Source organism: Mercenaria mercenaria, chromosome 13, assembly GCF_021730395.1.
Source record: "Mercenaria mercenaria strain notata chromosome 13, MADL_Memer_1, whole genome shotgun sequence".
NCBI classification, from domain to species: Eukaryota; Metazoa; Mollusca; class Bivalvia; order Venerida; family Veneridae; genus Mercenaria; species Mercenaria mercenaria.
This window is the reverse complement of record NC_069373.1, coordinates 76,043,476-76,331,833: the sequence shown is the minus strand read 5'-3', so window position 1 is coordinate 76,331,833 and position 288,358 is coordinate 76,043,476. Positions and strand designations below refer to the sequence as shown.

Below are 288,358 nucleotides of genomic sequence, written 5' to 3'. Positions count from 1 at the left end.
ATAGAAATTGTGTTATATTGAAATCCACAAAGGCGTTTAAAGACCCACGACAACCTAGTAACCTACTTTTTCCTTCAACATGAGCTTCGTGAAAATCATTTTAATAACACTAATCCAACACATCAATAATACAAGATGAGAGGTGGACAATTTAATCCCTTTCTTCATTTGCAAACTTATTCAGTCAATTTTTTTTTTCATTATAATTTTATAAACATAGATTAATAGCTATCTTACACTTTACAAACAAAGTGAGGTCTGTACTCAAAACATCCATCACATTGCATAATGCTATTTTCTTTCAATCAAATGTTTTCACTTTAAACACATTGCCCACTGTCAATTTGAAACTGGATACTACTATTTTTTATCATGAAAATCATGTATAACTACCATCATGAAAATTCAAAAGAATCGGTGCGTCTTTCGGCTGATACGTCAGCTAACAGAATATAATATTCTAAGCATGTGCAGTTCAATATTTTATTGATATATACATACACAATCAACATATAATCATAAATTATAAAACATTTCCAAATGGACTGCACCACGTGTTATCTACTACTGATTTAGGAACATGGACAAATATCCCAAATGAATAATTACATTCAAAGAACCAAATCACCCCCTCATCGTCACATAACCCCGCCCCCTAAACACACAAACACGCACAAATATACATTAGAAACAAGCGAAACTCTACATCAGTGTATGTATGGATAAGAAAACACATGGAGAAAATTAATCAAATAGAAATACAATGACAAAACACACAAATAAAGGAACACTGTGGGACACCTCCTCAGAACATCCTTAGGGAGTTTATTGACAAACTCTTTCTCTCAATTTTCACCATGTTCCAAAGTCAGAGGAGATTGTAAATTAGTTATTTCTATAACCATACTATGGTAACAGAAGTTATGGTATGTAAAACACACACAAAATGTTCTTATAAATTTATATACACTGCAAGGCTACATTTTGCAGAAGACGGGGTATCAAGGAAAATAATATTTAGGGCCAGAGGACAAATATTAAAACAGCTCAGTCACTGCTTTAGGAAATGCCTATCATGATGTGTGTTAAGAGTGAGATTAGGTGCTTAAATAAGCCAGTGGTGTTTTTGCCATTGACAGTTCCAAATGACACCGTGCTGTGTTCCTTTATTTGTTCATTTTGTTTTCGTTGTATGTGTGCTTAGCTTTGTCTACGTGTTTTTATGTGTCTTGTGTATGTCCTTGCATGTACTGCAATTGGTTCCTTTTCGTGAGACTGTGGTTCCTTGATTTTTTGGCCTTAATAATCCCTACATGCACAATTTTAATAACGTTCGGCTTGCCTGTGTCGGATGTACAATGTTTCCGTACAAAACAGTGGGTTTTCATGATACAGTTTGTTGGCCAATTCCGACGCATTTAACGCTTCCAAAGTATTCAGAATGAAACTCTTGTAAATAACGTGACATTACATTGAAAAAGTCCTTTTTCATTCGCTGACAAGCTGCAGATTTCAGCTCCAATTAGAGTTTAAAAGATATTACAATGTGTTGAGTGCATGTAAATTGAACGTGTCAGATTGACGCGTTTTGACAGTTACGTTGATACATACCAGGTATTTTTGTTATAATCAAAGTTCATTTACTTCTTTCCAGTTGCACTTACATGTCAGAAGTTATATTTTACATATTAGACTTGGAAAAAAGTGTAGAATGTATTTACCTGTGTAGTATATTATGTGTTCCGAACCATGTGTTTCCCCAGAGCGAGTAAATGCGTTTTAGGTTCTTAATGATTACATTTATATAACTATATTTTTGTGTTTTACATTACATGCCTTCTGTTGCCTTTGCGTATGTTAGGGTTTCACCTGGCGGGAATAACTTTTATTTACACTGTCCTGCGACTTTGGAACATGGTGGGGGTATGAGTGAGGTTAGATGCACAAAAACCAAGTTTAAGCGCCACAAGACCATTCCATGTCGGTGCCCCACTGTGTTCCTTTATGTGTTCGTTTTGTCCTTGTGTATTTTCTTTGTGTGCGTGTGTGTGTTGGTCGTGTGCGCGTCCGCGTGCTGGGTTTACGTTTGGGTAGGCTGCGGTTTTAGAACGTGGCTTTCCCTGTTGGATATTCATTGTTTTTTTACAATTATTAGAGAAAAATTGCAACATTAATTTGCCTTTTTAAATGTTTTTTTCTTTCTCTGTTTCTTAGCTGTCTGTTGTCCGTCTGTCTTTAATATCATTTTTTTAATTTGATACAAGGAGCTTTGTTCCTAAATAAAAATGTGGACTGCATATAACAGAGATTACAAATTCTGATTTTGTTTGTTTTAGCTATTCACATGATGAAGGTGGTGGGCTTTTGTAAGCTCAACAGGACCCATCAAAACTAAACCTTCTTGCAGTCATAGATTTGATTGTTTGTAACAATAATGTCAGTAATAAGTCAACCAGTATAAACAATGTCTCCTCATGTTTTAACTATGGATTTTCTAATGTAAGTCTAGAAGTATCAGCACTACCGCCTCATGTGTTCCATCTACTGACTGTGATGACAATGTATCTCACTTGTATTCGCCTCTGGCAGAACTGATATGTTTCAAAAACAAGAAAATCAACGTCAGATTCTATACCGTCTATATTATCAGGAAGTATCAGGAGTGCAGCATTAAATAAGCTGGAATCATTAGGATTTTTGCAAAATAAAAAAGCTAACTATGCCTAAGTACGCTCCTATCAAGGAAAGGGCTAAGAAGACTTTAAAGGAAAAAGAACTTCAACACAATCATACTAACAAAACAAACCGATGGCAATAAATCATCTACCTCTAAGAGGACGGGACATGTCTTCAAAGAAATATCTGATAATTGTGTTGTTGTAAACCTCTTTCTGAAGGTGAACTATGAAGGGTTCAGTGTGATCTGTGTGACTGTTGGCTACATATGGCGTGTATTCCTCATGATCATGAATATGAAAACAATGAAAACAAAGTCTAGAAAATGTCGACTTTTATTGTCACGTATGTGTAACTTAGGTTTCCACTGAATTAAATACAAAATTGCAGATAGTCAAGGTTGTCAAGAATAGTAAAACCAAATCATGTAACAACATTATTTTCTTTATTATACAATCAAACACTTAAAGACATGGTATCTTTCTCAGGCACGGTAGATAAAGCTTTTTTCACTAGTCTACGTGTTTCTGGTTTTCAGTTTGATATCATATATCACGTGGAATAACAATTCCTCCTCCAATTTCATGCCAAGGCAGGCCATGACTGGAAGCTTTGGCATGCCTCTCCTTTGGTTATGGCACTGACCGAACCGCCTGACTCTATAATCTCTCGAAACGCACAAGTCATTCGAAACCTCTTGGAACATGGCCAATAGGAAGTCCAGCAATATCACCTAGCTTCAACTGTAACGTCTCTATGCATGTCTGAAGAGAATAGGTGGAATCCATACTAGTGTAGCATTCTCATCATTCATATTTGTGTATTCAAGATCTACCTTCAACAAATTGTTACGTGATGATTTAATCTGGAGTTGATGATTTCGCTTTACCACAGAATCCTATAGTTTCATCTCGATCATAATTTTTCCAGGTGATATTATCTTGTTCAAAAAGATGTTCTAGTGCACCTAAGAAAAAGTTTCGAACCCTATGAAAACTCGTATTTCTATAAAAGTTCTAGAGCGTGTTACTACCTTTAATGCTTGGTAAAATTCCCATACGATTTTTACACGTGTGTAAAACATACGGGTGCATCAAATCTGGATAACATATACGGACAGTAAACAAGGTTGATTTTTCCATTTTTATACCTAATAAATGAGTACTATAAAATTTAATATACAGACATAGATAAAAATGTGAGTCGGAACCGGTCAACAAACTAAACAGTTTGACATAATCAGAGGCTGCCTCGATAGCCTAGTTACCTGCCTCGATAGCGTAGTGGTAGAGCGTTCACTTTGAGTGCGGGAGGTCGTGGGTTCCATCCCCGGCCACGTCATACCAAAGACGTGAAAAATGTTACCAGTAGCTCCCGTGCTTGGCGGTCAGCATTAAAAGGGAAACTGATTTCTCTTCTCTCATACCCTAGTGGCGATGGTTTCCATCAGGAATGAGGTGTCCAGATTGGTTATTATAATTTATAGAACTTGCTTCACAATCGACCTTAAATATATTAGTGTAAACTAAGATCAACAGGTTAAGGTGAGATGAGAGATTTTGGGCTTTCATGGCCCTCTTGTTTAATACCTAGTTGTAACTCATAAAACACACCCATTAAACCAATGTTTAAAGAAATGTTTAGAACAATTTGATGAAATAGAAGGCAAGAGCAAAGTAAAAATATATTTCTTATGATAAACTAAAGTGCATTAACCCCCATATATATTGTTTATATAGAATACAGGATCATTAAGGTAGTTGTGTTTTTTTCTGTCACTCTCTTTCCTGATTTATTGAGATATTATCGTCATTCTGATTTCGCACCTCGGGGGCAATTTAATAAGCGAATACATAGAAGATTATTATGTACATGTGAACCTCATGAGGCAGATACAATGATAAACTCACTATCATATGACAGTAAGAAATTAGACGATGGTAATTCAAACCGTTTTTGAATGATCAAATAATAGTATTTATTGTTCTAGTGCTAAACTTTTGTATCTGTAAATTAACGGTAGTTGGTATGAATACAGGAATAATGGACGTTTTTATGTATTAATGTCTGCAGAAGCCCGAGGGATTGTTGGTGACTGAAACCAAAGGTAGACATATTCAAAGGGTTTCTGTCACTATTCTTGTATAAGTTATATGTACTTTACGATTCAGGTACAGTTTTTGACTACCATTCTGTTGCTCTTGGAAACGGTCATCATGTTATAAAAGTCCATTACCGTGGCACACAAATCCAACACACTTCGAAAAGATCATGTTCAGTGTTCTTAAATGGTAATTTTGATTTCTAGATTTTGCAAACATGACATTTTAACATACTAATATTTTGGATAACACTTTACAGTTTGGTTAATCAAGAACACAATTTCAAGAATAATAGTGTAGAGAAAATAATTGTTGAAAATTAAATCAACCGTTTAAAATATGTCCAGAATAGAAACAGTATCTAAAGTAGATAAACAATAGGTTTGGTATAGCGAGCTGAATGGTAAAATTATGCAGCATTGTTTATTTCACGGAAATCAGCAAAGTTCAACGGAAACATACGAAAATCCGCACATGCGCCATGGTGAGTAGTATAAATAGCGGATCACAGCCGGTAGACAGTCATAATCGCTGCTGCTGCCATAGAGGTAAGACATAAAGTCAAAAGTAAAGATAGGAGAAAATAAATATTAATACATGTAATTTAATTAGGTGAAGGTTTTATGCTTGGTTGTCCTCTAAGTTGCAGTTCGCTCAGATCTGAGGGTAATTAGGCTTACTAGAAAGTTTTGATACTTTGTGCCAAGTAGCTGAAGCATCCGACTAACTAAGTTGCAGTTCGCTTAGACCTGTTAGTCCATTTGTTTCAGCTCAAGTGCACGGGCCAAAACAGTACGAGTTTCACACCTAATTAAGCTATAGGGTTTGAGACATAGGTTTGATAAAACGAAACTTGGACATTGATACTTTTAAATTATAATTTTATTGCAAAATAATTCAGTTTGATTATTTCATTTCTAAGAATCATTTATCTTATCATTTGTACTTAATCAGGAAAGCAAAATAGCTTGAGGAAAATTCATATATATTGTTGCGAACAGATCAGTGCTTCGTACTTGTGTTTTTATAATTATTTTGTTAAATATCCGCTCGAGACCATACGCCACGTTACAATAGTTTTGCATATGACTTATTTTCAGTAAGAACAGTTACTTTGAGTACGAACGTGTTGACTTGCTTCCTGTATGAATTCTGTGAGAAATAAAATAAAAACATACCGATTGAAACTTCCCAAAATCGTTGATATTATTAGTAGAAATACAAGTTACGTGCGATTCAATACATTCATGGTTGTCAAACAAAATTGAACCGTAATCATTTTCTTAAGACAGGGGGGGGGGGGGGGGGGGGGGTGGTGCGTAAACACATGGGATATAGGAGAGATAGCAGTGTTTGTACATAATACAGCAAAACTTACTATGGATTGGATTTCATGTTACAGACAAAAAAGGATTTTATGGAAGAAAGAAGACGCATATACCATATGTTCATCTGCTTAGGAATATATATTCGGCCCTGGCATAGCATTTAAAAACACAAATTGTGTATTAACAGCACGTGTACGCCTTGTTAACATATGATTTTCCCCTTTAAAACATGCCCAGATCTAGTGAAAAAAATATTTTCTGTATACATTGGCCTCATTCCATATTGAATATATTGCTTCTATTCACCTTTTAAAGTTTTATGGGAATGGGAGAGTTAAAATCGTTTAAACCAGTTGACCAAGCATCAAAGGCAGCCACAATCACACGAGTTGAACAATGCCTAAAAGAAATCATCTCATGGATGAATTCAAACATGTTAAAATTGAATGCAGACAAAACTGAAGTAATTCCTTTTTTGAGTCAAAAACACTTCAAACATGTTGATAATCTAGAACTGAAAGTTGCCGAATCGAGCATAAGACCATCAAAAACTGTTCGAAGCCTTGGTGCTACGCTTGATTCGAACATGCACATGGACCATCATGTTAATTCTGTGACTCGAACATGCTACGGCCAAATACGACACGTTGGTCATATTCGACCATATTTGACAACTGAAGCCACAAAAACCCTGATAAACTCGCTTGTGACCTCACGATTAGATTACTGCAATGCTCTTTTGTACGGCGTGCCAAAATCAACAACGAGCAAACTGCAAAATGTCCAAAACACAGCTGCACAAAATTTTCTACAACACATAGATACCAACTGTGACTGTTTCTACCCATTATAAATATGCCATTGTTATTTTTGTAATACAGAACTACGGCAAGTCATTCGTCGCTGACAAAGATCTCTTAACTGTACAATTCATCATGTAATTAACTAAATTGACAATCCAGCTTTTATTTCATCATGTCACATTTTAAGGGTTATGACGTTCTATGTGTGTGTTTTTCGCAAGACTTGAGTTTCACTTAAAATGTGTGGTATTTCTATCTAATACAGAACATGATTGCACCATTTACCGGGAGGTTGAACCACTATATGCAGCCCGTCTGGGTGTACCAGATGTTTAAAGCACTGGTATTGGCAATAGGGGTAAAACGACCTCAAGGGTGGGGTGCGGTCATGGCTGTTTGTTACAATAAGTCTGTAAATATTATCATTGTTCATTTATGATATTGTTGTAATAACTATTATTTTTTATTATTATGTACAACGCCATTGAATATCTCATTTATAAAAAAAGGCGTTTAATCAAATTGTTCAGTTTCAGTTTTGTGATTGCATATGTCATGTTTTGTTATTTTCCTACATATCTGCGATGTGTCACATGTTTAATTGCAAAGCGCCTTTGAACGTAAATTCCATATGAAAAGGGCGCTCAACAAATCTGGTATAATAATAATAATAATAATAATAAGAAAGCTTTCTTAAATTCAAAATGTGTTGCAATATTCTAAATTTTGAAAAGAAATTTACTTCTTCATCATTATATACATTCTGGTAGGATAATAAACTATATTTACAAAACCACCCTGAGAAAAAGTTTGTGAACAAATAATTTTCAACTGATCGTGAATTTCAAAATTATTGAGAAAAATCAAGCGCTTGTAAAGAAAATACGGATTTTAAAGGGAGATAAATATCACGTTATTTCTTTTAGAGCATTTCATGTTACGTCATATTAAAAAAATGGAGGGAGATATCTTATTCTGGAGAATGGTTTTAATTGTCATGAAAATCGTGTTTCTTGTTTAAGACTGTCAATGAAGGAAACCGAAACTAGAACCCTTCGTCGGTTTCTTGTGCTGACGTACTGGTTATCTTGCATTGATAATTTTGGGTTGACGCTTTTTTTCCTTAAGGAGGTAGGTTACCTTGTTACAAGGGTAAATTCAAATTAGTTGAACCGCAGCATTTTTTTTTGTATTTCGTGTAATATGAAGTTTTAACTGCTACAATCTCAATTTCGTTCGTCTCTGTCCCTTCAAGTTCAATTTTTATCCAGGTTTGAAGAACATGACCCTCAAAACGTATTTCATATTGAAAGAAGAAGGAAAATACGGAAATTTAATACTTTTCAGAGTATTTTAGTTTCATTGATATCCGTAGAAGTCTGCATAATTGATAATTTTACTAGTATGCACGTTAGCTTTCTAATATAAGCTTAAAATGTATATGTCGCGGGGCTCGTGTTTCCATGGTAACGCATTTTCTCTCATTTTTAAACAACTATGTATACAAATAGGGGTTTTCGACGGCTTCAGTGCCATTCTGTTAATGACCATCATGGAATATTTGGGTAATTTTATTAGCAAAATACCACGCACTTTACATGGTACCCTATTTTTCTTAAAGTTTAAAGTAACCATGGCAACAGAGATGTTTAAAATAGCTTTTGTCATGCTTTTTGTCGTAATTTCTAATAAAAAATATTAATTAAGATTATCTTTCTAGTTAATGTGGCTTTAAAACATATTATTTCTAAAGTAAGTTACATTTTCGTGTTATTTGTATTTATTCAAACACATTTCACAGGTAAGAATACTTACAGCAGTACCGCTCGTATTGTATTTTTCATGGAAAAATCGTTCAACTTGCTGCTACTATTCTCATGGATATTGTTGAAATGAAAATAAAAAGCCGAATCTGTGTTTCTTAAATAGATCAGTGTCAACGCTTTTGAATTTTACATTTAGATACATAGGTCACGGGCTTCGTTTCCATGGTAACATCAATTCAATTTAAGAAACCACTATTTTCTACTGAAATTTGAACAATTTTAGATCTTAGTTTTAGTATATAAAACAAATTATCAACGGACCCTGAAAAAAAGGTATTACAAATCAAACTTCTAGATTTTTTATTTGAAAATGGCCGTAAAAAGTAACCTTTTACCCAACTATATTCCAAATAACATGGGTTACCATCATCCATTTTCTTACATTCCGCATAACATTTCAATATAACTACATAAAAGAAGCAAAATATTGATTATTATTCTGAGCAAAAGACTCATAAAAAATATTTTAGCAGATAATGGTTATTTAAAAATAGTTAAAATAAAGGAAATGCACAGAATTACGTACTTTCAAGATAAAAGCTATTAATTTTGCGCGGTAACTGACACGTAACGTCATGACGTCAATGACGTCATTTAAAGGCAACATTGTTTTGAAGCGTTTCTGCGGCAATTTATTCATTATTTCTACATTATTAAACCATAAAGCATCAGCTCGAAGACAGGTTCATGATTTGTTTTCAGAAAAATGAATATACAAACACATTTAGTTTGTCGTAAACGTCGTCGTAAATCGTCACGTTAGCTTCCGGTTGGACATGCGCACATACAAATATAAAGGTAACCTACCTCCTTAATTAAAGTATGGACTCACTGGAAATTAAGAACGTGTCTGTCTTTTACAATTTTCTGCTTTAGAGTATTAAATACCAGATATCACTATTTCCTATGTCTCGCAGGACAGTGAAAATTATCTCAGGAATTCCACCTTGTCATAGTATTTTGCCGTCAATGATCAGTTTTGTTATATATCAGACATACTTGATAACTTCCATTTACTGACTCGGTAGTGCTGAAAATTAAGAATTAATAAACTAGACAGGAGAACACTTTTTTGCTGTCTGAGGTTTTTGTTAACAGTGTTTTGCTTTGTTCTTTATTTTGTCTTTTGCAATGAAAAAGCTTTATTACTCTTCTTATTTCAATGAAAATGGAGGGTTTTAAGGAAATGCTACCTTATATTGATTTATAATTGTTCTTGTAACACAAGGAAGTCTGTTTTACTGCAAACAATACAATGTAATATCTGCTAAACATCAATTAAATCACTCAGTTTGTTTCATTAATCTAAAGGATTAATGTTGCATTTGTTGTGAATCTTATAACAAGAAATATCTTTTAAAAAGATGGTCGGCGTAGTGTAGCTGAAAAAAATAAGTTATGTTTCAAATGTTTTGTTTTACATACCATGAAAAACTTTAATGTGAAGGTATGTTATTATGAAAGTGATCAATAAAGAAATAAAAAATTTAATAGTGTTTGAAGGTAATGGAGAAAGTTCTATTCACCAATGTGAATGATTTGAGCTCTGCTCAACGCGGGGCTAGCGGTCGTACACAGTAGCATGTAGTTCTTACCGTCCATGAACAGCCTCAATCAAACTGAGCCTGCAACATTTTCATTTGTGGCGTGTTGGGACCCGTGGAGTTTCCATTTGTGAGCTTCAAAAGAGATCCATAAAGAACTGAATGAGTTATCATCTCGTATCATTTCGTTCTTGTCTTCCCCATTTTACATGGTAGGCAAATATTTTGTCTTAAAGAGGTAGTATACCTTGTCACCAGAGTAGATTCATATTAATTGAACCGTAGTTATGGTATTTCGTGTAATTCAACGTTTTAGCTTCAAGTACAATATTTAACCAGGTTTGAAGTACATGACCCTCCAAAGTTATTTTTAAAATGTATATGCCGCAGGGCTCGTGTTTCCATGGTAACGCATTTTCTCTCATTTGTAAACACTTATGCACGATAACGGGTCTTTCGACGGCTTCAGAACCATTCCTTTTATGACCAGAATAGAATTTTAGGGTAACTTTATTAGTAGAATAGCAAACGCTATACATGGTATCTTATTTATCTTTAGTCGCCAATTATTGATCATTATTCAAAACGGAAGACTCACAAAAATATTTCGGCAAATAATGGCTGTTTTAAAAATAACTCAAATACAACAAAATGCTCAGAATTACGTACTTTCAAGATAAAAGCTATTAATTTTGCGCGGTAACTGACACGTATCCTCATGATGTTGATGACGTCATTTTAACACAACAATATTTTGTAGCCTTTCTGCGGTAATTAATTCATAATTTTAGAATTATTTTTACATAAAGCATGAGCATAAAGCATGAGATCGGACACAGGTTAATGATTTTGTTTCAGAAAAATGAATATACAAACACGTTTAGTTTGTTGTAAACGTTGTCGTAAATCCTCACGTTAGTTTTTCAGTTGGGCAATCGCACATACACATATTAAGGTATACTACCTCCTTAACGGCTGAAATCTAGTAAACGGCTTCCCTTAGTTCAATTTCGTCACATAACTATATGAAATTAAAACACAACACAACTTATATTTCAAATTCAATTTGTAATTTGTAAGTATAGCACTTGGGTTACCGTATGAATACACATGGCTGATTAATCATGTTAAGTAAAACATCAATATTTATCATCATGAAATTAATGATCATGGTTCACATCATGAGCATGATACATTTATAATCATGATTTAGCATTCTACCAGCTGTATCAAACATAATAGTACTGCAAATCAGCTGAAATTACTTGCATATTTCGAGGGGTAACTGGTCTATGTGTTGCAACAATAACATTTATATATCAAAATGTTCGTCAGGGTCTGTACTTTCTAGAACTGCTATTCATTTGGTTCCATCTGGATGCAAAGTCAGAGAAATCCAAGATGGCCGCCAAGATGGCTGCCAAAGCACAAACAGTTAGGGGATGTTACTATTCATTACTTTCCCTTTCCATGCTTTGATTCAAAAAGGCATATATCATCTTTTATGGTAGAAATAATACCACTAATGCGATATAAGTGTAGTTTGATTCTATTTATCATTGTTTTTTACGTTTTCTTATTTAAAATATGCAAAATTAAGCTCAAAATTAGGGGTTAGGGTTAGCATTTTCATATGAAGGATAACAAAGGACACAAAAAAATGTTGATTTCAAGCCGAAATTGTAGTTCCGAGTATGTTTATTTAGATCTTTCATCAAATAAAAGAACAACCAGTGTGTTAGAATTAAGCTGTAGGGTTTCAAGAGTGGGTGGGGTAATTCTAATGCATTTCAGATGCACCTTGTATAGAGTTAGGTTCTACAGTTATTACGTTATATTATAAATGAAAAAGCAATAATATCTAATTGATACATTTACTCAGTATACAGTAACAAAGTATTTAACTTAATGCCAAGTCAAAATTTCAATATATTAACCAAAATATGGTCCGAACTGGCTGCCAAAATGGCATCCAGAATGGCAGCCAAAATGGTGATCGAAGTAGGGATCAAAATGTTGTATATTTTACTCTAAATTGATAGCTGTGTGCTTTCACATCAGTATTTACTAAATACAAAAAACTTCTGTAGACTTTTTACTAAAATCATCATTCAAAGCAGATAAAATGATGAATTACTTAGTAAGCTAATAAATGTATCAGCCGCTAGTATACATTGTATGTTTACACTAACTAGTCATTATATGCTTTTACATTTTACAAATAAAAAAAAACACTGTATTCCATGAAATGTCACATTATTATGACATAGTAATATATTCTCAATTTCCTAAAAGACAGCTACTATATTATTTCTTCATTAGTAAGAGTGTACACTTGTATACATTTTAATGAATAAATTGTCTTTAGAGTTTATCTGCTGACGCAGTGGACCACACATATCCTTCAGTATATATGAAAATATAAATTTATATATATGCACAAGAAATTTACAAGGTGTTAGTATATATTCCAAGTATCAGTACTATATGAATAGAAAATCGGGATCGATCCTTCTACGATAACATGCGATATACCAAATGAGATATATACTATCGAATTAAAAAAGTGTGTACTTCCGGCACGTGTACAGAGCGTCTGACTTCGGATTGTTTGGAAGAATACGCCTTTTCCTTGTGCTTATAAGCGTCCACATAATTTGTCCGAACTGCAACTACAAATATGGATATATTGTATATATACACGTAGTGTGCACTTGTAAATAAAAGTACACAGTGAGCACAGTTCATATAGCTCTAAATAAATATACATCTCCGGAGGGTGCGCATATCCAACAGGTGGAAATTAACTGTAACTCAATATAACATGGGCGGTGTTTTTTTATTCAAAAATGTACATTTAAATTGATGGGGAATCGATCCATTACGTAGCAATGAAAATCTGGACCGATCCCTCCACGGTAACGTGCGATATACCGAATGATCTTTTACTATCGAATTAAAATATTATGTCCTTCCGTGCTGTCATTAGACAGTTCTTTTCAAATGTTATAGGATGAGTTGAAGTCGGACTCATTCCGGATTGAGGTAGTACCTTATTTCATATTTTTAGAACTGTTACATCATATTATATGCATATACATTCATGCATTATGTATGATAACAAAGTCAAAATCTTTATGTACATATAGCTAAGTTCTTGTTAATATTAACATTGTCGGAAGTCATTTATTCAATAAATCTTGGCGTACTTAGTATTGACCGGATATATTTCTTTATATATTTTTTCCTGAAATCATTAAATGCGAGCATTCTTAAACAAAATTAAACTCATCCTTTAGGTATTGCAATAGTGGCATTTTCATTCAGTTTAAGGAATTGGATAGGTTTATGCCACCTGCCAGCTTTAAATATTTAGTCTATGTAATAAACCCTTAGCCTACTAAATGCATTTCTAATCTTTCTGCAAAGATACGATATAAAGTGCCAATGACAGCCTTGGGTGCGATCAATAACCAGTTTTAGCTCGACTTTTCGAAGAAGTAGAGCTACATGTATTGTACTCGCCCCGGCGCCGGCGTCGGCGTCGGCGTTGGTTTAAGTTTTTGATAAAGTCCAATATCTCTGTTACTATCAAAGCTATTAACTAGAAACTTTAAATAGTTATTCATTATCAACGTCTACACCAGGAGAAACAATCCCCTATAACTCTTATTTGAATTTTGACAGAGTTATGCCCCTTTTTAACTTAGATTCTTTTGGTTAAAGTTTTTGACAAAGTCAAATATCTCTGTTACTATCAAAGCTTTGGACTTGAAACTTAAAATAGTTATTTACTATCAAAGATAAAAGGTAAGAGCAGATTTTTCGGAAGCACAGAGCACACCAAACACAGCCACAGAACCATGCATCGTAAAGTAAACAAAAAGATACTGTAACGGAAAAATATTGTAGACAGGTTGCTTCAAAAACCAAACAAGTACATTTTAATTATAACTATGCAAAATACAGAAAAGGCGGAGGGGTAAGAGATAGATACAATGTCGAGGGAAAGTGGAGCAAGGATAAATATTCAAAAGGGAAAGCCACATTCCTTAAACGCAGTAACCCAACAATGTAATCCACAGCAGTGCACATCCAAGTACAAAAGACAAACACACACAACTTACAAACACATAAGTACGAAAAACAACAACGTTGGCAATGCCCAAGACACACATTTACGCACGCACTTACACACAAACAAGCATGCTAAAATAATGGTGGGTACAATAACTTACTCCTAGCAAAATGGGAGGGGGTGCAAATGCAAGGTGGGTGCAAATGCAAAGTCTACGCTAAGAGAAACAATACCCACAACTTTTATTTGACTTTTGACAGAGTTATGCCCTCTTGTTAACCGTTTAGTTTTGCTAACGAAGTCCAAGTTAATGGTGTATAATTTACTACAAATGTACACAATGTATAAATGTGAAATGAGTCGTATTCAAAAAAGAAGCATGTCAATATTAAATAAGTATTTTGAAGTTAGGGTCATGCTGAACAAAATGTTTACGAATATATACTTCTTGACATATTATCATTAAATTAATAATAAATGCCACTGTATTCCAGCATACATTGTTTTGTTGATCCAATTCTATAATGTATCAAATATCATATCTGTTTTCTGGCATAAACAAGGCGGTAACTTTCTATTCGTTATCCGAGCTCATTGTCATTACCTATATTCAGTGCGAACATAGCGATCGCATATACTAAAAGCGACTGTCCAGGTTACGCGTAACTATTGTAAGTAATTCAAACGTTCTACGCACTTCGCATGTCAACAAAAATGTTACAAAAACTGTATGACCGAAGTACACAAAAATTGCGAATCATATATCTCACATTGCACTATACACAAAATGTAGCTTTTGACAGCAAATTGCTACATTATTTTTGAACAGCCCTCGTAGAGATTTGACTGTTCTCCAGCACTAAAATGTTTATAACTTAACAGGAACCTACTGTAAGAACTTAGTTTTAGAAAGGTACACAGTTTTTTCTAATGATATTCGCTTTTTGTGAAATATTATGATCATTTTATGCTGAATTTACAGCCAATGTCACTAATGAGGCTGAAATGATAATTGTTAATAAAAAGAAAAAGAAATGTTCCAGAAATTTTGAATTGTTAACACAGTTTAACATATAAAGAGTCATCTTTGAAATTTACACCAACCCCAAACTTGTGAAACAAAAGTTATGGCACACTGAAGAGAGTGTTCACTGCTGTAATACATGTAATTAGTATTTGAACTATAAAAGCAAGTAACGTAAGTATCGATACATACGTTACTGAGAAAACGCTGAAATACAAAGGATTGCCATTTTGTTTGTATATTAATGCTATAGATAACAGATTTTGTGCTGAATATATTGGCGAAATATGCAGAAAAATAAGGATATACATTAGAAACATTTTGCCAACAATCAAGGACGAAATGAAGAATATGTTGATATATTTAAACTAAAAGTGGTGGCCAGATATTCATGAGGAAATTTTGTTATACTTCTATATTCATACAGTGCATTTCATGTAGTGTTTCTATACAATTGGTATGTTTCTACACAATTGGTATAACCCGTTAAAGAATAACAGTGGTATACAAAAAAGCAAATCAGTAACAATTTGCAGGCATTAGAAAACATCAGTACATACGTTACCGGTTATAACGTATGTATCCTTGCACTTCGTGAAACATATGAACATGTATTCAAGATTGCTTGTACATATATTTAAAAGGAAAGAACATCAGGCAAGATAATGCTTGCAACAAATAGAGCCATTGGGAAAATAATATCCAATATATCTATTATCAGTAAGAAGGTTCCCATCAAATCTAATCAAATTCGAGATTATTAAGTTAGATTTTTTTAATATAATGACCTCCAAAAACAACTGAAGACCATGAAAATCTAAACAAGAAGGAGGATATTAAACTAGTTCTAATGTTTATGGCATCGTTTATATCAGTCACGTAAGCATCTCTCTGATAATCTGAACTACATACAGATTGCCTCTTGTTTGTAAAATAAATATCCTGTTTATGAAAGTGTTTTACATTTTCTTCCAGAACAAGCAGTTTCCTAGACAATTATTGCTTTTTTGTTACTTTTAGATTTAATTTGAAACATATGTATCAACCCATTTCTAACCCTAGAGTAAAGATCAAAAGCAGTTCAGTATATATAACACGTAACTCTGTAATGTTACTTTTTTCTTTCGCAGTAACACAGATAGTCAAAAAATATATCGACATTTTTTTTCATCGCTATGTCTTATAATTATTGATAGTTACGAATGTATCAATAAACTGGGGTCAAGCATTTAACATATGCTAAGATATGTAAAAAGTGCATTAAAGTGCTAATCATTAAATGTCTACTAACTCCTGTTGACAACTGCTTAAACATATGCTACATTATTACAATATACACTGGACAATTAGAAAACCAGAGACCATTAAACACACAGTCAATCAAGTGGTGTCAGTAACGTATGTATTGATTTGCACAATGTAGATGACTTGATAATATTTTACAGTAGTGTACAAGTTGCAAGAATTGAATGTCTATATTCTTGTTAAATGGAATGGATATTTCGATGATATTCAACGAGGCTATGCTATGAAACACCTATATTGCCATATTAGTGACATTCGGTGTTTATCAAACTTACATTAAGTATTCGTCTATTGTTAGTCACAATATGGGATAATCCTTGTTTAACCATGGCCTACAAATTATGTGATTTATCGCAACATGTACCTTACTGTTATAAAAGTTGTAAATCCATGTGTAATATTGTAAGTGTTACCAAACTGTATAGGTAAAATAGCAACATGAGCATCAGTTGAAAGGAGTTTAAATTTCCCCACTTACGGTTTATATACACTATTGCATCATAAAAACCCACTAATTGTCAAAATTATGGCCTTTTCATAAGTGTCTATACACTGTTCATTAATTTCAAATGAAAATAATATATGTTTGTGTGTTCTGTTTTAAAACAAAAATGAAATTGTTTACCCAAACCCTTATTTTTAAGCTTAATTTAGCATATCTTAGGTGACAAAAGTAATAAAAAACGACAAAATAGTAACAACGTACACTTATATCCCATGAGTAACATTATTTCTAACTTTTAAGATGATGTAAATAATTTGAAACTCAATAGTGGGAAGGGAAATTAGTGAATATGAATATTCAATAAATATTTGTGTTTGGCGGCCATCTTGGCGGCCATCTTGGATTTCTCAACTTTTGCGTCCAGATCAAACCAAATGAATAGCAGTTCCTGAAACTAGAGACCCTGACAAACATTTTGATATATAAAACTTTCTGTTGCAACACGTAGACCAGTTCGGTGCTCTAAACCTCTATAGATTTGCAGCACTATAAATACTACTGTATATTATTTACTCTCCATTTTTAATGTAAAAATTATCTATGTAAACCGGTCGGTTGACCAAAGCTGAATGACTTTACACAATACAATCACCGCAAATATCGTGCAAACCGTTTCACGCTTCACGACGTCACCTACCGGTGACTACATTACACTTAAGGGAAAATAATTTCCTTCTAATTCGTTCCTTAAACGAAGAAAATTATATTTCTATACTTTTACTCTATAAAGTTTACAAAATACGTGGACTCTTTATGACTTATGTACTAAGGTTTTCAGTTTTTCACATCTAGTGAGACTACCCTTGTTTAGAAAATCTTTTTTTCCATAATAAATGAAAATAATGGCAAAAACGGCATGCTATTCATGATGCATAAAACCATCATGTGACTGAAACAGCTGATGTAGAGAAAAGTATTTTTTTCGTAAATCAACCAAACACGGGATACTTACTTTCGTTTTGGGCATACTTTTCAGATCTATTCAAAGTATGCTTCGTTTAGGATTAAAATAATCTAGAATGGTTCCATTCTAGAATTGAACAACTCTTTCATGAAGATGGCTGCAGTTTCATATGTTGTCACCAGAAACCTGTCTCTACATGGTAGACAAATCGATTACACAAATCGAATACTCTGTATGTACTTGTTATACAAACGAAAACGGCGCTCTTTCTGTAACTTTATAAAATCAATATTTTTTACATTTTACTTGGTAACAATCTATGTTTCAAAAGGATCTTCCTATAGATTGTATTTTAAGATACACTTACTATATCTAGAATTAAATGAATTAGCAAGACTTTGCATAAATCTTTCGTAAAGATAAAAGTTACGATGACACATAATCAGGAAATCTGATTTGCCAACCTAGTCGCATGGCATAGGTCATCGTTGGCCGTGAAAACGAGTTTTATGCTGTTGCACCGAAAAGAACGTACGTAATGCGTGCCTTTTTTAGATTGATTAGTGAACAAGAAATATCTTTAAAAATGATGGTCGGCGAATTGTAATAAGGAAAGAAGTTTATGAATTTTTCATCTAACATTCATCTTCCATCTAACATTTTTCAAATTGCAAAACTAAACACCGCATTTTAACAATTTAAATGGTTCTCTTTTAATTTTTCGCAAAGGTTTCGTAGGGTTGCAATTTTGTTTCGTTTATCCTTAGACGAATAATTACAGCAGTAGATTGATTAAGATTCATGAAGCGGTTCATGAGAACATGTCATTAAACGTGTTTATATTTTTAGCTAAATTGGTCCCTATCCCATTTGTAACAAAATAGCAGGAGGCCTTACGATATTGTTACACATCGAGTTTGATAAAAATCCATTACATTTTAGTTGTTAATGCGAAGAAAGGCATATCTACTTTTAGCTATAGTGGTCCCTAATAGAGCCCAAGTTCCTATATAAATAAATTTGGAAGAGAACCTTATAATGATGCTCCAGACCTAGTATGACAAAGATCCACCAAGCTGTTCATGAGACGCTGTATAAAGGCATTTCTAGTTTTAGCTCTAGCAGCCCCTAAAAGGGGTTAAATGTCCCAGCTGAACAAAGTTGGCTGCGGGCCTAATAAAGATGCTACAAATCAAGTTTGATTAGAATACATGAGAAAAAATGAATTAAAGGATTTTTTTATTTATTATTTTCATTTATTTCTAAAATAGGCCAACTGATCCCGCTTTATCAAATGCATATTCGCTATTCATGAATCTTTGGACAATGACGTCACACCAATAAAAATGTGAAGGTCAAGCAAAACAATTGTAATTATTTCAATATTTCCGTTTCATACGCAAAGTTTGATCGTAGTCATATCACATAGATAAACTGTATGCAGCGTACCTTCATTTCAGTGTCATGAGATTCAGTCATTAAATAGCATATAATATAATAAAGCAGATTTCAACTGAGTTCAATATTTGCATACCATACTAAAGAAAAATATTCATAAATAATAAATCAGTTAAATAATTTATTACAAATATATCAAAGCAAACAAGTACTCATTTTAATATGCAATCTGAATAAGTCAAAAAAGCAAGAAACATTTTTATATACAGACGACAATTGTAACAAAGAAAATCTTTTAAAAAGCACTTCTCTACATAAAAGACTCTTATCACACCCTTATTCATGTGATACGCTGACCGTATTCAGCTCTTTCTTTAGTTTGATACATGTTGGTATTTGAACAGGTTTTTATCATATTCATTAAACTTACTTATCATTTTGAGATATATCAATATTCTTGCTAAATATACTGAGCCAAAGTTAGCTTTAAAACTGTGAACAGCGTCGTTTAGGATAAACGCTTTGTCTACATTTCACTCAGCGTAGCACAATCAACAGAGTGAAAGAAACTGACACTCTCGTCCAATCAGGCAGAGTGTTGCATAAATCTTCCATTTTGATAAATTATCTATAATGCGTTATCAAGTAGTTTGATTTGCAAACTGAAGTCACGTGGCATAGGTAACGAAAACGAATTTAGACGGCGTCGCCGAAAAAAAGAGGTTCAGATTCTCCAAGAAGAATTTGTGTTTGTTGGGTTTAACGTCGCACCGATACAATTCAGGTCACATGGCGACTTGCCAAGTTTGATGGTGGAGGAAGACCCCAGATATCTCTCCGTGCATTATTTCATCACGGGCGGGCACCTGGGTAGAACCACCGGCTTTCTGTAATGAAGAATTCAATGCCCCGAGTGGGGCTCCAACCCACATCGTTGAGGGGCAAGCGGTTTGAAGTCAGCGACCTTTACCACTTTGCCACGAAGACTCCTGGTTCTCCATAGAAATTTCAAGATTAGCATACACAATGCAACTATGAACTAAACAGGAAGAGTCACATTCAAAGAAGAGCCGTACATGGAAATAGCGTATGTATAAATCGAGCGTTGAACGCAATACTGTCGTAAGTCCTTCTTTATTTAATAGGAGTTACTACAGTATTGCGTTCAACCCTCGAAACGCGCCTGTGCACATGCAAATGTTAACACAAACAAAGTCAATATACAGACACATACATACATGCAGAAGGAACATAGCTGGGCACCGCCTTAGAACTGTCAGTGAAGAAAGCACTACTGGGGCGTTAACACTAGTTTTCTGGCACAGAAAGCCCACTGGTTTATTCCTTCTTATATTGTACATTACAAAGCAGTGTAAATGATATTACTCCACACTGAAAAGCTATTCAGTTCCGAAAGTGTTATATTAACCTTAATTTACAAATACGTACATATCATAAAATTGTGGGCTATGACAAACTTATACAGGGTTATGAATCGGTATTGCAGCTTATCGTTTATATGGACTAGATATTATACGTATAAACGAGCAATATTTTAACAACAATTTACTTGTCCAGTACATGTTTTACATTTCTGTTTTGTACTGTTTCGTACTGCTGGAACTATTTCCAAAAAGAATGCTATTTGTAGGGGAAAAGTTCAAAATTGCTGAATATTATGTTGTTTCTAGTTATCTGGAAATTCAACACAAGGACATTATTAGAAATGCATCAAAAACGAAGATATGTAACAATTCTTTAACACAAAAGTATTAAAATGTTGAACTTTCTAGTAGTGTGGCTCCTTCATGAAGTATTTTTCTGGAACTCGAGGCATATTTCAGTAAAATCGGTTTGTCTTTTATACTTTGTTTAATATTCTTGAGAAACAACTCTTCCTTCCTAAAAGTTGCTGATGTTCAATTGTTTTTCAAAATATTGAGCAAATCGTTAATTGTAATAACCTAATACAGGTTAAATTATTTTGTCCCCTTTCGTACAGACCATGCTATTTAAATAGGATGTTTAGTTGTGATTTGTGTTGCTAGTGTTGTGCAGAACACATTAAAACTTTTGAAAAAACAACGTTTTACGACATTAAATTTATAATTATTCACTAATATTCTCACAAGATATTAGTTTAAAAAAGTTTTTTCCATATTCTCTAATAACCATATTGACATTGAAAAAATAATTGCCCCGTGAAATTTGATTGATGTTTGGTGAGCTATAAAATTAAATTTCTTTGATTTTCCAAAATTTATTTTCAATTGCTTATAAAGGAATCTTCAAACTGCATCGTCCATCAAATTGTTGACAATACAAAGTCAATTAAATATTTACATTCACCCTATTTTTTCCATTGAAAGTTATGACGTTTATTCTGTGCGAACAGCAAACGGAAAGGCGCCAAAGAACTTTACGACAACGCTTCTTAGTGCTAACGGGCCGCTGTTTTGACGACGTCCGCGTATAGTCAGGGAGAACGTTCCTTAGATGACGTCATAGTTGTCCCGTCTGGTGAACAGAATTGCCGGAAAGCTGATTTTAATGTTAAATGCAACCAAATGTGTGCAAAATATTATATAACCTTGTTTACAAATGGAAGGAAATATAATGTAGATATAAGAAATGAATTAATTTGTTCGGTATTCATGCGAAATGAACGAGAGAACAGGATATGTTAGAACTATTTTCGCGGAAGATGTAACTTAAGCTCTGACACAGTCAGTGGTCATTTCTTTAGATCTAAAGCTTATATCATTTTATCATAATATAGGGCACGTGTAACAATTTAATGATTTTTATAGTAAACACGATGTTCTTGAATACTACTCGACATTATGAGAGACAATTGCATTAGTGTAGATCTTATTTCTCAGAAGGCAATACAATCGGAATAAATCACATTATTCAACCTATAATTCAAAACTGTTTAATTAAACTGAAATGCAGTGGATACTGTATTAAGTGCTGTATTTCTGTTCTAAGTAACGTACACTGTCACGTACGTATTAAAATCAAACAAAGGTACAAAATGTTGTTTTCTGAATTAGGAAATTTCCATCCGTCTTACAGACAGGAGTTGTGAAAAAAAAATGTCCGCGATGCAAATTGTGTTGTATGTTTCAAGTTTGTATAGTCGTAAATCAAGCTAGAGGTACGCCAGCAGAGATTTCGGAATATATAATATGTTTAGTAGTCATTCAATCCCGTACCAAGATTAATGATATTGGGACTAACTTGACTTTTGGAATAGGTTTTCTTATAGTTTCTTAGACTGCTGTCTCTTTTGTTCAAATATTGCAAGCTGTGGCTAGACACGAAGACTGCAGAAGAAGCAAAAAGTATATAAAGTATACAAATTATACATAATACTTGAATTTATCTTGTATCTATATTTACATATGCGTGACAAATGCCTAAAATGATGAATATCGTGCGTAGTAGAGGTTCTAGTAAAACAAATATTCGTCTTACATCGTTTGTTGGAAATCTGTTTTTTTACACCTTTTTATCCAGACGCGAACGATTAAACATTAAATCAAAAGTATGCTTTCAATGTTGTTTTGTGAATGACTTTGCAGATAATCATAAGGTGTGCCTCAGTGTGTTATTTATTTGTGGGAAATGCTGTAATTTGCGGAAAAGGCACTTATATCTACTCCAGGTATTCGACATTACACATCCTCGATTCATAAGTAGTGATAAGAATTTGCATCGATCTAAATAAATAAAGATAGATTCAGGTAGATATTCCACATACATGTATTCTGTAGAACTTTAAAAATACGTATAAATAAAACAAATCAATATTCTAATCTGAGAATGGACAAAACTATCATTCAAGATTATTACGTTTAATTATATTTACTGCACTATTATCCGAAGTAGTAGATATTTTGCTTCGTTTCCAGCAAAATGTACTGGACCAATTTAAGAGTCCTTTGATCAGCTCGACCAAAAGCTATACAAGTAGTTCTCATTGGTTCAGCCAAGTGGGCTACTATCTGTAGCTGTTCTAGGCTACCTTGCCTTTTTTGATCTCAACAACACATTAATCACCTTTCAAACTTTTATTACACAAACAGAAAGAAATTAACTAGAATGCTATACCATACAGTAGCTTGTACAAGTCATCACAATATGTTAAAACTAACGGAAGACGAAAGAATGGAAGAATGTCTTTCTGCTGTATTTTTGTCCATAGCACACTTTGATAAAGAAAGGCGATATAGTAATTTAATAAAATTATAAAATTAATTCATAATGATTTATAAATTTTGATAATGCGTCCACGGGATCTTTAGATTTAACTGTAAAATATAGTTCATTGATGTTGATAAAATGTTACAAAAGCGTCAAATGAAAATGTGATATCATGTTATTACTGATTGTAATGAAAAAATATATAGACCACTGTCATTATTAATTTCTATCTATTATAGTTGTTTGTATCGAGTAAATGTCTAGTACACGAAATTACTTGACTTTCATTTCGTGTGGACGTTTTCAAATACTTTGGTTTTTAAAACAGAATATTTTTCTTACATGTGTCATAACATCTCAATATTCTTTTCAAGTAAACATGCTGTACTAACTGGTTATGTGTGCTTTTTGTATCATAGAAATATTCAAGTGTACTGAAAATGATGTCTGATGATCAAATCGAGTTTTGAAATAATAAAAAAAAAAGGAATAGGTAAAGAGAACATTTTTAAAAGTGTCACCATAAGGATTTAAATTGGCTGTTTCAGTAAATTTTGATAGAAAATGACAATCCCATTGTTATATTGCTGAAACTGGATAACACTAAATATAACACTGTTTTAACTGATTTTCCTTTTCCTTAATGGTAACTTTTACAGTTCTATAATCGTAAAGGGCATGTTATAAGTACTCAAAAACTCTATGAAATTTTTTTCTCATTACTCGTTTCGTTTGGAGTAAATGTGATAAATGCCTTACGGCACACGAAGGATTTCATAACAATAATTGAATACAGTAGAATCTCATTTAAGATTGTGGTATTACACACGTGTCCTCAAATACGAAAGTTCCATGACTCACAGAATAAAACTGTTAAACTTCCCATGGAATTCATATACGAAATAGATCTTTGTACAATTCCAACATCTTTATTCAGACCATTTTATAGCTTATTGCAGATCTGCATTTTCTTAGTGTCAAACTGTCACTCTGAAAATTGACACGCAGATTACCTTGTTAATGGGTACATAACGTATTCTGTCTGTAATACAGTTAGTGTATATCAAAAATAAGCGAAGGTCGAAAGTAATTGTTCCATATGGCGGCATATACCAAACAAAAATATAAGTAATTACTATGTAAAATCCCATGTTTTTCGTTTTGATCCGGACTGACAAAATCCAGGAGAGCCAAATACAACATCCCAGACCAAGCCACTGTTATAATGACCATTTTATTACATATTTTCTACTTTTTGTTTGTTGTCAGATAAATTTTGTTTTCTATTACAGTTTCAAATAAATAATATTAATTTTACAGAATGATAACATAAAATGACAAAACGTTTTGTTTCAAGGTCTATCGTTATTGGCATGCGATATTTATAGAACTGGGCAAGGTCATGCATATCAATTAATTCATTAATGAAAGTAGAAACATGCAAAACAAAAGGTTCAATACGGAATCATTTTCTGCCTGTTCATATTTACTCGTGAAATACAGGCCGTATTTTTGACAGAATTTATATAGGTACAGTGCAAGCTCTGTAGAGCAACACCCTTTGGGAGATACAAATACTGTTACGTAGAGATACAAATATTGACTGTTACGTAGAGATACAAATATTGACTGTTACGTAGAGGTTGTTGTTCTGGAGAGGTAAATTTGATAGTATATTTCAGGTTATGGAAATTTTGATGCTGTTGCTATAAAGAGGCTTTTACTTAAGAAAGGGCCGCTCTGGAGAGGTTGTACTGTATATGACAAAACTTTTTTATCATTCTCCAGACCAGTACAGTAATTAACACATTAATTCTTAAGACATCTCGGAAGGCTCGTGTGGTCTGGCTTGGTATTGTTTAAAATGATCAATGATATTGCAGATTCAGTTGTTACTTTTCATTCTTTGTCATTAATACTGTTTAAAATCCGTATTCTTATCCTATCGTTAGCGCAACTGGGAATAGTCTGGATATTTTGTCCTTGGTACATATATTTTGCAAAGAATCCTGTAAAATATGGATTGGCTTCCTATATTGCTGTTGTAGCTCATTTTTGCATTAAAACAGCGGTAAAGTAGCATAATGTATGTGGCAGTGGTATGTGTATAGTCCGGTAATTGACCATATTTATGTAGTTAAGTCGTGTCTAGAAAATAATGATGGTCTATAAGGTGTAATTGTGGTGTCTTGAAATAGAAAACGGATGCCAAGGAAATGACATACTATATTCCAAATCAGACCTCCAGATCAACAACAAATTATGGTTAACAAGGTATGAATATATTCAGTATTGAATCATTGACCAATAAATAGAATTCCATTGTCTGATGTGTCAATTATGCAACATTAATCATATAGAAATTCGTTTATTAATTCTTAAAGTTATAGACATATACAAGGAACGCACCGATACGATAATTCCCGTAGAGCACTGCTGTTTTTTCTCATTTATTTCAGATAACAACATTTGGTTCATTCCAGAACCAATCGAATGTGTTGATTATTAAAACGCAATACCATATAAAACATATTTGTCTTTATTAACTACATATTTTACGTTTCAAGTACGTATTAAACGCAATAATATATGAAGGGCACAATCGTTTTTGAAGTAAATAGTCAGTGGTCAATGGTGAATATAAGAAGTTAAGGGGAGCGGTGGTCTAGTGGTTAAGGTGTCGGCCGCTCAATCTAGGGGTCATGGGTTCGATCCCCACTGGGGTCACGACCATGACTTCTCATATGACACAAGTACTGGTTTTTCCAGGAAGCGGACTCGAGAGTGGTTCCAATAAGCTTGAAGATTTCATCACAATCGAGCTAAAACAAATTAGTATAAACTAATATAAGAAGTTCTGTAACAAAAGTAAGGTCTGGAGCCTTTGAAATCGTTTCAAATTAACCACAGATTGAACAAAATGGACCAACATATTGCTCTTATGACAGAGCTGAACATAAATTGTGTGTGAAAACGTTTCCGAACGGCAAAAAATCTCCAAACTAAATACTGGCATTTTCTGGCGTAACAATTGTCGATTAAGTACACAAGAAGAATTATTCATAAACAGCTGAAATAATTTAATATGCCAGAAAATCAAACAACACTAATTTGGCGAGTTCAGGGAAAATAAAAAACATATATTTGCTTTCGTGATAAATAGCAACGACTGACCGCCATAATTGTGCTCTTAATTGGTAGTTCTAGAATATTACAGAAATGGAAACATTATGCAGTGAGCTAAGACCTAAAAATTAATAAATCTCCAGGGACCGTCCCCACTGGGGTCACGACCATGACTTCTCATATGACACAAGTACTGGTTTTTCCAGGAAGCGGACTCGAGAGTGGTTCCAATAAGCTTGAAGCTTGCATCACAATCGAGCAGGACACCGTCATGATTACATCGGAATATATTTACGCAATCCGAAAGTTATCTGATTGCGCGACACTTGAACATGATTGACAATTAATAAGTAGCAAACAGAAGTGTGGATAATTTGACGTAAAATACAATTTTGTTACGGGAACAGATTGACTGACGGTGTTTCTTGAATTGTTTTAGTAGATATGACTGGGAATTAATGGGAATTGGAGAAACATAGAAATGCATAAATGCATTCTGTAGTTTCATATTCATTTATTCAACAATCTATGCAAATTATAAAAAGCATTTTTTCCTTTCCTTCTTTTCGGGCATTAGTTTTACTTACACTGTTCCTTGATTGTTGAACTTTGTTGGTAAGTAGCAAACAGAAGTGTGGATAATTTGACGTAAAATACAATTTTGTTACGGGAACAGATTGACTGACGGTGTTTCTTGAATTGTTTTAGTAGATATGACTGGGAATTAATGGGAATTGGAGAAACATAGAAATGCATAAATGCATTCTGTAGTTTCATTTTCATTTATTCAACAATCTATACAAATTATAAAAAAGCATTTTTTCCTTTCCTTCTTTTCGGGCATTAGTTTTACTTACACTGTTCCTTGATTGTTGAACTTTGTTGGTAAGTAGCAAACAGAAGTGTGGATAATTTGATGTAAAATACAATTTTGTTACGGGAACAGATTGACTGACGGTGTTTCTTGAATTGTTTTAGTAAATATGACTGGGAATTAATGGGAATTGGAGAAACATAGAAATGCATAAATGCATTCTGTAGTTTCATTTTCATTTATTCAACAATCTATACAAATTATAAAAAAGCATTTTTTCCTTTCCTTCTTTTCGGGCATTAGTTTTACTTACACTGTTCCTTGATTGTTGAAGTTTGTTGGTAAGTAGCAAACAGAAGTGTTGATAATTTGATGTAAAATACAAATTTGTTACGGGAACAGATTGACTGACGGTGTTTCTTGAATTGTTTTAGTAAATATGACTGGGAATTAATGGGAATTGGAGAAACATAGAAATGCATAAATGCATTCTGTAGTTTCGTTTTCATTTATTCAACAATCTATACAAATTATAAAAAAGCATTTTTTCCTTTCCTTCTTTTCGGGCATTAGTTTTACTTACACTGTTCCTTGATTGTTGAACTTTGTTGGTAAATAGCAAACAGAAGTGTGGATAATTTGACGTAAAATACAATTTTGTTACGGGAACAGATTGACTGACGGTGTTTCTTGAATTGTTTTAGTAAATATGACTGGGAATTAATGGGAATTGGAGAAACATAGAAATGCATAAATGCATTCTGTAGTTCCATTTTCATTTATTCAACAATCTATACAAATTATAAAAAAGCATTTTTTCCTTTCCTTCTTTTCGGGCATTAGTTTTACTTACACTGTTCCTTGATTGTTGAACTTTGTTGGTTTAGACGTTGCTTAAGATCTTCAGCTTAACCCTTACCCTGCTAAATATCTAAAATGGACTGGTCCATCATTCAATTTGGGCCATACCACTTATTATTCAAAGGGGTGTTCACTGAAAAATTACTGACTGAATAGCGAACAGTGCAGACCATGATCAGACTGCACGGATGTGCAGGCTGATCTTGGTCTGCACTGGTCGCAAAGGCAAAATCACTTGCCGCCAGCTGGCTAAGGGTTAAATCGGTTTAATCTCGCCAGTTGAGCTTTGTCGCCTGTGAGTCTAATGTGGTGTTCCTCTGTTTTCCTTCAGTTGTTTGTTTTCGTCTTGTTATCTAATTGGTTTACTTTGTCTTTGAATGTCAATTATTTACACGTCAATACTTATACTGTTGTAGGTAATCGAATTTGGTGATGCTGTTTCCTTTGATCGTGAAAACAGATTGCCGTTCCAAAGCAATTACCCTACATAGCTGTTTAAAACAGAGTAAAATTCTGAAATACATAAGTTGTTGGTTTGATAAAGCCAAACTGCAGTATTGTAAAACAAGCTTCCTGTAAGAAAAGAGGTTTCGGTTCGTGACCTGTGTTAGGTGGCAGCAGAATCTGGCGGATTATTACAACCAAAATTGAACAGAACAAGAGCATTATTATAGAGAAAATCACTTCATTTCAGACAATAAAAAATAAGCTCAATTAAAATGCATAATTGAAATTGCCACAACTTATACTTGTATTTCAACGGAGATATACCATATAAAATGACAACTTTTGCAACGTCATACATTCACGTTGATTTTCATTGGTCTTCACTTGAGATTATAACTTTACATCAATATTCATATTCCTTAATCGTTGATGTCAACTGGATATTCACATTTAATTTTCAAATTATTATCAGCTTATCAGCCCTTCTGAATGTAATGTTTTGATTCAAGTATTAGAATAAAGAAGTGCTTTAAATTTCTGAAAGTTACATTTTAACCACGACATACCATCGGAAGAGGGAATTATAAAAGAAATCGAAATGACCTACTGAATGGATGTTCACCAAAGTGTACGATGAAAAGTATATCTGCATGGACCTTTCTGGAGTGTGTCCAACGTATTTTTCTATGTCATAGTAATTCCACTCTTGTGCAAAACTGTAGAGCTGATTACCTTAGGAGGAAATATAATAATACAGTATTTTCTCTAAAGATGTCTTCTTGTGTCAGAAATATCCAAATTTATTTGCAGTTAAGCAAAACGCCTTCGTTTATAATTACCAACTAGTTCATATTACCCTTGCAATTCAGGAGGGAGGTTTATGCCAAAGGGGTATTAATCACCTTCCAATTACCGCAATCGATGACGTTTCCGCTCGAAGATTATAGTACGTTGCTTTGGGATTTCTACTTTGTCATATCTTTTTTCCCTTTTCACATATCGGCAAATGTTAGCAAAATGAAACAATTTTCAATATAAAATATAGTGTTCTTGTAAAATTATATTTGCTGGCCCAGTAGTGCTGAAAATTACTGATGGATATATTTATTCTCTCTATTGTTCTTTCAGCCACGTGAAAGATAAAAGCCACTTAAAAGTCTTATGGAATGAATGACATCAAAGAAAAAGGACAGTTACCTATTGTTCCTATAACCACCTAGGTATGCAAATGTGGGCTCGGACAGACAGACGCACTCAAACACGGCGTATAAAAATGGAAAGATATATCGTTTTCAGACAAACTTTTCAATTTTGAGTTTCTTGTTTAAGACTGTCAATGAAGGAAAACGAAACTAGAACTCCTTGGAGGTTCTGTGTTCTGAAATAATAGCCTAATGGGTATCTTGTGTTGAAAATATTTCCTAGTTTCCTTATTAAATGCATGGACACACAGGAAATTAAGAAATTATCTGTCTTGTACAATTTTCTGCTAAAGAGTATTTAATACCAGATATCACTATTTCCGCTGCCGGTGATATCTCTGCTCGCAAGACAGTGAAAATTATCTCAGGAATTCCACCTTGGCGTAACTTTTTGCCGTCAGTAATCACTTTTGTTTTATGCCAGACAGTTGTTATAACTTCCAATTACTGACTCGGTAGTGCTAAAAATTAAGGATTAATAAACTAGACAGATCACTGAGGTTTTTGTTTATCAGTGTTTTGCTTTGTTCCTTATTTTGTCTTTTTGCATTTATATGGCTATTGTTTTTTGTACTTATAGCATGTGTAAATGTTGAGTTCTGCTCAACCCGGGGCTAGAGGGCGTGGACGGTAGCATGCATTTTAACTACCGTCCGTGAACAGGCTCAATCAAACCGAGCCTGCAACATTTTCATTTTTGTTGTGTTGATGGACCTGTGGAGTTTCCACGTTCTCTATTTTATTACTTTTCTTATTTAAATGAAATATGGGATTTAAGGAATGCTATCTTACATGGATTTATAGCTGTTCTTGTAACACAATGAAGTCCGTTTTATTGAGAAAAAACAAGTGTAATATATTACCAAACATCAATTAAATCACCTAGTAAAAACTCCTTTGAAAACAATATACGAGTTTGTTTCTTCATAAGGAGTATTGTTGCATATATTTTGAATCTGATAAAGGAAATATATATTTTAGATGGTAGTTACAGTGTAGTTATGTTTCACATGTTTTACAATCCATGGAAAACTTGACTTTAAAGGTCTGTTATTATGAAAGTATCTACAAACAAGAGGGTCATGATGACCCTGGATCGCTCACCTGAGTAATATGAGCTACATGTTTCAAATGTAATCCATTTAACTTTTTCTCGGCGATATATGACCTTTCTGTGTCGGTTCGCCGTAAAACCAAACTCATTCATTCATTCATTCATTCAAATGTCAAACTGATGATTTTTAGATTTTTTTTGGAAGATTTTCCGATGTACAATCAAGTAACCCCTGGGGCGGGGCCAATTTTACCCCGGGGATCATGATTTGAACAAATTTGTAGAAGTCTACTATGTAATGTTACATATCAAATATCTAAGATCTAGGCCTTCTGGTTTATTTTTAGCAAATTCATGAAGATTTCTCTATGTACAACCAAGTAACCCCTGGGGCTGGGTCAATTTGACTCTGGGGGTCAAGATTTGAACAAATTTTGTAGAGGTCCCCTAGACAATGCTACATGTTAAATATCTAAGCTCTAGACCTTCTGGCTTATTTTTAGAAAATTTTGAAGATTTTTCTATGTACAATCAAGTAACCCCATGGGGCGGGGTCAATTTGACCCCGGGGTTCACGATTTGAACAAATTTTGTAGAAGTCTACTAGGCAATGCTACATGTCAAATATCTAAGATCTAGGCCTTCTGCATTATATTTAGAAAAATTTTGAAGATTTTCCTATGGAAAATCAAGTGACCCCTGGGGCGGGGTCAACTTTGACCCCGGGGGTCATGATTTGAACAAATTTTGTAGAGGTCCACTAGGCAATGCTACATGTCAAATATCTAAGATCTAGGCCTTCTGGATTAGTTTTAGAAAATTTTTGAAGATTTTCCTATGTGTTGTAAATTTAGCAGCTAGTCTTATTAAAGTTGATTTATTAATTGATTCTACTGATGTGAAACTTTGGCCTCTGCTACTAGAGATGTCATTCACCAGTTATCCTCATAAATTGCTTGGGACTGGAGTGTGTTTCATTTTGTATCATTTTATCAAGGTTTGTTGTCATCATGTACCATCGTAAACATGTCTGGTTTGTTAGAGTTAGAGGTGGCTCCGTATTTGGGATGGTACCATCAGTCAACGGTTATCCTCATAAATTTTAGGGGTAATCTTTGTCTTTCATCACTATGATACACTCCAAATATGGGAGGGTACCTGCTTTTGTATATAAGCCTAGGTCAGAACTTGGGAGGGGGAATTCTTTACTTTTGGCTCGGACTTTGAAAATGACAGATCATAGAAACAAGAAATGAAATATTTTACAGTTTTAATTATAAGTGACTTTAGACCAGATGAATGAGAGAATTATAATTTTGACAACATTATTTCCATCATTTAGACTATTTATCCATCACATAATAAACTGATGTAGTAAACTGGATTTTAAGTGTATTTTATCTATGGAGTATAAACACCCTCACCCGAACCTACGTTTTTCAACATATGGAAAATCAAGTGACCCCTGGGGCGGGTCAACTTTGACCCCGGGGGTCATGATTTGAACAAATTTTGTAGAGGTCTATTAGGCAATGCTACATGTCAAATATCTAAGCTCTAGGCCTTCTGATTTGTTTTTTTTTTTAATTTGAAGATTTTCCTAAAGAAATCTATGTAAAATCAAGTGACCCCTGGGGCGGGGTCAATTTTGACCCCGTGGTCATGATTTGAACAACTTTAGTGGAGGTCTACTAGGCAATGCTACATGTCAAATATTTAAGTTCTAGGGCTTCTGTTTTTTGAGAAGAAGATTTTTGAAGATTTTCCTATGTAAAATCAAGTGACACCTGGGGCGGGGTCAATTTTGACCCCAGGGTCATGATTTAAGAAAATTTGGTAGAGGTCTACTAGTCTATGCTTCGCACCAAATATCTAAGCTCTAGGGCTTCTGGTTTTTTTAGAAGAAGATTTTTAAAATTTTCCTTTCGGTTGCCATGGCAACCAGAGTTCTGCATGGAATTCAATTCTTTGAACAATTTTTGTAGAGCTTTACCCAAGGAACATTCCTGTGAAGTTTGGATGAAATTGACCTAGCGGTTTATGAGGAGATGTCGTTTAAAGTAAAAGTTTACGGACGGACGACGGACGGTGAGTGATCAGAATAGCTCACCCTGAGCCTTTGGCTCTGGTGAGCTAAAAAAGAAAACGTTATGTTCAAAACTGGAAAAAGTGGTAAGTGTTTGAAGGTCTTGGGGCTAAAGGGCGTGCACGGTTGCATGTATTTCCACTACTGTTCATGAAAAGCCCCAATCAAAACTGAGCCCCCTTACAGATTTTATTCAACATTTTCATTTTTGTCGTGTTGGGGACTTGTGGAATATCCAATATTTTCACTTATGACTAAAAGTAGTGTTTGTGAGTTTCATTGAGATCCATCAAGAACTTTATGAGTTATAGGCAAAGTTAATATTGGTGAAGACAGACAGAGCAAAAACAATATGCCCAAATCATTTTATACAAGAGGAATAAAAGTACTAATAAAAAGCTCTACCAGTAAGGGTATCATTTCATTCTTATATTCTCAATTTACACGTTTGGCATTTTTTCCTTATAACCTGAAATGTAATAAATGGCCTCTATACTGTTTTCTACATAAAACTCGCAAAGTACGTAGACTCTTTACTGAGGTTCCATGTTTTAACATCTAGCGAGAACTCCCTTGTTTAAATAATATATATCCATATGAAAATTGTGGCGAACACGGCATTTTATTCATAGTGCATGAAAGCTATGGTCACGTGAATGTGTTATTTAAAAAGATGCTTAATTGTGATTTGTGTTGCTAGAACGTAATCGCACAGTGTGAGATGTTGCCTAGAGGACACATCAACACTTTCGAAAACAACGTTTTACGACATTAAATTTTGAATCAATTTACTGGAATTCTCTCAAGGTATTAGTTTAAAATAGGTTTTCTATATTCTCTAATAATCATATATTTACATTGAAAAAAATAATTGCTCCGTGTAATATGATAGGTGTTAAGGTAGTTCTGCACGTTTGATAAACCGGAAGTGATGGCGTAACGTCATTTATCCGGAAAACGTAGAATAATGCCTAGATTCGGCGTACGGACACGAAAATCAGTTTATGAGTTCAGGGCAACCCGTGAGTAAATGTATTAAAATAGCACTGTTACTATCTTTCTTAAGTTAAAATATGATATTAAAACAGCTTATACGTTAAATAATTCAAAATAATGTCTTAAAATTAGCTTGAAATAGGCGGTTCACATTAATCATAGCCAGATATCTCAAAAATAAGCACACGGACCTATACATTTTGTTTCACCATATTACAGGTCATATGTATATTTACGACTGTGAGAAGTTTCATTAAAATCTACATTGTAGAAACATTTCTATTCGCGAAAATGTTATGAAAATTGCGTTTTTCCCATAGGCTCCCATTATGAAAAATTGCATGAGGTCGAAATATTTCAAATCAGTCTAGCTAAAAATCAAGCACACGACCCTATCTTTTTTATTTGCTGAATTTTCTTAGTACATTCGGCACTTTTGAAAAATCAGAGTTTAATCAAATTCTACATTGTAGAAAAAATTTGGATCCTAACGTGCAGAACTACCTTAAACTGATGAGCGTCAAATTGAGCGAACACCAAAAATGTTATGATTTTGTCAATATAACTCGCAAACTGTTTTGTACGGTGGAACAGAGGTGACATGCACTACTCTTTTTTTCAATTGCACTTCTCTTTTTTATGTCGTTCCCACGAGATATTAAATCGAGGGAACGACTTAGTATGTCGTGGTAACGAGTTACTAAGTCGTGGGAACGACATAAAAAAGAGAAGTGCAATTTAAAAAACAATATTGCATTGAAAAAAAGGAGTAGCTCAATAAAAAATAAGTTGTGTAATAAAAAAAGAAATAGTGCAATAAAAAAGAGTAGTGGATGCTAGCTATGTCGAGGGAACGACTTACGAACTCGTGGGAACGAGTTAGCTATGTCGTGGGAACGACTTACCATCTCGTTCCCACGACATAGCTAACTCGTTACCACGACATAGCTATCTCGTTCCCACGAGTTAGTGAGCCAATCAAATTGTTTGTTATATTTATTATACCTGTGATCATCATGGACGACCGAGGAACAAACTTGGACACTGTCTGTGGTCCCAGATATGTCACCTTTAGAGTCAGTCAACCTGAACTCGACCTAGTAATTAATTGGTGTTAAAATTATGGTGGCTGATTCCTACAATTTTGTTCTGGCGTGTTTGTGTTTGAAGAGCGCCAAGACGTCAACATGGAAGAAATCAGTCTCCTTATAGAATAGAAATAACGACTTGTCACTTTGCTATTCTAGAAATAATATTTATCATTTAATCTAGTTGAGTTGTTAACTAGAATCAAATTGTTCAGATATAATGTGCAGTGTTTGTATTCCATTAGATTTGTAAACACTGTTATGACAGTGGTTGATTTAAAATGCATGATTTCGTTTACATCTATTCTTAAAGATAAGGTTTTCAACGAAATAAATTAGTAAACACAATAAATTGGAATTGTTGCCGTTTATCTTTTTCAAATGTTTAAGGTAACAAAAACTACAAGACGTTGTGTTAAAATTATTTTCGCGTAAGATGTAACTGAATTTATTGCAGTCAGCGGCCATTTTCTTTAGATCTAAAGCTTATATTTTTGTCATAATATAGTGTACGTGAAACAATCCTATTTTGTGATATTAATCATAAACATGATGTTCTTTAACAATAGTCGACATTGTGAGAGGCAATTGCATTAATGTAGATCTTATTCCTTAAAAGGCAATTCAGTCTTCATATATCACATTATTCAACAAATAATTCAAAACTGTTTATTCTATATTGAAATACATTTGATATTACTATCTCCCTATATATTTGTAAACAAGCAATATATATATATGTTGGAATTGTTGTATTTAAATTCATATTCTAAGTAATATACAAAGTCATGTACGTATTAAAAACGAACAAAGATACAAACATTTGTTGTCCGAGCCAGGAAATTTCCATCTATCGTACAGTTAGGCGTTGTGAAAAAAGGTGTAAGATACAAACTGTGTAGTACGTTTCAATTTAACTTCATTTTGTTTGCATAGTCGTAAATCAGACCAGAGGCATGCCAGCAACGATTTCGGAATATGTAATTTGTTTAGAATTCATACAATCCCGTGCCAAGATTAATGATATTGGGACAAACTTGACTTTTGGAATAAGTGTTCTTGTATTTTCTTAGACTGCTGTCTCTTTTGTGCAAATATTGCAAGTTGTGCCTAGACATGAAGACTTCAGAAGAAGTAAAAAGTATACCGGTATAAAGTATACAAATCATACATGATACTTGAGTTTATCCTATATCTATATTTACATATGCGTGAATGAAAATGCCTAAAATGATGAATATTTTGCGTAAAAAGGTTTTAGTAAAACAAGTATTCGCCAAAAATTGTTTGCCGAGAATCTGTTTTTATTTTTAATTTTATTCCAACGCGAACGAGCAAACATCAAATCAAAAGTTCAGTTACATTTATACTTTCAATGTTGTTAAGCTGGCGGGCTGTTCGCTAGCCTATTATTATGAATACAGATCGAAAGCCAAAAAGATAAGCAAATCCTGAGGCTGACAACAAAAAGAAATCATTTCATGCATAATTAAAAAAAGTTCCTTCATGTTTTTTTGGATTGTTTACTCGTTCTAAACTCTTGGCCTCTGTCAAGATGAGGAGTATTTTATATCTGTCTTCTGGCCTGTTTCGTCGGGCCCTTAAGGGTATCTCTTGTTGTTCTGTCTTCTGCAAAGGCATTCAGTGCATACGTTTTTGGTTCTTAAGGTTTGCTTTTATGTATTTATACACGAGCATTTTTGTGTTTTACATGACATGCCCTTTTGTTTCCATTACGTGTGTTAGAGATTCACCTGGAGGGGATTACTTTTATTTACACTGTCCCGTGTCTTTGAAACATGGTGGGGGTAAGAGTGAGGTTGGGTGCGCACCATAAACCGGTTTAAGCTCCCCAGTGGTGATTTTGCCACTGACCGTTCTGAGCGGTGCCCCACTGTGTTCCTTTGTTCGTTTTGTCCTCGTGTGTTGGCTTTGTGTGCGAGTGTGTGTATGTTCCTGTGTGTTTTTGTGGTGTGCACGTCTGCATGCTGTGGGTTTCGTTTTTGGGAGGCTGCGTTTTTGGTACGTGGCATTTCCTGTTTTATATTTGTCTTTGTTTTCTTTAACATGGATTAGTTTAAAGATTGTTAAACTTACCTATTTCAATAAATCTACCTTTTAGTTATACGATTTCACATTAACCTCAATATATAAAGACAGATAAAGGTAATAACCCACATACCTGTATACGGTAGAACTTAAAAAAAAGCTATTAATAAAAAAATCAATACATATAAACTGAGAATGGACAAAACTATCATATAAGGTTATTATCTTTAGTAATATTTACTGCAATATTATGCTAATTGCCGAAGTAGTGTGAGGATAAATGCGACCATATTTTCCTTCTTTCCGGCCAGGACCAATATCACAGACCTTTGACAGGTTATTTAATTCGACTGAAAGCCTTCCTGATTCAGCAAAGTGGGCAACTATCGTGACAGAATGTTTGATTTCTTTTTAAGTTTTATTATTAACCTTGCTGACACAATTTGATGAATAATCTAGAGTGCTAAACCCTACAGTAACTTGTTATTAAAAGATATTAAACCTAACGAAAGACGAAAGTATATGTTGTCGTTGGTCACGGGCAATGAGTTTTCAAGAAAGCGACACTAAACTTTACGCCCTGTAAAACCGAACGAGAAATTACATTAAGTGTTCGTACATTACGTTAAGTTAGTTGCGGACGAGTGTCCTATTGCAGCATGAAATTTGTAGAAACATTGTTTATCACTTGGAAAACAAATCTAATATTTATGTAAGTCTGGTCGAGATTTTAGCTCACCTCAGCACGAAGTGCTCAAGTCAAATCAAAGGAAAAGCTTGTTAACATTCTAGAGGCCACATTTATGATAATATCTTAATGAAACTTGGTCAGAATGTTAATCTTGATATTTAGGTCAAGTTCAAATCTGGGTCATGTGGGGTCAAAAACTAGGTCACCAGGTCAAATCAAAGGAAAAGCTTGGTCAGAATGTTAACCTTGATTATCTTTAGGTCAAGTTCGAATCTGAGTCATGTGGAATGTGACCTACTGACCTACTTTCTTCTTTTTTAACATACAGCCTTGAAATTTGGATGACATGTACACTTTTGCACACCGATCTAAAAACTGACTTTCAGTGACCATGAATGTGACCTACTGACCTACTTTCTTGTTTTTTAAGATACAGTCTGGAAATTTGGATGACATGTACAGTTTTGCAGACTGATCTTAAAACTGAATTTCAGTGACCACGAATATGACCCACTGACCTACTTTCTTGTTTTTTAAGATACAGTCTGGAAATTTGGATGACATGTACAGTTTTGCATACCGATCTTAAAACTGACTTTCAGTGGCCATAAATGTGACCTACTGACCTACTTTCTTAATATATAAGCATCGGTTTGACATTTGAAACATGTAGCTCATATTACTCAGGTGAGCGATCCAGGGTTATCATGACCCTTCTGTTTAGGTAATCTTGCACATAAAAATCGGCAAAGTTTACATTCGGGAAACATACGAAATGAAGATTGCCTTTCTGTTGTATTTTTGGTTAAAGGCAATAAAATTATAAAATTAATTCACAATTAATAATATAAATTTGATAATGCATCCACTGGATCCTCTTACAGATTTAATTGCATGTGATTTTATATAAAATATAGTTCATTGATGTTACAAATTTTTATGCGTCAAATAATAATGTGGTATGATTTTATTGCTGATTGTATTGAGAAAATATATAGACCACTGTCATTATCATTTGCAATATTTTAGTTGTTTATTAGAGAAAATGTCTCCCAGCACGTAATTGCTATACTTTCATTTCATGCGATCACTTTCAGACAATTTCATTTTGGTCTTCAAAACAAGTTTATTTTTCTTACATGTGTCATACGGTCTCAATATTCTTTTTAAGTAAACATGTTATACTTACTTTTTGTATCACAAAAATATTTAAAAGTACTGAAAGTGATGTTTGAGATCAAATTGTGTAAAACAGAACACCACGTAAAATTAAACTGTGTCAACATAAGGACATTAATTGCTTATTTCAGTATAATTTTGATAGAAAATGACAATTCCTATATTGCTGAAAGTGGACATAACACTGCTTTAATAGATTTCCCTGTTCCAAAATTGTGACTTTTTCATATTCTATACAGGACATGGATTAATCGTTAAAGGCATGTTAAAAGTACTTTAAAAGTCTAAAAAATATCTACTTTATTTTCTCTTCACGGGTTTTGTTTTCGGGTAAGTGTGATAAATGCCTTACGGTACACGAAGGCTTTGAAACACGCAAATTAACTGAACAATCATCGAATACAGTAGAATCTCATTTAGGATTGTGGTATTGTACACGTGCCCTCAAATACGAAAGTTCCATGACTCACAGAATAAAACTACTTAACCTTCCATAGGATTAATAGCGAAACAGATCTTCACGAATTTCGAACAGTTAACTAATTTTTATTCAGACCTTTTTATAGGTTATATCAGTTTTGCATTTTCTTGGTGTAAAAGTATATTGTTGATGGGTACATAACGCACTATGTAGTACAGTAGTTAATGCATTAATTCGTAAGATGGCTGGAATAGCTCAGATGACTCGAGTTTCTCGTCTTTGTATTGTTAAGTATTATCATTGTCTCCGGCGATCCAGTTGTTTCTTTTATTTTATGTTTGTCTTTAATACTGTTTAAAATCCGTATTCTTATCATAATGTAAGAAATTTGTTTTGTTTTTTTTTTTGGCCGAGGAATCCTTTTAAGTATGGATTGGCGGTCAAGTAGCATAATGTCTGTGGCAAGGGTATATGTATTGTCCGGTTATCATGAACATCTAGATTCTTATAGGTAATTGACAATATTTATGCGGTTAATAGACGTCATTATGATCGTGTCTAGAAAATAATGATGGTCTACAAGGTATAATCGTGGTGTCTTGAAGTAGACAAATAAACCGGATTCCCTAGGAAATGTCACATACAATAAAGTCGACCTTCCAAATCAGACATCCAGATCAAGAATGAATGATGACTAGCATGCAGCATTGAACCACTGACTGTTTAACAGAATTCCACCGTCGAATGCTTCAGTTATGCAACATTAATTATATAGAAATTCGTTTATTAGTTCTAAAATGTATAGACATATACGAAGGAACCGCACCGATAAGTTAATTCTCATAGAGCACCGTTCTATTTACTATTATCTTATTTTATTTTATGTCAATTCGCAACAGAAATAACATTTGGTGGATTCCAGATTCCATACAAACTTATTATATCTATTTACTCCGATACCTTATTAAACAGTTTTTTCTTTACTAACTATATAGTTTATGTTTCAGGTATGTATTAAAAGCCATAATACTAGTATAAGAAGGTATCAACTAGTTCTCGTTTGTGAATTAGATAGTCAGTGTGGCCTAAGGTAAATATAAGTAATTCTGTAACAGAAGCAAGAAATGGACGGCACTTTTGAAGTCGTTCTAAATAAATCACAGAATTGTAAAGTCAACAAAATGGACAAACATATTGCGATTCTGACAGAACTTGACATAATTTTTGTGTGAAAACATTTCCGAAGGGCTAAATCTTCAATCTGTATACTGGCAATTTCTGGCGAAAAAAATGTCGATTTAGTACACAAGAAGGAGAATTATTCATAAACAATTAAAATGATTTAATAATCCAGAACATTAAACAACTCTCAGTTGGCGAGTTCAGGGAAAATAAAAAAAAAGTATATTTGCATTCATGATAAATAGCAACGACTGGCCGCCATAATTTTGCTCTTAATTGGTAGTTCTAGAATACTACAGAAATGGAAACATTATGCAGTGAGCTAAGACCTAAAAATTAATAAATCTCCAGGAACCGTCAGGATTACATCGGAATATATTTACGCAATAAGAATGTTATTTGATTGCGCGACACTTGAACATGATTGACAATTAATAAGTAGCAAACAGAAGGGTGGATAAATTGACATAAAATACAATTTTGTTACGGGAACAGATCGACTGACAATGTGACTGCCTGGGCAGTTGTATAAAGTGTTAAATCAAGAACTGTTGTAAAAGCGTACCGATAGTAGAATAGAAGTAGATTCTATATACATTCAAAGTAGGTGTTTATTTCAGTAAACACTAAAATTACATTATCAAAAATGCTGTAACAGTTGTTGATGATCGATAAGGCAGTGTGACTGAAATATTTTATGGGGTCGAAACCACGACCTCTTTAAGTATAAAATGGAAGTACTTTTTCTGGAGTGGAGTTTCAACAACACCTAGTATCTTTTATAGTGTGACCAGTATGTCAGCAAGTAAACATCTACAATTAATCTGGCTATTTCTATGATCTGGATGATACATGAAAATAACATGTTACGCCAAAACTACATTCTAAACCTTGCATCTAGTATTCATTTTCATTTTATGTGTTCGTATATTTTTAGTTTCCATTAGAGAAAAAAGTTTGGAGTGTCGTTATAATTATGATAGGTTATTTGACAGTATATTTTTACAACAAAAAATCTAACTTTTTTGCCGTTTTGTATAATTCGCATTTTAAGTTGTCATCTGAAAAGCTTATTTCAACTTTCAGATATTTATTAATTATTTTTTCCTGTAAATTATCTAGAGTTGTGTTTGAAAAAGTATAAATTGCTTTTATTCATCAAGACATATCTATTAGAAATAGCCTCAAAATGTTGCTACTTTTATTTATGATAAGATATGATGTTCCAATCTAACGCAGCTGGTCTTTTTACAAATCCTGCAATATTATCGATAACAAAAAACTAAAATTCCTTACAAGAATGAAATATACAGGTTGTGCCTCTGTGTCAGATCCCTAGAGATACGAATCGTTCCAAGGTCACATCTACACCGCCAATTCCTAATTTGAGATATTTATTTCTTGAATTGTCTTAGTAGATATGACCGGGAATAAATGGAAATTGGAGAAACATAGAAATGCATAAATGCATTCTGTAGTTTTCATTTTCATTCTATAGAAATATGAAAAAAAATCCTTTTTTTTACTAGTTATCGGTTGTTTCTATGTGTTTGGGGGTCCACTTTAAGTTTTATTTACACTTTCCCTTGACTGTTGAACTTGGTTGGTTTCCTCTGTACGTCAGGTTGTCACCGAAACCATTACTTGTATAAGCTACAATTACGGCAGAAGAATGCTGAAATTACAGACAATAATACGAATTCTAACACGACCCGATTCATTTTCCTATTAAACAAAGAAGGCTGAAAACTGTGTGTTATTATTCAACAATTCATTTTTCTGACGTCACAAATATTACGCCGTAGCTTTAAATGGCATGGCGGCGCACTGGAAAAGAAACCAACGGAAAACAGGCAAATATTCAATGAATGCCGTCAAGGATGTACTTTAGAATCCTTGGTAACGTGTTAGAAACGAATTAATATATCTAATTTAGTGATTTGCTCTTGAATGTGATATAATTCCTTCGCACTCCAAACAGTGATTTTATTCAGCGACAAATCACTGCATAAGATATATTATTTCTTAAATAGCACCGAAACTGCAGAATGTTATCACAGGTCCACTACCTTTACTATACTTTATCAAGCCGCACCATTAATCAACTATTTCATTATTCGTAATATTGCACAAACGTATAATGGGTAAATGATACTGTCGTCTGGAAAGAAGATATAGATATTGCAGACGACATCCCAAGGGAGCCTTTCCCTAACATGCTCATAATTGTCTCATTGTATTTTCATTTTTGAATTTGTCCTCACGACGTCTAATAATTATAGTTTTCAAAACAAATGGAAATAGATTTCTGTTCGATCGAAATTTCTTGAAATGAGCAAATCTACATAACTGTTTAATTAAAACACATTAAAAAAGTAGGTTCCGGGTTGTGACCTTTTAGGGTGGCAGCAGAGAATGGAATATTATTTAAACAAAAAATGAACAAAAACATTACATAAGATATTTTCAGAAGATAAGAAATAAGCTCAATTAAACTACATTATATGAGAATCTTGTTTTGCAGGGGTATTTTTTTAAAGTAGACAGCTTTATATAAACCGAAATGTATGTTTTTCTTGCTGTTGACTGAGGTTATGCTATTTCATAAGTGTGTGCGGTCCCGTATTACAAACATACAAAGGAAAACATGAGTTGAATAATTTCTCTATATAATGTAAGTGAATTTTTACATGTTTCTGTTGAGGAAGACAGGAGTTTTCTTATTGGTTTAAAGACATATACTGTTAAATAATTATTCAAGAACTCCTTTCAAATATATATTTACTGTTACGACGTTACGACATCAGAAATTGTCACTGCGCATACAAATGTCACAACGGATAAAACTATACAAAAAAGACTCTATTGAAACGCTTTCACGTTGCTTGAGGACACGTGAAACATAGCATTCTTAAATCGTTGTTGTCAAATTTCCAAACATAAATATGAATTTAGTATCAGCCCTTCCGGAAGTAAAGTCTTAGATTCAAGTACATTATTACAATGCAAAGAAATGCTCTCAAATTTCTGAAAGATATTCCTAACCACGACCTATCACCAGAAGGGGGAATTATGAACAACATCATAATGACTATTTTTCATGGGGTACTTAATGCATGTTCACCAAAGTGAAAGATGAAAAGTATATGCATGGACCTTTCACTGGTGTGTCAAACGTGTTTTTATATCATAGCAAATCCACTCCTGTACAAAATCGTTGAGCTGTTCGCCTTAGGAGTAAATATGAAAATCCAGTATTTTCTCTAAATGTGTCTTCTTGTGTCAGAAATATCAAACTTTATTTGCAGTTAGGCAAAGCGCCTTTGATTATTATTACCAACTAGTTCATAATATCCTTTGAATTCAGGAGGGAAGTTTATGCTAAAGGATAATTAATCACCTAAAATCTCCATTACCGCAACTGATGACGTCTCCGCTAAAAGATTATTGTAAGCTGCCTTGGGATTTATACTTTATCATATCTGTTGGCCATATATGATCACTTTTTGATTTACTCTTTTTTTCTTTTTTCTTTTCACATATTGGCGGTTGTAAGTGATATGAAACAATTTTCAATATGAAAACCTAATGTTCTTGTAAAATTCTATTTGTTGACCCAATGGTGCTGAAAATTACTGATAACTGAACTTGGCTGGAAAAATGATGATTTTCTGCCTACACGCTGAGTTTATCAGTTTTATTATATGCTTTATGCCTTTTCTTATTAATATAATAATGTTTCCCTCTTTATCCTTTAGTCAGTTTGGATGGTTATATAGTATGAAATGGAACTGTGGTCTAGAAAGCCTAAAAAGCCTAGAAATATCGTTAACAGTTGTTTAATTTAAATACATCTATTTTCATTTCATTTCATTTGATATGATTTGAACAGACAGGTATCAGTGAAAATAAAATTTTAGAATTCTTTTCAAAACTGATGAACTAAAATACCATTTTTATATTTATTTGCACAACAGATATCATCATCCGTTTTGATGATGAACCCACTTCTTATTTCATTTTTAAATCTGCCATATTCGGCGTTGATATTGACTTCTTAAACGTGCGTGTGAGCTTATTTGTAGTTGCAACCGGTAACCCATACGAGCGACTCCTCCAGGAGACTGTTAGTATTTTTTTATACTATTTTGAGTACGAACACTTATCTAGTGTACGGATTAGTACGACAAGCTTTCAAGATTTACATGAATTCTGTTAGAAATTAAGTAAAAACATACCGACTGATAATTCCCAAAATCATTGCCATGATTTCTAAAAACAAACAATCTCACAAGTTACACACAATTGACGGTTATAGACAAAAATGGAACCGGCGCTGAGTTCAAAAGGGAGTACACAGAGACTATAGAAAATGCATTGTTGACTCTGTAGGAGTGGAGGGGAGTGTGTTTGGGGTTGGTAACTGATGCAGTAAAACATACCATTGATCAGCTTGCATCTTTTATGCTACAAAAAAGAGATAATTATGGAATAAAAACAAAGCGTAGCTGTCACGATCTGAACAGTAATACATATACAGTACGTCCCTGGCAAAGTATTTCAAAAATAAAAACCATGTTTATGATGCTTTAATGAGTAATGAGGTCGGAGAAATTTAGCTTATCCTCTGTATCGAGTTCAACGACGGCAATATTGACGGTCTATTCAAAATTTGCCGAGCAAAACTTATTTCACGTAAGGATCGTTATATTGTTTCCAGCGATAATCTTGTAATAGGAACCTAGGACGAATCTCAATCATACAACTTTAGCCCTAAAGTCATTATTTGGAAATGGAAGCTACGACCGTGGCAAAAATTCTGACCGGAAATTTCACGGCCAATTCTGGATAATTAAAAAAAGGAAATGTCTTGAAAATATTTCTTTAGGCAGGTTTTTAACTTCACTTGGACGCCTATCAAAATCAAAATCACTATTCTGTTACTTGTCACAAGTAGCTTGTCCGACTCATAACATAAATGTGACCATTGAGAATCCCGAAAAGAGCGGAACATGACAACAGGCTCAACAGTTTCTAACTTAAATGTTTCCCATCTTGATTTTCAGTCCCCTAGTTGATATTGCTTTTACCCTAGTTGCTAGTTGCTATTGTATTACTTTTGCTTTTTGTCATTTGCTTATACTTTTTTCTGCCACCCTAGTTCAACACGCTAAGCGCTTTCTAGGCTTATGCTTACTCAGCACTCTCGCGGATGCTATACTATTTCATGTGCCCTTTAACCAAAGTTTCAACTGTTCAACTGTCTTTTGCATGTATTTTAATGTGCCTATGCTAGGATCTTTATACGTTTAATCATGACACTTTATGTTTCTTATCCTTTGTACAGGTATCAGGTGTCTTTAAGTAGGTTTTAAAAGCTAAGAGCTTATGTTATATTGTTAATGTACCACCGAATTTATAAATAAAATTAACATCACTTGAGATCATAACTAATACAATCCTTTCATGAGATATACAACAAATACCGGAAGTTCCATAAAACATGCTTTAGTAGAAAATTACTATAATCAGTGTGTGTGTGTGTGTGTGTGTGTGTGTGTGCGTGTGTGTCTGTGTGTGCGTGTGCGTCTGCGTGTGCGAGTGTGTTTGGGTTTAACGTCTTTTTTCAACAATTTTTCAGTCACATAAACGACGGTGTCTACTTGTAGCAGTGAGCACAATGCCCAACTTTATAGTGCTGCCTCACTGGAATATCACGCCGTAGACACGTGGCATGATACCCCACCCAGTCACATTATACTGACACCGGACTGACCAGTCCTAGCACTACCTCTTAATGCTGAGCGCCAAGCGAGGAAGCTACTAGTACCATTTTTTACGTCTTTGGTATGACGCGGCCGGGGATTGAACCCACGACCTCCCGCACTTAAAGCGGACGCTCTACCACTAGGCTACTGAGGCGGTAATTACTATAATCAGAGTAATACAGGAAGGTAATCAAATACAATCAATTATTTAGTATTTTCTACTATTGTTTATCAGTTATTCGCACCAATGAGAAATATACATCAAACAAATTTTGAAAATTGGTTGAAAAAGAAATGAACACATTTTATGTGATAACAAAAATGATGTAACCTTTTTAAAAGCACAGGCATTTAGGCCATACGGCACCGATTTCATATGGGAAACGCAAACTTTACCTATAAACATTCTTGTAACACTGACATATCCTCCATATGACTTTTGGAATTTGAAACAATGACACAGGCAACATACGTCTGGTTTGATCAAAAAGAAAGTATAGCGGGAAAAAAAGATAAAATGCGATTTGGTCACAATCGTTTCAAGCTACAAAAATAATTCGAAAACAGGAAACACATAACAAAGTAACGGTTAGATAATTGATGTCATAAAAGCAACAGAACATTTCAAACGAAAGAAGGGAAATTTATTAGAATTAATTACTACCTCACCTAATTATTTCTATTGCTATGTTTCAAAATGATATCTACATTCCTTCAGAGATATATTTTATGTTTACTGTCATAAGCCTTCAAGAAAAATAGATTATCTAAGGGAAGCAACGGGAGAACAATGTGACAACTACTTAACTCGAGCATTGTCTCTCCTCTCCTTTTAGTTGGAAAATATATATAGAGACGACAGGGCGCCTAACTATAGAGTCGGACCGGCATACACTACCATTGTCACATTTCGCAGAAACAGGCATAGACAATATTTTTCCGTGTGTGCTGCGGAAAATGTATCTGAGGCTGTTGCAGACTAATCAGGTTGTCCTTTCAATGCCGCCGATGCTCTAGGGGCCAGGAACAATAAAGATAAATTGTGATGATAAGATTTTATGGAAAAGCCCTATTAAAACGCAAAGTAAGTGAATTGACAATTAATCGATGATTCCATGCAGTAGATTAATCAAATTATCATTACCAGAACTCGAACTCATACTTTTCATAATTTGATTACAGACGTGATTAAAGTTTGTGATGGATGAAGCCCTTTACTAGCACTTTAATCAAAAGCAAAGTACACTTTAATCACAAGCAAAGTATTGCATAACTGAATGAAAGTTACTCGAGCCGCGAATCGTTTCTGATATTCACTCTAATCACACATGCTTGTTGTGTATTTTTGCAGATATAAAACTTTCACAAGGACAAACAAAATGGTCGCGTAATGAGTCTGGACGTCTACAATAACGACAGTTTTAAGGATGAGCCACAAATCACAGTTTCCACAAGGAAACACCCAGTAAAATGTATGAATATAAGTCGTATTATAGTACCAATCTAGTCATTAGATAATTACATGTCGATCTTATCTTATCCTGTCTCCTCTCCTCTCCTCTCCCTCTCCCTCTCCCCCTCTCTCTCCCTATCCCCATCCTGTCCTGTCCTGTCCTGTCCTATCCTATCCTATCCTATCATCTATAAGTTATTTAGTAAAGGCCTCCGCGGCCGAGTGGTTAAGATTGCTGACTTCGATTCACTTGCCACTACCGTTCATGTACACGACCGCTCGCTCTGGATGTAGAATTCATAATGTAAGTAAGCTATCAAGTTGGCTTGCAGAAGGTCGCTGGCCCTACCCAGGTGCTCGTTTGTACAGGAAATAATGTCAGAGGGGAACCAGGGATTTCCCTTCACTATGAAAAGCGGGAAAGTCGCCTTATGACCTATAATTGTGTCGGTGTAACGTAAAACCAGATAGAAATGTTACTAAGCTGGCACATAATAGCCTATACATTAATACGTTATCATTAAATACGTGAGAACGTAAAGATTAATACGTGCGTTCGCAACACTGCAATATGGTTAATGCGTAGCGTACAAATGTTTTGTTATTACATGCATACGTTTTACTCATTAAACTTATAAATTGTAAATATATTAGTAAGTACGTGTACATGTATTAGCAATTACGTGCTCACTTTATAACTAATATGTTTGCTTGTTTGTTTTGGGTTTAACACCGTTTTAATATTTCAGTTAAGTAACGTAACGGCGGGAAGGAAGTTAACTTAACCGGTGTTCCTGGATTCTGTACCAGTACAAACCTGTTCTCCGCCAGAAACTGCCAAGTTCCCCACATGAATCAGGTGTGGAGGACGAATGATGTCAGATTCAATGTCTTTTATCAAATCGTCACGAAGAACGTAATCCCCGCCCGGATATCGAATTCGCGAAGCCGAGATCCGTATATCTGCGCTCTCCCTATCGAGCTAAGCGGGCGGGTTATACGTACACAGTTGTAAAATCCCTCTGTGGCACCATACATGTTGCTCCTATCTTAGCTAAAATAAACAGAAAGATTTGTAAAAATCCACCAGCAAGTAAAACTAAAATAAAAAAATATTAAAAAGTGTTAAATTTACATCAAAATCGTTCATGTTGAAAAATTCAGACCTTGTTAAGATGTTTTGAATATAATAATAAAAAACAGCACTAAGTTCTTTATATCAATACATACTACATCTGGTATCAGCGTTTATCTAAAGAAAACATCATGGGGAAAATGTGAAATAATTACACACTTTGAATCTTACTCTAAGAGTTCGTTATATTATCGGTTAGAGTGTGTAACATGACACTGATTGATTAAATAAATTTTGACCAATTTTGAGAAAACGGTCGCATAAAATTATTTTGAGATTGAAACAGGCATTACATTGGAATTTCTTTTGCTAATGTATAATATGAACATTATTCGAGGATAATAGCAATTTTTCTGTTTGCTCAATCATAGACGAATAAAAAATCACGAGTAATTCTCTACATCATCGCGTTCTCTCAATACAATAACAAATGTAATAAAAAGCCAGAACTGACGTACTATTCCGACGTTGTTGTATTTAGAGAATGCCATGATGTAGAAATTTACTTTGTCATTTTGGTAAAGGCATTAAAGCCGAAACGTTAATAAAACTTTGAACATTCAATACCACTTAGGGTAAAAACAGTGTCATAGACGAATAATTTTAAAATCTGTATGTATTAATTTATCTATGCGTTTACTTTTAGAATATCCGTACAATTTAATGCAATGACACAAATAAATGCAATCAATGTAATTATTAGAAAATGGAGGTATCACATAAAACATTAAGCTTCCAATCAATTAAAAACAATTTATTAATAGATATATGTAAATCTTAATGTTTTGGCATTTATTGTCCATGGCTTTTACAACTTAAAAGAATTGTCAAATAGTTTGTCATTCCGGACAATCGGAAATAATGACATGTAAGAATTCCGAAAAAATCGGAAATAATATAGAAAACGTTTGTAGTTTGTATACCTTCCGGAAAATCGGAAATATTATGCAATATGAATATTCATTCCGGAATTATCGGAAATAATGTATCAATGTTTGCTCCGAAAATTCGGAAACATGTTGAAAACAAACAAAAATTACACTCCGGATATCGGAAGTATAATATGTTATTCACATATACTATGAATTAAAAAACAGACAACGTGCTAGCAAATGCTCACAATAATATTATTTAGAGTTAATATCCGTGCTTCAATTTATCACTGTAGCAACATTATATAAAAACTTCCAGTCCGTAACAACCCGGAATGTCTTTCGAAGTGTCCAATGTGAACCAGGATCAGCAAAGGTTGTCCAAATAGCCATGACATTTAGAGTGTAACAAGTTTTTTCCTCATGTACATATCGTCAGTATGAAGCTGAAATTAGATATAAACAGAAGCAGAAGGAAGTATATATACAATGAGAGGGTGGGTGGGTTTACAAATAATTTTTTTCTTTCCTATGAATTTTGATGAATGATGTACCACAATTAAGAATCGAAAATGTACCTGAATTCGAAATGTTCCAGAAGTGACGGGTGCGGGGGGAAGGATAGATAATCGTTAATTGGTAAATTAAGGACGAAGGACTTGGCTCCCTTTCGAATAATATGCACCATAGAAATACTAAAGATTTCTATAATGCTACTTATTATATTATCTCACCCAGGTCGCACTTAGCGATACCGTAATCAATTGTCGTTGAGATGTTGTCACATTTTATCGTTGAGATATGACTTTGGTTGGAACGTACGTCTACCGAAGTTAAAATAGCCGAAAAAAATCTAATGGTCATAACTCTTAAGTGATAAGCAACTTACAGTATGATAAATCACTGTAAACAGGATCTTATTTTTCAGAGTCATAAGGGATGTGCAATTGATATAGAACGTTAGCCTTATATTTGTTTCCTCTTATCCTCACGAGAATGTCAAAGACCATAAAACAAATGGAATAGAAATATTTTGTTTCATGAAATTAAGTAAATCATGTAATAATCGGAAAGTTATGGTTCCCGATCTCCGCTGGGGCAAATAAACTGGAAACGTACAACTATGTTTAGAACCAGTAAATCGTAGAATGAGAATTTGTTTTGTTTCTTGGGAAAACTGGACATTATTCTATGACCAGACCAGTTCTATGAATGGTCTGATTCCTTAGTTAACAAAAAAATAAAGAATTTTACTGTGCTCTAAATCAATCAGGAACTACCGCATGTACATTTATACTGTATTAGAGTGGTCAATATTTCTCTTGCAAAGAATGCAGAAGAACATTTATGTATCAATGTATAAAAATCACTTTTGTCAAAGAAGCACTAGAGAACATACAAATGTGCAATTCCCAAGAGGGATTATATCTCCTAATAATGCCCTTTTATACGATAGGCTCTTTTTGGATATTTGAAATTATTATGAAACCATAAGGTTGTCTAAGAAGTTTGAAGGAGTAAGTCGATCGGAGCAATTTAGTTTCTTTATTACTGCTTTTATTTCTCTGTCTCGAGTTCACCGATGGCTATATTGACGGTGTGTTCAATATTTGTCAAGCAAAACTTATTTCATTGACCGTGATATTGTTTCCCTCAGTAATCTAGAGCGAATCAAAATCAAATGGCTTCTCAAGAATGAAAACTATACTATTACAGCCTATTTCACAACCTATTCAAGATATGGTTACAAACAAAAATAGACGAATAATCTTCTTATTCTAGACACGAAACATATTCATAAAATCCAATGTATGTTGTTATTGCTTTGGAAACCAGACATTTGTAATAATAGCAGACTTGGTAAATATTTATCACGTTCTAAACGATCCTAGAGAAGCACATAACACAAACAATAAAAATAATTGGTAAACATTGAGTACGTTCTATAAGTTTTACTGAAGTCACAGGTCTGATGTCACATAGTATTGTTTGGTCCGTCCTCTCCGTAACATGGGTTTCCTTTGCTTTTCTTTATATATACGATAATACAATTGATTATATTCATCATTCAAACGAACTCCGACAGTGGAAATAGGAACATTTTTAAAAAATTTAAAATATTTCGATCAGTTTGGAATTTATCGTCAAGAAACAATCTTGATGGTGTATTGTATTTTAGATACGTTTGACGCAAAAGCAAAGTAAAACTTCAATATTGACATCATATGTGAATGCATTGTTACAAATCTTTCAGAATATCTATAGTTAGCATGAGACTAGTAAGTCCATAAAAATATATAGCAAACATTTCGAAAGTGTTTTGCTCGAGTTCTACAAAGGCAATAAATTATTACTTCATTTGCCTTACCATTGACAATAATATCTTAAAAACTACCACAACTGAAAGCTTTAAAATGATGTGTAGTATATTTCCTGATCTTACAAAATAAAACCGGAATTAGTTACAGATAAGGTGAATCTAATAGTAAGTCCATTCAATTTCAAGTTCTTATCCAGGGGAAGCAACATTAAAAACAGTTAAAAAAAATTCATTCATGTATTATGTCCCTTCGCAACAAGACACAACTATGGTGGCTCTGCACGTTTGATAAACCGGAAGTAATGTCGTAACGTCATTTAGAATAATGTCAGCAAACTCCAACACAGTGTTACTTCCCCTTATCGGTACCGTAGATTCCTGCGCGGAGATTGTAAAGCCAGGAGTAGGAATACGAAAATGAAAATCGTTTTATGAATTGATGACAACCCATGAGTAAAATTACTCAAACGGCAACGTAAGTACCTTTTTAAAGATAAAATACGATATTTAAACTACTGATATGTTAAATAAAATTTTAAAAAATGTCTTAAAATCAGCGGATAAAAAAACAAGCCTACGGACCTATACATTTTATTGCACCGTAGTATAGTACATATGTTTATCTTCGGACGTGAGAAGTTTCATTAAAATCGACATTAATGAAAACAAATATTCTCTAGAATGTTATCAAATTGTGATTTTCTCATAAAAACTTGTGCGGGGTCCAAATTTTACAAATCAGCCCAGCAAAAAATCAAACACACGACCCTACCTTTTTTATTTGCCGAATTTTCTACGAAACATAGAATGCAACAAAACGAAGCATGTTATGTCACGTTGGCGTGCGCGCCATTGACAAAGATTTCGTTTTTGCGAGGGCGAAGACGAACTTTATTCGCACTAACAAGCAAAAACATCAAGCACACGCACCATTAACAAAGATTTCAATTTTGGCTCGCGCCATCGCGACACAACAATGCATTTTATTTCGTCTTGTCGTGTGTCCCTCACCTCTTCCAGCCCATATCAACCTCGACCTGATAACATTGATATCAAAAAAGACAGTAGCCTGTTATTCTATATTTATTTATTTTTATAAAACTATAATGAAAAGAGATTAATAAGTTAGCATATGAAGCTGTGAAAAATATTAAATTCTGAAAACTGTAATCTTTCGTGGACCTATTTAGAATACACACTTACTCACTGCGATAAACTGACTAACACTGCACATGTTGAATAACACTGTTTTGCTTTTTTTTTGCAAAGTTATACCCCTTTTTCGACTTAGCAATTTTGGTTAAGTTTTTAATGTAGGTTTGTATCTCAGTAACTACTAACGGGAATCGATCAAAACTTCAAACATTTGTCCACTGTGATGACCTGACATGCATTGTACCGGCTCCATAACTCTGATTTTTTTTTACAAAATAATGTCCCTTTTCCGACTTTGATACTCATTCAGTTGAAAAAAGCAGTTGAACAGTCGAGCGTTGCTGTTCTTCGACAACTCTTGCTAGTCTTATTAGGTGTAGAAAATACGGTTGCCTTGGCGATACAGAAACTGATTGTAAAACAGTTGCAGACATGAAGCTTATCAGTCAGACAATCTGTTTTTCAATACCAGCATAATATACTAAATAATATTTCAATGGTTTTCAGTTGTGCATGGTTAGTTCAGTCGATATGATGATTCCACATAGCTGATGAAATGTTTTGTATGTGAATCGTAGCTTCTTTTAAAAAAAGTTTGGATATTTTAAATAAACATTGCATGAATAACTTTTATTCCAGGCGGAAGGCCTAGTATTTCCATTGATTGTATGTTATTATAATTGAGCCGTGCCATGGGAAAACCAACATAGTGGCTTTGCGACCAGCATGGATCATGACCAGCCTGCGCAACCGCGCAGTCTGATCAGGATCCATGCTGTTCGCTAACAGTTTCTCTAATAGCAATAGGCTTTGAAAGCGAACAGCATGGATCCTGACCAGACTGCGCGGATGCGCAGGCTGGTCTGGATCCATGCTGGTCGCAAAGCCACTATGTTGGTTTTCTCATGGCACGGCTCAAATGAAGGACTCAGTCTGGTGTTTTTAATGAATTCATCACGTAAAGCTCTTTACGACTCATATTACCCTACTTTTATTAATATTTGAAATGAACTGGTGTATGCGTCGTGTAAGGATGAAATTACAGTCGAATCAAATTTGCGAAAGCAAGTAAAAACTTTAGTGTTACAGAAACTGCAGGCTTTTTCAACGACACATAAAACTGGTTCAATATAAACCGAAAAATCCCACAGCTGTATGAACAATATTGTCTTAACTACTGACCAGTAAGCCATTCAATAAGTGATTTAGTACATGACTTTAGAACTATTTTTTCATAGTTATTTCGTCAAGTTTTGACTTTAACCCAGTATAAGTAAGTGCTGATATTTAGACCATCCGTCCAATAGCGCAACTATAAACCGGTTAGTTTTATAAAAAGTCATATAATAAAAACTGTAACTAAACAGTTTACATGAGCAAATAGTTGATATTTTTGAAGCAGGTACACTAGTATATATAGAAAAGCGCGAAAAACAAAGAGTTCATATGCCACAAGGAAATGAACACATTCGGCTCTATGGAGGAGCTCTAGAAGACTCGGTTGTCGTACCATGGGTTCGGTCCCCATGCAGCCTGACCACCGTTGTAAGCATAATCGTCCACTGGCATCTCATTGTACCTCTCTACTCTTGATGGGTAATATTTCGGTTGTTCTCTGAAAAAAAATTATTCGTATAAAATCTTAAGTAAATCCAAAAGACCAGTGACAAAAACTAGAAGACCATACAATTACTTCATAAATTGTGGACCCGTAATGACAATCGGACATTTCCTTGAGATTTCGTATTCACGTCTATTCGACATTCTTCGGATGTAAACGAAGCGCATCTCCAACAACCGGAGAATGCCGGAATCACATACGGAAGAAACGTAAAGAATACCTTAAAAATATTCCCCATATACAGCTACCACTAATCTTAAAGCTCTGTCAGCTGCAATAGGAATTCAACACTACCTGTAGTAATACAACTGTCTTTCTGGTGGGTAGTACGGGTGTGGCCCGTAATAACGCTGGTCACGTGTGACAACTGTCGGTATTTTCGAAGACTCGTCCGTCCGTGTGTCCGACATCTTCTCTCTCCGCCCGCCACAGATACCTGTTTAACGATAAAATATTTCATTCATAAAAATTGCTCCTTAAGAAGCATTGAAATAAACGTATATAAGACATTTACTAAGAAAAACATTCTCAAAAACATTTAAATTCGATAACTGTGATGCAAGACACATAACAAAACGCGAAATGGCAGAAATCAGCCACCATACATAACTCCATAAAGCTTTGTTCGTTGTCAAATAAAAACAGCTGAATGTTTCTAGTCGACAGTGGACCCGAAATGACACTCGGCAATTTCCGTGGGATTACGTATTCTCGTTAGAGAAATCGGCATTCTTCGGACGTAAACATAGCTTAACGCGCACACATTCCGTGAAAAAAACGGAGAATGCCGGAACCGCTTACGGAGAATACGTACGGAGAATACGTAACCAGAAATCGACTTCTTTCAGGTGAGGAGAGCTCACAAAAAGTTGCATGTTCATTGTGGATATACATGAAGCAAGTCAAAACTGGTTTCTTCAGATTTGCACTTTTAAGTCTAAACATGTATAAACTACCTGTGATACACAGCAACATAAGTGCGGTGATTATCGCGAGGAAGGCACCGAGCGCAACAAGGACCACGGAGTAGGGAGTGTGTAGGGTCGAGTCGTGGAACAGATCATCATTTACGGTATCCTCTATCTCCAGGTGCATGTGGGCAACCATTCCAATAGGAATCCACGTCAACAGTCCTACATAAAAATGAAACACATCATGTAAAGTCTAGCCTTAAAACTAACCCTTAAACTAACCCTCATGGAAGAAAACAATGTGTTCGTGAAAACATCAGTTTTTGTGTGTGTTTGTTGCTAATGGAGAGCAGATCTATGCAATTACATTTCTGACGGAGAAGAATACCTGTAACGTATACAATAACCGAAATACAAAGAACTATTTTTTGAATCTCACTACTGTATTTATTCAATTTTGTCTGATTCAACGCCATACCGACACAATCATAGGTTATATGGTGACTTTCCAGCTTTTTACGACGAGGCAAAACTCCAGGTGCCAATTCAGCAACAATTTTAGTAATGGGCGGGCACCTGTGCAGAACCACCAACCTTCTGGAAGCCAGTTGGGTGGCTTCCTCGCATGAAATAATTCTACACTCCATGCGTGGTTTTGAACCCACAGAGATGTTGGGCAAGTAATTCGAAATCAAAGAACTTAACCACTCGGTCATAGAAAAACATGTATGTCATTTACGATAAAAATGAGATATATTGTAGATATATTGTATATATATTGTAATAAACGGATAATACTTTTGGCCCTTAATTAATTGCATCAGTAAAGATTTTTGACAAGGCTATACCTCCAACGATCCATAAAATGAACCCTGTTGTTGCTATGGCCCTGTAAACAAAGGTTTTCAGTATACAACACACGAGGCACAGCACGAGTACGAAGCCCACGGTACACAGGAAAATCACGAACACCATGATGACACGCCAAGCAACCCATTCCTCCGTGTTCGCCGTTAATACATCGATCCAGGTATAATGTGATGTGTATTCTAAGAAAAGAAACTGCTTTTCATGACATTCATTTTATTTCGCCGCCAATCAATATAAAAAAATAAACCCGTATACTAAAATATTACAAAACATTCTATCACGATCAGATTTGTTTTCCTGCTAGATATAGTGTGCAGCCTACTTTTCTGACCAATCAGAGCGAGGTTTTTTTTTTTAAAAAAAGTGGTTTCTTATTCCTTAAGACCAATGTGACTGTAGCAATAATTTTCGAAGAACAGCTCTACACACTGAATAGCGTCGACTGAATGCGCATGCGTACCAATAACCGCCCCTTCATCGTATTTCAAAGGAAGCCGACACATTTTTGTTAGTCAAAGGTAGGCGGAGAATCCGACACGACTGACTCTGCAATTCTGATTGGTCAAACGTTGCACACTATGTCAGATATTCATGAAGAGAATTATTCGAGAAAAAGAAACCTTGGCCGGTCGCTCCGCTACGCTCCGTTTCCCTCCCTATCGGTTTCTTTTTCACAAAGAATTCACTTCATAAACTCTACCTATAACAAAGAAAGCAGAAAAGTTTGTGTCATTATCGCAACAATGCAACAATTTCTTAAACATTTTAAACTAGAATAAAAATCAACTACACAAACTATATTTGAATGTTTTATATGAATGTTTTTTAATCATTTCAAACATTAAAGAAGTATTTCTACATTTGTTTTTCTATTATTATTATTATTATTATCATTATTATTATTATTATCACCATTATCATCATCATCGTCATCATTAGGGTTTCATAATAAGAATATTGATGAAAACTGAAAAGAAATCCAACAAAACATCAGGCAGAGACTTACGAACATACGCCATATCTTGAACACATTCTTGCGATTTTTCGCCAGCTCGGCATGTCTTACAGTCCTTCAGCTCTTGAGGACACAGAATGTCGTAAAATAATGACCTGTCAGATACAAAACAACATGTCATCACATAATGCTCTGTTTTCAACATATTCCTAACATATCTTAAAAATATTAATACCATGTTTGACGTCGTGGGAGTGAAATAAAGCCACTAAATTAATGTTTCAGCAGAAAAAAATGTGATAAAAAGAATATCATATTTGTGCATTTTCACATTGTAGATCTAGTTCCTAGAGGGTTATTGGGTCAAAGGTCAAGGTCACTGGGACCTGAACATTGAAAATTGTTTCCGCTCAATATCTGGACAAGTGTTTCACCTAGGACCTTAAAACTTCATAGGTATGTTGATCTTGATGTGTACATGACTCCTATATATTTCGGGGTCACTGGGTCAAAGGTCAAGGTCACAGGGACCTGAACATGGGAAATTGTTTCCGCTCAATATCTGGACAAGTATTTCATCTAGGACATTGAAACTTTATATACGTATGTTGGTCTTGATGTGTATATGACCCCTATTGATTTCGGAGTCAAAGGTCAAGGACACAGGGATATAAACATTGAAAATGGTGTTTTTCTTACTTTTATTTTTAACACCAATTTGTTTCTTTAATTTCATTTTCTACCTGTCCATTTCTTTTTTCCCCTTTTTTCCTTCAATAGTGCTTATTAATTGGGCGTTATTTATTGTATACCTTTATTAGAACTTTAACTTATTATCACCCAATCCAGAAAACCCGGTCAAAACGCCATCAGGCGTAAGCTGCTTGTCTTAATTAAATGCATTTTACAAGCATTCAGCTGGTTATTTATGATGTTTTCCTACGTACGTGCAATTGTTGTGTTATGCAATGCATTTGCGCTACACTCTCGTGATATTTCCAAAAAATATATACTTTTTCTATTTTTTTTCTCGCACTGGTACCAACACATTATTGCGGAATGGTCAAATTTACTATCCCCACTGTCGCCATAATCACATACTAATTTTTAAACGCCGTTCATTAACAGTAAATATTTTTTCATTAAATACCATATCCTGAAAAACCTAATTTACGTTGATATTTTTAATTATACTCAATAGCATTTAAAGAGTAGCACCGTATTTCTCCTTAACTCGCGCGGAATTGGTACATATTTCTCCATCTCCATAAAAGCTTATAACATGTAGCTAATTTTATCAACATAAACACTGAAAACTTAACAAGAAAACAAAATCAATAAATAAAAATCTAGAAAAAAAGAATGTGATTTCCTCACCTGTTCAGTGATGACACAGTGTATTCATTCTTGAACTCTGACTCCTGGAAAGTAACAACTAGCCAGCCCGGGGTCGCGAATCCAATCCATAAGAATATAAATGCTACAGTCGCCACGAGCATAAGTACTAGATGATAGCAAAATAAGGCATCCATTGTTAAATGCTTTGAAGAAGAACTTTTTCCGAACTTACATTGTTTACGAAGGATAAACGAAAAAATTGACTTGGCTTGGGTGTGCAAAATTTAGCAATAAGCAACTTTTTTTATTTACAAGGATGAATTATTTCAGTCTGTACAGGGGTGACCAAGTATAATTCTAATGTTTACAGGCAACTACCGTACCTCATACATCAGCCCCTGTTGCGAATCTAATTTACGCTTAAAACGTTTAATGTTACGGTCTAATGCACTGTTTTCGGGTGAATGCATATATTTGGATACACCCAAACTACTTTTATATATATTAACAAATTTGCTTCAGTGAATTGGAACGTTTTGTTAATGTTTGAATGTATAAAATGCACGCAAATGCTCGTTAATGATGTATCAGCATTAAAGTAAAACGTAATACTGTAATAATATTGAGAATGATACCATACATATAGAAATAGAATGACAATGCATAATTTACATATATTTAAGAACAGCTCAGTGCAGCGCAACATTATTTACCTTTATAACAAGCAGATATGTTTTTAAAAAGATGCAGGTTGTGACTTGACTGTTGTTACATATTATTCACATTCAACTTTAGGACGCAAACATATTCTCATTGATTAACAACATTTCGGAGAATCCGTACGCGCAAATGTTAAAAGCATCTCATGGTAAATTATCATTGACAGAACGTACTTAATAAAAGTGATCTTAGCGCACCTACAGCTCAAGATTATTGAGCAGTGTAAACTACGTGGCAATCGAGATGATTATACATTTTATTTATTTCTGAAATTACTCTGTTTTAAATATTTGCTTTTTTTTGCGTGTTAAATCATGCTTAAGTTTTACTAAAAGTCTTATTGAAAGATTTTTTTACAGATTTTATAAACTACCTCAACAGCAGTCTTTTAAGTGCCGTGCGGCGACTGTCTCCAGTGTTTTTGTATTATTTTGTTCTCAGTATAGATCAAGACTGAATACATCCACTTTTTACTATAATAGAATTTCGTTTAAGCTGGTGCTATGGGGCGTGAGGGGTGTTGCACTTTTTCTTTACCTTTCATGAACAGATTCGATCAAACTGAAGCTGCTATTATGTTGCTTGGTTGCGTTCTTTGCTTCCAAAGAATCTTTTTTCACAGGTTTTAATGTGAAATACCTAGTGTAGTAGTCTGATTGAAGAAATATGAAAATAGATGGCTAAAAGTCATAAAAAAAATCTCTCACATGTTCTAAAGATAGCAATCAGACAGAAAATTTCATTTTTTTAGATATTTATTCCTTGTTAAAATCGGAGTGATATAGTTGTGTCATTGTCGGTGTCCGTTTGTCAGTCGTTCTGCAGCCATAGCTGTATATACAAATGTCATATTGAATTAATATTTAGTAAAATTTGTACAGACTCATAGCTGCTTTTCTGCAAATTTGTTCTAACAACTTGTTAGAAGAGCCGAGTGTTAAATGAATTGGTATTCCCTTCGAAAACGACGTCACGGAAATTCATGGGCTGTATTTATGATTAATACAATTTCTATCATTATAATAATTATCTCCAAAACATGAACATATAAGAGAATGTTTGTCACTTTTAGCCATCTTTTTCATGCTATGCAATCAAAAAAAACTTTCAGTAAAACTTAAGCGTAACTAAACACCAAAAAAAGCAAAAACATTTGTATTGAAAATAAAGAGTAATTTCAAAATAAAACAAGATTTGTTTAAGCGTCTCGTCTGCCACGTAGTCTACACTATTCAATTTTTTTTAATGTTGGCCATGAAAACTGTTGTCGAATTGCAAATTCCTCTTTCAGTAAAATATATACAACTAATGAAGGTCGAGAGACAAGATACAACAGAGAAAAGAGGTCCAAATATCTCTAAATACAGTTTAAGAAAAATGGTAGTGAGTGAGTGAGTTGGATTTTACGGCGAATCGACATAAAGTGGTCATATATCGCCGAGAAGGAAAAATAGTAAGTTTTCTGATAACTTAAAGGCATTCAACGTCCCGAAATTTAATAAGCATTGGCTCCCGCTCTTGATCTTTGCGCCACCTCTGCAGCGCTGGCTCCTCCTCTTGGCTTCGAATCACATAGGTTATACAGTAATAAGAAATTCTGTTCAACAAGATCGTTACGATGACTTTGAAGTCTTTGATTTGTGTAAATTATGGCGAAATGTATAGGCACATGTCCACTTTTGGTTTGAACTGGTCCTAATTCACACTTTTCAAAAGTCCTCACATCAAGAAATGCCATCGCTCTACAAATCAACCTGCATACACAAAACGTATGATCATTTCTAAGTGGAACTACATTGTCCGTTTGCTGAAATAAGGTCTTAAATTTGTTAGAGAAAGTAAAAAACCAATTCAGCCTCCCTCTTTGTTTAATTTTAGTATAGTTCAAGTCATTAGCGCCACCTCGGAAGTATAATTCGCTCTTTTTTTTTCAAATCACCTCCAAGTAGGTCTAAGGAGCCAGTGTTTACAGGCCGTGTATAGAAAATGGGAAATTTGTGAATCTTTCCAATGACATCTCTTCATTAAACGTATTATTAACTATGCATTACTAATTAGACTAAACATGCTGAAATAGATAGTTCCATAATGAACCATAGGAAGTGTTTTGGCGCGAAACCGTTGTTTGCAGACGACACTAGCTGTTGCTAGGAAAACGCCCTGTAATTTTATTGGCAATCCGTAGCGAGTTCAGTGTGCCTTTAATACATAGCAATATTTTCATTTATGCGTAAATATTCCAACATATGTTTTGTAAGGAAGTTATCCGGTTATGATAACGCTTGTAGTTTCCGTGTTTGTTGTGTTACTCGGATACTTTGGAGGTCAAAGTTACGGACATGATGGGTATATATTTATTTTATTTTTTGATACATTGTAAGATCATTTTCATTTTTTATACATTATTTCAAAATTTTCAACTGCCTTGGTTACAGGTTATTTCTGTTTTCTTCAAATTGAAACTGATTTGTCTTATAAAGTAACAAAGTTTATTACCATAAATCCATTACATCATTCCAGTACTTTCGTCTTGTTGAACACGCCGCGCGGTAGAATGAAAGGACGCCAGAAAAGCAAAAAGATGTTATTTCTATTTCGAAATTTGTCGTATTTTACTTACTTTGTTCAACTGCTGTCAAACAACAGCACAGACGGTAAAAGTCGAAAATGTTGTTAGTTTTGCTTTGTCGCCCATTAGGGACCTTTCAGTGGTAGCACGTGAATTTACAGTCTGATCTGGCAAATCAAGATCGTATTAAGAAAAATTAGGTATTTTGCATTCCCTAACTGGCTTCTTTGAGTTTCTTTATGTCTATTTATTGATAATATACAAATACGATCATTCTTCTGTTGCACGTGAACAAAACATGAAATCATACGTCCCTTTGCGTTGCAGACGACAACATTTTGAACGCTACAGAACAGAAAATTCTCATCGAGTGAAGTTTATTGTTCTTAATCTTGGTGTGTTTTTGTTCATCTGTCCTAAAATTTGTATGAGTTAAGCGACCTCCAAGACGATGAACAGAACGAATTTCAAAAGACATAAAGGCCAGTAACATGATCTGAAACAACTAAAATAGAGTACAGAAGAGGCTAGGCTAGTGTAATTAAAAGTGCATTTTTGTTTTGTTTTGTTTTGTTTTGTATAATAAAGTGCAGTATTACAGGCTATTTAATGCAAGGAATGGAATAATTGTCTCTATATTAATTGACTATAATTGTAACTATGGAAACAGAAGACCTTCAGGATGTATTTTTCTAGTCATAAACATGGTATTGCTATATAGAGAATATTGTGTTTCTTAAGTTCAGTCAGCAAGTCAGAGAAAGGTTTATCCACCCCGAGGCTCACCGAGGGGGATAAACTTAAGTGACCTAATATCCTATTAATCCTGTCAATAAAATCTGTCTATAACATATTTTTTGTTTCCATACAAAAATCCATTCAGATTTTTACTCATTTGTAAATTCCTACGCCCTTGCTTGATTCAGTTAAACATGATTCCATTACAATAAAACATTATTCCTTACCTCATAGTTTGCCTTCTGTGTTTTATAAATCAAAGGTGCTAACAGGGCGCTTGTGTGCAAAACAAGCAACGTGGTTTTGACTCAAATAAAATACAGCAGAAAACACGCTCCGCTCGAGATGAATTCAAATGCCCGCAGTCTCTTTCTTAAATATACTCCATTTCCGTGCAAGATAATGTGAAGTCAATGCAATTCCTTCCACCACGAATGGTTAAGATCTAACAGTTACAAAAACATTTCTCACAACACCAGAAGGTCGATTCACTCACACTCTAAAAGCCGTCATTGTACCATTCCGTATTGAGGTATGCTAGGATAGAGTAGAATGATTTTTAATTTTTACTGCGACTGTTTTCATAAAATGATAAAATGTTTCAGCGATCGTCACATCATTTAGCCCAGTTCAAACTACCTATTGAACAAATACTTTAAAAAGTAGTCCGTCAGATGTATTTACCGTATAAACCTCTATTGACCGTACAAACGTAATGTTTATACGGCAAGTAGAATCTGCCTGACAAATGCATAGTGGTAGGTTCAAATGAAATTTTTAATGTCAGTTTAACACATGGAAATATGTCACGCTTCCATTGTTTTACTGAACGCATTCTCTACGTGTTTGAAATATGCAGTCGTTTCGACTTAACACAAGCCTTAATATTCCAGAGATTTAGTATTGACAGTCTATTTAAGGTCGATTTTGAAATAAACTTTATTTCTGAAGGGAGTATGAGAGAAGAGAAACCAGTTTCCTTTTTAATGGTGAACGCCAAGCAAGCGAGCTACTAAACTAATAAGGCTATCTTAACTTTTAGTTCACTGTTTCTAGAACGGGGGCATGTCCTTTCTACACAAAGCACAATGTTAAGGCAACTTTACACAGCTTAACTGAGGAAAACTTCATTAAATTGCATTGCATGGCTTTTTTTGCAAAAAGAGCGTTTCCTAATGATAAAACAATTGGTGTTTCTGGTCTAATATTGGTCATTTTTGTAACAAACATATCCGATATGTGTAATTTTGCCAACCTAATATTAACAAGTAGGCTTCTTTTAAAAATAGAAACCTAGGATAGGTCCAGTTGCTCCTTTTTATGTTATATCAGAGACATAGATCACAATTGTTATCTGTGTCTCTGGTTATAAGATAGGTTGTGCTATAGACGAAAAACAGTTTCCCTGTTGCAGGTCACTGTGACCTATTAGGGGTTATAGCACTGTGACCATGACCTAATGACCTCAAAATCAGTGTCATCTTCACGATATGATCAACCTCCGCCAATCCGACTGTAGGCCCAAGCATTTCCTATAGTTGCTGAATTTCATTTAAAAATGTTCAAAAGCTACCACTGCAATAATTGTACACTGAACTTGGCCCGGGTGAAAGCTACCAAATTAGCATCTTACCATTTTTTTGCAAGAACCTCACCTGACAGGCTTATTTGTCAACTGCCCCGTTCGTTTGCGCCCAAGAGAATAGCTTCCGAGAAGCTGTAGAAAAGTTTAGAAGAAAATCCCAATCGAGCGGACGTCTGCCGGAAGTGAAAAAATATATCATTCTTTTTTTTTAATGTATTTTTTTTTTCAGAGATTTTTTATTAAGATAAGATAACCTTTATTTAGCGTCGGTTATAACAAACATGTAAACATTAGCTAATACAAGCTATTTTCCGACATAACATGATTAATCTATATTATCCTATTGTTAATGGGCTATTTGAAAAAGAAATTCTAAACATTTTATTTGTTCTGGTTTATTACTCAGTTTGTAAAGTTTATATGTCGAATTGCCGCCTTGTTTTGATCACGTGATTAACATCTCCGACTATCGAAGCTCGGAAGAACTCTTCTCATTTCGGCAAATCTTCCGAACGGGGCAAACGAACCGCGGCTAAATAAACAATAAATTCATTTTAATTGAACGAAATACATTTTAATGTGATTCAATTCATATACATATCTTTGAATACTGCGAACAAGGAATAGTAAATATATATCTATATATTTATTTTGTTATTAACTGAACCGTTTCCAACATTTGTAACAATAGTATTACACTATATTTCTTTATTTAAAACGAACAAATATTTTCGTCTTAGAGGATTTCAAAACTTACTTGTGCGCAAGCGTATTTGGCCATTTTAGACTGGCTCACCGTAATTTGCGCTAGAAAGTGAAATCTAACGCCGTAAAATTAGTAGATTAGTCTAAATCCTCCTAGTTTGAAAGCCAACACTATGGAGAGGTCTTCAATGATGCAGGGTCTTTCAAAAAAGTCATTTTGAGTGACCCTGAATGATGTGAACGTTTGCAATATTTGCTCTCTCAGGGACAGGAACTCTCGTATTACTGAAGGTCATGTGAGCATTCATGTATGTGTTAAATAAAAGAAAGGCATCGGTATGTTAGTGAAATTGCTTCTTGCTAGCTGTGTCACTGAAAATGTGCATTTTATTGATTTTAGTGAAAATGCGTTTCTGTTGTTGTTGTTGTTGCCTGGCACCACTTTTCACACATTTTGCTGAGAAGAATACGGTAGCTCATACGTTCAGTAAAAAAAAAACACTTCAGAGCTAGTAAGCGCCAGGACAAGTGCTGTCAATTCAGTGCAACACGTTTTTGTTGTTGATAAAATATACAGAAAACATATATATTACCGATAATACAAAAATAGCAACATGTTCTGAATTTCGTTCTAAACAAACCATTGTTATATGAAACACTACCGAGACTTAATGAGTTATATATCATGTTACCTTGAATTGTCAAACAATAGAAATTTCTACTTTAAAGACGTGTATGTCTTAATTTCATATTTACTTGGATAAAAAAAGAGAAGCACCTGAGTAACTCACATAAGATGAAGAATTCTTTCTCTCGAGGAAGTTATTTATGTTAATAATTAATTATCTTAGTTTTAATTATTAACCCGTATCGTGCTGGACACGATTGATTCTGCCTTTCCGACCAGTGCATGGTCTGCACTGTTCGCCATTCAGTCAGTATATTTTTGGTGAGCATCCCTTTAACAGATAATGGTACTGTCCAAATTGAAAGATGGACAAGTTCATTATAGAAATTTAGCAGGGTAAAGGTTAAAATAAGTGTTTGCCCATGCATGAAATAATGCCCGGAGTACCATCGGTATACTTTCTCCCAAATGGAAGCACTAAATCCGGCATCTGACTTTGATGGTATAGGTTTGATATAGCTCCCCTCTCCCATACCCCATCCCCTTCACACACAAATAGAACACGGAAATTTTCAGCATTCGTATAAATCAATAAATGAATGTATTTCTTTATTTTTGATCGCGTCACGAGATGTGTCTGTCATAGCAACATATTGTATTGTTCTCTGCAATCCCCATGTGCCCATTACATTATTATATTATAATGATATATCAATAAAATAAAAAAAAATTCTATTTCTGGATTGTATAATTATTATATCGAGAAATACGCACGAGTTCTGCAGCAAAAATATTGCACAATATTATCCAACGAATGAACAAGTGCATATTTCCTGTTGCAAGTTTGAAAATCTTTTATTAGGCTACACACGCATCTACAGTTATCACTATTTTATAGATTATATAAATATTTTCCTTCGCATGAGTAAAACTGAAATTATCGCCTTAATTTTAAAAGCGACGGCACAAAGAAAAATGACGTAACAAGTGACATAATATACGTCCGTATAAAAAAATATTGACGTTTCAGGTCCTAGTTTAAAGAAGGCAGATTGGAATACATAATTTAATTCATGTCTTCTTCGCCGCGCATTTCGCAATAATGCGGATCAAAAGAGAAAAAATACAGTACGTACTATTATTATGTATATTTACATTGTATTCGTTTCTATATATACGTGAGAAACTTTTTATGTCCACACAATACATAAACTACAGTTTGTGGGCTCATCGCTAAACTTATTGCGTCTTGTTCTTTATTTATAGCAGGGACATAAAAAATAGATTAATACATTATTCCTGTTTATAGCCAGTTACAATAGGTTCGCGCTAAGCCCCCGAGATTTTAGCTGCAAACCATTTGATTTGGTAAATGGCAATAAATTATTTTCGCTGTAGCAAATTACTACTTGTGGAACATTGTTAATGTCTGATATACATCAGTATAAAAACATATTCCCTGTGGTGTGCAAGAATAGCTGTTTCATGTTTGCACACTAAAATCTAACTCTCATTTCATGTAGAATGTATTCTAGCTGACATGTAAAGTATGTGGACTCGTAATGAAAATCGGCACTCTCCGGTCTTTACAGAAAGCCATGTGCGCGTTGAGGTACATTTACGGCCGAAGAATTCAGAATTGCCTCACGAGAATACGTAATTACATGGTAATTGCTGAGTCTCATTACGGGTCCACTACCTTAAGAATGTATCCGCTCTACACAAAAAAAAAGAAAAACAATGATACTTTGATCAAATAACTGATGTATATGGTACTTAGCTTTAATAAAATGCATCTGTCGTAAGGCAAAGATATGTAAAATCATCCACCGAAAAAAATATATATATAAAGTTTTTTGTTTATAGTTTTATAATCAAAGGTATAAAGAGACTTTTTGGATGAAGAGTTTGTACATGTATGAAAGGTAATTAAATCTGCAGCTACTCTCACGCCCCCTTGCAACGACTTGTTTAGCGGGAAAATGTATATAGTTAGAATAAATGGATTCTACGATCCAAAAAGTCAAGTAAAAACGACATATCACTGCGTCCATAAACCAAATTTATGTAACTGAAATGTATTTTAACTTTATTTCAGCGGATGGGATGGGAACAGACACGGTCGTAGCCGGATGTGCCCGTCAGAGGACCCAGAAACACACAGATGCTACGAATTGAAAACACATAACAGCACGTGCATTGTAACACGTATAACCGGATGTGACCCGAAATACACGTATTATTGCAAGTAAGGTTATCCATGATCAAATATTACGAATACTTTATCATATCATCACATCTCCTACGCAGTGGGTATAAATCTTAAAATCGAAGAATCTTTTCATTTTCACGTTCAAATAATTATTTCTTTTCACTTTCTAAAACCACAGTGTGGGTCTACGCTTTCCGATATTTTTTTATCTTGGACGGATTCGGAATATGATTTTATATCTGTCAGGATACTGGTTATATGACCCAGGGAAGTGCCTACGCCTTAAGTATCTTGAACAATGTTTTGGGTCCAATCGCTAAGGTGACTATGTCTTAGACTAGCTGACAAACGATGTAGAATGTCCTTTGTTAAAACGTAGAGCTGGTGAGACCAAATATCTTATATATAAAACTTTCCTCTGGCTACCTTGCCTAAATGATTCGTGTACCAATGATTCGTAAATGATTTTAATTATGAGCTAGACAATTTCAGGGATCAGGCAAATCACTAAATGTTTCAAACTAACAATTTTCAATTAGCTCAAACTCCTATAGGCTGGAGACTCTATACTTGACTGGTCTTTTTGTTGAAGTTCCCGTCAGACAATGTCTTTGAATCAACAACATACGAGTCCTATCGCATAGATGCTCGGCCTCTGTTCTCTTAATTGAAGTTACAACTCTATATGAATGCCCTGACTCCTGGAATGCTCAGCGCCTATATACTATCATATGTAGCATTCAGCTACCATATAGATATATCCCCGATGCCTTGGCTGTACTTCGCCAATAACGCTGAACCGTCTATAAGCTGGAACTCTCCTACTCTCAGTAGATTACCAAACTCTGTGTGTCTGTCTCAGCTTTCCGATGCTCAGTCTATATTTGCTATAGTCTGTAGCATTCAACTACCATAAAGGTAAAACTCCTATGCGCTGGCCCTATAGCTCGAAATCTTGTTGAAATTCTGCAACTCTTCTTTAGTCTATGAACTCCAAACATCTTCTTTTTAATAATTTATCCGCCCTGACAGGGTAACTGCAGTAGTCTCCTTATCAAAGTACAGGGATAAATTATTAGTTGAATCCTCGTTGTGTCTTCTTCAACCGCTGGATACCGAATGAGCTCTCTGTCATCCATCTACCTAAATATACCCCAGCAGACGTGCTATTTTTAGAACTTGTTTCTGATTGGTCCAAATTCATACATGTGTCTTACAACGAGTACCTGCTCTATCAAATATCTGGTTCCCTTTAATTTTTGTATATGACATAATGTGCGAACCTGGGACCCAGCCATCCACATAATGAACCCAAATCAGCCACAAATGACCCAAAGTCTATTAATTACAGCAATTCAACAAAAATTATAGCAATGACAACATGAAAAGGGAGTCAAGCACTATCTGTGCTTATGTGTTACGTTATCAATATATTAAATATACAAATTATTCTGACAATAGCCCCCTTCTCAAGAAAATACTTTCAGTTTTTCAAACACTTAAGGAATAATTTGTGTACAAAACAAAATCTCCTTTTTCTTTGTACTATTTCTCGATTTTTTTACAAATCATGTATCACTGCTATCGTTAACATACATTCAGTAATATTCTGATTATCAAAGATCAATCATCTTTACAAGACTCAAAATAAAGTATATGATTTCAAGAATATCATACAACCTTCATCTCCGTACGTTTTAATTTTACTATCATCAAGAATGATATTCATTTGTTTCTCTTGTCGTAAGAGTACTTGTCATCTTCTCTGTTGGCACAATAATTGAATAATTGTTATCACCAAAACCTCATTTTACATGAGAGCTCCTGTTAGACCTACGTATCATCTCTCATTTCATGTTGTCTCCATTACTTCATATGCTCAGATTTATATACAAGATACAAGATACAAGAAGCTTTATTTTAAGTCGGGTTTTATGACATGGTCTTTACAACCCCTATCATCTCGTCTGTTAATATCTGTATCTATGCCCTTTCTGTTATGCCAATCGGATCCTCTGTTTATATACTTAATAGATGACCTCTCATGATATCAGTTCAATCCTCTATCATCACAATTGTATGGCTCTGGTATGTCATCAGAATGTCCTCAGTTTCTTTCTGTTCTATCATGATACCTATATTCTTGCAAACCATGTCTACAGTTAATATTCTTTGATGCCAGGTCAGTCTTTACTTTCTGGCATACTTCACATGCCCGGCAAAACATTGTTACTTCATTTGTTATACCAGGCCAGTGAAAACTTGTTCATATTTCATCAACTGTCTGTTCAGCTGATAAGTGTCCCCTGAATTTTGACTTATGAGCGAATGTCATAACACTTCTCCTGAACTGTGTTGTGACTACTATTTGTTTAACAACTCTGCCCTTTTTCTCCTCGAAGATTCTATATAATGCCCTCTTTCTTACTTCATAATGAAACCTGAAACTTCTTTTTGTTTTCAATTTCACCTTATCTGTGGCGTAAGTCCAAAGTTTCTTCAACGTCTCATCATCCTTCTGACCATTCTTTATTTGCTCAATATTTAATGTCTGATCTTTAGCTTTGCAAACCTCTGGTGGTTTCGTAGTTTCTATATTTACTGCATGCTGGGTTTCTGACATCCCAGTTGCAGCAACATCTTCCTCGGATAAAGACTGTCTTTCATCTTGGTTTTTCCAGTTTATGACTGGTCTATCTGAAACACCTTTGATATTACCGATTATCAAATCGCATATCATATTAAACACAACCATTGCCTGCCTCTATTTCACCTGTAAAATATGGTGTATCAACTTGTATCTTTGCTGCAGGAACTGTCCTTGAACGTCCATCAATCGCAATCATAAGATACGTCTATCTAACATTTGACTACCTGACACAAGGTCTTTTCTGACAGCCGCTAACTCACAGCATGTGTCTCTCAACTCCTGGACTTCTTTATCACCTATATATCCTTTCTTCAATACCAAGTTCTTTTCACCTGTTGCTGACTGAATGGTACAGGTGCTTGCTATGACCGAAATGGATTTTCCATTTGCTAACAAAAGCCGTCCATCTTCTATGTTTTCTTTTACATGTTTGTCATCTAATGGTACAGCTATGCATGAAGCTTAAACTTTTCTGAGTTCCGACTGTCTGTCTTTCTGCGCTTGGCCTTCCTTTCTCCAATCTGCATGTGTAGTGTTTTGCGTTCCATGCCTATTTCTCTGTCTTTCCTCATAGGATCCCCTACTAGCTAAAGCTGCACCGCTTACTTTCCTCTTGGATAGGTCTCTGCATTCTCGTGCTATATGACCTTATTACAAATGAAACATATGGGTTTCTTAAAAGCTGGCTTTTCTCTTTGTGTAGGCTGAGACACTAGTTGAACCTCAGTCGAAGGCTGTGGCTCTTTGCTGCATGACAAATTACTTCTATTCAACCGGTTAGATGTGATAGAGCCACCATGAGCTTCAATATATTGTTCTGCCAACTGTGTAATCTCAGCTCTCGACTTTGCAACTCTTTCCTTTAAGAATAAAGCAAGGTCCTTGGAACAAGTTTGGATGAACTGTTCTCTGATCATAAGGTCTTTCAGCATTTCAAACGTATTGTCAACTTCTGCCATCTCTGTCCATCGACTGAAATACCTGTCCAGCCTTGCCATGAACTGAAAAACAGTTTCACCACGCTCTGGCTTACATTCCCTGAACTTCAATCTAAAACCTTCCTCTGTCAACTGATAACGTTTCAGTACTGCTTTCTTCAAAGCAGTGTAATCATTGGATTGGTCTGGAGGCATGCTTGTATATACGTCCAGGCCTTTTCCTTTGAGTAATGAACTGAGGCTTACAGCCCATGTCTCTTCTTTCCATCCTTGGCTTTTTTGCAAACCGCTCAAATCGCTCGAGGTATGCATCCATATCATCCTTACTTTCCTCGAACTTTGGTAGCCTTTGCCGCAATGTTTTACTGCTCAAGTGCTCAGCACCTTTATCAGTTCCTAATGCTCCGGCATCAGCCTTTATTTTAAGCTTTTCCAACTCCTGTTCCTTCAAAACTCGTTCTTCCTCTTTTAAAGCTCGTTCCTTTTCTAAACGTTCCAACTCAAATAACCTTTTCTCTTTTGCCTGTTGTTCCTCATAATGCCGTAACTTCTCGGCCTGTTCAAGCTAAAAAAGCCTCTTCTTCTCAGCTTCCTGAGCCTCAAACCTACGCTGTTCATCATCATAACGCCGTCTTTCCTCATCTCGTCTCAGCATACGCTCCTCACGTTCAGTGTACTCCTTTTCTTTTCTATCCACATAATCGCTCAGCTCTGAACCCGAAAAGCCCATTCGTTCACCCATCGCTACCCATTTATTGTAGTCCATCTTGAAACCTTAAGTTGGAACTATCTCTAAAGCTCAACTGTATGTAGCTCAGACTACCTGCTGTCACAGCGCCTTCTGGTACACCAACAGAACGTCAAAACCACTAGTCTCTCTGTACCTCCTTGGATATAGATCCCGGACGAGCCCCCAAATTGTCAGGATACTGGTTATATGATCCAGGGAAGTGCCTACGCCTTTAGTATCTTGAACAATGTTTTGGGTCCAATCGCTAAGGTGACTATGTCTTAGACTAGCTGACAAACAATGTAGAATGTCCTTTGTTAAAACGTAAAGCTGGTGAGACCAAATATCTTATATATTAAACTTTCCTCTGGCTACCTTGCCTAAATGATTCGTGTACCAATGATTCGTAAATGATTTTAATTATGTGCTAGACAATTTCAGGGATCAGGCAAATCACTAAATGTTTCAAACTAACAATTTTCAATTAGCTCAAACTCCTATAGGCTGGATACTCTATACTTGACTGGTCTTATTGTTGAAGTTCCCGTCAGACAATGTCTTTGAATCAACAACATACGAGTCCTATCGCATAGATGCTCGGCGTCTGTTCTCTTAATTGAAGTTACAACTCTACATGAATGCCCTGACTCCTGGAATGCTCAGCGCCTATATGCTATCATATGTAGCATTCAGCTACCATATAGATATATCCCCGATGCCTTGGCTGTACTTCGCCAATAACGCTGAACCGTCTATAAGCTGGAACTCTCCTACTCTCAGTAGATTACCAAACTCTGGGTCTCTGTCTCAGCTTTCCGATGCTCAGCCTATAGTTGCTATAGTCTATAGGATTCAACTATCTTAAAGGTAAAACTCCTATGCGCTGGCCCTATATCTCGAAACCTTGTTGAAATTCTGCAACTCTTCTTTAGTCTATGAACTCCAAACATCTTCTTTTTAATAATTTGTCCGCCCTGACAGGGTAACTGCAATAGTCTCCTTATCAAAGTACTGGGATAAGTTATTAGTTGAATTCTCGATGTGTCTTCTTCGACCGCTGGATACCGTATGAGCTCTCTGTCATCCATCTACCTATATATACCCCAGCAGACGTGCTATTTTTAGAACTTGTTTCTGATTGGTCCAAATTTATACATGTGTCTTACAACGAGTACCTGCTCTATCAAATATCTGGTTCCCTTTAATTTTTGTATATGACATAATGTGCGAAGCTGGGACCCAGCCATCCACATAATGAACCCATATCAGCCACAAATGACCCAAAGTCTATTAATTACAGCATTCAACAAAAATTATAGCAATGACAACATGAAAAGGGAGTCAAGCACTATCTGTGCTTATGTGTTACGTTATCAATATATTAAATATACAAACTATTCTGACAATAGCCCCCTTCTCAAGAAAATACTTTCAGTTTTTCAAACACTTAAGGAATAATTTGTGTACAAAACAAAATCTCCTTTTTCTAACTATTCTGACTATATCCATATTTGCCTCATGGTGGTGTAAAAAAACAAAACATTTTGTTAATGTCGATCTGATAAACAATGTTGGGAGTTATTCCTTTTTACAGAACAATATCATGAACTTTTGTGTTAAACATTTCTCTTCGAAAACAAAACCACAAAGGGTATCCCTCTGAGTGATGTCTTATTTGATTTTTACTCGTAGATTAATGGTGGAGTATGAGGAAAAGCCATGCACGGTTTACACGTGCAGTCATCGAGGCTGCTGTGAAGGGTACATCGAGAATAGATACGGTAGTTGTGTTTCAGGTAATGTTTATTTACCTGTTCGCTATGATTGTTTCAAATTACATGATGTGTTTACGTATAGCCGCAGAGCTGAAATCCCTGCGCTCCTGTACTAACAATTCAGACATTGATATCAACTGCAAAACGATATGACTATTTTGGCTGCATTCCCTTACATGTTTCACATTTCGAAATAGAACGTCGTCAGAAATCACCATACATATTTCATCTTAACAGAAATATTAGAGAACATAATTATATTCAAACATGTACATTTTCATTAAAATTCGACAACATTGACGTCACGTCGTAACATTATTTGACGTCATAGAGACACCAAGAAAGAGTACTACCACATTTGATCTATTGTACATAAAAGACATTCAATATCGAAATGATGTAAGAAAACTGTGTTACATTTCATTCACACACTCGAATATAAGTCGTACAGTACAGAATAACTCACGAGACGTTTACGCTGACGCCACGCCGATCTAATCGACTTGGCGTCTCACGTGCCCCATGAAATAATTCTTAAGGTGTAACCTCTTCGTCACTCTTAATTGCAATAAAACCTGCTGTGTATCATTTCTTAATTCTCTAAAATAAAAACATCATGTTTATTTTCATTTAAACTCGACAATATTGACGTCAAGTCAGTATTATTTGGCGCCATTCCGACGCAAGACATTTTGAAATCAAAATTATAATTATAACAAAAAGGTTTTTCTTTAGTTCATTTGCTAATTCTGAATTGATTATTAGGAGGACAAAATTATTCATAAAACTTCCACTCATTCCCAAAATATTCCGCAGAACGTGTAACCCGTCGCCGTGCTTTAATATTATCAAAAGAAGGCCACGTTCACGTAAATTCGACAAATAGTGTTTCCCTCTTTCATCCACGGTTCGACCATCTGGTCTAATTCTAGAAACTTATGCTTATATGTTTGGACCGCTGGAACCCCTGGATAACTTGTGCATTTGGCTCACTCTACTTGCAACCTCAACCGCAACGAAATAGGATACAGCAGAACCATGTATTAAATTTAAACACTCTAAATTGGTTATGTGTAGAAGAACCATGTAAACACTCGGACTCGGTTTTACGTCACGGAAAAAATGTGTTTAGGCATATAAGCTTTTCGTTTTAAAATATTTCTTATAAACACGTATGATCATCATTATGTACGAAATAAATACGGGTTTCAGTGGCAACTTTTCAGTCCTGCTTGAAGTTCGACTACCGCTCGTGAAACTCGTATTTGGATTAGTTTTATTCGGATATGCAGAGATTATGTCGTCGGTAAGGAACATCGGATATTCGTTAAAGTGGTGACATCTTTTAAAATAAACAAACTGAGCAGGATAAAACGCTTTTATAAGTATGTTTAATTCATTACAGAAGAAATAGTCGAGGCACTCAATTGTGAGAATGGCGGCACAAAGACATCTGACGGTTTCTGCAGATGCCCAGAAAATTTCAGAGGAAAACGATGTGAAAAACGTATGTTTTCTATAGACGTACAAGATTTATATAATCAGTTAAGAATTGTCTAGTTTACTGGTCCTTCCACTTCCGCTCTTAACGAGTTCTTTCAAAACTGTTCAAAACTGAATTTTCTGAATGTCTATATAGTATAGACAGAAATATCAATTTCCATATAATTATTTTTCAGCTGTATGCGGGGGTACGTGTTTGAACGGAGGTCGCTGTGAAGTTGAAAAAGGGGAACCAAAATGCATTTGTCCTTCGTCTCTATATAATGGAACATTTTGCGAGACTGGTAGGTCTGTAAGAAATACATCTATTTCTATTTCAGGGACACGATGGCAATATACACATGTTGCACTAAATGTATGAAATATGAATAATAGAATGGCATGGACTGACTAAATTTTCTTACAGCATTTGGTAACAGCTTGTCAAGTATTCGAGAAAATGTTCAGTTCTAATAGTAGCTTTCTTAAAAGGACCTGCGTATATTCCTGCTTTTCAATAGTAGTTTACAGGCTTTGTGTTTTCACTGATATTTTACAAACCTAGCCTTTTCAATGGTAGCTTACAGGTTTTGTGTTTTCACTGATATTTTACAGACCTAGCCTTTTCAGTAGTAGTTTACAGACTTGGTGTTTTCACTGATATTTTACAGTGTCTTGTGAAGATTCTTGCCTGAATGGAGGACAGTGTCACCAAGACGGAGTTCTCTCACGCTGTAAATGTACTCACGGTTACCAAGGAGATAGATGTCAATATCGTAAGATAATAGACTATAGGTCTTACTTACATGCATATGTTCAATAAGATAGTTTTCATTAAAGTATTGTGATAATAAAAATGTTGAAAACGCAATTTAATAGAATATCTAGGATTTTTTTTACTATATACCCTGAACATGATTAAATATCTCCTCGGTCTGATCATTAAAACTTGTTTAATATTTCAATTAACATGGAACATGATATCTCAAAGTGTAATTCCGACAGAATGTTCAATAGCATTTGAGCCGTGCCACGGGAAAACCAACATAGTGGGTGTGCGACCAGCATGGATCCAGACCAGCCTGCGCATCCGCGCAGTCTGGTCAGGATCCATGCTGTTCGCTAACAGTTTCTCCAACCCCAATAGGCTTTAAAAGCGAACAGCATGGAGCCTGACCAGACTGCGCGGATGCGCAGGCTGGTCTGGATCCATGCTGGTCGCAAACCCACTATGTTGGTTTTCCCATGGCATGGCTCATTTCATCTCTGAGACCTGACTTGAAATTCATATCGCCAGGGTTTCCAGTTTCATGGTATTGTCTTCTAATATAAAGGACGAAGATAACAACTTATTTGTGAAATATTATATTCAAGTAATTTAAACGAGAGTGTTTTGATAGAAATATCATTTACAAAGAGAAAACATACAACTGAGTAGGATTCCCCATGCATAAACAGAACTCGATAAATAAAAAATGAAAGTCATCCATTTATTGAAAAAGATATCTTTATTTTGGAGTAACTGCAGTAATAAGCAGACCAAACTCGACGTCTACAACCTAACAGCAATATATATATCTTTCATTGCAGGCAGGTTTTTGTAAATGTTTTCCAGCACTGGGATAATATTTTTTCACATGATATTATTCTCTTATAGTTTGCATAGTTCGAAGTCTCTCATCTTAGTTCAGCAGCTCAGATTAAATATTTTTCCGGTACGTGACGTTACGGTTTCTGTAATGTTCCATTTCGTGATGTTAACTGCGTCGTACAATGCAGTTCTGTCCTCTTAATATCAAACTCATTCGAGCATGTTTAGAAGAAGTACAGGAAGATATATTATGCCCTTATGTTGTGGCAAATTATTTTAATTGCTAACTGCGATTTTGTCGTGTCCATGGTAACGTCAACATCCCGCTTAACTATTATTGTTGAAATAATACAAAATGCAACGTCATTAATGCGACATTCATACTGCTCGTTTGTTATTGTAAAAAGAGGTATATTGCTGCTGAAATAGATGAATGCGTCATTTGCATAATGCTTCGTATCAGACAAAGGGAGCGTGATTGAACAAATCATTGAAGGTTACATTCATTCACACAAAGAAAGCTTAATATATAGCATTTAGCATTTAACATCAATCACTGAAAACTTGGCATTTATCGTTTGGCATTAAATTTTCTGAGATTTAGCATTTTTGCGATTCGCATTACCCGCCATACCCACTGTCCTTCCATACATCCTTACTATATTCTATAAGATTTTATGGAAGGCCAATGTACCATGCTAATTGGCAAATGCTAAATGACTAAAATTAAATGCTAAATGTCATTTGCTCAATGCTAAATGCAAAATACTCCGTCCTTGATGCTACAAACCAAATAGTACATGCTAAATGCTTAATACTGCTAAATAGGTAATGCTTATTGCCAAATGATAAATGCTAACAATCAGATTCTCTAGTTTATGAGTTAATGTTACGTAGCAATTACATGTTCTTACGGGCATAGGAACATAGGATCAAACGTATTTAATGACTATCTTAAAGATGTCTTAAAGATGTTTTCATGCGACATTATAGCATTTTGCGTTAACTACTTTGGCGTTAAGCATTTAGCAATTAGTATAGTGCATCGGCCCCCGATATGATTTATATAAATAGCAATCAACGAAAAGTGCCCTTTCGTGCAAAGTAGGAGTCGTGCGTCTTGTGGAACTATCTGGAATGATTGCGAATTTGACCTTGACTGTGGGAACGACACGGACACATCTGTTTGCTGTTACAATGGTTGCAATGGGGAATGCCGGGTACCAGAATTAGAAAAGTGCACTTACAAAGGAAAAATCTACAACTCAGGAGAAACGTTTAGCCCTGACACATGCAAGGTAAAGTGTATTAATTTTTAATCAGACTGTTTTTCAATGGCTAATTTTTTCTTAGTTTTAATTTAGAATAACCTGGGATAAAGACACCTTCAAACAGCAGTCACCTCTCTGTATGCCTTGAACTACATTTGTCTGTTTGACCTGTGTAGATTAAGGTCTGCGCAGCACCAGTCTCTCTATAAGACGTCACTGTTTGCACTATTTATAGAAAGTTGTTATTTTGCGATATGTATAATCGATTTCTGGTTTGTTTCTTGAAGGCGCAAATTGTCATTCCGTATCCAGCTATGAAACTACTGGTACGTATTTGTAGTCATCAAATTTTCAGTTCACAGAGTACATGTATTTATTTTTGCTCGAATATATTGTTTAAAATGTCCCTATTTTATTTCTAGAAATGTGTGTGTCAAATGTATGGGGAGGTCACTTGTTCGGAAGTTGAATGTCCAGAGAAACGATGTCCCTATGGGCAGAGACCGATACAAGTTGAAGAACATTGTTGTAAAGTCTGCCCTGGTAAGTGCACAAATGGAATGCCCCTGGAAACGGAAGTAAGACATAAAAAGACTCTCAAAGAAAGTCCCACATTGGGCTGATCCAAAAGTGATGTCACTGGGGTTATAATAATGTGTATAATGAAAGGAAAACTATAAAAATGCATACCCAAGTACCTTGATCTATTTGCAATATTTTCTGAACATATAAAAATATTTAGCCCATGTGTGACATCATGAGGGTGAAATAAAGCCATTACATAATTTTTGTTTACACTTAGTCTAGTGTAATAAAGCTTTGGCGTTGACATTGTTTTTAAGTATAGGAGAAGAAATTATGATGCTTCATCAGTAAAACCTTACCGAAAAAAGAATTTTACAGTTTTTATCAAACAAAGTACAATGTCGTTTATCAACATAACATTGACTTTATTTGAATAACAAGTAGTTAACATAAAACGGTATAGAGTATTCGGACTTTAGGGAATATGAATAGTAAGACAATTTATTCGGATTTGAATGTACTCATTTTAAAATAATTATATGTGTATTTCAGATCAAGATCTCAAAAGTAAGGAAGGTAAGACAGATTTTACCAGATTGTGACATATACGAACGTATTGGAGATGTTGAACGACTCTGGGTCTGTATGCATCAACGTTCAAAGTTAAAATTCTCTACGGAATTTGATAAGAGTTTGATCAAATGTAGTACGCTATATCAAAACATTCTGCAGAATTTCAATACTTTACGTTTATTTTAACGGAAGTTACAAGAATTTAGGTTTTAGAGATTTAAACTTGAGAGCTTAAACGTTGAAGAATTTAGGCCCAGGCTTCAAGCAACTACTGTCGGTACAACTGCTCCTGGTACCTGTAATAATGTAATTTTACAAGAGCGGTTTTTCGCCATTTACTTCTTTTAAGAATTAAAGGGGCATGGTCATAGATTAATTGAGTCCGGCCTCTTGGCTCAATTGGGAAATCACAGATCTGTGGCTCGCGGGGTCTCGAGCTCGATCCCCGGGCGAGGCGTATTTTCTTCGTGATAATTGATAAAAGACACTGTGTCTGAATCCATTCTTCCTCCAACTCTGATTAATTTTGGGAAGTTAGCAGTTATTTGCATAGAAGAGTTTAGTATAGGTACAGAATCCAGGAACACTGGTTAGGTTAACTGCCCGCCGTTACATAACTGAAATACTGTTGAAAAACGGCGTTAAACTCAAAAACAAACAAACAAGCGAAATACATGCAATTGAAAATTCTGCTAAAATGCGTTGATGCCATTGCAAGAAAAATAATCAAAATACTTAGAAATGCCAAGGAAGAGTATTACAAATACATAGCACTTCACCGTATGACATTTTCAGCCTGTCGATTGTTTTGTTTATCAAGCGAGTTAAATATCAGTTTTAAAGCACAAAATTTTAAGACAAAAATTACCCATATTGCGTACCTAGTGAGACATGTCCCATATTTTCTTCCAAAGACTGACCCAAGCGGACAATAGCAGTAAGAAAAGTGTTTAATAATTTTACTTTTTGCAAACTTGAACTGCATGGACGACTCTAGCGGTTTTGGCTGACACTACAGACCTCGGGTTCGGTTTTAAGACCCGACCGCCTCTGTGGAGCTAGGAAATTTGATTCAAGCAGTCAGCTGTAAGCGCTAGTCGGAATCCTTTGGTCTATAATCATTATAAATAGCAAGTTGAATATCAATGTCTGTAGAATACATATTTTCATTTTGTCGAGAAATATACTAAACTGTCCCTTGCACCTTAAGTATCTTGATATGAAATAGAAGGTCGGTGCGCCACATTTATTGCCAGATGTCAAACAGTTATTGTAAAATGTCAAATGGAGAAGCCTAATGCTAACTGCAAATGATGAATGCTAAATTAAGCACAATAAATATCAAAAGTTATTGCTGAATGGTTATCTAAATAAAGAGCTAAAATACCATACAGGGCTCCGGAAACAGACAAATGCAACTTTTAAAATGCCATTGGTCAAACGTTCATCATTGTGTCCTTTATCAAATAAAATCTAAACATTTGAGAGAAGTCTCTTTTTTTGTCTTTAGCTTGTATGACCGGTAAAACATATTGTTGTTCATATCATACGTGTAGAACATTATATGTCTACACATTCATTTGATATATAAATGTGAAAAATGCAAAACGAAATACGTTTATAAATGCATAGCATTAACCAATAAAGTCAAGTATTTTGACATTAAGTATTTGGCATTTATCATTTTATAATCAGCATTAAAGACTTTGCAATCAGCAGTCTGCAGATAGCATTAAGTATTAGCGTATAGCTTTTTGCATTAAATACACGGTATACTATAAAGAATATTGCATTTAATATTTGGCAATTAGCATGGCACCACGGCCTCCCATATAAAACTGTTATTTTGCCCTTATTATTAAACCTAATGTTTTCAGCTCCTCGATTCACAAACTGCCCTGAACAGTTTATAGTACTGAATGTTAGTGAAAACGGTGATGACGCACATTTGCCCCCGCTAAATCTTCAAGCAGAGGATGCATATGGATCAAAACTTGCTGTAAGTTGCTGCAAACATATCTAAAAATGTAGTTATAATACTGCACATGTTTTATATAAAGACCTAATGTGTCAAGTGGCTACCCCTGTGGATTGTTCAACATTGTCTGCTATCAAATAATTATGCGCTTTTAAGTCTCAATAGAAAATATTTATATAAATATAAAATAGTTATATTAATTCGCCAAAATTCATCTAGCCTACATCGAGTTAAAACATATCCATTTCGGTTCAAGCGTGTAAAGATATGAATATTTATTTTTTAATCTGTAAATTATTTAAATGAATAGAACTATATTCTTGTCAGCCGAGAATAATGTTCGCAATAATATCAATCGACCAGCTTCTTAGTTAAGAAGACAACCAATTGAATTCCTTTGTAACAAATGAATGTTGTTTTCAGGATCAAACACTATCAAATAACAGTAAAAGCAGTTAGTAAGTAGTTGTGGTAATTCTCAGCTGATCGGCATGATACTTGTTTTTTAATATAATTATGATAGTTTTAATGGTTGTTCCTTTTTGTGTAAGGGTAAAATTAATTGCACCGCGTTATGTATTTTGACCAGTCCTTATAAATAAGCAGACAAATTGTGTATTGGCGGACTACATAGACAGAGGACAGAACAGAGAGAGAGAAACGGAGACACAACAACCATGTGGTGAAACGGAAATCGGCCAGGGCAAAGGGCCCAGCGCTGCAGCCTTAGAGGAGGAGGCAGTGTAACCTACAGGACAGTAGGTCTGAGATCTATGAAATGTTTGATGAATCTTCGGTAGCACTGTCTGTTGGATGTTATGATTGGTTGGGGTAAATGAAATAGATAGAACTACCATATTGTACTGAGTTGTTTGTTATGTTTTTAGAGCAACAGTTAACTCTCTTTGAACTGTTTGATACATTCAGTGAGTTTCATGGATGCGACTTTATTTTACATAATCGAAATATAAGTTAAGTATCCAGGAATGGTAGTTGGAACTCTTTCAATTTTAAAGATATCTTTGATAATTAATTTAATTGCTTGTAATGCATTTTTCCTGTCTACAGGTCTGGCTCTTTAAAAAATGGTCACTTCCGAAATTTTACGATTGTTTTAAGGGAAAATGTTGTATTAATGCTAACTAACATATCCTAAAAGTTTTACAACCAATTAACATAATGTCAAAGACATGTCGGTGTGCAAAATGGAAATTCCATTATCAAAAAATCGATTTTTTGCGATTAATTCAAAAGTAGTCAGGGTGTTTTGAAAGTTAAAAAAATTCCTATAACCGCCTTTGGAGTTCCCTAGAAAACTATACTATGGTTGGAGGTGTATTACTTTTAAAGAAAAAAAATCCAAAAATCTTGTTACGGAGACTTGAAGGTGGGTGAAACTGCAACTAATTCACCTTATTAGTATATCATATATGTCTAGACGGTAATATTTGGCGTTTGTTGTAGTCTGGCTACCGACTAGATAATCTTTTTTTTTAGAAAAAATAATTCTTTTACATATATTGACTTCATCAGTCTTGGCACTGATTACGTTTTGAGAATAAAAGGGACATAATGATACAAAATTTGTATAGCCTCAGGAGTTACCTCCTGTGAACAAAACATAGGGTCTGAACACAGACTACGTTTGTTGTTATAAAGTTGCACTGTCTATGAAGAATAGTGAATAGGACTTAGCCGAGGTAACTCTGGCCTTCTTTTCTTTGTTTCGTACATTTCGTACATTTCACGTCTCTTTCCGTTCCGTTTATTGCAGGTGTCCTACATCCAGACAGAATTCCATCACAGCCGTAAAGCCGAGATCCGCAAAAATATCCACATCGTGACCGCTTACTCCGATTGTGATTCACACGGCAGAAGGGCAGAATGTAACTTTAAAGTTATTGTAAGGGGTAAGTTATTGTAGCTTATGGATTTGTATGATCTTTTCATAGAAACGGACAACCATCAGAGTTACTGTTGTTCGTGAGAGACAATTAAGAGTGACAATATATACCTCATACGTCTGATTGTATTATGGGTTAAGTCATAATCATAGAGGTACGGCACATGTGTAGACTGTGATTAAACGTGTGTGGATTGAGTTGAATGACTTATCATAGTGACCTGTAGCCAAAGTCATCAAAGATTGACTGGCATTTTGCTTCACACATAGGCTAATGCTTAGCATTCACTCTGGTCATATGGCTATTCATGTCGACATAGCAAGTACCTTAGATGTCAAAATGTATAAAAGAAGTGTGTTTAAGTTAGATCTAATTCAAACACGATAAAGAGGTTATACATTAGCGGAATAATTCAGTGAATACATATCAGGTGCAGCGGAAACAAACCTAATTTAGCCACAGTCCAAATATATTTCAGTTTCTTCTCTTGTTTTTTCGGTTGTTAATGGAAAAAAGTCATGACAGTTGTTTATTTTTCTTTGTAAAGTAAGCTCAAATAGTGAAGAGTATTAAATAGAAACCTGTTTGTTCCCAAGTAAATGTTCCTACTCGAATAAGCATATAAGATAAATGCAATTCTGACACAGTCTTCGTCTGGCAGGAGTTTTTAGCTCACCTGTCAAGGTGAGCTTTTGTGATCGCTTTTCGTCCGTCGTCCGCCGTCCGTCGTCCGTAAACTTTTACTTTAAACGACATCTCCTCATAAACCGCTATGCCAATTTCATCCAAACTTCACAGGAATGATCCTTGGTTGGCCCCCTTTCAAAATTATTCAAAGAATTGAATTCCATGCAGAACTCTGGTTGCCATGGCAACCGAAAGGAAAAACTTTAAACATCTTCTTGTCCAAAACCACAGGTCCTAGGGCTTTGATATCTAGTGTGTAGCATCATCTAGTGGTCCTCTACCAAAATTGTTCAAATCATCTCCCTAGGGTCAAATATGCCCCCGCCCTGGGGGTCACATGGTTTATATAGACTTATATAGGGAGAAATTTGAAAAACTTCTTGTACAAAACCACATGGCCTAGGGCTTTGATATTTGGTATGTAGCATCATGAAGTGGTCCTCTACCAAGATTATTCAAATTATCCCCCTAGGATCAAATATGGCCGCGCCCCGGGGGTCCCAAGTTTAACATAGACTTATATAGGAAAAAAAGTTTTAAAAAATCTTGTCTGAAACCACAACACTTAGACCTTTGATATTTGGTTTGTAGCATTGTCTTATGGTCCTCAACCAAAATTGTTCCCCTTGGGTGAAAAGAGGCCCTGCCCTGAGGGTCCCAAGTTTTATATAGACTTATATAGGAAAAAGCTTTAAAAATCTTCTTGTCTGAAACCATACGACCTAGGCTTTTGATATTTGGTATGATGCATTGTCTAGTAGTCCTTTACCAAAATTGTTCGAATTATGCCCCTGGGGTTAAAAGGAGCCCCGCCCTGGGGTCACTTAGTTATTATGTGAGTTATATAGGAAAAATACTTAAAAAATCATCTGATCCTATTTCCAAGACTGTTTAATTATAATTACCTGATGACCCCAAGTAATATGATGTCACTTGACTGTGACCTTGACCTACTGACCTACTTTCTTGTTTTTTAAGATACAGTCTTGAAATTTTGATGACATACACAGTTTTGCACACAAATCGTAAAACTGAATTTCATTGACCATGAATGTGACCTACTGACTTTCTTAATATTTCATCATCAGTTTGACATTTGAAACATGTAGCTCATATTACTCAGGTGAGCGATCCAGGGTCATCATGACCCTCTTGTACTATAAGATTAAATTGTTTTTCTAGTGTCCATGCAGTAAACCATGCCAAATAACACACACACACTGAGTAAAACTCATTCGAGGCTTAAATTTATGTTAATAGGGTGCATTATTCGACAGGGTTTACACATGCATTTAATGCACATCCTTATAATTCCAAGTAACTGCGTTTACGCAACGAATTTTTATTTTTTAAAGATCTTGATTTGTATATGTACCGGAAATGGTAAATGCTCATTAAGTTTGACAAATAAATTTATTTCAGATCCATTTCCGCCGGAGTTTAAATCATGTCCGGCAGATGTATACGCTGACGAAAACGACGTGATCTCGTGGGATGAGCCGGTCATTTCCGACAACGTCGACGTGTATAATATCAGAGTGGGCGGTGACTATATCCGGAACCGGTATATGGCGGTAGGGACTTACCCTATCAGCTACACTGTGTGGGATTATGACATGAACCAAGCAATTTGTGCCTTCTTAGTACATATTGTTCAGGAAAGTAAGAATATGTGTAAACATTTTAAGAATACAAAATTATAAAAATATCTGTAATGCGTATGTAATAAAAGATGTTTTGATTTGCACTTGTTTATTTTGCGGAATACTACTGCTGTGACAATGCCGCGCAATATTTCTTGATACAAATCTTATAGCTTGGAATATACTGTCGCAAAAAATCATTTCGTATGTCTAAAAGATGTATAAACAAGAATATGTCCGAGCATATTTTCTGTTTTATAGGGTTTTATGAAGACCACGAAGATAGGTATCCCAGGTATGGAGGTGTTCCAGCTGGTACAATAGGTGAGTATTCTATTCAATTCCTAATCTACACAGAATCTCTTTTCCCGCATAAAAATACTCGCAGGTATACTCTGGATTAACAAAACACATGATTATGATGATTGTCTATCAAGGAGTATTAATTGCTTGAAACAGTTAATAGGCAGCGTCACGTGACCATTTTCTTGCTGTTTCTTTTGCCTTTATTTGAGACACATGTACACAACTGATTTGCTTAGAGCTGCGGAGACACGGGGAGTGAGTTTATGTGATACTAATGTTAACAGACAATCCATTAGCCATAACTGTAAAATAGAGCTAACATTCTCTTTCAGTTGGAATCGTAACAGGGTTGATAATTGCATGTGGTTTGTGTGTCTGCTTCACAGTCCGTGTGCGTCAGTTGCGCCGGGAACAAGATGAAGAACAATACCAGAGTGAACAAAATCCGACAACTTTCTCAGTGTACGATCCTAGTTGCGAACAGAATCCAAATGTGTATGAAAACATCGACATGAAGCTACCAGACTTACCAGAATATTCGCCAGCATCTGATCCGCCTTCGTACGACCAGATTGAACACAGCAAGGCATATGATGACGCAGAAAAAGTAGTTCGGCCAACTTACGAGGAGATATCTACTCCCACATCAGCGCTGGAAACAAACCAGTATGAAAACATGCCTAAACATGGAGAAGAAAACAATGCCTATCTGAACGAAAGCAGCTAAAATGAAAAATATGAAAATTCTGACATTTTAAACAAAACTTTTGCAATTTAAGTACAACAATGTTTCATTATTACAAAAGTTAAGCCGCTTGAATCCCGAGTGTAAAATCTTCTATTTTAGCATTAACTGCAACAACTTGATATTTAGATGCATATAATGGCAAACTAAAAGGGAGTCACGTAGATGATTGAAAGTCACAAACAGATTTTTTGCAACTTTGTTTTTATTTCGCTGTTGTGTGTAGACGTTTTGTTTCCTGTTATCATAGTCCACTACATGAGCGATCCAGTTTCTCAATGGAAATATCCCTTACATTATATAAGTGATCCGTTGTCACGCGAAAGTTTCAACATTTGTAAAAAAATCAACCAGGATAAGGTGGTATATAGTGAGACAATATGAAGGAATATATATGATTATGAAGAAAATATGGAACATTTGGTCAGGTCACTGGGTCAAAGGTCAATATCATTGTGACAGTTAATATTAACGAAACTTTTATTTTGAAGTTTCTTAGTCAAAGGTCATCGTCACTAGCATACTAAGTGGTCAGATTAACTTATTGTGTGATAGGGATGGTCGTCCGTCCATCTGTTGGTAAATTTAGTTTTTACTAAATAACTTGAGACTGATTTGACCTAGGATCCTCGTCTTTTATAGGCACACTGCTCAATGGCAGAAGATGACCCCTTTTGATTATTTGGCCATTGGATCAAAAGTCAGTCCCTCAAGCTCTAGAGGGAGTCAGTGGCGCAGTGGTTAGCAGGTTGGACTACAACGCCAGCGATCCTGGTAAGATTCCCGATCGCGGCTCTCATCACGCTGACTGGTGTACTTAAACTAGTATGGTTTTCAACAATATCGGCCTATGACATCTGCCGAGGGCTTGGCTGGAAATAAATTGTTTCTCCCATTCCAGATGGGAACTTTCAACGACTACCCATGTTAAACAAGAAACTGTACCTTGTATTAAGATCACAGAGACTGGTAGTAAAAATCGTTTCCGCTTGCTAGATCTATTGACCATGCAGAGCGGACGCAGTGGACCAGTAACTGTCTGACTACGAAACCGGGAATCTTGAATTAGATCCCCCGCTCTTCAAACTGTTAAAACAAGGTCACATTCACAATGAAACCTTTTTGATTTAAAGGTTTCTAAGTTAAAGGTCATAGTAAATGTCATGCGAAATATTGAGACAGATACTCATTCACTTTATATCTGTTGAACCCAGCAATGGTGTCAGCTTAAGACCTGTCTCCGGGCGTATATTACTCCGCACAATGGTGCTCTTGTTTATGTATTGTATTTATGTTTACTTACGTTTCTTTTCTTTTCATTATTATGTCTCCCACCATATTTTGATTTACTCCTGTGTGTGTGTGTCTGTGTTTGTGTCTGTCACAAAGCTTGTCCGCACTCTAAGTCGAACATTTCTCATCCGATCTTCACCAAACTAGAACAAAATGTGTTTGCCAATAAGTCCTCGGCCAAGTTCGATAACTAGCCAAATCGGCCTAGGCTCTTCAGAATTATGGCATTTGACCATAATTACTGAACCATTCATCCTAATCACCTAGACTCATAAAAATGCTGAACCATTCATTCTAAAACTTGCCCCAAAAACCATTTATCCTAATTACCTACTGAACCATTCGTCCTAAAACTTGCTCCAAAAATTACTGAATCATTCATCCTAGTCCACCTAGACTCACTAAACACTGAACCATTCATCCTAAAACTTACTCCTGAAGTGTATTTTTTTTACTATTCAGATGATTAGGCAGTTGTGGGAGACATGCGCTTTTCTCAAAAGCAGCTCTAGTTTTTTCTAGTAATTTAATTATCATAATTTAATATAGATTTACTTCTTTTTCACCTTCATCAATATCATGTTTATTAGAATGACAAAGAGAAGTAGTGTACATGTTAATTAAGATTTATTGTATGTGCGGCGGTGAGGAAACGATGGTTCGCGTTTTGATCTTTCACATAAAATAAGCATACCTCTTTTTTTTTTTTTTTAATTATTTAGTGCGTTTTAATGATTGATTAGTTTAAATGTGAATCCGCGAGTAATTTGAACACCGTGTGCAACCTCGATTTTAAGGTAACAGCACGTGTTGCTGGACATCACACTTGGAACTAAAAGTATACTTTCGAAACTGAGCATACCGCTGGTGAATATTCGGATCGTCTTAACCTTTACCCTGCTAAATTTCTAAAATGGACTGGTATCATTCAGTTTGGGCAATACCATTTATTTTTCGAAGTGGTTTTCACTGAAAATTTACTGACTGAATAGTGAACAGTGCAGACCATGATCAGCCTCGCGGAAGTGCAGGCTAATCTTGGTCTGCACTGGTCGCAAAGGAAGAATCACTTGCCGACAGCAGACTTAAGGTTTAGGACTACAAAATTATTATTTGAAAGCCGGAATTTCAGATTATTGCTAAGACACCAGTTGCAAATGTACACTAATATCTGCATACCAGTGAGAAACAGGACGAAAGCGGCTGTATTTGTTATATTTCCATAGCATGAAACAAACATTGAAACCTGAAGCAAGCAAAAAACATTTTCAAAGTATAATGACTTAAATAAAAACTTAAAAGTAAGATCTATGCTAGCAAGTACACGAACAACCGATTTAACTTTTCTGTATGAATAACTCGGTGGATACTGTTCCTTCGTATATTGTACAGGTTACATGATGGTTTGTACGAATAGGTATTGAGCATTATCTACATTACTTAAAATGTACTTTATATTTGCAAATTCTGACAAATGAGAGAACTTTGTATACTTTGAAAACATAGACATAATAGAGATTAATCTAAAGGTGTGTCTTTCTACATGTTCTCGGCAGTTTCCGGGGTTTATATTTATAAAAACGATATTTGTTATGGCCGAAGAATGCCTGAAAAGCATCGGGAATACGAAATAGCATCGAAATAGACAATTTTTACGTCGGGTTCACTTTCGTAACGTGACAATAAAAAGCAATTTCAGTGCCTTGCTATTTATATGCATGTTTTAATTGAAAAACAAAATTTCATTTAACAATGAAAGTAGATAGGTTGAGATAACGTTGTTTTTTACTTTGTTTTTTGTTTCTTTCAAAAAAGAGTTATTAAAAATGTTGTGATTTTAAATTAGTGTTGTTGTTTTGAAAATGGTACAGTTGTTCTATTTCTTTGTTGCCTGATGTGGGAACTTGCGAATGGAGTGAAAAAAAATGTGTTACTCCCCAGAAAAATCATTTCCATCATACATTAGTGTTTGTATACTGACATCAAACGGTTTCCCTTTACACAAAAATACAGTTTGATTTCCTTCACTAGAGTTTGGTCGAGATGGACAGTCTTACACGAAAGTCAATAAAGCTATAAAAGGCCACCATGTTTCGTGCCTGAATAACACCGGCAACAAACGGATGATTCATTAGTTTCAAAATGTTCGACTTTCGTGGTTGTGACATTTCCCAAAATCAAATTCATGCAAAGAAATAAAATTCCCTTTTAATTATTTAAGTGTTAAAAAATTCGCATCAATACGATATAGCGGTTTTTTTTGCAGCAACCGCAACACTTTACCGGAAGACACGAATGTAATTTTTATCACATGTTAGCTTTTCGTACTGAAATAACAAAATTACTTCTTTCTTCAAGTCATATCAACTAACGTCTCTTGTACTTTAAACGACATCAATGTGAAAGCTTTACTACACTAGTTTATTATATACCTTACAATAAATGGTGACAAAAAAGCCTGTTAAAACGTTCATTACGGCCGCTGTTGATGGATCCATAAGGGCGCAGTGTGCCCCACGTGACCTCGAGTAACCGGAACATCAACGCGTTCTTACGTTGACGTTATGTGACAACGTCAGTATGGCAGGTGAAAGTGTGCTGAATCAGTTTCAGATCAGTCGTCAAATAATGATGGCATTGTTAATGAAAAAAGCAATACAAATGATGCTTATAAGTGTTTTGACATTATGTAAAATAAGACTACGAAGATAAATATGAAGCAAAGGTAAATACTAGTAAACGGCTGGTTACGCCTTCTAGCCATAGTTACACACCTAATTTTATGATGACTTTTGGGCTAAAGCCCTCGGGTAATTATGACACTAGGTGTGCCATTATGGCAAGAAGGCACAACCAAGTCGTGTATTAACGTCTTATTACATGTTTACCTATAATATAATAAAAGATCTGGTAGATTCGAGTATTCCAGTTTTTATTTTACTTTTTTACATGCAACTGCATAAAAATCAAAAGCTTAGACGGTACTACTTTGTTGATTATTTAATAGCTTGAACTGAAAAATAATGATACACGTTAGTTCGTTTTCCTTGTACCTGACTGATAGTGATACACGTTAGTTTGTTTATCCTGTGCCTGGCTGATAATGATACAAGTTATGTTTGTTTATCCTGTAACTGTCTGATAATGATACACGTAAGTTTGTTTATCCTGTAACTGGCTGATAACGGTACACGTTAGTTTGTTTACCTTGTACCTGGCTGATAATGATACACGTAAGTTTGTTTATCCTGTAACTGGCGGATAATGATACACGTAAGTTTGTTTACCTTGTACCTGACTGATAATGATACACGTTAGTTTACCTTGTACCTGGCTGATAATGATACACGTAAGTTTGTTTATCCTGTAACTGGCGGATAATGATACACGTTAGTTTGTTTACCTTGTACCTGACTGATAATGATACACGTTAGTTTACCTTGTACCTGGCTGATAATGATACACGTAAGTTTGTTTATCCTGTAACTGGCTGATAATGATACATGTTAGTTTGTTTACCTTGTACCTGACTGTTAATGATACAGTTTAGTTTACCTCGTAACTGTCTGATAATGATACATGCTGGTTTGTTCACCTGATAACTGGGTGATAATGATACGTTAGTTTTTTTCTTGTAACTGGCTGATAATGATATACGTTAGTTTGTTTACCTTGTACCTGGCTGATAATGATACATGTTAGTTTGTTTAGCTTGTACCTGGCTGTTAATGATACACGTTCTTTTGTTTTCCTTAACTGACTGATAATGATACACGTTAGTTTGTTTACCTTGTACCTGGCTGATAATGATACACGTAAGTTTGTTTATCCTGTAACTGGCGGATAATGATACACGTTAGTTTGTTTACCTTGTACCTGGCTGATAAAGATACACGTAAGTTTGTTTTTCTTGTACCTGGCTGATAATGATACACGTTAGTTTGTTCACCTGGTAACTGGCTGATAATGACACACATTTGTTGCTAATGATTCACGTTAACCTTGTAACTGGTTATTAATGACACAGTTTAGTTTGTTTACCTTGTAACACATGCTAGCTTGTTTACCTGGTAACTGTCTGATAATGATACACGTTAGTTTGTTTTCCTGGTTATTGGCCGATAATGTTTGGTTTGTTTTGGGTTTAACGCCGTTTTTCAACAGTATTTCAGTCATATAACGGCGGGCAGTTAACCTAACCAGTGTTCCTGGATTCTGTACCAGTACAAACCTGTTCTCCGCAAGTAACTGCCAACTTCCCCACATGAATCAGAGGTGGAGGACTAATGATATCAGACACAATGCCGTTCATCAAATAGTCACGAAGAACATACGCCCCGCCCGAGAATCGAACTCGCGACCCCGAGATCCGTAGACCAACGCTCTTACCTATTGAGCTAAGGGGGCGGGCTGGCCGATAATGATATATGCCAGTTTGTTTACATTGTAACTGGCTGATAATGGCATGCATCAGTTTATTTACCTTGTAACTGGCACATTTACCTGGCTAATGATACATATTAGTTTGTTTTCCTTGTACCTGGCTGATAATGATACTGTCAGGATACGAGTTATATGACCCAGGGAAGTGCCTAAGCCTTTAGTATCTTGAACAATGGTTTGGGTCCAATCGCTAAGGTGACTATGTCTTAGACTAGCTGACAAACGATGTAGAATGTCCTTCGTTAAAACGTAGAGCTGGTGAGACCAAATATCTCGTATATAGAATTTTCCTCTGGCTACCTTGCCTAAATGATTCGTGTACCAATGATTCGTAAATGATTTCTGTTAGGAGCTTAATAATTTCAGGGATCAGGCAAATCACTAAATGTTTCAAACCAACAATCTTCAATTAATAATAAAAAGCTCAAACTCCTATAGGCTGGAGACTCTATACTTGACTGGTCTTCTTGTTGAAGTTCCCGTCAGACAATGTATCAACAACATACGAGTCCTATCGCATAATGCTCGGCCTCTGTCCTCTTAATTGAAGTTTATAACTCTGTATGAATGCCCTGACTCCTGGAATGCTCAGCGCCTATACGCTATCATATGTAGCATTCAACTACCATATAGGTATATCCCTGATGCATTGGCTGAACTTCGCGAATAACGCCGAACCGTCTATAAGCTGGAACTCTCCTCTCAGTTGATTTCCAAACTCTGTGTGTCTGTCTCAGCTTTCCGATGCTCACCCTATATTTGCTATAGTCTATAGCATTCAACTACCATAAAGGTAAAACGCCTATGCGCTGGCCCTATAGCTCGAAACTGGGTTGGCATGGTATTTACCGGAGCGGTAATTACCGGTGGTAATTCCCGGTAATTACCGTACCGGGAAATACTCCTAAAAATTGCAAAAGTGGGAAATACTGGGAAATACTCAAATTTTCAGCAAAAACAGTTTATTTTGACAAAAAAACCCACAAAATATCTGTTGAATAACTAGCATTTGCATGCACACATACACTATGGCAAAAATCATATTATATTCTGGTTTTCCAGTTGAAGGACTGCTCATTTCGAAGAAAGATCGTTTCTTAGATGGTGTACTTGATGATGGTTCACACTCAGATAACATAACATGGTCAATATCAATATCCGGCTTTGGAAGCACTTTGACACATTTAGTTCTATGAGTCCTTAATCTGTCACTCTTTGCACTGACAATACATCCACAGTCTTTACACTTTGCTTTTTGTTTTGAACCATCATCAGATTCTATGATATCATAAAAATTCCACACAGGATCTTTGTTTGGGCTTCATATTAATGCTAACTGTCACAGGATGAAAAGCGGAATGAAGTACTTTTGAAAAATAAAAAGCAATTACATGTATTTTGAGAAAGTGAATAAATGCTCAGAGATGGACTGATGAATTTCTTTCACTGTTTTGTGAAATCACAATGGTGGGAATTATTTTACAGCAAAGTATTGTTACTTCATTTGCAACAAACATGTGCAATAGGATAGTTAAATATAGTGCTTGGGGCTATACTGTATATTCTGTATCATTATAGAATCTGTCAATAATCCACCAATTAGCAGTAACACCTCCCCTGTATTTTGGAGTGTATAATTGGACTATTTGAAAGGAGTGTAATCTTGTCTGAAGTTAGTATGACAAAATTTTTGGGTCAAATTTACAACGAATGTAAGGCCTGAAGAGTATTCCCCAGTATTTCCCGGGAATTACCAGTATTTCCCGCCGTCCCGGGAAATACGAGTATTTCCCGTCTTTTTGCCAACCCTGGCTCGAAACCTTGTTGAAATTCTGCAACTCTTCTTTAGTCTATGAACTTCAAACGTCTTCTTTTTTAATAATTTATCCGCTCTGACAGGGTAGTTGCAATAACCTCCTTCTCAATGTACTGGGATAAATTATTAGTTGAATCCTCGATGTGTCTTCTTCTATCGCTGGATACCGAATGCCCTCTCTGTCATCCATCTACCTATTTATACCTCAGCAGACGTGCTATTTTTAGAACTTGTTTCTGATTGGTCCAGATTTAAACATAGCGTTATTCAACGAGTACTTGCTCTATCATATATCTGGTTCCTTTTAACTTTTGTATATGACATAATGTGTGATGCTGGGATCCATCTATCCACATAATGAACCCAAATCAGCCACAAATGACCCAAATTCTGTTATGTACAGCAATTCAACAATAATTATAGCAATGTCAACATAAAAAGGGAGTCAATCACTATCTGTGCTTATGTGTTACATTATCAATATATCAAATACACAAATTATTCTGACAGATACACATTAGTTTTTTATCCTGTAACTGGCTGATAATGATACACATTAGCTTGTTTACCTTGTAACTGGCTAATAATTACATGTATCAGTTTATTTACCTTGTAACAGGCACATTTTTACTGGCTAAAAAAGATATAAGCCATTTGGTTTACCTTGTACTTGGCTGATTTTGACAACTATCGGTTTGTTTACCTTGTTACAGGCACATTTTTATTGGCTGAAAATCATACACTTCAGTTTGTTTACCTTGTAACAGGTACATTTTTATTGACTGATAATGATACACTTCAGTTTGTTTACCTTGTAACAGGCACATTTTTATTGGCTGAAAATGATACACGTCAGTCAGTTTGTTAACCTTGTAGCTGGCATATAATGACATCTATTGGTTTGTTTACCTTGTAACAGGTGCATTTTTATTTGCTGAAATGATACGCTTCGGTTTGTTTACCTTGTAACAGGCACATTATTAACACTTCAGTTTGTTTACCTTGTAACAGGCACATTTTTATTGGCTGAAAATGATACACGTCAGTCAGTTTCTTAACCTTGTAGCTGGCTGATAAAGACATCTATTGGTTTGTTTACATTGTAACAGGTATATTTTTATTGGCTGAAAATGATACACTTCAGTCAGTTTCTTAACCTTGTAGCTGGCTGATAAAGACATCTATTGGTTTGTTTACATTGTAACAGGTACATTTTTATTGGCTGAAAATGATACATGTAAGACTCTTTAAATTGTATCCATGCAGCATATATCTCCCTTTTGAAGGGTAAACATGTGATATGTATATCTTTTTAAGTAGTACACATGTAGCATGAATCTCTATTTAAATGGTACACAACTAGCATGTATATTTCTTTAAATTGTAAATGGTAAATGGTACACATGTAGCATGAATCTCTACTTAAATGGACACATGTAGCACCTGTAACAAGTACATGTATATCTCTTTAAATGGTATCCATGTAGCAAGTACCTCTCTTTTTAAATGGTACACATGTATGTATCTCTATTTAAATGGTACACATGTAACACGTATATCTCTTTAGATGGTATACTTGTTGCATGTAATTATCTTTTTTAAGGACACATGTCTTTAAATGGTTCACATGTAACAAGGATCTCTCTTTTTAAATGGTACACATGTAAGAGGTATATCTTTTTAAATGGTACACATGTAAGAGGTATATCTCTTTAAATGGTGTACATGTAACACATAAATATCTTTAAATTGTAAACATGTATGACATATATCTCTGTCTGTTTACTTTAATTGTAACTGACAGATAATGACTGTCAGAATAATTTGCATTTTTGATGTTTTGTTTGACTCGTTGCACACTTTCATTGCTATAATTATATTTGAATTGTTTGAACGAGTAATATTTGGGTACTTTATGGTTGATTTGGGTTAATTACTGTCATACTGTCATAAAAAGGTCCTTTTATCTGGTACTGTATTATACAAAAGATACAAGGAATCAACCATTTGTTAGAGCAAGTACTCATTATAAAATGCAATGTCTAAACTTAGACCATTCAAAAATAATTTCTATAAATAGCACCAATCAGAATGCACTTCTGTAGAAAAGGGTAAATAGGTAGATAGATGACAGTGAGTTCATTCTGTATCCAGCATAAGTTGTACCTTGTTAGTTTATAACACCAAGTGATTTGCCTGATCCCTGAAATTATCTCGCTCATAATTCAAAACAATTATGAGTCAATGGTATATGAATCATTTAGTTGAGTAGCCAGATGAAAATTTTACATATGAGATCTACAGGTCTCACCAGTCTAACAAAGGACTTTCAACACAGTTTGTCAGCTAGTCTAAGACATAGTCACCCTAGCGATTGCACGCATTTCATTGCTCAAGATATAAAAGGCATAGGAACTTCCTTGGGTCATATAACTTGTGTCTGGACAATGACATGCATTAGTTTGTTTACCTTGTACCTATATGATAATGACATGTACTGTAATGTAACATGTATATATCTGTTTAAATGGTACACATGTAACATTTATATCTGTTTAAATGGTACACATGTAACATTTATATCTCTTTAATGTAATATGTATCTACATTTAAATGGTACACATGTAGCAGGTATTTCTCTTTTAAATGGTACACATGTAACATGTATATCTGTTTAAATGGTACACATATAAGATGTATATCTTTTTAAATGGTACACATGTAACATGTATATCTGTTTAAAAGGTACACACATAACATGTACATCTGTTAAAATGGTACACATGTAACACTTATAAATGTTTGAACGGCACACGTAACATGTATATCTCTTTAAATGGTACACACGTAACATGTACATCTGTTTAAATATTACACATGTAACATGTATATTTGTTTAAGTGGTACACATGTAACTTGTACATCTGTTTAAATGGTACACATGTAACATGTATATCTGTTTAAAAGGTACACACGTAACATGTACATCTGTTAAAATGGTACACATATAACACTTATAAATGTTTATACGGCACACGTAACATGTATATCTCTTTAAATGGTACACATGAAACGTGTACATCTGCTTAAATGGTACACATGAAACATGTACGTCTGTTTAAATGGTACACATGAAACATGTACATATTTATTAAAATGGTACACATGAAACATTTATATCTGTTTAAATGGTACACATGAAACATGTATATCTGTTTAAATGGTACACATGTAACATGTATATCTGTTTAAATGGTACACATGAAACACGTACATATTTATTTAAATGGTACACATGAAACATTTATATCTGTTTAAATGGTACACAAGAAACATATATATCTGTTTAAATGGTACACATGTAACATGTATATCTGTTTAAATGGTACACAAGAAACATGTATATCTGTATAAATGGTACACAAGAAACATGTATATCTGTTTAAATGGTACACATGAAACCTGTACATCTGTTTAAATGGTACACATGAAACATGTACATCTGTTTAAATGGTACACATGTAACATGTATATCTGTTTAAATGGTACACAAGAAACATGTATATCTATATAAATGGTACACAAGAAATATGTATAACTGTTTAAATGGTACACATGAAACCTGTACATCTGTTTAAATGGTACACATGTAACATGTATATCTGTTTAAATGGTACACAAGAAACATGTATATCAGTTTAAATTGTACACAAGAAACATGCATATCTGTTTAAATGTACACATGTAACATGTATATCTGTTTAAACGGTACACATGAAACATGTACATCTGTTTAAATGGTACACATGAAACATGTATATCTGTTTAAATGGTACACATGAAACATGTATATCTGTTTAAATGGTACACATATAACATGTATATCAGTTTAAATGGTACACAAGAAACATGTATATCTGTTTAAATGGTACACATGTACCATGTATGTCTGTTTAAATTAACAAATAATATATCTCATCCAGTGATTTGTCGTTGAATAAATCATTGTTTGGAGTTTAGATGCGAAGGAATTATATCACGAGGGTGCAGCCTGAGTGATATAATAATACGCATCTGAACGACAAGCAATGATGTATTCAAGAGCAAGTCACTAAATGAGATATATTATTTCGATTCTAACATGTTACCAAGGATTTTTAAGTTCATCCTTGACGAAATTAATCAAATATTTGCCCGTTGTCAATCGGTTTCTTTTCCAGCACGCCGCTATGCCGTTTGATGCCATGACGTAATAATTGTGATGTCAGAACAGTGATTTGTTGTATAATAATTGACTGTTTTCTGCCTTCTTTGTTTAATAGGAAAATGAATCGGTTTGTGTTAGAATGGTACACAAGAAACATGTATATCTGTTTAAATGGTAAACACGTATATCAGTTTAAATGGTACACATGAAACATGTACATCTCTTTAAATGGTACATATGTAACATGTATATCTGTTTAAATGGTACACATGTAACATGTATATCTCTTTAAATGGTACACAAGAAACATGTACATCTGTTTAAATGGTACATGTAACATGTATATATGTTTAAATGGTACACATGAAACATGTATGTCTGTTTAAATGGTACACATGTAACATGTATATCTGTTTAAATGGTACGCATGAAACATGTACATCTGTTTAAATAGTACCCATGTATATATGTTTAAATGGCACACATGAAACATGTATATCTGTTTAAATGGTACACATGAAACATTTTCATCTCTTTAAATGGTACATATGCAGGGATCATGCTGTCAGTCGCCATTATCGCCATTTGCGATTATTTTATATAAATGGCGAATATTTTTTCATTTTGGTGACAGGAACTGGCGATTATTTTATTCAAAAGCTACATAAATAATTATGCCAAGTGAGACAGTAAGCCGCGATCAGCTAGTGTAGAAAATCAATAGAGCGGACTGTTTATTACCTCGTTTATTCCAAACACGTGTCAACTATGCCGATAACATTGCCTAAGGCGGTAGGATGCAGACGACAATTAAACCGATTATAACTGGAAGTTAATTCCTGATGAAAACCTAAACTGACATCTATAGTTACCGCTAATTTAATTATCTTTACAAACATATTATAAACTGACCTAACTGTCGACGATTTCAAAATATTTTTAATCAGAATTTAGGTTAGATCTATATGTGGTTTTAATCTGAAATGAAATTGTTCGGAGTGAAAAAAATCATATTTTTTTCGAATATTTAGAATTTGAAAAGAACGCGAATTTGTTGAAATATTACAGGTCAGATATTTTTAATAGTTTATTTTTTTACCAAGGCAATTCTGGCATATTAAATAAATATTTGTTTTGCACATTAAACCCAGAAATTATCGGGAAACCCAGTATTGTTTCTATCTTTAGAAACATGGCCGATACGGGCAAGCTAAAAAAATCAACAATTAAATTTGCTTGCATACTGTCATTAGCGTAAGTAAAAACATTCTAAAACATTTAAAAATTAGTATATTTATTGAATAAAGCATTAAAAACTTGTTGATAAAAAGCTGTAATTCAATAGTGTGCACAGATGCCAAATATCACGTATTTTCGCGACCCGATTGTTTTGTATTTTTCGAGCAATTTAAGTGCAGTTATGGTAAACACTTTTGATATGTATAAAGAAAATGTATAAACATGAATGGTACTCAAAGACTTGGTAAACTTTTTACTGTGTGCAACTGTGCTCATATTGTGGGTGCACGAATGGGGCTAATTGAGCCATTGTCCAGTCCATAATGTCAGACAATATCAACCATTTCAGATGCCTTACACAAACTAACTATTAGCCTTAGGAGGTAATTTCCCTGAATCCCCGATTCCCACACCACCTGTTGGGACCTATTACTTTTTAAAGCAATTAAGAAAATATATATGTTAAAATTTATTATTTTTATAAAAATTGCACGCAAAGATCCGTATCAGTTTTGGCTATTATTTTTTCATAAGTTAAGAAGTTGGCTATTATTTTTTGGAGGCCAGTGTGAGCCCTGCATATGTAACATGTATATCTGTTTAAATGGTACACATGTAACATGTATATCTGTTTAAATGTTACTTTAAATGGTACACAAGAAACATGTACATCTGTTTAAATGGTACATGTAACATGTATATATGTTTAAATGGTACACATGAAACATGTATGTTTGTTTAAATGGTACACATGTAACATGTATATCTGTTTAAATGGTACGCATGAAACATGTACATCTGTTTAAATAGTACACACGTATATATGTTTAAATGGCACACATGAAACATGTATATCTGTTTAAATGGTACACATGAAACATTTTCATCTGTTTAAATGGTAATCATGAAACATGTATATCTGTTTCAATAGTACACAAGAAACATGTATATATTTTTTAAATGGTACACATGAAACATGTACATCTATTTAAATGGTACACGTGAAACATGTATATCTGTTTAAATGGTACACATGTACATCTGTTTAAACAGTACACACGGAGCATGTATATCTGTTTAAATGGGACACATGTAACATGTACATCTTTTTAAATCGTACACATGTAGCAAGTATCTCCTTTTTAAAATGATATGCATGTAATGTGTCTATCAATTTAAATGGTACAAATGTTGCATGTATCTTGTTTAAATGGTACACATGTAGCATGTATCTCTATTTGTTAAATGGTACATGTGTAACATCCATCTCTCTTTGAAAGACAGGAAAAATTTGATTACTGTCTTAGAGAGACTATTAATAAAGGCCTGTCAATATCTCATTGAATATAACAATCGATTGGAAACAATTTCAATACATTTAATAAAAGTAAGTACCTCAGTAACAAAAAATACTTTAACAAGTACAAAACAAACCACATTACAGTATAATTATAATAATAATACCTTTCTATATCATTCAAATCAGAATTTCTACTGCCTGATAAGAAAACTCATGTACTTATAAGTCTTTCAAATTACAAACATTGTATAAGCACCAACCAAATTTGTATGATAAAAATAAGAAATAAATTTCGTAACTGTGAACCTTTAATAAGAAAGTATATTTTATTGACCAAAATTATTAAATGCTAATTTGAACAGATTTTCAACAAAATTTATCTGACAAATATCTATAAAGCTGTACATCTGTAACTGATTAAAAAACAATTTGGTTTGAACTGCTTCATATATAACTAACCTACTTCAATAATTTCTTTCAGCCTAAAAGAAAACCTTTAAATCTGACTGCTAGCATGTTGTAAAAAGAACTGTTTGTAAAAACACATATGACCCCATGATGGCCTACAAACCTTAACTATGTATCTAATTTTGTAAATCTATAAGCTTACAAGTGCTCCATATATTGATCAGGAAGCATTTCCAGTTTAAAGGTCTTTGACCTTTTGACCCCCAAAACAATTGGGGTCATCTGTTGTCCACATGAAATATATGTATGAAGTTAAAAAAGCATTCTTTAGTTATCAAATGGTTTTTAGTCTCAAGGTCAATGTGACCATGACCTTTGACCTATTGATCTTAAATATAAAAGGGGTCATTTATTGACCACAGGCAATCATCCTACAAAGAATTACAACTGTGGACAAAGTGCTCCTTAGTTAATGAGCGGGAACCAGTCTAGATATCACTGTGACCTTGACTTTTGACCATATAACAACAAGGGTCGTCAGTAGACTACCACAGGCAATTATCGTACAAAGTTTGACAACTATATGCTAAAGCGGTCTTTAATTATTGAGGAAAAATCGTTTTAAGTCTCAAGGTCAGTGACCCTAACCTTTGGTCTACTGACCCTTTAAGTAGTAGGGTCATTTTCTAACTACAGGCACATCCTTAAAAGTCTGACTAGTGTAGGATCAATGATTGACAAACTCACTGTCAAAGATCTAAGTAATACCCTCTATTCTTTGAGGGTTGGGGAAGGGGGTTGGGGGCATAACAAATATAATTATTCAAAATCCAAGATTTGTATCATATAAAATTAAAGGCACTTAACACGGAAATATAAAATCCTATTCCCAGATTTCAGCATAAATACTAGATGGAAAATAACAGCCTGCATAAAATAAAAAGAAACAAAATTTGGTTGATAAATTAACACAGAAGTCAAAACTCTTGCAGTAAATGGTATCTTAATAGTACACCTCACAAACAAACATAAATTTGTTAAAAAGGCAATGTTTTCACAGAAAACAAACAACAAAGCTACACAAATACCTTACAGCTAGATGTTGAACCAAATTAATAACACAAATATATCACAGATAAGCACTTGCTTGAATGATACAAACAATAACAAGAGCACCGCCTTGCGGGTGCTGACGCTCATCTGATTTTTTTTGTGTAATAGAAATATTGTCCTACCCATGATTTTCTAAGTCTAAAAAGGGCCATCATTCTTGCAAAAAGCAGGATAGAGTTATGTTTCTTGATGTACAGTGTCCACTTATGATGGTGAAAAACTGTTGCAAGTTTTAAAGCAATAGCTTTGATAGTTTATGAGAAAACTTGACTTAAACATAATACTCAACCAAGAAAATGATTTTCTAAGTCCAAAAGGGGCAATAATTATTGCAAAAAGCAGGATGGAGTTATGTTGCTTGCTGTACAGGGTCAGCTTATGATGGTGAACAAGTGTTGCAAGTTTCAAAGCAATAGCTTTGATAGTTTAAGAGAAAAAGTTGACCTAAACATAGAACTTAACCAAGAAATCTGATATTTTCTAAGTCCAAAAGGGGCCATAAATCTTGCAAAAAGCAGGACGGAGTTATGTTTCTTGCTATACAGGGTCAACTTATGATGGTGAACAAGTGTTGCAAGTTTTAAAGCAATAGCTTTGATAGTTTAGGATAAAAGCTGACCTAAACATAAAACTTAACCAAGAAAACTGATTTTCTAAGTCCAAAAGGGGCAATAAATCTTGCAAAAAGCAAGATGGAGTTATGTTTCTTGATGTACAGGGTCTGCTTATGATGGTAAACAAGTATTCCAAGTTTCAAAGCAATAGCTTTGATAGTTTAGGAGAAAAGTTGACCTAAACATAAAACTTAACCAAGAAATCTGATATTTTCTAAGTACAAAAGGGGCCATAAATCTTGCAAAAAGCAAGATGGAGTTATGTTTCTTGCTATACAGGGTCAGCTTATGATGGTGAACAAGTATTCCAAGTTTCAAAGCAATAGCTTTGATAGTTTAGGAGAAAAGCTGACCTAAACATAAAACTTAACCAGGCAACGCCGACGCCGACGCCGACGCCGACAACCGCTCAAGTGATGACAATAACTCATCATTTTTTTTCAAAAAATCAGATGAGCTAAAAATGACCAAAACAATCATTAAAATACACTTTTATAATAAGGCACCTTGTTAAATTTCATAATAAACTGTTTGAGCACAGTCATAAAAACTTAGAAATCTTGTGCTTTCCTACTGTCTGATCTACCTTTTCTGTGACAAAGTTTTGCCTATAAACCAAAAGAAGTAAGACTGATCACCATACAAATGCTTCTGATTTACTTTACCATCAAAAAATAAAGTAAAACCAGAGGGTATTGGTGAACGTTCATTGCTCTGCATAGTTTCATAGCTCAGAAACAATAACTTTTGTATGATAGAGAAAGCTCAAGAGATTTTTATATTTTTTTTAAGTTTCCACTGTAGACATAAAGGGAAATATGACCTCTGGTGGCCATATTTTTGACTAATTCATATACTTTGATCACTCATGGTACAGGGTCAGCCAAGAAACATTTGCGTAAGAAATTATTAATCCTTAGGACAGAATAAGGATGGACAAATGATAACTGAATACATGTAAATGCCATAGGAAGACCTGAGGTACCCTGAAAAGTGGCTGGCCATATTACCTCTTCATTATTAGATACCCATTACATAACATGATATTCTTTAGAGTTACCTAAACAGAAATATTCTCTGGTGTTATACACTGGTATGGTTTCCATACAGCAATATTATTAGGTTACTTCACATTGACCTGTAGAATTCACCAATATATTTGGACGGGAACATGTTAGAAGAAACATACTGGATCAGCTGGTAGGCGAGTCCAGTATGTTTTCTGGATCAGTCCAAATATATGAAACATTGTACAAGACAACGTTAAATAATCTTTGTATTCTATGCATATTTTTCCTAGTAAAATCTGTGACACCATACAGTGCACATTTCCATATTTTAAACGTTTACAGAAAAATCCTATCAAGCATTTACTGATGCTTATATACATCTGTATACTTTTATCAGTCAATGGTTTTTATGGAGATCTGAATCAAAACTGTTGTATCATTCAGTACAGAATATAGTTTATCCCATTTGTATTTAATGGATGGTCAAGCAGTATAAATGCCAATTGCTGACTGGAAGGGAACATATGGTTATAGAATAACAAGAGTAACAGAGTTAGTCTCCAGCAAGTATTGTACACTGGTTTGGTATCCATATAACAATATTATAAAGTAACAGGATAAGTCTTTTGTAGGTAGTGTACATTTCTATGATATCCATATAACATTACAGAGTAACAGAATAAGTCTACTGCAGTTATTCTGCACTGGTATGTTATCCACATTAAATGATATTGTAGAGTAACAGGATATGTATTGTACAGGTATTGTATACTGGAATGATATCCATATAACAATATTAACGAGAAACAGGATAGGTCTCCCATCAGTAATATATCCATACATCAGTAATATATCCATATTACTATATTGTAAAGTAACAGGATGTGTATTGTGCATGTATTGTACACAAGAATGATATCCATATAACAATACTATAGAGTAACAGGATAAGTGTCCTATAGGTATTGTACACTGGCATAATATCCATATAAGAATATTATAGAGTAACAGGATATATATCTCCCAGTTATTGTGCACTGGTGTGGTATCCATATAACAATATTATACAGAGTAACAAAAGAAAGTGATCAGTGATCATCCTCCTGTTCTATGTACAAGCATCAAACTGTCCAACAACCTTTTAAAGTCAGCAAGTTTTTATGATGTGTCTCTGAGTAGGAGAGTCCTTCTTCAACAAACATAAATTGAGCCACGCCATGAGAAAACCAAAATAGTGGCTTTGCGACCAGCATGGATCCAGACCAGCCTGCACATCCGCTTTTCCACAATTTTCTGTCTGTATTAATGATTTATGCTAGAAGTTTTCATCAAAATAACAATATCACACAAATCTGTGATATACAAAGGGACTGTACTCTAGATTGTATGATTTCTTCATTCGTGGAGTCAATTCAGACACTGGGGGGACAATTTTGGCACTTAGTTTTGGAAATCTTTCTACAAGTAATTGTTCTTCTAAAGGTGATGGCAAAGGCTTTGTAATCTTCTCCTTTGGCTTGTTCACAAGAACATAGCGACTGAAAATAACAACAACAAGAAATTAAGTCCTATGTATGCATATGTGTGGTAATAACAAAACTGCGATTATTTCTGGACTACACTTTACAAATATTGCTGCATTTAAGTAGAATTTTATAGTATAAGGATGGATATATATTAAGTGTTTGAGAAAAGCCCCACCCTTCCACCCCCATCCACTAAGATTATGTGTTATACAGTGAAAATACATGAACCTGCAAACTGGTCTTATGTGGGTGTTCTTAAATGATCATTTTTGTTGCCCCCACAACAACTAAATTATTTAGACTTGTTTAGTTAGTCTAGATTGAAACTGAATATTAAATAATTGAATTTGAATACTGAGGGAGACTTACTTGCAGATGAATTTTCAAATATTTACTTAAGTTTATATGCTCTTGAACAATTTCTAAAATGGACAGGTCGATCATTCAATTTGGGGAGTATCACTTTTTATTCAAAGGGGTGTTCACTGAAACTTTACTAGACTGAATAGTGAAAAGTGCAGACCAAGATCAGCCTGCTCGGATGCTCAGGCTGATCTTGGTTTGAACTGGTTACAAAAGTAAAATCACTTGCCACCAGCAGGCTAAAGGTTAACTGAACATCTACTGGTACTGCACCTTTCTTGAACAGAATTGTTCACTGAAACTTGCCTGTACCAGAACATTTAAAGGAGGCTTAGATGTACTTTAATATTCAATAAAACTATCTTGAATTTGAATAGAGACTGAAAATTACCTGCACCTTAATATCATCAATTAATGGGAATTAAATGCACATGAATATTATGAGAATTACATGCAGCTAAATACATAATCAGACTTATTTGCATTCAAATTTAAAAATCTAATGAGACTTAACTTGCATTTAAAATGAGACTTTATTTGTATTTAAAACTTCCTTAAACTTTAATATCTTATGAGACTTACTTGCACTTGCTGGGTATAGATCTACTAGATTTTGGTCTCCAGGCATCTGGATTTCTTGGATCTATCCAGTGTGGACTGAAGTCAGCCACTGATGATATTGACCTGGAACTTTCAGGGCGTGGTGATGTTTGCCCAGTGTTGCTAAGACGAAATCTGAAAAAGAGCAAGACATACATAATATTGCTCAACTATGATTAAGAACAAGAATTTCTCATGCATGTATCAAAAATTGTAATTTTTTAACAGGAAATACACTAATATAGGCATTAGGAAAATTAGGTATTTTGTTGAAACAGTTTGTTAGTTAAGAAAGGTATACAACATTCATTACATGCTTTTCAGTGAATTATTGAAATATCAGAGTGAAAATATCTGTGTTTTCGCTATGAAAATATCAAATATATTTTTCACTTGTAAGAAACTCTAAATGGGTAAATTCAATCAAAACATGAAATAAAAAGAAAATTTGTTTGTTTTACATGTAAAATCAAAATATCTTTCACTCATGAACACCATATCTTGCATTTATTCTGTAACATCATTGTTGAAGTGATACGGATGATGACTTGGTATGGTATTAGTGAATGTATAATGGAATTAGTTTGTAGGACAATATAAACTATCAAAATATAGGAGATAAAGCCAGGAGATTCATTGAAATACGTAATTTGCAGGACCTAAACTAATAATTGAGTTATTTCCCCTTAATCAGTAAGGTTCATGTAAAGGACAGAAAATAAATGAAAACAACAGGCTGAATAACTGTTCTGTTTTAAAACTGTTTTATTCAATACCATGGCTGGTAAATATTCGACCCTACAACAATTAGGTACTCTGCACCTTCAGTTTAACAATTATCATCTAATACCAAATTTTCCAGAAAGCTTATTACCGAAATCAAAATCCATTTTTTGATAAATACTGGAAAGAATTTAGGAGATTTCACTTTTTGGGTTAAGGTAGACTTAAAACAGTGTACGTAGTGCCTGACAGTATGTAAGACACAGCTGTTGGACTACAGATTGTTAATGTAGTAAAAACAGAAAAGAAACACAAAAACATTGCCAATTACTTTAGAAAATACCCACCAAAGAGGTCTTTCCTGACATATAAAATACTAACCTAAACGATTTTTCCTAACTTATAAGTACTCACTCACATAAATGTTTTTCCCGATATATAAATACTGTCCTAAAAGGTTTTTCCCCTGACTTAGAAATTACTCACCTGAATGATTTTTCATGACTCAGTTCAAGTTTTGTCATCTGTTGTTTCTCCAGTGCTGGGTTTGCCGTTTTAGGTCTAGGCTTGTCTCTTGTCGGTGGGGGCACAGAGCCCACACCATAACTGAGGGATATTGGTACTGACATGGATGTGTTTGCACGGCGTACTGACTGGATACTGGAATCTCTGTCTGTGAACCCACCAACTGAATAAAACAGAACAAAAGTCATGATTTTTGGCAGGTTATATAAATCAACAAAAAAAATGTAATTCAGATAACATCCTTTATATTAAGCATTTAATGTATCTGTACATGAAAGTGAGTAATGAGTGGAACTACGAAAACTGAAATAACAAATATTGTATACAAACTAATATAGCTTAGGCGCAAGCTGTCAGACATAATAGTTTACACCTTTGTGGCACTAAAATGTGTTTAGCTTGGAAAGTCTTTTACCCTGGCTCTGAAATGTGTTTTCATGTTTGTCATATGAACATATTTTAGGCCAGAAGCAATGTAATTTTGCTTAATGCTGAATAACTGTTGTTGTTGTTGTTTTAAGCTTGAAAAGTCAGTTAAACCTACACAGAAATGTGTTTATAGTTTGGGAAATCATTTACACTGGCACTGGAATGTGCTGAGATAAGAAAGTCATTTACAGTGGCACTGAAATGTGTTAAGCTTGGAATGTCATCTGGAAAGAAAAGTTGTGGTGAAAAACATAAGGTGATTATAAATTCTATAAAATATTTCAGTTTTAAATGACTACACCTCCAATTATGACATAAATAGACACCAAACCCCCCTTTCCCAAGCCACAAGAGCTTGAACTGGAATAGTTAAAAAGAAAATAATGAGTATAAAGAGTACTGACTTGCAGAATCACAGCGTGATGTGAAGAGTTTGGCTGAGTTTTTATCTTTCTGTATCACTTCCATAGCTTGTCTTCTCTGTGCGGCTGACTGAGCTCGAATCTCCTTCTGCATTCTTAGTAATGTATGTCTACAACAGAAAATCACACATCAACTTTTACACACTGCCAGCCTCCAAAACTTCTGAGCAGCTTAACTGATACTTACATGCTCTCATATGGGGAAATTGCATTTTATATATGACACTCAATTACATACTCCCACGTGGGAAAGGTGTATTTTACCTGACACATGCTCTCATATGGGAAAGGTGCATTTTTTAATTGACACTTAGATACCCTCCTATGGTTAATGTGCATTTTAACTGACACTAACATACTCTCATATGGGAAAAGTTCATTTTAACACTTACAAACTCCCATAACTTTAGTAGACACTGCCTACACATAACGTGCTTTGTGACCTGACAATAGAAAGTGAGCTGCTCTAATAACTGCAATTATTACTTTTAGAGATTTGTAACTTTAAGTGTGCTACAATGGATGAAATTAAAAAACTAGAATGTGTCTGTAGGACACAGGGTGTGCCCGCTACTGGTACATTTATCACAAATAAGGGGCAATAATTCAAATGTTTGCAGTCTTAAGGGGGTAATATAGCCTCAACAAACATTTTACGAAAAGGATTCATTATTCTAGGCCATATACTTTTAGAGCTATGAGCATCACAAACAAAAAATCCACTTTTTTGGTTATTTCAAGGGCGTAAGTCTGTAATAAGCACTAAAATTCTCAAGAAGAATGCCAAGTGTGCAAGATCACATCATGATAAAGACTCAATCAAGGTTTTATGAATTTACATCAAATACTTTTTGAGCTAAGCACATTACTAGGTGAAAATGTGCATTTTTGACTATTTCAGGGGCCATAACTTTAACAAGAGGGCCAAGATGGCCCTAGGTCGCTCACCTGAGAAACACACCATAACAGTGTAAATATGTTTGACCTAGTGATTTCATGGAAAAAAATATTCTGACAAATTATCATTAAAATTGGAGCAAAAATCTTGAGTATAAATAAATATTATCTTTGATTTGACCTGTGACCTAATTTTTGACCCCAGAGTACGAGACCTATATTCGAACTTGACCTAGATTTCATTAAGACTATCATTCTGACCAAATTTCATGAAGATCAATTGAAAAATACAGCCTCTATCCATACACAAGGTTTTTCTATGATTTGACCTAGTGACCTACTTTTTGACCCAAGATGACATTTTCAAACTCTGCCTAGATTTCATTAAGGTTATCATTTTGGACTTAATTTCAGGAAGATCAATTGAAAAATACAGCCTCTATCGCATATACAAGCTTTTCCTTTGAATTGACCTAGTGACCTACTTTTTGACCCCAGAGGGACCTAGATTTCATAAAGCCAATCATTCTGACCAAAATTCATGAAGATTAATTGAAAAATACAGCCTCTATCGCATACACAAGGTTTTTCTTTGATTTGACCTAGTGACCTAGTTTTTGACCCCAGATGACCCGTTTTCGCACTCGACTTAGATGTCATCAAGGTTATCATTCTGACCAAAATTCATGAAGATTAATTAAAAAATACAGCCTCTATCGCATACACAACGTTTTTCTTTGATTTGACCTAGTGACCTAGTTTTTGACCCAAGATGACCCATTTTCAAACTCGGCCTAAATTTCATCAAGGTTATCATTCTGACCAAAATTCATGAAGATTAATTGAAAATTACAGCCTCTATCGCATACACAAGGTTTTTCTTTGATTTGACCTAGTGACCTACTTTTTGACCCCAGATGACCCATTTTCGAACTCGGCCTAGATTTCATCAAGGTAATCATTCTGACCAATTTTCATGAAGATCAGTTGAAAAATACAGTCTCTATTGCATACACAGGCTAAATGTTGACAGACAGACAGATGACAGACAGACGCCGGACATCGAGCGATCAGAAAAACTCACCTGAGCACTGCTCAGGTGAGCTAAAAATAGGGGGTGGAGCCAGCCAAAAAATAAGAGGTGCGCAAGTTTATATCATGATAAAGACTCATGCAAGTTTTCATCCATTTATATCATATACTTTTTTAGCTAGATGTGTCCCACGGTGAAATTGTGCATTTTTAACTATTTCAGGGGCAATAACTCTGGAAATAGGTGGTTTAAGGCAGAAAAAAATAGGAGGTGCACAAGTTCATATCATGATAAAGATTCATGCAAGGTTTCATCCATTTATATGAAACACTTTTTGAGTTAGACGCGTCAGAAGGTGAAAATGTGCATTTTTAACTATTTCAGGGGCCATAACTCTGGAAATAGGGGGTGGACCCAGATGAAAAATAGGAGGTGCGCAAGTTCATATCATGATAAAGACTCATGCAAGGTTTAATCAATTCTTATTTAATACTTTTTGAGCTAGGCATGTCACAAGGTGAAAATGTGCATATTTGACTATTTCAGGGGCCATAACTGTGGAAATAGGGGGCTGAGCCAGATGAAAAATAGGAGGTGCACAAAAATACTGATGGATGCTCCCCAAAATATGGTTATTGCATGTTAAAAGAACTAATTTAAAGTGGAATTCACTGACTGGACACATATAGTTTACTAATGTCGAATAATCAAAAGGCAGTGTCTCATTGAAAAATCATCCGACCCGAACATAAATATAATATGCGCATCTCCTCTTGATAGTGAAGCTTCCATGCATTCCAGCCAGTGGTTGCTGAGGAATACTACGGACAAGAAATGGTGCTATAGTATACTACTGTTGAATAATCAAAGGTTAATAACTCAGTGAAAAAAAAACCAAAAAAAAACTGGAACACAAAGAAAAATATGCGCATCTCTTCTTGATAGTGAAGCTTCCTAAAAAGTTTTGCTAAATTCCAATCAGTGGTTGCTGAGAAATAATCCACACAAGAATTGCAGCATAAATGAATGGACAGATGAAGCGGCAACTATATGCTTCCCCTTCAGGGAGCATGATAAACTAAATGAAAGAGAAATCTGTTCAAATATAAGATATGCATTTCATGTATGAAATACAAGGGTGTGTTTAAAGTAGACAAGCACTGAGGCCTATCAAACCATACCAATGTATTTCCTACAGGGCAACTGATTTTTCCATTTAGAAGAAATAGTTTCTTACCTTTCTATAACTCTTTCTTGCCAGTTATCTTCAAACTTTGTACCATCATTCCTGTACAATGTATCAGCAGACACAACTGCTGGGGTACTATAAAATAATATGGTAAATAATATAACTATGTGGGGAGATGAGAGCTGGTACCTCTCCATGCATTATCTTCTGTGGTGTAACCACAGATACTCAATTTGGTTTGAGAGAACTATTTTGAATACGCAACAAGAGCTGTCAGAGGACAGCAGCACTCAACTACTAAAAAGCACAGTGCAATTTATGAATACCAAATTCGAAAAAGGGCATAACTTTGTGAAAAACCTAAACTGAGTTATGAAACCAGTTCATATCATATCATCACAGTAAATAAGTGTGTGAAGTTTCAATCCATTCATAACAATTAAAGGGCAGTAACTCTGCAGTTACTGAAGAGATCCTGATGAAATTTAAGTGTGCATCACACCCTACAGTGATCTATGTTTGTATTCTAACATGATCCGATTCATTTTCCTATTAAACAAAGAAGGCTGAAAACAGTGAATTATTATTCAACAATTCACTGTTCTGATGTCACAATTATTACGTCAAAGCATCAAACAGCATAGCGGCGCGGTGGAATAGAAACCGATTGAAAACGGGCAAATATTTATTGAATGCTCTCAAGGATATACTTTAAAATCCTTGGTAACATGTTAGAATCAAAATAATATAACTCATTTAGTCATTTGGTCTTGAATAAAATCATTGTCATTCAGATGCGTATTATTATATCACTCGGGCTGCGCCCTCGTGATATAATTCCTTTGCATCTGAACTCCAAACAATGATTTATTCAGCGACAAATCACTAAATGAGGTATCTTATTTCTTAATTGAGTTGAACTGTATAACAAGAAACGCGGCAATGCCACGAAACCAGGTTTTCAACACTTTTCATAAGAATAAAAAAGCATACTGAATCACAGTGCACCACTTTAAAGCACAACCCTAACCCTAAACCCTAACTCTTAACCCTAACCCTAAACCTAACTTTAGTAACAATGACCTTGACCTTGATCCCAGAAACCCCAAAATCAATCCCAAGCTACAACTTTATATAAGTTTTCTATACACCAAGTTTCATCATGATAGCTCATTCCTAAGTTAAGCTATTGACCGGTAACCCTTTTTCTATTTTAAGTAACAGTGACCTTGACCTTGACCCCAGAAACCCCAAAATCAATCTCAGCCTTTGTCTTGATATAAGCTACATACATACCAAGTTTTATTCAAATATCTTTACCGAAACAAAAGTTATTGACCGGAAACACCAGTTTGACGCCGCCGCCCGCCCGCCCGACCAACGACATACCCCAATCTAATAACTCAGGTTTTCGTTGAAAACCTGGTTAACAAACTGTTCATAATAGGATACATTAATTTTAGCAATCTATTCCTCTGTCATAATGAGTCCACTATTATTGTCTTAGTTTTACTTTACCGAGATTGTATTACAAACTTGAAAACAAACTTACCCAGGAAGGTTCTGGTATTTTTGCAAAGCTTGTTCAAAAGCTGTCTGCAGGTCCTATAAGATAATTTATAATTACATTAAAATTCACAAAACTTTCATAATTATACACTTTTCATATTGACAATTTCCTTGACAAAGGCTCTTCTGAATGTATAAGATTAAGCAAAAAAATTCTCTTAAAGCTGTAAATTTAAATCTATTATAATGCTTTCTGTTCTAGTAGAATAGTCAATATCATTGTAAATATTTGAATAAGTGTCCATTGTAGAAAAGCTAAAACTATTGGTTTTTACAAAGCAAACAATCTGATTTTGAGAGTGAGGTATAATATTACCCATAAATTATACAATACTTTCCTATTATGCTAATATATGGCTATATAACTCTCATATTTATTCTAATAAGTACCCCATCAACCTTAATATTTCTTGCATGCCAGACAGATTTTCCAGTGCTGCAAAAACTCATCTTACACCCCGGGGTGTAAGATGACTCATGTGCTGTACGTTATGAATTACTGTGTAAATTCAAAAGCTACTATATTAATGAAATAAGGCGTAAATGAAAAGCATTAATTTTTTCTTACTTCTTCTATTACTCTTTAGGAAAACGGCATGCAAGAAAAAGAGGCTATCACTGGTAAAAGGTGCAGATGGAAATATCTGGCTCACAGCTTACTGTCTGCATTACTCTGCAGAGCCTCGTTACCTCCTGAACTGTTACCCTACAGCCAGATAATTCAATCAACACATTCAACCAGTGAAAGATTCTTATATAAATAGATGTGTAGCATATATAGATATTAACAATATTATTGTTCTAATAATTTAGGAGAACGTCATTTATAATCAGACAGACATATACATTTTTATTATCTATAATTGATATTGATGAACAATTGTATTCTTTTATTATCTATAATTAATATCAATGTATTGTTCTAATAATGATCTGTAAGCAAACATAACAAATTTTTTTTTTCTTATTAAGGAATAAACATGTCAATATTGAACTGCTCAAATGGCATATTTTCCTTAATGATTAGTAAAACCATATATTATAGCATGTTTAATGTTTTGCATTTCTATGGTTGTTTGACAACCATAAGAACTAAATCAACATATCTGTTTTTTACCTTTAATTTAAAGCCATTTTAAGCTGCAGTATATTTCAGTAGATCAAGCTGTCTGCTTAAAGGAAAATTCTCTTAACCCTTACCCTGCTAAATTTCTATAATGAACTTGTCCATCTTTCAATTTGGACAGTTCCATTAACTGTTAAAGGGGGTGAATAACAAAAAGATACTGTGAATAACAAAAAGATACTGACTGAATGACGAACATGGCAGATCATGATCTACACTTGTCACAAAGACAGAAAATATTCTTTTTATCACATATTATGTTTTCCTGCTGAACATCAAAATTTCTTCTTTCTTTTACTTATTACAGAAAAAATCTCCTTTATTTAAAATGACATTGACGTCAAAGTGTTATTACGTTAGTGAAATACCCAAAATTAAGTTATGGCTTTATTTCATTCCTGTGACATCAGAAATATGTTAAACAGTCTTTATATTAACCATCTTTCAAAAGAATGACAGAACTGTGCTTTTCTGCCAAAAGTAAAATCTATTTAGATCTGCTCAGGTTTATTATAATATATTAGGTCAGCTTTTGAAAGTGTTTCATTTCACCAAAAATATCCAAAGTGAAAAAACTAGCACATTATGCTTGAACCTTAAGCTCCAACATAACAGTGAACTGTATCTGTTAAAATCATTTAATAAGATTAACTTCATACCATGTCAGGATTTATTTTGATCTTTAAAGATTATAATCTTTGCCATATTAATACAATGCCTCTTTTTTATTTCCAAATTAAAATAATTTATGGTACTTAAGATGTTTAAGCAGATAAATGCAAAGGACCTACTTTTAATAAGGATTTTATTATCTGTTTTAGAAAATGTACCTTTTTTGTTCATAATTAGTTGATATTGATTAAAATCATCTCCTTCGCTTTTGAAAAAGAACAGTTTTACTATCTTAATGTTTTTCCCTTCTTTAAAGTTTCCCAATAAAAGCAGAATGGTCTCTTACATGAAGATTTGTGTATCCCCCAAAGGAAAGGAATAATGAAACATCAACAATAAGGGATGTTGCAACTTTAAAACCTTGTAATGTTGTGAAGCTCTTTTTTGTTTTGTTTTTGTTGGGTTTAACGTTGCACCAACACAACTGTAAGTCATATGGCGACTTTCCAGCTTTGATGGTGGAGGAAGACCCCAGGTGCCCTTCCGTGCATTATTTCATTGCCAGTGGGCACCTGGGTAGAACCACTGACCTTCCGCAAGCAAGCCGGATGCCTTCCTCACATGAAGAATTCAACGCCCCGAGTGAGGCTCAAACCCATACTGGTGAGGGGCAAGTGATTTGAAGTCAGCGACCTTAACCACTCGGCCACGGAGGCCCCCTAGAAGTTAAATAGTTTGAATCAAACAATTGCAAATTATGCACAAATACTCACCCAGTTTTTGTTTTCAGATCAGATGTATATACCTTAACTTTAGTAACACTTATTTAATCACACTAAATTCCCTTAATGTCAATACATATAAGAAACAGTCTTAACTCCACAATTTTTAAAATGTTTTGAACTTACAAAAAATTAATGAATACTTAAGAAATGCAATTCATGATTTATTACCAGTCCTATATATTTAAAACATTAACAATGCACTACAATCACAAAGCCATCTGCCAAAAACGCAAGCATGAAAACTTCAGTTATTGTTATGCTTTGTTTAGGTACAAGGTTGCATGCCAAGCAAGTTATTTACATAAAAATGATTAATAGCAAATATTAAAAGCAAATACTAATTATTGAACCAAATTTCCCCTCTTATGATGCCTAATGACTTAAAAATAAGGGGTATATCTTTGCGAAAAGAGTTATGGGATCTGAACACTGTATGTCAGATCATCACAGTGAACATGTGTGTGAAATTGAGAGCCATCAAAAAAGAAAAGGGGAAAATTTCAATAAAGTATAATAGAACTCCGAGACTTCTAATGACTGAAATACAGTAAGTGTCAGATTTATCAAATCAGATAACACATAAAGGTGACAATTAATAGCATTGTTATTGCTTTCAGCAAAAGTCTTATTAGCTGATTTTATACAGGAATGAATAACTCTATGAAATGGTGAACTTTCCATTAAAATGCTATGAACGTTTCAAATGACCAACCACTGCAAATGTTTGTATTTGATTTCTCTGTCTTCAATTAATCTTCAAGAATAGAACATTTGCTGCCTTTTAGGTTTGATCTGTATCAGGATTTATTGACCATAGAATAGTGATATTGTGAATTATCAAATGAGGGCATAGGCTGAGGCTAATATCATTATTCCGTGGTCAATAAATCCTGATATAGATCAAACCTAAAAAGCAGCAAAAGTTGAAAGCTTGAAGGTTAATTGAAGACAGAGAAATCAAAAGCAAACATTTGCAGTGGTTGTATGTTGAATTATCAATTGGGGGCATAGGCTGAGGCTAAATTCACTTCTTCCAGGTCAATAAATTGTCGTATCAACCTCACTAAAAGACAATACATCTATATAAATGTTGAAATTTTACAATTTTGTTAATCTGTTGCCGAAGTTCTATATATAATTATAATATACACTAAATTATAAGATATGCTGAAGAATTACATAATTGACCAGAGCTTGTTGAACAAGAAATGCCCCCCTTGATGCATTCAGTAATTGCACATGAAACAGAAATCATTTGGCCACTGTACACTAAAAGTTCTACTGTTCTGGGTTAATCTGACCTTGACCTTTGACCTATTGACCTCAAAATCAATAGGGGTCATCTGCTGGTCATGACCAACCTCCCTATTAAGTTTTGTGATCCTAGTCCCATTTAGCATTCTAAAGTTATCGTCCGGAAAGGGTTTAACTGTTCTGGGTCATTGTGACCTTGACTTTGGCCTACTGACCTCAAAATCAATAGGGGTCATCTGCTGGTCATGACCAATCTCCCTATCATGTTTCATGATCCTAGGCCCAAGCATTCTCAAGTTATTGTCTGGAAATGGTTTAACTGTTCTGAGTCACTGTAACCTTGCCCTTTGATCTTCTGACCTCAAAATCAATAGGGGTCATCTGCTGGTCATGATTAACCTCCCTATCAACTTTCATGATCCTTGGCCCAAGCATATTTGAGTTACTGTCCGGAAACCATTTAACTGTTCCTGGCCACTGTGACCTTGACCTCTGACCTATTGACCTCAAAATCAACAGGGGTCATCTGTTGGTGATGACCAACCCTCCTATCAATTTTCCTGATCCTAGGCCCAAGCGTTCTTGAGTTACCATCCGGAAACCATTTAACTGTTCCTGGTCACTGTGACCTTGACCTTTGACCTACTAATCTCAAAATCAATAGGGGTCATCTGCTAGTTATTACCAACCTCCCTATCAACTTTCATGATCCAAGGCCCAAGCATTCTTGAGTTATCATCTGGAAACCGTTTAACTCTTCCTGGCCACTGTGACCTTGACCTTTGACCTATTGATCTCAAAATCAACAGGGGTCATTTACTGGTGATGATCAACCTCCCTATCAATTTTCCTGATCCTAAGCCCAAGCATTCTTGAGTTATCATTTGGAAACCATTTAACTGTTCCTGGTCACTGTGACCTTGACCTTTGACCTACTGATCTCAATATCAATAGGGGTCATCTGCTAGTCATTACCAACCTCCCTATCAACTTTCACAATCCGAGGCCCAAGCATTCTTGAGTTATCATCCGGAAACCATTTAACTGTTCCGGGTCACTCTGACCTTCTCTTTGACCTACTGACCTCAAAATCAATAGTATGTAACGACTTTATTTATAGTGGATGACATATTTGGCAGAGCCAATTTACAATATGGTCCACTAGAGGTCATCTGTTGGTCATAACCAACTTCCCTATCAACTTTCATGATCCTAGGCCCAAGCGTTCTTGAGTTATCGTCCAGAAACAGTTTAACTGTTCCACCTGGTCACTGTGACCTTAACCTTTGACATACTGATCTCAAAATCAATAGGGGTCATCTGCTGGTGATGACCAACCTCCGTATCAACTTTAATGATTCTAGGCCCAAGCGTTCTTGAGTTATCATCCAGAAACGGATTGGTCTACATACCAACAGACCGAACAACTGGCCGACATCTGCAAAACAATATACCCCTCCTTATTTGAAGAGGGGCATAAAAATTAAATAGGCTGGAGATGAAGATTTATTAACCAGTAATCGTGATAACAACGTGACATTAATATAATTATGTTGGTAAATATTTCTTTGGAACTTATAGATTCTGTAACATTTTGATCTAAAAGTGACATATATTATTGTTATATTATGTTCTCTTTTGAAAGTTTGTACATCCAAAGTTTGACTGACGTATAATTTTGATTCTAATAAATACATGTATTATTCATGTTCTTCCTTGTTCAAGTGTAATTTTAATTGATAATCCCACCATTATATTTCAATATAATTCCTAGTTAAAATTTTATCCCACCATAATACTTGAATAATTCACTGAAAAGGAAGAAATAACAAAGATCCTTAAAGTTAAATTTATTAAACAAACCTCCAAAAACTCCATTCCTCTCAAAACAACAGCATTAAAATTGTAAGAAGGAAATTTATGAAGCACCAATTTTTTTCTTAAATGAAAGTTCAATCTAAAGTTTTAATTTCTCTGTAAATGTTGAATAACTTAATTACTGCTGAGAGACGGTACATTTGTGAGAGGATATCATGTGAATAATTCCCCTATAATAGATAAACAGACAATTATGTTAATTTATTATATTATTTTGTTCTTTTGTTATCTAATAGCTATAATTTTGATATTGTACCTTCAAGTCCTTTCGAAAACTTTGCATGAAATATTTGTATATTTAACTTCATTATGTTTACATTTATAGAAAAGAATTGCACTTAATTTCACATGTTTTACACAATTATAGAGCTACACAGTAATAAGATGTTTTTGTACATTATTTCAGTTCCGTATCACAAAATAATGCTATTGTCATACCTTTTAGTTTTTCAATCACTTTTAGTTTACTATATCTCATTTTTTTTACTTTACAGATATTAATTGTTTAGACATTTTATCCATATGTATGGCACATCATGTTAGTCTATTAGTTCTGCAATATCTTTATCAATACACACTTTATACAGTTCTGCCAGCATCACTGTTGGCCTCAAAATTCTCTAAATAATGGTTCAATGTATATTATCTAACTAATAGAACTAAATCAATGAGATTTTCTATCAACCAAATGAAAAACAATAGCTGTCACAGGAGACAGCACACTCGACTATTTCGATGCTGGATAGTGAAACTGGGCACATCTGAGGAAACTGGAGCTGTCACTGGAGTGACTCCAATGGTGGATGAAGATATTGCACAATAGCCTGAGTCAAAAATATTAAATATAAGAGAGGTAAAGATAAAGTGTATCAAAATACTATATAAGTATATTCTAAGCAAAAAGGGGGCATAATTCATTAAATATTGGTGCAAAAGTTATGCACCTTGTGTCTTATGATGTGGGTGACAATGTGGAACAACTACTTCAAGTTTGAATTAAATATGCATTTCATAATAACTGAGATAAAGTGACAATCCATCAAAATTAACCTTAAATTCTAAGTAAGAGGGGGCTTAATTCATGAAAATATTGTGCCAGAGTTATGCACCTTGTGTCATATAATGTGGGTGATGATGTTGAACAATTATTTTAAGTTTGAAATCAGATCCATTCAGTAATAACAGAGATAGAGTGAAAGTGCATCAAAACTTTAACCTGAAATTCTAAGTAAAATGGGGGAATAATTCATGAAAAAATTGTGCCAGAGTTATGCACCTTGTGTCATATGATGTGGGTGATAATGTTGAACAACTATTTTGAGTCTGAATCAAATCCATTTAGTAATAACAGAGATAGAGTGACCTGAAAATCTAAGTAAAAAGGGGGGATAAATTATGAAATATTGGTACCACAGTTATGGCCCTTAGGTCAGATGATGTGGGTGATGATGAGAAATAATATTTTAAGTTTGAATCAAATCCATCAAGTAATTACAGAGATAAGTAGAAAAAAGAGAAAGTGTAAAAAAACTTTAACCAAGGTGGGGTCGCGGAAAGACGCAGACGCCGGGTCAAGTAGGATAGCTCTCCTTATACTTCGTATAGTCGAGCTAAAAATGTTTTCCTTTTTATACATACGGTAAAACACATCACCAAATTTCATCAAAGACATTCATTTTCAAACCATCAATCATTACTTTCATTATTTAGGCCAGTATAGAATAATCCTAGATAATCTCATGTCCACCTGAGCAGTTTCATCTCTTTTAAATTTGTAAAATTAGTTCCAGAACCAAACAAATCTCACTATAGTTATGTTGCTTTTTTTAAAAAGATTTTTCAACTGGTACAGGATAAAACATAAAATGTTGAACGATAAACTAGGATTTATTCTGCACTGGCCTTGATACATCAAATAAACAGCACAAACTCAAATAAACAGATATAAAGGACATATTTCATAATACAAGCAAGCGATTTCTGTGACACTGTTCAACATCATGTTACAGATTCAAGTTCCTTCCCTAGGAATCACATTTCTTTTACAATTAAGGCGGTAGACCCATGTTGAAAACTGACAGTTTCTGTCCAACTGCTTATCATTGTATGCTGTTACTGCTTCCTTCGGTCACAATAGAAAGTTGCTTTTCCATAACAACCAGAGAATGCCAAAATCGCAGAGAATACTTGTATATAAAATTATTTTGTACCCTAGAGGCGATGTAACATTGCTTAGATGCTTAGCAAAATTTATTGTTGTTGCTGTTATTATTCAATATACACGTACAAATTATCATTATGGGTGTACTACCTTAACTACTTTACAATAATAAAAATAATAATAAACAAGAGCTGTCTCCGTAGGATGACACATGCCCCCGATGGCACTTTGAATGAATAGTTATGGTCGATGTTAGAGTTTAGGACCTTTGACCTACGGAGCTGGGTCTTGCGGGTGACACATCATCTTACTGTGTCACACATTCATGCATAGTTATTTTAAAATCCATGCATGAATGACAAAGATATGGACCGGACATGCCCATCAATGCACTATCATGAAAAATGATCTTTAACGTCTAAGTGTGACCTTGACCTTTGAGCTACAGACCTGGGTCTTGCGTGTGACACGTCGTCTTACTGTGGTACACATTCATGCCAAGTTATTTGAAAATCCATCCATCGATGACAAAGATATGGACCGGACACGCCCATCAACGCACTATCCTTTAACATCTAAGTGTGACCTTGACCTTTGAGCTACGGACCTGGGTCTTGCGCACTGCACGTCGTCTTACTGTGGTACACATTTATGCCAAGTTATTTGAAAATCCATCCATCGATGACAAAGATATGGACCGGACACGCCCATCAATGCACTATCCTTTAATGTCTATCTGTGACCTTGACCTTTGAGCTACGGTCCTGGGTCTTGCGCACTGCACGTTGTCTTACTGTGGTACACATTCATGCCAAGTTATTTGAAAATCCATCCATCGATGACAAAGATATGGACCGGACACGCCCATCAATGCACTATCCTTTAATGTCTAAGTGTGACCTTGACCTTTGAGCTACGGACCTGGGTCTTGCGCACTGGACGTCGTCTTACTGTGGTACACATTCAAGCCAAGTTATTTGAAAGTCCATCCATCGATGACAAAGATACGGACCGGACACGAAAATTGCGGACAGACTGGCAGACCGGCAGACGGTTCAAAAACTATATGCCTCCCTTCGGGGGCATAAAAATATTTAAGATTCTATTTCAGGGATCTGGTCAAATGAATGAAGTAACAAGCAACATAGTTGACTGACAAGCTGTTGTAACATGATGTTGACAGTACAGACAGACACTGAACTTACTTCCAACTGGTCTGGGAGTTCTACTATAAACTCCAACTATGAGAAACAACATTTAATAGAAGGTTTATATATAGTATATCTAATACACGAGTCTTTTTCTCTACGTGTTATTAAAAAAGATAAAACATCACATTATTTACTTTTTTATAATGTCTTTTTGACAGAAAATTGGGCCTTTTGCTCACTGGTGAAATCTCAATAAATACAATATTATGTGTATTATTGTTATTATTATTAATTCCGTAATCATAATAATTGCTGTTAAACTGTTACTGTAGCTTTTGTAAATATCTAACTCAGTTTAAATCGGTAACAAAACACTATATTTAGGATAATGAATTTCAATAGACTTACATTTAACTTACACATACTAGTATGTGGGAATGTTTTTAGAACAAGAGCTGTCGAGGACAGCAATGCTCAACTATTCAGCAGCCTTCTCAACTGAATGAATACAAAAGTCGAAAAAAGGGCATAATTTTGTAAAAATTCAAAACAGGGTTATGGAACTTGTACAATACATATCAGCCCATGACAAGATAAAACTTAAACGCCGATTCCTTCACTTTTTTTAAATAAGAGTTGTCCTATACTGATCACGTGTTTTTTATTATTATTATTATTATTATTATTGGAATGTGAATCTCAAGTTTATGTTATGTACATACTGAGAATTTAATAATAAACTTGATATGAAACTAAGAAACAATGGACATTTGTGTGAAGTTTCAATCCATTCACATTAGTTGGTATGGAGATACCAGCTTACATACAAACACTTAACCCAAAACTGCTAAGTCGAAAAAGGGACATAATTTTGTTAAAATGAAAAGAAGAGTGATTGAACCTGTGCACTGCAAGTCAGATCATGACAGTGAACAAGTGTGTGAAGTTTCAATCGATTCACATTACTGGGTAATGAGATACCAGCTTACAAACAAAATCTTAACAAAAAATTTCTAAGATGAACAAGAGCTGTCACTAATGGTGACAAATGCCCCAGCAGCACCTTGACCTTTGACCTGGTGACCTTGACCTTTGACCTGGTGACCCCAAAGTCAGTAGGGGTCGTGTACTCAATAAGTTCTATCAGCATGTGAAGTTTGAAGGTCCTGGGTGCAGTGGTTCGCGAGTAAAGTGCCTTCATGCAAAAAGTTAACGTTTTGACGAACGAACTAACGAACGGACGGACAGTTGAAAACTAATATGCCTCCCTTCCTTGGCATAAAAAGAGGCATAATTTTGTAAAAAAGCAAAACAGAGTTACTGAACCTATGTAAAATAAGACAGTTTATCACAGTGAATATGTATGTGAAGTTTCAATTTATTCCCACAAGTGGTTACTGAGATACTAGCTTACGTACAAAAACTTAACCAAATCTGGATGCCGATGCTGGCGATAAGGCACTGGTGAGACCAATACTCTCTGAATAGTCGAGCTAAAAATATGTTGGGATGATATAAGGAAACACATGTACATGCATTAAATCTTGGTCTGTGTGATGTAGCTGAAGGTATTTCAACTTTGAAAAGAAATAACAGACAAAGAAAATTTGTTAAAAAGTCTCCAAATGAGACATGTTTCTGAAACTATTGCTACATTAATCAGTATCCATGTTCAGTGACAAATTTTAGTTTGGTTGATTAGTGTGAGCTGTATTTATTCAATTTATGCCAATATTATACATGCAGTCTGTTTTATTACCTCACTAACCCACCATGGAACTGTATAAAAATAATACTCCTGAAATTAATCATTTGAGCCGTGCCATGAGAAAACCAACATAGTGGCTTTGCAACCAGCATGGATCCAGACCAGCCTGCGCATCCGCGCAGTCTGGTCAGGATCCATGCTGTTCGCTTTTAAAGCCTACTGGAATTGGAGAAACTGTTAGCGAACAGCATGGATCCTGACCAGACTGCGCGGATGCGCAGGCTGGTCTGGATCCATGCTGGTCGCAAACCCATTATGTTGGTTTTCTCATGGCACGGCTCATTTACAAAGTAACTTAACTTCGAAGACAGGTTCAATTATTTAGCCAGTTTTGTCAGTACCTTGAATAAGTCATTTACACCTTACTGTCAATATTATAGTATATATCTGGTAAAATGTAACTGTTTCAGTTTTATGCTGAACTCTTACAACATCTCACTTCTGAAGACATTTATATGTATAGTTTGAACATTTTCTACACTGCCCTATCTATAATTCACCACTCTTTATCCTGAATAATGAAATTCACTCCAAACATAAATTTACATTACAAATTATAATAGAGGTAGAAATTTCAGACCAGTAAAAGTATGCATAACTAGAAAATGCTTTTGTAAAAAAGCGCATGTCTCCCCCAATGCAAAGTCCTATAGGCAAGAAGTCAATAGGGGTCAGGAGCGAAAGTCAAAGAGACACTGATGGTTGGCTGCAATAGGGATCATCTACTTGGCATGTCCAGTCATCCCGCTAAATTTCAACACTCTTGGCCTAGTGGTTCTCAAGTCACTGTTCAGGCTCCTGTGACCTTGACCTTTGATCAAGTAACCTCAAAATAAATAGGGGTCATCTACTCTGCATGTCCAATCATCCTATTAAGTTTCAACATTGTCGGTCAAGTGGTTCTCAAGTTATTTCAAAAAAATGATTTTACATGAACAGGCCACTGTGACCTTGACCTTTAATAGACTGACCCCAAAATCAATAGGGGTCATCTACTCTGCATGTTCAATCATCCTATGAAGTTTCAACATTCTGGGTCAAGTGGTTCTCAAGTTATTGATCAGAACTGGTTATCAATGTTCAGGCCTCTGTGACCTTGACCTTTAAAGAAGTGACCCCAAAAACAATAGGGGTCATTTACTCTGCATGAACAATCATCCTATGAAGTTTCAACATTCTGGGTCGAGAGGTTCTCAAGTTATTGATTGGAAATGGTTTTCCATGTTCATGCCCCTGTGGCCTTGACCTTTAACAGAGTGACCCTAAAATCGTTAGGGGTAATCTACCCTGCATGATCAATCATCCTATGAAGTTTCATCATTCTGGGTCAAGTGGTTCTCAAGTTACTGACCGGAATGGTTTTCAATGTTCAGGCCCCTGTGACCTTGACCTTTCACAGAGTGACCCCAAAATCGTTAGGGGTCATCTACTCTGCATGACCAATCATCCTATTAAGTTTCAACATTCTGGGTAAAGTGGTTCTCAAGTTACTGACCGGAAATGGTTTTCAATGTTCAGGCCCCTGTGACCTTGACCTTTAATGCAGTGACCCCAAAATCGATAGGGGTCATCTACTTTGCATGTACAATCATCCTATGAAGTTTCAACATTCTGGGTCAGGTGGTTCTCTAGTTATTGATCGGAAATGGTTTTCCATGTTCAGGCCCCTGTGACCTTGACCTTTGATGGAGTAACCCCAAAATCGATAGGGGTCATCTACTCTTCATGACCAATCACACTATGAAGTTTCAACATTCTGGGTCAAGTGGTTCTCAAGTTATTGATCGGAAATGGTTTTCAATGTTCAGGCCCCTGTGACCTTGACCTTTGACAGAGTGACCCCAAAATCAATAGGGGTCATTTACTCTTCATGGCCAATCATCCTATGAAGTTTCAACATTCTGGGTCAAGTGGTTCTCTAGTTATTGATCGGAAATGGTTTTCAATATTCAGGCCCCTGTGACCTTGACCTTTGACGGAGTGACCCCAAAAACAATAGACGTCGTCTACTCCAGCAGCCCTACAATCCTATTAAGTTTGAGGGTTCTAGGTTAAATGGTTCTCCAGTTATTGCTCGGAAATGAAGTGTGACGTATGGACGGAAGGACGGACGGACAGACGGACGGACGGACGGACTGGGCAAAAACAATATGTCTCCTGGGGGAGACATAACCTTTGACGGAGTGACCCAAAAAACAATAGGGGTCGTCTACTCCAGCAGCCCTACAATCCTATGAAGTTTGAGGGTTCTAGGTCAAATGGTTCTCCAGTTATTGCTCGGAAATGAAGTGTGACGTACGGACGGACGGACAGACAGGGCAAAAACAGTATGTCTCCTGGGGGAGACATAATTATGAAACAGCAAGCACATTGATATATTTAAATAAATTCCATATAATTATAAATACTCTACAGTATTTAGGAATACTTTCTTGGAGTATTTTAGGACACTACCTAATACAGTACTTTGGTTTAAACAATATCTATTTTCAGCAGATATACAGCAAACATACATTTACACAAATCAAGGATTGAGTAGATAGCTAAGCTTACTTAGAAACAGTACTTTAGGAACAGTATTTTAGGACACTACCTTAAAGTATTTTACGAACAGTATTTTAGGACACTACCTTAAAGTATTTTAAGTACAGTATTTTAGGACATTACCTTAAAGTATTTTAAGAACAGTATTTTAGGACACTTCCTTAAAGTTTTTAAAAACAGTATTTTAGGACACTACCTTACAATATTTAAGGAACTGTATTATAGGACACTACCTTAAAGTATTTTACGAACCGTATTTTAGGACACTACCTTAAAGTATTTCAAGAACAGTATTTTAGGACACTACCTTTTAGTATTTTAATTTAAGAATACTACTTAATCCAATACTGACCGTCATGGCTTCTGTTTGCGTCAGTAGATCCATGTTACATCTGAAATCATTATGACTTGCTGGCAGGCCAGCAAACATGCAATAATGATCATATGCCAAGTTTGCATCCATTTTCATCAAATAGGTATAAATTCTGAATTGTGAGAGTGTGAAAGCCTCAGGTTTCTATTAAAATTCAGTCAAACATAATGCCTCGGCAGCCATATAAAGAGTGCTTTGTCTTTCAATATTTTCACCAACAATCAATTCTGTGAAAAGTTTGTGATCAGGTGCAACTAAATTTTCAGTCAACTTAAAATGTTTATAAACACAGGTGCTAAAGTGATCATTTGTTTCCACTTAAAAATATGATCCATTGGTAGTTTTATCACAAGTTGAACTGGCTACCATTTTATTATTGTCAAGGTATGCTTCACTCGGAGACACTCATATGACACCATTTTAACTACAAAAATCCACCTTTAATAACTCCATTTTTTAATCTTACTATTAATTTGTGTAAATTCCAGGAAAACTCTATGAACAAAGCTTCGATTTTACATATAAAATTAAATTTGGTTCCAAAGTAAATATGCATAGAATTTTTTCCCAAAATGTCCAGCCCTCTTAATGACTTATCCAAAAATAAAATATTTTTAAGAGTATAAAATCAAACAAAAATAGTCTTTTCATTTCAACTAATGACAAAAGTACACAAAACAAAATATACATACAAATCATTTAATCTGGCCTTGTAACTTCGGATTAAAGTCTTTGAAAGGATTTCAGGCCTTGGACAAAAATTACATTAAATTTTCACAAATCACTTATCAAATTTTAGGGATAAATCTGACTTTACAATTGTGGCTTAAAACCTTTTACAATAACTGGCCTGTAATATCTATCTTTCTTTGAAAATCACTTTTTGATTAGGGTCTCTTTGAACTTAAGATATTCAGGTGTGTAAGTGAAATAAGATTAAATTACCAAAAACTGAAGGACATTTTACAAAGAAATATCAAAAGCTGAATTATTCAATATCTGATATGGTAACAAATTATGAAATATTTATTGAGTCATGTATAAACACCTGGCAACGACTAACCTTTTTACTGCTGGCAGACATCAGACTTTAAAAAGGTAGTGTCTGAGATAGTGTCTGTATCAAAGTATATTTGAAATTTTGTTTAGCATATTAACTTCTAATGGTTTTAATTAATATCTAAATATAGTATCATTTAACGTCAATTTCATAAGCATCTAGCATGATTCTCAGCGTTCTTGCAAAAATCAGACAACCAAGTTAATTCTAAAATTATGATCTTTGTTGCATCTATGGCGCACTATTTGCAGGAGCTTGAGAGCGGGATTCCAAGAACCATGTTTGTTTTTATTTAGCTTAGAAGAAATTATATACAAAGTAACTCGTGTGCAGCGGAAATTATGAGAATGCTATAGAACTACAGGATGTGATCAAACTTATAGCACAACATAATTTATAAGTGAACTACATGGTGGAGTCAAACCATATAGCACAACACCATACATGTATATAAGAGAACCAAATGGGTAGGATAAAAATTTATAGCACAACATAATTTATAAGTGAACTACAGGATGGGGATCACACAACAGCTCACAACAAGCAGAACTACCTACCTCAGCCTTGAACCGTACATGTGCTGTATGTGGTCTCTCTGCATTTAGGCGCTCACCTGCAAATGATCGTTCAAACAATAACACACATTTTCAAAAGGCACATTATGTTGTTGATTGTAATGTGCAGCAATAAGTGCTTGCAAATTTACACCGCAATAACAGCAATGGTTAGTTTATGCATAATAAGTACCCTTTAGTTTATACAACAGTTACACCCCAATAACTGCCCCGATTACGTCCAGTATAATCATGGTTTGCACTGTTCCCCATTCAGTCAGTATCTTTTTGATAAGCACTCCTTTTAACAGATAATGATACTGTCCAAATTGAAAGATAGACAAGTCCATTATAGAAATTTAGCATGGTAAGGGTTAAAATAATCAAAGATAACCAACTAAATGAAAATAATCAGACTAAGTGCATGGGAAGTACTTGCATAACTACATGAAGTTTCAACAAAATGCAGCTGGCGATTTAAGAGACGAAGCTATGAAGATTTCATAATTAAAATTATTACACGACTTTGGTCTATAGTCTGTGCTATATGACTGGTCTTTATTAAAAAAAGGCAAAATGTGAAGAAATAAATTCTGAAAATTTATGTCTGATGTCAGTAAATAAAATACTTATTGAATTGCTTGCCAGTCAATAGACAAGACTATCTGGAATCAGTCCTTCCCCCTTGGGCAGAGTACTCACTCAGACAGAAAACCATTCAATAAGAGTGTACCAGAGGAGAGAAGAAACTCCAAGAAAAATTATACCACTAGAACACAGTCATGATATAAACAACTGCACTCAAACTATTGTTGGTTATCAAAATTGTCAATGGTTTGAATGATTGATGATAACACTAGAATGTTTTACTGAATCTACTATTTTTGACTAACTCCCACTATGATTCTTAACTGTAAAACTTCATGTGCAGTACTAAAAGAAGTGCTTTTCTAACACTGTAATTTAGATTGGCTCCGGTCCCAATGTTTGTTCTTAGGCCTAAAAAAAAAATTCTTTGTTTCCGGTAACATGCTAAAAAAATTAGGGTAGGTAGGTTGGAGATTTTTTTTTGGGGGGTGGGTTTTTTTTTTTTTTTTAAGTGAGACTTTTCAGAAATTATTTTTGTGTCAAAAAATGAATACAAATAAGGGAGTTATACCTTTAGAGCACCAGTAAGTTGATTTCTAACATCACTGACCATTTTTAAAGCATAAAAAGTGCAGTTTTGCAACTTTTTTGTTAAAAAGTTGAAAAAAATATTCTCCAAGGCCATAAAAACATTTAGGGTCGAGCCAAAAATTTAGGGTTGGTCGGGATACCAAAACAAACCATTTTTTTTAACGCCTTATTTACATATACATATGTAACTTTTATTCATTATGAGGGAAGTAACTCCAGCAGGTTGTTTCTACACTAAGCAATTTTTTATTGCCCCTGGCTCAGAACATAGGTTCAGCCATCAGATAAAATGTGCTATTTTAGAGGCTTAAAATTTTCTTATAAAATGTTTGCAGTATTTATATAAAAAATAACCATGCAGCCAGGAAGCCGGGCTAACGACAATTATGCATATTAACATCTATTTGGACAGCTGTTACATCATTTTTTAACATAAATTTAAAGTCTTATGGAACTTAAAATGATTTTTGAATTAAGATACATTTAGAAGAAGCATAAAGGAAAGTTCCCATTCATTTCATCTTGATAAGTGGTAATTCACGAATTTATATCCCCACGAATCATTCGTTCTGGGCAAAGCTATAAATTTTCTGCCCACACAATAAAATGATTTCACAATATTTGAATTTCGATAATTTACCCTCTAACTGGCCTCTTCTCAGTCCTGTAAATGAAGATGCTGGACGTCTGATAGCATTGGCTTTATCTTCCTCTGACAACAGAGAGCTGTCAGGGGCAGGTAACTCCTGGTCTAATTTTAAGTCATCTTCTTGTCCTTTATCACCTGAAAGTTTTACCCGGGGTGTTTGTGGCGTTTGTCTGCCAAGAGTTGATACAGAGTCATCTATACCAGAGTCTGGGGTTCCACGTCCTGAAATACACAACAATCACAGGGTTTAGGATTTACATAAATTCAAAATCCATGGCAATTAGTCTGCCATACTTATCAGAAATTTTCTTTTTTACATGGAATAATTCTCTTGGAATGCTAAATTTGATCTTATACAGAACAAATAACAATGATACCACAGAAATAAGAAATTACATCTTTAAATGGTTGCTGGTAAATGTAAAATTTCAATTCAATGTGTAAAGAAATGAAAAGTGAAAATGTGTATTCTTTTTTAAATGATTCCTGTGAAATTGCTTCATTTCTCTGACATATAAATGTTGTAGTTTCATAAAATTTGAAAACTTCATAGGGACATCATAGAATTTGTGAAATTTCAATTTTATTAAAGATATCCTAAACATTTACATGTTTGATAGGACTGACACAACTTTAAAATCCATGACAATTAGTATGCCATCAATAAAGGCTGTTTCACATATTCACTGAACCTGAAACAAGACAACCAAAGCTGTTTCTTTTTTTTTTGTTCTTTTAAAATCTGTTCACATTATGCTTAATTTTGGTCCAAGTTTCTTGGTGAAAATGTGTTGTAGCACAGCATATCATATAGAAACACAATTATGAAATAATCTAAATATGAGTGCATAGTAATGATGCTTTGGTTTTAATCAAAAAAAGGAACCAACATTTCTGTTGGAGAAATAACTGGGTATACATTATCTATAAACAGAAACAATGATTTGGAGAATTTGTTTAGTAACTGCAAGAGCACCTGGGATGATTTTCTCATCCATTTACACATCAGCAGAGAACTAGATGCCCACGGGCAACATGTTGAGCAAGCCAGCTGTCAAAAGGACTGGGAGTTGCATGCGGCACTCTGTCTAATTGAGGCAAACATTAGTGCCAAATGCTTCATGCATGGCACAGTTACAGCCCGGATAAGCTCTAAAATGACATTTGACCCCGAAGTGTGACTTTGACCTGAAGGAAGGGGACCCGGGTTTGCACACAACACTGTCTCATAGAGGTAAACATTTTCACAACACTGTCTCATAAAAGTAAACATTTTCGCCAAAGTAAAAAAAGATTGCTCCATACTTACCAAAGTTATGGCCTGGTTAAGCTCTAAAATGACCTTTGACCCCTAACTGTGAGCTTGACCTTTGAGATAGGAACCTGGGGTTTGCACAAGACATTCCGTCTCATAGAGTTAAACATTCATGCCAAATATAAATAAGATTCCTCAATACATGTCAAAGTAATAGGCTGGACAAGATCTGACATGACGCACATACACCGAACAGCCATTTGGACGACTCTGTCTTCACTTCCACAAGCGAGCTCGACAAAAATCAACATACTTTTTGAAATGTGACCTTTTTTAACATTTTTAGATAAATTTGGGAAGTCAACTAGGACTTCTATTTATGCCAGTTTTTGTGTTGGTTTTGTTTCTATTTTGATTTCCGTCTTGTCATATATATCATGTGAAAACTCTCATTAGCTGTAATAAATTCTAATTCATTCTGTTGAGATTTGTTTCAGTTTCGGTGTATTATGTGAAATGGCATTTATAACTGTTTCCCAGTATAAATTATACTTTAATTCAGCAATTCATACTCTGTTGCAAGCTGGTTAGGTACTGTTAATAAAAATAAATGTTTGTGCTGACATATCACAAGCAGGCAAACAATAATCTTAACAACATTTCTAAACAAAGTTGAGCTTTTTGCACCCCTACATTTTTTTTTTGGAGAGGCACTTAGAAGCCTCTGTCCATATGTTAGTTCATCTGGTACCCCTACCCCAACAAAGGTAAAATGAAAGTTTACTTAGTCTTGCATTGTCTTGAACAAATAACATATGACTGTACAATGACAGTTTAAGGTGGCAGCAGTGCCCTATGGATGCACATCAAGTTTTAGCATTGAAACAAAAAATAACCATTTCCAAATATTGTGGTGCAGGTTGAAATTTTTGTTCAAGAAAAAAAAAAAATTTTCTTTCTATTCTGTTATCAGTTTGAATGTAAAAAGTGAGAATTCTTGCCTTCATTTCTGAATGGTATGTTATTGATTGTCCATATTAAAGACACAGATCTGTGCTTTTAAGATGGTGAAATTGTGTTAATTTTTCAACAGTGTAGCAATTCTATCATATTCTGTACTTAAAATACCTAGAAAGAAATCTGAATGTGAAGAAAACTAATTTTTTAGCTAAAATAACACCAGTATACAATTTTCTTAAAGACATATCTACGGAATCCTGTTGGTTCCATTTATAATGTCGCCGTCGCGTTTGTGGGGTCGACACACGACAACGCGAAGTGACATAGCGACATTACAAAGTGACAACTGACAATCGCAAACGACGGCAACAATCCCAAACGACAATGTCGCGATATCCACTTTGAAATGTCGCCTTTCAAAAGCATGATATATCGCGATGTCACTTAGCGTTGTCGAGCGTCATATCGCATTGTTGCTATGTCACTTCGTAATGTCGCGATGTCACTTCGCGTTGTCGTGTGTCGACCCTGGAAACGCGACGGCGACATTATCAAATGACATGCGATGATGCGATAATCACAAACGACTTTCGACAATGCGAAGCGACATTTTCCAAATGTCGTATCGTATGTCGTGGGTTTGAGTGAGGGTCGACGCGCGACAATTTCAAACGATACACGACACGCGAAGTGACACTCGACAATACGAAGCGACATTTTCATAATGTCGTATCGCATTGTTGTGCGTCAACCGGTGTTCACTTGAATAAATACCGGCTAATCTTGGTCGCATTTTTTCGAAAAATTCATCAATTTCATTTTATTATTAAAAGCGTTAAAAGTAAGGTATCAAAGTGATATTTCTTTTAATAAGTAGTATTGCCTAATCGAATATTAAAAACAATGTTCTTCCCCAATGGGCCTGCCGTCGGGAAAATTTCTGAACTTTGTCATTTTTGGCTTAAAATATTAGCAGTAAAATAAGGAAAAAGTGCTTATAAAATATTTATTTTGGGTAAATAACTGCAAATAACAAGAGCTGTCTCCATAGGATGACATATGCCCCCGATGGCACTTTGAATGAGTAGTTATGGCCGATGTTAGAGTTTAGGACCTTTGACCTACGGAGCTGGGTCTTGCGCGCGACACGTCGTCTTACTGTGGTACACATTCATGCCAAGTTATTTGAAAACATCCATGGTTGACAAAGATATGAACCGGACACGCCCATCAATGCACTATCCTTTAAAGTCTAAGTGTGACCTTGACCTTTGAGCTATGGACCTGGGTCTTGCGCCCAACACGTCGTCTTACTGTGGTACACATTCACTCCAAGTTATTTGAAAATCTATCCATCGATGACAAAGATATGGACCGGACACGCCCATCAATGCACTATCCTTTAATGTCTAAGTGTGACCTTGACCTTTGAGCTACGGACCTGGGTCTTGCGCGCGACACGTCGTCTTACTGCGGTACACATTCATGCCAAGTTATTTGAAAATCCATCCATCGATGACAAAGATATGGACCGGACACGCCCATCAATGCACTATCCTTTAATGTCCAAGTGTGACCTTGACCTTTGAGCTACGGACCTGGGTCTTGCGCGCGACACGTCATCTTACTGTGGTACACATTCATGCCAAGTTATTTGAAAATCCATCCATCAATGACAAAGATATGGACCGGACACGAAAATTGCGGACAGACCGACAGACGGACAGACAGTTCAAAAAGTATATGCCTCCCTTCGGGGGCATAAAAACTTGTTTTGATAAAAAATGACAAAATCTGAATGTTTGTGACAAAAAAGACAACATCTGTTCGTCCGTCTGTACGTAATTAATGATAAAAGCTGTATTTCCGTACTTTTCCGTACGGAAAATGTCCGTGTTTTTCATTAACTTCAAATAATTGTAGAATGATCCAAACAAAAGATTTTTTAATGAAATAACTTTTATAAATTAAATTCAAACATTGTCTAAACGGATATGTAACTTGTATAATTTTTTACCGCCGACGGTTTCGTCGGAGGACCGTCTCAAAATGTATCAGTTTTCGTGAAAATATGCATACTATGTACATATATTAAATAGAGGGGTGGTCCTTGTCTGAGAAGTCATATCTTCATAACCTGATGTCCGATTTTAATAATTGATACCTTGTTGCAAAGGACAAGTCAGTACCTAGAGAAAAGAGGCCACGTCAGTTTCGAACCCGGTCGGCTAGGGGTCAAGGTCATAGGTCAAATTCCGGTAATATTCTCAAAATACGAACTTGTCAGAGCAGTCAAGACGGTCCTGAAAACCCTAATGACACCATTAAAGCAATTCTCACGGCTCCCCGGGTCGGGTCAGCTTAGTCTTGGCCAGCACCCTACCGCATATAACAAGTTTGATCATTTTCTAATACCTGTCCTATTTTTTAAATTATTATTATTGTAATTTATACTGAATTGCAGTTGATAATGACACTTTGTTAGATTTTGACCCTTGTTCGAGTCTCTACACCCCAGGTACATACCTATAGTATATATATATATGTGTATGTTCGTAAATGACTTGGCTTTACATTTAAGCTACTTACAAGTCCATATGTCCATATGATGCCATCAGAGCTCAGGACAGGTATCAGAAAATGATTTAACTTGTTATATGCAGTAGGGTGCTGACCAAGACTAAGCTGACCCGACCCAGGGAGCCGTGAGAATTACTCCAATGGTGTCACTGGACTCAGTGAAGGTAGTGCTTGGGTTTTCAGGACCGTCTTGACTGCTCTGACAAGTTCATATTTTGAGAATATTACTGGAATTTGACCTATGACCTTGACCCCTAGCTGACTGGGTTCGAACCTGACGTGGCCTATTTTCTCTAGGTACTGACTTGTCCTTTGCAACAAGGTATCATTTATTAAAATGGGACATCAGGTTATGAAGATATGGCTTCTCAGACAAGGACCACCCCTCTATTTAATATATGAAGAAGTATGCATATTTTCACGAAAACTGATACATTTTGAGACAGTCCTCCAACGAAACCGTCGGCGGTAAAATTATACTTATAATATTATATAAAAGTTATTACATTAAAATATCTTGTGTTTGGAACATTCTACAATTATTTGAAGTTAATGAAAAACATGGACATTTTCCATATGGAAAAGTACGGAAATATTTTACCTTTTCACTGGTAGACGGGCGACATGCAATACGACATTATGAAAATGTCACTTCGTATTGTCGAGTGTCACTTCGCATGTCGTGTACTGTTTGGAATTGGCTCGCATCAACCCTCACCCAAACCTGCGACACGCTACATACGATATGACATTAGGAAAATGTCGCTTCGTGTTGTCGAGCCTCATTTGAGATTATCGCATGTCGTTTGATAATGTCGCCATCGCGTTTGCAGGGTAGACACATGACAATGCGAAGTGACATCGCGACATTACAAGGTGACATAGCGACAATGTGACATGACGCTCCACAACGCGAAGTGACATCGCGATATATCGTGCTTTTGAAAGGCGACATTTCAAAGTGGGTATCGCGACATTGTCATTTGGGATTTCGTCATTTGCAATTGTCGGGTGTCACTTCGTAATGTCGCTATGTCACTTCGCGTTGTCGTGTGTCGACCCCACAAACGCAACGGCGACATTATAAATGGCCCCAACAGGATTCCGTACATATCTGACAGTTTTCTATAATTATGTATATAGGCAAAAATTTTCCTAGTACGGACAGAATTTCTTTAAACTTTGTGTATTGACTGAGAATCAAATTTAAAATGGAAATATGTATGTCATAGATACCCGGGCTTGATCTTGAATTATCTGCCCTTGAAAATAGATTTTTTTCAGTATTTTCCAACTTTCTAGGGCAGCTTATTCATGCCCAAGGCTGGGTACCTATGATTTGTTTTATTTCATACTTCTGTTTTTGATCTGATTCTTTGTCAATAAACACAGTTTAAAGAAGAAACTCTGTCCATAAGAAAATGTTGCCCCATGTCAATATAGACACTGTGGCAAATGTCCTTAACTATGAACATGACAAAATGCTACCGCAAAATCCTGGTCTTTCCCACAGACCGTGTTTCTTTAAACTTTGTATACTGACTGCAAATGAAGTCTGAAACAGAAATATAAATTAAAGTGCACCGTTTCCTTGCCTTGATATTAAATTATCTGCCCTTGAAAATTGATTTTTTTTTTAGTATTTTCTGATTTTCAAGGGCAGATTATTCAAGATCAAGCCTGGGTACCTATAATTTTTAATACATATTTCTGTTTTAAACTTGACTCTCAGTCAGTACACAAAGTTTAAAGAAATTCTGTCCGTAGGAAAATGTTTCCCTATATACATATAGAAAACTGTCCGATATGTTTTTAACTGGATCAATACAGATCATAATATAATGTCAATGTCCCTGGATTAATATTTCATAATTTACAACTTTTGTTCCATGAAGTAATCCATAATAAATGCAATTTGATCCCAATGAATTAGAAGAGCATTTCACAAGAGCTTAATTGTCTGTGCATGTTAACATAATGCAGTAAATGTTGTTAATATTGTAAGAGATACTTGCAAAAGCTATATTTTTGCAAAATTATAATGAAGCATAAGTTAAAAGTTGAATGCTACCTTGAAATTGGAGAATCTTTTTTTTATGAATTTCATACATGTATATTGACAAAACAATCAAAACAGTCAATTAGTAAGTGTTATAAAACTCCAAACTTTTATGTCAACATATGAAACAATCATACAATAATAACTAATCATTTAATGAAAATAAATATTAACAAAAGCCGTCCAACAGACAGCGCATTCAAATATTTGACATATTCTAAGATGGACACGGGCTAAGATAAACAAGAGCTTTAGCTTTCATTAAATTCTGACAAAACTTACACAAAACTATTACAATATTACAAATTAAAATTTCATAAGGGAAAACATATCAACCTGTAGCAATTTAACTTTAACCAAATTTTCTAAGTCACAAAGGCCCACAATCTAAAACTAATTTCCAACAAGAGTTAACTTACTTTATTATTTTAGTAGGAAAAGTAAGTGCACAAAAAGGGTAGGGGATAATGTGGGATTGATGTGGTACTAAAAGCAATACCCAAAAACTCAATAACTACAAATAAAAAAAACAACATTTTGGAGATGGGGGTTGGGGAGTGGGTAACGTGGGGGTTGGGGAGGTGATGTGGTACTATAAGGCAATATCAAGAAACTGCAAGTAAATCTTATAACGGAGAAGAATTCTTAAAATTTTCCATAAAGCCGTAAAGAGTAAACCAGCCCCCCCACTCCCCGCTAACCATTGTTTTTTTAACAAAATAGAATGGTTTGAAGGAATTTGGTTGAGGATCACACAAAGAACATTGCGGTGAAATTACTTCAAAACTGGAATCCAAAAATCTAAAAGGGGAGTCATTCCTGTGAAGGTTGGTTGAAAGCATGGTGGCATAGTTCTTTATAGAAACTTTGGATGGATGACCGATGGAAGATGAAAGATGGGCATCCAAAGGTCCTAAAAACTCATCATGAGCACTTCATGCTCAGGTGAGGTAAAAAGCTTCACAGGTACTGTAGATTGGATAAAATTTGGGATGTTTATATTTTCTTTAAAACTCCTGAAAAATTCAGTTTGTGAACTCAACATTTTTCTGAATATTAATCCGCATCATGTCCTAAACACAAACACTCACGTTTCATGAATTCTTAACATGGCGAATATGGCTGCTGAGCATGAAATTGCTCAATCAAGCCTATGCAATTATTATCCAATCTACAGTATATAAATCTTGGACATCAGTATAGAAAGTTAATTAAACTGCTGAAAAAGAAACAAAGCATGGTTAAAATCTGCCTGCAGCTGTTTCAACTGTCAGTAGGGTTAGGAAGCAATGGATTAATTCACGTTGAAAACTTTAAGCCACAAAAATAAAGCTGGTAAGAGGTTAAAGAAGCCTCGGTTACTGGGTATTCCCTATACACGAATCACAAAATATTACGTGAGGACTTTGCGCTGGAGATGCTTTCTCTATCGGCTCCTGCCTGCGGTATATACACATTCAGCTTGGATCTTCGAACCAACACCCTAGGTACCGAGTTGGATTTCTCTGTCTTATCATTTTCAAACACTTTGTCAGAATCCAGTTTGAGACCAAGACGTTTAGTTCTCTGCATCTGTGTCTCCGGAGTGTTTGTATCCAGATTTATAACTTCCATATCATCATCTTTTGATTCTAGGTTACCATGGAAACCATTTTTTTCATTTTTCACAATTTTAAAATATTCATATGGAGAATTTAAAACTGTAAATATTTATTGTTTCATTTATCACATAATGAATATTGTAAAATATTTCTATTCACTTTTAATAAAAATCCAATAAAATATCCCTATTCATCTTTCATGAGGCATTATATAAAAGAAATTCATATTATACAAGACGTGAAAGTCTTTAATAAATTTTTAAATAAAAGTTTCACAAAGCTTGATCTTTTGGTTTTTAAAGAGTATCACTCTGTGTAATCATGTCTGAATTATTATAGAAATATTGAATGGCATTACATGATTAATATCACTTTTTATTAATTCTGCTCTAAGGTTTTAACTTTCAAATCTTTCAATATATTAGAAATGGTACGCAAGTATAGATCCATTCTATTGTATGAAATAATCCCCAAGTTAAACGTTCATATTAAATAACCGGATGCTTGTATTGAAATGTTTTTTATTAACGTTATGTCAATATTTTAAGAAACTGGAAGATTGTACTGTTCACAGAATGAAAATCATTTGAAGTTGTTCGATTGTAAACTGAAATTCTATGAATTTAATAGAAACTATAGGGTGGTTCAACAAGAACTATGTAAACAAAATATCTAATTCAATGCATAAATCAATTATTATGGTAACTATGTAATTATCTAAAATTTTCAGTTAATATCTCAATGTGTTTGTTTGTACTTTTTCAAAATATTCTGTATTAGTTTACATTCTTATTTAACAGTTTATAAAATATCCGAAACAGTTAAAAAGTTTTGTTTACTTAAATTTTGACAAATATTTGCGAAAATAAATTTTTCAGTGGTAAAAGTTCAAAAATGCCATTGTCGGCAAAATTGGAAGTCAAGTACATACATATCATATTTACAAACATAAATAACAGTGAAACAAATTGAGCATTAACTTGTAAAACAAATATCAGTGTAAATACTATAAGCAAAGAATGCAACCAAGAACAAGGAGCTGCATTTTCATTTAGCAAAAATCATGACCCCGGGTGTATGACTAAAAATGCTGTTTTTTGAGGTTTTAAGTTTAAATGTAAAAATCATAATTATAAAGGTCAAGGTTATTTATATATTGGTAAATTTGTAGGTTTTGCCACATGGTTTGTTGAGTGTGAGTATGAACTCAATGGGCTGTAACAGACCAAAAATTTTGTTTATTAAGGTTTTAAATTTGAAGGTGAAGGTCATATGAGATCAAGGTCATTGATATATATAGGTCAGCTTTTAAGTCTTGCCACAAGGATTGTTGTGAGAATGAACTAAATCTGGTCATTATTGTTGGCTGTACGCAATCTGGTTCATAGGGACAGACAAAAGGACAGACGGACAGTTCAATCGCTATATGCCGGGGGCATAAAGTAATAGCAGTCAGTTTGACTAAGTCTGTTTATGAGATGCGTGGCACCCCACATGCCACCTAGAACCAGTTTAAGTGGAGCTCTAATTATACATTAATGACTGAAAATGATCTCCATGATTCTCAAAGGACCAGAATATATAACTCTTCACAAATGTTGGATGAAAAAAAGAATATATGAACAGGAAGGTGGTAATGTAAAATCTAAAAAAAAAAAACTCTTTACTTTCCAGGTTCCTAGTTTGCCTGGTAAATAAAAGAAACTAAAACGAACAAAATATTACTTAAGAAAAGAAAACTCACCAGATTTGTGTTGTTCACCATCAGAAGTACCCTGCAGAAAAAAAAATATATATGAAGTATTTTCTTGTGACTGCAGCATTCCAAGTTATCATAAAAATTAAAAGAATAATAAATTATACATTTGTGCAAATTACAACTACAGATACTTCTAAGCCAGTATATTTTGCAGATGTATATTTTTTGTATTTAATGTAGGTATACACTTAAAATTCAGAGATTTTAAATTTTGATTCTAACTTTTGCTTTATGGGAAAGGGAAAGAAAATTCGGCAAAACTATCTTTAAACTTTATCTGACAAGATAAATCTGAAGAAAACAATACGAAAAGTAACAGAAAATTTTAGTTTTCCATATTAAGATGATGATTTTAAAGGAGTTTATACTATTTGCAAAATAATCTTGACCAATAAGTAAGTACTGGTTGGGAACCAGTTTCCGGACATATTTTCATATTTCAGCTCCATTATTTCGTCAAAACATATTTGACCTAAATGAAGGCCACACTGCACAAACTACAGCACCTTCTGCATCCGATGTTGCAATCAGCATCGCGTTGTGACGTAAAATATGGGTTCCATGGGGCCTCAAATGAGGTCACAAAAAGAAGTTTTTTTCCCTGTAAGGTAAACCAGTAGCCGGACAAATATTTTGAAGATGTTTTGCTGTTATTTTGATATGGAAATAAGTAATTAAACTATTTTTACACATTTCTTTATCATCAATCTCTTCAAAAATGCATGTGAAACATAACCCGACGTTCAATAGCAGCTACGAAAGCAAACAGAGGTCAACTATAAAAAACTCGAATTTCGTCTAACAAGAATTCTTGATAATTCAAATAGATATAGAATAAAACTAGTGCAAAAATCGCCAGCTCTGCATTTTATGTAACTATTACCGTGAAATTAAAAGTAGCACATGTTATCAGCAGACAATTAATATGTAGTTTAATTATTTCTTCTCCATTTGATACCTCAGCAAGTGTAATTTACTGCGCATGCGCAATGCTATCTTCATGCCCAGTTAAGACAGAAAGTTGTTTTGTAAACACAGGTGAGGTATCATCATAAAACCTAACATCATACAGCCTTGTAATATAGTGGTTTGTTGTAGACATGAAGAACAAATATCTAAATGATCTAGATGAAACAATTACGTGAATAACAATGAAATAAAGCTGATATTACATGTGTCCGGAAACTGGTCCTGTCCGGAAACTCGTTCCCAACCAGTATACAAAGATTATATTTTAAAAACTAATTATTAAGCAATCGTGCATTTCTGCAGAATATAAGAAATACCTTGCTGCAAAACAATTCTGGTGGCTTGTTTTTGTCTAACATTGAGGAATGTGCTGTATATAGGAGACTAAATGGTGAAATATGTTAACTGGCTAAAAGACTAATTTGAATAAACAAAACATTTTTCATAATATTTTAAAAGATAAAACATATTTAGTAATAATGAATAATCAATGATGATTTCAAAATGACACATCAAACTCACAATTTGCAAAGCTTCTATGCTAGCTACTCAAAACATATCTGGCAATAAATCCTTTATGTCTGGATATTACTGTCAGGCTGATATTTATTATGGAGAACAGAATCTGATACTTTAATTGCAAATAATTAAATCATTTGATATTGTCCCTAACAGTAACCATTAATAATAAGAATGGACATAACCACTGCACCATAGGAATATACATAAATGATATAGTCATAATTGACCTTTTGGGTTTGTTTGTTAAAGCAACTAATTACATAATGATGTCAAATATTATCATACTGGTGTAAAAAATGAATGTAATATCATACAGGTGTAAGGTACTACAATACAGATGGAATGTACTATTGTACTGGTGTCAGGTACTAACTTACTGTCATACAGGTGTAAGGTACTACCATGCAGATGTCATGTACTTTTGTGCTGGTGGCAGGTACTACCAAACAGGTGTCATGTACTATTGTACTGGTGGCAGGTACTAACAAACAGGTGTCATGTACAACTGTACTGGTGTGAGATACTAAAATACTATCATACAGGTGTAAGGTACTACCATACTGTCATACAGGTGTAAGGTACTACCATACTGTCATACAGGTGTAAGGTACTATCATACTGATGTCATGTACTTTTGTATTGATGTCAGGTACTAACATACTATTATACAGGTGTGAGGTACTATCATACTGATGCCATGTACTACTGTACCGGAGTTAGGTACTACCATGCAGATGTTATGTACTACTGTACTGGTGTCAAATACTAGAACACTATCATGCAGGTGTAAAGTACTACCATACAGATGTCATGTACTATTGACTGGTGCCAGGTACTATCATACAAATGCCATGTAATATTGTACTTGTGTAAGGTACTAACATACTATCATACAGGTGTAAGGAACTACCATACAGATGTCATGTACTATTGTTTTAATGTCAGGTACTAACATACTTTCATGCAGGTGTAAGGTACTACCATACAGATGTCATGTAATATTGTACTGATCTCAGGTACTATCATACAGATGCCATGTTGTATTGTACTCATGTCAGGTACTAACATACTATCATACAGGTGTCAGTTACTATTGTACTGGTGTCAGTAACTATCACACATGTGTCTGGAACTACCATATTGATGTCAATGTACTGACAACAGGTACGATCATACTAGTTTCTGTTCTTGTTGTAACTGTGTCAGTTACTTTCATATTGGTGTCAGGCACTATTATGAGCTATTGTATTGATACTCAGTCATTAGTGCATTTTTTATGTCAGTTACTGCTATACTAGTGTCAGTTACTACCATAGAGATGTCAGGTACTATCATGGTGTCAGGTACAATAATACTGGTGTCAGGTACTATCATTTTACCAATGTTACGTACTATCATTTTGGTGTCAGGTACTACTATACTAGGGTAAAGTACTGCAAAACTGGCATCAGATTCTATCAAACTGGTGTCATGTACTATCAAATTGATGTCAGTTACTATCATACTGGTGTCAAATACTATTCCATTGTTGTCAGGTACCATCACACTGACATCAGGTACTACGGCACTGGTATCAGCTACTATCATACTCGTGTCAGGTGTTACCAATCATGAAATTTGAAGCTTCTAACGTATGTACCATTTTTTTATTCAAATGTTTTGTTTTTTTTGTTATAAAAAAAGATTGATATCATTATTACCTCAAAATCAACAACAGAGGAAGATTGCATGGATAAGGGAAAGGTTTTACTGTTTTAATACACACAAGATGGGTGGGGTGGGTTTGAGTGACGTAACACACGATTTATAGTGGAAACAACAATTTTCAGCGCATCATTTGAAAAAAATATCATACCCTGGAAACTGAAATCTGACAAAAGGTCAAACAGAGAGAAAATATATAACTTAGAAGAAATTCTATGTACAGATCAAACTGAAATGACCTTATTATATACCTCTATCACAATGCTAGTAGCCTTATCATGTTTTTTGACAGTTGAATTCTCATCTTTTCCAACACTGGTATCTTCTTTCTCTAATTCTGCTGTTGGACTTGACCCCACACCTGGGGTATGACCTTCTAAGGAATTCTTCCTATCATCCCCCAATCCCTTCCTGTCTCTATTCCTATATGACCTTGGATCATTCTTGTCCAGAACTCTGGCTCTGCTTTTATCTTTCTGAGGTGGTAGGGTAAGCGGCTGACCATGGACAGCTGCCTCTGAGGCCCACTGCTCTTCCTGCAGCTGGTCCGCATCTGGCTGGTTTTCATCATAATGAACTTGTGCCAGACTCGGGTCAGTGTGCTCTGGTGGTCTATGCTAAATAAGTGGGTGGGGTAATAATATATATTAAACAACTAGACTGTTAGTATTAGTTTTAGATATTGTGCAATGAATGGTGATATTTTAGACTGCAAAATCGTTCAATTTTCAAAAAAAAAGTAATAACAAATTACGTCCTTCATATGAACCATAGACTAGCAACAACAACAACAGCAAACAAGAGCTGTCAGTGGACAGCGCGCTCGACTATTCTCAGTGCTTGATAGCATAATATAAGCTATGAGTAAAACTATAACATTACAATAAGTTGAAAAGGGGCCATAATTCAGTCGAAATGCTTGATAGAGTTGTCTCCTCCTTTTTACAGACTGGGGTCATGGTGGTAAACAAGTATGCAAAATATCAAAGCAATATCTCAATGGACTTTGAAAATATTTAGGGTGGTACGCAAACTTTAACATTTATTCTAAGTCGAAAAGGGGCCATAATTCAGTCAAAATGTCTGATAGAGTTGCCTCCTCCTTTTTACAGACTGGGGTCATGATGGTAAACAAGTATGCAAAATATCAAAGCAATATCTCAATGGACTTTGAAAATATTTGGGGTGATACACAAACTTTAACATTTGTGACGCTCACGCTAATGCTAACTCTCACGCTAACGCCGACGCCGGGGCGAGTAGGATAGCCCCCCTATTCTTCGAATAGTTGAGCTTAAAACAAACCAATACTGGCGGCAAGTGATAGTATGTGTAACAAAATGGGGTAGGGATGTCAAAATAGGTATATTAGATACAGTCTATATTAATTGTGCAGGTAAATAAATAAATAACTACCATTTGTATCATTTCATGTTTTGTATTATAAGATGCTAAATGAAAATAAAGAACTACATAATGTCATCAATTATTTCAGAAAAGAGAAGTTATTTGAATATTCACTGTACCAACTTTATTGTAGCATTAGGTGTAAACTGCTATCCTGTGGTCAAGTTTCTTGGAGTAGTTCTGTGTTAAACTAAAACCCTGACTGCTACAAAGTTATTTTTAAACCCTTGACTGGTACTAGAATATGCTAACAAAAGTTATACTAAATCCTTAACTTGGTACCAGTTTGTGCTAAAACCCTTAACTGCAACCAGGTTCCATTAAAATTATAATTTAATTAAAAACTAGCAAATATTTTTCATCACTCACATTCACACACATACAAATATTGAACTTACGATATCTGGTCTGTGTAGAAGATTCAGTTCTAGTTTTCTCTGGTCTGTCAGACTATGTTTCCGTGTCAACATGCTGGGTGGATTTGGTGGAAGGTTCATCAGCTTTTCTCTGTCTATTGTCCGAGGTGGCAGAATTTTCCGGTCATCCTTCATCTGTTTCTTATTGATATCCTTCTTCCGTTTGTCATCCTTCAAATATAAATAACATGGAAAAAAGTTATATTACATGACAGAAAAGTAGAGCTAATGGATCAAAGTAAATGGCCAAAAAATTGATAACTATGTTCTTCTTCTAAGTTCTAGGAGTGTCATAAGGTTAAATACTTTAAATAACAAAGGACTTTAGTATGAATTAGGAAATAATTTCTAGCATCCCTATATCCAAATCTGCTACACCAGTATTTCTGTAAAATCTTTTCAAATACTCTATGATTCTAGTTAAGGTAGTACAGCCATAATGGAAATCCACATTTGCTACATTATGTGATTTCTACATTCTTCAGTTGTAATGAAAAAATAAAATTCTTTTATGACTGATGGATGCCTAAATATCCGTATATGAAGCTGCAATCATGTGGACATTGCCGATTGTTTTTACAGGACCATTTCCTTTAGCAAACCAAAATTGTTAAATACTTAACTGGATACACTATAATAAAGTCAACATGTCTTACATGTCCGTGGTCGTGGTCATGATCGTGGTCATCATGGGTATGATCAGCTGATGCCCTGCGTGTCAATGATGGTGCCCGGCCTGATGTGATACGCCTCTTTTTCATCAACCCTCGTACGTCTACCTTCACACCTTTTAACCTTTTGGTTTGAGCTCCTTCCTCAGCTTGCTGGTATTCTGCCAGTGGTTTCTCTATCTTACCAGCAGGGGTACCAGCTTTAAAAATGATATATAAAGTAAGCTACAATCCAAGGTACCAGCCATCAAAAAAGTTGTACTTGGGTACCACCTGATCAAAAACTGATAAACTGAACATTACTACACTACAAAATACTTTATGTATCAATCAGGTTTAATAATTTTTTAACATCATAAATTATATTGCAACAACAATAGAGCATTACTACTAATACTTTTTTTAAACCATGAAAAAATGTACAGAAAAATGTAGCAAAAAAGCAATTTAAGCTGTATGAAGTATAACACTATTTTTGTTCTATTTCAGTTTTTACATGTAGCAATATAATACATTTACATAGTTGCTAGATGAATTATTTATTACTTGAATTAATCTTATTAAAGGATTACACTGTAATAAGTTAGAACAGTTAAAGAAATATATGTTAGCACTTTATTTAGAAACAAAATACCAATAGTTAGAGTAGGAACCTTGCTGATCATTAAGACAACTCTATAATTATGTTTAAAAGAACTGAAGTAAAACTGAAAAACAATATAAAGAAAATGATCACCTTCACAAAGTGAGTTATTATACAGTTATTGACTTATGTTGAGGTCAATTTGTGTTTTTACGGACCTGTAAAATGATATTGACCTTTTATGGACCTGTAAAATGATATTGACCAGTCAAATGATATTGACCTTTTATGGACCTGTAAAATGATATTGACCAGTCAATATCATTTTACAGGTCCGTAAAAACACATATTGACCGAAAAATAAGTCTATAATTGTTATATTATATGCCCTTCTCAAATGCACTCATTTGACTGGCCCATATTTCATACATATAAGAAAACGTGATATAACAAGAGTCATTATCACTTTTGCGGGTCAATATCGCTTTTTGCAGCCCTTTCGACCAATCAAATGAGCGCATTTGAGAAGGGTATATAATATAAGCTTTTAAAAATCTATAGTCAATCTGAAATGCACCTGATATTTCCGATACCTGATATTTCCCATACTCAATATTTCCTGTATCTGATATTTCCCATACCTGATATTTCCCTTACCTAATATTTCCCGTACCTGATATTTCCCATACCTTGTATTTCATGTATCTGATATTTCCCATAACTGATATTTCATGTATCTGATATTTCATGTACCTGATATTTCCCATACCAGATATTTCATGTATCTGATATTTCATGTACCTGATATTTCCCATACCTGATACTTCCCATATAATAAAGACACAGAGCAACAAAATAAGTGTAACTAGAATGTGTCTGTAGGACACAGGGTGTGCCCCCCCACCCACTGGTATATTTGTCACAAATAAGGGGAAATAATTCAAATGTCTGCAGTCTTAATGGGGTACAGCCTCAAAAAAAAATATATGAAAAGGATTCATTATTCTATACCACATACTTCTTGAGCTCTGAGCATCACAAACAAAAAATCCACTATTTTAGCTATTTCAAGGGTCATAACTCTGTAATAAATACTAAGATTCTCAAGAAGAATGCCAAGTGTGCAAGGTCACATTATGATAAAGACTCAAGCAAGGTTTCATGAATTTACATTAAATACTTTTTGAGTTAGGCACATAATTAGGTGAAAATGTGCATTTTTTTACAATTTCAGGGACTATAACTTTAAACATAGGGGGAGGAGCCAGCAAATAAATAAGAGGTATGCAAGTTAATATCATGATAAAGACTCATGTAAGTTTTCATCCGTTTATATCATGTACTTTTTGAGCTTGGTGCGTCACAAGGTGAAAATGTGCATTTTTGACTATTTCAGGGGCCATAACTCTAAAAATAGGGGGTGGACCCAGATGAAAAATAGGAGGTGCACAAGTTCATATCATGATTAAGACTCATGCAAGGTTTCATGAATCTATATCAAATACTTTTTGAGCTAGGCGAGTCACAAGGTGAAAATGTGCATTTTTGACTATTTCAGGGGCCATAACTCTAAAAATAGGAGGCGAAGCTAGACAAAAAATAGGAGGTGTGCAAGTTCATATCATGATAAAGACTCAGGCAAGGTTTAATCAATTCATATCAAATACTTTTTGAGTTAGGTGCATCACAAGGTGAAAATGTGCATTTTTCACTATTTCAGGGGCCATAACTCTGGAAACAGGGGCGGACCCAGATGAAAAATAGGAGGTGCGCAAGTTCATATCATGATTAAGACTCATGCAAGGTTTCATGAATCTATATCAAATACTTTTTGAGTTAGGCGTGTCACAAGGTGAAAATGTGCATTTTTGACTATTTCAGGGGCCATAACTTTAAAAATGGGGGCGGAGCCAGACGAAAAATATGAGGTGCGCAAGTTCATATCATGATAAAGACTCATGCAAGGTTTCATCAATTTATATCAAATACTTTTTGAGCTAGGCGCGTCACACACTTCGGACGGACGTACAGACGGACAAGAGCAAATCTATATGCCCTCACAACACATGGGGGGGGGGGGGGGGCACAAAAAGAATAAACTAAAAAAAAATATTTTCTATCTATCAAGTTTTAATCTGAAAATTGAGAGTTTAGTGCCATTTTTCAACAGTATTCAGTGATGTAATGGCATGCAGTTAACCCAACCAGTGTTCCTGGATTTTGTACCAGTGCTTAACTGTGCCAATTTCTCCACAAAAAATCAGACATGGAGGAGAAATAATTTAAAACACATTGTTTTCTATCAAACTGTACTAGAGAGCATACCCCTCATGTGGGATCAAACTCACAACGCAATGATCCAATCAGTACACTCTCTACTGAACTAAATTGTTAGAAGTAAATGAAGAGTAAGCTACGTAGTGACAGTCAGATATATTTAAACTAGAGATGCTTTTGAGTAAAGCGCATGTCTCCCACAACTGCCCATATGAAAAATGTCTAGTTTCTCTAGATGGTTTAGACAAGTGGATCCAATTAGATGGTCTGAATGAGTGGATCCAATCAGGAATTCAAGGGCCATAAATCAAAAGTGCCTGGGCCGATTTGACTAGTAATCGAACTTGGCTAAGGTCTTATGGCCAAACACATTTTGTTCAAGTTTGGTGAAGACCGGATGAGAAATGTTCGACTTAGAGTGCGGACAAGAGTAAAATGGCTGATTTTTCGATAATTCAAGGGCCGTAACTCCAAAATGCCTGAACCGATTTGGCTAGTTATCGAACTTGGCCGAGGTCTCATGGTCAAACACATTTTCTTTAAGTTTGATGAAGATTGGATGAGAAATGTTTGAATTAGAGTGCTGACAAGAGTAAAAAGGCCGATTTTTGGTAATTCAAGGGCCATAACTCCAAGATGCCTGAACCGATTTGGCTAGTTATCGAACTTGGCCGAGGTCTTATGGTCAAACACATTTTGTTGCAGTTTGGTGAAAATCGGATGAGAAATATTCGACTTAAGAGTGCGGACAAGCTTTGTGACAGACACACACACACAGACTGGAGTAAATCAATATGTCTCCCACACCACTGTGTGGTGGGAGACAGAATTACCTCTAGTTCTATACAATGACTTTCTATTTTCAATGTCTTATATTTATTCTGAGCTTACTCATAAGATCAAACTAACTTCTCTTCAAAATCGATTAGCATTACATTCTGTGTTACATTACACAATATCAAATATACTAAAAAAGAGATTGAAACCAAAAGTCATGATTTATCTTCACTGTACAAAAATGAAAAAATAAGAACTTTTCTGAAGAATTTATAGTCTGAAAGGAAAGAAATACAGAATACCTAACTGCAAACATGAGCTGAGAGAGAAAGAAATGTAATAAGTTGGTATAATAAAAGAGAAGATTATCTACTGTAATTACCATGCATCTGTAAGAATAGTAAAATAAAACAAACTTTATAAATATGGAAAGAAATAAGTCAATCCTTTATGAACATACTGTTGTCATTATACACACATGGAACAAGGGCAAATGGTTCCATTTAGTGACGTAAGTGCTTAAAATGATGACAAAATTTCAGCCCACACGACAATTTTCGAAATGTAGTAACGCATCGGTAAAGTGTTCTGTTTACAGCTTTGAAACTGAAAAACCTGAAAATTGATAGTGTATAGTATAATATTTCAAAGAGAAAGTAATACTGATGTGAATACTAGACAACACCCTTGCAAGAAAATGTTATATAGACAAAACCCATGCATGGAGATTGAATAATGCTTTGCACAACAAGACAAAACTTAAGCATAGATCTGGAATATTGCTTTGAACAAGAAGGGGAACAAAACTAGTATCATAGAAGGGTAACAGCAGCTTCTCAGTTACCACAGTAACCTCTATATGAATAATAGGAAGAGGATACAATGCTATGTTTAGTCTGTATTTGCTAGCATGAAGCTACTTGTTATCTGTGTATCTTTCAGTGATGTAAGTTTTCAAAAAATTGGTAAAAAAGCAAATTATGAAATTATTTATTAGATAATCCATGTGACACAAGTATATCAGTAAAAACGCCCTTCACTTTTTTCCCAAACGAGACAAAGTAATTATGCAGTTGCTTCATGATAGTAAAAACAAACACAACATTATTTATGATCTGACTAATATCATGTGACACAACATGTGACTGGGAGTGTATATTGACATGTGACCAGTGCAGGGACAAGCACACCATGGCAACAGTTGCTATGGTTACCTTGCTCTGACTCCTCTATTTCAGTATCATCTAGTGGTCCTGAAGATTCCTTTATCAAATGTTCTGAGTCCATGACATTGTCATCATATTCTTTAACTTGATCCTCTTCTTTACTTGTCTCAAGAATATCTGCTTCAATCTTGGTGTCATTACCTTGGTCCAACATCTTCACTGGGGATAGTGTCCCTACTGATGTTGCTAGGCATGAATCAACATCTGACAAGGCCTCTGTTTCATTTCCTGACCTTGCCTCATCATCTTTCAGTATAACTTCTTGCTTAAACTCAAACTGATCTATCTCTCCCTCTTCATTTACTTCTTCTTTGTTACCTTCTTCAACAACAGATTCCAAGTCTTCTCTGACAGGTTCAGCAGACACAGGAAGTTCTAGTTTATGTTCCAACTTCATTTCAATTTTGTTCAAGTCATCATTATCATCTGACTCTGATTTTAAAAATTCCATCATTGCAAGCTCAAATTCACTCGATACCTTTTTGGTCTTTACTGCTGAGCCATCAGTATCACTGTCCATTACCTGTTTTGAGTCATGTTCCTTAGCTACTGGGTTAACTGCAGTAGGGTCTTTCTTTTCTGATTTACTTGGCAATCTTGCTTGCATGGCTCTCTCCCGAATTAAGTCAGTCTGACTCTTTTTTATTAAATTCATGGCGGGCTTTGACGGTATATTTGCTGATGGAGATGGTGTGGTTATTGGTTTGAACATTTTTTCTGAGCTTTTTGTATCTAGTAATTTACTTGCAGACAAGATTGGCACTGTCTTAAATTGTTGAACCACTTTGTCCAAGTCTTCTGAATTGTTAGATGCTATACTCTTACTAAGACTTGACTTATTTGCTTGCTGCTGAGTCTGACCCGGTTTTTGCGTAGGTTTGATGGCTGCTGGTTTCTGAATGTTTGCTGTAGACTGTTGTGTATGTGATCCACCTATGAGTTGCTGATTGGTTCGTAATTTAGATTTCGTTTTAGCTTGAAAAGCAACTATTTTATGTTGGGTTGTAACACTTGGCAGTTTGGGCTTAAATGCTGCAGTTTCTTGTATTTCTGACTGAGCAGCCTGGACACTGACTTGATATGTATTAGCTTTGATAGGAGAAGGTGTGCGCAGTTTGGTGGGTGATGATGGAGTGAGGGAATGTATGATAAATGACTCTGGGGTCAAAGTTCTGGTCGATGTTGACCCTTTTTCTGAAGGAACAGGTGATAAAGCTAAAAGGAAAATTGAAGAAAAAATACTTTTGTAGAAGTGTTCTACACAGCTATTGATACTGCTTACTTAAATAGATGGAAAAAAATCAAATACATTTAGCATAAGTCATTAACATACCCTTAAAAATAAGTGACTGAGTATTGCAGTGGCAAAAAAGAAGTCCCCTACAGGTGGAAAACTTTGCTACTGATTGTCCCTTGTGGTTGTTGGTAACAGTGTTAGGACTGAAAATGCTTCAAGGCATTTAGGAGGTAAGAAACAAAACCTACTTTTACTTAAATTTCAATAGTGACCTTGACCTACAAGCATAGATCATGTACATGACTCATTGTCTCATCATGGGGAACATTTGTGTGCAGTACCCAACAATGCACATAAAAGTTATGGAGCAGAAACAACTTTACTTGACCTTGACCTTTGACCAACTAAAAACGGTCATGTGCACGACATATGGGTCTAATCATGGGGAACATTTCTATGTAGCAATAAAAAAATCCTTCAATGCATGTAAAAGCTATGGAGTGGAAACAAATTTGTCCTTGACCTTTAACTGACAAGCATAGCTCATGTGTTTATTCCTTGTCTCATCATGGGAAACGTTTGTGTGTAGTACTTAGATAATCCATCAATGCAAATAAAAGTTATGGAGCAGAAACAATTTTTACTTGACCTTCAATAGTGACCTTGACCTATGACCCATAAGCACAAGTCATGTATGTACATAATCTACATATTGCCCTCTTTTCATGTACCAAGTTTTATGAACCTAGTTTGAACACTTTTTCAGTTATTGCAAGATCCCGATTTGCAGATGGACATACTGACTGACAGATGGATGAAGGACATTCCTATAGTCTCCTCTGATGTTCCACCGGTAGGGCCTAATAAACTGAGGTCCAATTTTAAAAGACAATCTATGGAAATTTTGAAATCTGTTACAATGGTAGGTGAAAATGAATTTAACTTAGATTTATGAATATTGTACTATTATAGTACTTGGCAAAATGTTGGTACCAGACTGCCTCATAGAATTTATTTATAAACAGAATGGTTCAAGTGAAAATCTGGTTAAATCAGACTAGTCAAATCATGTTCATGAACAAATCTACAAAATCACACACATATGGACAAATATTAAAACAACCAGTTTTAAAACAGTTAATGAATTGCAAGAACATTCAGTTAAGGTTAAAATATACTTCCGTTTGTCTAGCAGCTATTTGGCAAACATGCATGAAATCAAACTATTATTTGACTGAATTTCTTCTCTACCAAGCATTATAAAGCAATTGATATGAAAATATGTCTTCTTGATATATAAAGGGTTTACCAGAACATTTTCAGAAAATAATGTAACAGATAGTTTAACAAATAACAAGTAACATACCTTGATCTGGGACTATAGGAACAAAACCAGACGGCTTTTTCTGAATTTTCTCCTCTTCACTTAATTCGTCTGCTTCCTAAAAATATACAATTACCCAAACACAATACAGGTTATGACTGTACAATCATATAAAGCAAAGGTCATGACTAAATAAATACATTCAGAACAGGTCATGTCTGCACAATCATACACAGATCAGGTCATGTCTGCACAATCATATAAAGCACTGGTCATGACTATATAAACACACTCAAGACAGGTCATGTCTGCACAATTATACATAGAACAGGTCTTGTCTGCACAATCATACACAGTACAGGTCATGACTGTACAACCATACACAGTGCAGGTCATGTCTGCACAATCATACACAGTACAGGTCATGTCTGCACAATCATACACAGTACAGGTCATGTCTGCACAATCATACACAATACAGGTCATGTCTGCACAATCATACACAGTACAGGTCATGTCTGCACAATCATACACAGCATAGGAAAAACATGATCTGTGTTTTATGCATATTGCTTTCTATGTCCAACGTTTCATAATAAATCTCTTTACACTGAGTGTATGTAGCAGAGGAAAATTCTTACTGCAACCTTACTTTTTCTGTTTGTTTGTGTTTGAAGCCATTTCTCCACAGTATTTCACTTATGTAATGGTGGGGAGTTCACCTTACCAGTGTTCCTGGATTCTATGCCAGTACCTGTTCTCCACAAGTAACTGCCAACTTCCCCACATGAATCAGAGGTAGAGGATGATTTCAGACACAATGTCTTTTACCAAACTGTCATGGAGAATATCTGTCTTGCCTTGGGATGAAACCCATGACCCTTTAATTCGTAGACCTGTCCACTTCCTTTACTGGAGTGAATTGGTTTAACAATCTCATTATCAGGCTCATCACCTCTAGATTAATACTGTATTTTTGTACAAAGAAGACTGTAGATGTATTCAAGTTTCATGAACAGTTCTTTGCCGACATTTTTTTTGCCTTGAAAATAATTACCTCTGTCTGATCATATTTCCTGAGTGAAGCCTGACCTGAGGGTGGGGTTATACTGGGTGACCCCCCTGGGGAATCTCCAAATATTGGTAGTGAAAATTTCTCCAGCTCCATTTCTATTTCCTTGTCCTCCATGTCAGACTGTGCCAGTGTTTCTATTGTGACATTTTTCTGACGTTTCTTCCCTGAAGAAATAATGACACAGTCTAAATTATTATATATTTCATTTAAACTGTTTGTTCCTTGCTGAAAATTTAATCTTAATTGAATTTCAGTTTACCTTTTAAGAATCTAACAATAGAAATATTGAAAAATTCTATAAAGCTGACAATTTTATTACTAAATGGAAGAGTAAAAGATGTTAATGACGAAACAATTTTTAAGCTAGACAGTTTTTTTCTGATTTCAAAATTCTTCAATATTTTAAGGAATTGGAAGAGATTCAATGTACAATGTATATTATAAAATCTTAAATTCTCAAAGACGATACATAATTCCTGTACAACTACTCTTTACTATGTGAAACATTGCAATATTAATACACTAAACTGAAATACATTTGACTTAAAATTCCTTCTTTATGCAGTTAATAGGGTTGTTCACTAAGGTCTGCTAAATCCAGACACCGTCTATTATGACAGCACACTCTTGAGAATACCAAACATCTCTCCAGACTGGATTCAGTCTTTACAGATGTTTGATATACAAGATATTGTAACTTCAGTTGAACCTCTCTTAGTGCAGCCACTTGCCTTAAGCTGCCAGTCAGTTACTTTCCCAAATTGAATTCTTGTTCTATTTTCAAGTTGTCTTAAGCAGTCAGCTGCTTTAAGCAGCCAAGTTGTATCACTCCCTAGGTTGGTTGTTTAAAATGTATATTTAAAGTTGGACATACACACAATTATAACAGCAGTTGTAAATCAGACACCTGTATGGATTTAAGATTAAAATTCCATACTTAATGCAAAAAACAAACTTAATGTTACTTTACTGCTTTGGTAGCACCATTAACCCTGTTGGAGAGTGAAATGGGTACATGTCATTTATAAGCAGAGATGAATTTTCTGTGGAAATGCGCAAGAAAAATTTGATGAACCAGTGGAATGATATACTATTTCCACCATTTCTGAACCAAAAATTTTACCCTACTAGGAATTCATTTCTTGCATGTTTCATTTCAGTCTCAGTTTCATTTCCAATATATGTGAAAACCTTTATTAGCTGCAATGAATTCCAATTTTTTTTCCATTCAGTTTCATTTTGGTTTCAAATGGCCTTTAGTGGTTTAATTTTGGTATGTTTTATCTAGACCATTTATTTAGTCCAACAGGAGTTTTTCCAATTTCTCTACAATCTTTAAAGTCTGTATGTACAAAAAAAATCCCAAGCAGAAATGTACACTATATAAGGAAACCTATTGTATACTTGGAAAAAAGTAATTGGATGAACAGAAGAAACATGGGAGAAAACGTTCTGCAGTAATCTAAATATATCTGTTGTGTTAGCAAAGGAAAGGGTGAAATAATTGCTAAGCAAAAAGGTTCGTAGGTATGTAGGCTGAAAATAGCAGTTTGTACATGTAATAGAAAGAAGACATGATTTTAAGATCTGGCTACTCAAAAAGCTTTCTGCAGCCTACATGACTTTCAGATCTGGCTATCAAAAGATTTCTGCAGCAGACGTGATTTAAAGATCTGGCTATCAAAAGCTTTCTGCAGCAGACGTGACTTTCAGATCTAGCTATCAAAAAGCTTTCTGCAGCAGAGGTGAATTTTGGATCTGGCTATTCAAAAAGCTTTCTTCAGCACAGGAGATTTACAGATCTGGCTATTCAAAAGCTTTTGGCAGGAGTTAGAGTAACAGCTATGTTGACTGTGACAAAATAAAAACTATCATAGGTCATGATGGCCCTATATCACTCACAAGAGTTTCACAGTTCAATCAGATATATTTCTACAAAATTGCTTTGAAAACAAGCCTGCAGATGCAGAGGAGAAGATTTTCAATGTTTTCCTTAGAGTCTTATGGGGAAAAAGACAGCCATGATTTTATTTTGAAACTGTAGTAGCGGGTCACCCTAGGAACATTTCTGTGAAATTATCACAAAATCGTTGCAACTGTTAAAAGTTCCATAAGGTTTTAAACAAATTAATCAGTTGTCCAAATAGAGAATATGCAAATATATACATGGTTAGAAAAGCACTACTTTCAATATTGCAATGAGCTTATTCTGTCACACCAATAAAAGGTGATAAAAACACTGGACACAATAATAATTTCTACTATGTTAATCAGATGACAAATATAATATCATATTATGATAAAAGCAGTTTCTGACAAAGAGATTTTTTAAGTTTCCACCAATTATACATAAAGGGAAGTGACAATCTTTGTCAGCCATGTTGTTCTGACAAATCTGAATACTTCTAACAATCTTGGTAGAGTATCACCTAAGGTATATTTCTGTGATGATTTTAACATTCAACCAGCAGTTTAGGAGAAGTTGTTTGAAGTTTTTTTAGCTCAGAACATTTACACAACTTTGGAAGAGGACCATCCTAGGAACATCCACGCTTCCACCTAATGGTTTCAGAGACACTGTAGAAAATGTTGACATGGACAAAGGGTGATCGCAACAGCTCACCTTTAGTACACTGTGCTCTTGTGAGGTAATAAAAGATCAATTAAATATGAATAAAAAGTCATAAAAAAATGTGAACTTTAAGAACAGAGGATATAAAATATACAAAGGAAAGTGGTATTAACTAAACTGACTAATTAACCATGTCAAAAACAGTCAAACAGTTTCTATTATCTGCTGTTGTACAAAAATATTTATAAACTGCTGCGAAATAATTTATCTGAGTTACCTAGCAATTGGAACATATCAGTCTTAAACAATCATTTATGTTATGCCTTAAGCTACACCATCATGCCAACATAGGATGTACTTGCCAATAACCTGATACTGCACACAACCAATACCCTGATATTGCACACAACCAATAATCTGATTTTGTGCATAGCCAATAACCTGATATTGCACACAGCCAATAACCTGATATTGCACACAGCCAATAACCTGATATTGCACACAACCAATAACCTGATATTGCACACAGCCAATAACCTGATACTGCACACAACCAATAACCTGATATTGCACACAACCAATAATCTGATATTGTGCATAGCCAATAACCAGATATTGCACACAGCCAATTACCTGATATTGCACACAGCCAATAACCTGATATTGCACACAGCCAATTGACCTGATAGTGTACATGGCCAATAACCTGATATTGTGCACTGCCAATAACCTGATACTGTGTATGGCCAATAACCTGATATAGTGCATGGCCAATTCACCTGATAGTGTGCATCTCCAATAACCTGTTATTGTGAACAACCAATGAACATGATTGTGTACATGTCCAATAACCTGATATTGTGAACAACCAATGAACATGATTGTGTGCATGTCCAATAACCTGATATTGTGCACAGCCAACTGACCTGATAGTGTACATGGCCAATAACCTGATATTGTGCACAGCCAACTGACCTGATAGTGTACATGTCCAATAACCTGATATTGTGCACAGCCAACTGACCTGATAGCATACATGGCCAATAACCTGATATTGTGCACAGCCAACTGACCTGATAGTGTACATGGCCAATAACCTGATATTGTGCACATCCAACTGACCTGATAGTGTACATGGCCAATAACCTGATATTGTGCACAGCCAACTGACCTGATAGTGTACATGGCCAATAACCTGATACTGTGCATACTTCCTGTATTGGCATGGGTTAAAGGAATTTATCTTATACAATTTTGTTCCTACTTATAGTAAAGTAAAAAGTAAGGATAAATAATGCCTGAATATCTGATATTATAGGAGAAAATCTTTGCAGATTGTCCTGATATATTGATATCAATTTGTGTCAACCTTCACAATATAAAAATACAGTTTACAAACTGAAATATCATTAGTTTAATGGTACGACAATATACCAGCAACAGCAGAGAATACATTGTATGACCATTTTTGATAAGTATCTCGGCCCATATTCATCAATGTTTTAAGTCTGAAATTTAGACTTTAGACTTTAAGCCTCAGAAATTCAAATTGTTGTAACTTCTTTTTGATAAATCAATACTGCTGACAGTTTGAACAGCTTTCTGTTGAACTGTATATATGTTATAGGCCATATTCATGCAAAGTTTCATTAAATTCCGTACAAGATTCACACATATAAGGCAAAACATTATTTTAGAATTTCAAAGTTTCTGATTTAAAACATTGATGAATATAGGCCCTGAGGTAGAAAAGGGAGCATAAAGCTTGGCAGGGATGATACCACCTCTAGGTTTCTTTCTATAAACATATTTGGATGTCTTAGCATTAGCTATCTGGATTCTGCGTAATTTAAGGTAAACACGTGCTGCAGGCATATCCTTCCATTTATCCCTCTCGGTGGCTGCATACAAAATATCAACAGTTTGCATATATATCAAGATTTCTACCAAATTTCGTGCAAAACATTAAAAGCATTCTGGGATTTCATTGTGGAGGGCTGGGATTCTTTCATGCAATATCTAACATTAACAATTATATTGTCTGTATTCATTAAATGCATGTATTCAATCATTTGCAACTGAAACTTTAAAGATCTGTTAACATAACTTAAATCTGGCATTGTAAATTCTAAATCAGAAAATTTGAAAATTCAAGCATTGCTCTTTTTCCTCTTGGTATTTTTTATCAGCTATAACGTTTTGATTAAATACATTTAAAAAATTTGATGATGAATAGATGCCCAAAATGTTTATTAATAATCCAAATAAAAACATGCCTGATTCAAACAATATTCCTCAAGTTGTTATTCAAACTATATAATGCTATGCAACCATGATTATTATAACCAGGCTGTCAGTTCTCAACAATAGAATTAAAATAGTAAAGGTACTACTGTGAATTGGGTAATTTTCATGCAGACTTTATTTAGTGATTTTGTAGTTAGAAGTCTTACTTGCGGAGTTTGTGAAATGTGACTGTTACTATTTTAGGACATGATGCAGATTAATACTTGTGAATACCTTGAATTCCCAAGTGGAACTAGAAAATGCTTTTGTAAAAAAGCGCATGTCTCCCCCAATGCAAAGTCCTATAGGCAAGAAGTCAATAGGGGTCAGGAGCGAAAGTCAAAGAGACACTGATGGTTGGCTGCAATAGGGATCATCTACTTGGCATGTCCAGTCATCCCGCTAAATTTCGACACTCTTGGCCTAGTGGTTCTCAAGTCACTGTTCAGGCTCCTGTGACCTTGACCTTAGATCAAGTGACCTCAAAATAAATAGGGGTCATCTACTCTGCATGTCCAATCATCCTATTAAGTTTCAACATTGTAGGTCAAGTGGTTCTCAAGTTATTTCCAAAAAATGATTTTACATGAACAGGCCACTGCGACCTTGACTTTTCATAGACTGACCAAAAAATCAATAGGGGTCATCTACTCTGCATGTTCAATCATCCTATGAAGTTTCAACATTCTGGGTCAAGTGGTTCTCAAGTTATTGATCGGAACTGGCTATCAATGTTCAGGCCCCTGTGACCTTGACCTTTAACGGAGTGACCCCAAAAACAATAGGGGTCATTTACTCTGCATGAACAATCATCCTATGAAGTTTCAACATTCTGGGTCGAGAGGTTCTCAAGTTAATGATTGGAAATGGTTTTCCATGTTCAGGCCCCTGTGGCCTTGACCTTTAACAGAGTGACCCTAAAATCGTTAGGGGTCATCTACCCTGCATGACCAATCATCCTATGAAGTTTCATCATTCTGGGTCAAGTGGTTCTCAAGTTACTGACCGGAAATGGTTTTCAATGTTCAGGCCCCTGTGACCTTGACCTTTCACAGAGTGATCCCAAAATCGTTAGGGGTCATCTACTCTGCATGACCAATCATCCTATTAAGTTTCAACATTCTGGGTCAAGTGGTTTTCAAGTTACTGACCGGAAATGGTTTTCAATGTTCAGGCCCCTGTGACGTTGACCTTTAATGGAGTGACCCCAAAATCGATAGGGGTCATCTACTCTGCATGTACAATCATCCTATGAAGTTTCAACATTCTGGGTCAAGTGGTTTTCATAGTTTACTTGATGGAAATATGGTTTTCTAATGTTCACATGCAGGACCACCCTGTGACCTTGACCTTTGACGGAGTGACCCAAATCAATAGGGGTCATCTACTCTCATGACAATCATCGTATGAAGTTTCAACATTCTGGTCAAGTGGTTCTCTAGTTATTGATCGGAAATGGTTTTCAATGTTCAGGCCCCTGTGACCTTGACCTTTGACGGAGTGACCCCAAAAACAATAGGGGTCATCTACTCCAGCAGCCCTACAACCCTATGAAGTTTGAAGGTTCTAGGTCAAATGGTTCTCCAGTTATTGCTCGAAAATGAAGTGTGACGTACGGACGGACGGACAGGGCAAAAACAATATGTCTCCTGGGGGAGACATAATTATTTGCAATTCTAACAAGACCCGATTTGTTTTCCTATTAAACAAAGAAGACTGAAAATTGTGTGTTATTATGCAGCAATCCACTTCTTGTACGTCACAATTATTATGACATTGCATCAAACGTCTTAACAGCATGCTGGAAAAGAAACCCACACAAAATAGGCAAATATATGGTGGATGCTGTCAAGGATGTACAAAATAACACTTGATAACATGCTAGAATCAAAATAATATATCTCAAACAGTGATCTGCCCTTGAATAAAATCATTATTTGTTGTTAAGATGTGTATTATAACATCACTTGGGCTGTGCCCTCGTGATGAAATTCCATCACATTTGAACTCCAAACAATCTTATTCAATGGCAAATTACTGTTTGGGATATATTATTTAACATCAAACATAGACAAACATTAAACCATTATGAATATTACCCAATTTATAGTATGAGCTGTGCCATGGGAAAACCAACATAGTGGGTATGCGACCAGCATGGATCCAGACCAGACTGCGCATCAGCGCAGTCTGGTCAGGATCCATGCTGTTCGCTAACAGTTTCTCCAATTCTAATAGGCTTTAAAAGTGACCAGCATGGAGCCTGACCAGACTGCCCAGATGCGCAGGCTGGTCTGGATCCATGCTGGTCGCAAACCCACTATGTTGGTTTTCTCATGGCACGGCTCGTATGTTTTCTTCGTTTTAAGCATACAAGGACAATGAAGCATGTTAGATGCAAGGAGATATCATTATAATATGGAGATATGTCCTGCATCATGACAAAATGGTATATTTTCAAATTTTTATCTATAAAATTTACAGGTGCACTCTCAGCTGAAAATAAATGTTGATTTGTGTAAACTGAAGAAATGCTTTTGAAAAAAAAATGAGACCTGGATAATTCATCAAAAGAAAATAAACATATAGTGCATACAGACACAACGGCACCTTTTGAATTTTTTCTCAAGAAGTATAAGTAAAATAACAGACTATGTTCAAACTTGATTAATCTGCTACAAAGTAGATCTTTGTCTACTTCCCTGTATAAATCTATAGTTGGTAAAATGCAATAAATAAGACCTACTTCAAACATTATCAGTACATTCAGCAGAAATAAGAACATTACATAAAAGTTAACAAAATGATGTTCTAACAAAATATTTTTTGCTCATTCTACTATATTCTTGAAAAATTAATACTTGGTGTTGCTAACCTTAATTTAGAACTACAGAAGATAAAAGCCATAAAAAAGGGTTTGGGTTTTTTAAAAAATATGCTAATTGTATGATAAAAAGTGTAAGCAATTCAATAAATCTATCAACAAAAATCAGATAAAATAAATCACACAAAAAATCCTTCACCAAAGTCTTAAACCAATCTGGAATTTTGCATTTTTCTGTCAATCAATAAGACAAACATACCTTTAGTACCCATATAGTCGAGCGTTGCCTTCATTTGTTCTCTGAGATCATACTTGGAGTAGTCTGCCCCTAGTGTCAGGTCTATCATGGACAAGGATTCTATACTCTCAGCTGGAGATAGATAGATGGATGATGGTGCTAGAGATATATCTGTCTCAGTTTCTGTCTCCTAAAAGCAGAAAAGAAAAGGTTGAGTTTCTGTACACTTTTAAAGAGAGGTACATTATCTGTCTCCTAAACACAGGACAAAAAGGCTAAGTTTCTTTACACATTTCAAAACAGGTACATTATCTGTCTCCATATCTGTCACTCGGAATAACACACAGAGCCGTAGATTGTATATTTCTGCTGGAAACAATTAATTAAAGTTAGCTATATTTGGGAGCTAGAATCCCTCCCTGTCTCCTACACAAAGTTTTTTTTTTTCCTTACAACAGATTGAATACATACTATCATACTATGTATTAGTACTCATATTCAACAGTTACAATGATTGTTTTTTTATGTTTTCTTTAAAAAAAAATTAAAAAAGATCCAAAACAAAAATCAACAAAATGGATCATGGTACAGCCATTTTGTCATACTTACACTGCTTTCCATTGCTTCAGCAACTGTTTTTGGTTGTTCAATTCTGGTTTTACCCTCGAGAAAATCCTTGTCAAATTCTATATGATCATACGGTACCTGTTGAAATATTGAGATATGTCATTACCTAAATAGTACAACTTATTAAATAAAATTTTTATCACTCATTCTTAAAAAGTAAACTCCAGCTATGTATATACTGAGCGGAAGCTAAACTATATGCCCCTGAAATTACACTAAAGACTAACCAAAACTGATCACAAATGTTTAATTCTAAAAGAAGTATTCATGACACCAGTCTTCAGGTTTGGTATATTTATTATTTCTGGTCCTTAGAGATCCTGGAGTCTATTCACTGTTTTTCTGCAAAAGTTACTGTGGGCCAGTACAAGGGGCCCTGAAGGGATGTTGTACAATTCATTACCTCTCATAAGCAGACTCAATCAAACCAAGTCTACTATCATTTTGCTTTGTTCTATTCTATGCTTCCAAAGGATCCTGTACAGATTTGATTCACAATGCCTTTGCTAAAAATTGTGCAGCAGGAAAGAACCCTGGCCAAAAACATCTATCACATGCCAAATATCAAGGCTCTAGCTATTATGGATTCAAAAAAGAAGATTTTCAAAGTTTCTGTTATATATAAGCATATAGTATATAAATCTCTCACTCATGAGCATCACCATTTCTGACCCAAGGGCAATTATTTCAACAATTATGACAGAGAGTCAAACCCTGGTATCACAAGAGAAATATCAAGGCTCTAGCTATTATTGCTTCAGAGAAGATTTTTAAAGTTTGATAGCTGAAAACCTATTTTTAACCATAGTAACCCGTATGTTCAATGAACCAGAACCATTTGAAAAACTTGGAAAGAGGTCAACCTGAAATCATTTGTGTAACGTTTCATCAAAATCCATTCAATGGTTTTGGAGAAGATGTCATTTAAAGAAATTGTTGACAACGGACGGACACATGCACGCACGGACAAAGCGTGATCACAATAGCTAACCAGGAGTACTTCCTGCTCAGATGAGCTATAAAATGTAATTCCATACCAGGTAGTTTTCTAGTGTGACAGGCTCCTCTTCATCTCTTATCATCTCATATAGAACCCTGGGATCTTCATATACATCAGACTCTATCAAAAGGTATCATTTCAAAAAGCTTAAATCTTCAATCAAAATACAAAGAGAAAAAATGGATATGTGCCACATAAGTTTTCTTTTTTCAAGCAAATGATCAAATATCTATGTAAACAAAAGTAATTAAAGCTGCAGATTCAAGACAGGTTGTACATAGATGACTTCCATTAAAACAGATGTCTCATGTAGTCACATTATTTCTACAAAACATGTTATGTATATAACTGATAATCATCCTCAATTATGTTAAAGGGCAAGGAAAGCCTGACAATAAGTCAATTTAATATGAAAGCCATCCTCAAGCCTTTCATAACGCTGAAAGAATTTTTAAAACCGGATAACTATTGAAAAAGATATGGCAGTTTGAAATTTAAGAAAATGGCTGATCATGGAGGCTGCCATTTTAGTGTGTTTATGACCTCATTTACACACTGCCGAATTCTTTATTTAACAAATAACCTTTTAAATAGATTTATTTCATATGTTTCTTGAGTGTAAGATGTAAAACAAGGCACTTTCTTTCATTATAGCTTGAAAAGGTAGAAAAATTGTTTTACAGAAATAAGTAAATACAGTTCAGATATGTATCTAGAAATTTAATAAATCCGCCATTTTGTTTTTTGTTGCCATGGAAACAAAATGCCGCCAATTTGATCAAATATTTAAATGCGCACAACTTTCTCATTTTTAAGCTGATTTTGAAAATTCTTTCACTTCTTTAAATGATTCAAGAAATTCCAGCAGATGGAATTAACATAAGAACAACATTGCCTTTCCTTTTAATACAGAACCAATACAGCCATCTATTTTTGAATTACTATTTAGTTGATAAGCATGACACATGCTTAACATGGATTTTACCAGGACTTTAGTAAGATAATCCTACCCTGGTCTGATGTTTCCATCTCTATCTCTGGAGGCTTGAAGGCTGGACATACTGAAATCAACAGTGATTATGTCTTATTTTATATTGTCCAGACATACTGTTATTGTTTATGTTGCATAGTCATAGTGTCATTGTTTATATTGTACAGTGATAATGTCATTGTTTATGTTGGACAGTGATATGTCATTGTTTATATTGTACAGTGATAATGTCATTGTTTATGTTGTACAGTGATAATGTCATTGTTTATGTTGTACAGTGATAATGTCATTGTTTATGTTGTACAGTGATAATGTCATTGTTTATATTGTACAGTGATAATGTCATTGTTTATATTGTACAGTGATAATGTCATTGTTTATGTTGTACAGTGATAATGCCATTGTTTATGTTGGACAGTGATAATGTCATTGTTTATATTGTACAATGATAATGTCATTGTTTATATTGTACAGTGATAATGTCATTGTTTATATTGTACAATGATAATGTCATTGTTTATGTTGTACAGTGATAATGTCATTGTTTATGTTGTACAATGATAATGTCATTGTTTATGTTGTACAGTGATAATGTCATTGTTTATGTTGTACATTGATAATGTCCTAGTTTATGTTGTACAATGATAATGCCATTGTTTATGTTGTACAGTGATAATGTCATTGTTAATAGTGTACATTGATAATGCCATTGTTTATGTTGTACAGTGATAATGTCATTTTCTATATTGTACAGTGATAATGCCATTGTTAATATTGTACAGTGATAATGTCATTGTTTATGTTGTACAGTGATAATATCATTGTTTATGTTGTACAGTGATAATGTCATTGTTTATATTGTACAGTGATAATGTCATTGTTTATGTTGTACAATGATAATGTCATTGTTTATGTTGTACAGTGATAATGTCATTGTTAATATTGTACAGTGATAATGTCATTGTTTATATTGTACAGTGATAATGTCATTGTTTATGTTGTACAATGATAATGTCATTGTTTATGTTGTACATTGATTATGTCACCTTTTTATTGTACAGTGATAATGTCATTGTTTATGTTGTACATTGATAATGCCATTGTTTATGTTGTACAGTGATAATGTCATTGTTTATGTTGTACAAGGATAATGCCAGTGTTTATACTGTACAGTGATAATGTCATTGTTTTTGTTGTACAAGGATAATGTCAAAGTTTACAGTGTATATTGATAATGTCATTGTTTATGTTGTACAGTGATAATGCTATTGTTTATGTTGTACAGTGATAATGTCAATGTTTTTATTGTACAGTGATAATGTCATTGTTTATGTTGTACATTGATAATGCCATTGTTTATGTTGTAAAGTGATAATGTCATTGTTTATATTGTACAGTAATAATGTCATTGTTTATGTTGTACATTGATAATGCCATTGTTTATGTTGTACATCGATAATGTCATTGTTTATGTTGTACATTGATAATGCCATTGTTTATGTTGTACAGTGATAATGTCAATGTTTATGTTGTAAAGTGATAATGTCATTGTTTATATTGTACAGTAATAATGTCATTGTTTATGTTGTACATTGATAATGTCATTGTTTATGTTGTACATTGATAATGTCATTGTTTATGTTGTACATTGATAATGCCATTGTTTGTGTTGTACAGTGATAATGTCACTGTTTATGTTGTAAAGTGATAATGTCATTGTTTATATTGTACAGTAATAATGCCATTGTTTATGTTGTACAGTGATAATGTTAATGTTTTTATTGTAAAGTGATAATGTCATTGTTTATCTTGTACATTGATAATGCCATTGTTTATGTTGTACAGTGATAATGTCATTGTTTATGTTGTACAAGGATAATGTCATCGTTTATATTGTACATTGATAATGCCATTGTTTATGTTGTACATTGATAATGCCATCGTTTATGTTGTACATTGATAATGCCATTGTTTATGTTGTACATTGATAATGCCATCGTTTATGTTGTACAGTGATAATGTCAATGTTTTTATTGTACAGTGATAATGTCATTGTTTGTGTTGTACATTGATAATGCCATTGTTTATGTTGTACAGTGATAATGTCATTGTTTGTGTTGTACACTGATAATGCCATTGTTTATGTTGTACAGTGATAATGTCATTGTTTATGTTGTACAAGGATAATGTCATTGTTTATACTGTACATTGATTATGTAATTGTTTATATTGTACAGTGATAATGTCATTGTTTATGTTGTACAAGGATAATGTCAATGTTTATAGTGTATATTGATAATGTCATTGTTTATGTTCTACACTGATAATGTTATGTTTATGTTGTACAGTGATAATGTCATCGTTTATATTGTACAAGGATAATGTCAATGTTTATAGTGTATATTTATAATGTCATTGTTTATGTTGTACAGTGATAATGTCATTGTTTATGTTGTACAGTGATAATGTCATCGTTTATATTGTACATTGATAATGCCATTGTTTATGTTGTACATTGATAATGCCATTGTTTATAATGTACATTGATAATGCTATTGTTTATATTGTACATTGATAATGTCAATGTTTTTATTGTACAGTGATAATGTCATTGTTTATGTTGTACATTGATAATGCCATTGTTTATGTTGTACAGTGATAATGTCATTGTTTATGATGTACATTGATAATGTCATTGTTTATACTGTACATTGATTATGTCATTGTTTATATTGTACAGTGATAATGTCATTGTTTATGTTGTACAAGGATAATGTCAATGTTTATATTGTATATTGATAATGTCATTGTTTATGTTGTACAGTGATAATGTCATTGTTTATGTTGTACATTGATTATGTCAATGTTTATATTGTACATTGATAATGTTGTACATTGATTATGTCAATGTTTATATTGTACATTGATAATGTCATTGTTTATGTTGTACAAGGATAATGTCATTGTTTATACTGTCATATTGTCCATTAATGATGTTATTGTCATATGGTCTTCAATTGCACAGAATATCCTACACTTTCAAAGAAACTTACTTGAATCACCACTGAGTCTGAACAGAGGAAAAATACAGTAGTCTTCTAGTTTTTTTTTCATTTGGCTTTGTGTCATAGCCCACACAAATATAGGTGATATGGCAACTTTCCAGTTTTTGCTGGCAGAAGACTTCAGGTGCTCCTCCATGCATAATTTCAGGCATGGGTGGGTACTTGGGTAGATCCATCAACCTACTGTAAGCCAGCTGGATGGCTTCCTCAGACAAAAGAATTGTACAACATAAGCAAGGTTTCAAACCCACAGTGGGGAGCAGTCTACTAGTTTTTCAAAGTGGTCGCAGCAGGACTGTAACTTACAACCTTTGCAGAATGACACCTTATCCATTTTACCATTGGTCTGAAACTGTAAGGCTATTCCCTTATAAATTTAATCTGCTCAGTAAGTTTAACAAGGGAAAAAATCTTTCCTAATACTTCTTTCTCACTAAAGATCAGTATTCATTTCAAACAATATCAGTCTAATAAATCTAAATAATAAAATTATAGAAATAAATACTACATGCTTTTTGTACAAACATACAATAATTTTTTTTCTGTTTGACAAGGTAGAAGAACTTACATTTTGAATGGTCTATATAGAAGATATGGTTTTTGAAGGCAACAAGAAGGTCTCCCATTTCATTGAGAAATGTAGCAGCACTGAGTGATTCTTCAAGCATCACTTCTGTCAACAAAACTTTATTTTCATCCCAGATTTTGATACCACCATCAGAACTGAAATAAGCGCAGTGAATTATTACATAATTAATTTCATTAAAGTGTTTCAATTTTTTATCTTTTGTGATGAAATGGTAGAATAACCCATTTCATACAGGCAAGCCTTGTGAAGACGTTTAATATCATGGTATAAAATTTCACGGTTTTGTCTAAAATTGCTATTTTGTGGGGACATAATTTGTGGATTTCAGCTGCTGAACAAAAAATGAATGGGAGTTTTTTGTTCACTGGGATTTAATTTTGTGGACTGAAGCAATCACATAATACACAAAAATTAATCCCTAATGAATAATAATGACTTCACAATACATTGGGTAATGGTTTTGTCTCATGGTCTTCATACAAATTTTGAAGTAAGACTCATTAGTGTAAGTAATAATCATATTGAACTGTTAACCTATTCATGTAAATTATAGCCATCTTATTAAATATTCCACTTTCAATAATTACCTGCAGGTGACATATATTTGTAGAGAAGCCAGTGCATCCATGGCAACCACTGGACCTTGATGTTCTGGTCGGCGCTTTTCATCTACAATACTCTCAAACTGTGGTTCCTCTGAAAATGTTTATTATATATAAGTCAGTTAATTAAAATAATACCATCAAAATGTGTTCGTTTTTTTTTGGTCAGGATTAGAGTCACATAGACATAACTTATGCCACAATGGCAACTTTTCCAACTTTCAGTGGTGAAGTCCCCAGGTGCCCCTCTGTGTACTGTTTCAGGCATAAGCAGGCACTTGGGTAAAACCATTGACTTTCCATATGCAAAGTCTCTAACCAAAAACATCGAGGGGCATGAGATTATAAGTCATTGACTTAAGCCACTGGGCCACACAGTTCCCAACTATTAACATCAAAAGACATTTTATTACCAAAATGGGCTTTATAGAAGTTTTAGAATCTGCCAGTGTCCATTTAACATGATTGTTGATCATGTATTATGACAAGAAGAGAACCCATTTAAGCATACATCAACATACATTTAATGCTAGCATACTTCAACTTAAATTATTTGCCAGCATACATTAAGTTACATTTAATGCTAGCATACTTCAGCTTTACATTTCATGATAGCATTAAATTTGTGGTGAACATTTGTGCCAAGTTTCTTTAAAATCCTTCAAGCAGTTCAAGAGTTACAGAGTGGACACAAAACAAAGTCATAATGACCTTTGACCCCCAATTGTGACCTTGACCTCGAAGCTAACCATCCAAAACATGTGCTCTGCATGTTGTCTTGATGTGGAGAACATCTGTGTCAAGTTTCTTTGTAATCCTTCAGGGGGTTCAAGTTACAGAACAGACGGACGGACAAACAGATGGACGGACAGATGGACGGACGGACAGATGGACACTGGCATCAAAACATAATACATCCCTTCGGGCATGTAAAAAAGCTTTCTTAATATAATTCATAAAGACCATTTATTATCAGACTTAGTTACCTTGCATAAAAATGAGAAATGTATGAAAACTAACAGAAATACACAACTAATAATAAACAAATTATATCTCAATAAAAGGGCCACAATAAATTTGAAAAAAAAAAAAAATAATACTACACAATCATGTAACATACGTTTAGAGATGAGAATACCCTGGTCTTCTACTGGCTCTAGGGAATGTATGTTGACCTGTCCTGAGGTATGACCAGTCAATATTGATAAACCCTGAAAAATAAAACTTTGATGCATTGTGTATAACATAATGTATTAGAAAAATAAAGTTCTGCAATAAAATATTCGTATGACAGGTGCCCAAAAATACCACGAAAAGTGCTCTAAATTTATTTCTGGTCCTATTTTGCTAAAATTTGAAATTCTGATAAATAAGAACACATTAAATGTGAATATTTAAAACACAAATTTCAGAACATGCATGCTTATCTTTTGTCACTAAGGTAACGTCACTACCTCTAAAGCAGCCAAACTACATTATGATGTCATATCACACGCAATTAATCAATACAACTTGTGATAACCAGTGGTTTAATGTTTCTTGTCATTAAATGCATTTTCTACACCTTCCTAAGAATAAATTAATACTGTTAAACCTCCCATATCACTAATAAAATGTTTTTTTCTTCAGGGTATTGTCTCTTAAACCTTATGCAGCATAGCATTTGCCTTTTGTTATCATATGTCTCCATTCAAAACTAATTTTCAAGCGATGACCACAATATGCATGCTAAACATTTTTATGTCAGATTTATAATTTATTGTTTATAATTCTATTTGCATAACGCTTAGATTTCACGTTAATATTTATGAGTTTAAGAAGATGTAGCTTAAAAAATATGTAAATGGCAAGGCAATGCAAAACAAAAAAAAGAGACAATACTGCACTGAATGATGTCGCAAGATGTTGCCTTAGGGACTAGCATTTATCTATTTTTTGTCCAAAGAAAATATGATTTTGACATAACAACTGAGTATTCCTTAGCTTACATCATATAACAGTTTCATTGATTTTTATGATACATGAAGAAATGACAGCACTTTTCTATATATTTATTGAACACCCCTCAAGTAATGCATTCGCAATTAAATATTAACACCATGTGTTTTCACCTATTTTTTTTGCTTTGAATAATAGAATACTAAAACAAAAAGAAATAGTTTATACATTGTAAATGAGCTGATAGTGGTTCATTCAATTTCATCTTGGTAAAACTAAACTTACCTTTCCTGTGTGACATGTAACATCAGGTCCAACAGTAGCTTAAATATTACTGAATTTACCACTCTAGTATAACATGTCAAAGGCCTAAAATACCTTTAAATATTGAGCCTACCAACCTAGTGTAACATGTCACATCAGGTCTAACAGTAGCTTAAATATTACTGAATTTACCACTCTAGTATAACATGTCAAAGGCCTAAAATACCTTTAAATATTGAGCCTACCAACCTAGTGTAACATGTCACATCAGGTCTAACAGTAGCTTAAATATTACTGAATTTACCACTCTAGTATAACATGTCAAAGGCCTAAAATACCTTTAAATATTATTGAGCCTACCAACCTAGTGTAGCATGTCACATTAGGTCCAACAGTAGCTTAAATATTACTGAATTTACCACTCTAGTATAACATGTCAAAGGCCTAAAATACCTTTAAATATTATTGAGCCTACCAACCTAGTGTAGCATGTCACATTAGGTCCAACAGTAGCTTAAATATTACTGAATTTACCACTCTAGTATAACATGTCAAAGGCCTAAAATACCTTTAAATATTGAGCCTACCAACCTAGTGTAGCATGTCACATTAGGTCCAACAGTAGCTTAAATATTACTGAATTTACCACTCTAGTATAACATGTCAAAGGCCTAAAATACCTTTAAATATTATTGAGCCTACCAACCTAGTGTAGCATGTCACATTAGGTCTAACAGTAGCTTAAATATTACTGAATTTACCACTCTAGTATAACATGTCAAAGGCCTAAAATACCTTTAAATATTGAGCCTACCAACCTAGTGTAGCATGTCACATTAGGTCCAACAGTAGCTTAAATATTACTGAATTTACCACTCTAGTATAACATGTCAAAGGCCTAAAATACCTTTAAATATTGAGCCTACCAACCTAGTGTAGCATGTCACATTAGGTCCAACAGTAGCTTAAATATTACTGAATTTACCACTCTAGTATAACATGTCAAAGGCCTAAAATACCTTTAAATATTGAGCCTACCAACCTAGTGTAGCATGTCACATTAGGTCCAACAGTAGCTTAAATATTACTGAATTTACCACTCTAGTATAACATGTCAAAGGCCTAAAATACCTTTAAATAATATTGAGCCTACCAACCTAGTGTAGCATGTCACATTAGGTCTAACAATAGCTTGAATATTGCTGAATTTACCACTCTAGTATAACATGTCAAAGGCCTAAAATACCTTTAAATATTGAGCCTACCAACCTAGTGTAGCATGTCACATCAGGTCTAACAATAGCTTAAATATTACTGAATTTACCACTCTAATATAACATGTCAAAGGCCTAAAATACCTTTAAATATTGAGCCTACCAACCTAGTGTACATGTCACATTAGGTCTAACATAGCTTAAATATTACTGAATTTACCACTCTAGTATAACATGTCAAAGGCCTAAAATACCTTTAAATATTGAGCCTACCAACCTAGTGTAGCATGTCACATTAGGTCCAACAGTAGCTTAAATATTACTGAATTTACCACTCTATATAACATGTCAAAGGCCTAAAATACCTTTAAAATATTGAGCCTACCAACCTAGTGTAGCATGTCACATTAGGTCCAACAGTAGCTTAAATATTACTGAATTTACCACTCTAATATAACATGTCAAAGGCCTAAAATACCTTTAAATATTGAGCCTACCAACCTAGTGTAACATGTCACATCAGGTCTAACAATAGCTTAAATATTACTGAATTTACCACTCTAATATAACATGTCAAAGGCCTAAAATACCTTTAAATATTGAGCCTACCAACCTAGTGTAACATGTCACATTAGGTCTAACAGTAGCTTAAATATTACTGAATTTACCACTCTAGTATAACATGTCAAAGGCCTAAAATACCTTTAAATATTGAGCCTACCAACCTAGTGTAGCATGTCACATTAGGTCCAACAGTAGCTTAAATATTACTGAATTTACCACTCTAGTATAACATGTCAAAGGCCTAAAATACCTTTAAATATTGAGCCTACCAACCTAGTGTAGCATGTCACATTAGGTCCAACAGTAGCTTAAATATTACTGAATTTACCACTCTAATATAACATGTCAAAGGCCTAAAATACCTTTAAATATTATTGAGCCTACCAACCTAGTGTAGCATGTCACATTAGGTCTAACATAGCTTAAATATTACTGAATTTACCACTCTAGTATAACATGTCAAAGGCCTAAAATACCTTTAATATATTGAGCCTACCAACCTAGTGTAGCATGTCACATTAGGTCCAACAGTAGCTTAAATATTACTGAATTTACCACTCTAGTATAACATGTCAAAGGCCTAAAATACCTTTAAATATTATTGAGCCTACCAACCTAGTGTAGCATGTCACATTAGGTCTAACAGTAGCTTAAATATTACTGAATTTACCACTCTAGTATAACATGTCAAAGGCCTAAAATACCTTTAAATATTATTGAGCCTACCAACCTAGTGTAAGCATGTCACATAGGTCTAACAGTAGCTTAAATATTACTGACCTACCACCTAGTGTAACATGTCACATCAGGTCCTAAAATAGCTTGAAATATTCCTTGACTACCTAACCAAGCCAACTGCTAACGTACATGTACATCAGGTCCAACAATAGCTTGAATATTCCTTGACCTACCAACCTAGTGTAACATGTCACATCAGGTCTAACAATAGCTTGAATATTCTGACCTACCACCCTAGTGTAACATGTCAATCAGGTCCAACAATAGCTTGAAATATTCCTTGACCTACCAACCTAGTGTAGCATGTCACATCAGGTCTAACAATAGCTTGAATATTCCTGACCTACCACCTAATTAACATGTCACATCAGGTCCAACAATACTTGAATATTCCTTGACCTACCAACCTAGTGTAACATGTCACATCAGGTCCAACAATAGCTTGAATATTCCTTGACCTACCAACCTAGTGTAACATGTCACATCAGGTCCAACAATAGCTTGAATATTCCTTGACCTACCAACCTAATGTAACATGTCACATCAGGTCCAACAATAGCTTGAATATTCCTTGACCTACCAACCTAGTGTAACATGTCACATCAGGTCCAACAATAGCTTGAATATTCCTTGACCTACCAACCTAGTGAAACATGTCACATCAAGTACCAACAATACCTCAGACATCCCAAAACTTACCACTCTAGAGTAACATGTCAAAGGCCTAAAATACCTTTAAATATTGAGCCTACCAACCTAGTGTAACATGTCACATTAGGTCTAACAATAGCTTGAATATTCCTTGACCTACCAACCTAATGTAACATGTCACATCAGGTCCAACAATAGCTTGAATATTCCTTGACCTACCAACCTAGTGTAACATGTCACATCAGGTCCAACAATAGCTTGAATATTCCTTGACCTACCAACCTAGTGTAACATGTCACATCAGGTCCAACAATAGCTTGAATATTCCTTGACCTACCAACCTAATGTAACATGTCACATCAGGTCCAACAATAGCTTGAATATTCCTTGACCTACCAACCTAGTGTAACATGTCACATCAGGTCCAACAATAGCTTGAATATTCCTTGACCTACCAACCTAGTGAAACATGTCACATCAAGTACCAACAATACCTCAGACATCCCAAAACTTACCACTCTAGAGTAACATGTCACATCAGGTCCACAGTACACTTCATACATAGCATCAAGTTGTGGCAGACCCCATATCTGTATCATGACGAGGGTTTTCAGTCGGCACAAGGTGATCAGGCTACTGTGGGCAACATCATGTCGCATTTCCTGAATCTATAAAGAGTACAAAGTAGATTTCAACATCATATCAAATATCTTGAATCTATGTACAGTCTAACCTGTACTAATGGTCACCTCCGATCAGCGGTCACCTCTGTTCAGCGGCCATTTTGCGACGCCCCCCGACAGATTTTCCTCTATTTTATCACTTTATTCAGTGGCCACCTGCCGTCCGCGGCCAGCGGCCACGGAATTTGCCTCCCGACCGCCGTATTTGACCCCTTTCAGCGGCCATTTTTCTTCCAAAACCAATTATTTTTAGGCAATAATCGCCGAAGATACCCGATTTTTGAGAAGCATGTGGTTGCTAAGTTTCGCGTGACTTCACCACAAGAACGAAAAATGACATGAGCTTCTCAATTAAAACTGATAACCAAAGGTGTAATCCCCTACTGTTATGATCAAATGGCCAGTAATTATCGGCAATTAGTGTGTCACCTCGTGTCAATTTTGTTGTTCACAGTTTGACCTCGGTTAAAGATAATACTCAATAAATAATTACTAGCATAATATTTGTGATTTTTTTTTATACTTCTGTCATCAAAATACTATTAAATTAATACGAAATTAATTGTGTTTGAAAAAAATATAAACCACTCTATCTTTTACGGAACGTAACGGCAATCTAAGATTTAGCGTAGACAATAAGGGCGGAGAGTAGCTTCCCTTGCCAAAATGGCGAAAATTGTAAACAAACTTGTTTTGAAGTTGGAAAATTGTCTGTAACAATTTTTGTAGTAAAAAAACCATGCCGGAGTTTTAGATTGCTAAGAAGACCATTCATATTGTGAAGGCAAATGCACGTCATTGTATCCTGGTAAAATTATAATGGAAAACCCAAAAAGAAATGGGCCTCAAGGTTAAACTGGTCAGAAGTCTGAAAAATACATATACTGGCTGCACCTCCGATCAGCGGTCACCTGGCTTAAGCGGCCAAATTGTCTGCTTCCTTTGGCTGGCTGCTTAAGACAGGTTAGACTGTATAATGGTACAAAGTGGATTTACTAATCATGTCACATTTCATGAATCTATAAATAGTATAAAGTGAAGTTATGCATCATGCCAAATTTCCTGAATCTATAACCAGTAAAATGTGGAATTATTCATCATGCTGCATTTCTTGAATCTATAAATGAATTTATGCATCATGTCATATTTCCTGAATCTATAACCATTAAAATGTGGATTTATGCATCATGTCACATTTCCTGAATCCATAACCAGTAAAATATGGATTTCTGCATCATGTCACATTTTCTGAATCTATAACCAATAAAATACATTCTCCATGCCCACGGGCAGAATGTCGAGCCCGCCAGCACCTTTGGCCTCTAAGTGTGACCTTGACCTTAGACCTAGGGACCTGGTTCTTGCGCATGACACTCTGTCTCATAATGGTGAGCATTCATCAAAATCCCACCAAGCATAAAGAAGAAATGCTCCGGACAAACTTCAATTTGACCTTTGACCTCTGTGACCTTGATTTATGAGATAGGAACATGATGTAAACATTCATGCCAAATATAAACAAGACTGGTCCATGCAAGTCAAAGTTATGAGCCAGACAAAATCGGAAAGCCGCAAAGATGCACGCACGCACTGACGGATGCACGCACATACACCAACCTGCCAAAAGTGACGACTATATCAAGCTCACTGCAAGCAGGCTCGATAAATATGTGGATTTATTCATCATATCACATTTCCTGAATCTATAAATATTCTCAGGCTCTTTCCTAACTTCAAATAAAGAAATTCTACATATAAAACAAAGTAGGTGAATCTTACAGAATCTTTGGAGGCTTTTAGTTCCATGTATTTCTGTCCTTTAATAACAGGATCCATAAACAGTATTCTTCCATCCTCCATTCCAAGTAACAAGTAAGTATGCCTTAAAATATAAAACATAGATGGTAAATAATCACCTGAAATAATGGTAACGTTATGAATACATGATTGTAAATTGTGCACTTTATGCAGTCGTAAGTTATTTAAGATCACAATCAATATTTTTCTTAAAAATATAAAGAAATCCACATATTATTAAAGCTAAACATTAATCCAGAAAGCGACTTCAAGCTGCCACTGGCAAAAATACAAATGCAATGTAGAAATTGAAGCCTTAAAATATGGTTGCTACTCAACCATTTTCCCTTTAATTTGTTTGAACTTTCAACAGGCTATATCTGTATTCATGTTTCTCCAGATTTCACATAAAACAAGTGACTGAGTGGCAATACAGAAGTCGCCTGCTGGTGGAAAACTTTGTTAGTGTTTGTCCCTTGTGGTTGTTGGCAACAGTGTTAGTCAACCACACTAGAATCGTATGCAGGGAAACTAGAGCATTTGTGGACAGACCTACCAAATCTGCACTAAAAGTGTATGGATTTAAATGTCCATCACTCAGATGTAAACAATTGCTTCAATACTGTTCGAACTTAAAAAGAACAGAAAAATATCCGAGAAATTTTCTGTCCCAATGTTAGGTACGAGAAAAATAATTATTTTTGTAAATTTTGAGGATGTCCCAACTTCATGGCGGTAGAGTTGAGTATACACAGGCTACAACAGTTTGATATAATCTCATTTCATACCTGATAGGACAAGTTTGTCCTTCATCAGTCATCATCATCACGGTAGAGTTAAGTATACACAGTCAAGCATACACAGGCTACAACAGTTTGATATAATCTCATTTCATACCTGATAGGACAAGTTAGTCCTTCATCAGTCATCATCATCACGGTAGAGTTAAGTATACACAGTCAAGCATACACAGGCTACAACAGTTTGATATAATCTCATTTCATACCTGATAGGACAAGATAGTCCTTCATCAGTCATCATCATGGCGGTAGAGTTGAGTATACACAGGCTACAACAATTTGATATAATCTCATTTCATACCTGATAGGACAAGATAGTCCTTCATCAGTCATCATCATGGCGGTAGAGTTAAGTATACACAGTCAAGTATACACAGGCTACAACAGTTTGATATAATCTCATTTCATACCTGATAGGACAAGATAGTCCTTCATCAGTCATCATCATGGCGGTAGAGTTGAGTATACACAGGCTACAACAGTTTGATATAATCTCATTTCATACCTGATAGGACAAGATAGTCCTTCATCAGTCATCATCATGGCGGTAGAGTTAAGTATACACAGGCTACAACAGTTTGATATAATCTCATTTCATACCTGATAGGACAAGATAGTCCTTCATCAGTCATCATCATGGCGGTAGAGTTGAGTATACACAGGCTACAACAGTTTGATATAATCTCATTTCATACCTGATAGGACAAGATAGTCCTTCATCAGTCATCATCATGGCGGTAGAGTTGAGTATACACAGGCTACAACAGTTCGATATAATCTCATTGCCATTGCCATTCTCTGTGGCTCTATGAGTAATTACTGACTGACTAGGTGGCTGGATAATCACGCTGTAATACCAAAACAGACTATAGTCTTGCAATATTAAAACATGCTGTAACAGTCAATAAATTACATATAGGAAGAGACTTTTATGAAGACATGGCCAGTTTCTTATAACCTCATTCCAGCTCTCTGTGGCTTTATGAGTAATTACACTGTTATAAAGAAATAGACATAGTTTTGCAAAATTAAAAGAGGCTGTTACATTGCTATATAGAAACAGACTATGTCTACAGACTAGGGCAAATTCTTACAATCTTATGTCCATTTTCTGTGGCTATTTTAAGTAATGCTACATTTTTGCTTATGGGAAAGGATTTTACTATGTTTTCATCTGTGCTGGCAAAGCTCATCTTGAGGTAATGAGGTGCAGGATTACTCACATATGATACATGCTGTCATAATGAAATTCATTTACATTTCAAAAAGCTATTCTGACATTAAACTGTTGATAATGAATGATATTTGTGTGGGGTGTTTTAACAAGAGAGTAAACTTAAACATGTTTTCAAGATAACATGCTCAGTCTGGTTAAAAGTTGTACAAGAGCACCGTCTATGGATGCCATTGCTCGTCTGCAAGTGCTGGTCAGTATGTAAAAAAATGTTACAGTTCAGAATTTCTAAGTACAAAAAGGGCCATAATTCTGATAAAATGCAGGTTAGAGTTATATTTCTTGGCCTACATAGTCTCCAAATGATGATTAATAAGTGTGCAAAGTTTCAAAGCTATATATATTTATATTCACATTCTGCAGTTGTAAATCCTTCGCTATTTCAACAGTTATAATATATCTTACCCAGGTGGTAGGTTAGATGTGTCACCACTAATATAGGGTAGTTGTAAATCATGAACATCCCAGATAGCTATACGGCATGATGGGTCTGTTCTGAAAAACACAACATTTATAATGTAGGATTATAAAGTACAACTGTTTCTTGAACTCTTTTCTTGCCATTATCTCACTCTATCTGACCGTTCGTTTGTGTCTTTAAAATGGTCACGGAGATTAAGCTATATCACTGTTTTGAATGTAGACTGTGAAATTAATAAATTTCATAGGAATAAGTATTGTCATTTCAGAAAAAATGCTATTTTGTTAGAATATGACTCTGAAGATTTCAAATTTTTCAAACAAATCTGAATTTCATTTGTTCATTTGGATTCAGTACCACAAACTTCTATGAAATTAATCCCGAATGAAACATAATCATTTTACAATATCCTAGAATTTTACAGGCAATATAAATGTATACAACAGACCGGTTCAGGTGTATTTCATTACAACAACAACAACCCAGTAGCACAACATACTACAGTTGAAACTCCATAGCTCGAACTTGCTTATAAATCTCGAAATTCTGCCTATCTTGATGACATTTTCAACCTTATGGAAATATAAGCAAGTCCCTTCCCCAAAAAAGTGCGCAAAATCGAATTTCAATTATCTCAAAGTAAAACACTTGATCCCTTGGAATTCGAGATACAAAGTTTCAACTGTATTATAAAAGCCATCAAGATGTGACTGCATACCTTGTAGTATAGACCCATATTTCTCTGTTTGTTATCAGGAGGAACGCAGCATTTTTCTCCCTACTGTAGCACACACTGAGAACTTTCTGTAGCGGGGAAATATCTGGCGGAGGGAGAACTGTAGTAATATTCTTACGATTGCTTCGACAGAAGATTCTCACACTAAAAAGAAAGAAACACTAAGATAACAATCATGTTAGTGTGTTACCGTATTTTACATCAAACAATCTACAGTCAATATTCTTTCACTCAAACTCGATAATTCAAACACAACCCTTCATTTGAACTCATCGTCTGGTCCCGGCCAAATCCCTATGTAATGTATATTGTTTAATGGCTTGAAATGCCGTAAACTTGAACAAATCAAGTTTGAGCGAACGAAGTTTGACTGTATACAAATATTCGTCAGCAGTTTTAAGTAAATAAAATGGTCTTGTTTAATTTTTAGCTATCAAAAAGACAAAATGTTTTCACTTACTGCTTTCCTCTTATAACTTGTTCTTACATCAAATACTGAATTACTTTTATTTTAACTTTGCTCTCTCTCTGAATTTGTTTCAAAACAATCTGCTGATCAAGTAATAGTGCAAATGGAGCAATTCATCCTATATAACTAATCAAGGATAAACTAGCACTCTGAGATCTGGTTCCTAGCTATACTCACCTACTATCTTCTCCTACAGCCAGCACTCTGGTAGTTTTTTCTTGGCAGCTTGCCAATGACAAACTAGAGACCTGGTTCCTGGCCAGACTCCAGAAAGTAAAGAAGTTGTTGAGATGCCACAATGTGATGTTTCTACAAGTACTGATATACAGTAACTTGTCATCTGTGAGACCCATCCACATTACTCCATCAGCTGATACCACAATCCTAAATGATAAGTCAGGGTAGTATAACATAATTATTTTATAATAAGTGTAATTGTTAAAAATCCCTATTTAGGCTAAATATTTACAATATATCTGTTAGACTGCAGAAAAGCTCTACTGGCTTGAAAATAGTCCTCACATGAAACAGAGGGAGAAAGACTGACATCAAACGGCAAGCTTGTTTTTCTAGACTGATCTAACTCAGCTCTACAATCGTATTGTCAATGTAATGGGAAGGAACTTGTGAGAAATAATTGCCGCAAGTCAAACCCATTTAGTAATAAAAAGACAGTGTGGAAGTAGAATAAAGAATGAAGCTGAAATTCTAATTAAAAGGGGGTATTACTTCATGAAACATTAGTGTCTGAATCAAGGACCTTGTGTCATATGATGTGATTGACTATTTTAAGTTTTGAAGCAAATCCACCAAGTAATAACACAGGTACAGTGAAAGTGCATCTAACCTTTAACCAAGGTGTGGACAAGGACATCGATGCTAGGCAAGTAGGGTATCTTTCCATGTACCTCATAAAGTCGAGCTACAGGTTACATTAATGGTTACATTTCTCAAAACCAAAACTCTGTTAATAATATCAACAAATTGAGTGGAAATACCTTATAGATAAATTGGAGTCATGGTATTCATGGTTACAGCTTTTATTGTTTGTTTTTTCTTTTTTTTTGTTGGGTTTAATGTTGCACTGACACAATTACAGACCATATGGCAACTTTCCAGATTTGATGATGGGGGAAGACCACAGGTGCCCCTCTATGCATTATTTTGTCATGGTCTGGCACCTGGGTAGAGCCACCTACCTTCCAAAAACCAGCTGTAATGGTTCCTCACATGAAGAATACAATGCACTGAGTGAGGCTTGAACCCACATTGATGAGGGGCAAATGATTCGAAGTTAAAGACCTTAAACACTTGGCCGCAGAGGCCCCATTTATTGTTTGAGAATGAAGCCTTACATGTACAGTAGATCCATGGTATCCAGTGACCACATTCTGATGGAACCATCCAGTGAACTTGTGATCAATATAGAGGAAGTTTCTGGATGTAACAGAAGACCAGTCACAGCACGAGAATGACCTCGAAACGTGTGAACCAGTCCACCATTCAAACTCCATATTTTCACTGAAAACATTTCAATTTTACTCATAATCAAAACATTAATATATGAATACCCACAATATAATTACAAAGTATTTACCTGACAATTTTCTGATAATCACTGCATCTGAAATTCTGAAGAATGTTGAATGATTTTGTGTTGAAGGAAATAAGTGATTCTATCACTTACTATATGGTGAGCCATCAAATGAGGTTTAAACTCGCTTATTGTTTTGCTGTTTACACCACTTCTACAGATTTTATGAGATATTTTGACAACTGATATAGTGTTTTTGGCCAAGCTAGACATGACAAGGCAGAACTATAACTGAAATAAGAAAGCTTACCTTCAGAGTCAACAGATGATGTCACCAAGACTTTAGCTGAAGGTGAGAAACAAGCCCCTGTGATAGACATTGTATGTGCTCTGAAACATAACACAATATTGCTCATATATTATATAGTCTTCAAAATGTTCATTCTTGTATTTAAGTCTAAAATGGTGCTAATTAATGTAACTAGATACGTCATGTCTGGATATGATTTGAACTTGTAACTTGCTTGTAAAATAAACATAATTATTATAACAAATAAACTTATAACCTGCAATGGTTCCATCATGAAAAATTCTTCTATAAAGAGGTTGGAGCAATATAGCGGGAGGAAAAGTCATTTAAACACAAAACAAACAACTCTTTAATACCCTTCCCACTTATATTCAAGAAATGAATTATAACAGAAGCATGTTTTAACATATGATTTACATTGTTGAGAAATGGTAAAACAGGGACTTTAATTCTAGTATGTCTTTTATCTAAACATGGTGATGAAGAAGTGAAGTGCTATTTCATGGTGTATTTATGGCACCAAATAGAGTAGAATGACAAGACGTCAACGCCTGTGTTTTAAAAGTGTTAAAATATGGTAACATGTTCCAAAGAATAACTTAGTTAACAGGAGTGCGTTGGCGTCTAAGCAATTATTTTTTGCACCTATAATTTTATAATAACCTATACAGTGTATGTGAATTAAGCATAACACCATTCTGTTATATCATTTTTATTCTGAAACATCTTTTACATAAAATAGTTGACCAATTGTAATTATAGCACTCTTTCTCAGTGCCCGTATGGCGCCAAATAATACACTGTCATATCAGATTTCCATGATTTAACAGAAATGTGCATGGATTTTTCATCATTATACATTAGAAATAAATATAAAACTGAACATTTTACAAAAGTAGTTCCTTCATATCTATATCTAATGGTAATATGCACTAATTTTTATCAAAATTATCCTTAATATTGTAACTTTAAGGTTATACAGGGTCCAAATTAATCAACAATTCAAGTCTAAAATTTAGACTTAAACTTTAAACTACTAAAAATTCATGTTGTAACTTCCTTAGTAATGCTTCTTTAGTGCTGAAAACATGCATAGCTTTTTCTTGTTCATGCCAAGTTTCTAAAAACTCAGTATATAAGACTTACAATTATAGGACAAAAAGTAAATTTAGCATTTCAAAGTCAAAATTTCAGACTTTAAACATGGCTGAATATGGACCCAGAATGCATTGATTTACAGGAGATGAAGATTAAAACCTTTCAAATTTGAAGAGCAGTTTTCCTGTGAGGTCGTACACATGTAGGTCAGTGTCGGAGCAGCAGTACAGGTGCTGCAGGTGATGATCTAACTCCACCTTCTTCACCCAGCTTCCTCCTACATTAGGTAATGTTTCCCTGAGAATGACAAAAACAGCAACTGTACATTTCCATTCTATAAATAGAACTTTTTAGATATTTCTGATTGTACCCTTCTTTCTACAATTCAGCCAAGAAGAGTACTTGTGTTTTGTTAAGACTCAAACTTCAGAGAATGGTTTCAGGTCTGAGAGTTCACCAAACAGCTTTTGGTTGGACCTATCTAATGTCAACAGGAAATACAGAAAAGCTAACTTTCATATAGGTTTACAGAAATATTCATCATTCATCTATTCCATTTCATGTAAAGTACCGCTTTATTTTTGATAAGCTTAATTTTTATCCATGACAGTCATATTGTATCAAATATTACATAACTTTAAATGAAGGTCTGGGGCCGTATTCATAAAGCATCTGAAGTATAAGTTTTGACTTAAGTTTAAGATTTTACTTAAGTTTGTGGTGATTTCAACTTAAGTCTAAGTAAAAACTTAAGTTCTAGTCATAAAACAGCTAAAACTTAAGATACGTAAGAAATGACTTAAGTCAGAAAATAAAATAGCGTGGTGAGTACGATTAAATTGTTGTTTTCAGATAAAAGCACTATAAACATAATTGTGCATGTTGTATCTGTCTGAAATTAATGTTGTTTTTTTACTGTTTTCGTCCTCAATAAAAAACAAGAATTACTTATTAAGTTGTTTTATGAATAACAAATATATTTAAGTAAAATAAATTTCTAACCTAAGTAATACTTAAGTAAATAATCAATTTCTTATACTTATACTTAAGATGCTTTATGAATACGGCCCCTGGTATACAATAATTTATGCCAAAGACATGAAATAATTAAATTTATTGTTCAATGGTAAGGTTTCCTACTTCAGAATAAAGGTCTTGTGTTTTCAACCAAGGTAAGGCTCCTAATTCTCTGTGTACCTATGAAAAGACTTTGGGAAGATGATGGAAGATCAATTAAAAGTCTAGTTTATCAAACCATTACCAGAAGTCTTATACTTACTTGATTCTAAGTTCATAGTTGGCTAAAGGTTTAAGTTCTGTAAATGCTTTACCAGCAGCTTGCTGGAACTGCCAAATCTGCAAAAATAATTTATGTTACATGTAACTTTTTCAATCAATGGTAAACTAGAACAGTTAAAGTTCTTTCTGATGTTAACCATACAGTACAGAATATTACTACTTGATTTAATACAGGAAATACAATGGAGCCCTAACCTTTTCAAGTTTTGCATTACTGTGAGCTCTAGCAAATGTTCTACAACAATAAATTACAAATTGAGATTGACCTTAATTCAACCAACTCCTGCAGTAATCAGTGATACAGCAGCATGACTACAACATAACTACAGCATGACTACAGCATAATTATGGCATGACTACAGCATAAATACAACCTGACTACAGCATAAATACAGCTTGACTACAGCATAAATACAGCTTGACTACAGCATAATTATGGCATGACTACAGTATAAACACAACCTGACTACAGCATAAATACAGCTTGACTACAGCATAAATACAGCTTGACTACAGCATAATTATGGCATGACTACAGTATAAATACAACTTGACTACAGCATAAATACAGCTTGACTACAGCATAATTACAGCATGACTACAGTATAATTACAGCTTGACTACAGCATAAATACAGCTTGACGAGGGTATAATTACAGCTTGACTACAACATAAATACAGCCTGACTACAGTATAATTACAGCTTGACTACAGCATAAATACAGCTTGACTACAGTATAATTACAGCATGACTACAGCATAATTACAGCCTGACTACAGCATATTACAGCATGATTAATCTTAGTTCTACCAAGTCTCCTGCAGTAATCAGTAATACAACCACAACATGAAAATAGCATAATTACAACATCACTACAGCATCACTAACCTTAACTTTACCAACTCATACAGTAATCAGTGATACAACTAAACATGACTACAGCATGACTACAAGATGACTGAACATGACTACAATATGGCTACAACATAACTAAATCATTAATACAGCATGACTACAACTCATCTAAAACTGACTAACCTTGATTCCACCAACTCCTCCAGTGATCAGTTCATCTCTGACAGGGTTGAACAATATATACAGTACAGATCTCATATCAGTGTTCACAGAACATGTCTCCTCAAAGTCACGGTTTAATACCTGTAATACATAACAATATATTCCAACAGTTTATATGTTATGATAATTTCAATATAAAGAGTTTGAATCGTTTTTACTTCATGTTTTTCAGTGAATTATTGAAATATTAGAGTGAAATATATCTGTTATTTTCACAGTGTAAAATATCAAATATATTTTTCACTGGTAAGAAACTATAAAATGGGTAAATTTAAATCAAAGCGTGAAATGAAAGAGACATTTGTTCTATAATTAAGATCAAAATATCTTTCATTGGTGAACACCATTATGGCTTACACTTTCACATGTGGAAATATTGCATCTAGCGTTTACTTATGAAATATATTTCAAACTTATACTAAAACAAACAAATATCCTTTTTAAAAATACTTTTCACAGTGTAAAAAGTATAAAATGGTATTTTCACTGGTATAGAACTACAAAATGGGTAAAATTATTAATTATGGTCAATGTGAACATACTATCTTCATTTTATAAAAACATTAAATTTTGGGTTATACAAAACGCAGCACTCTATATATTCAAAATGTTGCAAATAGTTTAACAGCATATCAGATCATTTTGTTTTCTGGATTCAAGCTCATAGCAAATGCTTACATATAGATATTCAAATAGTTTGATCAACTCTCATGGTTTTCATCAGTCCTGGAGATTTAGATATGACACAGTTTGGACCTGTTCAGTTTTTGTTCATTACTTTTCCTGAGAATAATGAAAATTACCTTGACAGAGAAATCTTTTCCAAGAGCAAAGTAGCAGTTGTATTTTGGTGCATAGACAACATGCATGATGAGCCGATACTCATACTTAGGGTACTGTAAAGCCCTTCTTACTGAAAATTACAAAACAATGAAAACAGTTACTCTGATATAAATGCTATCTGATGTAATACAAAGGCAAAATACAAGATGTAAAGATGGGATGGCTATACAAGTACTTTGAAAAAATGAATTTCATTTTAATTTGAAACTGTTTTGAAATAATGCTTTAATAGTAATAACCTATGCTTTCTACAACTTTAATTTTAGCTTTTTAATTATGGATTCCAAGTTTCATAATTATGATGTATAATTTTTTTATATTTTCAGATAAAATAGATTTTCAGGTAAGTACAGAGGAATAAAACTGAAGAGGAATGAAAAACACATTTATGAACATACACCAAATATTAACGTGCAATAACACCTGTCTGTTTAAACTTGTAATGACAACTGTATCAGTAGTTAAATATGATATAGTCACTTTTGGGGTGATTTTACAGGTTTATAATATTATGGATCAAAGTATATTTGTTATATACATGCAGGGGTAGACTTTCCCTGATATACACAAGTGCACTGCCAAACCACAAGGGTCCATAATATCAAATATCACCAAATGTATATCTACATGCATTGTTTTTACTGAGCCTGTGAAGGAACATTGGTGAAATAAATATTGGTGAAATAAACAGCTTACTTTCATCAGTTTTCAGTCCTGTGGTGCAACAACAGTATCACTAAGTATACATACATAAAACATCACAAGAGCCGTGCCAGGTGAAAACATATCGGGTACAAAAATGATGTTGGGTTACAGCAAAACCTCTATTAAACAGCCAGACAAGACAAGGAAGCAACACAATCTGGCTACCTGAGGCCAGTGGCTGCTTAACTAGAGTTGAAATTAGACTAAAATGTCATTTTGGTAAAATAACGGACATGGCTTCTTAAGGCAAGAGACTGTATAATACAAGTAGCCACTAAAGCAGGTCCATATGTATATTAAAAAATGATAAGTATTGTTTGATATCTATAACATGCAAAAATGGCCTTAATCTTAGCATACTTCTATCTCAGGTACCTTTTATACATGCATGAAATACTGGGATATTTTTTTCTACTGATTTTGCTTAAAAAAAAGCCTTTTCTTAAGTGAAGAAAATATCTGATATATTTTTATACTGAAATAACTGTAAAGACTGATATTTTCACCTTGCACAGCTCATCAATACAACAGTTATAAATCAACATCGTGCAGCAAAATATCCATTACCAGTTTCCTAATGCTGAAACATTGATCAACACAACTGTGATACATAAAAAGAAAAAACATTTTTAAAATGACTAATTACCAGCATTTACATTTAATATTCTTTTAACAATTCTAAAATTTAAAACCTTTAAGTCTGTGTGAATTTTTAAGGAAGTGATGACTGAAAAATATGTAGAGAAAGTTGTGTCCCAAAGCCTTCAAAGTGGAAGTTTACCAAAGTAGTGCTGTTTAAGCGTGACTACGGACTTCTTTTTTATCATTTTCTTCTTCGTGCTCTCTTCATTAACTAGGAAGAAATAAACTCAGTTCATAAACATCTTAAATAAGTTTGAATTTTTTGAATAAGAAATAAGTTTCATCCAAACTGCCATATGTTCAGTATAGATCTTAATTATAACACCAACAAAGCAAGGAAAAATTTTGAAAATCAAGTAAATTTCAGTGATACAGTGTAAACACTGGCCTGACGATGTTTATCTACTTAGCATGATTGCCTGTTTCTGCCAAGTCGCACCGTCATGTTTGCAACTCCACTAGAAAGACAACAGATATATCATTTTTATTGTGTTTTTTTGGTGCCCCCGAAGCATGACAGCACAATGACATGAGTTCTCATGCTGTCATGATGATGGCAGTGCCAACACAACAAAAATTATTCATTCTACTTTCATGTTGATGTTCTGACTGAGGGTGCCAACACAACATCATAACATAGCAGAAACGAGCCACCATAACTAGGCCTTAAAAAGCTCAGCTGAAAAAGTTCCCGAAAGTCCATGGCTGAAAGGAAAAGAACAAAGATTAAGAAACTCTATTCTATGTCTACAAGAAGTAGCAATTCAGACAAGATAACAGCCCACAACTTATAAGGCAATTGACTACAGTACTGCAATGTCAACTCCCTAAAACTTTATGCGTAAACACATCCTTCCCTCCTCCACACCCACCCTGCAAAATTGTTTGCAGTTGTTAAACTAAGTGTATTTCAGTGTTATTTTGGAGACAACTGTAAAATAGATTAAAAAGAAGTTCAGTTTATAGCTATATTCACTTACAAAATAAAGAATATTAATGTCCAACTTTCGCAAAGTGCAATACCCTTGAGTGTTCATTCAAGGACATACAATAATAGAATATTCTATTTCTTGTTTGTGTTCTTTTGCTTTGTAAAAAAATTGTGGAAAATCATGGGTGATAACAGAGCAGAAGTGATGCTAGGGGTACTACATTATTTTACAAGACTATTACATTGTATCATCAGAATGCTGGGTAGAAAAATGCTACCAACATTCTGATGATAATAGTCTTGTAAAATTTATAAAAATATTCAGTCAGCACAATTTTATGTATACAGGTATCAAGAACTCTTATCCTGATCTCAGACCCCTTTAAATCAAATGGCAGGTTCTTAAACCTACAAAGCTACCTTCTGCGAATATATTTGAACACATGACCTCAGACAAACTATAAGCAAACAATCCTTCATGCAACTAGAATCATGTGACAGCATTATTCATTTTATACACCTTGCCTGCTCCATCAAGGGTCATCAAATATCTAGACTGGTTTCAATACTTACCATAAGGAATTAAGACTACCAGACTATTTCATTACATTCTGCGTAATGATAAAGGTATCGATTATTTTTTCCCTTTGTGGAACAATGAACATTAAGCTCTGTAGAGCTTTTGAGCGGCACTATTTTAGGAATAGTTAAAACCAAATATACTTTACCCCCAGCAATTTACATCAGTTTGGTTGGCTCTTGGCAAATGAGCCCATTATCTTTGTTCAATAAAAATGGTGAAGAAAGTATGTATTGGGCTTAAAATCATATTTCTTGCCTGCTGTATATGTTACAGTCAAACTTCGTATGCTCTACCTTGGGTAGTTCACACATCACCTTTTCACTCAAACTCACTGTCAGGTCCCAGAAAAATATCTGTATAATTTATATTTTCTATGGCTCGAACTACTGATAATTTTCTTGCCCGTCAAGTTCGAGCAAACAAAGTTCAACTGTATATTTAGGGCAGAAAAAAACATGGACTGTTGTCAGCCTCTGTTAGAATTTAAACAGAGCACTTGTTTTAAGTTAAACAGGAACCCATTCAAGGTAATGCCACATAACGTCAAACTGACAATCGGTACTTTCTATTTTAAATTTCTTTTGTATGTGATTTTGGCATTCTCTCTGGTAAGAAAGAACACCACTGTTGAAGTGTGTGCTACTAAACTCAGGGGCCGTGGGTTCAACCCCTACTGGGGACAAGACCACCCTCTTTCAGTACAAGTGAGCTAAAATAAATTACCCCGTAGTATAAACTAAAGAATACCATAATAATTCGAGGGCTTAGAGCGAAACTGGTCTATCTGCCTCTATTTCTATATACTGATAGACCAGTTTTGCTCTAAGCCCTCGCATTGCTCATAAGGATATGAAATTGTATGGATATTGCCTCTTGTCATTATTGATCCACTACTTTAATTGACTTGAAAGCATGATGTAGAAACTATTCTAGCAAGAAAAATATAATGCAAAGATATCAATTAATTAATTACTTTTTCTCACTGGAAATGTTACTAACACTGTTTATATTACCTTGTTTGTAATTTTGTAATGTAAACAAAGAGAGCATCCTACTGACAATATTGTGCAACTCTCTAGTGCGCTATAGATACCTTGATTCAAATTAAATGTTTTAGGTGTGAGATCCTTCGCTTGAGGAAAACTCATATCTGTAACAAGTTGTCAACAAAAGTCAATCAATAAAGTACATAAACACATTCAATACTGCGCAATAATGTACATTACTATATACCTTACTATAAATAGTAACAGAACAGCATAGGACAAAACCCAGGCCAAACAACCGAAAATGGTCATTGTAACTAGAAGCTGGCATCATAATCGGTTATTGGCCTATCATGATTGTTACATAATATCTGACATTATTTTACCCTGTGATGTTGCGATAAAAAATTTGTTAATGTCAATATCTTAAACAGCTAACTGACTTAAGCCACAGAGTAATTGTTAATGTGTTAAGGCATATAATAAACATCCCATTAACGTAGTTCTGCATGTCTGGATCAGAATTTTTTCTACAAAATGAATGTAGAATATGATTACACTCTGACTTCTCAAAACTTCAGAATACACTTTGAAAAATCAGCAAAATTAATAAAACAAGAAGCTGCGTTCAATAAACGCTTGATGCCCCCGGTGGCATCCTTGTCAATACAAAGCAACCCAAGTCCAAAACGAGGTCAAGTTCAAGGTCAAACAGGTGATGTCTGAAGATGAGGAATGGTCAGAGGTTACATCTGCATTAGTATCAAGTCATTCTAGTAAGGGGTATTGATGCTAGATGAAACGGTCCCATTTGGTTAACCAAGAGATGGCCCATATAAAGCAACCTAAGTCCAAAATGAGGTCAAGGTCAAACTGAGGTCAGGTGATGTCTGAAGATGAGGAATGGTCACAGGTTACATCTGCATTAGTATCGTCATTCTAGTAAGGGGTATTGATGCTAGACGAAACGGTCCCATTTGGTTAACCTCGTATGGATGGACGAACGAACGGACGGACAGGACGATCACTATATGCCTCCCGCACCAGTAGATACCGGGGGCATAAAAAGATTGGGTCGTGTGCCTCAGTTTTTGCTAGATTGACTTGAAAAATTCGGACCTATGCAAATTTTATAATGCCAGGAAGTCTATATTAGGGAAATAATAACTTTCAAAACAATTCTGCAAACAGAAATTTTTCTTAAATGTAGATTTTAATGAAACCTCACACAGGTGTAAATAAACATATGCCGTACAATGTGGTAAAATAAAATATATAGGTCTGGTGTTTATTTTTGAGATATCTGACCCTGATTAAAGTGAACCACACATTTCACGCTAATTCTAAGACATCATTTTGAATTATCTTATGTGTCAGATTTTTTAATATCATATTCAACTTTATAAAGATAGTAACAGTGCCATTGTAATAAATTTACTCACTGGTTGCCATTAATTCATAAAATGATTTTCTTTTCCGACTATGCCGAATCTGATCTTTATTCTACATTTTCCAGATAAATGATGTTACACCATCACCTCCTGTTTATCAAACATGCAGAACTACCTTAAATAGCAATGATGTTCCTTACATGACTTTTAGCACTCCTAAACCTATACTGGAACATGGGCTTTGCCCTCGTGCAATAAAGATTTTGCCATGTTAATAATCATTTCAGGCAGACCACTGCCCTTTAATTAGTGTACAATAAACAAACAAACTTTAAAACATACATTTAAGACAACTTAGAAAGAATTTTTGTAGCATACAAAGCCACCTTAATTATCATAATTATAATGTCATTGATGATACAAACATTCTGGTATTGACACTAATTTAGAACACTTAAAATTCAATTAAGATAACAGATAATAAAATACAGCTTACAGATTAAATCTTGTTATGTGTATAACAGAAGGGTTTATAAATAGATTCAAGACCTAAATATTTTTTAAACTGAATCATCTTGACATTTTACTACAGCTATAGGAAAGCTCTATGGGCTTTAAACATGAATATTCTGTATAATTTCATACAGAAGAAAGAAAGAAACTTTTTAATTAATAATAAATCAGAGCTGATACATATTTCACAAACCTATAGAAAAAATAACTGAAATCTGCCCATTAATTTTTAAAACATTTCAAATATTTTAAATGCTGTTAACTCTGATAAAATACAGTCAAGGATTGATAAAAACATTATCATTAGATCACTATCCGATAAAAAATCTTACCATGGTTAGTTAAAACTATTATCTAAAAATGTGAGTATAAAATTGAAAAACTATACAGTCTAAACACAGAATCTTCAATTCACTAGTCTCTAAATAATCTATAATGAATTAATTTACTGTAAAAGTCTATTTTTTCATGACGCTTTTGTTTTCGTGAACCTTCTCGAGAATTCATTTGTCTCACTAAATTTCTGTCTTAATATTGGTGGAGAAGGCCAATGTCACAAATAGTGAATTCAACAACTCGCGTAAAAATCGTAAATGGGAAAATGGCGGGAAAAAAACAACCCAAGAAATATAAGACTTTTACAGTATATAAAAGTCCCATCAATTTTTAGACACTGAGTTTTGACTGTTGATAAAGATTAATTGACAGGGTTTTTTTTCGGCCGTTTTTATAGCTGTTATTCGGCTATATTCCCAATGCCAAAAAGTATGTATTTTTCCCAAAATGAGTGCAAAAATTCCCAATCTACATTCTGAAAAAAATTTCATCAAAATTGCACAAACATTGACCAAATTATGGACAATTTTGTAATGGAAGTACGTTAAAGAGTTGTACAGTGTGAAACAAGTGTATGGGAAAGTGCTTAAACACATCCTTGCTATATCCTATGCGACTAAATATTTCCCAATTTGGAACATTTACGCATCAAAATTCCCAATTTTGGGGGTATAGGTTATGTTCCCAAATTAGCTAGAAAAAACCCTGAATTGTTAGACAAGTGTAAGGCTTGAAGATAGCTGCTATATTACCTCTAGGATCTACAAGGTCCCGTTTCCAAGTTGTGATTCCTTTAGAGTCCAGAATAACAAACATCCTCATCCTCCCATTGTATGCAACTGAAGTAAAAATAGATAATCCTGCCATTGTACGCAACTGAAGTTCCAGTGTATGCAAATGAAGTAAAAAAAAAAATCCTGCCATTGTACGAAACTGAAGTAAAAATAAATAATCCTCCCATTGTATGCAACTGAAGTATAAATATATAATCCTGCCATTGTACGCAACTTAAGTAAAATTAAATAATACAACCCATTGTATGGAAGTGAAGTATAAATATATAATCTTGCCGTTGTATGCAACTTAAGTAAAAATAAACAATCCTGCCATTGTACGCAACTCAAGTATAAATATATAACCCTGCCATTGTATGCAACTTAAGTAAAAATAAATAATCCTGCCATTGTACGCAACTTAAGTAAAAATAAATAATCCTCCCATTGTATACAACTAAAGTATAAATATATAATCCTGCCATTGTACGCAACTTAAGTAAAAATAAATAATCCTGCCATTGTACGCAACTGAAGTAAAATTAAATAATACAACCCATTGTATGGAAGTGAAGTATAAATATATAATCTTGCCGTTGTATGCAACTTAAGTAAAAATAAACAATCCTGCCATTGTACGCAACTCAAGTATAAATATATAACCCTGCCATTGTATGCAACTTAAGTAAAAATAAATAATCCTGCCATTGTACGCAACTTAAGTAAAAATAAATAATCCTCCCATTGTATACAACTAAAGTATAAATATATAATCCTGCCATTGTACGCAACTTAAGTAAAAATAAATAATCCTGCCATTGTACGCAACTGAAGTAAAATTAAATAATCCGACCCATCGTATGCCACTGAAGTATAAATATATAATCCTGCCACTGTATGAAAGTTTTGAAACTGAAGTAAAAATATATAATCCTGCCATTGTATGCAACTGAAGTAAAAATATATAATTCTGCCATTGTATGCAATTGAAGTAAAAATATAGAATCCTGCCAATGCAGACAACTGAAGTAATGATATACAATAATGTGTAATCCTTCCATAGTCCAAAACTGAAGTAAAAATATATAATCCTGCCATTGTACGCAACTGAAGTAAAAATATATAATCCTGCCATTGTACACAACTGAAGTAAAAATATATAATCCTGCCATTGTACACAACTGAACTAAAAATATATATAATCCTGCCACTGTATGCAACTGAAGTAAAAATATATAAACCTTCCATAGTCCAAAACTGAAGTAAAAATACATAATCCTGCCATTGTACACAACTGAAGTAAAAATTATATTATCCTGCCACTGTATGCAACTGAAGTAAAAATATATAATCCTGCCATTGTGTTCAACTGAAGTAAAAATATATAATCCTTCCATAGTCCAAAACTGAAGTAAAAATATATATTCCTGCCATTGTACACAACTGAAGTAAAAATATATTATCCTGCCATTGTACACAACTGAAGTAAAAATATATAATCCTGCCATTGTATGCAATTGAAGTAAAAATATAGAATCCTGCCAATGCAGACAACTGAAGTAAAAATATATAATCCTGCCATTGTACGCAACTGAAGTAAAAATATATTATCCTGCCATTGTACACGACTGGATGAAAAAATTTAATTTAATCCTCCCATTTTACGCAACTAAAATAAAAATATATAATCCCTCCATCATAATTATGCAACTAATGTAAAAGAAATGGCCCTAAGTGTATGGGACTATAACACCAGATTTTCCACATTAACATTGCTAGATTCACGAGTCAAAAGATTTCAGAAAGTCCACAAGCTCATTCTTTAACAGAAGAGAAGTTTTTTAAAAAATATACTGACGTTGTAAACTTAAGAAACCAAGAAAATACTACATTTACCTTTCATCTGTAAAACTCATATTTCAGTCTATGAAAATATAAATTAAGGAGTGTTTGCATAACATATTCATGGATTTACACTTTCAATGACTTGACAGGAAAGGTAGTTCTAAACTGACAAAAGTACTTGATTTTCCTAAACACAGGGTTAATAGGAGCTGATTTAAATCAGATTGCATCAATACTGATAGTTTAGTAATGACAATTTCATCATACCATTAATATATATATGACATGTATCATTACCTGTATCTACCTTCCACTGCCCTACCCACGAGCCCACCAATACCTGAAAAAAAATGCCCTGAAGGACACCCATCTAGGTGTTCAAACACCATTAAAATTTGACTTTATCAGTGTCAGTTTGATAATAAAACTAAACCGTACAAACTTGTATTTATAATTTACCTCCCATAATATCAGCATGCAAGCTGCTATGTTCATATGTAGCTCTTGGTTGTATACCATATGGTACTGACGTATAATGCTCTGATATCTGTACATGTGGTCCATCACTCTCATCACTTATACTGCTTAACATTGACACTGCTGATTCTGAGCGTTGATGACTCTTTGACAGTGTTTCTTTGATCTTTTCAAAGACAGGATCCCTCTCCCTCATAGAACCTTCCTCTCCTTCATCATCATAATCTTCTCCCTCTTCCTCAATGTTACTGAGAGCCATGTCTGATAGGGAGTCAGACATATCAGATCTGAAATCAAATTACGACTATTATATTCTTGTCTTTAACATTCAGGGATTTCATTAACATCAATTATAGAAGTAGAAGGTGGAAGTTCATCATCATCATCATCATCATCATCATCTTCAGTAATCGCCTCACTCTAGAAGAGTATAATCGCGATTGTAGAGAGAGTCAGTCGGTCCTCCTTTTTATTTAACTTTATCTGCTACAGAAAAAGAAGCCGGGCTTCAGACCACTTTAAAAGGGGGAAATCCCCACCCCTGGGCCTAAATGAAACCTTTTACAATTGTAACAAAGCTGTGATAATGCCTTAGATCTAAAGCTTTCATTAATTTCATAGGTAAGGGCAATTTTATTTGCCCCAAGGGTAATGGATAAACCAGTATATCAATATTTATCTGTTCATTGTAAAATCATCTATATCTAAAAGCACAGTTGGTATTTCAAGTGTCATTTCTTTCAAAATAAATTACCAAAATAAATTTAAGATATTATGAACATTTGCAACAAAAATGCCTTATAAAAATGCCTAAATCAATTTTCTTTTCTGGAAGTGAAAAAAAAACCCACAAACCTCTCATCCTCGAGATCTGAGTCTCCTGGCATCTCCTCTACAGTCTCCAGGTTGCCAGGTGGGAGTCGGATAGGTCCTGGACTGGTGTAAGGAAATGTTTGCGTAGAACCAGTCATTGTAGCCAATCACTTCTGGTACTCTAGGGAAACTACATTATTCTGCAATAAATGAAAGATCAAAAAGGAATACAATTTTAAACACCTGTAAAGCTGTGTTTTCAAACCAACTGGAAAATTCAACAGGGACTTAAAGTAGCCTGCCAGGAAGAAATTACTGGCTATAGGTAGTGTATTCAACCATTACCTATTCGTGTGTTTGATGTCAATAATAAACCCATAGTCTAAGTCTGTTACTTAGTAACACAAAAATATTCCACCTTTAATCTGATGGTGAAAATGCAAATCTAGCCGGATCATCAAAACAATTTTTTTTCCACAATCAGAGCACAACTTCTACATACTCTGCAATTATTAATAGTTAATTTACAAATTAAATCTATGTAACTTTCCGCTTGTGAATATTTTGTCCTTAAGAACCATTCTGTTGTTTTCTTCCCAGAATACCCTTCTTCAGAAACTGATGCTTTGCAGTAAATAATACTTAGGTCATTTGATAAAATAAAATTATTTCGGCCTGTTCTTCAAAAATCATACAAGAGTGGTTGCCTGTCAAATGAAATGCTCATATTCTATTTAAAAGATAAATTATTGTTACAACATTACAGAGTTAATGCTATTACAGATGAACACTGTCAACACAGATACTGCACTGTCATGACTTCAAACAAGTGAAATATGTAACATGTTGCAAACACCATTGAACAGACTTGACAAAACTAGAAACTTTATCTATAATGTACATTACAGATAAAAAAAATCTTTAACACCTAAATGCGAATTTGCATAATTAATCTGGACCGACAATGACACAACTGAAAAATGAGTGTATACAATTAATTATGATTATGTTAAAAAATTTGCCCTTATTCCAAATTCAATTAATGCAACACCATCCAAGAGCAAGAGATGTCGACACTTACTCAAAATATTGAAAGAACAATTTATGCAGTATTCCACAGTCAAACTGTTCTTGAAAGAAAGAATCTGAGTTTTGTTGTCTTTGCATGATAAGTTAGTTTCATTGCAAGTCACTATCAGTGTAAGATGGTGGCCTTATTCATTCCACTCTCAGGTTTAACTCGTTTTATAAGCAGATACTAGTTAAAGGCTTCCATGAGGTTTGGTCGAAAGACACTTCGTCTAATTAAAATTTGGTCTACATGATAATTTTGTCTACTGTGACATTAGGCTGACCATGTCAATTAGTCTAAATTATTTTTTCGTCGAAACTGGTTGAAAACTGTTCGAAAATAGACACAACAATGTATCATACTACTTTCACTTTATTGAGCTTTAATTGATGCTGCGTTTGATTTATGATTATGAACAGTTACGAAATTGATCATTGTATGAACAGTCAATATATTCAATATTCAGCACTTTCAAATTCCAAAATAAATAGTTCCTTTAGCGACGACAGGATTTCTGGCAATACCTTACGCCTTTGCCTTTGAATTTTCCTCTTAACAGAGGCCTCTTTTGGCCAGTAAGCATGGAATTCCGAAGGTAAATCAAATACCAACTCTTTGTTAACAAATTTGGCGGGCTCATCTTGTGATGAGTCGGCAGCCTCCCTCACTCTCGCCATAGACATCTTGAACTTAGAAAAAATTCCGGCTTTGTTGTCATGGTGGGTATCGAAACTAATAAAAACAACACAAAAAAAACAGCTCAAATTCACTCAAAAACATAATATACTCACCTAAAGCAAATCTATAACACGAGCCAAAATGGGTGAACATCGCTCAACAGTACAAGTATAACTGATCACATAACTGGTCAAAATGGGATGAAAATCGTTCACCTCATTATACGGTAAACAAAATCGATCTGCAACATTTAGTCGAATCTGATAATCTTTTGAACAGAAAAAAGAAATCGATGAAATGTTGCATCTATAAAGAAAGAATAGTTCAATTGTCTTATTAGACCAGCTGAGGTATTTGACCAGAAACCAGTAGGCAAAATTTTAATTAGACTAGTTGTCTTTTGACCAAACATTGTGCACCGTAGTTAAAGCACCATAAGCCAGCTCCTGTAAAAAATTCTCACCACCAGTGTCACTTCAGCAACATTGTAATGTGTAACCAATTTTTTTCTTAATAAAAATTTGTATGATATTCTAATAGTAAGGGACTTAATTATTTTGACATTTAAACAATACTGTCACAGCTGTCTAGATCTATATATAGATATTTTCTATAACTGCTACGCGTACAAGTCAAAACCTTTAAAGATTAAAAAAATCAGGATTTAAATGGCTTTATAATAAACAATGTTACGCAGTAGATCTATAAGTGCACAGAATATACTGTTTGCACTGACGTGAAAACATTATATGGCCATTGAATTTTCTGTCTGCAATTAACTACTGTCGTATAATTACCTGTCATTCGTACTATCATGAAAATAAATGACAGATGCCAGTGACCTCCATTTTGTTTACAGGTAGCAACGATCTAAGAAAGACAACTCCATTTATAAAATATAGTGGCTGTGTAAATCACAATAACAGTTACGGTCATGGGACACCAACTTTTAGCACTAATGGAATTTGGAATAAGGCATGAACACACTATATAGCTGGTCTTTATATGAAATTTACAAATTTCCAATGGCTGTAGCACATACCAGGACCCATTTTAAATGCATGTAACATACATTTTCTTGAACAATATTGTCAGTGCTGAATAAAAATCAAAAGAAAAGTGGGGGTCATGTTTGATGCAAGAAAAATATTTCAGTCAAACACACAAACTGCAAAAGTCAAACATACAAACTGCAAAAGGCTAGAATGCACTTTACCGGTACGCACTTCCTGCTAGGATTTTAAAAGGCAGGTTGTGTTTGTTACAATCACTTAAATAAATTGTACCAATAATCTATTCAATAAACAAAAATGAAAAACGGGGGTGTGGGGGCAGTAGCCCCCCATAAGAATAAAGAGAGCATATTTATTGAAAGTGCATACTCACCTGGTAAAATGCAAGTGTCTCTCCAAAATCAGCTAAAAAATGAGACCCTAAATTGCAGTGGTGGTGCATGACCTAAGTTTTCATGACAAATTCTGTCAAACTATTATTTCATTAAAAAAAATGCTAGAGCTACCTATTTTGATAGTGTGACTTTTATTTATGTATACCATAAAGGCAAAATGAATATTAAACATATTATGCAAATATGGTTCTCATTAAGAACAAAGAAAGTTTCAAAAAGAAGTGTGTAAATCTAAGACTTGCATTAATGTACTGTCTATTTTTTCTATCTTTTGACAGATGTCAACGCCTATTCATGGGTGCAATAACTGCAGTGCAGGAGCAGATCTAGGATTTTGATGACGGCAGAGGGCACAGTTTCTAGAGGGATCTGGGGCTATGCACCTCAGAAATGTTTACGCAAGACTCTGTATGTGTACCTCAAATGGTGCAATCTGATATTGTCTAAGCATGAATATTGACACAATGTGTAAAATTTCAACAAGAGCTGTCACAGGAGATATTGCTGCTGGATTGTGAAATTGGGAACACACTGAGGAAGCTGAAGTTGTCACTGGAGTGCTAAATGACTCCAATGTGGACAATAGTCTAAGTCTGTGTCAAATGTATTTAGAATCTAGTATAAATCACGGAGATAGATCTTAAGTCTATCAAAACATTAAATAAGTACAAAAGGGATATAATTCATGTGTCATATCATGAGGCTAATAATGTGGACAAACTATTTTAAGGTTAAATCGAATCTATTTAGTGAAAACTAAGATAGAGCAAAAGTGAATCAAAACTTTGTTAAGGGCTTTGTGTCATATGATGTGGGTGATCATGTGGAACAACCATTTTAAGTTTGAATTAATTTTATTTGATAACAGCAAAGATATGGTGAAAAAGCATCAAAATAAAACTGAAATTCTACATAAAAAGTTGACATTATTCATAAAATATTTATGCCAGTGTGATGGACCTTGTGTCATATGCTGAGGATGGTGATGTGGAAGAACTATTTAAAGTTTGAATCAATTTCATAAAGAGTTTTTTGTTTGTTTGTTTTGGGTTTAACGCCGTTTTTCAACAGTATTTCAGTCATGTAACGGCAGGCAGTTAACCTAACCAGTGTTCCTGGATTCTGTACCAGAACAAACCTGTTCTCCGCAAATAAAATTTCATAAAGAGATAACGCAGTAATAAAGATATAGTGAAAGTGCACCAAAATTTACCTGAAACACTAAGTAAAAAGGAGGCATAGTCCATGAAATATTGGAGCAGAGTTATGGTCCTTATGCCATAAAATTATGACGTAGGTAAAAATGTTGAACAACTATTTCAAGTTTGAATCAAATCCGTTTGGTAATAACAAAACTAACAACCTCCAAACTTTCATTTAAATGTTATATGGAGATGATACTTAAGTTTAAATTTAGATTCAGAGATTGTAAACAGAGAGCATATGATGAAGTCCAAATAAAATGTAACTATTATACCCAAGTTAAATTAGTATCATTTCACCACGTTTTGGACATGCATCCATTTCAGAAATTTTGCATATCCAATATTCCCCTAATCGGTACCACCTTCTGCTTTCCCATTCACACAAATAAACAAACAAAAATTCTGTAAGATTTAAACATCTATCTTTATTTCACATTATATTGCATTACAAAAAACCAATTAAGGTCAAGCAAGGTAAAAGCAAATAACAAGAGTTGTCAGAGGAGACATTGTGCACGACTATTTCCAAGCTGAAATAAGGCATATAGGCCGAAACTAGAGCTATCACAGGCATATCATTAATATACCTCTGCAGATGAAACAACAGTCATTTGATGTATGAAGTTTATGAAATGACATTACAAATATAAATAAGTAAAGAAAATGGTAAGAGGTTCCCCTAATTTTCATCCATGCCAGAAAAAAATGTCATGAACCTTATTATGTATGATGCTGGTGATGATGTTGGTCATGATGTGGAACAACTGTATTCATTTTATAAATCAAAACTGAGGGAGAATGGAAGTGAATCAAAACTTTAAAGGCTCAATGTCATTGTGTATAATGCAGCTGCAACATTTTTTATTATGAACATAAAATATTATTTAATTTATCTTGTTAAATCCTATTTTCAATAACTGTTTTCTTCAATATTTGACAAAGGTTTGAATATAAATCAGCACAGTAGATAATAATAACAAGAGATCACAGAGTGATCTTGGCGCCCACCAATGTGCCATTTTTGAGTGTTCCAAATTTCAAGACTTACTGACTAGCTCAAGGTCAAATTTCATTTCCTTACACAACACTGTGCATGTGGTCCAAATTCAAAAGCTGTAGCTTGAGAAATGTGAAAGTAGGTCACTAGATCAATTTCAAGGACAAAGTTCTTTGTACACAAAACTATGCATGTGCATCAAGTTTGAAGGCTGTAGTTTGAGAAATTTGAAAGTAGGTCACTAGGTCAATCTTAAGGTCACAGTTTATTTTGGTACAAAAAACTATGCAAGTGGTCCAAATTTGAAGGCTGTAGCTTGAGAAATGTGAAAGTAGGTCACTAGGTCAATGTCAAAGTTTGTTTCGGTACACAATCCTATGCATGTGGTCTAAATTTGAAGCCTGTAGCTACAGAAATGTGAAAGTAGGTCACTAGGTCAATCTTAAGGTCAAAGTTCATTTCGGTACATAAAACTATGCAAGTGGTCCAAATTTGAAGGCTGTAGCTCGAGAAATGTGAAAGTAGGTCACTAGGTCAAAATCAAGGTCAAATTTTATTTCGGAACACAGAACTATGCATGTGGTCCAAATTTGAAGCCTGTACCTTCAAAAATGTGAAAGTAGGTCACTAGGTCAATGTAAAGGTCAAAGTTTGTTTCGGTACACAAAACTATGCAAGTGGTCCAAATTTGAAGGCTGTAGCTCGAGAAATGTGAAAGTAGGTCACTAGGTCAAAATCAATGTCAAATTTTTTTCGGAACACAGAACTATGCATGTGGTCCAAATTTGAAGCCTGTACCTTCAAACATGTGAAAGTAGGTCACTAGGTCAATCTTAAGGTCACAGTTTATTTTGGTACAAAAAACTATGCAAGTGGTCCAAATTTGAAGGCTGTAGCTTGAGAAATGTGAAAGTAGGTCACTAGGTCAATGTCAAAGTTTGTTGCAGTACACAATCCTATGCATGTGGTCTAAATTTAAAGCCTGTAGATACAGAAATGTGAAAGTAGGTCACTTGGTCAATCTTAAGGTCAAAGTTCATTTCGGTACACAAAACTAAGCAAGTGGTCCAAATTTGAAGGCTGTAGCTTGAGAAATGTGAAAGTAGGTCACTAGGTCAAAATCAAGGTCAAATTTTATTTCGGAACACAGAACTATGCATGTGGTCCAAATTTGAAGCCTGTACCTTCAAAAATGTGAAAGTAGGTCACTAGGTCAATGTAAAGGTCAAAGTTTGTTTCGGTACACAAAACTATGCAAGTGGTCCAAATTTGAAGGCTGTAGCTCGAGAAATGTGAAAGTAGGTCACTAGGTCAAAATCAATGTCAAATTTTTTTCGGAACACAGAACTATGCATGTGGTCCAAATTTGAAGCCTGTACCTTCAAACATGTGGAAGTAGGTCACTAGGTCAATGTAAAGGTCAAAGTTTGTTTCGGTACACAAAACTAAGCATGTGGTCCAAATTTGAAGGCTGTAGCTTGAGAAATGTGAAAGTAGGTCACTAGGTCAAAATCAAGGTCAAATTTCATTTCGGAACACAAAACTATGCCCGTGGTCCAAATTTGAAGCCTGTACCTTCAAAAATGTGAAAGTAGGTCACTAGGTCAATGTCAAGGTCAAAGTTTTTTCAGTGCTCATAACTATGCACGTGGTCCAAATTTGAAGGCTGTAGCTACAGAAATGTGAAAGTAGGTCACTAGGTCAATACCAAGGTCAACTCATGTCAAGGTTCATCTTGCCACTCAAAACCATACATGTGGTCCAAATTTGAATATTGTAGGTTACTGACAAGAAGATTTTAAAAGCTTTTCCCTAAGTCTATATGAACCATGTGACCCCCAGGGCGGGGCCATATTTGACCCTAGGGGGATAATTTGACCAAACTTGGTAGAGAACCACTAGATGATGCTACATAACAAATATCAAAGCCCTAGGTTTTGTGGTTTGGGCAAGAAGATATTGAAAGTTTTTCCCTATATAAGTCTATGTAAACCATGTGACCCCCAGGGCGGGGCCATATTTGACCCTAGGGGGATAATTTGAAAAAGCTTAGTAGAAGACCACTAGATGATGTCACATACAAAATATTAAAGCCCTAGGCCCTATGGTTTTGAACAAGAGGTTTTTCAAAAATTTTCCCTATATAAGTCTATATAAACCATGTGACCCCCGGGGCGGGGCCATATTAGACCCCGGGGAAATAATTTGAATCATCTTGGTAGAGGACCACTAGATGATGCTTCATACCAAATATCAAAGCCCTAGGCTCTGTGCTTTTGGACAAGAAGATTTTCAAAGTTTTTCCCTATATAAATCTATGTAAATTATAGAAATAAACAAAGGGCCATAACTCACTAAAAAATTGTTGAACCAGTCTGATTTTCAGGAGGACACAACTAGAGTACCAATACATCATTATGACAAAGTTTGGTCAAAATGCCCCTGGTAGTTTCTGAGGAGATGCGAAAAAAGAGAAATTGTTAACGGAAGGACGGACGGACGGACGGAAGGAAGTCGGACCACGGACGCAGAGTGATTTGAATAGCCCACCATCTGATGATGGTGGGCTAATAATATGGCAGCTCAAGCTGGAACTAGCACTGCTCATGTTCAAATTAAAGCATTACCGGTACTTACATCAGAACAATGAATTTTAACATAACGACATCAATTTCTCATAGTACATTATTTTATCTAATTTCTTTGCTGTTTATTTATATGCAACAATGAAATTATACGTCAATAATAACGTTTTACTATTGCCGTAAATGAACCTTCCATTTTCATTCAGCAGATCACTAGTGAAATATTTGGTGTAAGTAAAGTGTTTGTTTATTACAGTGTCACCCCTACTGAAAGGGCCAGCCAAGTTGGCTTATGAGACACTTACATACATTGAACAGCATTACTTCCAGATTCCTATGTTTTAATGCCAGGCACCAAGCAGGTAGACAATCGGTAACCATTATTTAACTAACTGGCGGCTCACCAACCGGTCTCTCTTCAGTAACAAGTCCCGCCTCTGACAGGGCTCGAACCTTCGACCTCCCGATTGCAGGGCAGGTGCCTTATCCATTAGGCCACCGCAGCTTGGTATATTTACTAGAATTTGCTCAAATTCAATAACTATTTTAGACAATTACTCTTTGCAATTCAAAAACGGCTTCGAAACATGACAAATTGCTCGTCAGCATCTGTATGGATCCAAAACCAAAGAAAACTTTCATGCAGAATAATTCTAATGGTTAATATTTGAATGTGTAGCGTAAAATTGTTTTTTACAAATCAAAAGAATCATGCATGTTTTTTTCACAAAAGGAAAAGACTAGGGCCTCTTCACAATTTGGAGAAAAAAGCCCTGCATGTATATAAACCAAAGCACAGCCTGCGGATGCCAACACTTGTCTTTAAGAAATAGATGTGAGTCAATATGTAAGAAAAGAGTTATTGTGCTTAGTCTTCTTACTAAAACAAGAGGGCCATGAAGGCCCTGTATCACTCACCTGACCTATTGACCTAAAGATCATCAAGATTAACATTCTGACCAAGTTTTGTTAAGATATGGTCATTAATGTGGCCTCTAAAGTGTTAATAGATCTTCCTTTGATTTGATTTTTGACCCTACATGACCCAGATTCGAACTTGACCTAAAGATCATCAAGATTAACATTCTGACTATACAGTCATAAATTTGGCCTCTAGAGTGTTAATAAGCGTTTCCTTTGATTTGACCTAGTGGCCTAGTTTTTGACCCCACCTGACCCAGATTTTAACTTGACCTATAGATAATCAAGATTAACATACAGACCAAGTTTCATTAAGATATGGTCATAAATGTGGCCTCTACAGTGTAAACTTGCTTCTCCTTTGATTTGACCTGGTGACCTAGTTTTTGATCCTACATGACCCATATTCAAACTGGACCTTGAGATCATTAAGATTAACATTCTCACCAAGTTTCATGAAGATACAGTCATAAATCTGGCCTCTAGAGTGTTAAGCTTTTCCTTTGATTTGACCTAGTGAACTAGTTTTTGACCCCACCTGACCCAGATTTGAACTTGACCTATAGATCATCAAGATTAACATTCTGACCAAGTTTCATGAAGATACAGTCATAAATCTGGCCTCTATAGAGTTAACAAGCTTTTCCTTTGATTTGACCTGGTGACCTAGTTTTTGACCCTGGTTGACCCAATATCAAACTCGTCCAAGATTTTATTGAGAGTAACATTCTGACCAAGTTTCATTAAGATGGGACCCAAATTGTGACCTCTAGAGTGTTAACAAGCTTTTCCTTTGATTTGACCTGGTGACCTAGTTTTTAACCCCAGATCAACCAATATCCATCTCATCCAAGATTTTATTGAAGGTAACATTCTGACCAAGTTTCATTAAGATTGGGCCAAAATTGTGACCTCTAGAGTGTTTACAAGCTTTTCCTTTGATTTGACCTGGTGACCTAGTTTCTGACCCCAGATGACCCAATATCGAACTCATCCACGATTTTATTGAGGGTAACATTCTGACTAAGTTTCATTAAGTTTGGGCTAAAATTGTGACCTCTAGAGTGTTAACAGTCAAATTGACTGACGACGGAAGACTGACGGACGACGACGGACACAGGGCGATCACAAAAGCTCACCTTTGAGCACTTTGTGCTCAGGTGAGCTAGAAATGCATAAACTGTCAAACCTATAGCTCTAGTAGTATTCAATTAAAGTGAACCTAAACAAAACAAATAACCAAGGAATACTAATTTTCTTAAGCAAAAATTAGAGCCATAATTCTGATAAAACGCAAGAGAGTTATGATTCTGACCTATTTACTAATCTAATGATAACAAACAAGTATAGAAAGTGTCATACCTATAGTTCTTATAGTATTATAATATGAAATCTAGACATAAACAAAAACTTTAACCAAGAAAGTGTAACAAGAGCTGTCAGTGGACAGCGCGCTCGACTATTCTCAGTGCATGCTTGATAGTATAATATAAGCAATGAGTAAAACTTTAACATTACAATAAGCATATTCTAAGTCGAAAAGGGGCCATAATTCAGTCAAAAAGCTTGATAGAGTTGCCTCCTCCTTTTTACAGACTGAGGTCATGATGGTAAACAAGTATGCAAAATATGAAAGCAATATCTCAATGGACTTTGCAAATATTTGGGGTGGTACGCAAACTTTAACATTTATTCTAAGTCGAAAAGGGGCCATAATTCAGTCAAAATGCTTGATAGAGTTGCCTCCTCCTTTTTACAGACTGGGGTGATGATGGTAAACAAGTATGCAAAATATGAAAGCAATATCTCAATGGATTTTGAAAATATTTGGGGTGGTACGCAAACTTTAACATTTATTCTAAGTCGAAAAGGGGCCATAATTCAGTCAAAATGCTTGATAGAGTTGCCTCCTCCTTTTTACAGACTGGGGTGATGATGGTAAACAAGTATGCAAAATATGAAAGCAATATCTCAATAGACTTTGAAAATGTTTGAGGTGGTACGCAAACTTTAACATTTATTTTAAGTCGAAAAGGGGCCATAATTCAGTCAAAATGCTTGATAGAGTTGCCTCCTACTTTTTACAGACTGGGGTCGTGATGATAAACAAGTATGCAAAATATGAAAGCAATATCTCAATGGACTTTGAAAATATTTGGGGTGGTACGCAAACTTTAACATTTGTGTGACGCTCACGCTAACGCTAACGCCGACGCCGGGGCGAGTAGGATAGCTCCCCTATTCTTCGAATAGTCGAGCTAAAAAGGGAACTAATTCTGACAAAATGTAAATAAGAGTTCTGACGTGATTTTTAGCTGACATACTCATCTAAAGATGATAAACAAGTTTGCAAAGTTTCAAAACTTTTGCCCTTATAGTATTCAAATAAAATGGTCTTGAACAAAAAAATTAACCAAGAAATTCCTATTTTCTAAGTATAGAAAAGGCCATAACTCTGACCAAATGCATGCAAGAGTTATCCTTCTTGGCCAACTAACTTTTTAATGAATGTAATTTTATCATGTTTTTTTTAACTCTCTCATGAATTCAGCTCCCAGTAAAATTTGATCACATGTAAATGCTTATAAGATCTTGGATCATTTCCAGCTAACATCAGTCTTCTTAATAAAAGTTGAACAGTAGACTTGCATTTGTTTCTTTGCAACCACATTTGCGGATCAGGGACTTACACATGTTATTCCAGATATTTAAAAGGATAGAACCCAATCAAACACTACTAGTATTACATGGTGTCAGAAGTGTTTTATTTGGATTATATTAAAGTATGGAATATCAAAATATAATTTATAAACAATGTAAGGTCACTCAATACCTACGCCAACTATTGAATGGAATTCATTTAACCTTGTCAACGAATGGAACAAATTTGAAGAACACATGAAATTAATTTTTCTAGGACACCTAAGTGATAGAAATGAGCAGCTACAAGTGAATTACCATTACCATGATATGCAAACAGATGTGTATATAATCAGAAATGAAGACAGCAAAAAAATGGAAACCTATTACACTCATATAAAGTTTAAAATTATGTCCACCCAAAGCAGAATGCAATATTTGCCCGATATTAGTTTTTAAACGAAGTTCAGGGATCAGAATCATATGATGCTTTTATAACTCGCCTACGAATAAGTGCCAGAGATTGTCAATTTCACAACAATGACAAAATGATCAGGGATAGTAATGTTTTGGCACAAACAGTGCCAAGGCCAGAGAAAAATTTATCAATAAAGGAGAAAAAATAACTTTGGACAAGACTCTTAAAGTAAAGAACACTCGAGAGAGAGCAAGGTTGAAAGACGTGAAGTTAAATCCTGGTAAGTGTGTAATAAGGGTCAAAGAAGTACCATTCTTTGGTGATTTGATCACATCAACTTAAACCTCAGACCTCTCAAAAGTAGACGCAACTGCAAACCTTGAAGTCCCAAAGACAAGACAAAATTCCTTGATTTGGCGAATTATATGCAGTAATTTGCACCTAATTTAGCTGAGGTTACAAGTCCAATATAAGTCAAAAAGGATGTTTAGTTTATGTTGGATGTACCACACAGTCCTTTGACAAGATAAAAGTGATCATTACGCACAATCCTGTTTTGCATACTTTGATCCTCTGAGGGAAACTGAGTCTCGATAGGCCTATATCGAAAGAGAAACGAATGCGACTGTGTATTTGTGTTCTAGATTTCACCAGTATGTGTATGGTAGAAAGGTCAGCGTATACACAGTGACAACTAACAACTGTGTGCAATAATGCAAAAACATCTTTGTGCATGTCCATCAAAACTTCATGAATACGACTGGCACTTAGCAAATATGACTTAGATGTGAAATTCGTACCTGTTAAAGAAATACCTACAAGTGACCTTCTGTCAAGACAACCTCTCAAACAAAGACCTTGACATACATGCACACACAGTTCTCAAAGGACTGCACATCTCTGACTGCCAACTAGAGTTATAAAGACGCGACACAAAGAGAGATGATAACATCAGCTTTCGTAAAAAACAATAACTGACAGCCGGCCCATTTTGCAAGGAAACTGTAAACCTGAAATTATGGAATTTTTCAATCACCGAGATGAACTTTCTGTTGCAGAGGACCCGATACTCAGAGGTAAGAATGATTGTAATTCCTGCCTCTGTTAGGAAACAGCTGATTGAATGAGTTCACCAAGGCCACTTCTGAGTGGAGAAAAACACTCTAGCAGCAAGAGAACATGTTCTGGCCTGGCATGACTAAGCAAATTTCTGAGTATATTTCTCAGTGCTCTATGTGTCAAAAACACAAATATACAAATGTAAAGGAATCCCTAGAACAACATAGACATCCCAGGTAGACAATAGCAAAAATTGCTGCTGACTTGTTTACTCTTAATGACAAAAACTATCTACTAAGTAATTACAATGGATTTAATCCACCTTTTTGAGATACATCTTTTACCTAATAAGCAAAGTCTGACAGTCATAAGATACAGAATTTGCCAGAAATTGGTCACAGATAATGACCTAGAAAGGTCATCAAGATTGTTTGCAGATTTTGCAAATGAATGGTGTTTCACAGGTTAATTGGGAAAACTGTCTTAATTGCAAAGCATTAATTTGCTTATTAAGGCTAAGGAAAGCAACTGGGATCAATATTTGGCAATTCTTGAATTCAGGAATATGCCCCTTGAATGTTGTTTCTCCCCAAATCTGCTCCTAATGGGTAGAAGAACAAAATCTATTCTTCAAATAACTAAGACACAACTCACAACCAAAACCATCCATCACAAAATGCAGGGAAACAAAAGTTATAGAAATACACAATGTTAGCCTAGGTCGAACAGTCTGTTCAAACTAAATCAGGTGGTATTTACCGCAAAAACAGTTATGATCAACAAAACCAAGTAAAAAGTCCAGAAATCCTAGATATCACGCCAAAACTGCTAGTTGGTTTTGTGCCCTAATGCTGGGAATGACCACACAGTCTTACCCTGATATGCCCTACTCTAATGATCCTCTCCTTATAAAACATGCTCTTGTAAAGATTAGTGATAAAGAAAAGACATTATTTCAATGAGAACTTTACAAACTATTAAGTGTTGTTATATTTAATCAATGAAACCCTTGTAGGAAAGATATGCAGACATCCATATAGATAGAATCTGATCTACAAGCCTAATAAACATGGATGTAATTAGAAACCAAAGAACAATTTGGTTAATGATGAGCAACAGTTTTCAAAATAATAAATGCATTTATGTTTTATTTGTTTATTACTGTATTATGCATGTGTTAGTACATGTATTTCTTATAAGATCTTAAACAAGAGCTGTCTGTAAGACAGCCAATGCTCGACTATTTAAATTGTCCTAGAAGCAGGAATATTACCCTAAATATTAAAATATCTTTAGAGTTTAAATCCAGTATCTGCATTAGTTTTGGAGATAGTAACTTGTATGCAAAACTTTAACCAGGAATTTCTAAGTCCAAAAATGGGCATAATTTGGCCAAAATGCATGTCAGAGTTATGGGACTTGATGCTATCACCTAGCTTTATAACCCCCAAAGACACAATCATGTGAAGTTTCAATTCAATATCAGATTCTGCATTAGTTTGGAGACAATAACTTCCATGCAAAACTTTAACCAGGATTTTCTAAGCCCAAATGGGGGCATAATTTGACCAAAATACAAATCAAGAGTTATGGGACTTGATCCAGTGAGGTTGGTAATTGACATAGAAAAAGAAAAAAATAAGTTTCAAAGCTATATGCCTTTAAATGATAGCCATATGTACTTGCATGCAAAACTTTAACCAACACCGACGCCAGGGTGGGTAGAATTAAGCTAGACTATTCTTTGAATAGTTGAGCTAAAAAGTGTAAACGACTCAAAGGGATAAATGGTAAAGTGAACCCTTACAATGGTACAGGAAACAATGGACTACAACACACTTCTAAGAACTGGGAGTCAACCAATCTCCCAGACAGTTGGCACAAGTTCGAACGGCACAGCAAGCTGATGTTCGACGAGCCCCTTAAAGGGAAAACTCCAAAAGAACAATGAGGGAAGTATTTGGATGCCAATCCAAACATGTATGCGAAAAGCTGACAGAAAAAGGGAAAGACCTAACATGGCAAACGGCAAAGGAAATTGCGCAATCATATGAATATAATAAACAAGAAGGTCAAGATGACCCTATATTGCTCACCTATTAAACTTGGCCTTGGAATCATCAACATAAACATTCTGACCAAGTTTCATGAAGATAGGGTCATAAATATGGCCTCTACAGTGTTAACAAGCTTTTCCTTTGATTCGATTAGTGACCTTGTTTTTGACCCCACATGACCCAGTTTCGAACTTGGCCTAGGAATCATCAATATAAACATTCTTTCCAAGTTTCATGAAGATTGGGTCATAAATAAGGCCTCTAGAGTATTAACAAAATCAATTGCAAAATGTGGTCTCTGTCATGTTCAAAAGAAATTGTGGACAGAAGACAGACGAAGGGTGATCACAAAAGCTCACCTTGTGACTATGTGACAGGTGAGCTAACAAGAGCTGTCCATAAGACAGCGCGCTCGGCATTTCTCAGTGCTTGACTCTGAATTAGAGCTTTACCAGTAAAAAAAATTCTAAGTTAAAAAGGTACATAACTCTGTCAAAATTCAAATCAGAGTTATGGGAATTGTGTCTCCTGGTGTAGACTTTGATAGTAAATAAATATTTTGAGTTTCAAGTCAAAAGCTTTAACAGTAACAGAGATATTTGACTTTTAACAAAAAATTCTAAGTTAAAAAGGGGCATAATTCTGACAAAATTCAAATCAGAGTTATAGATATTGTTTCTCCTGGTGTAGACTTTGATGGTAAATAAGTATTTTAAGTTTCATGTCAAAAGCTTTGATAGTAACAGAGATATTTGACTTTATCAAAAACTTTAACCAAAAATTCTAAGTTAAAAAGGGGCATAATTCTGTCAAAATTCAAATCAGGGTTACGGGAATTGTGTCTCTTGGTGCAGACTTTGATTGTATATAACTATTTTGAGTTTCAAGTCAAAAGCTTTAATATTAACAGAGATATTTGACTTTATCAAAAAAATTTAAAAAAAAAATCTAAGTTAAAAAGGGGCATAATTCTGTCAAAATTCAAATCAGAGTTATGGGGATTGTTTCTTCTGGTGTAGACTTTGATGGTAAATAAGTATTTTAAGTTTCAAGTCAATAGCTTTGATAGTAACAGAGATATTTGACTTGATCAAAAACTTTAACCAAAAATTCTATGTTAAAAAGGGGCATAATTCTGTCAAAATTCAAACCAGAGATATGGGGATTGTTTCTCCTGGTGTAGACTTTGATAGTAAATAACTATTTTAAGTTTCAAGTCAATATCTTTGATAGTAACAGAGATATCTGACTTTATCAAAAACTTTAACCAATGGCGATGGCGACACCGGGGCGAGTGCAATAGCTCTACTTTTTCTTCGAAAAGTCGAGCTAAAAACAAATAGAGGCCATGAAAGCTCAAGACAAAGAGATAGATTCTATTATGTCCCAGAATGCAGGATCTTGGGCAGCACAATCAAATGCCCACAGGGGATGACATTTAAACAAACAAAGGAAAGAGGAATACAATAAGCATGACCAACCAGAATGGATATCCACAAGACGCAGCCGCCCTGACAAGCGAACAAACAGACTGTCCAGCACTTGGCTTAAAATGTAACAAGTATTCAAAACTTAATCACTTCCCCAAAATGTGAAGACCAGAAACAGATAACAAGAGGGTCATGATGACCCTGGATCTCTCACCTGAGTAATATGAGCCACCTGTTTCAAATGGCAAACTGATGCTAAAATATAAAGAAAGTACCGGTAGGTCAATAGGTCACATTCATGGTCACTGAAAGTCAGTTTTAAGATTGGTGTGCAAAACTGTACATGTCATCCAAATTTCAAGGCTGTATCTTAAAAAACAAGAAAGTAAGTCAGTAGGTCAGGGTCACAATCAGGTGACCCCTAATCACTAGAGGTCATCAGGTAATTATAATTAAACAGTTCAGGAACTATGATCCAATAATTTTTAAGTACTTTTTCCTATATAACTCATATAACAGGTGACCCCAGGACAGGGCCTCTTTTCACCCCAGGGTAATAATTTGAACAACCTTGTAAGAGATCCACTGCTACACAATTTTGGTAGAGGACCACAAGGCAATGCAACATACCAAATATCAAAAGCCTAAGCCTTGCAGTTTCAGACAAGATTTAAAAAAAAAAAATCCTATATAGGTCTACGTAAAACTTGAGACCCCCTGGGGCAGGGACTCTTTTCACCCAAGGGTTATAATTTGAACAATTTTGGTAGAGGACCACAAGGCAATGCTACATACCAAATATCAAAGGCCTATGTCTTGTGGTTTTAGACAGAAGATTTTTAAAGTTTTTTCCTATATAAGTCGATGCAAAACTTGGGACTCCCGGGGCGGGGCCTCTTTTCACCCCAGGGGCATAATTTGAACAATCTTCTTAGAGGACCATTAGATGATGTCACATGCCAAGTATCAAGGCTCTAGGCCTTGCAGTTTTGGACAAGAAGATTTTTAAAGCTTTTCCTTTCGGTTGCCATGGCAACCAGAGTTCTGCATGGAATTCAAGTCTTTGAACAATTTTCAAAGGGGACCACCCAAGGATCATTCATATGAAGTTTGGTGTAATTCTGCCCAGTGGTTTTCAAGAAGATTTTTTTTTAGAAAATGTTGACAGACGAACAACGCACGTCACACAACGGACATTGAGCAGTCACAAAAGCTGAGCGGTCACAAAAGCTCACCATGAGCCTTTGGCTCAGGTGAGTTAAAAATGTGCATTCAGTCTGTAAAAATTTGGATTTTACTGACTCGAGTGAGGATGAATTTTTCGTTCACATGGCAAGTGACTTTCATTCACATTCTAGACCAGATCAGGCCATTGTCCATATCCAGATTCATAACTTAAGCCTTGATGCAAAAATTGGTACAGGAAGCCAGGTCAACATACTCCCACATGAAAAATTCCGAAAATTAAACATTAATGGCTCCTTGCTGTTATTGGTAGAATACACCTCCGCTGCGTTTACAAAGATCTCAGGCTGAGTTCTATGTTCTATGTTGTAAATCAGAAAAACGCCCCTTTGCTGATAAATCTACAAACATCATGCAATCTCTACTTAATTCAATTAACGTATGCCACAGACCAAAAAAATACTATGGTTCATCCTTTAATGACTGAGTTTAGAGACATTTTTGAAAGAATAGGACATTTTGAACGCACTTGTTCAATTAAGCTTAAGGAAAACTCATGCCTGTTGTGTGCGCCATAAGAAAAGTACTGCGTGCCTTATGGAATAAGTTAAAGACAGAACTTGATTTAATGGAGTCAAAAGGCAAAAGCAGAACTTTAAGCAAGAGTTATGCTTTTTATACAAAAATTAATTTGAAATTCTTTGTGTGACTGATGCTTTTTCTATGAATTGGGATTTACACATTTTCAACAATATGTTCTTGAGTAATGGTCGTAAATGAACCAAACCAATTTTCCTGGATTGAGTTGATCTCCGCGAGTAACTTAACTACCAACCTTACTATATAACAAGGCAGGAAGACTAGTGGATAAGCTCTTCTATATGCCACTGTAGTTATCCACTTTTGGTGTTGAGGTGACAAAAATCTTCAAACTACAAGTATTTGTAATATGAAACCAGAAATACATTTTCATGATTTTTTTTTCTTCAAGACTGGTCAACAGCACAAACTTTGGACGACAATTTATATGTTGAGTTGTGTAATAATATACTCACTAAAAGACTTGCTTGATAAGGACTGCAGGCAAATATAGTTGAAACTCGTTATGTTGAATTCCAAGGGATTGAGCATTTCACTTCGAGGTATCACGGATGGATAGCTCAGTGGTTTGCACACTGGCCTTCCTATCCTGAGGTCGGGGGTTTGATCCCCGGCAGCTACTCGGGAATTTTCAGAAACGCTTTTCAGTGTTCCCCCCCCCAACTAGAGGTGTACTGGTCAGGAACCCAGGCAATCCTTGCATGTATCAGTGCTATACACTGGGCACGTTAAAGAACCAGGCTGTCTATTCGCAACGAGCTAGGCTAAGTTAGCGGACAAGCCTGTATCTGATTTCTGATCTCTCTGTCGTGGGAGCTTTGTCTCACTCTGTCCCTCTGGTCAAATCGCTCTGTGTCTGTACTAGTAGAGGATGAATTATGCGCCCTGTGTGGCTGCATTTGAACTATGTAAAGCGCTTTTGAACGTGAAATTGATCATGAAAAGGGCCCAATATAAATCTGGTATAATAATAATAATAATAACCGAAATTTGAGTTAAAATGATATTTTATGCGTATGTTTTTGAGTTGGGACTTGAAAAAGTAAGCATTATTTCAAGATAAGTCAGTTCGAGTTATCCAGTTTCAACTGTAGTTTTAAGCCATTCAATAAATGTTTTATTACATGACACCATAAATATATATATATTTAAAGATTTCATTTTGACTCTAGCCCAGCAAACCTATGTTGAACTGAAGACAAGTCAATAGCAGAAACTATAGACCCGAGTTGAGCGACCTTACTTCATGTATTCAGTTGTTCTTGCCCGTAATGCTAGTAAATTTGACATGTGTTTCACTGACAAGCTAACTTTAGCCTAAGTATTTGTACTATTCTTTTGTGCCCCAATTTTAGCTAGCTGGTACCCTAGTTTCCTGACATATTTCATGAATGGGAGGGGCTCTAGACTTGAGGTCAGTCTCATTTTGTAACAATGTGTAACAACACATGATACAGTGGTATATAGTTTGTTAAACTGTCCACAACAGCAAGTGGCCTTGTCTCTTCTGTATATCATTTGAAAGCAGTTCATCTTTCAATGTATTTTTTTCTTTTTGGCTTGACTTGGGATGAAAATAGGGATTTTTGTCTCCTTTTTTTTCACCCAGGATGCTATACGTGTGCCTGTGGCTGACACAAGGGCATGTAGGATAGCTCTCCATATACTTCATATTGTCATGCCAAAAATTGGCACAGTCTTCTTTGTACACTAACTTAATAAGCACAATCATATATTAATTTTTATACGCAAACTCATCTTGTTTGATTTAAAGACTAAGTTTCACATTTTGCTTCACTGAATAATTCAGCCGAACAACATTTCTGTCCTGTATAACAACTGTTATGTTTTTGGTAAATTTCAGTTAAGTTTAGCATGTTTTGTTAAACACACACCACTTTCTTACAAAGTCACATCATGTCTTCTTTTTCACGACCCACTTAAAGAAGTCGCACCTTGCCTCTGGATTGGATTTCAAACCCTCTCCTCTTGCACAGGTATAGAATTGCTTCCCTTTGTTTGGGCCCGGCTTTTTTACCATTCGTAACACACATGGTTCGTTGTGACCTTTGCACAAGGGAGCCGGGCCAAGTCCACCTAACAGATTCTTCCATGCATTTGCAGTTTCTGAGGTGTTTTCATTAACAATGCTAGTTGTCTTTGCTGTTTTACCCTCATTATCATCTGCCTCAGGATTAGACCTAGTTTTATCCTCGTTACTGAAATACTTGCTTGATGTTTCCATGGTTTCAAGTTTATCCGAACTTTTGTTCTGCTCTACTTTCATAGTCTGATTTATCTTTAAAGCCCTTTTCTTAGATTCTGCCCCTTTGTTAAAGAAAGACATTAAACTTGCTTGTTTGGAACTGCTGTCAGTTTTTTTCAACTCCGTAGTTTTCTGTCTTTTTAATGGCTGTGAAAAACTATTTGATTTTTCTGGTCTTTTTAAACTTTTTACACCTTCCGGACTACTTTTTGGTTCTTCCTTTTTCACAATGTTTTCACTTTCTTTATTATTTTTGCAGATATTGAGAGAACTGTTAACCTCTTTCTTTGTTAACTTTGTGAAGAATGTAGATAACTTCTGTTGTTTACCACTGAACTCGGGCATAAATTTGGTACACAGCGGAGGGCAGGTTTTTGCTGGTAAACATTTACAATTTAATTCGATCTTTATAGGACAGTGGTCTGAGCCCTCTACATCCTGCATGATGCTGGCATCCTTGAGACATTTGTTGGCAAGATCAATGTCTGCTAGAATATAATCCAGTCTTCTACCGAAGTTTGTAGCTCTGGCATTGGTCAGAGTACACCAGTTGGTAAATGCACCTTCCTGAAAATATAAACACTGGTTAGAGAACACAAGTTGGTGAATGCACCTTCCTGAAATATCGAGGGATTGGTCAGAGTACACCAGTTGGTAAATGCACCTTCCTGAAATTATAGACACATTGGTCAGAGTACACCAGTTGGTTAATGCACCTTTCTGAAATTATAGAGGGATCAGTCAAGAGTACACCAGTTGGTAAATGCACCTTCCTGAAAATATAAACACTGGTTAGAGAACACAAGTTGGTGAATGTACCTTCCTGAAATACAGAGGGATCGGTCAGAGTACACCAGCTGGTAGATGCACCTTCCTGAAATTATAGACACATTGGTCAGAGTACACCAGTTGGTTAATGCACCTTTCTGAAATTATAGAGGGATCAGTCAAGAGTACACCAGTTGGTTAATGCACCGTCCTGAAATTTAATGAGGCAATGGCACTAGGACATTCCTTGACTTGAACAAATGATCAAAAGCTTTCTGCATGAAAAAATGTATTAGAAACTTCCTGAATTACAAGCTCAATCTAACTTCTACATTTCACAAATCTTACACACAATCTTTATTTAAATGAAAACAACTAAATGATACCAACCTTTTCAGGATAGAAGAATCTGTAAGTATCGACAAACTTCCCACCAACTGTATACGGAGTAGCAGCACTAAATTCCTCCTTGTCAATATCGGTATCAAGGCTCGGATCCTTGTCTTGTTCCCAAAACATCTGGTTTAACCATAGTCTGCTTGGTCTCTTGTTTGACGCCTGTATATCAAATGTTAAAGTTACTGTTTATTATAGCTAACCTGTCACGGGGAGTTTTTTCTGAATTGTGGCTTTATTTTGCAGAATCCTGATATTAACTATATATCATTCTAAATGTTTCTGAGGGTTGTAGTAATAACTTTTTAGATTCTTATCAATTTTATGGCCCAAAATGTATTTTTTCAATTGTAAAAAATAAGCAAAATCACAATTTCCAAAAAATATTTGCATGGAAATGTTGCTTTTATGTTTTAAAGTAAGATACCCTGAAAGTTTTAAAAACTATCCAGTCACAAATAAGAAAATGTGGTGTCAAAATGGCCGAAATTTACAATGGTAAATAGCCCATCAAAATAATGTTTTGAAGATTAATTCAAATTTAATACAGATATTTACAAAAATTAAGATTTAAAGTTTCTATTACCGGTACCCAAAGGAAAGCGCAACAAAGCTCCTTCACCGATAAACTAAACTGAAAATTAATGCCAATTTCACCCTATCTTCTTCTGAAAAATTCTGTTTTATTTCATAGATCTTGGTACAAGATACATTAACTTAGCTCAGTTAGGTCTTCTGGAAGTAAATGCTCTAGGTATTGATTTGATCATATAACATATGTCTTATAATTATTTCCTCATCGTTCTTAGTTACATTTGAAGACATCTGGAGCCATACCCCTTTAGTGTCAATGATTTATAGCAGATTTCCAATTAGTAATGCATATGACATATTGTTGAAGGGATATGGACAAAATCGCTCCTGCACAATTTGACTAAGGCTGACAAAATCCTCCCTTTGATTCCAATTATATCCATATTTACTCTTCATTCTGTTTAAAAACTATATTTATCATATCAACAATTGTAAAAAAAAAATATTTTCTTTTAATCTATTTTTAATGTTATTGTTTTTAGTCAACAAAATCAAAGTGGGGATTTTGTCTGCCTTAGTCAATTTGCACAGGGGGGATTTTGTCCGACATTCATTCTTGAATAATGATGAAATAAACAAACATACTTCATCATCAGGATCACAATGGTCTATATCTTTGTGTGTTGTGTTGATATCTCCCAGGATTATTACATGACTGAAAGTACACCAAAAACAACTTATACTGTTGTCATTGTTTATTGAAATCACGAGATTACATTCCATATGCTGAATTTTAAATATTTCCTAAACTAATAAAACTCAACAAGAGGGCCATGATGGCCCTATATCGCTCACCTGTTATCATTGCACTTGAGGACAAGGAGGTCCTCAGAAAAAATATCTAAGTCCAAAGAACAGTAACAACAAGGGGAAGAAATTTAACCAAAAAGAAAAAAAAAAATTCTTACAAGGTACAGATATGTCAAAATACACCTAAAACTTGGAGGTACCATCCATGTTGTACCACAGAAAAATGGTCTCAGTTTTTCCCTACGGCCAATAATAAAAAAGTTACTAAAAATAAGCTATTTATAGTAATGTAAAAGGGAAGTAATTTAAAAAAAAAAATTATTACAATTGAACAAAAGAAGGATCTGCCAAATAAATCTGTTGACATAAATGAAATTTCAGATCAGTATCTTCATTAGTTACGGAGATATACCCATTTTAATTTGAAATAAAGGGAGGTAATTTGACATAAAATCAGTCCATAGTTATCTACCCTGATTGGCTCAGTCCAACTAATGACAATAATGAAATTTCAAATAAGTCCTATAAGTACTTACTGATATCAATCCATTTTGATTACAATCAGGGGAGGTAATCAGATATAAAATAACTCTGGAACCTACGCTTGGATCTGATTTGTCATGGAATCCAAGAATTATTGTTGCTGAAGTTATTTTGGAAGTTTGTATCAAATAAAACCATAAATGAAGTCTCTATATGGCTGCAAAAGCCAAAATAGCTAATTTTGGACCTTTAAGGGGCCATAACTCTGGAACCCATGAAGAAATCTGGCCAGTTCAAGAAAGGAACCAAGATCTTGTGGTGATACAAGTTGTGTGCAAGTTTGGTTAAAATCGAATCATAAATGAAGCTGCTATTGTGCAGACAAGGTCAAAATAGCTAATTTTGGCCCTTTCAGGGGCCATAACTCTGGAACCCATTATGGGATCTGGCCAGTTCAACTAAGGAAGCAAGATCTTATGGTGACACAAGTTTTGTGCAAGTTTGATTAAATTCAAATCATAAATGAAGCTGCTATTGTGCAGACAAGGTCAAAATAGCTAATTCTGGCCCTTTCAGGGGCCATAACTCTGGAACCCATAGGGGAATCTGGCCAGTTCAAGAAAGGAACCAAGACCTTATGGTGATACAAGTTGTGTGCCAGTTTGGTAAAAATCAAATCCTAAATAAAGCTGCTATTGTGCAGACAACGTCAAAATAGCTAAATTTGGCCCTTTCAGGGGCCATAACTCTGGAACCCATAATGGGACCTGGCCAGTTCAAGAAAGGAACCGAGATCTTATGGTGATACAAGTTGTGTGCAAGTTGGGTTAAAATAAAATCATAAATGAAACCACTATCGTGCAGACAAGAAATTGTTGACGGACGGATGCACGGAGGGATGCACGGACGGACTGACGACGGACATAGGGTGATCACAAAAGATCACGGGAGACATGGCTATCTCATAAATAGTTACAAGTATACTGTCAGACTAAAAACTGATAATCTGCCAAGAGTTATACACTTCCACTAATAAACAGCTGTTAAGTTCTCTACATACATGTATATGCATATATCTGAATACCTTCCACTCTTTAACAATGCCTCAGCTCTTGTCTGAAGTAGAGCATAAAACCTCAGTTTATAGTGGTGGCGGTCATGTCTTTCTGGGTCAAATCTGGGACAATATACATTGATCACAGCCAAGTCTTTCTCAGTCCCATCTTCAAGCCTGAAATAGCAGATCTGTTTTATAAAATAAATTTTTTATTAAATAAATCTGTAAACCAAAATATTGTATTGTACAATAGTTTCCAGTCTATACAAAAGTAGGGTTCCTGCTGTAGGTCGCCAATGGCGCCAAAATGTAAATTCTGGCGCTAAAAATCTTCAATTGGCAAATTTCATTGGTGCCTACAAGATAATCGTCGATCTGATCTTCTGATCTTTCTCAATGACGCAATAACGGATTATCCGATATTTAACACTACACGAAGACAATACACAACGTGTCAATATCGATTTACACCTCGGGGCATAATTTAAAACTTCGCCAAGTCACTAGAGCATTCTCCACGCAAGAACGATTATCAGTCAATCTGATTCACCAAATTTAGCCCCGCCTACTTACACGAAAGCAAATGAAACGAAATATTAGCTGCGTGCTTCGTCTAATGCAACACCTTTTTATGATGCAAAAAACGCGAGATAAATTTACAGGGTATTTTAATGACAGTCCGATTCGCCGGAGTAACTGAGACCGAGAAAATGTCGGAAATAATGCCATGTCAAAGCGCGATCAAAAGATACACATATTCTCCGATCGTAAATAGATAAAAATTTTTACAAGCATTGTTAAATAAATCTACGCGTTCGTAAATTTCAGTCGCGGTCGTATAATTTCAATCGAAGAATTTTTGAGATACAAATGAACTAAAGCTGTTCATTTGGTTCTGTTTACCTGCCCAACGTAAAGCATTGATACACAGAGATAATTTTAAACAGCTCAACCCCAAAGCTTCAAAACAAAGTGCTAATAATACCTGTAGGTGGTATTTTCGCTATACATTTGTATGTATGAAAGGAAATAGAATATTTGTTATATATATATAATGAAACTTAAGCATTTTAAAAAGCTTTTCAAAAGTTATAAAATAATATAAAACAACACTGTTTTTGATAAATGACCTAAATAAATTTTGAAATAAAAAGTTAAAAGAATAAAGAGATAAATATTCATGTTTTAAAAACATCTACATGTATTTAGTGAAAATGACCATTAAAGGGAGATAATTGAAAATAGCAAACTATATAAAGAGATAATTTTATAGATTGAGCAATTACTTTTGTTTAGAAAATGTTCTTGAAAATGGTTGAGAAGATTAAAAAAACTATTTTTGATTCAATGTGATATTAGGATAAATATTCATGTTTTAAAAACATCTATTTAGTGAAAATATCCCTTAAAGGGAGATAATTAAAAATGGCAAACTATATAAAGGGATAATTTTATAGATTGAGCAATTACTTTTGTTTAGAAAATGTTCTTGAAAATGGTTGAGAAGATGAAAAACTATTTTTGATTCAATGTGATATTAGGATAGACTGGGTCAAGAGCAAATTGCATGGTTACTGTAAAGAATCAAATAAAAAAGAGATTGAAAAAGAAAATGGTATGTCGTCCATCACAGACTATTGGCTCTAACTTGAGAGCCACTGGCGCAAACTTTTCCTGATTGGCGAATTTGTTGGCGCAAAGTGATATTGACCCAGAGGAAACCCTGCAAAAGCTCATGCGAACTTATCTTGCTAACTTTTATTCAATCTTATCTTAATCTTTATCCTATCTTACAAGTACAAACTTTATTCTTGGCAGATTCAGTGTTGTGTTGTATTAATTTTGTGCATTTCAAAAGTGATTAATTCACTACAACTGCTCACAATAATCTCATGTTCAAATATTTTCAACTAAAAACAAGAAGCTGCGTTCAATAAACGCTTGATGCCCCCGGTGGCATCCTTGTCGATACATAGCAACCTAAGTCCAAAACGAGGTCAAGGTCAAACTGAGGTCAGGTGATGTTTGAAGATGAGGAATGGTCACAGGTTACATCTGCATTAGTATCTAGTCATTCTAGTAAGGGGTACTGATGCTAGACGAATCGGTCCCATTTGGTTAACCAAGAGATGGCCCATACACAGCAACCTAAGTCCAAAACAAGGTCAAGGTCAAACTGAGGTCAAGTGATGTTTGAAGATGAGGAGATGAGGAATGGTCACAGGTTACATCTGCATTAGTATCAAGTCATTCTAGTAAGGGGTATTGAAGCTAGACGAAACGGTCCCATTTGGTTAACCTCGTACGGACAGACGGATGGACGGACGGACGAACAGACAGGGCAATCACTATATGCCTCCCGCATCAGTAGATGCCGGGGGCATAAAAATCATTTTCCTGGCATGTGACAACTTCTCAACAGGAAATATATCTGAAACTGAATGACTAATCAAATCATTTATGAGAACATGTTTATTTTGTTTTGTTCATTTTATCTTCACATTGACACCATCAAAGGAAGAGCCACTGACATTCCCTAAGTCAGCTATATGGGTTCCTGACATGAAAGACTTCTACACCCCAAGCGAGGTTCCGAACCCACAGCTGTAAGCAGCAATTGATTCAGCAACCTTAACCACTCGACCACAGAGGTCCCATCTGAATATGTGTTCCGAAACAATGATGATACCACTTTAATCTCTTTCTTTACAATTCAAAGCCACTATTTTTCAATTATACTTTACCCCTTATTATATCTAAGGTTGACAGTAAAAGTTTTACTGTAGATGCTAAGATTACCTAATCCTGTGTTGTGTGATCACAGTCCTGCCTTCTGCATCAAGGTCCTTCAGTTCATCATCACTGAATGTTGTTTGGTTACCATAGTTACCTACACTTCCTGTCTCACTGACAGTCAGTGTACCAGCCAGACCTTCCTCTGCACAGACTGGTGTTACGCTGTCCCTACAGAAGTTGGCTGTGCCTAAAATTTGTCCTGGTAGCTTATATAATCATGATTTATTATAAAAAGTAAAAAAAAAAGGTAGCTGTGTCAATTTCTGACCAATGTTTGAACATACTCCATTGCATATTGCTTCCTACAGAGCCAGTATATGTTCTGGTAAGTAAAAGTGTAACCTTGATAACTCAATGACTTTCTTGTTACAAAAAAGATAAAATTAAAGGTTTATTATTATTATTATTAAACCGTATTTATATAGCACTCTTTTCATGCACATGTACGTGCACGTTCAGAATTTACATGTACATTGCAAACAATGCAAATAATTACATATTCAACACAAACAAAAAAATGCATTTTTGCATAAACAATAATTATGAATGTAAAACATTTGAGCCGCACCATGAGAAGACCAACATAGTGCATTTGCAACCAGCATTGATCCAGACCAGTCTGTGCATCTGCGCAGTCTGGTCAGGATCCATGCTGGTCGCAAACAAACTATGTTGGTCTTCTCATGGTGCGGCTCATTTAGATATAACAAAACAAAAACAGAAACTCATATTTAAATGTATTTAAGTGATCCTAGGATAAAATAGTGTTCTACACTGTGATACAAAAAGAAAACATGTATTGGTCAGTTTAGGAAATGTTGTACAAAGAAGTGGGTTTATAGCACACTTTTGAAAGCAGCCAGCCTGTCAGATTCCCTAATCTTGACAGGAAGGGAGTTTAAAAGCTTGGGAGCAGTGAAAAACAAGGAGCTGCGTTCATAAACGCTTGATGCCCCCGGTGGCATTCTTGTCGATAGATTTTGCACCTAAGACCAAAATGAGGTCAAGGTCAAACTGAGGTCAGGTGATGTCTGAAGATGAGGAATGGTCACAGGTTACATCTGCATTAGTATCAAGTCATTCTAGTAAGGGGTATTGATGCTAGACGAAACGGTCCCATTTGGTTAACCTCATACAGACAGACGGCCGAACGGACAGGACGATCACTATATGCCTCCCGCATCAGCTGCGATTGCCATACATCATGGTTTTAGTCTTTGGCATAAATTGCAGTGATGGAGCGTCTTGTGATCTTAGGTTTTTGACTGGCTTCTAATCCTTATATAGGCAGGGGCTGATCATGTACAGCCTTAAAGGTGTGGGTCAGAACCTTGAACTGCACAATCATGTATTTCACTGGCAACCAATGGAGTTCCTTCAGAACCAGTGTTACATGATTGTGATTGGGTGTCTTAGTGATAATGCAAGCTGCGGTGTTCTGGACATGTTGCAACTAGTCAAGTGTGCTGTCCAGAATACCACTTAACAAGCCATTATAGTTGTCTAACCATGAGGTGACCATGCTATAGTGACAAGCATCTTTGTGGCATCACTGGTAAGTTACTGTCTGATGTGACCTACTGCCCTTTTTCAATAAAGTGTCAGTTAAGTGCCAATGTTCATATGTTAGGTCTACCTGGATCATATTTTGTTGCCAATTCTAAAACAAATATCCCACTTTTAGGTTTATATCAAGAAGATTCAAGAAGTTTCTACTAAATAGAGGCGGGTGGGTAATGTAGGGAAACAGGTGATAGGTGTGAATGAAGACACTGGATAATGAGTGACAATATCAAAATGATGGGGGTAATGGAATGGGGCTGGGTGTAGGGATAAAACTTGTTACTTAGTGACAGTACCAAGAAACACAATTAACTACAAGTAAATTTTGTATGTGCATGTGTTAGCGGTGGGGTAATGTGGTGGAGGGATGGCATAATCCTTAGAGACAATATCAAGACACACAAGAAAATAAAGGTGTAAAATATTATTTTTTTTTGTGCAGATTTTAAAAGTTTTCTATATAGCCGTATGCATAATACAAACATGTATAGAGAAAACTAGTCCCATCCCCAAGCAGTCAATGATTTGAAAGTATCTGGTAGAGGGTCACTTTAGGACAACTGCTATAAAATTATTTTGAAATCAATCCAGCAGTTACAGAGATTTTCAAAGTTTCCATTTATCCATATCGGGGAAAACTAGCCCAATCCCTGCCAGCCAAGTTTGGTAGAGGGTCATTTACGGAAGATTTCTTTGAAACTATTTAAAAATCCAGCCGGCAATTTTGGAGAAGATTTTTAAAGGTTTCCCTTTTAGTTGCTATGAAAACAAGAATTCCACATGGATGACCTCCTTAACCTTTAGCCTGCTGGCAGCAAGTGACAAAAAAATTCTTACAAGGTACAGATATGTCAACATACACATAAAAATTGGAGGTACCATCCATGTTGTATCACAGAAAAGTGGTCTCGGTTTTTCCCTACGGCCAATAATAAAAAAGTTACTAAAAATAAGCTATTTATAGTAATGTAAAAGGGAAGTAATTTAAAAAAAATGATTGTAAGTTAACAAAAGAAGGATCTGCCAAATAAATCTGTTGACATAAATGAAATTTCAGATCAGTATCTTCATTAGTTACGGAGATATACCCATTTTAATTTGAAATAAAGGGAGGTAATTTGATATAAAATCAGTCCATAGTTATCTACCCTGATTGGCTCAGTCCAACTAATGACAATAATGAAATTTCAAATAAGTCCTATAAGTACTTACTGATATCAATCCATTTTGATTACAATCAGGGGAGGTAATCAGATATAAAATAACTCTGGAACCTACGAATGGATCTGAATTGTCATGGAATCCAAGATTTATTGTTGTTGAAGATATTTTGGAAGTTTGTATCAAATAAAACCATAAATGAAGTCTCTATATGGCTGCAAAAGACAAAATAGCCAATTTTGGACCTTTAAGGGGTCATAACTCTGGAACCCATGAAGGAATCTGGCCAGTTCAAGAAAGGAACCAAGATCTTGTGGTGATACAAGTTGTGTGCAAGTTTGGTTAAAATAAAATCTTAAATGAAGCTGCTATTGTGCAGACAAGGTCAAATAACTAATTTTGGCCCTTTCAGGGGCCATAACTCTGGAATCCATTATGGGATCTGGCCGGTTCAACACAGGAACCGAGATCTTATGGTGACACAAGTTTTGTGCAAGTTTGATTAAATTCAAATCATAAATGAAGCTGCTATTGTGCAGACAAGGTCAAAATAGCTAATTCTGGCCCTTTCAGGGGCCATCACTCTGGAACCCATAATGGAATCTGGCCAGTTCAAGACAGGAACCAAGATCATATGGTGATACAAGTTGTGTGCAAGTTTGGTTAAAATAAAATCATAAATGAAGCTGTTATTGTGCAGACAAGGTCAAAATAGCTAATTCTGGCCCTTTCAGGGGACATAACTCTGGAACCCATAATGGAATCTGACCAGTTCAAGAAAGGAACCAAGATCTTATGGTGATACAAGTTGTGTGCCAGTTTGGTAAAAATCAAATTATAAATAAAGCTGCTATTGTGCAGACAAGGTCAAAATAGCTAATTTTGGCCCTTTCAGGGGCCATAACTCTGGAACATGTAATGGGATCTGGCCAGTTCAAGAAAGGAACCGAGCTCTTATGGTGATACAAGTTGTGTGCAAGTTTGTTTAAAATAAAATCATAAATGAAACCACTATCGTGCAGACAAGAAATTGTTGACGCACGGACACACGAGACGCACGGACAGACTGACGACGGACGAAGGGTGATCACTATGTGACAGGTGAGCTAAAAAGCCATTGATTTTGATATTGTTGTCAATAATGTTTTAATCCTTCAAATGTTTCAGAAAAGCTGGCAGTATGTGGTTTATACAGCACCTGAATATCCACTTCTTTTCCTAGAGAAGCTGTAGTAAGAATTGTAGCCATCAACAATAGCTGTAGGCTCATCCAGCATGTCCCCTGAAACAATAAACACTTGCTATAGCTGCTTAACATGACTAAGGTTGTCTGAAAGTTCGAAAAATATAACACTTTACCATGACTATGTAGCATCCATAACTGAAATATTGTCTAGTCAGATATTTTGAAAAGGCATTTTTATTTTGTTTGTTAATAAAATTTCTAAAATATCAAAAATTTGGCCTCATGAAAATATTTGAATTTAGAGTAATAAAAACTGGAGTATGTGTCCGTTTATTTACAGGATTTACTTGCCCACCAGGAGAGTCACTATCAGGCCAGGACAGATCATGGCCCCATGATAGAATTCCTGTGCATCTGAACAGTGATAAATTGAACAAGGAATTGGTAAAATGAATATTGCTCCCTGATGCATGTGCTTGTCCCAATATGGGGAATAACGTACTAGAAACCAAAAAAAATAAATAAGATAATAAAAAGAAGAAAACTGAATAAAGGGAGATAATTAAAGCATGCCATTAATACTTTACAAGTAATGCTACGGATAAGCCTTATTTTGTATAATAAAGGGTAATATTAAAAAACTAGGTAAAGTAGAATTATGGTTCTTTGACACTGCACATCCCGTCAATGGCCTCTATCATTTTGTGAAGTTTCAATGAAATGCCATCAATACTTTTCAAGTAATGCTCCGGACAAGCCTTATTTTGTATAATAAAGGGAGATAATTCAAAAACTAGGTAAGGTACAGTTATGATTCTTTGACACTGCACTTTGTCTCAATAGCCTCAATGACTATATTAAGTTTCAATGAAATCATCAAATACCATTAATATTTTCAAGTAATGCTCTGGACAAGCCTTATTTTGTATAATAAAGGGAGATAATTAAAAAACTAGGTAAGGTACAGTTATGATTCTTTGACACTGCACTTTGTCTCAATGGCCTCTATGATTATGTTAAGTTTCAATCAAATGCCATTAATACTTTTCAAGTTATACTCCGGACAATAGTGTGACGGACAGACGGACAAAGCGCCAACTATATGCTCGCCCTTCCGGAAGCATAACAAAATACCATGTGAAGGCACTGGTTACTTGAGAAATATTATTACATGTACATCTATACATCTAAAACACATCTAAAACACAAGGCAATGCGCTTCAAAGTAACAATAATAATAACTTCCCAAAACACCATTTTTTAAATTAACCTTTATTCCCCTTTTCATTCAAGTGGTATGGACTTTCCCCAGTCAAACTTGTTACATAATTATCACTTTCATTTCATGTCAGTCTGATATTATAAATGTCAAACTCAGTCATGTCTGAAAAGAGGCGAAATCGTTAGTGATTCACGTTCTAAGATTTGTGCTAGAATCTAACACAAAGCTTAAGCTTCAGAGTAGAAGAAATGAAATAAATATCTTAATTTACTGTAGGCAATACATTTATCTTGTGAACAAAATCATTCTTTAGCATGTTCTGCATAAAACATAATTAAAGAAAAAAAACTATTAAATATAAACATGAATATATGGCGTTTAGCAGTGTTAAGTTGTACAAAACATTGCATTGGATATCTCATTTATATATATATATATATGCCCAAAGTAAAACCTATATACCATTGGCCTTGAGAATATCTTCTACTTAACCCTTAGCCTGCTAGTGCCAAATGATTCTGCCTTTGCGACCACTGTGTAGACCAAGATCAGCCTTCACATCCGTGCAGTCTGATCATGGTCTGTACTGTTCGCCATTCAGTCAGTATCTTTTTCAGTATTAAGTGCCCCTTTTAACAGTTAATGATACTGTCCAAATTGAAGGATGGACAAGTTCATTATATAAATTTAGCAGGGTAAGGGTTAAACACTGTGTTGTTGCTGTTGTTTATGATGTATATATCAGCACTGACATTGCTTTGCAAAAGAGCAGATATAATTCGACTGATCGATAAGATTTACTATATTTATCAGACAAAAATCCTATGAGACCGACTTCAATTCAAATGATTAATTGATACTTGACACTTATTGTGCTGATGTCATTATGTTATGTGTGGTGATACTCAGGCAAAATGTGTAAATTGTTGTTAAAACCATTGTAAAAACATGAAATAAAATCATGTAAGATCAAAACTCATGAACACAAGATTTTACATTTTGCAAATTATCATTCTGGTGCTACACTGACACATCTGAAAACAATAGGTACATTTAATTATAATACATTTTGAAAGAAATGTCTTTATTCCTAGTTTTATGAATCAATGTGATACCCACTAAGAGCAAAAGACATCATGTTTACCAAACATATATCGGAAAGAACAACTTATGCGAAAGTTCCAAAATTACCATACTTGATCCAGTGTACCCTTCAAAAACACAGGGGCTACTTTCATATTTCAATTATTAAATATTATTGTAAGGTTTAGCCAGTAGCTTTTTCCTTCTATCAGGTCCCAGAAAAGTCAAAAATTAGCAATATAGCTAAATCTAGCTACACATAATGCAAAATATGTCAAAATCAAATGCAAAATGGTCATAATCACCTCCAAATGGTTTATTAAACTTTATAAGATGAAAGACAATAACACAAAATATTTACATTTACAGTTTTTATGGGACTTCAAGGTTTAGGCACAGCCTCTTGTGTCTCATGTCTCTTAGCTACATTCCAATGATGATCTAATCTTTTTTTTATGTTTCAATTGTCTGTGCACTTACAACCCTTTCAGGCAATTCATTTCATGCATTCCAACACTATTTTGATGGAGAAAAAAAAATTCTGAAGGAGAAGTCCTTTCTTTGGTGTAGATTTATAGAGGTCGAGTGTATGTTCTCTGGTAGATGAAATATCAGATCATTTGAAAAACTTTTCAGGATGGAAGTTGTATTATAATTTAGGTAAAGGTAAAAGTAGGTAAATGTAAATTTTATTTACCGTCGCTTTGTGAAACAATGAACGTAAGCTCTGTAGAGCTTTTGAGTGACCCTATGTTTAGAACAGTTAAAACCAACTATACCTTACCCCCAGCAATTTGCTGGTACCCATTTACAGCTGGGTTGACTGAGGCAATCGTGATAAAGTGCCTTGCCCAAGGACACACCGCAATGGGAGTAGCCAGGAATCGAACCCAAGGCCTTCACCTCCGTAGGAATGCGTCTTAGCCCTCTCGACCAATGAGTCCATTTACCAGTCAAAAACTTGTAGGTTTCAATCAGGTCACCACTTAGTCTTAAACGCCTTTCTTTCAGACTACATACATATTCAACTGATCCAAACACTCTTCATAATTTAAATCCACCAACTCAGGCACTAACCTTGTTGCATATTTCTGTACTCTGGCTTTCAAGACATTCAATATCTTTCACAAAGTATAGATTCCATGATTGTACAGCATATTACATTAATGGTCACGTATGTTGGATAAACAACCTTAAAACTGGTCTCATCAATATGTTTGGAAACCTGTCTAAGTAAACCTAATTGTTTTAATGCTTACCATCTTCAGTGATCCAAAGACCTATATAAATACATGTAGATCGGCAACCTGAAAGACATTATAGTCCCAACTAATTTAACACGATCCTACGAAATATTGCAATCCCCACTCGCGTCAAACACGAAAGACTAAATTAGTTGAAGCATTTTCCGATGAAATTTTCAATGCTGCCGACGCTTTACATGCTATAGGTATAAATGCCGATTATGTCAAGAATTGGACATAAGTACTGCGATTTATCTTCCATTATTTTGGTCCTTCGAAGTTTTGACATTTAGATTGCGCGTCACAAATATAAACAATCTGAATGTTGAATTATTTTGACTAAAAAGGCATACAGAGCAAATCTCGCCAACATCATGTGGGAACTGAATGAGACCTCGTTTTACTGGTGTATATAAAACAGACAGTGGAAGGATAAAAATTTTCGTCAGGTATATATACTAGTCGAACTAATCCGACGTATACAGTTTGTTTTATATTGTGATGGTCAAACAGTGGCTGCAAAAGTCAGAAATTAAAAAGCAGCCATTCAGCGATTTTTTTGCCACAGGACAATTTGCAAGAGGTACACAATTTTAAAGCACCGGAAAACAATACTTACGAGTTACTTTTGTTTCTTGAAGACATATTACATCAGCATTAAAAGACTCAAATAGATCTTTTAAATTTAATTTACTAGCTCTAATCCCGTTAATGTTCCAAGACAAGATTCTCATGTTTAAATTGTCTTTAATCAATTTTTGCTTTTATGTATTTACATATCATTCTTTTTCAGAGCATCTTTCAACGTCTACACCGCCTTGAATTTTACAAAACATTTCATTGGATATCTCGTTTATTCGATGGCCAATCACATCTGTTTTCTTGAAACATCTTAAAGGTTTTTCCCGCCGAAAAACTAGAAGTGTGTTTTGATTGGTAGAGTGGCAGTTATTGAAACAGAAAGTTGCAAAGAAAAAACGTAGTTTCATGTAGGTACGTGTCAGCAGTGTGACAGTTCAGCTAATGTTATTCTGTAAGGTATCATAATTGACAATGTCCAAGTATTAGTGGAAACATTAATTCACTAATTGAGAAGGGACAAGCGTGGCCAGCAAGTTCAATTTATCCCTGATCTATTGTCTAACCCTTCACAGGGACGTAGTTCTAAGCAATATTGTCTCTCTTGCCAAGTATCAGGTATAATGTCCTTTATGATTTGCCTGTGAAACTCGCCTTGTTTGCGCATGCTTGCGCTGTACACAGGCCCTTTTTTCAACATTTTGGAAATGCTCCTGTCACATGGTGAGAAAAATGGGCAGTCAGTGACTCAGTCTTGGGCTGGAACCCTTGCTTACAGGGCAAGTGCTCTACCGACTGAGCTGACACATCTCCCAGGGCTCTTGTTTGGCAAAGCCTGGGGCTGAATATCGACCCCATTCCTCCCTCAATAGTATGTTTTTTTTCTCCCTATTTCAAAAAAAATCCCCCTCGAAAATAAACAAAAACAAATGGCAAGCCGACAGAGGGATGACATCGACTGGTAGGCGTGCGTACCGGTTCTTGATATGTATCGAATACCGGTATTCAGGGTTCGATCGATACATCGGATCGAATGTTCCTGTATCGATCAAAAGCTAACCACATGGTAAATGGCCTCATTACCGTAGATACCTATGTATAATGCGCAGTTTTCTGACCGCCGGGACCATGCCCGAATCGTGGGTGTGCAGATTATACACAGGTATAGACAATTTTCCAACTTCAAAACAAGTTTGTTTCCGATGGTCGCCATTTTGGTAAAGGGAAACTACTCTCCGCTAAAATCTAAGATTGCTGTTACGTTCCGTAAAAGATCGGATGGTTTAATTTTCTTTCAAACAAAATTAATTTCATATGAATTTAAAAGTATTTTGATTAAAGAAATATCTATGATACTAATTATTTAAAGATCGAGTATTATCTTTAACCGAGATCAAACTGTGAACAACAAAATTGACAGAGGTGACACGCTAATTGCTGGTAACTACTGGCTGTTTGATCGTAACAAAAAGACATTCACACCTTGTTATCGGTTTGAATTGAGAAGCTCATGTCATTTTGAAAGATACCATTCCGAAATATTGAAATCAGCTGCTAGTTATGTCTTCAAAATAGTTAATTAAAAAAGGGTAAAACAACAATTCTAACATGCTGCAGCCTCTGTTTCCTAAAGAAAAATGTATCCAGTTCCTATGATTTTGTCTCAGAATAGACCGACCTTAAAAGTGATAAATCAGTACTAGTAATAAATTTCATATTGCATTACTATAATGGTGGTCTTAGAAAATATCATATGATATATCGAATATCGATCATTTTGACCGATATGCACCCCTAGCGCCATGTACGCTCCGGACGGATTTTAGTGCAAGCATACAGGGTGTTCAGTAGACCCGAAATTTGTGATTTTGACCTGTGAAAATCGAGAAAAACTCATATTTGACCCACACAAAAAATGCCCCTTGCATCTGCTTGACCTGCGGAAATTTTCTTTGATGGGTCTCTAGTTCGAAAGTTCTGCCCCATGTCAATGAAATATCTCGGTGAATTTCAGTATTGTTTGAGTATGGAAGTAGGCTGAGTGTCGTATATTAATTGGCTACTGAAAACTGTTGATCATGTCACGCACCAACTGACACATGGTGTCTCGCAATTTGTATTTACTACAATAATTTCCGTCATTATCAAAAGTGTTTATTGATCATTGTGTAAAAGTTAATTGATAAACAATGCGTAGAAGATTAGCCTATTATCGTGTTTGTACCACTTTGTTCAAGGTATGAAAAATGGATAACCTAGCTGTGTAGACAAAACTTGTATATGAACAACATCTGTTGAAAGGATGGAGTCAATTTTCAACAATTTTATTTGATTAGGCAGTCAGTTGGTGATGATTACATTACTGAATAATCTTGACACGATTATATGAGCAATCGGCCGTTACGATATATAGCAAATTATCTATTAGGCGACAATAAAATAATTGCTAGATTTTCATCCCCGCCCACCCCCTCTTCTAACCCCCACCCCCTAAATTTTATTGAACCAAAAAATGAAAATGTTCAGCTGGGCTCCGTATCTGTAAGACAAGGGAAGTAACACAGTCTATGTATCTGCATGCCGGTCCAGTACGGTGTTTATACTTACCATATCCGGTGGTGTATTGATAAACAAAATCAGCTGGGAATCTGCAAAGAATATCAATGGTTTTGTAATTGTTCAGGCCCTAAAAGGCCGGACAGTTTTAAAAGATAATGGTATGCCTGCCAGTTTAGCGACGACAATACGTTGCTGAATCTTTTCATTGATTTTTAGCTCAAAGTGCTCAAGGTGAGCTATTGTGACCGGTCATTGTCCGGCGTCTGTTGTCCGTCGACATTTGCCTTGTGAACACTCTAGAGGCCACATGGATCAAAAGGAACATGTTTTACCCTGTTATGTCACAGCTGCTGATGTTGTGATGACATGTATTTAACTCAGTTCTAGTGCAATACATATTAAATTTTGTTAGTTAAAAAGGGACTGAGAAATGCTTTTATGGGTTTTAGTGTTTTGACTGCACATGGCACTGGGAGCTTGATTTATTTTTGGTCCTTTATTTTTTGCTGAGCCAATTTTAGATTATGATATGATCGAATTTTAATGAAGTTGACAAAAATGATCAAATTGCAAAGTGCATAAATAAGGTTGTGGTAGAACAGCACCTTAAGTGATGGCTCTAAGCCTTAGGGCAACAATCTTATTTATTCAAGCACTGCAATTTAATCATTTTCAATTTAATATTGGATGAATTTGTCAGCATAATATATTTCAAGTGCTCACAACATGGCTACAAGTATTATATTATTGTGATTTGAATACATTTTAAAAATGTTCTCATGACAATGTTTAAGGATATTATTTTTGCAACAACTTCTGCTATACTATTGATCATTATACTCCTATATTATTGTATAAGTCATGTCATGTCACATAATAAAATGGTATTTTCAGTAACATTTGAATACAAACAACTGAAGATATGCATGTATAATTATTCAAAGCCTATGATAAACATGAATAATGATAATTGAAAAATAAAGTGTGTTTAAGTGTTTCATGAAAAAAAAAAAAGATTAAATAGTTATAAATACCCTGTTTTATGTTTTTATTGAAATGTGAAAACACGCGCAAATAATGCACATGCCAAGTTTGTCTATTAATTTTTTCCATGAAAAAAAAGTGGCTATTAATTTATAATGGCCAGGGCTAGCACTGAGAATGTTAGTCTTGATGATCTCTAGGTCAAGTTGGAAACTGGGTCATGTGGGGTCAAAAACTAGGTCAGTAGGCCAGATCAAAGGAAATGCTTGTGAACACTCTAGAGGCCACAGTTGTGACCCATTATTTATGAAACTTGGTCAGAATGATTGTCTTGATGATTTGTAGGTCAAGTTTGAATGTGGGTCTGACATGTGGGATCAAAAACTAGGTCACCCGGTCAAATCAAATGAAAAGCTTGTGAACACTTCAGAGGTCACAACTTTGACTCATTCTTTATGAAACTTGGTCAGAATGTTTGTCTTGATGATCTCTAGGTCAAGTTCGAAACTGGGTCAAAAACTAGGTCAGTATGCCAGATCAAAGGAAAAGCTTGTGAACACTAGAGGCCACAGTTGTGACCCAATATTTATGAAACTTGGTCAGAATGATTGTCTTGATGATTTCTCGGACAAGTTCGAATCTGGGTCATTTGGGGTCAAAAAACTAGGTCACCTGGTCAAATCAAAGGAAAAGCTTGTGAACACTTTAGAGGCCACAATTTTGACTCAATCTTTATGAAACTTGGTCAGAATGTTTGTCTTGATGATTTCTAGGTCAAGTTTGAAACTGGGTCATGTGGGGTCAAAAACTAGGTCAGTATGCCAGATCAAAGGAAAACCTTGTCAACACTAGAGACCACAATTTAAGTTTGAAACTCATGAGAATTAATCAGAATGTTTGTCTTGATAATCTATAGGTCATGTTCGAATCTGGGTCATGTGGGGTCAAAAACTAGGTCACCAGTTCAACTCAAAGGAAAAGCTTGTGAACACTAGAGGCCACAGTTGTGACCCAATCTTTTTGAAACTTGGCCAGAATGTTTATCTTGATGATTACTAGGTCAAGTTTGAAACTGGGTCATATAGGTTCAAAAACTAGGTCAGTAGGCCAGATCAAAGGAAAAGCTTGTTAACACTCGAGAGGCCACAGTTGTGACTCGATCTTTATGAAATTTGGTCAGAATGTTTGTCTTGATAATCTCTAGGTCAAGTTTGAATCTGGGTCATGTGGGGTCAAAAGCTAGGTCAGTAGGCCAGATCAAAGGAAAAGCTTGTGAACACCCTAGAGGCCATAGTTGTGACCCAGTATTTATGAAACTTTGTCAGAATGTTTTGTCTTGATGATTTGTAGGTCAGATTCGAAACTGGGTCATGTGGGGTCAAAAACTAGGTCAGTACTAAGAAACTATTATTGTTTACCTGAACAAAAAAGAAGACAACCTTGCTGGAATCCTACGTTTATATATGGGTTTTATCAAATAAGGCAATTCCTCAAAGCAAGCTAAAAAAAAATCAGGTAAAAGGAAAATATTACAAGGAAACCATTCACTACTCAAAACTAAGTGAAATTTCGCCGAACCTATTCACTTGAAAAAAGGTTTGCATTTAGTGTCATCATACAGAAATTGTTACAGCAAATATCATACTTTACAAGTTTACTGGAACCCTGGTGTCAAGGTGATGTCATTTCATATTGGCCGCATTTTCTTACTGGTTTAGGATTACTTATGACTATAAATTTGCAGACTGATTCAGCAAGGGGACCTTGACAGTTTTTCATAATGGGAGCAGAAATGGAAGATGTCATTCATTGTAAACAATGGCCACATATTGCATGTCTCTAGGTTCAGAAAACCTATAAATACGGTATAAACCTGGTGCAATCATGTGATCTCTGATTTTAACTTAAAGATTTAGAGGACACATTTAACATGTTAAAGTGGTATTTTTTCTTATTTAGATATAGCTAAACATGGCAACAGACATTTCTGATTTAACAGATGAAGAGCTAAGAGGACAGCTGATAGACTATGGTGTCAATGTTGGACCAATTGTCTGTAAGTTTCGAAGTATTATGTATATATAATGTATAAATAACATGTGATTGTTTGTGATGAGTTTTGTGCCTTTCCCTTGAAAGTGTTTTAGTCATGTTATGCTGCTCCTTAAGTGCCCTGTTCTCTAAAGGCAGCCAGTCTTTAGCTTATCAAGTACAGTGTTGTTGTTATTTTCACTTTTAGGGGAAGGGGGTCGGTGCCCTTTGAGTTTGAGGGGCAGGGGTTATTTTGGCAGTTTTTATAGCCGTTATTGGGCTATCTTCCCAATTCTAAAAAATATATATGTATTTTTAATTTTCACAGTTATTGTAGCAAAGTAAATTCTGGTTAAGATCATGATATATATTGCACTGTCAAATCATTTGTATTCATTGGAGACTGAATTTTGTGGGGTTTTTTTTCAATCCACAAAATTAAACCCCAACAAAGAAATACAAATTTTATTCTTTGCATCTTCAAAAACTGAATTCACCAAATTGATATTCATGCAATAAAGAGTTTTGACCAAAACCATGAAATTTCATACCCATGGAATTAAATGATTTCACAGTATTTTACTCATCCTGTGATTTATTCATAGAAACTTAGATTCCTTCTCTATCTTAAAATTGTCTGACTGCACTGTAAGTTTCTCTACCTTAAAGTTGTATAACTGCACAATGTTTAAGGGACCAAAGCAGGCTAAACTTTATGATTAAAAAATTGCTTCAAGGTAATTGTGTTTCAGCTAGTACACGACTGTTTTATGAGAAGAAGTTGGCCAAGTTGATAGATTCTGGTGGTGTACCTCCACCACAACCAGAAACAGAGGAGTCAGAAGGTTAGTGTAGGTCAGGGCTTGAATTTTACACTCGCACGCATGCAAAATACAAGTAGAAAATGAAAAATGCAAGTAACAACATGTATATTGACTTTTGAGATATTTTTTGCTTCTTGGCAAATCCTAGAATTGCATACTGCAAATACATACTCAGTATAACATAGAGAAAAAATTTAATGTCCAATTGGTCACATAAAAATAGAAAAAAAATTGCATTTATAAATGTTTCAGGGTATTTTGTATCTGTCACAGTTTAAATTTGTCATGATCAAACTTGGATGTAAACTTTAGATTTTGCCAGTTGCAATTGCTTGTATTAACTATTTGCAATTTTGATAGACAATGAAATCAAAGCCCAGTATTGCTTTCTGGACTTTGGTCTGTTTTGTACAAGTGTTTAAATTGCTAACATACAAAATACTGAAACAAGTACTTTGCCAGGGTTTTAAGAGAAGTCTGTACATAATTGTAATTTCAGAGGAAGAAGAAGAGGAGGAAGAAGAAGAAGAAGTACAGTTTAATTACAGGTAAATATTTCCTAGTAGATCTAGGAGTATAGAAGTACAGTTTAATTACAGGTAAATATTTCCTAGTAGATCTAGGAGTATAGAAGTACAGTTTAATTGCAGGTAAATGTTTGCCAGTAGATATTCATGTATAGGTGTACAGTTTAATAACAGGTTTACAAATGTTTGGCAGTAGATCTACACAATTTAGTTTAGTTACAGGTAAATGTTCGCATGTAGACCAACTTGTATAGGTGTACAGTTTAATTACAGGTAAATGTTTGCCTACATCTATGTGTGTAGATGTACAGTTTAATTACAGGTAAATGTTTGCCAGTAGATGTGTATAAAAGTACAGTTTCATTACAGGTAAATGATTCCTAGTACATAATATTATATGTATACCGTAAAAGCATTTAATTTAGTGGGCATGAAATTTTGTGGTTTGGGTCAAAACGGCAATTTTGTGGGGATATGAATTCGTGGATTTCAACTTTTGAACATAAAATGAATGTGAATTTTCCTTGTTCGTTTGGATTAAATTTAGTGCATTGACTCAACCACGAAATCCACTAAAATTAGTCCCCCACGATTATTAATGATTTCACAGTATGGAAATACAGTTTTATTACAGGTAAATGTTTCCTGGTAGATCAGCATTCTTAGATGTACAGTTTAATTACAGGTAAATTTTTGCTTATAGATCTACCTGTGTAGAAGTACAGTTTAGTTACAGAAATATACAGGAAAATATTTTCTGGTGGATCTGCATGTATAGAAGTGCAGTTTACTTACAGGTAAATGTTTGCCAGTAGATCTTGTATAGAAGTACAGTTTAATTACAGGTAAATGTTTGCTTATAGATCTACATATATAGAAGTACAGTTTTATTGCACCACTAAGCTCCATAGAGATTGCATGGCTGTGGATCACAGGGCTGTGAAGCCTATGTTCGTTATGACAAATTGATAGAAGACATTGTGTCAGCAATCATTCATCCTCCATAGACATTTATAACTGATTTATTGCTGTAATTCTGTTAAGTCTTGATGGAGAAAGTAACAACATCTGAAAGTTAACTTATATTCTTACTTTCTCATTTAAAACCAAACATAAGCATTAATTTAATAATTTTTCCTCAACCGTTTATTTTATGAGGGGAAGTTTTCCGTTTCTTGCATAGAACAACTTAATGCAAGAAATCTGGGTATGTAGGATTAAGGGACCGCTATTATTATTAAATCAGCATTTATATAGTAGAGATATTTTTTTATAAAACAGAACACAGCAACAACAGAGTATTCCCAGACCTACAGGGCGGCCACAACATACAAGCACACCTATCACACAGACTTACGAACCAGTTACACAGGCACGGGTAGCCACCCCTACCACAGCCACACGCAGGAATGTGTCCGAGTAAGTTTAAATGTTTTGTATAATATTTGTCTATTACAAAGAAAACCCGATAAATGAACCAATTTAGCAAATTCCTTTTCATATTCAAATACATACAGTGGTATTATTGACTACATACATCAGACTGAATTTTCACAGAAGGCTGTCTACTTACCAAACCTACTTACATGTACATAACTAAGTTAGATAACTCTTTATTGAATGTTAATTCTGGCCTTTTTTTATGCCCCCAAAGGGAGGCATATAGTTTTTGAACCGTCTGTCGCAATTTTCGTGTTCGGTCCATGTCTTTGTCATCCATGGATGGATTTTCAAATAACTTGGCATGAATGTGTACCACAGTAAGACGACGTGTTGCGCGCAAGACCCAGGTCCGTAGCTCAAAGGTCAAGGTCACACTTAGACGTTAAAGGTCATTTTTCATGATAGTGCATTGATGGGCGTGTCCGGTCCATATCTTTGTCATCCATGGATGGATTTTCAAGTAACTACGCGTAAATGTGTGGCACAGTAAGACGACGTGTCGCGCGCAAGACCCAGGTCCGTAGCTCAAAGGTCAAGGTCACACTTAGACGTTAAAGGTCATATTTCATGATAGTGCATTGATGGGCGTGTCCGGTCCATATCTTTGTCATTCATGCATGGATTTTAAAATTATTGGGCATGAATGTGTACCACAGTAAGACGACGTGTCGCGCGCAAGACCCAGGTCCGTAGCTCAAAAGTCAAGGTCACACTTGACGTTAAAGGTCATATTTCATGATAGTGCAATGATGGGTGTGTCCGGTCCATATCTTTGTCATTCATGCATGGATTTTAAAATAACTACGCATGAATGTGTGGCACAGTAAGACGACGTGTCGCGCGCAAGACCCAGGTCCGTTGGTCAAAGGTCCTAAACTCTAACATCGGCCATAACTATTCATTCAAAGTGCCATTGGGGGCATGTGTCATCCTATGGAGACAGCTCTTGTTTACTTAAAAATTTGGTTTATGCTCTCACTTCTATGAAGGCATATCTTAATAACAGTTGCATGTGTTAGATTGAAATTTCACATGAGATATCCTGTGAATAGAACAAAATATATATTTATAATTTTCTATAGGCGAGGAGATGAACAAACAACAACAGGAAGTAAACCAAAGGAATCTGGAAGAGAGAGTAGAGGCGGTGGTATTTCCATGTGGATCAAGCTGCTTTTTGTTATCTTTGTGGCGTTTCTCGTCTATCTGGTGATAATCAACATGAACCCTTCAGCAGAAAACAAAATACCATTGACTTTTCAGGAGAATGTGTGAAGTGGGAGAATTGTTATTTATATATTTATGGAGATGCACTTTTCAAATTTGATTTTAATTGTCTTGGAAAAAGTCATTTGGATAAAGCAAACAGCAGTTCTTTTAAGGATGCAATATACCTTGAAACCAGGGTAGATTAAAAAAAATAACTGTAGCAAATCAAGCTACTTTGTGTAATGAATTGTTTTAGCTGCTAAAATAGCAGATTTGTTTGCCTCTGTCACTTTGGGTGTTCGAAGTACATGGGCCTCTAAAGGTATTTTATATTGAAAGTTAAGAAGGAAAATATTGATATTGTCCTCTTTGTCTTTTTTTGGTTTTATTATTTTTTATTGTCTAGCTGGTGTTCACCTCTCATTTTTAAGCAACTATAGACAATAACCAGTTTTTCAATGGCTTCATTGCCATTTTCTTTATAACCTAAATGGAATTTTTGGGATAATTTATATGCAACATGGTGACGGTACACTATCATAAAGAAGATCTTTCTTGTTTGACATTGCTACCAAACATTTTGTTTCTAAAGTAGGTAATGTATTTACTTTTATTTTCGTTTATTTGAACACATATCAGAGCTTCAAATACATACAGCACCATTTGTTGTCTTGACTTTTATATTGAAAAAAATGTGCTTGCAGTGTCAGAGCCTTTGAATTTTAAAGATGGAAGATATATAGGTTGGACGGTTAGTTTCCATGGTAACATCAAGTTCACAATAACACTATCTTCTACTGAAATATGGACAACTTTAGCTTAGTTATTAGTATATTTGATAACCAAATTATCACTGAAAAAGGAAAATTAGATACAAGAGATCAGACTGCCCAATTTATTTGATAATGGCTGTGATAATTAACCTTGCACCTGTCTGTCTACCAAATGAAGTTAGTCATCAGCAACCGATTTCTTACATTTCGCTTGACATTTCAATATAAGTACCTAAAGCTGCAAAATACTGATCATTATTCAAAACTAGTTTCATGAAAAATACATCTGCAAATACATGTCATGACTGTTTCAAGTTAGCTCAAATAAAAAATGAAACACTCAAAATCCTGTACTTTCATGATAAAATTGTCCAGAAGATTGAATATACAAACACAGATTGTAGTAAATGTTATAAGTTATATGCTTGCAGCTGGACATGCGCTCATTTAAATTTTATGGTATACTGCTTCCTCAAGAAATTTACGAAGACTGAGGAATGCATTCTACCACTGTTCAGATGTCAGTTTAATGGACTTATCAAAGTTGTAATTTAAGGGACCAGAGTTGACTGGTTTATGCTTTTGTGTACATGTGTCAAAATGTCATTTTTAATACCCAGTAAATAAGTACAGCTGATTGTATGCTATGGGCGTATAATGCCTATAATTATAAAGAAACCTGAAGTTTACTTTGATGTATCATAGCATTTTAAAGGTAATGTAACACATTCAGATTTGTATAAAGTGCATCCATATTCTAAAGTATTGTATCTCTACTTTTCTTTCTGCTGAATCGTAGAAAAAGAAGTGAAATAAATTAGTGTGTTTATGTACGTGGCTTTATTTAGGAAAGCATGTATGTGGCTATTTTTAGCTCACCTGAGCCAAAGGCTCAGGGTGAGCTATTGTGATCACTCACCGTCTGGCGTCCGTAAACTTTTACTTTAAACGACATCTCCTCATAAACCGCTAGGCCAGTTTCATCCAAACTTCACAGGAATGTTCCATGGGTGAAGCTCTACAAAAATTGTTCAAAGAATTGAATTCCATGCAGAACTCTGGTTGCCATGGCAACCGAAAGGAAAAACTTTAAAAATCTTCTTCTCAAAAACCAGAAGCCCTAGAGCTTAGATATTTATTGTGAAGCATTGCCTAGTGGACCTCTACCAAGTTTGTTCAAATCATGACCCCGGGGTCAAAATTGACCCCGCCCGAGGGGTCATGATTTTACATAGGAAAATCTTAAAAAATCTTCTTCTCAAAAACCAGAAGCCCTAGAGCTTAGATATTTGACATGTAGCATTGCCTAGTGGACCTCTATTAAAATTGTTCAGATCATGACCCCGGGGTAAAAATTGACCCCGCCCCAGGGGTCACTTGATTTTACATAGATTTCTATAGGAAAATCTTCATTTTTTTTAAAAAAATAAACCAGAAGGCCTAGAGCTTAGATATTTGATATGTAGCATTGCCTAGTGGACCTCTACAATATTTATTCAAATCATGACCCCCAGGATCAAAATTGACCCAGCTCCAGAGGTCACTTGATTTTACATAGGAAAATCTTCAAAAAATTTCTAAAAATAAACCAGAAGGCCTAGAGCTTAGATATTTGACATGTAGCATTGCCTAGTAGACTTCTACAAACTTTGTTCAAATCATGACCCCCAGGGTAAAATTGATCCCGCCCCAGCGGTAACTTAATTGTACATCGGAAAATCTTCAAAAAAAAATCTAAAAATAAACCAGAAGGCCTAGAGCTTAGATATTTGACATGTAGCATTGCCTAGAGGACCTCTACAAAATTTGTTCAAATCATGACCCCCGGCATCAGATTGGCCCCGCCCCAGGGGTTACTTGATTGTACATAGGAAAATCTTCCAAAAAATGTCTAGAAATAAACTAGAAGGCCTAGAGCTTAGATATTTGGTGTGTAGCATTGCCTAGTGGATCTCTACCAAGTTTGTTCAAATCATGACCCCGGGGTCAAGCTTAAATGCAAATCTTCATAGCAACCATTTAACCAGGTGAGCGATATAGGGCCATCATGGCCCTCTTGTTGCTTACTGCTTATTTGGTGCACTACATTGTATCTAGTTTTACTGTAGAAATTTTGTAATAGTTAATTTTTGTAAAATCAAATCTGTATCAAATCTTCCTGTTATTAAGCATGCAGTAATCTTTCACTTGTTGTAAGTTCAGACTGGAAAATTCATGAGGGTAACTGTATTATGTTGCAATAACTCAACAGAGCCTTGTTATAGCCTTAAACATTTACCCTTGAGCCAGATATTCAGATTTGCATATTCAGTCTAGTACAATTATTTTCTTGCATATATAACTGAAAAAAAAATAACCTTATAAGCTCTATTTTCTTGTGGTAGCATATAAATTACTTTCACTGGTTGTAGGTGCAGATGGGAATATCCGGCACGAAGGTAACTGTTTTTGGTGGTAATTAGGCTATGCCGAGTTACCGCTGAAACAGTTACCCCGAGAGCTGGATATTTCCATCTGTACCTACCACCAGTGATTGAATCTTTTTCTTGCATGTATTATTCAACAAATAGAGTAAAAATAAATTCAAACAAAAGAAAACAATGTAATAGTTGCGGTTTTGTTCTATCATCTGTAGTGAAACGTTACGTTTTTTCCGTTAAATGACGTCTTTTATTTTAATCGAGAAATATGTTTTAAGGAACGAAGAAAAAGGTATTAGATTTTAATCCCGTTTTACGTTAAACATAATTATTATACTACACAAATCTACTACGCAGATGTAGTTCGTTATATGTCATTTACAGCACGAGAGTTATCTTACAACCCCGTGATATAAGATGGAGTTTTCCAGCACCAGTGAAGTCACCAGAAATCCCAGTCTGGTATGCAAGAATATGACTTCTGCATTTTTTCATAAGCTTATTTCATTATGTCATTTACCCCACTTGTGAGATGAGTTTTTCAGACACAGGTGAAAAACACCAACTCTTATCCTGTATGTTAGAAAATAAGTCTTCATTGGTTTGAAATGGCTGCTTATCCTGTATTTAGTTAGGCAACCAATATTGTAAACTAAAGATTCAGTGATTTTTACCTGATTTTGAATTAAAGTGTTGACGTGGTAGCAGTCTGTTTGAACATTCTGTATTTTGTATATGTAAATGCTTATATTATTTTTTAATGACCTACATTGTTATATTATTTACATGAAAAATACTATTTCAAGCTTGGCTTTGATATAATATCTAAACAGATGCTGTTAGGCAAGAATTTCTTAGAGGCTAAGTATGGTAAGAGGTCCACTAAATTACTGTGACATTAACTGGAATAGCTTGCAACACTAGTTTACACTTATTGGATGGCTTGATCCTATGTGGTTCTGTGACAACTTGCATATGAAAATTAACTCGAACCACTGCCTAACCGATGCATGATTGTTCTACAATAAATTAAATGCAATATATTATGAGACCAATGATGGTTATTAAGGTCCTCAAAATATTTTGTCATTAAAAGATGTAGACAAGGGTAATGTTGGCTTTTTTCCATCTTGAGGCACATGAAACAATGTTTTTGTAAAATAATTCTAAGTACTGGATACTTAGCTGCTAATGAAACAGCATTAAGGAGAGATCTTTGGTTAATGCCTGAAAGTCTGTATTAATAAGCTAAGTAGAGGCTGTTTTGATCTTACAATTTTTCAATGGGCAATGGAGAATACACTAACTCATTTTGATCAAAGTATTTGCTGATCTGACCAGGCTATCAGGCGAAAGTCCTGACTATTGAATTTTGTGACTTGCACTTTTTAAACATAAAGTTTAGAGTAAGCATTTCTTCAAAATACAGGCTTTTTTTCAGTTATGACATTATAATGCATGTGGTTCTGGGACGATCTGTGTATGAAAAGAATTGGAACCACTGCCTTACCCTTGCATGATCGTAAAAGGCGACTAATAGGGTCTTAACACTTGGTTTTGCTGTAACTTGTGATTCCAGCAGGTGTGCAAATTTTGATTCCATACCTCATGTTTTTATTTTGATGTAAATGGGATGTGAAACCAAAATTTGTAGTCCTGTTTGGTGTCATATAACCTATACTGTGTTGGTGCGCCGTAAAACCCAAATAAATAAATAGAAAACTTGAATCAAAGCCTAACCCTAAAATAGGAGTTATGAAGAGCTATGTAAGTGTTGCATTTTTGAAGTACATGTAGTTCAATGTATATTCAGACAGAACTGGGCATTATTTGTGCTCATTAAGATATCTTGGCTCTGTGTGCAGTGTAATGAATGTAGTTAGCTTTTCCGGTTTCAGATTGTACAACACTAGCAAATAAGATTGTACAACACGCAAGCAAGTTTATTGTACAGCACACAAGCAAGTTTATTGTACAGCACGCAAGCAAGTTTATTGTACAGCATGCAAGCAAGTTTATTGTACAGTACGCAAGCAAGTTTATTGTACAGCACGCAAGCAAGTTTATTGTACAACACGCAAGCAAGTTTGAATATGTGCTTCTGAATACTCTCACTGATACATAATTCTTGTAACTTGTTAGCTTTTTATACTGCTATTTGAATATTATTATGAATAATAAATACTGTTGTCAAGTTGTTTGATTTATCATGTATACAACTGACTTCTCTGCCCCTGAGGTAAGGACAATTTGATACTGACTACTTCATTGATACCGACTCCTTATCTTTGAGATAACGACAATAGATTTGATAGTAATACTAACCATTCTGTCCAAAGGATGGGAACAAGGCAGTTATAATTAAAACAGTAAACTAAAGAAAATCAAAGCCTTGAAGTGTCTGATGGTTGCGGGTTTTTAGTAGATTTATTTTCTGTTTAAATGCCAGTCTATGAATATACATGAATGAGAAACAAATGCAAATTTAATGTGCCACATATCTAAGATGAACTCTGCCTGACCTAACTTGTGATGTAACCATGGGCTGGAATACCTTATCATGATAGATCTTATATAATCTAAAAATGGTCAGTGTGAGTTGATACAAGTTGAATAAGAACTGCTTGTTCATTGATAATTCATCCGCATTGTTCATGAATGGGACTATTTTGTGTAGCACATGAACATCCTTTGGATGTGATTCGGAATAAAATAAAGATGCTGTATGATTGTCAGAAATACACTTGTAACTTTGGTAGCGGGATAAACCTGCAACCAAAAATGGCAGGTTTATATTTGCTAACTCCATTTTGGTAAAAATACATACTTGCAAATGTGTCATAGTTATACTTGTACTCTTAAAGTGGGTGTATATTGGGTTTCTCATGTTTGTAGACAGATAGGTTTCACAGTGATAACTAGAGAATGCTTTGGTCTACAGAAGTAAAACTTCATAGGATATTTGCCTGTAGTCTGTATGATCCATGTAGCTTTTGGGGGCAGTACTGATTAGGTCAAAGATTAGGGGTCATAGTAATCTTCAGAGTGAAAAAGATTTCTACTCAATAACTAGAGAATACTAAAGCCTTCAGTGGTCAAGTTTCACAGGCTGATTTTGTGTGGTTAATATAGGACTCCTATCGCTTTTTGGGGTCAGTAGGTCAAAGGTACTCAAAAGAGTTTTCATAGGATGATTGCGTACGGTCAGTAGCTTTGTTGTTTTTGGGGTCAAGGTTGCAACACTGAAGATGGTTCCTGGAGAATATCTAAGCTAATTGTTTTTGGTCAGTAGATGACCCCTGTTGTGTTAAGGTCGAGTGAAAATTGTTTCAGATCAATATCTAGAGTGCTTTGGCATACAGTAATCAAACTTAATAGGATGATTGCCTGTGCTAAGTAGTTGACAAGGGGTCAGTAGGCCAGAAGTCCAGTTACAGAAACCTTTAGACCTAAAATGGATTCTGATCAAAAGTATTAACTATACAATATGCTTCTTGAATTAGGCATTTTGATATTAAGCCTTCATAACTTTGAATTGAAAGGTTTTCTTGCATCTATTTTTAGCTCACTAGAGCACAAAGTGCTGGAGGTGAGCTAATGTGATGGCCCTATGTCGGTCATGTGTCGCCAACAATTTCACTGTTAACACTAGACCACAATTTTTGCCCAATCGTAATGAAAGTTAGACAGAATCTTACCCTGAATAAAATCTCAAATGAGTCGTATCTTGATCATCTGGGGTCAAAAACTAGGTCACTAGGTCAATTAATTAATCTTCATAAAACTCTGTCCGAATATTTGTCTTGTAAGTGTAGGTCAAGTTTGAAACTGGTTTACCTTCGGTCTTGAGCTACATGTAGGTCACTGCCAAACCATGGAAAAAACTTAACAGAGGCCATATTTTCTACTTTATTACTATAAATATTTGTCAGAATGTTTATCTGTATGAAATATAAGATTAAAATTTGATTTGTTGAGGTCAAAAAGTAGGTCATTGGGTCAAACCATAGAAAAACCTTTGATATTAACTCTAGGGGTCACATTTCATATGATCGTCATACAAAAATTGTCAGAATCTTTGTCTCTGTGAAATCTAGCCAATGTTAAAACTGGGTTACCTTAGGTCTTAAACTAGGTCAAATTATAGAAACTCTTAAAAGCATTTTCTACTTGATCATCATAAAACTTTGTCAGAATGTTTGTTTGAAAGGTAGGTCAAACTAAAAACTTGGTTACCTGAGGTGTTACACTAGGCCAAATCAGAAAGCCTTGTTAACACTCTAGGCCATATTTCCTACTAGATCTTCATAAAACTTTGCTGTAAAACCCAAATAAATAAATAAATAAAACTTTGCCAGAATGTTCTCTATGAAATATAGAGCAAATCTAAAACTGCCACTTTAAACTAGGTGAGAAGGTCACATAGAAAACCCTTGTTTAAACTGTAGAGGACCAGTTTTTCTCTATGAAATCTATGTGAAATTAAAAAGTTAGGTCCCTGAAGTCAAAAACTTGATCACTATATTAACTCCAAGAAAAGTCCATCTTCATGATACATGGTCAGAATGTTTGTCTGTTTAAAGTCTAAGATAAATAGTTACTTTGTCACATGGGTGAAAAACTAGGTCACTATGTCAAATCATTAAAGTACTTGTTAATGAACTGCCTCAATTAAATACAACATGGTTAAATTATGTTTATCTCATGGTTTCTTCGGTGACCCTATACCAGGTTTGTTAAAATTATTCCAGTTTGTCGAAAACAAGGCCACCAGAGATGGTAGTCTTTTCAGTTCACCTGGTCACAAAGAGGTATTGTGACTGGACATTGTCTGGCGTCCGTCGTGCGTCAACATTTGCCTTGTGAACACTCTAAGAGGCCACAGTTTTGACCCAATCTTTATGAAACTTGGTCAGAATGTTTGCCTTGATGATATCTAGATCAAGTTCGAAACTGGGTCATGTGGGGTCAAAAACTAGGTCAGTAGGCCAGATCAAAGAAAGTCTTGTTAACAATTTAAGTTTGAAACTCATGAGAATTGATCAGAATATTTTTGTTGATGACCTTTAAATAAGTTCGAATCTGTGTCATGTAGGGTCAAAAACTAGGTTTCATACGGTAAAATCAAAGGAAAAGTTTGTGAATACTCTCAAGGCCATAGTTGTGACTCAATCTTTATGAAACTTGGTCAGAATGTTTTTCTTGATGATTTCTAGGTCAGTTTTGAAACAGGGTCATGTAAGGTCAAAAACTAGGTCACTAGGCCAGATCAATGTAAAATCTTGTTAACATTCTAGAGTCAACAGTTTAAGTTTGAAACTCATGAGAATCGGTCAGAATCTTTGTCTTGATGACCTCTAGGCCAAGTTTGAATCTGGGTCATGTGGGGTCAAAAACTAGGTCATCTGATCAAGTCAAAGGAAATGCTTGATAACATTGTAGAGGCCGCGTTTATGCCCATATCTTCATAAAACTTAATCAAAATGTTTATCTTGATGATCTTTAGCCCACTTTCGAATCTGGGTCATATGGGGTCAAAAACTAGGTCACCTGTAAAAATAAAAAAAAAACATTGTGTATGCAATAGGGGCTGCATTTTTCATTTGAAGTGCAGAAAACTTTGTCGTAATTTTTGTCTGCATGAAATCTTGGGTAAATTTTTATCTGGGTCACGTGGGGTCAAAAACTAGGTCACCAGGTCAAATTAAAGAATAACCTTGTTTACACTCTAGGGGCCTCATACATTTTTAGCTTTTAGTTTTTCTGATCGCTCAATAGATAGAGGCTGTATTTTTCAATTGATCTTCATGAATATTGGTCAGAATGATTGCCTTGATGAAATCTAGGCCGAGTTCGAAAATGGGTCATCTCGGGTCAAAAACTAGGTCACTAGGTCAAATCAAAGAAAAGCCTTGTGTATGCGATAGAGGCTGTATTTTTCAATTGATCTTCATGAATATTGGTCAGAATGATTGCCTTGATGAAATCTAGGCCAAGTTTGAAAATGGGTCATCTCGGGTCAAAAACTAGGTCACTAGATCAAATCAATGAAAAACCTTGTGTATGCGATAGAGGCTGTATTTTTCAATTGATCTTCATGAATATTGGTCCGAATGATTGCCTTGATGAAATCTAGGCCGAGTTCGAAAATGGGTCATCTCGGGTCAAAAACTAGGTCACTAGGTCAAATCAAAGAAAAACCTTGTGTATGCGATAGAGGCTGTATTTTTCAATTGGTCTTCATGAATATTGGTCCGAATGATTGCCTTGATGAAATCTAGGCCGAGTTCGAAAATGGGTCATCTCGGGTCAAAAACTAGGTCACTAGGTCAAATCAGTGAAAAACCTTGTGTATGCGATAGAGGCTGTATTTTTCAATTGATCTTCATGAATATTGGTGAGAATGATAACCTTGATGAAATCTAGGCCGAATTCGAAAATGGGTCATCTCGGGTCAAAAACTAGGTCACTAGGTCAATTCAAAGAAAAACCTTGTGTATACGATAAAGGCAAAAAAAAATTCAACTGATCTTCATGAAATTTTGTCTGAGTGGTTGCCTTGATGAAATCTAGGTCGCGTTCCAATATGGGTAGTCTGGGGTCAAAAACTAGGTCAAATCAAAGAAAAACCTTGTGTATGTGATAGAGGCTGTATTTTTCAATTGGTCTTCATGAAATTTGGTCAGAATGATTGCCTTGATAAAATCTAAGTCAGTTTCGAATATGGGGCTTCTGGGGTCAAAGAGTAGGTCACTAGGTCAAATCAAAGGAAAAGCTTGTATATGCGATAGAGGCTATATTTTCCAACTGATCTTCCTGAAATTAAGCCAGAATGATTATCTTGATGAAATCTAGGTCATATTCGAATATGGGTCATCTAAGATCAAAAAGCAGGTCACTAGGTCAAATCAAAGAAAAACTGTGTGTATGCGATAGAGGCTATATTTTTCAACTGATCTTCATGAAATTTGGTCAGAATGATAGCCTTGATGAAATCTAGGTCAAGTTCGAATATGGGTCATCTGGGGTCAAAAACTAGGTCACTAGATCAAATCAAAGAAAATACTTATTTATACTCAATATTTTTGCTCCAATTTTAATGATAATTGGTCAGAATATATTTTTCCATGAAATCACTAGGTCAAACATGTTTACACTGTTATGGTGTGTTTCTCAGGTGAGCGACCTAGGGCCATCTTGGCCCTCTTGTTATTCTATCTTCATAAAACTTGGTCAGAATATTTTTTATCATAAAAGTCTTGGATGATTTCGAATCTGGGTCATGTGGGGTCAAAAACTAGGTCAAATCAAAGGAAAAGCTTGTATACACTAGAGGCCACTGTTTTTGCTCCAATCTTCCCGAAACTTTGTCAGAATGTTTGTTTTTATGGAATCTTGGACAAGGACGAACCTGGGTCATGTGGAGGTCAAAAACTAGGTCACTAGGTCAGATCAAAGAAAATTCTTGTTTACAAAAAACTCCAGAGGCGATATTTTTGTTCCAATCTTAATGAAAATTGATCAGAATATTTGTATGAAATCACTAGGTCAAACATATTAACACTGTTATGGTGTGTTTCTCAGGTGAGCGACCCAGGACCATGTTGGCCCTCTTGTTTTTCATATATATATTATATATATACAATATTTCCTATATGCATATAGTGGATATCTTAAAATTCTTGTCAAAATACACTGGCCCAGTTTTAAAATAAGGGGCCTTCGTGGCCGAGTGGTTAAGGTCAATAACTTCAAATCACTTGCCCCTCGCCGATGTGGTTTCGAGCCTCACTCGGGATGTTGAATTCTTCATGTGAGGAAGCTATCAAGCCGGCTTGCGGAAGGTCTGAGGTTCTACCTAGGTGCCCTCTCGTGATGAAATAATGCACGGAGGGACACCTGGGGTTTTCCTCCACCATCAAAGCTGGAAAGTCGCCATATGAACTATAATTGTGTAGGTGCGACGTTAAACCCAACAGAAACAAAAACAAAATTAAAATAATTTTTACATATATTTTTCATGCGTGACTCTACTAAAATTTCTCACTCAGGTTTGCGATCTAGTGCCATCATGTTTGTTGGAAGTCGGTTGATCAACATTACTATACTATTTACAAACATTTGACAAAAATAACACCTGGACAAATGATTTAATTTCGATATATTGTTCAAACACAAAAGAATCACAGAGTAAACATTAATTAAAAAGCGCTTTATTAGAATGCATCTTCAATATATATATACAATAAAGCATGTACATGTAAAAAGGTCAAACTTCTGCTGCGTTCTTGGAGTGTGGCCTTTCCTATTGCATCTTTGGCCTTGCATTTAAGCTATAAATAAGAGACAAATTATGTTTAAAAATATTTTTGTATGTAAATAAGAGTGAAAAGTTACTACACTGATAAAAATAGAAGCAAAATAAAAACCGTTTCCAATGACGTCAACTAAGTTAATCGAACATATTTAAAAAATAAATCGAACATATTTAAAAAATAAATCGAAATATTAGGTGATACACATTCACGGCGTCTGTAACAATCGATCGACACTCCTGTGTCCTTGTTACCTTTGTCAATATATTAGCTTGAAATTTCACATTATAACTCTCTCTCTCTCTCTCTCTCTCTCTCTCTCTATATATATATATAAGCTAAAACTGTTTACACTGAGAAAAACTATATTTTATTCAAAGTTCTTTTCAAATGGTCATTTTTTTTATAAAGTATTGTACCTACGTGTCAACCAAGTTAATGTTGCTTTACTGCTGCACTAATCCAACATTAGAGACACCGGCTCGCAGATACATTTATCCTCTAGATGCGACTGAAAGCAGTACGCTTGCATCAGACCAGAGAATATTGCTCCCTGAATCCAGGTATGAGCCCAGGACAGAGCATCTCCGGCCAAATAAATAGTTTCAGTGGGTTTTGTCAGGAGATTCATGTGATTTATAAACTCATGGGGCTTCAAAAATGCGAAGGCGCCTTGAGCTATTGGATCACTGTGCCAAGCCTGAACGGCGCCAACCTCGAATTCGCTCTTTATTTCTGGATGTATTTTACTTATATCACGTACGGCGCTAAGGATAGCCATTTCTTCCGATTGTGAGCCATACGTCAGGGCACTTTCAGCCGATGTAAATAGCGACAAGATTCCACGCTCATCGTCATCAATTCCAGAACCTTCATAATCCGGGTAACGTAACTGTCCGGTAGTCGTGTCAATTTTGCTGAAACCTCCTTGGCCCACATCTTTCTGCCAGAATCTTGTCTTGCACTGTAACATAACTTTTGTATAAGCCACACAATGAATATGGGAAAAAGCATTTCGTTGCTCTTTGCTGAATGGTATGTCCAACTGCCGCAAAATGTGTAGCGGTAATGTCAAAATAACGGCGTCCGCTTCGGTAACTTCCATTTGTCCAGTAGTTCGGTTAATACCCGTGACCTTGACTTTCTTTCTTTTCTTCACTGTTTCAAAGTTTTCGACAGCAGTAACCATGATGCCAAACTTTATATTTTTTGAGAGATCAACATCAGTGTTCCAACCTTTCTTGTTCTTTTTTGCAAACGCCTTTGGCAAGGTGTCCATTCCAAATTTAGGTGTTCTCATGGACTCCAAAGTGCCAAGATCGTCTCGAAGATGTGCAGCTAGATTCCTTTTAAGCGATGGCGTGAATGTAGATTCCTTTTATTGAAAAATATAAAAACAGAAATGCGACATGAAATGAAAAGTAAATCTAAAATGACAAGAAATAATAAACTTAAAGTTATCGCTGGATCCCACTTTGTGTACAGGACTGACGGACGGACGGACAAAGACTTGGATGGACTGTCGTGGAGCAAACCATAAGTCTCCTCTAGAGAAACACTGTTAGGGAACTAATAACACTTTCCATATTTGTAAAAGTTTACACTTTCTTTAAACTTCGTCAAGAAAGCAGTGGACAATCAAACAAAGACAAATGTAACAACGCATCAAAACAGTCTTTTCCTCCTTGCGTTCACTCAACACAATTATCGTTATGTCAAAATTACACACTAGCAAGGGAAAACCTCTAGTTAAATGACTTTCTAGTAAATGAATGATTAGATTTATACAGCATGGTTTGCTGTTTGAAACAACTGAATCATAGGCTATGACCTAATTTTGAAACTTCAAGAACAGTTATAAAATAAATGAGCCGTGCCACGGGAAAACCAACATAGTGGCTTTGCGACCAGCATGGATCCAGACCAGCCGCGCAGGCTGGTCAGGATCCATGCTGTTCGCTAACGGTTTCTCTAATTGCTATAGGCTTTGAAAGCGAACAGCATGGATCCTGACCAGACTGCGCGGATGCGCAGGCTGGTCTGGATCCATGCTGGTCGCAAAGCCACTATGTTGGTTTTCTCATGGCGCGGCTCAAATACTAGTAAACAATACAATACATGATATATTCAAGATTATCGTATGCAGAAAAAACAACAACATTTTTTCAAGATAATTCATTTTTCACGAAAACAAACATGGTTTCTCAAAAAATATCGTAATCATTTATTTATTATTGTATGCAGTACCACTCCATTACTGAAATTTAGCAGGGTAAAGATTAAAAGAAATACGTTATAATTATTAATGAAATAAATACATAAGGCTATATCAGTGTGTGCGTGCGTGCATGTGGGGGTTGCAATACGAATATATAAAACAACAGAAATAACACAAAACGACACGGACAAAAAGTAAGCTGAAAGTAGGGACATTGCCTTGGAAAAATAAATAATCTTGTAAAGGGGAATTTCGGATGCAAAAGCGTTTGTAACTAGCCACCCTAACACTTACCCTAAATTCAACTTATCGAACGAGACAGTGTAATCAAAATGATTCCCTGCTAAGCTGCCGTATCAAATTATATTCGGAAGATAATATATTAGTAATAAAGTCGATTAAATTTTTCTTATTGAAAAATATAAAAACAGAAATGCGACATGAAATGAAAAGTAAACCTAAAATGACAAGAAATAATAAACTTAAAGTTATCGCTGGATCCCACTTTGTGTACAGGACGGACGGACGGACGGACAAAGACTTGGATGGACTGTCGTGGAGCAAACCATAAGTCTCCTCTAGAGAAACACTGTTAGGGAACTAATAACACTTTCCATATTTGTAAAAGTTTACACTTTCTTTAAACTTCGTCAAGAAAGCAGTGGACAATCAAACAAAGACAAATGTAACAACGCATCAAAACAGTCTTTTCCTCCTTGCGTTCACTCAACACAATTATCGTTATGTCAAAATTACACACTAGCAAAGGGAAAACCTCTAGTTAAATGACTTTCTAGTAAATGAATGATTAGATTTATACAGCATGGTTTGCTTTTTGAAACAACTCAATCTTAGGCTATGACCTAATTTTGAAACTTCAAAGAGCAGGAAGAACAGTTATAAAATAAATGAGCCGTGCCACGGGAAAACCAACATAGTGGCTTTGCGACCAGCATGGATCCAGACCAGCCGCGCAGGCTGGTCAGGATCCATGCTGTTCGCTAACGGTTTCTCTAATTGCTATAGGCTTTGAAAGCGAACAGCATGGATCCTGACCAGACTGCGCGGATGCGCAGGCTGGTCTGGATCCATGCTGGTCGCAAAGCCACTATGTTGGTTTTCTCATGGCGCGGCTCAAATACTAGTAAACAATACAATACATGATATATTCAAGATTATCGTATGCAGAAAAAACAACAACATTTTTTCAAGATAATTCATTTTTCACGAAAACAAACATGGTTTCTCAAAAAATATCGTAATCATTTATTTATTATTGTATGCAGTACCACTCCATTACTGAAATTTAGCAGGGTAAAGATTAAAAGAAATACGTTATAATTATTAATGAAATAAATACATAAGGCTATATCAGTGTGTGCGTGCGTGCATGTGGGGGTTGCAATACGAATATATAAAACAACAGAAATAACACAAAACGACACGGACAAAAAGTAAGCTGAAAGTAGGGACATTGCCTTGGAAAAATAAATAATCTTGTAAAGGGGAATTTCGGATGCAAAAGCGTTTGTAACTAGCCACCCTAACACTTACCCTAAATTCAACTTATCGAACGAGACAGTGTAATCAAAATGATTCCCTGCTAAGCTGCCGTATCAAATTATATTCGGAAGATAATATATTAGTAATAAAGTCGATTAAATTTTTCTTAAAAAGGAAAAAATGCAGCTGAAAACTTTCTGTACCATTAAGCCTTCAATGGCTGGCTCGGGCCATGCTGTAAGCGGGTAACTCTTTTTGTCGATACCGCAGCCTCGTAAGAAATCATCACCCGAGATTTTAGACCATTTGCACAACCAGTCTTGCCATGTTTTCTCTGTTGGGCACGTTCCTAGTTCATCCATGACTGGCCTCATTGTTGCCGTATAGTAAGTCACTATAATGTAATTCATTAACATGGAAATTACAACGATCATATTGTTGACCAAACCCCCGCCCCCCCCCCCCCCCAAAAAAAAAAAAAAAAAAAAAAAACAATGCTAACTGCAGTGGACACACACATTTTATAGAATTTTGCTTCCATTGACACATTTTACCTCAACATTTTCTGTTTCTTTAAATGATTCTCCTTTAAATGTAATTATATCACAATTTATTATCTGTTATGTTTTAAAAACGAACTCCAAACACTTTTCGGAATAATTTATATTTGTTTATATATTAAGATAATCTGTTCACGGGAAACTTACGGATTCCGTCAATTTTGTACTTTTCCTTGTCCTCATCGGTAAGATTCTTGTCCCAGCCTGACCAGAATTTATCGCAGTACTTTTTGTTATTCTTTTCCCAGTCTGAAATACACATACTAATGTTTTGTTGATATATTAATGGAATCTGCCATTTTGTATTTTTTTAAGTTTAGGAATGAAATACAAATTAATAATGTAAGATGCTAAACAACGTTTCATCTGGAGAAAGGGTAATGTTGATATGATGGTTTCTATGAGTTTACTTGTTCTCATCAAAATCAATTATATATCTTGAATAATTAATAAAGGATTAACATTTATTTAAGAAATTTTAAAAGCACGTGTTAGTGACTTACATTAAAACATTAACAATAAAGTGTAAACCATGTGAAAAATTATTTTATTGATTTGTTGGGTTTAGAATTACACCGACACATGTCATATGTCGACTTTTCAATGTTTTTCTGATAGAGGAATACTCCAGGTGCCCCTCTAGGCCTTGTTTCATGCATGGACGGACACCTGGGCAGAACCACCGACCTTCCATGAACCAGCTGTATGGCTTCTTCGCATGAAGAATTCTGTAATCCATGGGAGGTTTCAAACCCATATCTGTTAGGATCACGTGATTTCAAGTCATCGACTCTAATCATTTTACCATGGAGGCGAGTACCAGAAATTCTGGTAGCCTTGCACATATATTATAGAAGCTTGTTTATGTCCGTTTGGCTGTTTAGTTATCCCACAAATTTGTTTGTATTTGTCGATACATGTCAAATGCATACAATTAAATATATTTTTGGCGATGCTTCACGCCCTTTTGTTTGCTAGCCGTTCATTTTAACATCATTTCTGCCCGCCCGCTTAGCTCAACAGGGAGAGAAATACGTTGGGATCGCGGTGTACTTTTTGGTTGCGGGGTTATCCCGCTATCAAAGTTAAAGTGTATTTCTGACAATCATAGCATCTTTATTTTATTCCGAATTACATCCAAAGGATGTTCATGTGCTACACAAAATAGTCACATTCATGAACAATGCGGATGCATTATCAATGAACAAGCAGTTCTTATTCAGCCTGTATCCACTCACACTGACCATTTAGATTATATAAGATCTATCAATGATAAAGTATTCCAGCCCACGGTTACATCACAAGTTAGGTCAGGCTTCATTACAACTGTGTTCGTTATATTTGAAGTTAATTGTATACATTAATTTCATTAGCGTGATATCACGATGGCGACGCACGAGATCGCAATGTATGGTATATGTGAATATGTACGACGAACAAGACAGAGACAAACAAAATAAAAGTAAAGTACGAAAAACAATGTACGGTACCACAGTGCCCTAAGAAAACCGGCGGGAAGTTGGCAGTAGAGCAATAACAACAATAACAGCAGTATTACTGCTGTAATGTTATAGCAGTAATAGCAGTAATACTGCTGTTACTGCTGTTACTGCTCTATACTGCTAACTTCACGCCGGTCTTTAGAAACCCAATAATAAAGTAAAGGAACCAATCCTGCGACATGCGTCGATTGAAATATGTGATATTTGCATTTCTGCATTTTATAGACTGCATGATTGAGCACTGAGTTTTGCGTTTTGAAATTTATTAAAGAGATGTTTGAAATTGTTGTTTATTTGTATTTTAACGCAAGCATTGATGAACACATGCAATGAAAATTCACTACAGGCAACATTCGTCGTAAGACACATATTGCAATTTTGGAGGTGACCCCACTCCGTTTATACTAACGTTCTGGTGTCAAAAATGGCAGAAATTTACAAAGGAAACACCCTGTAAAAATTGTTTTTGTCGATAAATTAAAAACCAGTTAGAATAAGTCCTATTTTACCATTGAAGTTTTTTAAAATAATATATAATATGAAAGGTAATGTCTTATACTTGAAAAAAAGTCAAGGTTTCCCTTGTTAGGGAAAAAGGGGTAAAAAGCTTTGCAAAATTTTCCTTTCGAATAAAGATCTAGTTATTTAAAGGGGGACGGTCCGGTCCATATAATTCGGCTTGGGAGATCGGAAAGAGAAATACCAAAAATCGACTTTTTAAGGAACTGATATCCCACTTTACTTCCCAAACCGTCTTATTTTTCCCCAATAAAAATAAGATCCCCTTTTTCCGGTTGTAATTCGGTGGTAGGGTCTCGATGTCGAAAAAAATTTCAGGTGGTTGCCATGTAAGGTAATGGTCGGGGGGAAACGCATTGCCCCCCTGTCGTTTGGGGAAATTTAAAAAACCCCTTGTTATATCGTTGGTCCATAGTTTGTGCTAGTGGACCCTGCCTACGGGTTTAAACGCTAAAATTAGTTTTGGCTAAAATACAAAAAAAAAATTTGATCCCATGTTTTAAAAACCCTTACAAAAAAAGGGTTTTTCCCGGGTCACCCAATTTTTTTTGGACAATTATATTTTGGGCCATTATAACCTTTAAGCGGGGTTTTGCGGGTTAATATTTCAGGGTGTCTCATTTTGGGTTTAATAAAGAAAAAATGACAAGAAAAAAATTTTCCCCGGGGCGGGAAAGGTTTTGGGCGGAATTTCCCGAAAAGTTTTTTACAAAAATTTTTGGAAAAAAAAGGGGCCCAAAATTAAATTTGAACGAAAAGAAGAGGAAAAGGTCATAATAAAAAAACGAAATTTTTAAATTTTGAGGGGGACAGGGGAAAATTTTAAAAATGAATTTTAACGAAAAATGTTTTGAAGCAGAAATTTGATAAAAGGTCATTTTTCCATCTCGGCACATTAAGCACATGTTTGCGGGAAACTAAAAAAATTGAAGAACAAAAATCTTCGCAAAGTTTTTTTTAATGTCAAAAAAAAAAACTCTTACTACATACTCTTTTAAAAAAACTTCATAAATTTTTCGGTAAAACCCGTCAATTTTTTTCCATATTGACGGTCAAATTTTTATCGGGTATGTACACTTTTCAGGGTTGCCGTCGCTTTTAAAAGTTTTTTAAACAAATTTATTTAAAAGGCCCATTTTTTGATCGAAAAAATTTGAAACTCGTTTTTTGCGGAATAATTTTTGCGCCCCAAAAGGGCGGGGCAATATTTTCCGCCCCGGGAAATAATGAAAATTTTCATAAATCGAATAAACTAAAAATTTTTTCAAATTTTTTTTTTTAATAGGGATTAAAATTTTCATGGGTTGGCCGTCGCTTTTAAAAAAGTTCTTTCCAAACTCCCTTCCAAAATTTTTCCCATTTGGGAATAAAGGGAAACGAGTGAAAAATTTTAAATCGGGGTTTGGGAATTTCCTTCCATATGAAATATTTTGTTGTTTTTTAAAGGTACGCGTGCGGCCCCCCAACCGAAATTTTCCCAAACCAGGGGTTTAACTATATAAAAGGTTTTTTATTTTCCCTTTAGGGTACGGGAGTCTTGTTTTTTTTTCGTACTTGCATTCTAAAAATTTTGAAAAACAAATACCAACAAAAAAATTTTTCAATTTTTTAATCTTTTTAAAGATTTTTACTGTATAATTTAGAAAGAAAATTTTTAAATGTAGATTTTTATTTTCCAAAATTAATTTTTAAGTACCTTCACAAAGAAAGACCTTCCGCAAAACCTTTTAATGTTTTCACACGTCCCCCAAACCACAGTACTGGGGCCTTAGTTTTGGTTACCTGGGGAAAATTTTAAAAGGATTAAAGTGAAAATTCCATTCTGGTAAACGTTCTGGGGACAGCGTATGTATATATCCTCGGGGTTTCAAATTTTTGCTAAAATTTAAGCTTTTTGCCCCCAGGGTTTTTTTGGGGGATATCCTGTGTCCGTCGTGTCCGTCCATGAGGTAAAAGCATGTTACTTAAACACGTTTTACCCCTGAAACATGGGTCAGAATCACAAAAAGCTTTGCCCTGAAAACGGCCTGGAAAGGGGTAAAATTTTCCCAAAATTGTTAAAAAGGGGTTTCTGCTTAAATTGGGATGTTTTGGGAAACCAACGAGAGAAAAAAAATTTCCCCTTTTAAAACCACTTTTTCTTAAAAACCCCCGGGAGGGATCGCCCCCAAAAATGTTTTCTTAGCACCCTGGCCAAAGTTTTCCTCAGACAAATTTCAAATATTTAATAGAATTAATAAAAAATAAAAAACAAATAAAAACAGTTTTCTTTCTCAAGCCCACGCTTAAAGGGAAATCACACCAAACTTGACGGCATTTTTGTAGGATGTTCAAAGGGTTTCCCCGCATATTTTTAAAAAAACAGGGATTTTTTTGAAACAATAAAAAACCCCATTTGCCCTTTTAAACCCCCCGGTCCGAAAAAAAAACAAAACCCGGGGAAAATTTTTTTTTAAAATCCACAATTTAAAAACCCAAATTTGAAAGTTTTAAACAAAAATTAATATAAGGGATTTTTACAAAATAAAAATATGTTTAAAAAGAAAGAAAATTTACTGAAAAATATAAACCCCCAATTTTGTTAAACAAAAAAATGGGGAAAAAATGTTAAAAGGGGTTCCCTTTTTCGTCTTGGGGGGAAAATTTGAAACCCAAAATTTTTTTAAAATTTACATAAAGCAGGAAAATTTAGATTTTCTTTAAAGCAATTTTTACCTTTAAAACCTAAAAAAGGTGTAACACCCCGGAAAACCCAATTATTGTGGACCGGGAAAATTTTCCTTTAGAAAAATGACCCTCCTTTTAAAACCAATGGTTTGGCAGAAAGGAGGGGGACCATGATTTTTGCTTGAAGGGGGTAAAAAAGGGGAACATGCAAACAAAAAAAAAAATTTTTCCCAATTTAAAAAAAAAACCCTAAATAAAAAAAACTTTTTGGAGAAAAGATTGCAAAAACTTTTTAGTTGTAAAACCTGAAATTTTAAAAACAAAAATACAAATTGGTTGGGAAAAAAACGAAATTTAAAAAAAAGGGGGGAAAAGGGGGAGATTTCCCCCCCCAAAATCACATGGGTGTTTGAATTAGCAGAAAAATTTAACAAAAACCCCTTTAAAAAGGGAAAAATTTGGGGGAAACGAAAAGATTGGTTTAGTTAATGATTTTGATAATACTTGGCCCGCTGATTTAGTTAAACATGCAAGTTTTTTCCAAATATAAAAAAAGGAGAAAAAGTATTTTTAAACCGTATTGATATTTTTAGTAAATATGCTGGGGTTATTCCATTAAAAAATTTTAAAAAAGGGAAAAAAACTGTTACAAAACCCATTTGAAAAATTTAATTTGGGGGGGAAAGAAATTCAGGGACGAAAGTCCCCGGGGGGACTGAAAAGGCCAAACCCAAATTTATGGGTGGGACAAAAGGAAAAAAATTTTTTTAATAAAAAGTTTGAATCATTTTGAATAAAATAAGATTAATATGAAATCTTTTACTTTAATAAAGGAAAAAGCGGGAGTAATTGAAAGATTAATAGAATTTTAAAAAAAGAATAATGGGGAAAATATTTTACAGAAAATAATACTTATACTTATTTAAAATAATTTGCGGGAAGGGTTTGAAAAATAAAACCCAAAAAAAAAAACATTCTAGTATAAAAATGAAAACCCCCCCAACCCCATTTAAAAAATTTATAAAAAAGGTACGGTTTATTTTAAAATTTATATGGTGTTTTAAAAGATACCAAAGAACAAAGCAAAAAAAAAAATTGATGATCGAGTTGTTTAAAAGCAAATTTAAAAAGGGGGCATTTCGAAAAAGGTATAAAAACCAAACGGGGAACCCGGGAGGAAATTTTTAAATTTAAAAATTAATAAAACAAACCCCAGAAAATAACACTTTTAAAAAGATTTAAATGATGAAAAAATTAAAGGGTTTCCTTTTTAAAAAGGGAACTTTTCCCAAACTACACAAGAGGTTTTTAGAATGGGAAAAAGTTATTAACAAAGGACTATAAAAAAAAAAAAAAGGGTTTTATTTAAAGGGAAAAGGGTTTTAAAATTTAAAAAATTTAAATATTTGGGGGTTTCCCAATTTAGTAAATTTGGAAAAAAATTTTAAAATTTTAGAAAATAAAAAATTTTAATTTATATAAATGGGAAAAAAAAAAACCCAATTTTTCCAAATAAAAAGGGAAAATAGAAACAATGGGATAAAATTAAATTTATTCATTTAAAAACAAAAAACAGTTTGCTGCTTACAAAAAAAAATTTTTAAAAGTTTTGTGGAAGAGTAAGTACTGGGTTATATTTACGGGCAGGTGTTTTTGGTTTTGTTCACCCTGAATTACACTTTTTCCCAGTATTCCTGTATTTTTTAGCAGTTTGTTTGGTGCTTTTCCCATCATTTAATTACCATTTTTTACTAACAGACAAAAAACTTGAGGGAAAAAGAAATTTAAAAAAAAACCCACATCATCACAAAAAAAAACCCAACTTATAACAAAACACGGTTTGGGAAAAAGAAAATAAAAAAAAGACCCAAAATAAATTTATTCGGGTTTTTTTTAAAATTACTATTAGAAATGCAGAAAGAAAAAAAATTTTTTAAAAAAACCCTTTGAAATGCATGGGGAAGGAAATTTTAACTTAACGGATATAAAGAAAAAAGAAGAAGGTTTTTTAAAAGGGTTTAATAAAGTTTTTAAAAGTTTTAAATTAAAAGATTTATTAAAGTTTTTTTCTAAAAGTATTTTATATAAATGAAAAAAAAATTTTATCAGTTGAAGGTAATATTGATAAAGGGAAAAAGTACGTTTTTGAAAATTTTAAAGAATTTTAAATCCAAATTTTAATTTTTAATTTCCGGGAACCCCAAATTCCCCGAAGGGAAAAATGTTATGGACTCTGATAAAATTCATAAAACCCTTTTTAAAACTTGCTGCTCAAAAAAACCTTCCAAATTTTTAAATTTTTTTCCCCAGCAAAACAACTTTAACGGGTCATAAAAAATGTTATTTCGCAAACAGTTTGATGGTTTTTTTTTGCCCTTTGGGAACGTTGTTTTTTTTAAAAACAAAACCGGAAAACGTTTTTAAAAAAACCAACATCACAAACAACGGTGTTATAAATGCCCCCCGAGGGGGGCAGTTACAATCTTTTAAAAAACTGATCATTTTAAAAAAACCAATAAAAAAAAAAACCCCAAATTTTGATGGATTTGTTTATTTTAAAAAAGGGCCCCAAATTTTTTTAAAAGATTTAAAAAAAAGAAAACAGAACGGAAGAAAAAAAAATTTGGTTTAGTTTTATTTAAAAAAAAAATGCAAAAATTTACACAAAGGGAATGGAAAAACCCAAAGAAGTTCAAGAAGGGTTTTAAAAATTTTAAAACATTTTGAAACAATTTAAAAAAAAATGACTTTAAAAAAACCCTTTTTAAAAAAGATATAGAAATTTTAAAAAAAAAATTTCTCAAATCAATATTTTTCTTTGGGTTTTTTTTTTAAAGTTTTTTTTTCTATAAGTAATTATTTTATAGAGGGTTTTAATAAAAGGGTAGATAGAATGATTATCCCAAAATTTATCTAGCATTTTGGGAGAAATAATGAATCCAGAAAAAAAATTCATAAAAAAAAATTTTTCCTTAAAAAAAGAAATTATTAAATCAAATTTGGGATAAAATATTGCGATAAATAAAAAAAAATCAGTCATTGATAAATTAAAAAAAAGGTTATGGGATCCTATTTTTTAAAAAAATTTTATTTAAGGGAACCTGGGGGTTTTTCAATTAATTTAAAAAGGGAAAATGCTGAAAAAATTATGTGATTGTCCCAGACCAAAAATATTCGAAACAATCCAAAAAAAAGTTATTGAAACCCGGGACTGTGATCTAATGAAAAAAAAAAAAATAAAAAAACAAAATGCGGGGCTTTAAAAAGGGGCCCCTTGGGTTTATTAATTCGGGGGTTAATAAAAAAGTGCTGAAAAGGGGAAAAAAAAACCGAGTAAAAATGTGGAATAAAAAAAAAAACTAATGGAAAAAGATATAAGTTTAAATTTTTTAAATTTTTCCTAAAGAAAATTTAAAAAAAACTTTATTTATTTTTTTTTTTTTTTAAATTTTTTTTTTTAATTTTTTTTTAACCCTTTTTTTCCCTTAAACGAATTTTTTTTCAAAATATAATATAAGATGGAAATCGGGGAGATCTAAAAAAACCAATTTTAAAAAGAAATTTTAAAAAAAAAAAATTTAAACATAAAGACAAGACCCAAAAAGAATAAATTTATTTTTAACTATAAAACGACTTTTTAAAAATATTTAAATCGAACTTAAAATTTTAAAAGGTAAAAAAAAAAAAAACGGGTTTTAAAAATAATTTTGAAAAAAATGGAAAAAAACTGATACAATAATAAATCGGGCCTTATTTTCAAAAAAGGCTTTAAAATAATTAATACAAACAAATAAAAAAAATTTTACATCAAGTTTTTGGATAAAAATAAAAAAAAAAATTGGAAATTGGTTTTCGAAAAAAAGGGCTGGAGAATGAGCCCCATTTGATCCCAAAATTAATAAATGGGAAAAAGTATAGTCCATTGGGTTTCAATTTATTTGGGAAATTAAAAAAAAACCCCATTAAAACCCATCCAATAAAAAGGAAAAATTAAAAAAAGAATGAGAAAAAAATTTGTTTTAGAGGGGTTTTCCATTTAGTTTTAAAAATTTCCGTTAAAAAAAAACCCCTTTAGAGTTTCAAAAATATAAAAAACATATAAACTTTTCTTGATTTTACGGGAATTTAAAATTTTCCTTTTAACAAAAAAATCAAATCCCCAAAATTGAAGTTTTAAAAAATAAACCCATTAATATATTTGGTATGAAGGAAACCTACGGGAATTTATCCATTACAAAATCAAAATATCAATACGAAGAAACGGAAAATTTTTTAAATTAAAATTAATAAAAAAAAGAAAAAAGGGCAAACGAAAATCCCCAGAGCCCCCAGTAAAAACATTATTTTTTGGAAAAAAAAATTTAAAAATTTTAATTTTTAAAACAAAAAAAAAACAGGGAAAATTTAAAAAAAAACTTCTGTAAAAGTGCCTGCAAAAAATTTTTCTAAGAAAGAATTTTAAAAAAAAAATTTTCCCCAATTTTTTTTAGCAATTAAGGGTCCCCAAAGGCAAAAAATGCCAAAAAGGGAAGAAAAAGAAAATTTTTAAAAAATTTCATGGGGGTTTTAAAGCAAAACCCTTTTGTAATTTATGTTTGTTTTTGAATCAAAAACCCTTAAAAAAGTTTTAAATGTTTTCCATCAACGGGAATCTTCTTTTACTAAAACCTATCAAAATAAATAAAGGGTTGTGGTTAGGGCAATAAAGTTGTTTTTTGTTATGAAGAAAAAAAAAACTAAAAAAAAAAAGTTTTTATAGAGGCCCAAAACCCCCTTTTAAAAAATTTTATTGGAAAAATAATGGGGGAAAAGGGGAAATTGAAAAAGAAAAAAATTTTAAAAAAACTTTCAACAAAAAAACAAAGAATGTCTAAAAAAAAAAAAAGTGAAATTTTAAAAAAACAAAATTTTTGGGTCAAAATCTGTTGAAAAAGAATAAAAGGGAAAAATAAAAATCCGGGCCCGGGGATCTTTGTCATATAAAGGAAAATTTCAGGGGAAAATTTTCCATTTAAAAATGTAATTTTAAATTTTTAAAGACAAAAACACTTTAAAATTTCCCTGTTTTTTTCCCAAAATTTTAAGAGGTTAGGGACGGTAAATTTTATTTGCAAAAAAAAAGGGAAAAAAAAAAAAGGGAAAAAATGTTTTTCCCAAACAATAGGGAAAAAATTTAGGGCCCTTTATGATTTTGACTTAAATCTTTTTGGGATTATTCCAATTTATGCCCTCAATCATTGGAAAACCCTAGAAAAAAAAATATTCCAAAATTTAAATTTTAATTATCCCAAGAATTTGATTCCCTAAAAATTAAAATTAAAAAAAAAGGGGGTTTTTTCCATTGTTCCCAGGATTTTTAAAAAAAATTCAAAAAAAAAAATTACCTTCAAAAAGGGAAGTTTTTTTAATTAAATTTTAAAAAAGAAACACAATATCTGAAACGAATTTTAACATGCTAAAAAATTCGGGGAAAAAAAAAAAAAAATTTAAAAAACAAGGGAAAAATATAAGGATCAATTAAAAACGACGTTTTATTTTAAAGTGTTTGTTTTCCCAAAATTTTAAAAAAATTTTTTTTGGAGTACTACAAATTAGACCCTTTGCCCTTTTTTTAGTAGCCCTGGTTTGGGGCTTGGGATGCAATTTTAAAAAGAGGGAAAATTAATTTAAAGTTTTAATAACTGATATTGATATGTATCTTTTTATTAAAAAGGGGACTGAGAGGGGGGAATAAGTTATATTTCAAACAGAAAAAAGAAAAAGAAAACCCAATAAAAAATGAAAGATTAGGACCCTAAATTTAAACACCCAAAATCCCATTTGCCCCTCTTTTGCCAAAAACCCTTTTTTAGGGTTTGGGGCTATGTGAAAACCTTTTCCCCTCGGAAAAACTTTAAATTTTTATATCTAAAAAAACAATTCAAAAAATTTAAATTCCCAAAAGGAAAAAAACAAAACTTTATATTTTGAATGGATCTTGAATTTTCCAAAAGAATTACAAAAAAACCCAAAAAGATTACCCTTTAGCCCCAAAAAAAAATTTTTAAAACCAGACGAATGGTTTTCCAATTATAGTAAAAATATTAAAAAAAAAAATTTAAAAATAGGAAAAAAGAAAATGAAAAAAATTAAATTTCCCAAATTTTAATGAAAAAAAAAAAATTATTTTAGTTCATTATAAAAATTGAATATATCCCCTTTTTGGGTTAAAGGTAACAAAAAACCCAAAAATAAAAAACCCCCTTTAAACGAAAGCCCGGGTTAAAAAATTTATATTGTTTTTAATACTAAAAAAAAGTTTAAAAAGAAAAAAAATTCATTTAAAAAAAGTTTTTTTTTAATTTAATGAAAAATTTCCCTTTTTCGGAAAGGGAACGATGGAGAATTTACGCAAGAGGTTTAATTTTAAAATTTAAACTCATGATGAAAACCTTTTTTTAAAAAATATATAGGGCCCCCCCTTTTATTTGTTATTTAACGATGTTTAAAAAAGAAATTTTTTTGGAATTCATAAATAAAAGAAAGTTTTTTTATTAAAAAGGGCCCCTTTTTATGTAGGGGAAAGTTTCATTTTTAAATTTTTCAAAATAAATTTTAAAGTTGGGTTTTCATTATAATTACCTTTAAGGGAAAAAAATACGAGGGTAATTGCAAAATTTTATTCACTGACCTGATTTTTTAAAGTTTTGAAATAAAAACCAAAAAATGCATTGAGGATTTTTATAAAGGCAAAAAAAATTTTTTTGTAATGTATTTCGATAACAACCAAAAAATTTTTTTCGACAATAATAAAAAAAAATAATTTTGGAAAAAAAAATTAAAAAAATGAAGGGTGCCGGCATTCCCTTTTTTGAAATTTTTTTGGGTTTAAAAAGTAAAATGTATTTCCCTATTAAATTTGAAAAAAAGAAGTTTAAAGTTTAAAAAAAGAAAAAGGGAAATTTAAAAAAATTGTTGTTTTAAAAAAACAATTTGTTCATAAAAAAAATTTCAAAGATACTTTGTTTAATTTAAACCCCAAAATAATTTTACACCCTTTTTAAAAATTATTCGTTCCCGATCAGCATAAACTTTTCCCCCGCTATGTTTTTAAAAAAAAAACATCTTTTTCATGGGTTTTGAAAGATAAAAGATATATTTTTTGATAATGGGATTAATAAATTTTTTATTCTTAAATTTAATTCTTTAAAATTTAATTTTTAAATTAATCTTAAAATTTTAGAAAAACCCAAAAATTTTTTAAACCCGAAAATTTTTTAAAGTTTTAAAAAATTAATATTAAAAAAAATCATTTATTTTTAAATTTTTTTAAACATAATTTTAAAAGAAATAGATTCATTTTTTTTTGTTAATTTTTTCATGTTTAAATTTGAAAATTTAAAATTTTTTTTATTTTTTAGTTTTTAAAATTTTTTTCTCCCTTTTTTAATTTTAAATTTCAAACAACAAAAATAAATTTAAAATGCAATTAAAAATTTAATTTCCCCTTTCATTATTACATTTTTTAAAAATAAACCAGGGCTAGCATTTTTCAGTTTTTTCCCTTGAAATTTTTAAACCCCCTACCCGGGATCTGGGTAAACCTGTTAAAAAACAATGGGGGTTTTTTTATTAATTGTCTTTTTTTATTTACTTTTTCATTTAAAATTTTTAAAAATTTCCATTTTATTTAAAATTTTTCCAGGGAAAAAAAAACCCCCATTTTTAAAAAGTTTTTTAAATTTAAAACCCGGAAGAAAAAAATTTTCAAGTCCTTATTGGTTAAAAAAAAAAAAAATTTTTTTAATTTTTTTTTTTAGTTTTTTTTATTATTAAAAATTTTTTAAAATTTTAAAAACAAAAAAATCTAAATGTTTTTTACCATCTTGAACATTTAAAGAAAAAAAAAACAATAATATCAGCAAAGATATTGTTTGTCTTTTAAAAAGGGAAAATTGTTGTAAATTTTCATTTGGTAATACTTAAAATTTCTTCCCTTTTGGCGGAAAAGGGAAGTCCAAATGGGGTCAAATAAAAAAGCATTTTCAGGAAAAAAACCCCTTTGGGTTTTTCGGGAAATAACCCCTTTTTTTAAAATAACCAAAACCCCAAAGTTTTCCGGGCCCGCAGGTCCCCTAAATTTTAAAATTTTTCCACACTCTCCCCTTTTTTTTAAATTTTTGTAAATTATTTTCCTAAAAATCAACCCCCCCTAAAGTTTTTAAATTTTAATTTTTTTTAAACCCCTTGTTTTAATTTTTAAAAAAAAAATTGGTTTGTTTTTAAAAAATTTTTTTTTTTTTTTTACTATAGGATTTGTCTGTAAGGGGCCCTTTTTGGAAAAATCAATCGGAACCCCAAAAACCCTTTTGGGTTCCTGGGGAATTTTTTAATTTCCCCCCCACCATGTCCCTTACCACTTAACCAAGGGTGAACCCAAAAGGGATCCCTAGGGCTAGCAGCCAACTACCCAAAAAAAACCCCAAATTTTGGGTTTTGTTTTTTTGTTAAATTTTAAACACTCCAGAACCAAATAGTTTCTTTTTTTTGATTAGGGGTAAAATATGGTGATATCATATTTCTTATTTATTAGGTACGGAAAAATCCATTCCCAAATAAAAATTTCTAACACCCGAAATGGCCGCCCAGAGAGGGCCCCGAAAGCCCAGAGGGGCAAAATTTTTGGAGCTATTTTTGCTGCCCCTTTTGGGAAAAATTTTTTTTTCCTAAAAACCAGCCCAAAACTTTCCCAAAAAAACCACCATTTTGACCCTTTAATGGACATTTTTTTTGAAATTTTTAATTTTTAATCCCTTTTTATTTCAAAAAGCTTTTTTTTAATTTTATTAATTTTTTTGTTTTTTTTAAAAATAAAGGGAAAAATTTCCTTAATTGGGGTTTATGTTTTAATCTAAAAGTATGTGGAATTTTTTTATTTAAGGGTTGTGCTAAAATTTTTTTTTTGTCCAAGTTAGGGAAATTTTATTCAAATAATTTTTATGGGCCCTTAAAATATAATTTTTTTTTTTTTTTTTAAAAAAAAAAACAAGTTTTATTTCCAATAAATTTATTTCAAAAAATTTTTTCATTTCAATACCAAATTTCTTAAAACGAAATTAAACTGCGGTGGGGAAAATTTAATTTAGCTGTTAAAGTAATAAGTTAGGATTTTTCTGTTATTACTTCCTTTTTTTTATTTCCAAGTTAAAAAGAAAAATACAAAAAAATCTAGAAAAATTTTATCTATTTAAGGGAGGGTTCCCGTATTTTATTTTGTTTATAATAATAATTAATTAAAAATCATCATATATTCTTGATTACTTGGTAAAACTGTTTTTGGATAAAAAAAACAACCTTTCCAAAATTTAAAAACGACAAGTTTTTCCCAAAAAACAATTATAAATTTTTAAACATTTTCCTTAAATGTAAACCAACAGGGGTGGGGGTTTTGTTGTTGGAATTACTTTTGGCAGGGCGTTTTTAAATAAAAAAAAATACTGTTTTTGGTTTTGTTTCACCAAATGTTATTTTTAAAAGGGTTTTATTTTTTTTGTTGTGTATTTATTTTTATTGCGTCCAAACCCTTTCCCCCAAGGGATTTACCATCTTGCTTTTGTTAAAAACTTTTAGAAATTTAAAATTTTAAATCCCAAAATTTATTAAAAACCAAAAAAAGTGGGGAACCCTAGAAATTTAATTTTTTTACAAATTTCTCTACCCCGCATAGCAAACATTAAACTTAAAAATTTTTTTCCTCATCATTTTGCAGCTGTAGTGTTTATTGAATTTGACTTGGGGGTAAATATTTGTTTTTAAACCCCGAAAAAATGAATAATTATTTAATGGGAAAAATTAAAATTTTCCTCATTTAAAAACCCTTTGGGTTAAAAAACTTCCTAGTAGCAAAAACCCTTTTTTATATTACTTTGGGCATCCTACTTTTAGCAACAGCGGGAGTTTTCTAAAGAGTAAAAATTTATTTGTTTCCCGTTGATTCTGAAATCCTTTTATAGTTCAACTAATCCTTTTAATTTAAATTTCTTTGTATAAATTATTTTCAACAATTAAACAATTTTTTCCCCTTTTTTTTAACCAAAACTGATCAATTAAGAAGCGCATTTTTAAATTTTTGCAAAATTTTGGGCTCCCTCACATAATTTTTTACCATTAGGGAAGCCTTTTTTACTTTAAAAAATTACTTCAAAAAAAAACCAAAAAACCAATCAAAAAAAAAGAGCTTTTATCATTAAATTGGGGAAAGTGGGTATTTCCCTTTTTTTTGGCCCTTAAAATTATTTCCCCGGGCAGATATTTAAGGGGTAAACTAATTTAATAGGGGTTAATTCAAACTTTCAAAAATATTGGTTTTTTTCTAAAAAAATGTTTTTTTATTATTATTTTTTTTTTTATTAAAGTAAAAAATTTAAAATTTTTAAAATTTAAAAAAACTTTTATTTTTTAAAATTTAAACTGTTAAAAACGTTTAAAGCTGAGCTGGGAATTCCAGATCCTGAAAATATCTATTTTTTTTCCCTTGAATATCCCCTCTTTTCTTAATTTTTTTTTATTTTTTTTAATGGGGTTTTGTTTTTCCCCGTAATTTTTTGCAATAAATTTCCCCAAAAAAGCCGGAGCAGGTTTCTTTTTTAAAAATTTTAACAAGCTTTTGCTGCAGCAAAAAATTTTCCCAAATTCCCGTTCCAAAACCTTTTTTTTCCCAAATTTTTAGTGCGGCTTTTTCCCGTTTCTAAAGCTTTTTTTCCCCGCTGTGCTAATTAAAAATGGGAACTCCCTTTAAAAAAAATTTAGTAAAAGGGTTTAAAGTCCTTTTTTCGTATAATTTCTTCTCCCGGTTTGACCCCTCACATAAATAAATTTTTCCTTTATTTTTTTTTCTAAACTTTTTTGACATTTATAAAACTTTAAAAATAATTTTCTTTAAAATTAATTTAAAAGTTTTAAAACCCCTTGTTTAATTAATTCTTTTAAAATAGTGTAAAAACTTGTTTCCCCCCTTTTTTAAAATTATTTATTTTTCCAAATATTTATCTTTAATTTTTTAAAATTCCCCTTTTTGAATTTATAAATTTTTTTAATTAAAAACCCCCCGAATTTTCCCCCTGTTTGGGTTTTTTTTTTTTGTAAAAGGATTAAACCCCCCCTTGGGGTTAAATTTCCCCGCCCGGGACTTTAAAGCCTAGTTAAATATCACCCCCGAAATTTCCAACAACCCCCCGGAATTATTCAATAAGGGAACACAATGTTATAAATTTTTTTTAAACCAAAAAGAGTTTTTTTATATTTGGTGTTGTAGTTCCCCCCAATTTTCAGTTTTTTCTCAATTTTCTTTTTTCCCTAAATTTCCCCCAAACAATGGTATGGAAAATTTTAAAATTCCCTTGTAAATCCCAAATTTTTAACATTATTCTTGGAATTGAAATCAAAACCTTTTTAAAAAATACTTTAAAAAAATTTCCAAACTTATTGGGCAAGTCCCGGGTTTATCCAAATTTTTTTATAATATCATTAGTTATTTTTGTTTCTCTGAATTTTTAAAATTATTTTTTTAAAAATCCCGTTTTTTGTTTTAAAACCCCCTTTTTTTAAATTTTTAATTCCCCTTTCCCAACCTTTTAAAACCATTTTTTTTATAACGAATTCCCTTTTTTATAATCATTTTCAAACCTAATATATGCCAAGAGTGGGCCCTAGTGTTTTTACTATCCAAAACCCAAAAAACATAAATTTTTTTTTTATCTAAAATTAAAGAACGACTAAAAAATTTATTGGGAAAAAACACTGGAAATATTTTTATTATTTTAACTGTTCAGAACCCTTTAAAAACATTTTTTTTTCCATTTATAAATAAAAAAATTTAAATTCAAAAAAATATTTTTTTTAAAACCTTTTATGTTTTTTTTGGTAAGAGTGAATTCCCTTTTTTAAAAGGGGTTTTCAATTATGCTAATCCCTTATTTTTAGTTCTTCAATTTTTATTTTCCCTTTCATCAATCGAACCACAAAAATTTAAATCCAACCCATTTAAAACCCAAACCTTTTGGATTTAAAAGGACAAAAAGTCCCTAACCTTGGCCTCTAATTACTTTTTTAAATTTCATAGATCTTTTTTTGGGTTAAAAAGGGAGTCCTGACTTTTTTGTTAATTTTTGAATATTTTTCTAGAATGAAATTTTAATGTTTTTTTTTTGTTATATCTTTTTTAAAAAAAATTTAATCAAAAAAATATTACTTCATATTAATTACTTCTTTTCCCGTTCTTTTATCCCTTGCAATTAAATTTTTTTTGGGCCAAAAGTTTATTTTAAATTAATAATTAAAAATTTCCAAATTGTCCATTTGGTGAAAATTTTTTATGGGGTTTTGATATCTTATTCCTTTTTCCATGTAGAAGACATACCAAGAAATGATTTAAAACCGTTTTTTTTACTTTAATAATTTACCTTGTTAAAATTTTAAATTTTTTGCCTTTTTTTTGTTTATTTGATTTTTTTGACTAGGGTTTGGGTTTTTTATTTGGGCCCTTTAAAATTTTTTTTTTTTCTTTAGTAACACCATCTTTGTAGCTTTTAAATAAAGTCCCTTTTTCTATTTTATCGGATTTGATTTATCTGCAAATTAAAAAAATCAAAAAATTTCGACGGTTTTTTAATTTTTTATATTCTTTTTAAAAAATTAATCTAGAGGGAAACATCTAAATTTTACTGTAGGGATTTTTTTCTTTTTATCTTTCTCCCAAAATTTTTCTTCTAAATTCCCTTCCCGTTCTTTTATTATTCCCATCTTTTTTTCCCTAATCTTCTAATCTCTTAAGTTCATCTTGAGGAAAAACCCCTCCAAAAGGGGTTTATCTCCCCCCCCTCTACGATGTGGGGGAATTGGGTTTTTAAAAATTGTTGCCTTTTTTAAAATTCATTTGTATTTCCTTTTTGTTAATTCACAATAACCCTTTTGTTTAGATCTTAAAATACTTTTTGGAAAATACGCAATTGCCCTTAATTTCCGGTTGCCCTTTAAATGGTTTTAAAATTGTTCTTTTTTACCCTTTTATTTTTTAGTAATTGGCTTTAAATTTCGTTTTAAAAATCTCGATTTGTGCTTTTCCCTTTAAATTTTTTCTCTAAATTTTTTCTTCTCAAAAGCTCTCATCTTTTGCCGACCAAATTTTTTCCCTTTTTCTTATTTTATTAAGTTTTGATTTCATTTTTTATAATAACATAAGATAATGTAAAATAATGTAAGAAAATGTAAAATAATGAAGAAATGTAAATAATGTATTATTATTTTTAAATGGAAATTCCCAAAAAATTTTAATACAAAAAAAGATAAAACCAATAATTTTTTAAAAAACGTTAACCCCCTTTTTTGCCCGATTCATGTTTTAGAAGTTAAAATGTGGATCTTTGGGTCTGGAAAAACAAATTTAAATTAAAGCATATACTTCGAAAAAAAATTTTTATATTATAGAAAATTTTAATGCTAAAAACCTAAAAACAATCTAAATTCAAATTTAATTAACCAATTAAGGGCCCAAAAAACAAAAAAAATTAAAGTAGATCCAAATGAAATACTTGAATATTTAGCTGATCCCAACCAAATTGAACCCTGCGATAGCTTGGGAAAAGAAAAACAAAAAAAGTAGTAATAAATTTTATGATTTTTTATTTTAAGGGAAAAAAAAAGGTTCAAAATGAAATACAAAAAACTTATTCAAGGACCTCACAAAAACTGTTTGTTATTTATTTAAGGGCAAATCTTACATAAAAAACCCCAAAAAATATCCCCTATTAACTGTTTTACATTATATTTTTTTTGAAAACCAGGTAAAACGAGAAAATGAAATGATTTGAAAAGAACAAAATTTAACCCTAAATCTTTGCTAATGCAAAAAAATCAAAAATATGAAACATATATTGGCAAACCCAAAGGGAAATTTTTTTTTGGTAATAAAAATAATAAATTAATGGGATTTTTAATAATATAAACAAAAAAAGTGAAACCCACAGTATAAGTAAAGTTAAATTTGATATTTATTTAAGGGGGATTATGCTACTAAAAAACCCAAATTTAAAAAACTTTAAAAAAGGAAAAGGAATGTATTTCACAAAAAAAAGGGAAATTTTTATAACGCCCAAAGAAAAGAGCATTTGATATGGGGGGTAAAACCTTAAAAACCTAGGAGAAACCAGGGTAAACCCAACGGTGCAGTTTTTTAAGAAGGGTTTTTGTTTAAAAAAATTTTAAAGTTTTTAAAAGTTTACTAAAACTTGAAGAAATTTAAATCTATTTAAAACCCCAAAAAAAAGAAGCAGAAGTAAAGAATATTGAAGAATTAACAAAAGCCCTTTAAAAAAAAATTATTAATAGTTTTAAATTTCCCAAAAAAAAATTGAAAAAAAGAAAAGGAATTTGGGTTTTTCTAAATTTAAAAAAACTTAAGAGAAATTTATTACTAACGAAAACTAAAAAAAATTTTCGGGGTTAATTTAAAAATTTATTTTACTCAAAATTAAAGAATTAAAAGGGGTAGTATTAATTTAAAAATGAAAAAACTAAAAGACAAGAATTTTTGAGGCAGAGAAAAAGTTACAAAATATGTAAACAGTTTTGAAATTTAAAAAAAGAAAAAAATAAAAATAAAAACCTGAAAATGAAAAAAAGCATAAAGATTTATTAGAATTTAATTTTTTAAATAAACTTTCGAATATAAATCTTTAACTGGAAAAAAGGCCCGTTCACAAAAGGTGAGATCAGACACCCCCCATTTTGAAAACCTTAAAAAAAGCTTTAATTCTAAAATAGAAAGACTTTTAAAAAAAAAATTCGAGTTTGGGGTTTGTACTGTTGAAAACCCCTCATAAAAATTTTTTAAAAAATGCAGACTTAAAATAATATTACAAAAAAATTACAAGAAGATTTTTAAAGAATTTAAACTAAAGGTTTTTAAAAACATAAAAGTGAAAATGGACTTTGGGGGGGGAAAAATCAGTTAAAAAAAAGGGGAACAATCACTGGGGCTAATCCCAAAGCAATTAAAAAACCCAAATTTAAAGAAAACAGAAAAATTTTTTAAAAAAAACAACTTTTGGAACTTTATTTGTTTCTGGGACACACCCCACAAATTTTAAAATACGGGAATTAAGTACACTTACAGGTTTATTACAAAAAAGATTTTAATGATTTAAAGATTAAAAATTTTAAAGATAAAAAATTAAAAAAAAAATAATGATCTGGACTCTGAGTTGAAATATCACTAAAAAAGGAGAAACAAACACTGCTAAATTTCCCAAAAATAATTTAAATGCTAATACTAAAACCCAAAAACCACCAATGTTGAAGAAATTTCCACTAATACCCAAAAAAAATTAATTCAAAAAGAAAAAATGTTTTTCTAAAGCAAGAAACACAATTTAGTAGAACAAAAGGCGTTGTTGACAAATTTTCTGCCCTTTTGAAATTGCTACAACAAAACCCAACCCTTATGATTTAGCTGAAAAAATTCTTCAACTTAAAAAGAAAGATAAAAAAAAAAAAAGAATTTGAAAAAGAAAAAGAAAAAAATAAAACATGAATGTTTTTTTCCCTTTAATACTTTTAAAAAAAAGTTTTTATGATTACGTTTAAAAAAAAAAAAAGTAAATTTTGGGCCGTCGGGGTGCCTGGAATTTTTCAAAAATATGAAAATATGACCCCCGGGTTTTTAAATATTTAAAAAAGCATTTGAATTAAAACCTGGAAATTATGTGATTATAAAGATTTTAACCATAGAACCCAAAAAAAAACTAAACTGTACCAGAGGGGCTTTTTAAGGGTTGTTTTTAGTCGAAAAACTTTTAATTTATATAATAGATATTAAATTTTTTTAAACGGGGACCAGGCCTATAGGGGGGAAAACCCGGGTCAACCCATTAAAAGTCCCCAAAATACATTTTATATTTAGATGGGGGGGAATTTATTTGGAGCGGGGTTTAAAAATCCCTTTTTTAGATTATTTGGTAGTATATTTTAAAATGGAAAAAAAAAGCAAACCCGAGGGTTTGACAGGGTCAGTTTTAAAATTTAGGGATAAAAAAAAAATTAAAATTTATTTTTTAAAACAAGAACAGTGTTTGGGCATTCATCCTTATAACGATTCCCAAAATCTACAAAATAAAATTTTCGCTTTTTGGCCCGGGTAGTTAAAATTAGATTTTACATTCGGATGAATATGCATTTTGATAGAAAAAAAACTTTTGAGTTAAAATTTTTTAAAAACTTTAATTAATTAAGTGTTTTTTTTTAACGGAAAAAAATTTTAAAAATTTAAAGGGGGGAAAAATTAATAAATAAATGAAAGCGTATGTTCAACATGGGATATGCCCATGGCAACTTTAAACATTGAGTTTATTTTTTATAACATAAAAGTATTATGTATTAAAACATGCCCTATCCATAGAACTCCCAAAAGGTTAGTGATTTTAGTTGTTGTTTTTAAATTGTAATATTGTTTAATATTTTTTAAAAAAGGGAAAAGCCTTTTTGTGTACATTTTTTTAAAACCCCCACGCCCAGTAGAATTTTTTTACGTTCACACCCCCCGGGCCGGGGGAACCATTTGTCTTTTTTTAAAGACCTCATCTGTAAAGGGTCACCCTTACACTGGTTTTTCCTAAAACATTCCAAAAACCCCCCCCCGGTTTTTTCAGGCCCCAAAAACACCTTCAACCTCATTTTTCGTTGCCCCCCCGAAACCTTCGAAAAAATAGAGACCCAAAAACGAAAAATAAGGGAAATTTAGTGGATTACAACAAATTTACGGAAGAATTCTTTAAAGTCAAACCAGTCAATGTAAAAAACAGCAGGCTGTAACCGTTAACAGACAAGGCGACCCCTCCAAAACCATAAGCCCAATTTCCTTTAAACAAAAAAGGGAAAAAGTCAGAAACGACTTCCCCGGGAAAAAGGTCCCCAACTCAGCTCAATGAAAATAAAAGTTTGAAACCCCGGGTTTTTTAAAATGTTTTAATTTTATTTTAAAAAGTGTTTTTGGGTTTTTAAATTTCATAAATTTTTTTTTTCATTGTTTATAATTTATTTAATTAAAAATTTTTTTTTAAAATTTAAAAACAACTCCTAAAGTAATTTTTTTCCAATATTAAAAAAAATAATTTTTTATGAAATTTAAATTTTTCAAAGGGAGTATTATTGTTTTTTTAATTTTAATTATTAAAAAGGGGGATAGATTTTTAAAAACCTGACCTTTTTTAATTTGTTATATCCCAGCATTTTTTTCCCCGGGCTGTGGATTTTTTGTTTGAAATTTTCTTTTTTTCAAAAGGATAATTTTTAATTTTTTTATTGGGATTGGTAAATTTTGTGTCATTTCTAAGGGCTTTAACGTTGGTTTTTTTCTATGTAAAGGATTACAAAAAAAGGAAGTAAAAGAGTGATTTAAAAAGAAAATAAATGTGGTCTAAATTCAAAACCCCAAATTTTTTTTACTTTTGTTTTTATTAATTGGCCAAACTTTTTTCAATTTTTTCTCCGGGGGAGTGTTTAAAGATTATTTAAAAGTTTTAAGTGGAAAAATATTTTTAAAATAAAGGGGCATATGTTTTTTAATTTTAAAAACATCTTTTGTTTAAATCAGAGGTTTTTACTGGGGGGGGGAAAAAACCCTTGGGGTTTTAAATTGGGCCGGATTGACCCGTCCTGAACCAAAGGGGCAAAAGGTCAAATGAGGGGTTTTAATGTTTCCCAAAAAAATCATGTTTCTAAAAATACTTTTCCGGTTGACTGATTTTTGGGGGCCGGGCCCGAGCAAAAAAAACCCCCAAAAAAACCCTTTAAACGACCTTTCTCCTGAACCACTTGTTTGAATCATCTTAAACTTTTAAACTGTAAGCATCCTGGTAAAAAATTTTTATTTTGAGAAAAATTTTTAACATTATAATTTTAACTTGGGTATCGATCATAAAAATAGTCTCCCAAAAAAGAATTCAGTTTTAAAAATTGTTTCCCGATTTTGTTTTCTTTTCCTTTTTTTTTCTTCAAAGTCCTTTATTGTACTTTTTTAATTTTCACACTTGTTAACAAATATTACTTTAAAAATCTTAAAGTCAATCAACCCTTTATTTAAAATTAAAAAGAAAACTTATAGATTGGGGTTTTCCCAATGAAAATTAATCTGGTCCCGGCCCCTTTTATTCCAATGATAAAAAAATGCAAATTTTATCATGTTAAACTCTTTTAATTCAAATAATTAATTCAGTTAAGGGGGGGTTGGGGGGGGCTGGGGGGTTATGGGGGTCGGGCCCCCTCAAACCGGGGTCGTAGGGTTTGAGCCCCCTGGAGTTTAGACTATGAATTTTCATAAAACACCAGTACTAGGGTTTTTAGGAAGCGGAAATCGGGGAGTAGTTCAAAAAAGCTTTAAAACTTTTATCACAATTTTAGTAAAAAAAAATTATTAAAAAAAAAAATAAAAATTTTTCAGTAAAGTTTTAAATAAATTTAAAAAAAATAGAAAGTTAAAGTACATTTTAAATTTTAAAATCCTTGTGATTTGCCCACAGTGTAAATAAAAGTAATCCCAACACGTACCCCGACATCGTAATTTCATAGGCCAGCGGATGATCTATGTTGTTTCCTGGGTCATTGCTTCAAAGTATATGTCGTAATGACCTCGAGACAAATATCAATTTCCTGTCAACAGCTAGAAAATCCTCGGGACTACGCCCTCAAATGATTGCCTCCAGCCGGCAAATTACGTCTCAGAGTCATTTGTTTAAAGGTAAATGTAATCTTTAGAGAAAAACACATTATGCGAATAGTGACGAGATATCTTTTTGGCCTACGGCTTTTAAACTCCATTGAACAATACATGAGCCCTTTCATTAGAGGGGTCAGAATGTCAACAGTTAAGTCTACAGTTGCGTGTATGACCTTGAAGTGAGTGAGTTAGATTTTACGGCGAGTCGACACAAAAAGGCCGTATATCGCCAAAAACAATGTAAAATGTGTAAACATATATAGGGTTATAAAGTAAATTGTAATGCATGTCTAGTGTATGACCGTGAAAGTTCATTGGATGATTGTTTATGGTTTGTAGATAAAACATATCGTTTTCAGGTTGAAAGTCAAATCACAGGGACCTTCAGGCTGATAACGGTTTCTTATCAATAACATTTACTGGAGAACACTCCCTCTGGTCACTGAAAACCCTAATAATTATATGGTCTATAGGCAAAAGTCAAAGCCACATAGTACTTGATACGGATTTACGTCTGCATCTATTAAGTTATCATAGTGGTCATATGTGTTTTGCAAACAATAATTGTTACCTTTGAATTAAAGATATCACAAACTTCAAATTTTAAAGGTGTAATACAAAAGTAATGTAACTTCATTTCAGATTGGAAGAAAAACAACAAAATGTATAGTGACAAATTCTGGCCTGGCTGGGACGATAATCTAACTGAGGAGGACAAAGCAAAATATAAGATTGATGGAATACGTAAATGATCCATGAAATTCTTTTTTTTTTTTTTTTGCGTTAAATGTCATTTCCCACAATATTTTGTTTTGTTTTGAATGGCTTTAGTTGGCTTCTCTTAAATTATATATGAGAACATTCGCCTAGTCCGAAGATCGAACTCGCCACCTTTCTATTTTTAGTAATAAGAGCTAAAAGGGCAATATATCATTGACTAGGATTTATCAGTTTTGTGAATAAAGCATACTAAATACTTCAAGAATGGGGAAAACATAGTGCTAAATGTCCTATGACGTGCAAACACTTCTGGCGAGAGGGCTGGACTTACATAATGATAATACGTTAGTCTTTCATTCTATAAGTATTCCTTAACCAGTACAAAGAAGAAACATAAATGACATATTAATGACTTTCAGTTAAATACTACGATGCAACAATGAAACCGATTAAAGATGAACTAGGACCCTCTCCATCAGAGAAGAAATGGCATGACTGGCTGCATAAATGGAGTAAGCTTTCGACAGAAGATTTCTTAAGAGGGTTATGTGCCGATGAAATGAAGTGTTCTCCGCTTACTCCATGGACAGAGCAAGCCATTGAATGCTACAAGGTATTATATGCGAAATAACTACATTACTGCTAATCAAAAGAAATGATAAGAGAATTTCCGTCAAAAATTAACGAATATACGAAGTTTACCTGAATATGTGTAAGTTAGAATTGTAAATGCAAATCGGGTACGATGTATATGAATTTATAGCCGGTGCTAGGCGTACGTGAGGTGTGTTGCAAGTTTTATTACTTCTAATGAACAGAATCAATCGATCCGAGTTTGCTATTATGTTGCCTAGTTGCTTTCCATGCTTCCAAGTATCTTTTCACAAATACAAATGTGTGTAGTTACGTTGTGAAAATTGCCAGATTAATTTCCAACAGTTTTGCCCCCAAATAATCAAATCTGTATGAAGATCCTTTTGAACAGCACAACCAAAAAAAACAAGAAAAGCACATCCCCGGTTTGAGTCAGTAGTAAGTTCATGTCAAATTGAAGATTACTTGAGAAAGCCAAACATTGTGCCTTTTTGCTGTTAACTTACTTATTAAACTATTACCGTCGTAGCTTAGCGGTTCAGGTTGCTAATTTTCTTTCACATCCCCCGATGGATTCTACCAAAGTGTCATCCGTGCTTAAATTAGGCTCAGAGAGTCACCTGATATCTTCTTCTATCACCAAAGCATGACCTAAAATTGTGTTGGTGTCTCTTAAAATCCAACAAATCAATCTCCTTCCACTCAATTTGAAACGAACATTATAAATGTCAAACGTAATGCTTATTTAATCATTCTGTTTTAGTATTCATTATTTTTATATTCCAATAACAGGTTTCTACATATACACCAACACTTGGGACGGACATAGCAACACATCTTCGAGAGGATCTTGGAAAATGGTGGCAAGATCCTCTCAAAACACCTAAGCTTGGAATGGACACCCTGCCGAAAGCGTTCACTAAAAAGAATGAAAATGGCTGGAACCCGTCTGTCGATCTCTCGAAACACATCAAGTTTGGAATCATGGTAACAAAGGTGGAAAACGTTGAACATGTTAAGGACAAGAAAGCCAAGATGGTCAAGGTTACTGGAGAAAACACAAGTACGGGACACAAGGAAACATTTGAAGGTGATGCCGTTATTCTGACATTACCGCTACAAATCCTGCGACAGCTCGATATACCGTTCAGCATTGAAAAACAAAAAGCCATTTCGCAAATTTCGTATGCTGCCTCTACAAAGATAATGCTGCAATGCAAGAAAAGATTCTGGCAGAAAGACGTAGGTCATGGAGGTTTCAGCAAAACTGACATGATGATCGGACAGTTACATTACCCGGATTACGACAGCTCCGGAATTGGAGACAACGAAAGAGGAGTGCTGATGGTATATACTTGGCAAGACAATGCGTTGGCGTATGGTTCACAACCAAAAGATCTTGCTATTCGCAGTGCCGTACATGACATAAGCAAGATCCATCCCGAAATAAAGCACGAATTTGAGGTTGGAACCGTTCAGGCATGGTACAGCGATCCCACCTCCCAAGGTGCTTTCGCGAATTTAAAGCCCTATGAGTACATAGATCATATGAAAAGCCTGACACAACCGACAGGCGCCGTCTACTTAGCTGGAGAGGCATTGTCCTGGTCTAATGGTTGGATTCAGGGAGCTATATTCTCCGGGCTAATGCAAGCCTACTGTTTCCAGTCGTATCAAGAGAACAAAGAAATCGTCACGCCTGTATCTGTAATGCTTGGAAAGAAATAGATGACTCATTAGCAGACAGTCAGACTTTAGTTTCATTGTGATATATATTAAGTTATGCCATTCTGCTTTGAAATACTTATGACCCCGAGTACAAACTCTACCTACAGTTGTAAGCTTTAATGTATTGGATCTGTATTAGTGTACCTACTTTTGCAGAGTATTCTATACACAATAAGCCTACTTTAACTTACATTGTTTTCCGTATTTTCCTTTTCTTCTAGCACGTTTTTACTTTTTTCGAGACTTATTATTGATTTGTTGTACAAAGGTGATTTGTTTTCATTTGATAAGTGATTTCTTGCTGTTAAAAGTTAACATTCCTCTGAAACAGATTGGGGCAGAGTTAGAAATCTTTGAAAATACTGAGTTATATGCAGTAAAAGTTCTCTATTTTGCCATTACTCTATAGATTACATATTGTGGAAAAAATGTAGCTAGGTTTAACCTCTGCCAAGCTTAATTTTGAACGAAATCTTTTTACTTGAGGCACCCTTGAAAAAGAAAGAAATGGACACAGCTGTATTTTGTGTTTTATAATTGTTTACCAATAGTTTGACGGTTCTTTTATCAAAATTAATGGGGTTTTTTTTATTAAGGGAGACTTTTCGAAAATTATTTTTGTGTCAAAAAAATGAATACAAATAAGGGGGTTATGCCTTTAGAGCATCAGTAAGTTGATTTCCAACATCACTGACCATATTTAAAGCATAAAAATTGCTGTTTTGCAACTTTTTGTCAAAAAGTTGAAAAAAATATTCTCCAAGGCCATAAAAACATTTAGGGTCGGGCCAAAAATTTAGGGTAGTTCGGGATACTGGAAACAAACATTTTTTTACGCCTAAAAGAAAACGACACAGTAAAAGTTGTTTAAAATTGCAACACAGTGCGAAACAAGAATTATGCCAAGCGAATGCCAATTTTTAACATTTCTATTAGGGTTCTAATACCTTAAGTCCAATTTCGATTATCTCGAAGTTAAACGTTCGTACCTCTCTCGAATAAGAGCTACAGAGATTCAATATATGTGTATATACAGAAATGCATATCGGGTGTTGTGTTTTTTTCCTTTTTTTCCCTACATTGTACATGTAATGACAGCTTCAATAGGTTTTAATTTTCTTGTGTGCATTAACGCGATGTAATCGGAAAAAAATTGTATTTAATTGATAATATTGTAAAAGGTTAAAGGTTGGAGTAAACTAGCCAGACACACGAACCTCTCTATAATATATGCATATAATTAAAATTTTGAAAGGGTATACATTTTATGCATAACAATCAAAACCCCGCCCACTCCATAAAATTATGTATGTTAGGGCATCGGAAAAGATGAAACAACCGACAGACTGAAAATATATCATGTCTACTTTGAAAATCCTAATATTTGGATGAAAAGAACAATTATTTTCCACGCACATTTGCCATTCAAGCTTATGCACAAGCATGTGTGTAATAGTATTTTTCGTTGCATAATAAAATAACTTTGTTCTTCTTTGAGATAACATAAACTAGATGCTTGCATTTTTATACTCATAAATGACAATCTTATGCTGTATTCTGGTTCTGGGAAAGGCTTTATAGTGTGTGATTGTTTTCTGTGTAAGGGTTTTGGGATTATGTAAATATAAAGCTACTTTATTTGACTGTTGGCTAGACATGTCTAATTCCGAATACACTTATACACGATAAGGTGTTACGACACTGCATCAAGCCCGCTCGCTTAAGTCAATTGGGAGAGACCAGATCTACAAATCACAAGGTCATATGTTCGATCCCCGGGCGGGGCGTATTGGTCTCCGTAATGATTTGATAAATGACATTGTGTCTAAAATCATTCGTCCTCCACTTTAGGTTATGTGGTAAAGTTGGCAGTTACTTGCGGAGAACAAGTTTGTGTTTAACACTGGTTAGGTTAACTGCCCGCCGTTACATAACTGAAATACTGTTGAAAAACGGCGTTAAACCCAAAACAAACAAACAAACAAAAGAAACAGTATCACCAGTATAAAATAGATACAAAATAACACCTTCTGCAGATTTGGAAAGTGGTAATAAAAGAAGTTACAATGATTTCAGAACATTTGTACCAAATGGATTTTGAGGTACTGTTAAAAATATGCTAGAACAGATCGAAGATAAACGGAAAACGTTTGAGTTAGAGGAGACAGATGCTCATTTACTACGTTTGCATGCCTTTATTTATAATCTTTCGTACGAAAATATGCTAAATGATCGATCTACGTTTTATTGTCTCCTTCACTAATCTACAGAATAAAAAAAGCAAAAATGTCTTTAAAAGTCCAGTCTGTTTAATAAGAAATCCTAATTAATACTAAATTGTATTGCAGTGCGACAGAAAATGTTACATAATTTGCATAATTTTTATAATTTTTGACAGACGTATTGGTCAGTTGTTGTCGCTGAGTGTCTTTGTTCCGTGAATGTATGGTAAACCGCTGTACATTTTGCTTATTGTCTTTGTATTATTGTGAAGTGTGCCTCTTTTATTAAAGCCTAAACAAGTTTCGCTTTGTTCTCGTCGTAAATCAAGATTAAGGCAATTAGTGTGACTACATTTGTATATTAGACTTGTTTCATCAGACATAGTAGAAATCCTGTAAATTTGTGCAAATACATATTTTCGTGATTTTCTTTTCGTTTTGTTTATTAAACAAAATTTTATGAGGGACATGTTAAACTTTAGTTATAAAACAATAGAACTGATCTCCCTTTCGATTTTTTATCACACTTTAGAAGGTAAAGACTATATGTATTTCAGTTTTCTTTAATGATGTAAATGCAATAAATATTCAATGCAACATATAGATTAATTGTTAGAATGTATCTGAACAAAAAATTAATAAGACAAACTGTTCTTTATATGATACTGATTCAACGAATGAAAGTAAGATATATTTACAGAGAATGATTTTACACTTTCGCGAAAATCACACAGAAAAAAAAACTTTGCATCCCCACTACTATCCATGAACAGGCTCAATCAAACCGGGCCTGCTGCGTTTTCGTTTATGTCGTGTTGGACGACCTGTGGTTTTTCACTTTTTTTATTTTAATTGCAATTTCTTCAATGTTTCAAAAGATTAATGAAAATGAAATTGGCTAGGGCTTTCATATTCTCATACTTTAGAGGATATCACATTAACCTCAAGACCAAAAACTGCAAT

At 34.3% G+C, this 288,358-nt stretch overlaps 7 protein-coding genes across 19 annotated transcripts; 3 read left to right on the top strand and 4 right to left on the bottom strand.

The window, feature by feature from the left end:
• Positions 1 to 53,694: 53,694 nt before the first annotated feature.
• Positions 53,695 to 59,592, bottom strand: LOC123529626 (uncharacterized). The gene is made up of 6 exons (XM_045310024.2): positions 59,336 to 59,592; positions 58,010 to 58,113; positions 56,982 to 57,182; positions 56,179 to 56,355; positions 55,517 to 55,658; positions 53,695 to 55,216 (listed from the first exon to the last, which is right to left on the bottom strand). Exons 1-6 carry the CDS (start codon positions 59,488 to 59,490, stop codon positions 55,090 to 55,092), a joined length of 906 nt encoding a protein of 301 aa, XP_045165959.2. The 5' UTR covers positions 59,491 to 59,592; the 3' UTR covers positions 53,695 to 55,089.
• Positions 59,593 to 62,190: 2,598 nt separating this feature from the next.
• Positions 62,191 to 88,980, top strand: LOC123528668 (uncharacterized). Its single transcript, XM_045308563.2, has 14 exons — positions 62,191 to 62,362; positions 68,340 to 68,489; positions 74,464 to 74,567; positions 75,952 to 76,053; positions 76,226 to 76,333; positions 76,700 to 76,804; positions 78,694 to 78,917; positions 79,313 to 79,433; positions 79,968 to 79,991; positions 81,866 to 81,987; positions 83,741 to 83,876; positions 85,980 to 86,219; positions 86,462 to 86,524; positions 86,839 to 88,980. The coding sequence occupies exons 1-14, from the start codon at positions 62,289 to 62,291 to the stop codon at positions 87,231 to 87,233; spliced, it is 1,968 nt and encodes a 655-aa protein (XP_045164498.2). The 5' UTR covers positions 62,191 to 62,288; the 3' UTR covers positions 87,234 to 88,980.
• A 12,631-nt stretch (positions 88,981 to 101,611) lies between these two features.
• LOC123529192 (uncharacterized) lies at positions 101,612 to 200,548 on the bottom strand. Of its 8 annotated transcripts, none has more exons than XM_053522358.1 (43): positions 200,474 to 200,548; positions 197,969 to 198,126; positions 197,096 to 197,400; positions 194,771 to 194,857; positions 191,886 to 191,942; positions 189,418 to 189,489; positions 187,892 to 188,001; positions 187,050 to 187,169; positions 185,991 to 186,067; positions 184,871 to 185,008; positions 183,614 to 183,693; positions 183,125 to 183,290; positions 181,947 to 182,153; positions 181,283 to 181,444; positions 180,549 to 180,638; positions 179,605 to 179,757; positions 178,092 to 178,194; positions 176,145 to 176,297; positions 171,381 to 171,471; positions 170,246 to 170,354; positions 169,638 to 169,792; positions 166,024 to 166,074; positions 165,051 to 165,133; positions 163,996 to 164,091; positions 163,408 to 163,576; positions 159,823 to 159,939; positions 155,449 to 155,630; positions 154,434 to 154,509; positions 151,819 to 153,045; positions 146,953 to 147,167; positions 146,279 to 146,467; positions 144,725 to 145,090; positions 141,264 to 141,294; positions 139,316 to 139,549; positions 131,056 to 131,286; positions 129,240 to 129,295; positions 124,697 to 124,735; positions 113,954 to 114,006; positions 112,450 to 112,536; positions 109,265 to 109,392; positions 108,393 to 108,594; positions 107,166 to 107,318; positions 101,612 to 106,232 (listed from the first exon to the last, which is right to left on the bottom strand). In XM_053522358.1, the coding sequence occupies exons 2-43, from the start codon at positions 198,082 to 198,084 to the stop codon at positions 106,037 to 106,039; spliced, it is 6,732 nt and encodes a 2,243-aa protein (XP_053378333.1). In that variant the 5' UTR covers positions 198,085 to 198,126; positions 200,474 to 200,548; the 3' UTR covers positions 101,612 to 106,036. The 8 variants fall into 8 exon arrangements, with proteins under 8 accessions (XP_053378333.1, XP_053378334.1, XP_053378335.1 ...); XM_053522359.1 differs by lacking the exon at positions 124,697 to 124,735 and adding an exon at positions 122,992 to 123,027; XM_053522360.1 differs by lacking the exon at positions 124,697 to 124,735.
• An 11,489-nt stretch (positions 200,549 to 212,037) lies between these two features.
• LOC123528872 (DNA-(apurinic or apyrimidinic site) endonuclease 2-like) lies at positions 212,038 to 233,667 on the bottom strand. Of its 3 annotated transcripts, none has more exons than XM_045308920.2 (7): positions 233,527 to 233,667; positions 229,214 to 229,297; positions 225,295 to 225,478; positions 222,523 to 222,669; positions 220,791 to 220,860; positions 219,606 to 219,773; positions 212,038 to 219,014 (listed from the first exon to the last, which is right to left on the bottom strand). In XM_045308920.2, the coding sequence occupies exons 1-7, from the start codon at positions 233,531 to 233,533 to the stop codon at positions 218,097 to 218,099; spliced, it is 1,578 nt and encodes a 525-aa protein (XP_045164855.2). In that variant the 5' UTR covers positions 233,534 to 233,667; the 3' UTR covers positions 212,038 to 218,096. The 3 variants fall into 3 exon arrangements, with proteins under 3 accessions (XP_045164855.2, XP_045164854.2, XP_045164856.2); XM_045308919.2 differs by having other exon boundaries at positions 233,370 to 233,561; XM_045308921.2 differs by lacking the exon at positions 233,527 to 233,667 and adding an exon at positions 232,766 to 232,837.
• On the top strand, positions 233,606 to 248,296 carry LOC123528873 (emerin homolog 1-like). 3 transcript variants are annotated; one of them, XM_045308928.2, is made up of 6 exons: positions 233,606 to 233,743; positions 238,832 to 238,928; positions 239,656 to 239,748; positions 240,227 to 240,275; positions 241,536 to 241,673; positions 242,780 to 248,296. In XM_045308928.2, the coding sequence occupies exons 2-6, from the start codon at positions 238,844 to 238,846 to the stop codon at positions 242,970 to 242,972; spliced, it is 558 nt and encodes a 185-aa protein (XP_045164863.2). In that variant the 5' UTR covers positions 233,606 to 233,743; positions 238,832 to 238,843; the 3' UTR covers positions 242,973 to 248,296. The 3 variants fall into 3 exon arrangements, with proteins under 3 accessions (XP_045164863.2, XP_053378331.1, XP_053378332.1); XM_053522356.1 differs by having other exon boundaries at positions 233,743 to 233,788; XM_053522357.1 differs by lacking the exon at positions 233,606 to 233,743 and adding an exon at positions 233,760 to 233,783.
• Positions 248,297 to 254,296: 6,000 nt separating this feature from the next.
• Positions 254,297 to 259,138, bottom strand: LOC123528870 (L-amino-acid oxidase-like). 2 transcript variants are annotated; one of them, XM_053522355.1, is made up of 4 exons: positions 258,843 to 259,138; positions 258,339 to 258,529; positions 254,838 to 255,789; positions 254,297 to 254,432 (listed from the first exon to the last, which is right to left on the bottom strand). In XM_053522355.1, exons 1-3 carry the CDS (start codon positions 258,955 to 258,957, stop codon positions 254,872 to 254,874), a joined length of 1,224 nt encoding a protein of 407 aa, XP_053378330.1. In that variant the 5' UTR covers positions 258,958 to 259,138; the 3' UTR covers positions 254,297 to 254,432; positions 254,838 to 254,871. The 2 variants fall into 2 exon arrangements, with proteins under 2 accessions (XP_053378330.1, XP_053378329.1); XM_053522354.1 differs by having other exon boundaries at positions 254,297 to 255,789; positions 258,843 to 259,133.
• Positions 259,139 to 282,753: 23,615 nt separating this feature from the next.
• LOC128548051 (L-amino-acid oxidase-like) lies at positions 282,754 to 287,820 on the top strand. Its single transcript, XM_053522353.1, has 3 exons — positions 282,754 to 282,875; positions 283,271 to 283,464; positions 284,238 to 287,820. The coding sequence occupies exons 1-3, from the start codon at positions 282,794 to 282,796 to the stop codon at positions 285,171 to 285,173; spliced, it is 1,212 nt and encodes a 403-aa protein (XP_053378328.1). The 5' UTR covers positions 282,754 to 282,793; the 3' UTR covers positions 285,174 to 287,820.
• The last annotated feature ends 538 nt before the right edge of the window (positions 287,821 to 288,358 follow it).

Bases quoted from the DNA above. Each gene is read 5' to 3' on its own strand.
- LOC123528870 (XM_053522355.1), bottom strand. From the start codon at position 258,957: ATGTGTATTTCAGACTGGGAAAAGAATAACAAAAAGTACTGCGATAAA. The intron at 258,530-258,842 runs GTAAGTTTCCCG...ATTACATTATAG, and splicing joins GTACAAAATTGACGGAATCC to TGACTTACTATACGGCAACA. The intron at 255,790-258,338 runs GTACAGAAAGTT...TTTCAATAAAAG, and splicing joins CAGCCATTGAAGGCTTAATG to GAATCTACATTCACGCCATC.
- LOC123528873 (XM_045308928.2), top strand. From the start codon at position 238,844: ATGGCAACAGACATTTCTGATTTAACAGATGAAGAGCTAAGAGGACAG. The intron at 239,749-240,226 runs GTTAGTGTAGGT...TTGTAATTTCAG, and splicing joins AGAAACAGAGGAGTCAGAAG to AGGAAGAAGAAGAGGAGGAA. The intron at 241,674-242,779 runs GTAAGTTTAAAT...AATTTTCTATAG, and splicing joins ACACGCAGGAATGTGTCCGA to GCGAGGAGATGAACAAACAA.
- LOC128548051 (XM_053522353.1), top strand. From the start codon at position 282,794: ATGTATAGTGACAAATTCTGGCCTGGCTGGGACGATAATCTAACTGAG. The intron at 282,876-283,270 runs GTAAATGATCCA...AATGACTTTCAG, and splicing joins ATATAAGATTGATGGAATAC to TTAAATACTACGATGCAACA. The intron at 283,465-284,237 runs GTATTATATGCG...TTCCAATAACAG, and splicing joins AAGCCATTGAATGCTACAAG to GTTTCTACATATACACCAAC.
- LOC123528668 (XM_045308563.2), top strand. From the start codon at position 62,289: ATGATAACGCTTGTAGTTTCCGTGTTTGTTGTGTTACTCGGATACTTT. The intron at 68,490-74,463 runs GTAAGGTTATCC...TTTTACTCGTAG, and splicing joins AAATACACGTATTATTGCAA to ATTAATGGTGGAGTATGAGG. The intron at 79,992-81,865 runs GTAAGACAGATT...TAATGTTTTCAG, and splicing joins AGATCTCAAAAGTAAGGAAG to CTCCTCGATTCACAAACTGC.
- LOC123529626 (XM_045310024.2), bottom strand. From the start codon at position 59,490: ATGGATGCCTTATTTTGCTATCATCTAGTACTTATGCTCGTGGCGACT. The intron at 58,114-59,335 runs GTGAGGAAATCA...TGTATCTGACAG, and splicing joins ACTGTGTCATCACTGAACAG to GTCATTATTTTACGACATTC. The intron at 57,183-58,009 runs GTAAGTCTCTGC...TTCTTTTCTTAG, and splicing joins TCAAGATATGGCGTATGTTC to AATACACATCACATTATACC.
- LOC123529192 (XM_053522358.1), bottom strand. From the start codon at position 198,084: ATGACTGGTTCTACGCAAACATTTCCTTACACCAGTCCAGGACCTATC. The intron at 194,858-197,095 runs GTAAATTATAAA...TTTTTACTTCAG, and splicing joins GCATGCTGATATTATGGGAG to TTGCATACAATGGGAGGATG. The intron at 176,298-178,091 runs GTAAGATTCACC...TACTCTTTATAG, and splicing joins TAAAAGCCTCCAAAGATTCT to ATTCAGGAAATGCGACATGA.
- LOC123528872 (XM_045308919.2), bottom strand. From the start codon at position 233,484: ATGAGAATCTTGTCTTGGAACATTAACGGGATTAGAGCTAGTAAATTA. The intron at 225,479-229,213 runs GTGCTGTATAAA...GACAAATTTTAG, and splicing joins GAAAAGAAGTGGATATTCAG to GCACAGCCAACTTCTGTAGG. The intron at 219,015-219,605 runs GTTGGTATCATT...TTATATTTTCAG, and splicing joins GATTCTTCTATCCTGAAAAG to GAAGGTGCATTTACCAACTG.